Source organism: Glycine soja, chromosome 8 (assembly GCF_004193775.1).
Source record: "Glycine soja cultivar W05 chromosome 8, ASM419377v2, whole genome shotgun sequence".
NCBI lineage: Eukaryota > Viridiplantae > Streptophyta > Magnoliopsida > Fabales > Fabaceae > Glycine > Glycine soja.
Genome location: NC_041009.1, coordinates 6,160,767 through 6,434,187, shown reverse-complemented (window position 1 = coordinate 6,434,187; position 273,421 = coordinate 6,160,767). Strand labels below are relative to the sequence as shown.

At 31.9% G+C, this 273,421-nt stretch overlaps 32 protein-coding genes, 3 long non-coding RNA genes, 1 other non-coding gene and 4 pseudogenes across 70 annotated transcripts; 19 read left to right on the top strand and 21 right to left on the bottom strand.

Moving 5' to 3' along the window:
* Positions 1 to 9,449: 9,449 nt before the first annotated feature.
* On the bottom strand, positions 9,450 to 10,867 carry LOC114421928. The gene is made up of 2 exons (XR_003668590.1): positions 10,627 to 10,867; positions 9,450 to 9,687 (listed from the first exon to the last, which is right to left on the bottom strand). It is a non-coding gene; the product is annotated as an uncharacterized LOC114421928 (long non-coding RNA).
* A 2,543-nt stretch (positions 10,868 to 13,410) lies between these two features.
* Positions 13,411 to 17,289, bottom strand: LOC114421481 (urease accessory protein G). Of its 2 annotated transcripts, none has more exons than XM_028387416.1 (6): positions 16,865 to 17,288; positions 16,707 to 16,767; positions 16,278 to 16,479; positions 15,620 to 15,741; positions 15,403 to 15,507; positions 13,411 to 13,772 (listed from the first exon to the last, which is right to left on the bottom strand). In XM_028387416.1, the coding sequence occupies exons 1-6, from the start codon at positions 17,146 to 17,148 to the stop codon at positions 13,689 to 13,691; spliced, it is 858 nt and encodes a 285-aa protein (XP_028243217.1). In that variant the 5' UTR covers positions 17,149 to 17,288; the 3' UTR covers positions 13,411 to 13,688. The 2 variants fall into 2 exon arrangements, with proteins under 2 accessions (XP_028243217.1, XP_028243219.1); XM_028387418.1 differs by lacking the exon at positions 13,411 to 13,772 and adding an exon at positions 14,215 to 14,379 and having other exon boundaries at positions 16,865 to 17,289.
* A 3,076-nt stretch (positions 17,290 to 20,365) lies between these two features.
* Positions 20,366 to 21,159, top strand: LOC114420993. Its single transcript, XR_003668474.1, has 2 exons — positions 20,366 to 20,710; positions 20,798 to 21,159. It is a non-coding gene; the product is annotated as an uncharacterized LOC114420993 (long non-coding RNA).
* A 2,318-nt stretch (positions 21,160 to 23,477) lies between these two features.
* LOC114421927 (uncharacterized protein At2g34460, chloroplastic-like) lies at positions 23,478 to 25,651 on the bottom strand. The gene is made up of 5 exons (XM_028388070.1): positions 25,516 to 25,651; positions 25,216 to 25,416; positions 24,905 to 25,024; positions 23,903 to 24,175; positions 23,478 to 23,799 (listed from the first exon to the last, which is right to left on the bottom strand). Exons 1-5 carry the CDS (start codon positions 25,627 to 25,629, stop codon positions 23,635 to 23,637), a joined length of 873 nt encoding a protein of 290 aa, XP_028243871.1. The 5' UTR covers positions 25,630 to 25,651; the 3' UTR covers positions 23,478 to 23,634.
* Positions 25,652 to 26,060: 409 nt separating this feature from the next.
* Positions 26,061 to 27,596, top strand: LOC114422955. Its single transcript, XM_028389525.1, has 2 exons — positions 26,061 to 26,502; positions 27,219 to 27,596. The coding sequence occupies exons 1-2, from the start codon at positions 26,250 to 26,252 to the stop codon at positions 27,251 to 27,253; spliced, it is 288 nt and encodes a 95-aa protein (XP_028245326.1). The 5' UTR covers positions 26,061 to 26,249; the 3' UTR covers positions 27,254 to 27,596.
* A 2,243-nt stretch (positions 27,597 to 29,839) lies between these two features.
* LOC114421480 (DNA replication licensing factor MCM3-like) lies at positions 29,840 to 35,717 on the bottom strand. Of its 2 annotated transcripts, none has more exons than XM_028387414.1 (17): positions 35,451 to 35,717; positions 35,249 to 35,358; positions 34,924 to 35,132; positions 34,151 to 34,281; positions 33,834 to 34,072; positions 33,512 to 33,748; positions 33,209 to 33,363; positions 32,901 to 33,109; positions 32,619 to 32,784; positions 32,336 to 32,538; positions 32,045 to 32,104; positions 31,868 to 31,957; positions 31,244 to 31,437; positions 30,916 to 30,990; positions 30,670 to 30,814; positions 30,490 to 30,592; positions 29,840 to 30,203 (listed from the first exon to the last, which is right to left on the bottom strand). In XM_028387414.1, exons 1-16 carry the CDS (start codon positions 35,514 to 35,516, stop codon positions 30,533 to 30,535), a joined length of 2,349 nt encoding a protein of 782 aa, XP_028243215.1. In that variant the 5' UTR covers positions 35,517 to 35,717; the 3' UTR covers positions 29,840 to 30,203; positions 30,490 to 30,532. The 2 variants fall into 2 exon arrangements, with proteins under 2 accessions (XP_028243215.1, XP_028243216.1); XM_028387415.1 differs by having other exon boundaries at positions 30,530 to 30,592.
* A 1,068-nt stretch (positions 35,718 to 36,785) lies between these two features.
* LOC114421479 (3-oxoacyl-[acyl-carrier-protein] synthase I, chloroplastic-like) lies at positions 36,786 to 41,807 on the bottom strand. The gene is made up of 7 exons (XM_028387413.1): positions 41,273 to 41,807; positions 40,590 to 41,021; positions 40,024 to 40,197; positions 38,095 to 38,208; positions 37,871 to 37,972; positions 37,276 to 37,342; positions 36,786 to 37,181 (listed from the first exon to the last, which is right to left on the bottom strand). Exons 1-7 carry the CDS (start codon positions 41,723 to 41,725, stop codon positions 37,114 to 37,116), a joined length of 1,410 nt encoding a protein of 469 aa, XP_028243214.1. The 5' UTR covers positions 41,726 to 41,807; the 3' UTR covers positions 36,786 to 37,113.
* Positions 41,808 to 45,226: 3,419 nt separating this feature from the next.
* Positions 45,227 to 48,351, top strand: LOC114421478 (transcription factor bHLH144-like). 4 transcript variants are annotated; one of them, XM_028387410.1, is made up of 4 exons: positions 45,227 to 45,367; positions 45,896 to 46,040; positions 46,382 to 46,572; positions 47,023 to 48,351. In XM_028387410.1, exon 4 carries the CDS (start codon positions 47,327 to 47,329, stop codon positions 48,044 to 48,046), a length of 720 nt encoding a protein of 239 aa, XP_028243211.1. In that variant the 5' UTR covers positions 45,227 to 45,367; positions 45,896 to 46,040; positions 46,382 to 46,572; positions 47,023 to 47,326; the 3' UTR covers positions 48,047 to 48,351. The 4 variants fall into 4 exon arrangements, with proteins under 4 accessions (XP_028243211.1, XP_028243212.1, XP_028243210.1 ...); XM_028387411.1 differs by having other exon boundaries at positions 45,254 to 45,443; positions 45,901 to 46,040; XM_028387409.1 differs by having other exon boundaries at positions 45,254 to 45,443.
* Positions 48,352 to 49,599: 1,248 nt separating this feature from the next.
* LOC114421477 (tobamovirus multiplication protein 1-like) lies at positions 49,600 to 58,068 on the bottom strand. Of its 5 annotated transcripts, none has more exons than XM_028387406.1 (15): positions 57,928 to 58,068; positions 57,520 to 57,789; positions 56,968 to 57,018; positions 56,280 to 56,313; positions 55,428 to 55,514; positions 55,287 to 55,338; positions 54,620 to 54,794; positions 54,409 to 54,504; positions 53,338 to 53,398; positions 51,367 to 51,431; positions 51,040 to 51,114; positions 50,864 to 50,939; positions 50,540 to 50,706; positions 50,279 to 50,331; positions 49,600 to 49,974 (listed from the first exon to the last, which is right to left on the bottom strand). In XM_028387406.1, exons 2-14 carry the CDS (start codon positions 57,622 to 57,624, stop codon positions 50,320 to 50,322), a joined length of 1,056 nt encoding a protein of 351 aa, XP_028243207.1. In that variant the 5' UTR covers positions 57,625 to 57,789; positions 57,928 to 58,068; the 3' UTR covers positions 49,600 to 49,974; positions 50,279 to 50,319. The 5 variants fall into 5 exon arrangements, 4 of the variants coding, with proteins under 4 accessions (XP_028243207.1, XP_028243205.1, XP_028243206.1 ...); XR_003668546.1 differs by having other exon boundaries at positions 49,957 to 49,974; positions 50,279 to 50,375; XM_028387404.1 differs by lacking the exon at positions 50,279 to 50,331 and having other exon boundaries at positions 57,928 to 58,067.
* A 4,519-nt stretch (positions 58,069 to 62,587) lies between these two features.
* Positions 62,588 to 63,579, bottom strand: LOC114420861 (agamous-like MADS-box protein AGL23). The gene is made up of 2 exons (XM_028386579.1): positions 63,048 to 63,579; positions 62,588 to 62,922 (listed from the first exon to the last, which is right to left on the bottom strand). The coding sequence occupies exons 1-2, from the start codon at positions 63,577 to 63,579 to the stop codon at positions 62,588 to 62,590; spliced, it is 867 nt and encodes a 288-aa protein (XP_028242380.1).
* An 8,632-nt stretch (positions 63,580 to 72,211) lies between these two features.
* On the top strand, positions 72,212 to 76,207 carry LOC114421472 (uncharacterized protein ycf23-like). The gene is made up of 9 exons (XM_028387399.1): positions 72,212 to 72,516; positions 72,904 to 72,969; positions 73,312 to 73,386; positions 73,955 to 74,017; positions 74,125 to 74,184; positions 74,891 to 74,980; positions 75,076 to 75,183; positions 75,537 to 75,659; positions 75,789 to 76,207. The coding sequence occupies exons 1-9, from the start codon at positions 72,304 to 72,306 to the stop codon at positions 75,918 to 75,920; spliced, it is 930 nt and encodes a 309-aa protein (XP_028243200.1). The 5' UTR covers positions 72,212 to 72,303; the 3' UTR covers positions 75,921 to 76,207.
* A 202-nt stretch (positions 76,208 to 76,409) lies between these two features.
* Positions 76,410 to 79,792, bottom strand: LOC114421474 (high mobility group B protein 14-like). The gene is made up of 6 exons (XM_028387402.1): positions 79,705 to 79,792; positions 78,875 to 79,030; positions 78,055 to 78,112; positions 77,719 to 77,763; positions 76,818 to 76,898; positions 76,410 to 76,729 (listed from the first exon to the last, which is right to left on the bottom strand). The coding sequence occupies exons 1-6, from the start codon at positions 79,758 to 79,760 to the stop codon at positions 76,679 to 76,681; spliced, it is 447 nt and encodes a 148-aa protein (XP_028243203.1). The 5' UTR covers positions 79,761 to 79,792; the 3' UTR covers positions 76,410 to 76,678.
* A 1,210-nt stretch (positions 79,793 to 81,002) lies between these two features.
* On the bottom strand, positions 81,003 to 94,729 carry LOC114421473 (high mobility group B protein 4-like). 11 transcript variants are annotated; one of them, XR_003668537.1, is made up of 13 exons: positions 93,746 to 94,729; positions 93,346 to 93,621; positions 92,567 to 92,771; positions 92,211 to 92,317; positions 89,677 to 89,811; positions 88,882 to 88,969; positions 88,546 to 88,590; positions 84,836 to 84,926; positions 84,630 to 84,693; positions 82,911 to 82,954; positions 81,966 to 82,046; positions 81,852 to 81,877; positions 81,003 to 81,403 (listed from the first exon to the last, which is right to left on the bottom strand). XR_003668537.1 is itself a non-coding variant. In XM_028387400.1 (10 exons), the coding sequence occupies exons 2-9, from the start codon at positions 92,633 to 92,635 to the stop codon at positions 82,915 to 82,917; spliced, it is 639 nt and encodes a 212-aa protein (XP_028243201.1). In that variant the 5' UTR covers positions 92,636 to 92,771; positions 93,346 to 94,729; the 3' UTR covers positions 81,003 to 81,403; positions 82,911 to 82,914. The 11 variants fall into 11 exon arrangements, 1 of the variants encoding a protein (XP_028243201.1); XR_003668536.1 differs by having other exon boundaries at positions 93,346 to 93,963; positions 94,331 to 94,662; XR_003668540.1 differs by having other exon boundaries at positions 84,630 to 84,742; positions 93,346 to 94,729.
* LOC114421475 lies at positions 87,581 to 88,184 on the top strand (annotated as a pseudogene).
* A 2,285-nt stretch (positions 94,730 to 97,014) lies between the features above and the next one.
* Positions 97,015 to 101,820, top strand: LOC114421470 (LRR receptor-like serine/threonine-protein kinase FLS2). Its single transcript, XM_028387398.1, has 2 exons — positions 97,015 to 100,484; positions 101,242 to 101,820. The coding sequence occupies exons 1-2, from the start codon at positions 97,334 to 97,336 to the stop codon at positions 101,586 to 101,588; spliced, it is 3,498 nt and encodes a 1,165-aa protein (XP_028243199.1). The 5' UTR covers positions 97,015 to 97,333; the 3' UTR covers positions 101,589 to 101,820.
* Positions 101,814 to 102,831, bottom strand: LOC114421471. Its single transcript, XR_003668535.1, has 2 exons — positions 102,667 to 102,831; positions 101,814 to 102,583 (listed from the first exon to the last, which is right to left on the bottom strand). It is a non-coding gene; the product is annotated as an uncharacterized LOC114421471 (long non-coding RNA).
* Positions 102,832 to 107,432: 4,601 nt separating this feature from the next.
* On the top strand, positions 107,433 to 110,229 carry LOC114421469 (LRR receptor-like serine/threonine-protein kinase FLS2). Its single transcript, XM_028387396.1, has 2 exons — positions 107,433 to 109,325; positions 109,692 to 110,229. Exons 1-2 carry the CDS (start codon positions 108,659 to 108,661, stop codon positions 109,790 to 109,792), a joined length of 768 nt encoding a protein of 255 aa, XP_028243197.1. The 5' UTR covers positions 107,433 to 108,658; the 3' UTR covers positions 109,793 to 110,229.
* Positions 110,230 to 111,325: 1,096 nt separating this feature from the next.
* Positions 111,326 to 112,341, bottom strand: LOC114421468 (chlorophyll a-b binding protein 3, chloroplastic). The gene has a single exon (XM_028387395.1). It carries the CDS (start codon positions 112,259 to 112,261, stop codon positions 111,470 to 111,472), a length of 792 nt encoding a protein of 263 aa, XP_028243196.1. The 5' UTR covers positions 112,262 to 112,341; the 3' UTR covers positions 111,326 to 111,469.
* An 8,328-nt stretch (positions 112,342 to 120,669) lies between these two features.
* On the top strand, positions 120,670 to 122,643 carry LOC114421467 (sm-like protein LSM5). Of its 2 annotated transcripts, none has more exons than XM_028387394.1 (5): positions 120,670 to 120,820; positions 120,919 to 120,981; positions 121,094 to 121,217; positions 122,140 to 122,212; positions 122,376 to 122,643. In XM_028387394.1, the coding sequence occupies exons 2-5, from the start codon at positions 120,948 to 120,950 to the stop codon at positions 122,406 to 122,408; spliced, it is 264 nt and encodes an 87-aa protein (XP_028243195.1). In that variant the 5' UTR covers positions 120,670 to 120,820; positions 120,919 to 120,947; the 3' UTR covers positions 122,409 to 122,643. The 2 variants fall into 2 exon arrangements, with proteins under 2 accessions (XP_028243195.1, XP_028243194.1); XM_028387393.1 differs by having other exon boundaries at positions 120,680 to 120,822; positions 120,920 to 120,981; positions 122,324 to 122,643.
* A 670-nt stretch (positions 122,644 to 123,313) lies between these two features.
* On the bottom strand, positions 123,314 to 132,385 carry LOC114421465 (probable starch synthase 4, chloroplastic/amyloplastic). Of its 2 annotated transcripts, XM_028387391.1 has the most exons (16): positions 131,953 to 132,381; positions 131,718 to 131,859; positions 130,825 to 130,915; positions 129,624 to 130,716; positions 129,497 to 129,548; positions 128,721 to 128,843; positions 128,556 to 128,631; positions 128,299 to 128,483; positions 128,021 to 128,218; positions 127,870 to 127,941; positions 126,843 to 127,052; positions 126,201 to 126,326; positions 124,479 to 124,628; positions 124,306 to 124,367; positions 124,144 to 124,219; positions 123,314 to 123,927 (listed from the first exon to the last, which is right to left on the bottom strand). In XM_028387391.1, exons 1-16 carry the CDS (start codon positions 132,090 to 132,092, stop codon positions 123,751 to 123,753), a joined length of 2,973 nt encoding a protein of 990 aa, XP_028243192.1. In that variant the 5' UTR covers positions 132,093 to 132,381; the 3' UTR covers positions 123,314 to 123,750. The 2 variants fall into 2 exon arrangements, with proteins under 2 accessions (XP_028243192.1, XP_028243193.1); XM_028387392.1 differs by lacking the exon at positions 127,870 to 127,941 and having other exon boundaries at positions 131,953 to 132,385.
* A 2,746-nt stretch (positions 132,386 to 135,131) lies between these two features.
* TRNAK-UUU lies at positions 135,132 to 135,203 on the top strand. The gene has a single exon. It is a non-coding gene; the product is annotated as a tRNA-Lys (tRNA).
* Positions 135,204 to 136,724: 1,521 nt separating this feature from the next.
* LOC114421463 (protein REDUCED WALL ACETYLATION 3-like) lies at positions 136,725 to 144,100 on the bottom strand. The gene is made up of 17 exons (XM_028387389.1): positions 143,769 to 144,100; positions 143,624 to 143,681; positions 142,906 to 142,997; positions 141,978 to 142,115; positions 141,831 to 141,887; positions 141,677 to 141,749; positions 140,757 to 140,915; positions 140,032 to 140,181; positions 139,661 to 139,916; positions 138,906 to 139,021; positions 138,723 to 138,809; positions 138,492 to 138,580; positions 138,268 to 138,330; positions 138,093 to 138,149; positions 137,682 to 137,778; positions 137,399 to 137,557; positions 136,725 to 137,297 (listed from the first exon to the last, which is right to left on the bottom strand). The coding sequence occupies exons 2-17, from the start codon at positions 143,654 to 143,656 to the stop codon at positions 137,292 to 137,294; spliced, it is 1,632 nt and encodes a 543-aa protein (XP_028243190.1). The 5' UTR covers positions 143,657 to 143,681; positions 143,769 to 144,100; the 3' UTR covers positions 136,725 to 137,291.
* A 13,261-nt stretch (positions 144,101 to 157,361) lies between these two features.
* Positions 157,362 to 159,938, bottom strand: LOC114422823 (WRKY transcription factor 71-like). Of its 2 annotated transcripts, XM_028389361.1 has the most exons (4): positions 159,762 to 159,938; positions 159,054 to 159,523; positions 158,784 to 158,927; positions 157,362 to 158,339 (listed from the first exon to the last, which is right to left on the bottom strand). In XM_028389361.1, the coding sequence occupies exons 2-4, from the start codon at positions 159,437 to 159,439 to the stop codon at positions 157,853 to 157,855; spliced, it is 1,017 nt and encodes a 338-aa protein (XP_028245162.1). In that variant the 5' UTR covers positions 159,440 to 159,523; positions 159,762 to 159,938; the 3' UTR covers positions 157,362 to 157,852. The 2 variants fall into 2 exon arrangements, with proteins under 2 accessions (XP_028245162.1, XP_028245161.1); XM_028389360.1 differs by lacking the exon at positions 159,762 to 159,938 and having other exon boundaries at positions 159,054 to 159,754.
* An 18,315-nt stretch (positions 159,939 to 178,253) lies between these two features.
* On the bottom strand, positions 178,254 to 186,279 carry LOC114421462 (two-pore potassium channel 3-like). Of its 3 annotated transcripts, XM_028387387.1 has the most exons (3): positions 184,798 to 186,278; positions 182,386 to 182,430; positions 178,772 to 178,906 (listed from the first exon to the last, which is right to left on the bottom strand). In XM_028387387.1, exons 1-2 carry the CDS (start codon positions 185,940 to 185,942, stop codon positions 182,400 to 182,402), a joined length of 1,176 nt encoding a protein of 391 aa, XP_028243188.1. In that variant the 5' UTR covers positions 185,943 to 186,278; the 3' UTR covers positions 178,772 to 178,906; positions 182,386 to 182,399. The 3 variants fall into 3 exon arrangements, with proteins under 3 accessions (XP_028243187.1, XP_028243188.1, XP_028243189.1); XM_028387386.1 differs by lacking the exon at positions 182,386 to 182,430 and having other exon boundaries at positions 178,254 to 178,906; positions 184,798 to 186,274; XM_028387388.1 differs by lacking the exons at positions 178,772 to 178,906; positions 182,386 to 182,430 and adding an exon at positions 182,452 to 183,714 and having other exon boundaries at positions 184,798 to 186,279.
* A 3,521-nt stretch (positions 186,280 to 189,800) lies between these two features.
* On the bottom strand, positions 189,801 to 192,996 carry LOC114422472 (DNA-binding protein DDB_G0278111). Its single transcript, XM_028388846.1, has 7 exons — positions 192,836 to 192,996; positions 192,607 to 192,675; positions 192,447 to 192,496; positions 192,236 to 192,300; positions 191,041 to 191,132; positions 190,201 to 190,272; positions 189,801 to 190,111 (listed from the first exon to the last, which is right to left on the bottom strand). Exons 1-7 carry the CDS (start codon positions 192,836 to 192,838, stop codon positions 190,073 to 190,075), a joined length of 390 nt encoding a protein of 129 aa, XP_028244647.1. The 5' UTR covers positions 192,839 to 192,996; the 3' UTR covers positions 189,801 to 190,072.
* A 3,124-nt stretch (positions 192,997 to 196,120) lies between these two features.
* LOC114421461 (26S proteasome non-ATPase regulatory subunit 8 homolog A-like) lies at positions 196,121 to 200,421 on the top strand. The gene is made up of 6 exons (XM_028387385.1): positions 196,121 to 196,347; positions 197,371 to 197,449; positions 198,058 to 198,160; positions 198,395 to 198,658; positions 199,020 to 199,131; positions 199,972 to 200,421. The coding sequence occupies exons 1-6, from the start codon at positions 196,243 to 196,245 to the stop codon at positions 200,110 to 200,112; spliced, it is 804 nt and encodes a 267-aa protein (XP_028243186.1). The 5' UTR covers positions 196,121 to 196,242; the 3' UTR covers positions 200,113 to 200,421.
* Positions 200,422 to 202,934: 2,513 nt separating this feature from the next.
* On the top strand, positions 202,935 to 206,949 carry LOC114421460. Its single transcript, XM_028387383.1, has 2 exons — positions 202,935 to 204,370; positions 206,621 to 206,949. Exon 1 carries the CDS (start codon positions 203,220 to 203,222, stop codon positions 204,348 to 204,350), a length of 1,131 nt encoding a protein of 376 aa, XP_028243184.1. The 5' UTR covers positions 202,935 to 203,219; the 3' UTR covers positions 204,351 to 204,370; positions 206,621 to 206,949.
* Positions 206,950 to 208,346: 1,397 nt separating this feature from the next.
* LOC114420860 lies at positions 208,347 to 210,434 on the top strand (annotated as a pseudogene).
* A 1,604-nt stretch (positions 210,435 to 212,038) lies between these two features.
* Positions 212,039 to 214,678, top strand: LOC114421459. Of its 3 annotated transcripts, none has more exons than XM_028387381.1 (4): positions 212,039 to 212,166; positions 212,525 to 213,373; positions 213,487 to 213,645; positions 214,045 to 214,678. In XM_028387381.1, exons 2-4 carry the CDS (start codon positions 212,531 to 212,533, stop codon positions 214,330 to 214,332), a joined length of 1,290 nt encoding a protein of 429 aa, XP_028243182.1. In that variant the 5' UTR covers positions 212,039 to 212,166; positions 212,525 to 212,530; the 3' UTR covers positions 214,333 to 214,678. The 3 variants fall into 3 exon arrangements, with proteins under 3 accessions (XP_028243182.1, XP_028243181.1, XP_028243183.1); XM_028387380.1 differs by having other exon boundaries at positions 212,075 to 212,166; positions 212,512 to 213,373; XM_028387382.1 differs by having other exon boundaries at positions 212,130 to 212,166; positions 212,506 to 213,373.
* Positions 214,679 to 216,468: 1,790 nt separating this feature from the next.
* LOC114420859 lies at positions 216,469 to 217,253 on the top strand (annotated as a pseudogene).
* Positions 217,254 to 217,274: 21 nt separating this feature from the next.
* On the bottom strand, positions 217,275 to 218,074 carry LOC114422999 (annotated as a pseudogene).
* A 3,830-nt stretch (positions 218,075 to 221,904) lies between these two features.
* LOC114421457 (small RNA 2'-O-methyltransferase-like) lies at positions 221,905 to 230,339 on the top strand. Its single transcript, XM_028387378.1, has 10 exons — positions 221,905 to 222,158; positions 223,118 to 223,411; positions 224,229 to 224,318; positions 224,752 to 225,206; positions 225,289 to 225,534; positions 226,652 to 227,589; positions 227,681 to 227,832; positions 227,898 to 228,014; positions 228,703 to 228,840; positions 229,614 to 230,339. Exons 2-10 carry the CDS (start codon positions 223,145 to 223,147, stop codon positions 230,046 to 230,048), a joined length of 2,838 nt encoding a protein of 945 aa, XP_028243179.1. The 5' UTR covers positions 221,905 to 222,158; positions 223,118 to 223,144; the 3' UTR covers positions 230,049 to 230,339.
* A 710-nt stretch (positions 230,340 to 231,049) lies between these two features.
* LOC114421454 (histidinol dehydrogenase, chloroplastic-like) lies at positions 231,050 to 239,719 on the top strand. 4 transcript variants are annotated; one of them, XM_028387372.1, is made up of 13 exons: positions 231,050 to 231,272; positions 231,358 to 231,430; positions 231,526 to 231,627; positions 233,138 to 233,239; positions 233,361 to 233,432; positions 233,503 to 233,565; positions 233,704 to 233,745; positions 233,996 to 234,055; positions 234,162 to 234,272; positions 234,549 to 234,719; positions 235,145 to 235,235; positions 235,554 to 235,845; positions 239,419 to 239,719. In XM_028387372.1, exons 1-12 carry the CDS (start codon positions 231,127 to 231,129, stop codon positions 235,829 to 235,831), a joined length of 1,311 nt encoding a protein of 436 aa, XP_028243173.1. In that variant the 5' UTR covers positions 231,050 to 231,126; the 3' UTR covers positions 235,832 to 235,845; positions 239,419 to 239,719. The 4 variants fall into 4 exon arrangements, with proteins under 4 accessions (XP_028243173.1, XP_028243172.1, XP_028243171.1 ...); XM_028387371.1 differs by having other exon boundaries at positions 239,414 to 239,719; XM_028387370.1 differs by lacking the exon at positions 239,419 to 239,719 and adding an exon at positions 235,979 to 236,309 and having other exon boundaries at positions 231,051 to 231,272.
* LOC114421456 (probable protein phosphatase 2C 39) lies at positions 237,270 to 241,799 on the bottom strand. 4 transcript variants are annotated; one of them, XM_028387373.1, is made up of 8 exons: positions 241,681 to 241,799; positions 240,810 to 240,875; positions 240,300 to 240,353; positions 239,626 to 239,796; positions 238,894 to 239,142; positions 238,536 to 238,809; positions 238,298 to 238,452; positions 237,270 to 237,572 (listed from the first exon to the last, which is right to left on the bottom strand). In XM_028387373.1, exons 1-8 carry the CDS (start codon positions 241,777 to 241,779, stop codon positions 237,438 to 237,440), a joined length of 1,203 nt encoding a protein of 400 aa, XP_028243174.1. In that variant the 5' UTR covers positions 241,780 to 241,799; the 3' UTR covers positions 237,270 to 237,437. The 4 variants fall into 4 exon arrangements, with proteins under 4 accessions (XP_028243174.1, XP_028243176.1, XP_028243175.1 ...); XM_028387375.1 differs by having other exon boundaries at positions 239,626 to 239,793; XM_028387374.1 differs by having other exon boundaries at positions 240,300 to 240,350.
* Positions 241,800 to 243,339: 1,540 nt separating this feature from the next.
* On the top strand, positions 243,340 to 247,847 carry LOC114421453 (N-acetylglucosaminyl-phosphatidylinositol de-N-acetylase-like). 3 transcript variants are annotated; one of them, XM_028387367.1, is made up of 10 exons: positions 243,340 to 243,580; positions 243,643 to 243,703; positions 243,848 to 243,918; positions 244,900 to 244,964; positions 245,327 to 245,371; positions 245,472 to 245,552; positions 245,650 to 245,717; positions 246,746 to 246,794; positions 246,992 to 247,059; positions 247,320 to 247,847. In XM_028387367.1, the coding sequence occupies exons 1-10, from the start codon at positions 243,466 to 243,468 to the stop codon at positions 247,384 to 247,386; spliced, it is 690 nt and encodes a 229-aa protein (XP_028243168.1). In that variant the 5' UTR covers positions 243,340 to 243,465; the 3' UTR covers positions 247,387 to 247,847. The 3 variants fall into 3 exon arrangements, with proteins under 3 accessions (XP_028243168.1, XP_028243169.1, XP_028243167.1); XM_028387366.1 differs by having other exon boundaries at positions 243,343 to 243,580; positions 246,899 to 247,059; XM_028387368.1 differs by lacking the exons at positions 243,643 to 243,703; positions 243,848 to 243,918 and having other exon boundaries at positions 243,341 to 243,580; positions 246,899 to 247,059.
* Positions 247,848 to 249,680: 1,833 nt separating this feature from the next.
* On the bottom strand, positions 249,681 to 250,602 carry LOC114420858 (putative germin-like protein 2-1). Its single transcript, XM_028386578.1, has 2 exons — positions 250,491 to 250,602; positions 249,681 to 250,216 (listed from the first exon to the last, which is right to left on the bottom strand). Exons 1-2 carry the CDS (start codon positions 250,600 to 250,602, stop codon positions 249,681 to 249,683), a joined length of 648 nt encoding a protein of 215 aa, XP_028242379.1.
* A 1,255-nt stretch (positions 250,603 to 251,857) lies between these two features.
* LOC114421451 (tubulin beta chain-like) lies at positions 251,858 to 254,742 on the top strand. The gene is made up of 3 exons (XM_028387364.1): positions 251,858 to 252,487; positions 252,670 to 252,939; positions 253,759 to 254,742. Exons 1-3 carry the CDS (start codon positions 252,094 to 252,096, stop codon positions 254,424 to 254,426), a joined length of 1,332 nt encoding a protein of 443 aa, XP_028243165.1. The 5' UTR covers positions 251,858 to 252,093; the 3' UTR covers positions 254,427 to 254,742.
* Positions 254,743 to 256,171: 1,429 nt separating this feature from the next.
* Positions 256,172 to 259,516, top strand: LOC114421452 (dihydroceramide fatty acyl 2-hydroxylase FAH2-like). Its single transcript, XM_028387365.1, has 7 exons — positions 256,172 to 256,393; positions 256,480 to 256,537; positions 256,709 to 256,801; positions 256,941 to 257,137; positions 257,273 to 257,378; positions 258,414 to 258,560; positions 259,058 to 259,516. The coding sequence occupies exons 2-7, from the start codon at positions 256,487 to 256,489 to the stop codon at positions 259,181 to 259,183; spliced, it is 720 nt and encodes a 239-aa protein (XP_028243166.1). The 5' UTR covers positions 256,172 to 256,393; positions 256,480 to 256,486; the 3' UTR covers positions 259,184 to 259,516.
* A 3,891-nt stretch (positions 259,517 to 263,407) lies between these two features.
* Positions 263,408 to 265,379, bottom strand: LOC114422457 (berberine bridge enzyme-like 13). The gene has a single exon (XM_028388820.1). It carries the CDS (start codon positions 265,296 to 265,298, stop codon positions 263,697 to 263,699), a length of 1,602 nt encoding a protein of 533 aa, XP_028244621.1. The 5' UTR covers positions 265,299 to 265,379; the 3' UTR covers positions 263,408 to 263,696.
* Positions 265,380 to 271,253: 5,874 nt separating this feature from the next.
* Positions 271,254 to 273,202, bottom strand: LOC114421450 (berberine bridge enzyme-like 13). The gene has a single exon (XM_028387363.1). It carries the CDS (start codon positions 273,173 to 273,175, stop codon positions 271,604 to 271,606), a length of 1,572 nt encoding a protein of 523 aa, XP_028243164.1. The 5' UTR covers positions 273,176 to 273,202; the 3' UTR covers positions 271,254 to 271,603.
* Between the last annotated feature and the right edge of the window lie 219 nt (positions 273,203 to 273,421).

The window sequence follows — 273,421 nt, the reverse complement described above, 5'->3', positions numbered from 1 at the left end:
ATCATATAATTCACTTTTTCTTTTCCGGATTATGCCATGAGTAATTAGACTTCAATAAGGATCAACTCACACAACATAAATATTATTTAAAAATATGCTGTTTTTATCTTATTATTATATAATTTGGATTATTTTATTTTTGTTTTTTCACAATCCATTTATCATGTACTTTTTTTTGTCTCAAATTACTCCCCTTTTAAAGCAATAAATATATTTTAAGAAAATTATGAATTACATTGATTGTCATGATAAAATATATTTCAAGAATGACAGGTGTGTCTAAAGTAATTATATTTAAGTCAAATATAATTATCATGTTCAATAAAAATTTTATTTTAAATATTTAATATAGTTATATATCTAAATTCAAATTTAATATCATTAATTAAACTGAAATAATCTCATTTCATAATGATTAAATTGATTAAGCTGCATACATAAGTACAACTGTAATACACCTAAATACAAGATAATTCACTTAAACAAAGGAAAATATAACCTAAGTAAACTAAAAGCATCCTATCTTAAAATAAACAAGCTTTGTTTTATGTAAGCTTTGTGTCCTGTGCCAAAGTAGTTTAGTCCATCTCAAACATTGTAAGTATAATCAACATTACAGTATCAGCTATGCATCTATCATTTATCATTTATCATTGTCAAAATTGTTAATCACATGAGCGTTGAAATGCTTTTACATGTATTCAACTCATCTTCACGATAACTTAGCCACATCGAAGAAAAGGCCACAACCTATACAACTCAAACTTCAATCAAAGTCAAACTCAGAGTTAATCTTAGACATCTCAAACATAACATGTTTATTTATTTGGTTTATTTTTTAAAAAATCAACAGAAAAACATTTTAGCCAAACGAAGGTCTAATGCAAAATTATAAAAGCAAATATATAATTAAGCAAAGCATATGATAATTTGCTCCTTTTAACTTACTTTTACACACACGGAGAGATGGAGATTAATTCCTTCACCTTTCAATATGAAATTTTGAAAAACTAAGTCTTATGAAATAATTCAAACTCGCTTTTTATTTTATGAGAAATATATATGATTTATTTAATAATAAAACATGTAAAAATATATATTATAAAGGTTTCTTTCAAAATGTCATACCTTGGTATCGTCATGACGGAGTAGAATAACAAGACACCAACATCCACTTAACAAAGTCTAATGATTATTGAACATGGCTAAATTTCACCAGAAAAACGCCCATGACCAATAAAAGTAATGATGGAACCATCTTTTGCAAAATAATATAAACCTCTCTTTTATAGGTTGGCTTTTGCAATGTTCATTTTTTTTTCCTTAAGAAGAAGAAGAAAAAAAGAATTAGGCCGAGACCAATATTTAAAAGTAATATTTTTTAAAAGTTAGCACTTAATTCCCTTAAATTAAAGTTGACACTTACAAGATATAGCGCCAGAGACATTCTGTTTCACTTTTGACCAAAACAACAAACAGACAATGTGTTTCTCCTCAGTACATTGATCTGTATTAAGGTCGTTATTCGGTCCACATGAGATTATCGAAATAAATTTTTTTACAGCAATAAACTAATTTATCGAAATAAATTTTTTTACAGCAATAAAGACATTATATTTGGCAGGAACATACTGACTGTGCTATGCGTATGTATATATAAACATAAACTTATTCGAAGGTACTTCTCTAGAAAAACAAAAAGAAAAAAAATAAATAAGTTCTTTTCATAACCTAAAATTAATTAATGCATAAACTAATTTATAAAAAAATTTAAAATATTTTTTTAAAAGATCATTTTTAACTTATACATAAATTAGTTTTAACTTATAAAGAAATTTTTTCTTCTTATTATTTTATTTTCTTATAAGTGTTTCTAAAAAACCTTATTCATACCATTATTTTTCAAGCAAAATAGTTCATTTCACATTTTTTGCGATACTTTAATAATTTAAACAAAATTTTGCACTGTTTCTTCTTTAGTTTGTGCTAACCTCACATATAGTGTTGCTTAGATCAGTGATGTCTTGGTTAAAAGTTTGACTCAATGCATCCAAATTAATTCCAATGGGCAAATGCTTCGAGTGCCCAGGTTGTACCCGAAAACTTTTATTTCTGGCTTCTAGGGGTATATAAAACAGGGATTATATAACACTTAAAAGGAATAATACTCTGCATTTAAACTCTTTGTAAGTGGTAAGTTGTTAATCTTTGACTTTTAAAAAATGGATGAGAAGAAAAAAGTCATGTATTATAAAATAAAATAATTTTATACCGTTATCTAATAGTAAAATATAATATATAATAAGATTATAATTTTTGCAAAATCATTTTAACGATAATACTTGAATAAAAATATAAAACTATTTTACATAATTTGTGATAAGAGTAAGATACTATTAGGAAAAATCGCACTTAAAATAAAAAAGAAAAAAAAATATTTGTTTCTGTAATTTAGTTCTTAAAAATGGGATAATTTCATATTTTTAAAAACTAAATTATACAAAAATATATGCTCACGTACTAAAGATAAGCAACTTGTAACTTTTATAAACTAAATATTGGGGGTAAACTCAATTAAATTAAAATATATTTATTTGAGAATAAATTATTCTCTTAATTAGACGACACATCACACAAGTAACAAAACAAGATCCTCCATTCTCCCCCGGCTGTGACCCCACCTTGCTGAATTACCACCTATCTCTTTGAGTCTTTGGGCATGAAAAATGAGTACTCAACCCTACCTACATCATGGATCAAACGTAAGGTTGTGTAAGGCCTTAGCAATTGAGACAAATATAGCCTATGACATCCACACACCTAAGGTCCCGAAATACATTTTATAGCTTTTAATAAATCTTACATATATTACTTATGGGTTAAATAATACAATTAATTTTTTTTAAATAATTTTTTGTTGAGTAATTTTTTTAACTTTAAAATAATTGATTATCAATTTTTAATTTTATATCTAAGATATTACTATAATATTCTAATAACTACATTAATTACTTTTTTATGACTACTATATCAAAGCGTTCTTCTTCTTTTTTTCCTGAAAGCTTTCTTAAGTATCCAATATTTTAATTTGTCTCTTTCTATTTGCATACTAAATCAAACCAACTAATCCCCTAAACTAGTGGTTGGAGGGTTGGGCTAGATGCACAAGGAATTAGGTTGAATCTTCATTGTCGCCGTTGTATTAAAAAAGAAAATTAAAAATGTGTTTTTTTGTTAAAATTGAGGTGAAACAAGGATTTTTTTTAACTGAAACAAGATGATTTTTTTCATCATGTTTATTCTTGTTGTCCTATATATATTAAGAGAGTAAATACTATATGCACCAATAATTATTAATTTATTACAATCATCATGTATGTTAAATTTATTAATTTTGACAATAATTACCACAAAAATCAGTCTAAAATTCATTTTTAATTAATTGATATAATATAAATTTTACACAGAGAATATATACCTATTAAACTCTTATTAAAAAATACACATGTCATTCCTTTTGTTTAAAAAAATAGTGAGTAATTTTTATAATTTAATTACGTATATATTTTAATTTGAAATTTTTATTTTAAATATATATTTTAAAAACTATACATAAATTAATTATTATTTTTAATAATTGAATATATTTTAAAAATATCCAATTACTATAAGCTTACTATACGTGAATAACGTTGGTCTATTCTTAGAACCAAGTCGTTGTTGTGGCAGACCATTGAACATCTATTATCAATCAATAATTCTAACGAGTCGGACAAAGTTGGAATAATAATGGTAATCATTACAGTGGCATTATTTTCAAAGATTTGGCATACATTCTTTTTTCTCTCCATATAATAACTTATAAGGTCGCCTAAAAAAACGTATAAGGTGTGTAAGATTGGAACTTTTAAAAGCAGAAACAATGCCATATATACACGGCATTAAATTTTCTGAATAGTTATTTTGATACAAGTTAAAGAAAAATAAAAAATCCTTGCGCAACATTTTTGTTTTTAATTTTTGAGGAGGGTTTATTTAATTAGAATTTGAAAATATTTTTTTAAAAAATTGAGGCATTCAAACAAGGTTTTCAAATAATAGAAATAAATCTTAAGATATTCAATCAAGATTATTATATTTTTTTAAGAAAATCAATAAAATTTGTTGGTATTCAATTAAAAAATTTTACAACTTAAAAAAGTTTTTTGATATTCAAAAGTATATAAATTTTGATGAATTCTTTCCTTGGATGAATTTCATGAGTCTGTTGAGTAAAAAATACAATTAAACAATCTAACTCAAATCGTTGAGATTTCATGACATTTTTTTTTCTTTTCATGCAAATTGTCATGTTTTTCTTTTCTCATCGCACATAACCTCTTATCTTTTTGTTGACAATAGACTTTTATAAAAAAAAATTACTTTTTCAACCAATGGACAACATATTCTAGACTGTATAAAATAAGAGATTTTTTAAATTCTTTAAATTTGGAGCATCTTAATTATGTAAATATATATAAACACGAGAAATATATAATTTTAATGAACGTAAGAAATTGACTAGTCATGTATAAGTGGATAAATATAAATGAGGTTTGAAATAATTGTTAAACATGTATTTTTGTTTGGTGGGATTGTTACTATGGGAATGACTACAAATATTCATACTAATGACAAACATGATATATGATTTTTATACAATTAACACGATTTATGATTGAAGAAAAATTAGTCTATTATACTTGTAAATATATGAGGAAAAATTGATTTGTTATGTAACAAGTTTGAGATTTCTTGTATAAGATAATTTGATATATAAAATCTTAAAAATTTATAATGTCTTTTTAAATTTTATAAATTCATTAAAATCTGAAGTAGAAAATCTTAATTATAATTTTAAAAAAATCATAAAAATCATTACTTTCTTACGGATCTTTTAAAATCCTTTTTTTTCCTTTCAAAATAGTCATTACATTCTCCCTGAATATACTTGGGAAAGGGGTTCTCTTGTTATGATACACTGCCGATTTGATACCAAAATCAGTTAATTTTTTACATTAAATCTGAAGTAGAATAAAGGCACCAGCAGTGATCGAAAAAGAGAAGAAAAAAAATTGAGCTTCAGTCATCATTGAGCAAGAGAGAATGAAATTTACTACAACTAAATATCTAAACTGTATAGTTTATGTTGGAAGTGATACAATTATACAAATAGGTGATAATTTACTGTTTACCATTTCTAAGAGCTTTATTTTCTTTTAGATAATAAGTTAACATATGCTAATTAACTAATAACTATTTTACTGACTTATTCTTTTATACTCTCGACAAACTCATGTGACAGTATACATGACAATGGGGTAGAGACTGATATTGCTTCCACAGTTCTCGATCCCGACTTCCCGACATATACATATATCCGTATGCATCTCCGATACTCGACGGGTTAAAGTTTGTTACTTCATCCTCGTACCTGTCAGGTATCAGATATCCCCTATCCCCTACCCCGTCCCCGATTCACATTTGTAAAAAAAATTGTAAAAAAAATTATATTGAAAATCTTATTTTAAAAAATGATTTTTACACACTTATTTTTAACTGCTTGTATTTGTAGCGTATTTGTCTACAAAAATTATCAAGAAAAGAATATTAAATTATGTAAAAATTATAAAAAAAAATTAACAAGTAATTAATAAAATTTTAATAATTTCATCATCGGGACGGGTAGTGACATCCCCATCCCCGATCCTTACCCCGATTAAAAAAGTCAGATAATCTTCATACACAATCAATTCGAATATTCCTCATCAAAATCGAGACAAATTTAGACGGATACTCAAAGGAATGAGATTTCATTATCATGCCTACGCGAGAGCATTTCATTATCATGACAATTAATGCCGAGAGAGAGACCAATGTTGTGTAAACCTAGGATAGGATAGTTGATAAATAGCGTCTTATCTCTTAAATATGTGATTAAATAAACCTTTGTGTATGGAATAAATTATTTATTTAAAGATATTAGTTTTTTTAAATGGATTTTAATATTTTGAAATATTAACTTTTAACTTGGATTTTTAAAAAAATACATAATAACCTTGGTCTATATACATGAACAATTTGCTCTGATAACAGGTTCGGCGCGTACCATCAGTCAGGCAGGGATCGATTCTTCAACATTTGGAACAGCATGTTCTGATAACAGGTTCGGGGAAAGCAAACAGAAAGTGGAGAGTTTTATGGTGTGCAATTACATGGGTTACTTGGAATTGGAGGAATAATGTTGTTTCAGAGGTTCTGTTTTTGACTTGGAAAAAATGTGGCATGATGTTCTCTTTCATTGTTGGTCATGGCTGAAAACCTTTGACGTAAACTTTAATTATTCATTTTCACAATGGGAGGCAAACAAGGGTCTCTGTATCTATCATTAGGGGAATTGATACCAAGCTGGAGGAATTTATTGTTACTGGAGTCATGTGGGATGGATGGGTAGTTGTGCAGCATTGTCACGAAAACCATAGTGCAAGTTTACTTTTGTTTGAAACGGATATAATAGAGGGAGACCATGAGGACAAGGAGGAATAAGCCAGAAGGAAGCTGATTGGTCATATGAAAGTGCAGGGTAGATGCTTCATCTTTAGTATCTTATTTTATACTTATCAAGGCACAGAGTATGGGTCTAGAGAGTAAGCAGTTGAAATTTCTTCTGCTGTTGTATTAAGTTTGAAGGGTTTGTAAGGTTAATATGTTCACAGTGGAAGATTTAAGTCATTGTGAACATAACATTTATATTTAGGCACTGCTTGTGCTATTATTCAATAGGAGTATATTATAATTTGCTTATTAAAAAAAACAATTTTCTCATGAAAATATTTATTAATTGTATTAATAATAGTAAATACATAGCAAAATTAATTATACATGGGTGAGAGTTTTTTGTTCAGTATCCATAACGAAAAGCTTAAAAATACAGGCAAAACTTGTATTAATTAAAGATAATTGTTTTTTTTTAACACCTTATACATTACATTTTTAGTTCTAATAAAAGGGTTTAAATCATCATCATAAATTAATATCTTTAGTCTATTTTGAGATTTGACTTTAGAAACTGCAGTGTATAAGATTGTAACATATACAACAAAAACTTATTTTAAATGTGTTACAGGGATGTCTAACATGCAGGTTATTTTTGTCAAAAAATGACTTCTCAAAAGGTAGGGGTCTAAATAGTCAATTGAGGGGCGCCAATAGTAATCCTTGGATGAAATCAGTCCGCACACCTATAGTTGTTGTGGACTAATTTGAGGCCATGTAAAGACATTTATTTTGGTAATCTCACTATTACATTTTGCATCTCTTATTGCATTTGCATTCTGGACATTTCGAAATTTAAATTGAATTTTTCAGACTGCAATATGAGGTGCAGATACAATAGTGAACGTGTAGAATACAATAGCCACATCTAAGTTGTAGAAACTCACATTGTTTACTTTTTCAACCCAACTTTTCTTGGACCAAAAAACAAACCCAAATTTCTAAAGAAAAAATTGAGTGGTTATTGAAAGAATTCAAATTGGGATGTTACTTTATGTATTTTCACTATTGTTTTCTACTTCCTTCTATTGCATTTTGAGTTTAGGGTTTATGGTTTGCACCACATGAACCAACTTTTTTAAAGGAACTCCCTTTCTACTCTATCATAATGAGTTTTATGGATTTATTTTGTTTTTCCAAAAAATTAATTCTATTTTATTATACTTTACTTTATTTATGACTCTTTATGAATGGATATAATATGGATTATTGTAATGGGAAATGTTAGTGACACTCTCTCTCACACTCTTTTTAAGATTCTTTTTATGATTGGTTAGAATTTATTGGAAAATACCATTTTTGTAGGTTTTGCTTGTCGTTTAATAATTTTCTTTCATGATTTATATTAAATGAGAAGCAAAACATACCAAAATTGATTATTTACAATAAATTATAATCAATCATACGGAAAGTCTTTGAGAGGGAGTGTCATTAATATTCCTTGCAACAAGATATGCTAACGACACTCTTGCTGACACTTTTAACTTATCTTGAAAAGTAAGTTCAACATCTTCCCTTTTTCTATAAATATTTTTTCTTAAAATTCACAATTGTCACTTTTAAATAATTAATTAATTCCCATTAACTCTTAGAGCAAAAACAATTTATTATCTATTTTTTAAAGAATCAAACTAAGGCTATGTTTGGCAAGCCATTTTAGTTAACTTTTTACTAGTTGAAAAATTTGTTTGATTATTCGGCAAACAAGTTTATTTTTTAAAATATTAACTTCTAACTTTTTATACTTTATTTATCTTTTATTCTTAAAATATTTATTCAGCTTTTTTGTTATCATTTTTAAATATGTCCTTTTACATTTTTTTAGTTATTTTAATAATTAATTTTATCAAACACTTATAATTTAATAAGTTAACTTAAAAGCTCTTGACTAACATGTAGTTTTATAGTTAGTTTGCCAAACATAGTCAAAGTGAATATGAATGTCTTTTGAGAAACACATTTTTCTTTCCTTTGACTTTAGTTATTGACATAATTAGGGATGTTTATGGGCTGGGTCAACCTGCGACCAAATCTGACCCAAAATTATATTGGGTTAGATTTTTTAGATGTTCGAGTTAAATCAAGCCAATCAAATTAAAACTTGATCATATAATTAAATTTGTTATTACATATAAATTAATTGTTAAATACAAAATATATTAATTTATAGTTCACATAGATTATTAAATCATTAAATTAAATTAATCATACTTTTTTCTCTTTTTTTAAGTTATTATTTTTATCATTGTCTTTATTTTGTTTATGTTTTCTCGTGCTAATATAATATTTTATTTTTACCTAAAATAAAAGTATCATCTTAGCATTAAAATCATTAATTATATCAATCAAATATTATAACAATTTTTTTTTATTTAATCATTATATGCTTACAAATTTTAGGTATGGATAAATTATTGTTCTAAAATTTTTATTGAATATTCAGATCCAATTAATCCAACTTGAACCAATCCATTTACATCAAATTGAATCAGGTATAAAAAAAATTACACAACCCTAATCCATAAAAAGTTGATTAGATTTAATAACAAATTAGTTCAACCCAACTCATGAACATCTCAAGTCCTCAACACACCGATGGAGGTTATAGCTATTCAATAGTATGTTTTTTTTGTTGCTAATTTTAGTGTATAGATTAGGTTGCTGAATTTTTTTCATTTGGACGGGTTATTTTCCTATAACAAATGAACTTTTAAACCTTTATTTGTACAGACTCGTTAAATTATTTTTCAAGACTTTGAAAATTTTCTAACTAAAAGCAGCAACTTTATTTGAATTATGATTTGTTTTTAAAATCTCTGATCCCTTTCATTGAAATTCCAATTATGAAACAAAAATAAATAAATAAAAACACCAATTTATTATTAATAAACCTTCATATCGTACAAGGTATTTGCAATAAAACAAATTTATAACCAATTCAATTCAGTAACAACTCATGACCTCTTAAGTTGTAAATCTAGACCACTTACTAAACGAACATTTCAAGAAATAAAAGAGTAATCTTTAACCAACATTAGTCTATGCTGCTGCTAATGTTCTTCGTGCATCAATCCCAATTCCAAATTAATGAACCTGCAAAAAAATAGAAAACATGAAAGGATTTAAAAGAAATTAAAACAAAAGATGAACAACGGTACGTAGTAATAAAGAAATTAAAACTAAATGTATTAATAAACAAAAGATCAACAACGGTACATCCATTTGGTAAAAAATAAAAACAACAACGGTACATCTATTAAATACAAAAATATCAATTTGGGTCCAAAAAGAGAACTGAGATTAATTTAATCCCCCAATCATAGATATTGACATTGAAAATATTTTTCGTGTATGTATCATGAAAACACCTAAAATAGAATTTTTAATTGAAGGGTTAAATCAATAATATTTTCTTTAACTGAGAAACTAAATTGATGTTAGGCTTAAAAAAAACAATTGAGGGATTCAAATGTGTGCTCACTATTACGAACATCATGATTTCTAGATAAACATAACAAATAGAAGACAAAAATATTAAACATATAAAAACCTTGACGATTTTTTTTGGTAGAAAAAAATTCAGTTAAGAAATTAACTGGCATTTAATTTGTATTTAAGTTTAAAATTGACTCGTCATTTACTTGCTTAATTCTATTTTTTTGAAAACATATTTCTCAAATTCCTAATTTGAATTTGGTAGGAATTTGAATTTGAGTAACCAAGTGATTGAATGTTAATATGTTGAAGTTAAGGTTGAATTGCTTAAGTATTATTTGAGTTTGATACTTGACGAAAATAATTTTTGATTAACTTTTATTCACCTCTTGACCAAACTTTGAATCAATCTTTTTTTTGTGATGAATGGAGGCTTAAAATAAAAATTCATGACTACTTTAACCTGACTTATTTATTTTATGCAAGTTATTTTTTAATATTTAATTCCATCCTTTTAGAAAACTTAACATAATTTGAAATCTCATTCAAAAGTCTATTTTGTAATAATAAAAAGAAGAAGAGTTATTCTATGTATACCTCGATTGTTTGGAGATTAATTAGGAGAAAGACCACCTTGAACACTCTTCTTCTTTCCACCTTGCTTTTCACCCTTCTTTTTGTCATCCTTCTCATCCTTCTTTTTATCCGAAGGTGATTGCTTGTATCCTATACCGTTGGATGTGTTTCTAGGATCAGAATTATTCATGATGAAAGAGATCAATACAAATTTTGGTAACGATAGACTAACAAAATAATATTGTTGATGTATCTTCTTCTTGGAGGGTCATATTGAACTTTATCTTTATTTATAATTACTTCATTGTGTCTCCTAATTCATGGTAAATTAGGTTACATGAAACTCTTTAGTAATTTAAGTTACAAAATCATAGTTATCTTAAGGAAATTAAGATTAAGTTTGTTGGCAAAAAAATAATAATAAAAGGGAATTCATATTAAGGCCACAAGAAACTACATGTAAAAAGTGATAAGAGAAATTGTTCCATGCAAGATCACATTATTCAATTGAAGAGCGTTTCACTTTGACTTGATAACTAATTAATAGTAAACAATATTTTAAATTTGTACCGAATAAGACTACTTTCAACATGATATTTTAGTTAGTTTTTAATTTTTTTACTGGATAAAAAATTTATTTAAATATTTGGTAAATAATTTTTTTAATAACTTCTTAATAGTGTTTCTTGAAATGTTATTTTTTAAACTACTAGTTTTTAACTTCTAATTTTTAATATTTTTTTCACTTTTATCTTTAATATATTTATTTAATTTTTTTGTTACTTTTTTAAAATAAATCATGATTTTATTATTTTTCTATCATTTTATACTCTTCAGTTATTTCAACAACTAATTTTAACTTTTATCGAACGCTTATAATTTAATAAACTAATTTTTTAATTTATAACTACCAACTTTCAGCTCACTTTCCTGCTTCCAACTAATTTTAAAAATAACTTAAATTATTTTTTTATGCATGCATTTAATTATGGTTATACTTTATGAATTGAAAAAAAAAAAAGTTGAGGTGGAGGTTTGAATTTTAGGACTTAGGGATTAATCTCAAGCCTCAATTGTGGGTTAGAATGCGTGTTAAATTGAAATTCTTGGTAAAGTTCAACGGCATATACTACCTCTTGGTAAATTACACGTATATGCGTCGGAATTTATTTATTATTTTCCTAAACTTTTCATCACCAATTATTTCTTTTATTTCGAAATTAAACTAAATTGAGGTGAATGTTATTTATTGGGGGGGGGGGGGGGTAAAATCTTGTTCTTCTGAGTTGTTAAAAATATTTTGAAGGAAAACAAAAAGTATGGATATTGTTTGAAGATCTAATTAAGAATACTATCACAAATCTTAATGCTCAAGTAATTGTTCAATGGGACTGATGTTTCCATGAACTGTGCTACAGGTTTCGATGACATTACACTGAAAGATAGGGTCGTCAAGGTATGAACTACGAAACAGGTGGTCAATCACTCAATCATGACTAAGATCAATACTTCCATAAAATAAGAATTCCCTTGTTTTTCTCACAAAAATATCACGTATCGTGTTTTGTAATTAATGTAATATTGTTTATTGTTTTCTAATAATATACAGAAAAAAGTTAGTGTAATTTTCACAATAATTTCAATGTAATGCATTCTTAATTTCTGTGTTTGAACACGTAAACTCAAACTTGCTTTTTACTTACATTGCATTGCCCATGAGGATTAAACTTATTAATTTTCAAAAAATGATTATAAAAATTATAATCAGGAGCATTTTTGTAATTTTATATTTTATCATAAATTTTGCATGACAAAACGAAAAGTGATGTCTATTTTTTTTTTTATAAAAAGTTTAATACTTTTTGTATTTTTATTAAAGTTTACCAACGAATAGACCTCACTTGGCTGTTGGCATTTAACATTAGACCTTCAATAATTAATACTGCTACCCAATATATTTCGCCCCCATTTTATTAAGTCTAAAGAATCTCCCTCTAAATAAGTAAATATATTGTTTGGTCTTTTTTCCCATCAATGAATTTATTGATACAGCAACAAAAAAATCAAATTAATATTTTATTTTCATAGTTCTAAATCCTGGTGTATTTGGTAAATGGCTTCAAATTTGAGCAAGTTGCTAGTACTGTAGGAGGAAGGACAAAAGAGGATAATAGAGTGAACAAAAAATGTCCCAAAAAGAGCTTTGGTGCTTAGTGAATGACTTTAATGCAGTGCAGAATGGGAGAGAAAGAAAAGGGGTGGCATCACAAGAGGAGGAGGATGAGACACGGTTGGATTCCAACAACATCTGTCAGAAGATTTGGAGCTCACAAAAGTACCCGATTTCAAGAGGATCACACTTGAATACTTGATACGAGGTTGATGACTCATCAACAATCAAACCAGATAGATTTCTATTATTAAAAGTTGATTCTGAATAGAAAAACTCATCTTAGTATTGAATAGAGACATATCAAATCATTGCCCAATCAATAATCATACTCAAAACTCCTAACAACATTAAGCTCCAAATCCATTTTGATTCAACAAGTGTTGGCTACCTGGATGTTATCACAAAATGCTGCAAGAGTAGTGGCTACACACGAACATAGAAGGATGGAAGGCATACATGTGTTAAAAGAAAAGATATAAATACTAAAATTCTAACTCTAAAGCTAGAAAAAGAAGTTTTTGAAAATCTAGATGCCATTTTCAACTCACTTGATTGGTCAATTTCTGAGTTAATTAATTATAAATAAATTACAGTCTGCTTTCAACTGTGTCACCATTTTATTGAACTAACTCTTAGCAAGCATGGAATAAGTTTCATTTTCATAGTACATTTTTTCCTTTCTAAACAAGTGCACCATCAGGGAGTTTAACAAAAAAACAGAGAAAAAGATGAGTCGCACATACAGATTAGGTCCAAGTAGTAACATGTTTATGAACTTGATACTGTAACATGCAGGAACAGACACAACATAAGAACTCGAATCCACGTCGTGAACATCATGTTTCTGGAGTTATTACTAAACATGCTAAGAAAATATACAACACAAAGGAAACCGTTTTTCAAAGAAATGTTAATGACGCTTATTCCCTGTGGCTGCTTCCCATGCCTGCAAGACAAGATTCCCAATTTCTTCTACTCCAATCTTATGCTTCACCTGCACATACATATGCAAATAAAGTTAAGAGAGAAAGAGTAAAAAATTTAAAAGATTACGGCTACAGACCATAAAAAAGATATATGGATTGGATGCTCAAAAAACAATTTGGTTAGGATACTAAAAATTGGAAAGCTGAAAGAAGATTCTAACGCTATAAGGAGAATGGTGGATTGAATAAGGCATAACTCACAACAAGCTATTATTATGTTAAAAGGAAGTGAACCACACAATCTTCAGCGTGTGCACACACTACAAACACATATAAGGAACATATTAAGTAAAAAAGTGAGAAGCGGGAATTACAATCTTGATCAATGTCCTCTATATCAGGTGAGAGGGTAAACAAATCTACCATTTAATAATAGTCAATACCAGATATCAATTTTACTTATAATAATAAATAGTCACTTGCCTGCTTATAAACAAATGTAAGACTCACAACACAAAACATCACTCCATCAATTTTCTCAGAATTTATCCGATGAAAGCTCTTATTATGGGTCAATATCATTGGTGTTCACTCCATCAATTTTCTCAGAATTTATCTGATGAAAGCTCCTATTATGGGTTGATATCTTTGGTATGTGAACAAGACAGTGCCCATCTGTTTTAAAATATGATAGAATCAATATAGATAGAACTAATTTTAAACTGTTGAATGTAATTGAGATTTGTACCGAAATTAATCGCAACCACAGATTTTACATTAGGATATGTGCATGATGAGGAGAACAAATTCCTGGTGTAAACAAACAGGCACTCAGTTTGTTTAAACAAGGGAAAAATGCAATCCAAAAACAAAGTCACAAAGGCAGAGTACATCCTTGGTTTTATGCCTACACATGACTTCAAGGTTTGGCCATTTATTTTGCATTAATGGTTTGTTATTTAATTCATTCTAATTACAGACAAAAGCAGAGTACTTCTGTTCTCTTTGTTTTATTTTTGTTTAACAAAAAAACCATTTGCTTTAAGTGTGATAAAAATTCAGACATTACAAGCAAGCATAGTTACTTAAAAAATAACAGAGAAAAGAAGGCATTCATTTTCTTGGGAAGATGACATCACGCTTCTCTTTCACATTGATAAGTTGTACCAATTCTTTTTATCCAGTATAATATAGAGCAAAACAATAAAATTGACTCGGAGACAAAGCTACTGCAACCCAACATATACAAATCCAATTAAATCCAACATGATAGTGATTGATGAACAATATGCTAGGGTGAAAAGTAAAGGAGCCTCTCTTTTTTTTCAGTTTTTGCTAGACTATTAAAGATGAATATATGAGCTATTTGTATGTACTTTTGCCGGTGGACTCTCAAACAGCCCCTTTCACGTAATGTACTTTCTGAATCGGCATATTCCTGGTGATCATCAGCTAGCAAAGAAGTTACTACATTGTGGTTGAGGGTTAAAGTTAAGAGGACCAGACAATATTGTTAAGAGAAAGTTAACTGCTGGGTATGTTAGTGCCACAAAGGGTGCAAGCACAGAAAAATTGAACACAGCAAACCTAAGAGAAAAGCTGAAACTTGGATATACCAATGGGCATGGCATTAAGAGAATTAGGCAGCAATTTAAAATTTAAAAACTACTAAGCCGACAAATAATGTACTTAACTAACCTGTGCAAAGACAAATGGCCCTCCATCTCTCATCCGCAGAGCATCCCGCTGCATGACTGCCAAATCAGCCCCAATTGCAGGAGCAAGGTCAGTCTTGTTTATCACCTGGAATGAAGTCCAATCATTTCCATAATCATATTCAAAAATCATGCAACAAGGATTGTATTAATGAGTCCATGAAAACCACAGTGCAAAGAGCTATGCAAGTGGCACTTACAAGGAGATCAGCTTGCGTGATTCCAGGACCACCTTTCCGAGGAATTTTATCACCGCCAGACACGTCTATTATGTAAATAATATAGTCAGCCAATTCCCTGCTGAAATTGGCAGCCAGGTTATCTGCAGAAGAAAGAAACTCAAGTGAATATCCAAAGCTTTTGGGATCTAACTTAATTTAAAAAACAATGACATATGTAAGTGCAATAAGATTGATATCATATTTAACTTGATTTTAAGCATGGTAAGCGGTAACTATGAGTTTCATTTTCATGCACTATTAGTATAAAGATTTTCACACTATCAACTAATCAAAATTCATCTCATATATAACTTTTAAAATAATTATTATAAAAATTAACAAACTTATCATGCATGACTATTCATGCATTCTAATTAATTCTAGTACACACCTTTTACATTGAGGACTGAACATCTTAAAATTTACAAGTAGTCTGATAATGACCTGATAATTCCAACAACAGTAACCAGACTCTGATATTATCTTAAAATTTAGGTTTAAGCTTAATTCAGCTCCAAAAATTAGCTCAAGATGCGAGGGTTGTCTCTCGTTTATATATACTATTTTGATTATATCACTAGTCGAAGTGGAATCTACAATAATCAGCAACTAATTAGATAAAAAAAAAAAAAAATACCTCCCCCAGATTCACAAAGAAGTATATCTGCTTTGAAGAGGTTAGAAAGCTCCTCCAGCGGTCCAAGATTAATACTGATGTCCTCCCGAATAGCAGCATGTGGGCAACCCCCAGTTTCTACAGCGCGTATCCTTTCCTCAGGAAGTGCTTTGTGCTTCACCAAGAACTCACCATCCTCTTTAGTGAATATATCATTTGTCACCTAAAACAAGCACATTTAGTCAATTTAGAATTTTTTTTATCGGCAAAATGTTAATGGTTAGTTTTCGTTAGTAGGAGTATCGATTCCGCGACCTTTCCTTTCTTTTTTGGCCATCCAACCAACCATGCATTTCCTTAGTCGATTTAGAATATTAATTGGAATAGAAGGAAATAATGGTAAAAAAGTATAAACGATGTGAATTGAACATTGGAAGAAAAAGAACTCACAGCTGCGAGACTGTAGTTTTCGCGCAAGAGTTCACAAAGGGCCAACATGAGAGCTGTTTTGCTGCATTGCGATGAAAATGAAAAAAAAAAAAAAGAAGAGGGTTAGTTTAGTTTCATGGAGAGGAGAAGGGAGAAGAGAAGAGGGGTGTGGGACCCACCCAGTACCGACGGGTCCACCGATTCCGACGGTGAAGGCTCTTTCGTTGAAGTTTCTGTTGAGAAGCGGTGGAGCTCTTCTGGTGAAGTAGCCGGGGGAGTAAATGGGTTCGTGAGAATGCGGCGCCAGACCATCGTGGCTATGGTACACCTTCCCATCCTTACCTACCCATGACTTGGTCTCTCCCTCTCCATCGTGATGATGATGGTGATCATGATCATGATGATGATGATCGTGATCTTGATGGTGGTGGTGGTGGTGGTGATGGTCGCCTTCAGAAGCCATTCAGTGTGAGTGAGTGTGAAGAGTGAGTCTGGTGATTCAGATCTGACAATTGGAAGGAACAAAACAAACAACCAGCAAAAGATCAACCACATATACGACGTACTTGCTACTACTTCCACTCCACTCAAATAAATTAGCTCTAGTCAACATTTATAGATTTTTTTTTCAGTTCAAAAGGATTCTCATTTTACTAATTTAGATAATTAGTTCAAATTTATTTTAATTAATTAAATAAAATAGGAGGAAATTAAATAAAGATATTTTAGTCTACTAGTAATTAGATTTCACGCCATTTCATTATTTCTTATCTACCTGTATCAACCTTAAAAATAATATCATTGAAACCGAATAAATCTATCTATAATAATATTTAATTTACTAATCCAATAACAGATTTAAATTCCGCTTGACAGGTTCAAATCAAATATGATTATAATGACAGAAAAATCTCTATCTAACTATTTAATATAATTGTATACTCATTTCTTAAATTCAAAATCACTTGTTAAAGTTGCGTGTTTTAACGTTTTAATTGATTTTTTTAGTTCGTCCATGAGCCCACAACCGTGATATGGATTTGGATGCTCTGTTCTTCTATGTTCAAAGTTCTAGGGTGAAACGTGAACATCCAATGGCTTGTACCAAGAAGACAAATTTATACTCTGCTGCATTTCTTTGCTTGTTTAATTGAGACTAACATGCCTAGAGCCACGTTATCAGTAATTCAACAAAATTATGACCACATCGTTTGTTACAAAACCTGTCAGGCTGTCGTATTCATTGTTTTGTTCGGGTTTGAGATGATGTACTTCCACCAAACATTTATCATAACAATCATCTCTGATGTATTTTTATTTAATAAAAAATATTATAATTTACAGAATATTTCGTTGATAGAAACTTTTACTTCTAAGGTAATACCTAACAAAGTTATTATTACTTTTAACATTTTTTTACCAAATAACTTTTAACATCTATTGGTTGAATCATCCGTCAAGAATTTATACACGTAAAATGGTGAACAACTAATGTGAGTTAACTAACTCAAACTGTTGTAAGAATAACCAGTAATAGATTTACGAGAATAAGGACAAGTGACTCAATCTAAATCACTAAAACATTTCTGTTGCATATTATAAAAAAAGTATATAAATATAAAAAAAAAACATGAGGAATAATATTTGTGTATGACCCTAAACGTTAAACTATGTTATCTTTTTGAACCATCAAGTCGCACTCATGGATTCCAAAAATATATATTATCTCTTCCATTTTTTTGCAAAATGTTAAACTTGAGTTTGGCGCCTTAGAGCATTTCCAACACTGATTCTTGAAAGAAGATCTTAGCTTTAAGATCTGATTTTCCTAAGATTTATTATTGGAGTTGACAATGATCTATATGTTCTTGATAAGAACAAAGAAAATGGTTGCGAAGGAAAAGGAGGAAAGTGTGGGGAGTCGTGCAAGAGGGAGGAGAACGTGAGGGTTTGTCGTGTGACGGAGAGTGGGGGTGGGGTTCGCAAGGAGTAGATGGTGGTGGTGGGATTTGCAAAGGGGAGGGTGGGGGTGTTAGAGATCAAACCCAAAATCTTTGGTTCCGTAGACCAACGCCTTATTCATTGGGCCACAAAATCTTTATTGTTAGATTCCTGATATACTAATTAGGTTTAAGTATACTTTTGGTTCCTGATAAATATATGTTTTTTTTTTTTTGCGTTTGATCTCTAATAAATTTTTCTTTCAGATTGAGTTTCTAATATTTCAAAATTTTTATCTTAAGTCCTTGTCGTTAGCTCGTAACCATTAATTGTCTATGTGACCGTTAAGCAGTCATGTAGGCATGCCACGTGTGGTGTCACCTGCGATTTTTTTCTAATTGGGATTACACATGAAAAAAAGGTTTTTTTTTTAAGTATAAAACGACATAGTTTTGCATGTTTAAAAAAAATCTTTTTTCTTTTTTTCTTTCTTTTCCCAAATAATTTCTTTTCCTCATGAACCTTTGTTAACTCATTGATAAATGTATCAAATTGTCACAAGTAATAAAGTATTCACAAGTCCAATTATCGAATCTACAGGGACTTTGTTTTTACTTAGATTGATGCAAACTCAATTTTCAAGCAAAGATAAGGATTTTAAAATAGAAGATAAAAGGGGGTAAAAAATTAAGATAAAAATTTAAAGTAAAAGATGATAAAGATAGAAGATAAAGATGATGATATTGCGTTTGAATACTTAAATATAACTACCCTTGATGTAAAATTAATGTGTTTATCTATTTAATGTTATTCCAATTTTCACCCACATTTACTAAGATACTCAACCATGATCCTTGACAACGAAGAACCTAATTTATCTATTCTCTCTCAAATCCCTTTGTAGAGATAAAACAGTACATTACATGAAGTTTAGTGATGTATGCATATACAAAACAAGATCACTTTATTCCTAATAATGAGTTGTTTAGATGTCATTTTAGGTATTACCATTTTTCAATGTATAATCCTTAAAATAAATGCATGGATGATCAGACCATACAATAAAATGAATAGTGGAAAAAAGATAATAAAAAAGAAATTGCATTTAATAGATAGTAAAAGAAGTTACATTACAAGGGTGTTGACTACTAGGCTCCCCCAACAGAAGAGTTTTAGCCTCTCATTATCATGAAAAATTTTACACTTTAGAGGCTGATGTGAATAGAAGAAGAAGAGGGATGGATAGAGGAAGAGAAGAGAATAATGGACATAAAAAGAAAATTTCACCTATTAGAGATATTCAGACTTCATTAGAGAGCTCTGAGTCTCTGTGTGTATTTCTCCTTTACTTCCTACTCTTTTATACGACTAAGGTAACTTAATTTTCATGCGACCTCGCGCTTAACACGATTTTCGCGCTAAGGACGCCATTTGAGTTTTTTTTTTGGGTCTTTTGCGCTAAGCGTGAGCTAACTATTAAGAAAAGAGATAAGGTTGTCTTGTGTGCTAAACTAGCTGTCCTAATCTTCAACTTTTTTTCAACTTTTTTTCTTTGATTTTTTGTATCAAATTTTCTCTAAAACACTTAAAATCTTCTGTTTTTAACTTATACTAATTAAAAATTATAAATATATTAATTTATTAAAAACAACATTAAAAAAAAATTATAATCATTCTTAACAAAAATTAACTATTAAATTAACTCAAACTTTATAGTTATCAATCCTAGAGAGGGGTTTTGCCATGAGTGCTGACCTTCCCTTATAAACTTCGACCTTCGCACCGCTTCCATTCTTTCTCCCTCCCAATTTCACTTGCAGGTCAAACGCAGCGTTTTGGAAGAATGATACGCAGCGCCTTCTCGTTTGCAGCGGCTCCACCGTGCATGTCCATCTTCAGCACCACCACCGGCTCCCTCGTTTCCTCGCTAGAAGGCCACACCGTCGCCGTCACTGCCGTCGTGGTGGTCCCCTCCTCCACTGGCCTAAGCTACCGCTTTCGTGGATGAAACCATCCGCCACTGGGACTTCTCCGTTCCCGAATGCGTTAAGATTATCGACCTTTGCTTACCCATCTTCTCTATGGTAACACACTCAATACCGATATTGTCCTAAGCTAAGCATTTGTTAAATTGTTATTCGCTTCAAAACTTTTTATATCTTTATTTTTAGGTGGTGCCTTCGATATTGTCTCCGCGGGAAGAAAACGAGAAGAAGACGATGAATGTTATTCCTTACGTGTCTGTTCAAGATATAAACGCACTGGACAATCGCCCAAAGCCTTTTTATGGACAGATCAGAAAGTGTAATTTTTTCTTTCTTTTGGCACAGTGATGCCATTTGAGGAAGATGAAGGGTGATGGAGATAGAAAGAAAAAAGGGAACAATACAAAGTCTTTTTTACTTTTTTTTTTTTTTTTTTTTTTTAACTTTTTCTCACGTGTAATTACAAATGTTATACGTGGTATTACACGTGAGTGACATGAATGCTGTGTGACCAGTTAACGGGTGGCTAATTAATAATTACAGACTAATCACAAGAACTTACACTAAATTTTTTTAAATATTAAAAATCCAATTTAAAAGAAAATTTTATCATAAATCAAATAAAAAAACGTGTATTTATCATAAATGAAAAATATATTAAACCCTACTAATTATAATATAATTTATGTTCCTTATATTTTAAATGATACAAAAATATTATGATAATCCGTCTTAACTCTTAACTGACATCCGTAAACGACTATGAAATTTATTTTCAATAATTTTCAAATATAATACCCATCCCCCAATAGGATGTATAAATTACTTTAATATCTAATTTTACCCATTTTAAAATGAATTTACTAGGCATTGTTTGTATAAAGTTTTTATAATGTAAATCAATCTGAATTTTTTTTCTTATATTTTGAAATACTTATTATAAAAGTAAATGCATTAATTATATATGAATTTTTTTATTAAATAATAATGTAAAAAAATCTTTATATCAAGAGTGAATATATAATATATTGTTTCCATATTAGTATTTTAATTTAATTTCTTTGTACCATAGTGTATTATTTTTTACATGTCAACCAATATTGTAAAAAATAATAAACTTAGCATATAGTATTACTTAGTAATTAGAAATAGTGTACAAATTTTCAAGTTTTCTTAGTTTTTATAGTTTAAACTTTACAGAACTTCTAATTGGATTTTCCATTTTCAATTGGGTTCTGATTTTGAAATTTGACCAACTAGCCAACAATTATTTTTATCGGTTAAAAATTCAATACTCCTATTTTTGGTGAGCAAATTCGATACTCTTATGTCAGCCAAAGTGGCCCTGATAACCGAACGTGGAGTACCACAGCTTATAGCAAACCCCCATTAATAAATTAAAGCATACTAGGAGCTCTATTAAGCTCACACAAATATGGTCACACAAAGCTATGTGTAGATTTGCTTTTAGAGAAATTTACCTACTTTGCTTTGCTATACTTTTTGTCTCTCTTTATCTACAACTTTCTAATTTAATTATAACTCGCATGCTTAATGCTTATGATTCAAAAGCTGATTACACACTTCTAATTTAGCACCGTTATACAGTGCAGAGCCACAAATTGTTCAAGATGAGGGAGACATAACATTATTATTAACCCCAAACACTCTCAAATCATTATGTTTACTGTTTAAGCACATTACAGCTAAAAAATTGCTCACTTTTTCTTAAATCCTCACTATAAAATGAGTTGTAGTGTCCACTATTTTTTGCCATTCACACAACTATTTACAAACACTAACTAATTAGTAGTGTAGTTCTTGATCAAGTGATAGCTGGTAGAAAAATGATGGAGTGCTGCAAGATTGCTATAGTTCTCACCATCTACATTATGGCTATGTTGGTTTTTGCTCACTGTTGTGTGGCTGAGAATGTAGCTGAAGATGTTGCTGCAATTCCACCCACACCAATGGAAAGTGCAGGGGTGCATCTTTGTGCCTCAGCTGTTTTTGTAGTCACTGCTTTTGTGGTTGCTATGTTCACCTAAGCAGGGTAATCTGATGTCCACTTGCTGAGAGACTATACAGTTAATTACATGATTTAATTCTTTATTTTCCGTGGGTTGATGTTTGTGAAAACTGAGTTGGAATCTGGAATTCATCCATGTAATGTGCTTTGATGCAGAAATTAGTGTTTTCACAACATTGTCAACCATCTATGTATGTTTCCTTCACTTGTAATACAGCAAATGGTATAAACATGACACCAGCGTTGAACCTGAGGCAAAGATATAACTATATTGAATTAAGCATTAAGCATATGTTTAGTGTGATTTTCGAAGATATTATAATATAAACAGATGTAGAAACAAAGAACCCCATCTTCTTTTATTATACTAGATCACTCTTTCTATTGCATTTCCTCAATAAAATTCTTTAAATAAAGAAAAGAAAAGTGATTCTGCTGTGTTCATGCAGTAGCCTCTCCCAGGAGGTAGCCCCAAGAGAAGAAAAGCCTCCAGTGCAACTTCTCCATGTCTTTCCAGGTTCAACTTCTTACTGAAGATGATTATCTAACTAACTTCAAGTAAAAGTTTGAAGGGATAATTGGAAGAGCATATTGCAACTTATGTAAGTGACTGATAAGCTTTGTTAAGCTTATTTCAATGAACATCATGAAAAAAAAAAACTTATCAAAATAATCTGTTTTTTAACTTATTTCAATAAGCTTATGAGTAACTCTCATTTGATAAGAGCTTATTTAAGTTGTTTACCCAAACATGTCCTAATTAAATTAGCTAAACAGAAGTAGCTTTATCTTTAGTGCTTAAGGTGAATTATCTACCAACCTTTAATTTGGCGGGGAGGAGAATAAAATAAAAGATATATTGAAATATTTACACATTATTCTAGTGTACCAATTGAATGAAGCATCACACATGGGAACACAGTTGAGATACACATTTGCCACCATAAAGCAAATCAACATTTGCTAATCTGCAATCAAGTCCTAATCTCAGGCATTATTGTTGCCTTATGGATCCAAAAAGGTCATGGTACGGGCGTTTAGGAGCATCAGGGCGAGACACTATTTCCACAACTTTATAAGATGCCTCAGGATAAGCCAATGCCTCCACAGCCACTTCAGCAACTAAAGATCTGGATATGGAACCTTCATAAAGGGTGTCCTGATACACAAAAATGCTAAATCTTTCAACAATTGTTCCACAAAATATATACTTAAGATTCTAGTGTGAAAATTTAATAGCAAGTCAGAAATGTAGGCAATACCTCAGGCTCCATAACTATATTTCCAGTAGGAGGATCGTTTCTCAACCCACCAGGTCTTATTATTGTGTAGTTTATACCGGATTTCCTGATATATTTCTCTGCCTGTAGTTTTGCTACTAAGGTGAGTCCAAAAACATTAAGAAAGATGTAAGCCGGATTGAATAATTGTCCCATAGCAGCTCCATTAACTAAAATGGAACTGATAAGAATGAATCTGTTAACATTACGTTTCCTGCATGCTTCAACGAGGTTTACTGTGCCAAAATTGTCAACCTGCATAATGCGTCCTTTTATTATAAGAAAGCAGTGAATGATACAAAGAGACTGAATAATCCACCCACCCTGCAATGATCTTTTGCTCTATTGGTGTTTTTCTTTGTAATGTAATTGGTCTCATGAACTTATCCTCTAGGACATATGATGTTTCAAATTTGTGATACAGACAGGTTTTACCCCTTCAAAAATCACAAGTGAAAGTCTTGAAAATTCCGCAACTGAAAGCACATGGCAACACAAAAATTTGCAAATCTAAGTAGAAGAAAAGGATTCCAATGGTTTTCCATCATCAATAATGATGTCACTTACTAAACAAGAGATACAACATGAACCAAAGTGCATAATATAGACATGGAAGAAACAAAGATCCTGCCATCCTGGTTGTATTAAGTCTTCCCCAGTTTCATACAAAAATTATCAAGGGGAAAAGGGGAATCAATGTTTAAAGTTTAAACAATGGACGCACACAAGAAAAATATATATAACTTATCCCACTATCAGAAGTGTTCAAATAACTTAACCAATCGTGGATTCTGCATAAGTGAATATGTTGATGAGCACAACAATCAATCTGAATTACCACAACCTATTTTTCTTTTAAACCAAACCGAGAACACTAGTCAATGCCCACTGATATTAAAAGCGAGCCATACTAACATAACAAAAAAAGTTAAACAATTAATCATTACAACTACACTACCAAGACATAACAAAAGTTTGACAAACCTTCCATGGAGCAAGCAAATCCCACCCCGGGCGAAAGCCTGTGGCACACACTACTGCTTCTGAATCATCACCAATGGCCTCAGCTAGCTTATCAGAACCCTCTGTGACATCAGCTTTCACCTGCACAACATACACACCAACTCACTCATCTAAACCAAATTCCACACCAACTCATTCACAAACACACCAAATCATTCACAAACACACCAAATTGCATATCATATCACTCATACATATACACCAAATTTCCAATTTTTTGGCTCAATAATTAAAAAAATCACTTATTGTGCCAAGATAGTGGAAAAGATTACAATTTGAAGAGAAGGGTTGGCAGATGAAAGGGTTGTCTTGGCCTTGTCGACGTCTCTAACCCCAGCCTTAACAGCAAAGCCCTTTGCGAGTAACTGCTCAACGATTCTTTTGCCGGTGCTACCAGTGGCTCCAGCTACAAAAACTTTCTTCTTTGCTCCCAAATCCTCTCCCACTTGCTCACTGATCTCACTTCCTTCCATCTAACATTGAATAAAATAAAAGGGTAAGTGTATGTTTTTGACATGCACATGATGCTGGAAAAACCAAAAGACAAGATTGTGGTGTAATGTGTTGTTAACCTTTGCGAGATTGAGGAGGCGTAAGGAAGAAGAAGGTGCAGTGAAATGTTTTTTGAGATGGCGTTGGTGGAAAGTGGGAATTCTTACAGCAGTGAGAGTCGCAGCCATTGACATGACAGTGACACCGAGGAACCGAGATTTTTCTTGTAATTTCCAGTCTCCCCAAACAAGGCGTTCTAACCGTGCCACGTGTACCAATTACGTCATACGTTAGGATAAATAACCAAATTGGTTAAGAGTATGATGGAGTGATGGGATCATACATCAGATAAAAAAAATATAAATTTAATCTTTTGAATGTGTAAAAGTATCATAAATTAATTTCAATTAAATTTATGAGATTATTTTTTTATTAAATTATAATTTTTAAGGATTAATTTAATAATAAAATATGTTTTTTTTAAATTAATTTAATATTAAATTATAAAATTTTAGAAGTAATTTATTGTTATCGGTAAGACTTAATTATCTCATCTTTTATTCATTTAGAAATTAAATTAATTTTTTTTCACCATTCTTAAAAAAAAAAAACCCGAAACGCGTCGTTTTCTATTTGGGCAAAATTTCACAAAGCACAAGAAAATCCTCACCACTTCAACTGAAAGGAAACCCTCACCGCCGGCGCAACCATCTGAAACCGGCGTTTGCAACTGGAAGCACCGGTGCTGTTAATTTTTAGGTTCAGCTCATCACTAGCATAATTTGTGAATTATAAGGTTTAGAATTGTGGCATCATGGGAAGCGAGGATGCGAAAGATCCGTTCAAAGGGGTGGATTGGAAGGCCGTTGGTGGCGAGATGCAGCAAAATCCGAGTGCTAAACCAGCATTGAAGAAACGATTACCAAAGAAAGTTAGGGAAATTCCTGAATTCTATTTCCTTCCACGATGGCCGCTACCCAAAGCCATTTTATTCTGCAGCGCATGCATTGGTGGTGGTGTAGCTGCTGGAATGCTTTTAGAGACCTGGATTGAAAAGAAAGTTAAAGGTATTTCGTTTTCCTTTGTCATTAAACTCTCAATTTAGGTTTGGACATTTAGATTTTGTTGAAAGTGGTGCACCAAATTGGTACCCGTCAATTTAATTGTTGAAATTACAAAAATTTCATTTCGGTCAGTCTTGTTAGCCCTGATTTTTGTAATTTTAAAATGATGGAAGGCCTTACTTTTTGGAAGCGATTTCTGATTTTCTAATGTTCCTAAAGTACTGCCAAAGTTGAGTGAACAACTACTATCATGGTAGCTAGTTACATCTTCAAATTTTCACCCCAAGCATCAACTTTTTTGTTGAAGAAACAAATTGCCCAACTAAATGGATTTTTCCATTATAGGAGTAGAACATAAAAATGTAAAATGAATTTTATAAAATCAAGTTATGCTTCTCAGTTTTTGGAGAAGTTAGATGAAAGAACTTCTATAAAAGTTAAAGTGCATAAGTTGATTTTAACTTATGGGAGAAGTTCAACTCATTTTACCTTTTTTTTTTAATGAAAAGTTTTCAGTTGCCAAGCTATCAACGTTCAGAATTATGCATTAAGTATTTTGTGTTGTTCAATGCATCTTCAGCTAGCTTGCTTCAAGTTTATGGCTATCTCATATGTTAAATGACAAAGTTTTAGTTGCTTGAAAAATGATTACTTTACTCTTATTTGTTCTAATTTTAAATTAGAGGTTGTTGCCATGGTCTTTTGTTTTGGTATTGCAGAAGATGGAGGGGTTATATGGGAATTTGACAAATAAACTCTTGGTGTTGGAAAACTAATGTCTCATACATTGCTGCCTCTGTCTTTCCCCCTTCCTACAAATTGGTCTCTTGGGCAACCCTCACTTCTCCAGAATTATTAGTTTCAGGGATTAGGGTGATTTATAAGTTTCTTGTTCTTGGTTAGACTCTTGATTGAGTAGTAATCGAGTTGAAAAGGAGATAACTTGTTTAAATTTTGGAAATAATTCTTTTGTACTTGAAACATAAAAAGGTGACTAGAGATGGCCACAGTTTTTCAGTTTATGCTTGTTCACTTATACTATGATCCTAATTCTCTTTTTGGATTATGATAATTAAGAGCAGTACTTCATTTCCACATTTACTTCCTTAATTGGATGTACTTATGTTCCACCTTCGAGAAAAAAAAACAAGATATACTTATCCTCAATGTTCTCAGATAGGAATCATAGGATTGCGGGAGCAACAAAATTGATAGACTTTTCCTCTGTTACCTCCTCATAACCTGCACTCTCTCTCAGGAAGTTAGCTGTTTGTTTAGGTTTTAGGAACAATTATGATTGATAGTAAACCATCTCATGCTGCTAGGGTACAAGGAGTAGTTAGTTAGTTAGAGGGGTATAATATAAATAGGGGAGGTAGGATGCAGGGTTGAGGAGAATGTGTTGTGATTTGTAAATTCAGCATTAGCTCTTAGTGAGAGGGGTAATTTCTAGGAGAGATTTCTCTGCTATTCCTTGTTCATTTCAATTAGGGGTGGAAATGAGCCAAGCCAAGCCAAGCCTGACTAGGTTTGAGCTCGGCCTAAGTTGAATATGTAAGGCTTGAGCTTGACTCATTACCTGTCATAGGCTTTTTTTTAAGGCTCGGCTCGACTTATATAAAAGTTTGGCTTGGCTCACGAGCCTATTTAAAAGCCTGCTTAAAGACGTTTTTGATTAATTAATTATTTTAAAACCTAGTGAAATACTAACTAAAAAAAGAAACTTATAAAATTTCGTATAAGTAATGTACAAATTCAAAAATAATTGATAAACAAAATCATATTGAATTCAAGTCGTTAAAACACAAAGTATATCAAAAAAAATGTATGGATTAGAGATGATTTGCATTTTATTCTACGTGAACAGTGTGCACGAACAGTAATAAAAATTGAAATTTTAAAATCCTAAAATTATTCTCCTCTCCGAAAAAAAACTCACTAAACTAAAAACTTTGGTGCTGTTATATAGGTCCTCAGCCCCAAAGCTTACAAATCTATTTTAAGTCCAAACCCATAAACGAAATAAAATAAAATCTGGACAAGATAAAATAAGATGGGATGAAATAAAATCTGGACGAAATAAAATTTGTATAAAATAAAATCTAGATAGAATAAAATCTGGATAAGATAAGATTTGATAAAATAAAGTTATTATTATTAGTTAAACAAACCGGCTTGTCAAACTTAACAAATTTTTTTTATGGTTTGAGCTTGGCCTTTTTATCTAAATTTTTTTTTTAAAAAGCTTGAGCTTGACCTTTATAGTAAACAAGCCAAGCTGAGCCGAGCCTTACATAGGCCGAGTCGAAGGCTCTTGACAAGCTGCCCGGCTCATTTCTACCCGTAATTTCAACCTCTTCAGTTTTCCATTCTTATTTCTAATTCTTGGTTAATGGTTCCTACTTCCTAGTACATGCTACAGTAAAAGAATATATAAACCATTTCAGATTTTCTTCCTGACGACAATCTAAAGCAAAAAAAAAGTATGGATTGAAATGTGGAATTATTTCATTATATTATTGTCCCTTCCCTTGTTTGTCTCAGGCAATACAGTAACTTCCAGAAAATAACTGGCAGCTAAATTAATTAATGTTTTTAAATATTAGCCTTTTGATGTTTATACGCTACGCACGTGGTCCAGAATGACTCAATCAGTCTATGAAGTACCAGCCCTGACACAATAAAATTATTACAAATGTCGCAATGAATTTGGCATTTTTTAAAAGAAAGGAACAAGGAGCCATGCTAATAATCGTGTAAGGATAATTAACTATAGTGAGATCACTAATTAAGGATATTTTGATAAAAAAAAAAAGAAATAATGATAATGATAATAATTAATACAAGAGACAACTTAAAAAGCCTTATAGAAATGAAGAAGCAAATTTAAAATGTCTACAGACAGAGGTAGATATCGTTTGAAAATCTAATAATTGGTGTGTTTAATTTTATAAACGGCTTAAATAGATAACTTGGTACAATTCCTAGCAGTGCATGTTAGTATTACGTGATTCATTACGAGTTTACGAATTACATTACATGAGTTCATTTGGGCTAATTCTATTGTTAAGCATGCTCTCATATAAAAGTAATATTGTAAATGTACTGAGGCCAATATCCTTTTTTCACTCAGACACTACATTCCAATCAATATCTCAGTTACAGAATAGATCATGTTCTTGGAATAGACACTACCACATCTTAAGGTTTCTTAGAGAATAGAGATATTGGATCTCAATTGTAATCAAGAGGTACACAATTTATTACAATTTTTTAAGGGTGCTCTAAATTCTAGTATAAAAATATGCAGAATGTGATGTGATTAATGTTATCAGGTACGTTAAAATCCAGATACCATTTGCCAAAAGGAAGGCAGGACTTAAAATTATGGAGACCAAAAATAGTCATTTCTAAAGCCTTGTTTACACGCATAGTTGGCAGTTAGGAGCACTGAAATACATAAAAGACAAGGCCAGTATCAAATTATGGACAAAACAAGAAAAACTAAGGGATGATAAAGGTCATTATAAAGAATTCTATGAAGAGTATGCCAATGCAATCACATAGGCTATTTCCTTGTTGAAGTGTTAGCAAAGAACTCCCAGATAGCAAGTAAATAGACAAACTCTGAAAATTGCAAATCCTTCTCAAGTCTCCTTCCTCCGGCGTAAGATGAAGCTACCCTGGCAGGCAAATTCTGCTCCCTGAAATTCATCCGCAGTTTGTCAAAATGCAAATTAAGTTTTACAATATCAAATTTTGTAAACACACATCTAATTAAACTAATGCGCTCATCATTGAGTATAATTTTGTTTTCTGATTTGATGTCCACAAGAATCAATTGTTAAGATATGTAACTTTTTTTTTTTTTTTTTGAAAAGCAAAAGTAATGTTAAGAGATGTAACCGAGTCCTGTTTAAAAGTGAATTATGAAGACAAGCTTCTGAACCATTAATGATAATAAAATAATCCATTTATAAATTTGCATACCAGTCTGAATATTCGTCAAGAGATTGTGCAACAATCTTACATTTTATGATATCATATGCACCACTCCATCAGTTATCATGACTCTATTGTCGTCTTGCAACCTCTGAAATTTCAGAAAATATACTATTAACGTAGTTCATGTTGGGAAGGTGGCACTAGAAATGCATCAGAAGATCATACCTCTAATAGGAGTAGTATATCTGCAGCACTGTAAGGTGGTGGATCTTGCCCTCTGTTGATAACATTCCCTAAGTTTGCAATAGTTATTTGTTCCAGGCGGTTGGCATGCATATGCTGATTAAATAGAGAATTAAATTCTTCAATTCTGCAAGTCAATAAAAAGTTATTTTACGTCAGAAACAGGTAGAGCAGAGACAGGAATATAAGAAAACAAAACTGCAAGAAAGGAATTGGCAATTGACCAACCTTTCAGGGGTGGGTCCGACAGCAGCTTGAGTTGCTGAGTTATCATCTACTTCCATGGCATCCGTTGATGTTGGCCTAGCCAAAAAAAAAAAAAAAGACAAGATGTGTTGATAGTTCATTAATGGCCAAATATGTTTTAAGAAATCTAGACATCAACCCCCTTAATATTTACATGGCAACATAGAAGTCTTGTGTAAGCATGCTAATTTAGTTTCTGGTATAGAATATGGTAATAAATGAAATTTCTTGTAAGCCAATTATGGTAATTAGAACGAAAAGATGCTTGCAATCTATTTAGCTTTTCCAACAAGTATAGATTATTTCTCACCCTCTTTTATCTTTAGGACCTCTTCTATCTTTAGGACCACGATCAGGACCATCATTTTCATCATGATCAGCCTTGCGCTTCCTGTCCAGCTCTCTCTCCCTCTCTTGCTCACGCTCCTCCATTTCTGTCAGTTCTTTGTGATATATTGCAAAATTTAGAACCTTCAAAGCTGCTTCAACATCAGACTTAGAAACCTGACAAGACAAGTACTGGCTCAATTGGAAAGTCTACAGAACACAACAGTGAAAACACACAGGCTGTTGAAGTACCACCAGTAAATACTTATAAGCAGAATAGCAATTGCAGCAAATAAAAAGTGTAGTTAAGAAGAATTTTTTATGTAAAAAAAAAGTTTTATTTTTCAAACGTTTACTTAGTGGAGATACCAACATTATTTTTGGTTAAAAGTAACAGTATGTGCTACTCCTAACATCCACCAGCCAAAATACTAATTTTGAGAACCATGATTTAGCATGGAAAGAGTTATCCAAGAAAAACTAAAAAGAAAGACCAAAAGGTTCATTGACTTTGCCCCTGGACTTGTTATCAACATGGACACGTATCTCACTATATTATAAATAGCAGAGAAGGAGAGCACTATAGAGTAGATGCCAAGTCAAGTACCTCTCTGCTCAACTTCAATTTGGCATGAGCTGTTGAGAGACGTATTATGGTTTCTAAAGTTCTGGCAGTTATGGGAAGTGTTCCTCCAGTCTGCATAAAGCCAGCATGATATCAATATAAGACTACTTTGAACAATGGCTTGAATGTTTAGAGTCAATTTCAATTCCCAATGCTAACCTTTGCATTTGAACTTGAATTTCTGAGATCAGCATAGGCCGTGGCAATGTTCTCAGATGCCTGTGGACATAGTCAATTGATGTTAAATTCAAGTTAGTCACGTGTCTATATAATGGGATTGGACCAGAAGCATAACAACCATTGAAAACAATCAGACTTCAGAAGAAGCACTCAGCTATGGCAATTGTAACATATAGCAGACCAAAATTCCATTAACATGGATAAACTGCAAAAATTCATTATAAATTAAGAAAAATGGAATTGCTAATAGTAACAAAAAAGGCAAATCACCTCATCAGTCAGTTCAGGTTGAATCCTATGCTTAGCATAGTGGATAAATTTTTTAAGAAACTTAATTGTAAGCGTATCACGTTTTTGACCTCTTCCAGTTTTCTTCCCATGTAACATTCTGTTATATTTGACAAAGACAGATGAGTCCATATCAGCTTCATCTTCTCTTCCATATCTTGAGCTCCCATCAAGTGCTGCCTCACCTACATTGTTATAAGTTAATTAGAATAAAAGAATTCTCTAGTATAAGCATGTCTTTAGCATTTGAAAACTTCTTATCTACCTCCATCAACAGCAGAACGAAATCGATGCATACGAAGGACATGCTCTGATATTCGACGATCAATATCAGGATCCATTTGATCCAACACAATAAAAAGTAGATCAAATCGAGAAAGCAAGGAGTCTGGGAGTCCGATATTTTTGGTTGGAGTCAATGAACGATCATACTGTAGAATTGCACAATAAAAGCCACTAGTTAGAAAAATAAATAAAGGTTCAGTACAATATCAGGAACTTTGGTAGTTTAAACTTCACAGCAAATTTCTCTCACAATGCCACTTACAGTTCCATATATGGGATTTGCAGCTGCAACCACACTGCATCGGGCATTCAGTGAAGCATGGATACCAGCTTTGGCAATAGTCACGGTCTGCTGCTCCATAACTTCATGTATAGCAACACGATCTTGATCATTCATCTTGTCAAATTCATCAATGCAGACAACACCTCTGTCAGCAAGCACCATTGCCCCAGCTTCAAGCCTTCTTTCCCCTAGAAGAAAGAGATTACAATTTTTCCTTAGATGACAGATGTAATAATAGAATTATGCATATATATATATATATATATAGCCCATGACGAATGATTTACCTGTTTCTTGATCTGAAGTAACTGCGGCTGTCAAACCAACCCCAGAAGAACCCCGGCCTGTAGTTGATATGGCCAAGGGAGCAATGTTCATAATTGCTCTCAAGAGTTGAGACTTGGCAACAGAGGGATCGCCAACCATCATCATGTTGATGTCACTAAAGAAGCAAGACAGACTAGCATTACAATCTTATATTAAGAGAAAAGGAGCAGACCAACTTGGATTTCAATAATACCAACTTCGACTAACAGAAAAGGAGCTGACAAAAAAAACTAACAGAAAGGAGATCAAGAGAAAACTCTAACCCTCGCAAGTGAGTGCCATTCTTTAAGTTCTTCTCCACCCCACTAAGCATCAACAAAACCACTGCTTTCTTTATCCAAGAATGCCCATATATAGAAGGTGCAAGTGAATTACTTAGCAGATCAAATGCATCATCTCTTGCAGCTATCTCTTTAATGTTTTTGACATCTTCAGCACTGTAGATTGGTGCATTAGCCTCTTTGTTGAGAAGAGAAACATTGTTGGCTATGAGAACAGTCCTACATGAAAATCAGTCAATCAAGTTTCTGTTCAAGAAAGCAAGCAAGTGCAAAGGAGTTATGTCAGTATATTTTCTGGAGCTACCTGAATACTCCATTCACACTGCCTTTGCTTTTCCCTGCAAGAGCCTTATATATCCCCACAATTGCCACTCGATCTCCAGGCTTGCAAGAATCAACAAGATCGTCTTCTGCAATGACATCCACTGTTCTTGGGAGTTGACCAGGAGCAGAATTCTCAGGAACTTCTTGAATGGACAAAGTTTGATGATCTTTGTATTTGCACAATCCAAACTCAGTCACGAGTAAGTTGCCATTTTCATCCTACAACAAAGCTGTAGTCAGTAAATTTCATGGTCGGGTGATTATAATGATATTAGAGATCAAGGGGCTTGAGATTACCCTTGTAGGGTAAACAGATCCTGTGGGCAATCCCAAATTAGATGTAATATCACGATATTCGCGAGAAGTGAAGCTTCCCGTGGTGGGGCAAAAATGAACACTTTTAACAACCTTCGGCCTTACAAGAGAACCTATAAATGAAAATAAAGATAAGATCCCTTAAACCAGAGTATTTGCTCTCAAATATAGAACTGTGATTGTAAATTTATGCCAAATGAAACAGAAAGAAAGGAATCAATGGAGAAAAAGAGCAACCTAAAGATAAAACCAAACTGCTGCTTGTAAAAGAAAGAGATTACATAGTTTAATAAGTAAAAGATCTTCACATTGCCATCATTATCACATAGCATAATGCCCAACATGCTACTCAGGACATACTAAAAGTGACTTAGCATAAACAATATTAACTAATCATCAAAATAAAAGCTTTCTATGCCAAACAAAATTATGAAGTACACTTGTTAACTTAAAGAAACAAATAGAAAGGAAAAAAAATCACAGGTTTTATACTAAACAACGGTGTAATGAAAGGTTAAATCCTTGAACAAAGAAACAAACATTGCCTCAAAATAATAAAAAAATAAAATATAATCTTCAAATTCAAGTTAGACCATGTAAAACCTATCAGGGAGCAATTAAATAATCAATTCAGGGAAGAAAGAAACAAAAGTTTAATTCACAGTCACTTTACCAGAAATTGGGTGCACTCAACCATTTAAACCTTAAACAAGTAAGAAAGGTGCAAAAAAAAGAGGAAGGAATGTTAGTTTTACATTTAGTGACAATGCCCTCAATACAGACCATGGAACCTATGAATTCAGAGAGAAGTTCCCTGGGCGTGACACGGCGAGAAACAAAAGGGCCTTCAAATCCAACAAGCACTTGTTCCCCTTCCTTCAAATACTTGGGATCGATAGCACGAGTAGCCTCCGTGACCGCGTCACAGAACGGCTGCATGTACTCACTTGGACTCCTCAGAATCCTGCATAAGGAATAACACCAATCGCATAAACTAACTTGGCATACAGGATCAAATTCTACAGTAATGACAAAAAACTGAAATTTGAAAGTGTAAAAAAGAAAAGCAAATGTGCTAACCTGTTACCCAAGTCGCGGAAGTTGTGAAGATCGGAGATGTTGACGATGAGGCGGTGACGCTTGTGGTTGATTAGGGTTTTGATTTCGTCCATGTATATGCCCTTTCCAACCTAACGATTTAACACGAACGAAATCGTTGGAAATGAAGAATGAGAAGGTAAAAAAAAAAAGGAGAGGAGAATACAGAATGTTTGGGACATACATCTTGATCTAAGAAATCGGAGAATTCTCGCTTGTGAGCTGCCCTAACTTCCTCGCTCAAATCCATTGTCGTATCGAAGCCTCTGATAACAAATAGAAAGAGAGAGAGAGAGATTTAGAAGAATAGAAGAAAAGGAGGGTGGTGGTTCCTTTTTTTTGCCGCTAACTAGGGCTTTGCATTTGGCGGGAACATGGAGCCTCTTGCTCGCGTTGTGGCGGGAAAATGCTTGGTCACAGTTTTCTTGGGCTTTTTTACTTCGAGGCTCAATCTGTACCTTTTAAAGGCTGTTGCTTCTTGCACTTCTCATTATATCCTTATATTTCAGAATCAACTTTTCAAAATCCAATGAAAAGTATGTGAAGCAATAGGAGTGTAAGACGTTTTTTACCCCCTTTTAAAACTTCATCTTTTTGCACTCTTTTTTATTTATTTCCAATCCTCTATATTTTCTAAATGTTGTTAAAATATAATTTTGTTCTCTTATTTATATTTTATGTTTCCATTTAATCCCTTGAGTTAAAAAGTTTTTACTTTGATCCCCTATAGTGCCTTGGTTAGATCAAATTTGTCATTTCATCAGTTTTTTGCACTCATAATGTTTATCTTTTAATTTGTTGTGTGTTACCAAGTTGATCAAACTAGTGTAAAAAAAATTGACCAAAGAATCAGATTTGGTATAATGGAGAAACTTTAAGGGGCGAAGATGAAACTTTAAAGACATAAGAAATTAAATTAAAACCTAAAATATAAATATGAAACCAAAAATTTATTTTAGCTATAATAATGCTCTAATAGGTGAGTGAGGTTTCATTGTTTCACAATTGGATCCAATCTCAGTGCAAATCTAACGCAAATGACCGGATTCGATCAAGTTTCATGATTGCTTTTTAAACCGAACAAAATATTTTCAAGGCGTGAATATTCACAAGATACTTTTTTTTTTTTACGGAAAAGGTTCAGTATAATAAATCACTGGCTCTTGTTGGCTGTCCGAGAACACCAGTTGATGAAATTTTATTAAAAAATGGCTGTCCAAAATTTCATTAACAAAAAAAGAAGTTATTAAAGCATATTTTGGGTAAGTTGACGGCAGTTCCATGGCGAATTCAATAAGAAAAAAACGACTAATCCAGATGCATTAGAACAAAGATGTGACTTATATAGTAGTATACTATTACTGTTTTTCAATTGGTTGAGCATGATTTACAATTTTGTAAATCAACTGATAACGTATTTAATTCATACGGATAAAAAAAAAATTATTACTGTTTTTCATAAATTACAAATTTATCTTGAAACTCGTGGATCCACTCTGAAATAATACTTACCAGCATGTATTCAAGAAGCCGTGAGACTCAAATAATACTTAACAATAAGGAAGAATGCTTAAGAATATAAGCTCTTTGACATTCTATCCGCTGCTGTATACCTCCAAACTAATAAAATCTTCGAGCTATATTCAAAATGTTCTACTACAAAATAGTCTTATAGCTAATTGTCAAGTCACAATTAGGCACAAAATGAACAACTACATGCCTACAGCTTTTTATATATGATGATGGACTCAGCTAGAGTAAATAACCTCAATGATGTAGAGGGAACAAAATTTCAATTAACTTAAACCCGTGTTCTACATAAAGTGCAGACAAGCTAAGCTGGGCAATCAAGGCTTGAAAGCAGAAAATGCCACCACAGAGTTGTGTCCACCGAATCCAAATGAATTTGAAATGGCTGAAATAAGAAATCATCAATTAGCAGGTCCAAATCATAGCCTGTATCATGTGGGGGAGGAAAACTTTGGTTATTGAATTATTTAGAATCTTACCAACGTTGATTTCATGCTGCTGCTTGACATTTGCCACTGTATCAAAATCAACTGCAGGTTCTGGGTTCTGCATTCCAGACCAAGTACATATTATAACTTCAAAATTAAAAAACATTGCTGCCAGAAAATCAAACTGAATGATTTTGTATGGTTCTCAAAGGCAAAATGGGACAATTGAAGGACATAATATTTTCCTAACTGTTTTTGCGAGCAATCTTTATGATTAAAACCACAACTATTTCTGCCCCCTCCAGTCACCCAGCAACAAAAACAATACTACTTGACTTTTTAATGGTATGGTGACAATTAATACTAACTTGATCTTCACTATGGTCTGGCTCAAACTAACTATCCCTAAATTAAAATTGCAACTCTAACATGTGAAATAATTCTCACATTGTTACAATGAGCTCTCATATACATTGATGACATGCAAATTCCTAGGTACGATCTCCAATAATTTCAAAAATAATTTTGCCATACCAAGCAATTGAGTCCACATGGCTAAAGGTGAAAAACACTGACAATGATAAATAACAAAAGTTCATGCAATCAGTCATAATAATCCTAAACCTAAAATATTAGGTATACGTACAAATTGATTGATTGTTGGATGCAGCCATCCTGTTGTTATGGCTTTCACTGTGGCAATGGCTTCTAAACCCCCAGCTGCACCAAGGCAGTGCCCTATCATAGACTGATACAATGAAGAATAGATACATCAGTTCATGGTCAAGGAGTTAATCAAATATAACGGTTTATAATCTAGAAGAAAACAGAGCTTTCACCAGCATATAAAAGTCAATAGTGGGACAATACCTTGGTGGCATTAATTTTGATGCCAGAAGTGTCCTTGAAAACCTTTTTAATAGCATTAATTTCTGCCAAGTCTCCAGCAAGAGTGGAAGTTGCATGTGCATTTATGTAGTTGACCTGAAAAAAGGCAATTGCTATGCTTTCACTTTGCTAATTTATGGTAAGGATGAATCAGAAGTAAAATATAAATAAAAGAAATTAAGCAATCATTAAGACTAACTTCCAGAACTGACAAAAAAGCATACAGCAATGGCATTACAACTATCCTTTCAGTTCCATTAGTGACTTAAGCCCCTCTCTCTTGGAATGATGAGAGTAACTGGGTATTAAAGCATTATTTGCATAAGTCGCAACAGCCTGAGCCTTACTTTCAAGATAGATATTTTAATTTATGTTCTAATTGTACTGTGTTTCTTACACACTCTGACTTCTTGGCATCACTCTAAGAAACTGAACCAAATCTCAAAAAATAAGTAGTACACAATTACACATGCTGTATGCTGTCAGCTTGCTACTGATATCAGTGTAATTGTGTAATATCAGTATCGCACACTTAATTACTTGAGAAAAAGATGAACAGAAATTTCAAAATGGAAGACAAATATCACAACACAAAACTATCAAAGAGTCCCTGCTCTCTCCATCTGATTTTCTCACTATGCAGTTCATTATTGCCTTTTCTTTTTCCCCTGACAACCTAAAAGTTCCTGCTGCATCTGTGTTCTTGGTGCAAGTATAACGTCAAACAACCAAATAGCGACCTCTGACAACCATGACCAACCACAATCTGCAACAACAGACCTATGACAATTACAATCTGCCAGCAAAGACCTTCCCCCCCCCCCCCCAACAATTTGCAACAATTACCCCTTTGCTCCCTATTGTGCTGCATTGCCCCCTTATTGTAGTTGAAATTAATCTACCATGTTTTGAAATCTTGAAATCAATGTCAAATGGAATTTGTGTTGCTGTGCCTACCCTTCTCCCCTTTTGTGCTGTGTTGTGCCCCCCTCACTAGCTTGGTGAAATTGTGCAAAGTTTGATTGACACTGAACGTTTGATTACCCACTTGATTATCCCCTGTGGTGTATAAGCTAAAATTGTATACAACTGTGTTCTGTCTGAATTCCAAAATTGTTTTTACCTTACAAACTTTTGATTTGGTCATTTATGTATAAGTTTAACTTGTATTACCATAGTTAAGTTAGAATGTTATGAAGTTGGAATGTTGGATGCTTATTATTTTATGGTATACTATTTTGTTTGGATACTATAGTTAAGTTTTTTAATATTACTTTTGTAATTGGTAAATCCTTTGGAGTTTATGAATTGAGTCTACAAGTCAAGTTTATGGAGCCTCCACAAGCTTGTGTAGATAGCTTGACAACCTTGCTCACATGTGTAGGCAGTTATTCCACTCTTGAACTGACTGCTGCTAATTCTCTGCCCTCTTTCCCTTTCTTCCTATGGTAAGCCTGCCTTACAGGCGGTTTCCTAACACACTCTTAACCATGCAGCACCCATTACTGGTTGACAAGGATGATACATATTTAATAAGCATAATGAGCATCCTATCCTATATAATTGGATATTAATAATTACGTAACTTCTCTGCCGTCATTTATCCAAACCTCAATGCTAGAAAATAAAATCTCGGAGACCTACTCAGATTATAATACACAGCAGCAACATTATAAAATATGTTTACCATTTCTATACATGCCATGTCATCCCCTACCATATCACAAAAAAGATATTGATAACACATGGAATATGCAAGTAAGGTACGGTAAGTAGGTAACAGAGAAGTAGAGTCAACTAGAGAGACATCTTGGGAAGAAACACAATAAAACAGAAGAGAAACCAACAATCCTTTTAACAGATAAAATTACCAACAAAAGTAGAAGAGTGGTACAAGGAGTAAAATAGTACCTCCTCTGGTGACACACCGGCATCTTCAAGGCTGCTCTGAATGCATGTAGACACACCAAGTCCATCAGACCTTGGATCAGTCATGTGATAAGCATCACAGTTAACAGCTCCTCCCAAATATTCAGCAATAATAGGTGCGCCTCGCTTCATAGCATGCTCCAAGCTCTCCATTACCTGTCAAGTTATAACACTTTAAGATTTAGAAATTAACTTGCACAGAACAAAAAAACATACAACATAGCAATATCTTCAAACACTCACAGGAAAAGACCAACAGTTTACCAATTACCACTTTAATAAATTCATAAGGATTTTACAATTATGCTGATTGAGGCCATATTTGGATAAATTTTTCTGTATGGTAAAATGAATTGAATTTCTTCTGTAAGTTAAAATCAGTTTATGCACTGCAGCTGTTAAAGTTAGATTGGAGAGCTTCTATAAAAGTTAAATGCATAAATTGATTTGAACTTAGTGTAGAAGCTGGATTCGGTTTATTGTAAGCCCTTACAGACAAGTTTATCCAAACACTGATTATAATGCACACAAGGTGAATGCAGCCTTACCAAAACTCCAGCACCTTCACCCATAACAAAGCCATCACGTTCCTTATCCCATGGCCTGGAAGCGGTTTTAGGGTCGTCGTTCCTCTGAGAAAGCGCTCTGCAAGCAACAAAACCCCCTAACCCAATAGGAATAATGGCAGCCTCAGTCCCACCGGCTATCATCAAATCAGCCTCCCCTCTCCGAATATGGTTCGCCGCAGCATAAAAGCAATAATTGGAAGTAGCACAAGCCGTGGATATAGAGTAGTTGGGACCCATGAATCCAAGGTCTATCCCAAGCAAAGCCGAACCCATGTTAGTAATTGCATAAGGAATGAAAAACGGCGTTATCTTCCTGTGCCCCTTCTCAATCAGAGCCTGAACACCGTCAGAAAACACCGTTAAGCCTCCCATTCCAGAGCCTACAAGAACACCAGCACGCTCCTTATCAATCTGCATAAAATCCCAAATTCAGGTTAAATAGGGTTTTCCATAAGAAAAATAATAAAATGAATAACCAATAGCGAATCAAGGTTCGAATTCCCATTGAAAAAAGTGTCTACATTTAGTGTCCAACTCAATAGAATTATCTCTAAAAGTAAGTGTGTGTGTGTGTGTGTGACAGTGTCTCGAAAAGGATTGTCTCGGAATTGTAAACTATCAAAATAAGAAGGAAATGTAGGAAGGGAGAATAGATCTGAGACCTTGGAGTGGTTGTCGGGGGCAAGGTCGGCGTTTTCGAGGGCCTTTTTGCCGGCGACAATGCAGTAGCGGAGGCAGTCGTCGAGGCGGCGGTCGTTCTTGCCGTCGATGTAGCCCTCGGCAGAGAAGCCGCGGATCTGGCCGCCGAAACGCGTGGGGAACTTGGAGGCGTCGAAGCGGTCGATGGCGGTGATGCCGCTCTCGCCGGCGAGGAGCTTCTCGTAGTAACCCTCCACGTCGTTACCGAACACCGACGCGAGGCCCATTCCGGTGATCACAACGCGCTTCTTGGGGTCCTTCTGTCGCTGCGGGGCGGACACCTTCGGCGCCACCGTGGCGGAGACGAAGAACACGCGCTTGGCGCTGGAGGAGCGGCGGTTGGCGGCGGCATTGTTGGGGCCACGAAGAGGGTCCAAGGGAGAAGCGCGGAGGGTGGGAGAGTGAAGCGCTTGCATGATGATGGCGGAGAATGCAAAGCAGAACAGAACCCTGCGTGCTGCTAGTGTAACCAATCTAACAAGTGGGTCTTATTTATTTTCAGCTAATGTTCATGTTGTGTTGTGTTTAGCCACTAGTACTACTATTTTTTAAGGATTAATTTATTTTTTTTTGTTTTGAAAAATGTTTCGTAGATACCCATTCTATATTTCTATTATGATTCATGAGACACCTGGAAGAAACAGAAAACAGAAAAAAAAGATATGATACAAAAAGAGATAAAAAATGAATAAAAATATTAACAAAATATTTATGTATTATTGTTTTTTTTATCAAATTTAGATCATTATTGTCTTTTTTTCTTTCTAAAATTTAAATTTGTTTTTTAATTTTAAAAAATGTTATTTTTAGTTTTTTTTACTGATTTTTTGCAATTTAGATGAATAATTATAATTTGTAACATTTTTTATCAAAAAGACTAATTTTTTTTTAAAGTTGACGAAAATATATCATTTAAATTTAGAAGAATAAAAAAAATATTGACTTAAATGTGATCAGCTAAGTTTATTTTTTTATCTAGGATTTTATTTTTATCTCGAGACATATTTTATGATTGGTTGAATTTTATTGATAATGAGAAGTCTTAATAAGTTATGTTTTTTTATTTGATGAGTTTTTTTCTTAATTTTATGATTAATTAGTTGATTTTAATCAATAATAATAAAATGTATATTAATTAAAATGTATTACTAATATTCTTTTCTTTTCTTGGGTAATAAAAAAATATTATTCTTCTTTTATTAATAATAATAATGGAATGAGAATTCGTTTCCCCGCATCTCACGTGGCTTACAGCGAAGCAGGCGATAAAAACAATGCCGCTGCCTTCGAAATGCCAGAATAGGAAAATGAAGACATGACAACCTAACCTTGTTATCCCCAAATGTTCATAACTTGGACTTAGTTATTATGAAAAGTTGAGAATTATATTAATACGTTACCTATTTACTTTCAAAAGTAATATATAATTTCGCTGGTTGTAAAATATATATATATATATATATATATATATATACTCGCTAAAAAATAGATTAAATATTATTTTTGGTCTATTATATTTTCATATTTTTTATTTTTTATATTCATTTTTTAAAAAAAATATTTAGATTCTTTATATTTTAAAAAAATAATTTTAATTTTTTCTTTTGTTTACGTTAAATATATTAATTTTTTTGTTAATGTTTTAAATTTTGATTAAGTTTTTCAAAATTAAAAACATTGATAGAATATTAATTTTTTAATGAAAAACAAGGAAATAAATATTAAATGAAACTTTTAATATTAAAAAAATAAATTAATATGAAAATTTGAATTAAAATAAAATATAAAAATATGTTTCACATTATTTTACTCTTCATTTTTTTTTCTCTCCAAACTAACTGACACAAAAGTAACCGAATGCATGAAAGAGAAATAGAACGTGGGAAAGAAAAGAGGAATAGAACGTGGGAAAGAGAAAATAGGTCCTTTATATTTTAAAAGATAAAATAAAGTGAAATTACATAACACCTTCATAATAGGGAGGAGAGAAGGAGGTCCTCAAACTAAGCACAAAAAAGATAAAGATATAAAGAGATGCAACAATGGTAAACAATGAAGATATGATGCAAGGGGAAGAACAAAATACAAACAACCTATTTCGTCTTAATTTCTATAGAGAACAAATGTTAGAGGTGGAGGGAGAGTTTTTGCTGGATGTTGAAGGAGATGGTATAAAAAGAGAGTAATGCTAAAGCCACCAAACCCATTTAAATAGATTGGCAACTGACATGTTTCCTGTGTTGTTTGCCGAAATTATCATTTCTCTATTTTTTTTTTACAACAATGTATAAATATTGCATTATCTTTAATATCAATTAAAATTTAATTAAAAAAATCCTTAAAGAGACTATATAGTTGTCAAAATCCTACTTAACTGATTTATTTGATTGATTGGACCCAAGACCGATTAAGTAATAATTAAGATGACCCTTGAAGCTAATTATAATTTTATAATCAGCCAAATTACCAATCAAATCGAACAAAATAAATTTGAGTTTGCCTTTAAAAAAAGTATTTAAATTTGTGTGTCAAAGTAGAATTTAGTTTTTTCCAACAAAATCTAAGCAATATTTTTCCACCTCTTTAACCCATTAGTTTTGATTATTAGTGACCAAAGATGATTTCATGTGTGTAGTTCATTTGTAGACAAGTAGATATAATTTCACCTGACAAAATCATATCAACTGTTACGCTTAAAGAACTAAAGAAGAGTCAAGAGAGACTTAAGGGCCCGTTTGATTAACTTATCAGTTTTTAATTCTAACACCTGATTTCTGAAACAGTTTTATGCTACTCACTAGTTACTTTCTCATCCAAAATCTCCCCAAGTTTCAAGAATTATTTTCAAAAGCAAAAAACAGAAACTATTGAAAGATGTTTTCCTACTTTCTTTTCTAAATTTTTGTTTGAGGTTAGTATATGACACTGCACTGGCATATGAGTGCATTTCAGAGCTACAAGCCTACAACATTAAGAATCCATATACAGCATATGATGCGAGAGCTAGTATATGTGAAACTCTGAAGGCTTGCAATATTCACAGAACCCAAATGCTGTAACTTGCCAAACATGTTTTTTACCGAATGCTGATATATGTGACTGAGATTACATCGTTGATTTTGTCTAACTTTTTTTAAAAAAAGTTAATTGGTCCAAATCCTTCAAAGTGTTCCACATTTGTCTTTAAATGCCCCAACTTTATCTTTTATAAAGTATTCTTTTCCTCTTTCATAAGTCGTCTTCAGTTTTAGAAGTCATTTCAAAAAAAGGCTTTTGTTTTTCATAAAAAAAAAAAAACAGTATTAGAAACACATTTCGAATTCCTTATTGTGTCTTTTCTTCTTACTTTCACACAGAACTACTTAGATTAAGTACATTAAACTAATAAATTGTTCAACACACTACTATTATTACCAATTAACCATAATATTCAATTAAATAATTAACAACTTGTAAAACTTTTATTAATTCAACAATGCCAAGTAAGTATAAAATGTATAATTAATATTAAAATTTATTCACACAAGTGATTTAATATTTCGACCTTCAATTTAGGATTGAACATCAATTCTCGACTTAAACATACAATCATAATTGAAAATATAATTTTATTCTAAAATGAATCAATGCTATAAAAAATGATGAGATGATGTCAAATAAATATCTGTCAGATACATTGGTTAAACCAAAAAAAATTATAATTAATTAATAATTATAATTAATCCCACATACTCACTCCACATGGAAACTAGTGACTGGGAGTGAGTCCATTATTTATGCATTGTCAAACCTCACGGGCCCCACTTTCTCTTCACTCGCGCTCTGATCCAACGGTCGCAATCACACCCGCAATAAACGGAAGTGCATTAACAAGAACCATGCTCGTCCAATCCAACGGCTCACGTTTCTCTCACTCTTTCTCTCTCCTTCAAATCCTGAAACAAAAGAAAAATTGTTCCCAAAAAAACTAAACGCATTCTGGCTAAAATTCTCTGCATTTTCTTCGTCACAACAACCCTTCTCTGATTCGTCTTCAATTTTTGTTTCCAAAACCTTAGGTCTTGCTCTGTCGCTCACTGTGATCTTTTTCCCCAATTTGTTCCATTTAGCGTTGTTGTCAATTTGCAAAATCAGGTTGTTTTTTGTGCTGATGAGGTTCTAGTTTTAAGATCTATATCTTAAAGTATGTTTCTTTTTTAAAAAAATTAAGAATATATATACATATGCTGAGTTTTGCTTTACTGGTAGCTAGGGTTTTCTTTTTGGAATTGATTTGCTGGTTTGGTGGGGGGTTAAGTTTTGATGCAAAGTTTGGAACTTTACTATTAGCTGCAAAAGCTCATTTAAGTTAATGGTATGAAACTTGAGTGATGGATTCTGTGCCTAAGATTAGATTTAGGATTTTTGTGAGGATAATCTGAATTGTGATAATTAACTTTCCTTTTTTTAAGGAAAAAAAGAACTTATTTTTATTTTAGTATTTTAGAGCTAGATTGGAGTGAGTTATTCTTTGCTCCTCTCGTGTCTCTATTATGAACAGTTGCTTTTTGATTTTCAGCTGAAGCCTTACTTTGACACTTTTTCAGGTCAGATTTCTGTGTTTGTCGTTTCTGATAATCTGGAGTGGAGCTAGGTCAAGATGCCGTGGGTTTCCTTGTTTGTGGATCACAAAAGAAATTGTGTTCGCTTGGTGGTGTTTTTTCGTGTGATTCTGTAATTTAATTAGCTCAGGTGAGGAATTTTGTCCTGTCAATCTGGTTCTATAGTTTGTAGAATTATTCATGTCATATATTTTGGTTTTTAATGAAATCTTTATTAGAATGTGTTTTGTAACTTTATTTTAATGCCTAATCTATTGCTTGCTGTGGAATGAAAAAAATTAAGTCAGTATAAGTGTTTTTGTTCTTAGATAACGTCTTATAGCTCCTATGACTTATAACTTCTGTATATGTGAAAGGTTACATTGAATACAGTTGATGTAGTTTCATGTTTTATGCATATTTTATGGAATCTTGTCTCTCGGTGCTTTCATGTTAACTCTGATGATCTTATATTGTTTCTTGCTGCTGCAGGTGTAGTCCCATTAGGTTGCGAAGCAACTCTTTTCATTAGGTTGTTCTCCTTTTCATTTCCAAAGCTGTTGGGGGGACTGAGGATGTACTTTGCGGTAACAATAAAGAGATACCAAGCTGTGAAGGAAGTTGGACAAATTAAAATGAGTGTTGGAGTTATTGGATACAACCAATTGATGCTTGTTTGCCAGGTAAATTTTTCTTTTTCCCCACTTCTGGGTTGCCATGGAGGAGGATTTGGGTTTTGAACATTAGATGGTATTTTGTATCTTTCCTCTGATGTTAACCGCAAGATATTAAAATTTGTACAATTAGCACATGACATAAGAATATTGTGAAAAAAAGCATGTATATCAGTCTTTAGTTTCTAAAAACATCCAAGGTTTGAGGTCCATTATCTTGTCATGGCTAATAGCTTTACAAAGCAACAGGGGATGAAGGTTAATGATAGTGATAACTTTTTCAAAACATACATACCATTTTGAATGGTGTGAAGTTTTCTCTAATTGTATAAATTGTCTTCTAGATTTGACAGTATTGAACAGGACCAAATTCACTATTTATCACTACAATAGCAAAATCATTTTTGGTTTTTTCCCCTTTCTATTACTACTGCTTTACCACACCATTTTCTTTTGCAGGCCGAGTATTTTCGTCAGTTGCTTAAACCTGTTACGTAGTCTAGCATTGAGGGACACCGGTTTAGGGGGGGGGATTGCCTTATATTGTACTTCATCATTATAAAGTTGCAGAGAGATGAAGTTTTAATTTGGAAAAGTTGCTATTACTTCTTACATGGAAATTGAAATCACCTTAGCACCTGCTGTTTAGTTTTAACATTCCTTTAGGAACTTCCTTCCAGCCTTAGTACAGAATAATTGCCAGTTACATAGGCTAAATCAGCATTGCTTGCTCGAACGTCAGTCAGATTGAACAGATAATATAATGCAAACTCGGGAATATTTTCTCCCAGATAAGATGGGACTTCCTTTGGCTGATGAGACCATTGATCCTCATATGCATGCTCCACTTGCTTCTACCTTTGATGCATATTTACCTCCAGGTGTGAGGCAGATAACACCCATTGAAAGATTTAAATTGCTACCCTCTGAGGCTTGCCCCAAGAACTTTGTCATCTTTGATCAAACAGATCAACAAAGCAGGATCATGTTCCATCCTGCAATGACCTACAAATTTGACAGTCCTAGCTTACATGCTCATGCTACTGGTTCTCAAGATTTTGAGAAGAACAAAGTCAATCAAATGGAAAGAGAATTGTCATCTGCTTTTGAAGAAGATCCTAATGACATTGATGCATTGTTGAGCATAGGAGCGGATGAACTAGAAGACTTTGACGAGGAAGAAGTCAGCACAGCAAGGACTCGTGAAAAATATGAAAGTTTATCCGATACTTGCTCCAGTTATTGCTCAAAATCAAGGAAGAAGAGGTCATCATCATCATCTTCTGTACAGAAGTCTTCTGGGGCTGGGGGTTACTGCCACAATGAAGGGAAGCACCAGGAGATAAAGAGGATGGTGAGGATGTTGAGAAAGATTGTGCCTGATGGAGGTAATCAAATGGATTCTGTTGCTGTTTTAAATGAAGCTGTTAAATACCTCAAGTCTCTCAAAGTTGAGGTTGAACAATTCAGGGTTGAACCATGAAAAATGTAAGTTAGTCATATGCTGCTGCAACAGTTGACTACATCCCCAGCTATGTTTGTTACCTTCTATGAATAGCACCCTTTCTCGCCTTGCTCGCCATCCTAATGAGAAGAGGCCATGCTATCTGAGTAATAAATTACGACTGACATTTTACTTATTCTGGTTATGTAAGAAAATACTGTCATAATTGTACTTTTAGGTTGTGTTTGATTGTGTTTCTATGCTGGCTTATTTCTTATAGCCCCAAAACTCAATTTTTATTATGAATGTTATGTTATGAATGTACTAAAAATTTATATGGCTGATAACTCCGCTATTTTTGAGGAGATATAAGGTGAGTTGGATAGTTAAGGAAAGATAAAAGTCACGGGTTCAATCTCCTATTCTAACAAAACTAACATTTTAATAATTAACATTTGTTGGAAAAAAAAACCTCCACGATTGGATTTTATTTCACAGGGTGCTCAATATGAAGCATGTTTCTCGCAATGGTTGACTTTTCCAAGTGTGTCTAGTGGCCTTATCACGTTTCCAAGCTAAAAGGCTTTTCTAGAAACACCGTTGATTTTTTGTTGATACTTCAAGCAACATGGCTGCTTAAATTTTTGTTGACTTAATTTTTTTCCCTATATTTGTGGTGTTATATATTTCTTATAAAAATGTCAATTTCAAGCGACACAATCATCTTCATGCATGCATTGTTGTGTTTTCGTCCACTTGTCCCCCAATTGGCTTTGCACTTTGCAGTGTTAGTGGCGCACCACTGAAGACGCTTTTTCAGTGGCCTTCCAACTTCTATGTCGTTTTAGGCCCCATGGTGATTCAAAATCCATTTAGTTGTGTAACCGCTGGCGCTCTGAAATTCTGAAGTATATTATATTTCACTTTCCCCAAGTATTGCTCTAAAGATCATTATTAAAGTATTAAGAAATAAAATATTTTATTAGAAATAGCTGAAAATGCATTTTTTTTGTGCAGTATCGTCAAAATGCATTAGTAGCACTAAATCTTATACTTTTATAATTCACTTTTAAAATGTATAGCCGAACTGATGTTTATGATTCTTTCCTTTTTATCTTTTCATATGCATGAAAGCCTAAAGATAAAGATACCAACAGTCAATTTCTATAAAATCGAAATTGAAAAAGTATACACGAAATGATTATGGATCCTGAAACTGTTCCAACCTAATTAGGTTTGATTAATACGAACCATATTGAGTGATTAGAGCATAAGGTTCAAATCACCCGACCATAACGTAAGCTTAATTAGCTTCAGCTGATATACTCAACTGAGACAAGCAGAACGATTGAATTTTGTTTTAAAATTGTAAATATCGTTATAAATATCATGGGTTCAGGAAAGGAATCACATGGCATGTTTGGGCACGTGTTAAAGGTCCTGTTTGTTAACGTGAATTTTCAAAGTCCAGTCTAAAGCTACTAGTTGAAGCTTTCACATCTTAGATTTTGACATGATTTCTTACGTTTTCATTGCATTTCCAAACACACGGGTAGTAATTTTTCAAAAAAATCTTTCTTGAGACAGATTAATTCAGCTTGCAAGCAGGCTAGAAGAACATGCTCACTTGGCAACAGTCATATTCACATCAGAAGGGAATTATTCAAACTCAGAAAAATACTCAACCAGCATTGAAACAGTAGTGTACCAAAATTTGTATGGAAAGAAAAGAATTTTTCATATATCAAATTGCTGCTATATACATTTAGATTTAGATTGTAAATACAGTTGGAAGGGAAACCTCAAGGCCCATAAGCACTTGCATCCATCATCATCATCATTTTCTCCCATCTGCACTCTAGGGTTTAAACATTCTGAGAAAATTTCATTAAGCCGTCCAAACTCCAGCAGAACAAGATATATTTGCAAATGTTAACGCATAATCATATAGGACTCGCTCTTGATGTCTGCAATAATAACAGAGTTTATGTCATTAATTGAAGAAAATAAAAATATGCGTAGAAAAAAGTTTACATATTTAGATTAACTCAATGGGAGCTAGCTTGAAAAGACCAAAAATTTATGTTCATAGAATAAAGAATGACAACAATAAAAACCAGTGAAGTATGACAAAAGCATAACTACTACAAGACTAATACATGAACCATGCTTGCTGGTTCACCAAACAAGGTTATTTTGCTCAATTTTTAAGCATCATAATATTCCACATAGATGTAGTATTATGTTATGCTGGATCATCATTTAGTTCACCTTGTACGATGACACTTGTAGGAACAATATGAATGTGAATCTTAAAGTGCTGCCTGTCAAAGTTAAGCATTCCATGTTCATATTAAAAAATAATTTTCTGCAGATAGGAGGGTAAGAAGAGGAAAAAGAATTCAGAAAATGATGTTAAAGAGTTTGCACAATGTGAAATCAAGCTTTGAAGGCTTTTAACACATGTAATCAGATCAATAGTTGAATACTGCATAGATAATTTAACCAAAGGGAGAAATGTGATATAGGGACCTGATTCTGCATGCTTGTTGCTGTAGTCCAGCGTTGAGGATGATGGATTGCAATTGAACTATCAGCAACAAAAGCTATTGTACTTGATTCTTCAGATATGCTAGCAGCTTCTTCAGGTGGTAATTCTCTCATTACCCACAGTACCAATGCTGAAGGTATTGATGAACCTGTGGAAGAAGTGCCAGATTCAGATTTTAAGGAGATGAAATCACTTCAGAAAGCAATTAACAATTGTATGTTAAGTGTAAAACAATATCAAATACTGTTATGGAATGAATAGAAGATTCCTGCAACTGAACTCAGATGTAACCAAACAGCACATACCCACAAAATAATACAAAATGAGTAAAAGCGAGGAGTAAACATCATTCAGACGCCGCAGATGCCAGTTATACTGCATCTGCAATAATAAATAATAACATCACAAGAAAGTTCAGGAAATCTTAAACCTTTTATCAAGAGAAAAGTAGAATTCTTGCACCCAGTGAACTCATACATACAGGGATATCGGTTAAAAGTTCTACACAGGAACTTGATGTGAAGCATAGTACAGAGACAATAGTTAAACCTGCAACCTGAGAAAACTGAATACTTCAGCAATTTATTTAAATTTAATATACACACAAGCATAACAGCAGAAGCTTGTATATTTACATCTCTATATATGTATATATTTAAAATTAAAATAAGCATATAAATTATGCATCAGATGAAAAGACAGATTAAGTGATGGCAGCCATGGTTGGGCACCCAGTGGCTGGCAGATCACCAGCCCTATTAAAGGATATACATTGTCTAATACTCCAGTGGAAACAGAAACATAGTACCTTCCACATTTCAGATGAAGGTTTCTCGGCTCTCACTCTGCTCATTTTCAAGCATAATAGAATTCCTGTTAAAAAATACTACACGTTATAATAAAAACTTAGTCTACAAAACAGAGAAATATCACAGCTCACAAGCCATCAGCAATTTAACCCTCCCCCCAAAAAATGACTACCACCTTTTCAGATTATAAATCCATCCAAAGCTTGTCTTATAATGATTTTTTTATTTGCAAAAAAGAAGTTTCCTCTCCATGATATTAATATAGGTAGAAAAAGTGGTGAAAACCTTAATTGTTCTTGCATTAATATTCAAGTTGATTCTAGTTTAAGTACAACCATAATTGGGATGAAATGTAACGTCAATATGTTGCTCTACCTGTGCTCTTAGCCTATAATTGGGATCAAAGCATTTGAGACATCATATTCTGACATCAAATAGAAAGCAACTTGGTTGCTGCCTAGCAGGCACCAATGCTTCTCAGAAGGCCACAAGCAGTTAAGGGACCGCTTTTCAAAGCAGTTAGATTCATTCTCAAATCATATCAAATCCTATAGCCATTGCGGTTGCTTCCATGGTTTGTGGAGGGGATCTCCAACGTTGCATGGTTTCTATCATATATTGCCTAGTTCGGGAGGCATCTGTGGAGGATGTTGGACAATCCAACATTGCTTGCCTCAGTTACTGGGATACATTTATATATTGGTTAAGCAACTTCACTTAAAGCCAATTGTTTTGAGAATAAATCTAACATGGTATCAGTATATCAAAGCCTCTATGATCAAGTGGTCTGGAGTTCATCATCCCCATTCTTCGAAACTAAACAAAAGTAAATTTCAGCATAGGGTAGGTGGGCAGGGCAAGAGATTAAATCCATTTGTGTCTTCACCTAATAGCTTAAGTTATTAAGATTGCTGGTTCATGACATAGTGGCATACCAGATGCAATTGACAGTACAGATGTAATACAACTCTAAAATTAATGCTACAGCTAGAGACAATTGTATCTAGCTTATACCTACAAATAGAGAGTAATGCTCCATAAATAACAGCTACTATCAATAATATAACAAAAGTCAAAGCATAATGCTAGGACAGTATGGGAATTGGGAAAGACAGATAGTTAATGTAGGAATGTAGTAATGTACATGCTATGCTTTTATTAACAATTAACTTTCCACAGAAATCTGGCCCATAATGTTTCAAGTTTAGTATCATAATGTTGCTCACCCAGCATTACTAATTTATAAATGGATATTAAAAGAAAACATTTTTTTTATCAAGAACACACTACTAACTTGGTATATGTTACTATAAAAGCACATATGTTGTTGACTATTTATTTGTTATTATTTGTCTATAGTTATATTTGTAAATAGAAAGGTATACTAATCGAATAATAAAAACTTTAGTATTACATAGTTAGGAAGTTCCACATCATCTGCCTCAACTCACGAGGTGCAACTTATATATCAGTTAGGCAACTTCACTTAATACCAATTGGTTTTAAGATGGAATCTAACACATAATGTAATACAGTATAACACAATTAAGAGAAAGCAAGAAGCACATGCATTATCCTGTTTGGGTAAGCTTATGCATAAGCTAATTTGTAGAAGCTCTCTCAATATAACTTCTCTAAAAGATGAGAAAATTTCTACAAATTAATCTATGCATAAGTTAATTTGAGCTTATGGAGAAGCTCATTTCATTTTTTCTTCTTATTTTCTTCTCCTAGAAGTCCATCTACATAAGCTTACCCAAACATACCCTTTCCATTTAGTTGGATACTAAGCATGCCTTCTAGATAGTCAGCTGAATACATACATATGTATCCAGGTTCTAGCATTGCTCGACACTGATGCATTTCCACACACAGACAAACAAAGCAGTACATCCATTTAAGCAAAAGAAATGAAATAAATTCAAATGTACTGAAACTTAGAATGGAAAAATAGAATAGCAGTTGCTCACCATAACATGCTAATGCTCCTCCCAACAAAAGCATTCCAATAGCAGAAAGATATAAATATATCTGCATGATAATTTTGGTTACCAAACTTCAAAATCATTTTCAAAAGACTAAGGAAACAAGCATGATTCATGAACAATCACCTTCATTTAAAAAAAAAAAACAGATTCTCAACATCATAACTAAGGCAGTTCAACTTAACTAGAGTACCCTGTAAGTTAATTTCAATGACAATACTAACAAGAACAAACCATGCTTTGCCATATTAGTATTTACTCCATCTAGTATACAGTATAAACCATATCCAAATATTATAAAATTTCATTTCATCCGAGCAAAATATGCCAAAAGTCTTCCCACAGTTCTTCCTAAAAGAAAATTAGAATAACCTCCCAAGATTTCTGTCAAACTTTGGAAAGAAACAAGAGTAAATTACATGGGGTACACAACCATTTTACAAGGGTTTTTCTTACAGATATGTTGGGAGATTGGGTAGCTTAGCTTCATTAATTCTTGTATCTCTCTTTTCAATTTATTTTTTTACTTTTAAAGGAGGATTTTTTATCCTCCTAACTTTGTAACCATCTTCTATATAAAAAAATATTTACAGAGATATTTGAGCCAACTAAGTCCGTAGAAGAATTTAACTTTGGTTGGCCCTTGGCCATTTTCTTTTACCAAGGAAAAATATATTGAATTAGGTGACAAGGGTTCTTTATATGTTTAGAATTCTATATCAAATCAAAATGAAATAGAAGCTTTTTTATATGATAAGAGTAAGCTTATGTTTTCAAATTAAAAATAATAAATTAACAGTCATTTACTCCTTATATAAAAATAGTGATAATGGTTAAGATAAAAAGAATTTCAACTATTATGCCACCAAGAAAGTCAAAGAGTGGCTCATGGCATCATAGAAACCAAAGCCTTTTCTACTAAATGAGATTGGCTACATGAATCAAATGGTAACATTGTATTTTGCATTAGCTAAATTCTCAGCAAGTCCATCTAAGATCTAAAAGTCTTTTTTAATGGATAGATTATAAACCAAAGCTAAAATTACTGTCCCATACCCGAGCTGCCACTTCAGAATCAATGGGATTCTTTCCTAACCCAATCCAGATTACTACAGCAAAAGCAACCACGATGATGAAAACTAGCAAAGTAACCTGGAAAATCACGAGTCATTATACACAAAAATTATTAGACAACTGACAAAATAACAGTGAAAAATGATACTATAAAAATCAGAACTACACAAGAAACGTTCATTGTTTCCCATACCAAAATCACAATCTTTTGCCGATTTCCAACACGAGCAAACCAAAAAGGAAAACACTTTCTATGGCTATCTATGCTTGCTAAATTTGATTCATTTGAAGTCTTTTCCAGCAAAGGGTTATCACAAAAACTTCCTTCATAGTCATCATCATCATCTGCCTGATGGCAAAGGTCAACCCTGCAAAAGGAAACCCAAGTGCAATAGAGAAACTAGTTCATATTTAGCAGTACAAGGGTCTAAAATTTGATGATATAGACAAACATCTGCAAAGGTACTTTCTTAATACTCATTCAATAAAGCACTGTTTTTTCATGTCAATGTTAGCAGAGACTTGTAGGAATCCCCCTCCCCCAAAGCACACACCTTGAACTTTCACAATGTTCAACTTCTGCAGAAAATTTTCATGTGCTCTTCTCCAATATTTCACTCATTGCAATACCATCCCCATTTTGTTCTTATCTACCATTAAAGTTACTACCTACATAAGCATGGGTCTTTATTCTTATATGTGGGTATTGGAATAGATACTACCTAGATCCTATCCATTTGCATCCCTAATAAAGAGGGTCTGTAAGTACTAAGTACCTGCTATGAGTAAATTTTTTCTATCAAACATTGCGGGTTCACAAAACAAATTTAAATATCATAACAATAAGCAAGAATACATACCAGAAGGATAAAAGAAGAAGAAATGCTGCAAAAAAAAGTACTTTGGGGAAAGCTGCAAAACAATTTTCAACAGTTCAAACATTTTAATCAAGGATAAAAATATATCACAGGTGTCTAGTCAGTAAATAAATGGAGGCTTACCCATAAATACAAAACCACAAGAATGCGACCAACAGGTCCATCCCTTGCAGGCAGCAACAAGTGTCAATGCCAAATAAATGACGTAACCTGAAATTTTAAATCAAGTAGTTCAGATGGAATAAAAAGAAAACACAGGGAGGGTATGAATTATCGACAAGTCACATTTTATTCATCAATGCTTTATATATATATATATATTCAAATTCTCATTATATATAGCATTGCTGATAGCCTGACATTTCAGAACTGGAAACTGTTACATGGATGTAGTTATTTATTTCCTGTTTCAGTTGAATAATACTTCAGGGCTTTTGGTGACACATCTAAAGGTGTAAAGGAAAACCAAAGTCAAGTATCAAGCATATCTGTTATCACCCCTAAAAATTTATGCAAGTGGGATAAGATATGATAAAATGATGGATGTGTGGCAGAGTAACCCAGCAAATATAACCATCTCAGACAAGGTATTAATCCAAAACAAAACACAATAGAATAAAGAGACAAAAAATTAGGAAGCTAAATAGGAAAAGCAGGTCAAACTGCCAAAGTATAAAGCTACTCTCAGGTAAAACAAACTTAAAAATTGGCGGTACTGATTAATGTGAAGACAATTAAAAAGTTATAAATTTTCAGATGAAATGGTGCAGTCGTGAACCAAATCTATCTAATAAGCCTAATCATTTATAAATTATAGGAAGTAATAGATATAGTATCAGAATGGGCTCATATATTGTATCAAACTATGAAATGCTAAAAGGGTTAAATTAACCATAAAAAAAAAAGAGAGGAAGCGATGACAAATAAGTAGCACAAAAGAATATAGTTGAACATCAAAAGTAAAATGCAACTAACCCAAATTAGAAGAGCCAATCAATACATGGAACACCTGCAACCCATCATATTTACATTTCATTAGAAGATAATTAATATAAACAGATGGCTGGAGTAATAGCATGTAAAAAGCCGGAGCTGAGTGGCATGAAAACTAAAAACCCAAAAACAACTATATACTTGTAAAAATTCAAAGATAGAAGTAGTATATTCCTATGTGCAATGTTATACAAATGCCTAACTGCATTGCAATATCCCTCTCCATGCCTATCCTTCCTTACTATAAAAGGATAGCACTAACATGAACTATTTCATAGACACATGGACATTACATTGGGATGAGAATTTGTTGCATATATTCACCCTTTAAGATTCTTAAATACATAAAGTAACTAAAAGACAGTTACCTTAAGTAGTTACAAAAGCATATACTTGTCGCCTTCACTAGACAGTATGCACACATTGGACCAATTACTCATATCCTAATACTCTAACCAATGTTGCATTGGAAACCCTACCAAGTCTTGATAATGAGTAAAGTAAGTACATAATTCCAGCAGCATTGTTATTCACAGTGAGGCTACAGTACTATCCATTAAGTAGTGACCTTTCGCTTATTAGATTTACAACATAAACAGGTTCATCCATTCATAAAATATCTAGCTATAGTAGCAAGTTCAGACAAGTAGCTTGGAAAAGATGCACTTACTTTTTGACGAGTCCAACCAAGCTGCGCATTCCTCATGTGAATTCTCAGCAACTGGAGCACCCAAATAAAAAACAAAAAACTGACAATAAGTAAAACGCAAATAACTTCAGACTTCAGCACTTCCCAATTTATTTAGCACAAAGAGCTTAATATCTCAAATCAATTTAATAAAATATCGAAATCCCAAGCTCTTTAAACTAAACACTGCCGAAGCGCAACCACAAATAGTCAACTTCAAGAGTAACTAACTAAAATTAAGTCAATTAACCACACAAGCATACTCCTGAAACTGCCAATTGAACATTAAATACAACAATTTCAACAAAAAAAAAACAGCGGAAATTTAAAACGACTCATAACATCAAGTAAATTAAATAAATTCAAAAAACCGTTACCGCAAGTAAAATTTTTCAAAATGCACGTTTGTATTTCCCCCAAATTCCACACATTATCTCCGTTCCGCGCGTTCCTTATCCAAATTAAAAGACAAAACCTAAATTGCGCAAAGCGAAATGCGAAATGCAGGAAGCAGCGGAAGAGAGAAAACAGAACCTGAAAGAACGCGAGGAACGCAACGACAACGTGGAGAAGAGCGAGGGCGAGATTCACAGCGAGGATTGGACGCGGAAAACAGCGAGCGTCTCTGAATCCCGACATGGCCTCGTTCTTCTTCTTCTTCTTCTGTCTGTTCTTTCTACTTTCTTTATCAGATCTACGCGTATATACGCATAATATGCATGTGGCGATGATGATGATGTGTGTGCGTATCGTATCGCAGATTCATTCACAGCAACAGCATCAACAAAACGTGACACACTTTCGCTGATTTAGTGGAAGGGCATCGACACAAAATAAAATAAAAATAAATATATTAATATGTTTATTATTATTAATACTAATATATAATATATGCTGAACCTGCGATAGAAAATTATGGTCGTGGTGGAGAAAAAAAGACACCTTTCCTTTCTTCTCTTGAATCTCTTCCTTTCCTCCTTTCTGTCACATAAACATTGTCCTTTTTAGGTCTTCTTTTTTGTTTTTTTTAAATAAAACTCGCTCCTTCCGTTGACTTCCTGCTTTGACTCTCCTATCATAATCTCATGTGTATTTTGGCTTTTAAATCATCTGATTTTGTTCATTGGTTACTGTTTATTTGCTTGACTATTTCACTAATTGTGTATTCATTTGCTTGATTAATTACACCACACTAGCCATTGGGCCTACAAATTGGTGGGCTAATTGGCTCTTGCTCAATCGTGAGTGCTGACTCGCCCCCTGTTTTCTGAGACATTTAAAATCTAAAATTAAAGCAATTTTGTTGTATATAAGAAAATATTGAAAGCATACTTATTGGGTTTTGTCTTACCTCTTCCTGCTTGTAAATAATTTAATATAAATTTATATATATATTTTATAAAAATAGTCCATTTTTTCATAAATTTAAAGACGTGCTTGAGATCAGTGATTAAAGTTATGGTATGTCTATAAAAGAAAATTTTATTTAATATGAATAAAGGTATAGTCTTGAGTTAAATGAAATAATATTTGTTTGTTTCTGGTGTACTACTAAAATTTTCTATTTTACATTTTTTAAGGGATTTATTAACGAGTTATATTTGAGTGTATTTTATAATTTGTTAACATACTCCTAAAAATAAATAAGTATACATTAACAAATTCTATATTTGTTAATATATTATATATAACAACTTGCTTGTTTTTTAGAAGGATTAGGTTAGCAAATTATATCCTGGTTTATTTTAAATTTAATTGTAGCTATAATTTGTAACAACTTGCTTGTTAACAAACCATTTTTTAATTCAGTTATTGCAGTAAGAAAAATCGTTTACTAGCTAGAATTTTCAAACAAATAACTAGATTAGTGAACACAATTTTCGTAAGAAAATTATTAAATGGAGTAAATTTGACATAATGTGTGTTGAATTAGCCATATAATGAGAAATAATTAATTAATTGAATCTTTACATGGTTTGCGTGTTAGTTTAGAGCATAGGGTTTCAATTTCGGAACAATTCCTTGATATGTGTGAGGGAATGGGTTTGATTTGCTTGTGTGTGACATATTGGAACATGGGTTGTATGCTTTCGTTGTTTTGTTTCTAACTTCTGTAGGACACTTCTTGTCCTTCAAGCAGTAAAAGCTTATTAATATTGTTTTTGGATAATATTTGTAATCATAATTCTGTTATATATTATCCAAGACTGGGTTCTAATTTATTGTTTTCTTTAGAGACTTGGTTTGCATGTAATGTTTTATAATTGATCTTAGGGATAAGGTGATAAGTTGTAAAATTGATAATTTTTATTTCCAAAGAATTGGGAATAAGAAGTTGTACCTCTATAACTATGAATTCTGATTTTGGGATAAAATTAATCATTTGAAAACATGATACTAACCTTTGAGTAACTAAGGATTTTTTATATTTTTTAAATAATTTTTCAAAACTACCTTTGCATGTTAAGTTTTAATCAAAACCTACAAATTTCTCTTTTAAAATTTTTATTTATTTTAATAGTCATATATCAAAATTTTGTCTTCCAAAGCATTGAAACCAAATTTTGATAATTTAAATAGTGCAAAAGTTAAAATTACTAGACATTGAAGCAAATCTATGTGGGAAAGATACTTGTGTGATGTGCTACTATGGGAATGATTCTTCTTTTTCACGAAGCAAGTTTCTTTCTTATCTTTTTCTTCCATGGAAAATAGTGGTTTTTTGTTCTTGGAATAACTTGTAAATCAACACTTTTCAACCCTCCTCAACATTTCACAAATTAAGAGTATCAAATATTATAATTAACTAAATTCACAATATGTTTTAGCCATTGACATCTATGCTAAATCACACATTTGACTCTGTGTGGAACCTAGCTTTTAAACACCAAATGAACATTAAAAATTTTAAACATTAACTTTACTACTCATGCATTCATGATTGATGCATCCTTGATAATTAGGGTTATCATTTCCATGTTGCAAACTAGATATACTTCAACATTTTACCAAATCATTCTATATATTGTAAAAAGAATTCATGTGCTTCATTCACCGATTGGTTAGAACCTTGATGAATAAAAGAGATGGTGATACAGGATCTCTATTTAAATCATCTTCCAACATTGAATTTGACTTTCATTTATAAGAATAAATATCTACGTTGAATTAAGACAATTTTTAGTCCATTTTTGTTATTGCAGATTGAATAACATTTCTCCATTACATGGTACAATAAATTTTAATTACTAAATTATATAGCTTCTTAAAATCTGCTTTAAACAATGTAGTATTTTTCCTTTTTCTTAACCTCATAAACTATCTCATTTGCAATAATGTTACACCTAGAATTTGTCTATCTATAACATATGTTAACCAAAGTCTCAAAAACAATAAAGTTCATTAATTTACTTTGTTTATTTGTCAATAATTCAACCAATAACTTACACATGCAACTTATGAGAAAAAGTAAGTTTACTTAGATTATTTGCCAGAAAAATAATCTAATCTTTTGTGAATTCTTTCTTTATAATCAAAGCAACAAAATACTCACCAAAAAAAGCAACCAAATAATTGAATTATTTAAACCATATAAAATATTGAATCCCTACTCTTTTTTTTTCAAATGTATTCAAGAAATGACAGATAACATTATAGTTTATTGATTTCAACTAACTTAAAATCAATGTTGGAAAGTAAATTGGACTAAGACAAGAGTATTATAATGGCATTCATTTTCTTGTTCTTTTTCTATGAATTTAGTATCTTGAAAAAATGTTAAATGCTTATTAATTACTACACTACTTACCTTTAAACATTTATAGCGAGAAGTACTATTTTAAAAAGGTTTAACGATTCATAAGAGTTACTAGTAGTTTTGCAACACTCTCACACGCATTACAATACTTACATCCATGTAGTGCAAAATTAAAATTAAAACATTAATATAAAATAAATAAAACGTAACATATAAATCTCGAGCAATCAAGATACTTTACAAATTCTAAAAAGAATATAAGTTTTTTTGGGAGTTTTCTTAATTTTCTCACAAAAACTAAATGTGTCAACCATATTAAAGCTATAATCATAAAACATATGTTTCATATCTTCTTGTTTTATGTCCTACTTAATTTGGAAACATTTTTTTATTTTAGAATAAACTAGTGAGACAATTGCCTTAGTAAATGCCCTAGGGACACAACATAGCATACATCTTATATATAATATTTATAAGCATAGCATACTCAATGTCTCATCACATATAAATCGTGGCATCAAAACACGTAACACTCTCAAAGTCATTGAACATTTATTACTCTATCTTCCTTTAACTTTCTTTTTCTTACTATTAACAAATTTCAAGTCATAATCCCAAGGAATACACCCATATGCCTTTTTTCACACAATTTTTGGACTCTTTGACAATCGAAGGATGATATCACCCATTAAGGATAAAAGGGGACAAAGACCCTTCCCTTGTTAAAAAGCAACTTCGGATTCATGTGTTGTGAACCTTGATAGACTCCATATCTCAACCTTTTGATCTCAAACATGCTATCAATGACTTCCCAAATGCCGAAATCACAAGATTGAGTGCATGTAACAATTTATTACATATACCTCATTCAAACATATATATATATATATATATATATATATATATATATATATATATCAATCCCGCAATTACACAATGTCATATAATTAACAATTAAACCACTATTGAACCCTAATTATTGTATATTCATTCAAATCTCATAGGAATCATATCAAGAATCACTAAGAAAAAGGAAACATGTTTGGGAAGCATATAATAGCAATTCACACAATTTAGGTGAAGGGGAAACATACAAGGGGCTACCTTCACATGGAAATGCTTGATAATCTACTAAGGGATTCCTAGGTTTTTCCCTCATTTCCTTGCCTTTACCCTTTTCATTTCCACTTCTCCTCTTTTATCTTCTCATTTATGTTAGCATGTGAATGTGTGTATGTGTTTAGGATTTGTAAACTTTAATCCTCTTATTGGGCCTTGTTGGTTCCTTTCTTTTAGAATTTCACTTCTCTAAACTAAACATATTTATTAAAATATTAACTAAACCATCTATAGTTATCAAACACCCTTTAATTAACATCACTTATTAAATCTAATTTAGAGATTTGTTACAAGTATCATATTCAAATAAGGGTACAATGAAAAAAAAGTGAGTCCATTAAAAAGTCACACACATATATATTAGTGGATTTATCTTATGATGTTTAAATAACAATACCATGATCGAGCATAAAAAGAGATGTCTCAATAATTCAAAACTTAAATATGATTGTAATGTTGTTAACAACAACTTTTAGAAATAACCCTCAACATAAGTTCATTAAACAGAGAAAGAAAAATCACCATTCTGCTAACTTTGAATGTATATAAACGAATTAGCCTTCGGGTGTTGATTTAAAAGGGAGGCAAAAAAGAGAACCATTGCCATTTTCACCAGTATTCTCAATTTCTCATTACCTGCGTCACACAAAAACGAGTCATTATCTCAATATTTATTCGAATGAGAATAGGTAGAATCATAACTACCTTTTTTTTCCAACAATCTCATTATATTGCATTAGGTAGATGTGGAATATTTTCTTGAGAATTTTTTGAAGATGAGGCGACATGAGTATGGTTGCTACTTGCATTTGCATCATTAACAAACAAATTGTGTCCACGAGCTTGATTTGTGGGAGGATAAACAATATCAAATAGATCTTCCCTACGTTCACCATATGGATAAAATGTGAAAACACCCCCTTCATTTATAGGACTAAAGGAAATATCTGGAAAAATACTTTCACTTGTACTAATTCCACGAGCATCGTTGTTGGCACCAAAAACAACTTCAGAAAGGTTACTCCCTTTTGTGTGAGTAGGACATAAATTGACTTCATCCACTTTATTTGGGGGAGATAAAACCAAAAAAAATTATCATTTCACTTAAAATTAAATTGAAAATCATGAAATGAAAATATTAATCAAAGCCAAGGCAACAAATAATAATAATAATAAGAGCCCTTACCATGAGATGATTTTCCATTGTCTCCTTGCTTGACTGAAAGCTCATTTTCCAATTTCTTTTTGAGTTCCACAAAAGATGCCTCCAATTCCTTAGCTTGTTCACAATTAAGATCTTGAATTTTGGCCTCCCACCAACCATGTGTATTTCTTGTCTTCATAATTTCAACAAGTTTATTCTCTCGTTCTTCCTCATAGTGCAATTGATGTATAAGTGCCTTATTTTTTTCACAGAGTTCATCAATCTTTGATTTGGCGTGATCCTCCACAGGCTCATTAATATCATCTTTTGTAGGGTCATTTTCTTCATCGCTAGACCTGATATTTGCCTGGTGAGAAGGTTCCCCATAACTCAACCATTTTCCAGATGAAGTAAACATAAGCATATCAACTTTTGCCCCACAGATAGTTGTTAACTCACTAGCTTTCTTGTAAATGCCACATTTTCTCTTTGCTAGAGTTTTTTGAAGATCTTTTTTATCCTCAATTTTCTTGATCTCTCGCTTTTGTTTTCTCTTGGTGTTTCCCCCTTCCATTCTAACTAAAAGATGAGAGTAAGAAAGCTACAAAATGGTGCACTTCTTGTTCTTTGGTTTGTAACTGAGACGTTAATATAGAGATAAAAAAGAAGGAAATTCAATGCAATAATACATGAAACAATTAAATTATTGTATTTATTACATTTGATTTGTTTTGGTATATTTGTATAGTTTTCCTAAAATAGATATTCATAATTTAATTTTATTCATGTGTATATAGAGTTGGTGCAACGGCGTAATATCTTGTTGTGTTCACATGAGTGAGAATGATCTATTTAGTGGGATAACACATGTTCGATACTGACTGCGTGCAAAATTTTCTTAGGATCAACGACAATCACACATCGCAAGTGGAATTAGTCTTTGACCTAGTGGATTGAGAGACATATATGGTCTCTGACCTAGAACAAAAAAAATTGAGTTATAAGGTTGATTTGATGCTTGAAGGGAAAAACAAGGAGGGAGAGACTATGCGTTTGAATCTCCCTCATTAATAAAAATTAACAAATTAACAATTAACATTGATGGATAAAAAATAAATAAATATATTCTTGTGTATAAATTGTCAAGTTAATAAAAGAGTTTAACCCCTTAGAGCATTCATAGTCAGAGTTGCTTATTAAAAATATATTATTTTGGTGTGTCATAAAATTTGTGAGTTACTTACATGAGTAATTTATTGCTCATGAGTTACTTAATTTGGTATTAAATATATGAGAGGGAAAGAAAATATTTATGAATTAATTGTAACATATTAATACAAACTTTTATTAAAGGAAAAATTAATGGTCTGATTAGCCAATAATTAATAGTAATACAAAAGTATATTTGCTATAGATAATTAAGATAAGGTAATATATAATATGAACTATAAATATGTTAAGGATACAAGTTTAATTATATTATACTGTATAAACAAATAAATGCATTAATCTATTAACTTAAGTGTTTGGATTTGTTTATTTAAAAAATATCTTTTTTCATTTTGCTCCTTTTGGTAAAATATATTATTACAAACAATTAGGGTGTGTTTGATTTAGAGAATAAAAAAATATAAAAATAAAAAAATAAGTATTTAATTAAAGTAAAGTATAGAAGGTGTGAAATTTACATGAAATTCACACAATTTCTTCTTTATTTCTTTTATCTTTCTCAATTAAACACGCCCTTAAGCTAAGACAATACTACATACTATAAGTACTTCAAAGACGTAAATTAGATGAATCCCATAAATGAAGAAAAGAAAATGCATTAATTTGTTAGGATTTAACGCTTTGTTTTTTTATAATTTTCTTTTTTGTTTTTGTTTTGCTCTATTTATTAAATACACATCCTCTTTAATTTTTTACTAAACAAAATTTCTATATGAATAGTTTTATTTTTACGAAAATATTACTATAATTAATATATAAATTTTATTTAGTAAAAAATCAAGAGGATATGTATTTACTAAAATAGAGTAAAACATAAAAGGAAATTTAAAAAAAGAAAATAAAGTATGAAATCCAAACAAATTAATGTATTCCTCTATTCGATTCATATTATTGATTTTATATCCTTATAATACTTATACTATATTAGTCCATTGACAAATGTGCCAAATTGTCATAAGTAGTAAAGTAAAATGAAAGTCTGAGTGTCGAGTCCACATGAACTTTATTTGTACTTAGTTTGGTATAAACCTAATTTTAGAGATAAAGAATTATAAGTGAAAAATTAAAGGAAAAAGTAAAAGGCAAAAAATAAGAAAAATAAATAATAATTTGAATGCAATAGATGACTTCAGGATGCAAATATGTTGGGGTCTAGTATGCTAAAACTACTTGTGATGCAATGTTAATAATTTTTCTCTATCTAATGTTATCCTATTTTTTTACTCGCATCTACTATGTTACTCTATCTTTGGTTCCCGTATGAAGAACTTAATTTATCTATTTTTTCTCATAAATTTCTTTGCAAAGATAAAATAATAAATTACATTACGACTAAAAATGCATAAAATAGACTAAACAAACATCACTCCATTCCTAGCAATGATTTCATTTAGATGTTCTTTCCTAGTTCTTTACAAAATAACCATTTCCAATTCATTACTTCCTAAACAATACATGCATATGAGTGATCAAATCTCAATCAACAACAATAAAAGAGAAAAGAACAATAAAAACTGAAATTGCATTAAATAGATAATAAAAAATAAGACCAATATATAGCGGGGTGTTTTTGTGAGATGGGAAGGAAAAGATATTTTCATCGAGGTTTTGTGAATCCACAGTTACTTCATTCGTTTTCCCTTTATTTTCATGTTGGATTCGAAGGGCAAACATATTTGAAAGCGTGAAAAGAGAATAATGTACAATTTGGAGATTATGAGATCTATGAATCCAAGTGAGGAATTTTCAGAGTGGAATTGCCAGAAAACTTATCGTTGGGAAGTGCGTGTGTGTGTTTTTTTTCCTTCTAATTAAGGAGTTGCATATGGAAACAAGGAGATGAGGGGAGTGTGTTTACTAGGTATATGGTGAGAAAAGATGAGGGGGGAGTGTGATTACTAGGGTAATTTAGGAAAACATATTTAAAAATAGAAAAAAAGGGAGTGTACAAGTAATTAAGGAGAGTGAAAATGGTAACTATTAAATCTAATTGGATTGGATCACTTGAATGAGATTTGCTTACATCCTTACTTAATATATCAAAGACTCAGTAGATTTCTTCTTTTAGTTTGTATACCCTTTTATATATTAGTAGCTATACAGTAAGTTCACAACAATGTCTATTTCTACTTTCTACTGAAGTTTGAAAAAAAAAACAATTTTTTTTAAGATTTATCAAATAATTAAAATTATTTTTGAAAAATAAGTTAATCTAAATTTGATTTTCTTTTTTGAGAAACTATAATATTTGTGTTATTACAAACAAACGGTTGGTTATTGTTTTTATTCTTTTATTCTTTGATACTAAAGTTAGTTTTCAGTTGTAATATAAATTTTAGCGTCTAATTAATTTAAAATTTGCATTGTACTAAGGAACCTACAAAGGAAACTACTTTTAAAAAAAAATCCAAAGGAAACTACGAGTGTTGTTCTCTTACATCTTTGTGTTGACCTTTTTGGCACAGCAAAGAAATTGCTCAAGTATCTCTGCCGCTTTGATTTTTCAAATGCTTAAAATGATTTTTTAAAGTTATTATTTTCCGTTGATCGGCGTTTACCTTTAACCATTTTTCCTTGCTACCTTCCTAATGTTATTAATTAACTTCACCATTGAATTGAATCAACAAGTATAAAATTGATAAGTAGATCGATTTCTGTTTTTCTAATGTGTTTTTTAAAGTTTAAACTGTTTTTCTTTAAAATAATTTTTTTCAAGAAGTAAATTTTATTTGTTTCTTAAAAAGTAAGTTAATTTTTTTAAGTTTAAATATATTCATCCGTTTTAATACGCATTTCTAGTAAAAAAAAAAAAAGAAAAGAAGCATTTCTATATGCTGAGTATTGACGCGCAGTGGTTGGCGTGGACTCTCGTGATAAGGTGGCATGACATTAGAAGAATCTTCTCAACTGAAGCTCCTTATTTTTGAAGTCTTTTTTTTTTCATTGATTCAGTCTTTGAATCTCATATGACAGTTAACATCGACACAGACGCTAATATCGATGAAAAACTTAGAAGATTATTCATAATTCGTACGTGTAGACAATTTACTTTGTCTTAAATAAAGACTAAAGTTACAGACTATTTTTTTTCCTATTAGGTATGACATTCTTTTTTTTTTTACTGGTTTCCTCGTGTTTCTTTTCCTTCCTTTTATTTTTCTTTTAGTTTTAGAACTTGTTTGAAATGTTTCTCACTTTTATTTTCAAAACTTGTTTTTCAGACAAAAAATTAAGCAAAGTTAGTTTCTTAAAAAATTATACACGAAACATGAATATCTGTCAATTACATGTTATATGATGAAAATAAATCACAATTTATTATGAGAATATCACCAGACAAAAAAAAAGTACGAAAGCAGATCTAAATTATTTTTGTTTTCTTATTTCGAAAACTTTAATTTTGAAAATAATTTTCAAACAATTACTCTAACATATATTCTTATTCTTTTCCTTCAAGATGTGAAAATAATTTTTAAAAACTAGAATGAAGTCTTATTACCTAATTTCGTTATTAGCTCAATGCGTACTAATGATTGTATTACTTACGTTAGTCTCTAATATTACAAGTTTTTCAAGAAAACAATGTCAATGAACAATAATTAAGTATGGAATATTAATCAGAAAACCATATTGTATACGCTTCAGCTTTCGGTAGATTCCAAACTATGAAATGCTAGCTGCCTAATAAAATGAATTCATGTATTCCACAAACTGAAATCTTATACTATTAAGCATACTTATAGTCTTTACAGAGTACAGATGAGTTAAATATTGTACTAATTAATTTAGCTCCATTCACTTAATTTCACAATATTCTCCACCCTTTGTTTGGTTGGCATGCATCTTTTTGCTTTCTAATCTTCGAATTACAATGCGTTATTGGTCTAAGGACTAACCAGTTGTCTAGAAGGTATTGATTCTGCAAGCCTTTCTTAACTTTATTGTTGCGATTTATGATGATTCCTGTGAAAAACCATTTCTTAAAGCGCCTCCGGTTATTGCCATTCTCGTGCGGACGCAGCTAGAATCAAATACACGTTTAAAGTTATTTACTTTAACCTAACTTATTAAAATGAATTGATTGATTTCTAACTATCAAACTAGTTATCGTATTAATTACACTGCATCTATTACAAGTTTCTCAAGAAAACAATGTCAATGAACAATAACTTGCTACTTATATGGAAGATAAGTAACCCAAAACCTTGCAACTGATATAGTACTAGTCTATGTCATTAAATTAATATATTAACTTTTATATATGGTTAAGTTTTTTTTTTTCACATAAATTTTAAATATACTTTTTTATATTAAAAAACCATCAATCATATGTTCATTTTCTTAAATATATTTTAATTCCCTTTTGTATAATTTTGATGTAGGAAAAAAAGTTATCAAAAGATAATCATCCTATTGCATCAATTAATATATAGTTTGATCTCAAGTAATTTCTAGCCAACTAAAAGGGAAAGTGGACAGAAAAATTCCACGTAGTAGTAGAAAACGAAAGCCACATATATAAGAAATTAACTTCCACTTTGAGTAGACTTCAAACTCTGCTCCATCCAAATTATATATTCTTTTCAAGCTGTAAGTAAAGCAACTTTTACCAATAATTTTTTTTCTTACCAAGAAAGTAAAGCAACGTCAAACCAAAATTGAAATTCTATCATCAGATTCGTTTTAATTTTTTTAACAAAATATAAACATTAAAACAAAATTTAATATGTACAATGTATGATATGTACATTATATACTGTCTTCATTGTTGATTTTTTTAGTGCACTATCTAATTATTTCAGTAAATTAAAATTGTTATATTTTTTTCATAATCGCTCATAAGTTTTTAAAGTACTGTATTAATACTTTTTATTTCTCTTTAAATTTTTTTATCATATTATATTATTTATTATATTTATATATATTTTTATCTTTCTCATTCAGTGTTGAATAATATTTAAGATGTTTAAAAATATTAGTACGTAGTACATAATTAGAGGAGGATGGAAGGATCATTTAACTTTTATTTAGTGTCTTTTGAACGAAAAATAAAAAATAATAATAAGAAAATATAAGACTCACATCCTATGCTATCTTTTATTTTAAAATTTTCATCTTATCTTTTTTTTTTCACTACCAAACATCCCTTAAAATATAAAGATACACACAGTCCCCAGTTGGCACTATTAGGTTTCATTTGACACCCAAGGCCAGCAGAACCCACGTTGGACTCGACGTGGGCCCCACCATGATGTACGTGAGACGTGACCCAATCCAAACAGTTCTTAATTCTGATTCCGCTCTTCCCAAATAAAATTCAAACCACCAAACACGACCTAGCCATGGCCTCATTCACTTAACAATCTCGTATCTCGTAATATATAAATACGCATTCCTTCCACTCCTTCTTCTCACCATTAAAAAAACCCTGTGCACCAAGAAAGGTAACTTGAAACCCCAGCCCTAGAACCTTCCTCTGGAATCCTCCCCAATGTTATAACCCCTACCCATTTCTCTTCTCATCGCTCCAAGAAAAACCCAGAAAGCAAAATCGCAACTTGATCATTAATTAATCAGGGACATGGTTGAAAAGAAGAGATCATGGCTCTCTAAGAGGCTCAAGAGAGAGTCACTGAGGTGGAAGTACCTGGGTGCTGCATTCAAGTGGAAGAGGCTTTCCTCTTTGCCAGTTTCCTTCTTCAACAACGTCGCTTTCAAGATTCTCTCTCTCTTTGAAGCCATTTTCCTCGTTCTCACTGCCTGCTTTTTCTACCTCATGTGTGGATGCCGCTTTTGAATCGCTTCTGATCTTTCGTCGTGTAATTTTACTCTCTTGCTTTCACTTTTGTATTCAGCTCTCTAGCTTGTGTATGTTTAATGTCTATAACGGATGCTTCAACAACAACAAATAAAGATTGTGTAAAGATCCTTAAGAAACACGCACTCTTCTCAAATTTTAAGATTTTAATTTGGTGCTCCTTAAAATTGTTTTTTCTTAAATTTAATTTAATGTGCGTAGGCCTAATTTTTTTTTTAATTACTGAAATTAATTCAAACTAGCTTTAATTTGCTTGGATATGGAACAGAAATGTGAGGTGTAATATGTAAGAAAAGATGTCGCTCTTGGTGGGTTAGTGTGGATTCGGAGAGAGTAATCATTCCAGTGCTTTCTATATTCCAAACTTAAGAGACAAGTAATTCTTCTTTTACAGTTTACACTGCTTCGAAGATATAATGTGGGTTTACTTTATACGCTTCTAATATAATTTTATTATAATTAAATGTTTGAGTTGGAATATATATATTGGTTCTGTGTAAATTTTACGTTGTTAAGTTTTTTCAACGCCTAGTTTCTTGTGTTAGAGTGCAATTGTGATGAGTTAAACGTCTCCTTGGCGGGTTCAGGTATTACCTTCCCTTCCTGTGGCTACAGTACTTGCTTGTTTGACAGGTGGTGTTAATTTAATTTGAAGGAAAAAATTAACTACACGTCTACTTCTTCATTGTTGTTTTTAATTTTAACCACAATATGGACATAATTGACGTGTAAGTTACAAAAGGCTGGTCATTTGTATTTCTATTTTCCTCAGTCAAACATGGCTATACCAATATTGAGATTCATGATTTTGCATTGATATCTCTCGTACTCGTAGGGTTAACTAAGATCTCAGGCTTGCGATCTGGGCAAAATTTGAAAATTTGTACTGATCATATATAAGAAAATAATCGGTTAATATTACATGATGAGTAGAACTGGAAACTGACTAATCCTGATTTTAATAAAATCTATCATATCTGAATATTCTCGTAACGATTAAAATGCAATATTAATTTTTAAAATAAATTCCTCGCTTTGAAGTACTAAAATCTATATAATGACGAATGGCAAAAAAATGATGCACTATAACACGATCGATCCGGAAAAACCTTCCCCACAAAAGTCAAAAGCAGAGTCGTGTCGTTGGCCGATTCAACCCAAAAAGGATTTTGTTGTCAGTGACACCATCCTGGAAACATCATTTATGAGTGATATTATTTGGATGAAAAAAAGAAAATGTGAGATCAGCTTCTGTTTCAGTATTTTTCAAATTTCCAATGTGAAAACACTTTTTTACGATCAGGACCTAAAGTTAAATTTATTTATGTTGCAGGAATTAATTTATCAATGTTTCAAACTTTAACAAACAAATTTGATTATTTATCTTATAACAATTAAGACTTAAATAATTTTAGTACTTATAATTTTATAATTATAATTTTGGTTCGTCATAAAATTTTATTGTATATTTAATTCATGTATTTTTAAAATTTAACAATTTCGTCTATATACCATTAGTTTGTGATAACTTTTTTTGATAAAAATTATTAATGTGACACTTACGGACTAACATACCAATTGATATATATCAATGTTACATTGGTTATGTGTTGATATGATAGTAAAAAATAAAATTTGCATGCTTAATGTTATGTTAACATATATATATATATATATATATATATATATATATATATATATATATATTAAACGGTAATGTTTTTCACCTTGTTACATTATTATTTAAATGTCACATCATTAAATTGTATTATGTTTGACTAATAATAAAATAAAATTATTAAACTTTATCATCTTTATTTTTAAATATAAGATTCTTTTTTTCAAATATAGTAATTTTTTAAAATTGTCTTTTATATTAGTTTTTTTTACCAAAGTATTTTTAATTATTTTATAATAAATACTATACATTAATAAGATAAATACATTCCTTTTCTTGTAAAGATTGAAGATGGTAACTAACACATGTACACAATAATTAGGCAAAAAGTAATTAAAATTTGATGTTTTTAAATACAGTTAAAAGTAAAAATTTTGTAACTAGAGGGACTCATAAGGAATTAAATCTAAAAAAAATAGGAATATGAAATTATGAATACCAATAGACCAAATACCTGACGAACATGACAGTTTAAATAAAGCTACAAGAGCAGCAATCTTATCTGTTGTGTTCTGCTCTTCACTACAACCTTGCTTCCCATAGATAACATCTGCATCAGACAATAGACAAACATGTATTCCTTAACATGCACACCACTTTCTTCTTCTTCTTATTCTCATCACACCACTCTAAAGCCAAACCTCAACCCTCTTCTGGGTGCAGATGCAACTTCTAGGCCATGTTCTCTACCCTTGAAAAGAAGAACATGCTTTACTACCAAAGCCATTCTCTCATCCACCAGAGAAGATGTCTTGAAGCATTTCAACGAACGACGAGCTCTCAAGGTAATAAATGTAACTAAAGCAAAAATCCATTTACAACTTTCTCTTCTATCTTGTCGTTTTGTTGGTTTGGTTTTCTTCACCTAAATGTAGTTTTTTTTTTCCTTTCCATGTGTATAGTGTCTTTGGCTGGTTTGTTTGATGTTCATTGTGCTCAGCAATTCAGCATGCATGTATGATGGTGAAAAAATTTTCAAGGATCAGCTGAAAATTTAGATTTTTGAGAAAAAAAAGAGATTAGCTTTAATCAAGGAGTTGCATTGAAATATATACAATTTATTGCAAGGGAGTTTGGTCAAATATGGGGTTGAATTCGTTCATTAAAATCTTGTGCGTGTAAGCTTTCAGTATGTTTTATGCATGCTAACAAACATTTGGCTTCTTTTGAAGATTATCTCAGGCTTGCAGAATTTCAATAAAGACAATGTTGCCTCGGTTGTCACTGCTGCAGACAAGGTTTTTTTACTTCTCTCTTGTTATTTTTTCTCTGTTTCTTTAGTTTTGTAGGTTATACACGATTCATCCAAGGAAAAATAAGATCTAGAACCCATGCATTGGTTTTGTATCTGATAGCTAACGTATGGATAGGATAACCCAATGCATATGAATTATTCTCCTCGGTGCTGACTCTTGAATTTTAGAATTTGGAGTTAGGACAACTGCCTCTGCATAAATTTTTAATAAGAAATCAGTTGTAGATAGTAACTTCTTGATTTCCTCTGTAAAATATTTCACATTTCAATATAAACTAACATACTAATGTCAATGAGTATGTTTTCTAATCCTTTGGGCTAACAGGGTGGAGCAACTCTCGTGGATATAGCATGTGACCCTGAGTTGGTAAAGCTGGCCATTGACTTAACTTCTTGTCCGGTAAATTCATACCTTCTTATAGACGTCTTAGCCACTTTGATTATATGGTTGTGGACATGACTGAGCAAAGGGTATTTGGAAATTACCTTGGCATAAAGTTTATTATAATCATTGGATGTCTTAATCATTTACTAAGTTGCTTTTGAACATGTATATTACTATACTTGTATGTATCTTTAATTGCTGAAGAATCAATGTTAGCTAGACTTTATCAAAGTAATTGAAGCAAGTAACGAAGATCCAAAGTCTAGCTTGATCCCTATACATATAGTACATTCTTAATTTGATCCTTTTACATATAGTACATTCTTAATTTAGTTCCTATCTATTTAGCGTATTGGTCCCTATAGGTGTAATGCTTTCTTAATTTGGTCCCTATAACAATTAAGAATGTGCTACATGCATAGGGACCAAATTAAGAATATGCTAAAGTACCCACATTATTTGATGGAACAATGCATTTTAACTCCTTTTTGACAGATGCAAGTATAGTCAGGAGATTAATTTGATGCTTTGAATCTTTTGATCCTTTCCTCCTTCAACCATTTAGGATTGATCCTTCTTTCAGGTTTGTGTTTCTTCTGTAGATCCTGCAACATTTCCAGCTGCAGTTGAAGCAGGAGCACTAATGGTTTGACCCTCTTGCCTATTCTCATACTCCAAAACGAAAGTTAGATATTTAGATATTAAAATGGACCTTGTGAGATTTTTTCTTGACATGATTAATGGCATCGACAGGTTGAGATTGGAAACTATGATTCATTCTACGAGAAGGGAATAATTTTCACTCCAGAGAAGGTAAAGAGTGCATTTCATTATTAATCTCGAATTTGTGATGTTTGTCAACCCCACACATATTTGACCGAAAGTTGGATTTGAACTCTCCAACTAGACAAAAAGTAAAAAAAAATTCACCCAGAGCACAAATTTCTTGTTTGATTGCTTCATAATAAACAAAGTGATTATGATAGCCACTAAAACTTAAGGAACAAGAATATATATAATTTATATATGTATGTGCATGTCGGTGTATTAGTGTCAGTGCAGCAGGGAAAAGGTAGAGAAGCGAGGAAGGGGTTGTGAGGGTCAGATGCTAATACATATCACAATATATATATTTTAAAAATATTTGGTTATCTATATAATATAGATATACTATTATATTTGTTGAACGGTAAAGAATAGAGATATAAAGTATTTGGAGATAATTAGCAGACAGCAGTTAGAGAGAGTAGAGCAAGGCATTTATAAAGTATTTACATCTAGTCAACTTATTCTTTCTTTTTCATTTTTGTATACAAGTTAATAAAATATTTTGTATGTAGTAGTCACAATGTTTGGCCTTTTTCTGGTTTCTCTGTCTCCCTCTCAGAAATAGTTCCATCTGAATTTCTCTTGCTAACTCTTAAGTAGTGTCAATTCCCATTTTATAACTAAATTTAATGTCAGACATAAATAGATGCTTGCACTTGATTTTTTTTTAATGATTTATCCTTCTTTGCAGATTCTAGGTCTAACAAAGGAGACAAGGAGGATACTTCCATCTGTAGTCTTGTCTGTTACTGTTCCTCACACACTAAGCCTCCCTGATCAGGTTACAAGCAGCATTTTGATTATTTCAGAGTGCACGATTATGTCAATACTATCAATATTTACTTGGGCATATAAATAAATCTACATACTTAACAGGTCAAGCTTGCAGAGTCATTGGAACAAGAAGGTGTAGATATCATTCAAACTGAGGGAGGAAAATGTTCTAATCCCACACAATCTGGTGTTATGGGTTTGATTGAGAAGGTAACCAGAAAAATATGTTTGATTCACTTATGAATGTCTTTTTCCTATTACCTACATAATATGATTGAGTGCCTCAATGACATTACACAACATAAATCAACATATTAGAGTCTTAAAAATTATTTAATGTTCTGCATTCGCTCTTGTATGTGTCAGAACTCCAAAACTTGATAAGCTATTGGCCCTTTCTCTTTCCCCCACAAACTTCATACTGAAGCTACATTTTCAGCCCTTAAAGCAATTAAAAATTAATGTTTCTTTACATTCATACGGATTGTTGCATTGGTAAATGATAGTTGATTATGACAAATCCTTTGTTAAACTATCAAATTTCTAATCACTGGTCATTGCAGGCAACGCCAACTTTAGCAGCAGCGTATTCTATATCACGCGCTGTTAAGATCCCTGTCATGTGCTCTTCGGGGTTAAGCACTGTCACAGTACCGATGGCTATAACAGCTGGAGCTGCTGGTGTGGTATGGATTTTTGTTGAATTTCTTACCAATCTAATTTTATAGCAATCATAAACTGATAAACCTTACCATAGCTATGTAATATTCTACCAATCTGGTGGCAAGTTATTGATCATTGTTTCCAAATCACAGGGTGTAGGCTCTGCAGTTAATAGACTTAATGATGTGGTTGCTATGATTGCTGAGGTCAGAAGCATTGCTAATTCATTGCAGACACCATTTCAGATATCCACTGCACATGAAGTGGAAACTCAAAGACAGTAGGTTATGTTGCAAGAAACAGATGAAGGAGGTGTAGGTAGTGAATTAAACATGCAAAGAATATTAAGAACTGATCCAAATATTTGTGTTCCTGTGTGGATGTTAAATTAAAAGAAATAGTGACCTATTTGGAATTTTGCTTCGTTAATGGGTGGAGTTGATCAGTTTAGTGAAGCTATGTATTGTTCGTTGTTCTTTCGCCAAATTCGTGATGCCCTTGTTTTATTTTTGCAGTCAGTACCATTTAGAAAGGTCAATAAATACATACCAATGCTTTTGTCACGTGCAAATTCATCATCTCTACTAGGTTTTGTTTTCTCTCACAAACGAAGCGTTAGGCCAATAAAGTTATATTTTATGGATTTGAGTTTAAGAGATTATATTTGATGTATTTCAAGAACAAGTTTAAATTATACTCCAACATTACCGCAGAGAGCTATTGCATAATAAAAACAAAAATATAATATTTTGGAGGTATCTCTAAGTACGAGGTTGACACAAGGAAATTTTGTTACATATAGATGAATCAATGAAGTGCAAGAGTTATGCTTTCTTTCTACTTAGCGTTTAACTAAGGATTCAATATCTCAACATATATGCCCAGATTGCCATTTTAACCATCTTAATACAACTAATATACTTTACAAATGACACACAGAAATGATAATTATCAACAAGGACAGAAAGGAGCTGACAAGAACTGAATGTACAACTAGTTTCAACTAATACAGATCCAACCTAGCAAGAAAAATAAGGGGGCTTTACTCATCAAACTCTGATTCATCATCAGTTTCGTCAAACTCGCCATTTTCCTGCCAAGCAGCAGAAAATAAATTGTATATTCCATAACTGAGCAAATAAGAGTCAGCTCACTAAACAGGAAAATGACAGATTGATTACCATTTTCTTATTAAATTCAGCCATTGCGTTATCAAATTCTTCACGTTTTTTTGTTGCTATATCATAGTATTGAACCTTCTCCTGTCAGATACAAGTGTTGTTAATATAGAACTCCGCCAAAATGATTTTTTCTTTTTGCTCAGACATAAACGAATACAATATATGCAAACTTGATACTCCATTTTGCCAAGTAATCAAACAGGAAACAAACTTCAAAGACTAGTTCTATTGTTGAAAATCAACGCAGAATCACATATTCTGTTTGTACAACTCATTAGGATTTTATGTACATAATTATTAGCTGTCATTTATGTCTTTACCATATTTAGAATTTGCATTTATAGGGAGATCAATTCCCCTGATTTCCCTATATTCACAAATTCAAGGGAAAATAAAACCTATTTCCGCATCTATATTGATTTGGAATGAAGATCAACAAATGTAGTTGTAGTAGGTGTTGTAGTCGGGGAACCTAAGGCTCTATAAAACCCCATGCTATCTCATCCTTCCAACAACAAAGCTTTGTCCCACTAGATGAGGTCAACTACATGGATTACATGATGTTATTCAGATCAATTAAAGACCAAAGTTTAATCGATGTCATCTACCATAAAATCAGCTGCGCCATTCTGCCATGGCACCGCCATTTAACAATGCAAGAAGCTAAAGATGATTTCATGTTTTTTTTTTTTGGTGATCAATTCTGAATACCATTTTTTCTAAAACTGAAGAACAGAGCTAAATTTCATGTACCCAATAATATAATTGAATATTATAGTCTGTACCATACTATCTTAATCTAATTCTGCATTAAAGCTGAGTTCACCCCAGAATTCTAATCAGAGGACGCAGTTCTGCTACTTCTGCATTACAAAAGGAGAGGCTGCAAAAGAAAACTAACCTCATAAGTCATTGTTTTCCACTTCTCTCCACATGCCTTGCCAATCTGAATGAGCAAAGGGTTGAATAAAACAAAAAAGAATTATGTTAATTTTATTAATTTCCAAATGATAATGATAGAGCTGCTAGTTTAAAAAAAAAAGAGAATTATAAAAACTTCTCGCTAACTCTTAAAACAGGCAAAATTTGAAAATTGATGTGTAACTTTTATGTTATTGGCTTTTAAGAAATTTAAAATTTGTAAATGATCAGTTGTGCAACAATCTTGAAATTCTTAAGCAATTAAAAATATTAAATAAATTAGAAGAAATACTAATAGAATGGATTCTACACATACATCACGCATTGACTTTACATCTGGATTCTGCTCTTGAAATTCTTTACGAAAATCCTCCCTTAAGAAAGAAAAAGAACTTCTAGTAAACATAATAATTTTGAAGATAAGACTTTCCATATAAGAAAGAAGCAGTTGGTTGTTAAATATGGCTACTATGCAAGGTTCAGTGGCAGTGCTACATATAAACTATAAAGTAAATAGCAGTATATTGAAGTTGATCATAGAACAATAAAACAAGCTAGAAGCAAGGAAAGGAAACTATCACAAGAAAATCATGTTTAGATGAATGGTCTTTTTTTCTCTCTTGAACATGATGTGGTGATTCATTCAAAATTGACTTGTATATATGCTACCATCAAATAATCACCTCCTCAACATTATTCCTCTAAAGCTAAATATATTCTACTATCAAATCCTGCATACCTTGAAAAGTAAAAATGCACTAAATAGAATGAATCCCATCTGCTTTTGAGATGACATTACCTTCAAAGGTAAATTATTACAAGGATCAGCCAGATGGCAAAAGAAAGTAAGCATATAACATCAGTCACAGTTTGTTCATTCTAATAATGAACCACTAATATTTTGCTACCTTTCAAGAGAGATTAATATCTCAGAAACTCAGAATATACAAAGCTAGCAATGGATATGACAGATATCTAGAAATCACATACATGAAACTAGCTAAATTGTGATAAAATTAACATTTTCCACAAATTTTCCTAAAACATGAGAAACACAAAGAATAGCTAACACCTCATAAAAGATTACATGTAACCAGAATAAATAAAGAAAAAAGGGGGAACAGAAGTAGCTGTACAAGAAGTAGAAGAAAGCTGTCGGAGGTTTCTTGGGTTTCATAGCATCAAACATTTGTTTGTTCTTCTTTTGCTTTGCTTTGGGTTTCTTTCTTGAATTAGTCTGCCGCACTGATCTCTTGATTCCCTCGTTTGATTTAATCCTCAGCACTAGTTTGCTGAAACATCCATTGTAACATAGCAATTAATTATGTAAACTGTTTCAGAATAACATATTTATCTGTAACTATCAATCCGACACCACCTCCTTCCCAAAAAAACAACACCTAAGGCCAGAGTAAACCTATAGACCCATTAGAACTTCGAAATGCCATCACTGTACTCAGTTTCTGTTCTAAAGTCTGAAGCCGTAACATCAATATAAAAAACAGAATGCCACTCAACTTTTGAACAATTAAATGTTGAATTCCAGTGTCTCAAGGGAAAAACTCCATCAAAAGAAATAAAAGTATTCTCAAACGACCACCTTCAGTTTCCGAGCATTTGAAAAAGACAAACACTTCCAAAATGCAACACATAAAAAATGAAGACAGAATCACAATTGTCTCTTTTTTCACAGAAACTTCCCCCCTTAGCAACTACACGCTGAATAGCAAAGGGAGCAAAACTTATCCAAAGTATAGTGACAATAAAACTTCAAGTAACTAAAACACAAATGAGAGAAATCACACGGACATAGAATTTTTAGAAAAATATACAAAAAATCAAAACTTTATTCTGTTATTTGACAATTCCTTTTCTGGGTTCCATAGGGGAGCACAGAGAAAGTGAAACAGAAAAGAGTAAGGAACGGAGATTGAGAAAGAAAGGGGAAGTGAAGAGAAATGGGTACCGGGAAGATGCAGAGGCAGAAGAAGCAGAGTGAGACCCTTTTGCCTTTTTCGCCATGTTTGTCTGGAGACTACACACTACACAGGGTCCTGCAATTTCACCCAAACTAAAATACTAAAACTAAAATCAAAGTAAGTTACCCTAAATTCATATATTTTAAAGTTTGTAATTAAGTCCTTTTAACTTATATATATATTTTTAATTAGGTTCTACCATATTTTTATCAGGGTTTCGTAAAATAATTAATTAATTTTCAATAGTTAAACTTGAGTACTGAGTAGTGACCTAGTGACCTGGTTTATAAATTATTATTTATAAATTTTCCATAAATGTATTCAAGAATTCAATTAAAAAGATTTAAAAGTTTGGGATCTAATTAAAAACTTAATAAATACAAGAACTTAATTAAAATTCTCTAATATTGTTTTTTTTTACATAAGTACATTTTTAGTGTTTGTAGAGACAAGTAGACTTTCATGATTATAGAGATTACTGTAATAGTTAAAAAAAATATTTGTATAATTTTATGAAACTTTTTGAAAGAAACTTTTTTATTGACCTAGTAAAAACTAAGTTTGACAAATTAAGCTCAACTATTTTAAATGAGTTTTAAGTTATATTTCAACAATGTTTTAAACAAAAGTTATATTCGAATAATCACACCCCATCAAATATTGCATATTTTTATGCATTAATTAATTATAATTTTTTTAAACTTTTTTGTTTGTATAATATGAAATTATACTTATATTGATAGATTTTTTTTTCAAAAATATAAGTTTAATTATATTTTTTATCCCTATTTGTTTAATTTTTGACAAATTTTATCTAGACTTTTTAATTTAACGTATTTTACCCTCAACTTTTAAAAAAATTGTAAATTTTATCCTTGATATTTTACTATTAATATAACTTCAAATATGAAAAATATAATTAAACTTAAAGTCTATGAAAAATATGCTTGCTATCAACATCATGTGATATAACAATGATATGTGTCTCAGTTTCTATAGAATAATTTAAATTAATATACGTGTGATATAGTAAAAATGGATTCTACAAATACATCACCCATTGACTTTACATCAAGATTCTATTCTTGAAATTCTTTACGAAAATCCTCCCTTAAGAAGGAGAAAGAACTTCCTGTAATAATAAATTTGAAGATAAGATTTTTCATATAAGAAAGAATCAGTTGGTTGTTAAATATAGCCACTATCTATGCAAGGTGTGGCAGTACTACATATAAAGTAAATAGGCAGTATATTGAAGTTGAACATAGAACAATAAAACAAGCTATAAGCAAGGAAAGGAAACTATCTCAAGAAAATCATGTTTAAATGTCACAATATTCATCCTGTTTAAAAATGAATGGTCTTTTTTAGTCTTGAACATGATGCGGCAATGCATTCAAAATTGACTTCTATATATGCTAACCTCAAATAATGACCTCCTTAACATTATTGCTCTAAAGCTAACACCTCATAAAAGATCACACACCTCATAAAAGATCACATGTAACCAGAATAAATAAAGAAAAAGGGGGAACAAGAAGAAGGCCGCAAGAGATTTCTTTGGTTTCATAGCATCAACAAACTTTTGCTGGTTCTTCTTTGATTTGCTTTGAGTTTCTTTCTCGAATTAGTCTGCCGCACTGATCTCTTGATTCCTCATTTGATTTAATCCACAACACTAGTTTGCTGAAAAATCCATTGTAACATAGCAATTAGTTATGTAAACTATTTCAGAATAACATTTATCTGTAACTATCAATCCGATACCACCCCCCCCCCCCCCCCCTCCCCAAAGAAAAACAGCACCTGAAGCCTGGGGAATAAACCTATAGACCCATTATTCAGTTCCTAGTCTATAGTCTAAAGCCATCACATAAATATCAAGAACAGAATCCCACCCAACTTTTATCATCTATTTACCCTTTTTCCCTCCACTTTTGAACAATTAAATGTTAAATTCCAATTTCTCAATGGATGCAAAACTCCATCAAAAGAAATAGAGTATTCTCAAAGAACCACCCTAAGCTTCCCAGCATTTGAAACAATACAAACACTTGCAATATGCAACCCAGAGAAAATGACGGCAGAATCATAAGAAAAAATGAATACAGAAAAATAAGGAGGCTTTACCCACCAATTTCGTCAAACTCCCTCACTTTCCTGCCAAGCAGCAGAAAATAAATTGAATATTCCATAACCGGGCAAATAAGAGACAACTCAATAGCAAGGAAAATGAGTGATTGCTTACCATTTTATTGTTAAATTTTGCCATTGCTCTATCAAATTCTATACGTTTTTCTGAGGCTATATCATAGTATTTAACCTTCTCCTGTCAGATACAAGTGCTGTTAACTTAGAACTCGGCCAAAATATTTTTTCTATTTGCTAAGACCTAAACGAATAAACTATATGCAAACTTCATGCTCCATTTTGCCAAGTAATCAAACAGGAAACAAACTTCAAAAACTAGTTCTATATTGATTTTGAATGAACATCAGCAAATGAGCATGGCCGCTAATAAAAACTTTAGGAGAAACACACCACAAAAGGTAGTTTTTGTAGTTGAGGGAGTCCAAGGCTCTATAAAACCCCACACTATCTTGTCCTTCCAACAAGAACAACAAAACTTTATCCCACTAGATGAGGTCAGCTACATGGATGTCATCCAGATTGTTTAAAGACCAAAGTTTCATCGATGTTATCTACCATAAAATCCGCCGTGATTTAACAATGCAAGAAACTGAAGATAATTACATATATATCTTTTTTGGTGATCAATTCTGAGTATACCATTTTTCTAAAACAGAAGAACAAAGCTAAATTTCATGTACCCAATAAGATAATTTAATACTATAGTCTGAACCATAGTATCTTAATCTAATTCTGCATTAAATCTCAGTTCACCCCAGAATTCTAATCAGAGGACACAGTTCTGCTACTTCGGTATTACATCTATATGCTAAAAGGAAGAAAATGAGAAATAAAGGGATGAGTACCTGTATATCAGTAAATATATCAGTTACCATTATTAGTATCTCAGCTTAGAAATGAAAAAGTAGTTACAATTAATTCCAACTGCTTCAAATATGACAAAAATGTTCTTCCTCACATGCTTAATTTACTCAGTTTTCAGCCATCAGACATCACAATCATAATAATAATAAAAAAGGAAAGGCTACAAAAGAAAACTAACCTCATTAGTCATTGATATCCACTTCTTTCCAGATGCTTGCCAATCTGAATGAACAAAGGGCGGAATAAAACAAAAAAATAAATAAATTATATTAATTTGCAAATGATAATAATAGAGCTGATAGTTTCACAAAAGAAGAGAGGTATAAAAACTTCTCACTAACTCTTAAAACAACAGGCAAATTTAAAAAATTGATGCTTAAGTTTGTATTGGCTTTTAAGAAATTTATAATTTGTAAATGATTAGTTGTGCAACAATCCTTCTTCTTGAGCAATTAAAAGTATAAAATAAATTAGAAGAAATTATAATAAAATGGATTCTACACAAACATCACACCTTGACTTTACACCTAAATTCTGCTCTTGAAATTCTTTATCAAAATTCTCCCTTAAGAATGAAAAAGAACTTACAGTAAACATAATAAATTTGAAGATAAGACTTTCCATATAAGAAAGATGCAGTTGGCTTTTAAATATAGCCACAATGAAAGATTCATTGGCAGTGCTACATGTAAAGTAAATAGCAGTATATTGAAGTTGAACATGGAACAATAAATCAAGCCAGAAGCAAGGAAAGGAAACTATCACAAGAAAATCATGTTTAAATGTCACAACAATTAAAGATGAATGGCCTTTTTTAGTGTTCAACATGATTCGGTGAATGTCAATGCTGTTAAATACCGGCCAAGGCAGCGCCATGGCAGAATGGCGGGACGGACTTTTTGCCAACCGCCTCAGGAAATTTATGAAGGAAAGCCCGCCATGGCGGCACAATGGCGTGTTTATATGGCGGAATTTTGACCTTCCACAGTGTTTTGCCATTCGCCATTAATCACTAAATTATATATTTTTATAAATGACATAAAAACTAAGTCAGTATTGAATTTTCCGATGATGAATATGTAATTCAGACAAACTAAGGGACTTAAGCATACCATTTATTTTGGGCCATTAAGCCTCAAAATAGCATTTTTTTTCCGATGATGAATATGTAATTCAGACAAACTAATGAATATAAAATTTATCTTGCACCCACATTAAGTAACAACTCAAGCATATAATGTGAATAAGGGTCATTAAGCTTAAATAAGTATCATGTATTTTCCCAATATTGAATACAAAAGAAAGTCATCTTTCAGTCACATTAAGGTTAAACTAAAAAACACCATTCAATTTAGGATCTTTTAGTCACATTAAAGTTAAACTCAAAAAGATCATTCAATTTAGGATCGATGAGCATAAAAAAAACACCATCTTTTTTTTCTGATGTTGAAAAATAAATTCAACTTGCAACTGGATTAAGTGACAACTCAAATAGTTTGTTTTATGATAATTAAGAATTCATCTCATCGTAGCATCAGTGTTTTTATGTTTTCATGGTCAGGGTCAACCTTTTAGGGTTTATATATACCCTAATACCTATTCTTGCACAAGATCGTGCGTTCTTGAATAAAGAAGAACCAAACAATGTAGCCAAAAGGCAAACAATTTAAAACGAAATTTCCAAAACTATGGTTTAAAGAAACCCCCATTGATGTAAACAAAGAAATTGCCTCAAAACATTAAAAACAATTTTGGGACAAAGGGCGTTTGCTTGAGGAAACACACCAGTTAAGTTAAGTCAAATCAACTCTGAAAAAAAATTCGCAAAAGAAAAAATACACACTTAACAAAATAAGATCAAGAAAGAAAGAAAGAGATGTGGCAGTGATAATTTTACCTTGAGACCTCTAAGTCATCCTCAATTTTCTTGTGTAATTGTTCCATTTGTGCTTGATCGATTTCTTGCATTGCCGGAAACAAAATCAAAAGATATACTATCTGTTTTTAACCCTAGCAAGAATACCAGATTAGGAAAAAGATATACTATCCGTTTTTAACTGAAGCAAGACTTGCTAAGTGAGTTTTCCAGGTCCTAGGGATTACCCTTCAGAACATATCTGGTTGCGGAAAGTAGACAATTCCTCCTGTTGCTCTCGCTCTGAGTTCGTGCAAATCTTGTACAAGATGATGCGTTCTTGAATAAAGAAGAACCAGACAATGTAAAACCAAACAATGTAGCCAATAGGCAAACAATTTAAAACGAAAATTCCAAAACTATTGTTTAAAGAAACCCCATTGATGTAGCAAACAAAGAAATTGCCTCAAAACATTAAACACGATTTTGGGACAAAGGGCGTTTGCTTGAGGAAACACACCAGTTACGTCAAATCAACTCTGAAAAAAAATTCGCAAAAGAAAGAATACACACTTAATTTCAGGTGAGTGACATTGCTAAATTTAGGTGTGGCATTGATAAAGGCCCCAAAGATCACAAAATAAGATCAAGAGAGAAAGAAAGAGATGTGGCATTGATAAAGGCCCCAAAGATCACAAAAAAGAGAAATTCAGGTGAGTGACACTGCTAAATTTAGCATCGCAGAGTTTAAAAAGAAATTGACTAGACTCACCTTTATCGTAGTCCAGTCAAGAGTTTAAAAAGACGGTGTGTTATAAAGGCTGTCGCTAACGTTAAGCGGCTATTTAAGTGAATTCCATTTAAAATTACTTATTTTAATCAAATTAGTAATTCAGTTATATTTGATAAATTTTAATTGAAGAAAGAGATTTATAGTAGTAATAAGCACTTTTTTATTATTTACTATTTAAAATGTTTGTTATATAGATAAAAATAAAGTAAAATAAAAAAATATAATATTTATTGTAATGTTTATAGTAATAAAAAGTAGATGGAAATTTTAAGTATTTAATTGTATTAAGACACGATGATGAATCATATTTTTTCACAATATACATCTAGGAAAAAATTCTCTCAAATGATTTTAGCACTTAATAAGATCCTAACTCCATTAAATTTTATTCATTTTATTAGTAAGTTTTTATTGTAAAGTTAAGGTTTAAATCAAGTAATCAAGACATGTTCAATTCCCTAGGATCAGCCTAGGATTGAGCTAAATATCTTTTTATTTTTATTTTTAAAATATTTTTTAATATGCCCACACTGGTTTGTACTAGATTTGGGGATTTTTTGACTGATTCTCAACAACAAGTTTTATTGAGTAAACAAACTAGAAATCAAACTGATTTCCAATCAAATCGATCAGTTTTATTTAATTTTAAAATAATTATAATTCAAACAACTTTAGGTTTGTCAATAAAAAAGTTACTATTAATTTTTATTAATTAAGCCAAAAAAACTAAATGTATGGACAAAAAAATCTTATATTTCTACAAAAAGTCTAACAATATAACTTATTTTAAATAAAATAAAAAAGCTTGAGTGATCTTTGGTTCAAGATTTTCTTCTTCTAGTCTGTCACACCTAACATGTTGTGCTCTATTATTAGTACGAAGTGTGACAGTTGAGATAAAAAAAAAAAAAAAGTAGTTTAAAAGTGATCAGATACAATAGAATGCGATTTCCAATAATTTAAAAGAAATTGGTGACTCGTCTTTTTGTTATTGTGCTATTATGACTTGATTTAAATCGACACAATTGAGTCAATAAGTGTTCAAGTGCCAACGAGAAGTCAAGTTATTTGTGCAACATATGTACTCATATGTTGATTCTTGACAATAACTGTTTATTGTTTCATGCTTATGTCAGTTTTGTGACTCAATCCACTAACAAGGAATAACCTTTAATTCCTCTCACATTCTCCCGTTCTGTCCTAGACAGTAGACATCATTGTTTTTCTCCACTATGATTTATTTATATATCATTACATAAGTAGTTTCCATCTTTTTAAATAAATTCTCGTATTTGAGTACTGTAAATGGAAAAAGTGTGTTTCAGTTGTGTTGTGATCAAGTTCTAGTTGAGTTGAGGTTGAGTTTTGACTAAGTTTTGGTTGAGTTTCGATTGATTTGTGATTGAGTTTCGGTTAAGTTCCAACTGAGTTGTGGCCGAACGAAATCTCTGATCATCGTGCATGATCATGGGGATCTTATGTACCATCATATCTTTAAATATTCAACGACTTTCAAGTTATGGGTAGAGGTATGTCCATGATGCCATCAACAAACGGGTACAAGTGAATGACATCATTGTGGATATTGAGGGACTTAAGTCTGGAGTGGATTGAGGTTTCCTCCTGATTACCGTAGGAGGACAACTAAGTATGATTTTTTTGGTTCCTGGTTTCCGCATGTGTAGGTGCTTGAAAGGATGGATAGTGTGGTGGGGTTGGTGGTGGTGGAGGTGGATGATGGATAACAAAGCCTTGCTTTGAGGTTCACATTCTCCTCCCTTAACCATCGCATGTCCGCTTCGTGCTTTTACCTCGAGACCTTTAAATAAACCTTAATTTTCTTGCGTAATTGTTTCATCTGTCCTCTTATTTCCTGCATTGCTAATGTCTACCCGGGTGGAGCGTGTAGACAACATGGAATCGCATCTCCTTGTTGTTACCATCTTATGGTCGAAGGAAAAAATTTCTCTCTCCCATGGTGGGCGCCAAATATTCTAACTGAGTTGTGATCGAGTTAAAATTACTATGACCAAGCGAAATCTCTTATCTACTAACTGGGTGATGAGAAAAATACTTGTAAAAAAGACTTTAACAATCAAGTCAATTGGATATGAGAAAACATAACTTATTCTGTTTTGTTTGGAGTTGTATATACATTAAGAGAAAAATCAGTCACTTTGTAGTTGCTTTCCTGGTAGTCTCGTATTTCGAGCTAAAACTCACATTCACTCATACATAGTCTGGTTTCTCTTGGATCCATAACAAGAAAGGAAAAATCAAAAAGCCAAATCCCTACAAGTTGAATATGAACCAAGAAATTAATTAAGCAACATGGAAAATGGAAGCAATGACAAGCGTACGAAGCAGCACAACCAACAACTCTGATATTATTCCCAACCCTTCTTCTTCGCAACAACATTCTTCTGTAACGAGCAGCACCAATTCGGTCCCCAATAATCCCCACCGCACCGCAAATCCCGTTGTCCAGTTCTCTGGAACTGTAGAGTCCTTTAACAACTACGAATTCCTTCAACAACCTCGGATCGGGCTTGCAAACTTTCAAGGGCGCCAAACAGATTGTGTTTAGCTTTCCTTGCTGGAAACCAGACCGTGCCATGGTCCACTCTGGAAAACTTAACTCCTTCAACAACAACGGATACCCAAGGCTCTATAAAACAAACTTCAAAGACTAGTTCTATATTGATTTGGATGAAGATAAGCAAATGTAGGTGTTGTAGTTGGGGAACCCAAGGCTCTATAAAACCCCACACAATCTCATCCTTGCAACAACAGCAACAAAGCCTTGTCCTGTTGTCCTAATAGATGAGGTCAGCTACATGGATTACATGATGCCATTCAGATCGATTAAAGACCAAAGTTTCATCGATGTTATCTACCATAAAATCTGCTGTGCCATTTTGCCATGGCACCGCCATTTAACAATGCAAGAAGCTAAAGGTGATTTCGTGTTTTTTTTTTTGTGATCAATTCTGAATACCATTTTTCTAAAACTGAAGAACAGAGCTAAATTTCATGTACCCAATTGAAGATATATAGTCTGTACCATAGTATCTTAATCTAATTAATCTAATTATGCATTAAAGCTGAGTTCACCCCAAAATTCTAATTAGAGGACGCAAGGAGAGGCTGCAAAAGAAAACTAACCTCAAAGGTCATTGTTTTCCACTTCTCTCCACACGCCTTGCCAATCTGAATGAACAAAGGGAAGAATAAAACAAAAAAGAATTATATTAATTTTCAAATGATAATGATAGAGCTGCTAGTTTCCCAAAAAAAAAAAAAAGAGAAGTATAAAAACTTCTCACTAACTCTTAAAACAGGCAAAATTTAAAAATTGATGAGTAACTTTTATGTTGCATTGGCTTTTAAGAAATTTAAAATTTGTAAATGATCAATTATGGAACAATCTTGAAATTCTTGAGCAATTAAAAATATAAAATAAATTAGAAGAAATACTAATAGAATAGATTCTACACATACATCATACATTGACTTTATATCTGGATTCTGCTCTTGAAATTCTTTATGAAGATCCTTCCTTAAGAAAGAAAAAGAACTTCCAGTAAACCTAATAATTTTGAAGATAAGACTTTCCATATAAGAAAGAAGCAGTTGGTTGTTAAATTATGGCCACTATGCAAGGTTCAGTGGCAGTGCTACATATAAACTATAAAGTAAATAGCAGTATATTGAAGTTGATCATAGAACAATAAAAAAAGCTAGAAGCATTGAAAGGAAATTATCACAAGAAAATCATGTTTAGATGAGTGGTTTTTTTTTTTTTTTTTCTCTTGAACATGATGTGGTGATTCATTCAAAATTGACTTGTATATATGCTAACATCAAATAATCACCTCCTCAACATTATGCCTCTAAAGCTAAATATATTCTACTATCAAATCCTGCATATATTGAAAAGTAAAATTGCATTAAATAGAATGAAATGAATCTCATCTGCTTTTGAGATGACATTACCTCCAAAGGCAAATTATTACAAGGATCAGTCAGATGGCTAAAGAAAGTAAGCATATAACATCAGTCACAGTTTGTTCATTCTAATAAAGAACCGCTAATATTTTGCTACCTTCCAAGAGAGCTTAATATCTCAGAAACTCAGAATATACAAAGCTAGAGATGGATATGGCAGATATCTAGAAACACAAACAATTTTCCACAAACAATTCTAACACATGAGAAACACAAAGATTAGCTAACACCTCATAAAAGATTACATGTAACCAGCATAAATAAAGAAAAAAGGGGAAGAAAGCTGACGGAGATTTCTTGGGTTTCATAGCATCAAACATTTGTTTGTTCTTCTTTTGCTTTGCTTTGGGTTTCTTTCTTGAATTAGTCTGCCGCTCTGATCTCTTGATTCCCTCGTTTGATTCAATCCTCAGCACTAGTTTGCTGAAAAATCCATTGTAACATAGTAATTAATTATGTAAACTGTTTTAGAATAACATATTCATTTGTAACTATCAATCCGACACCACCTCCTTCCCAAAAAAACAACACCTGAAGCCAGAGTAAACGACCCATTGTAATTAAGTCCTTTAACTTACATTTTTTTTTAATTAGGTTCTACCATATTTTTATTAGGGTTTTGTAAAAGAATTAATTTTTAATAGTTAAACTTGAGTATTGAGTAGTCACCTGTATTATAAATTAGTATTTGTAAATTTTCAATAAGATCAAGGAGGCTCTAACAAAATGTATTCGCGGACTCGATTAAAAAGATTTAAAAATGTGTTTGTTCAAGAACTCAATTAAAAAAAATTAAAAGTTTAGGGATTTAATTAAAAACTTAATAAATACAAGGACTTAATTAAAATTCTCCAATAATTTTTTTGTGCATAAGTATATTTTTAGTGTTTATAGAGACAAGTAGATACTTTCATGACAATAGAGATCATTGTAATAGTTAAAAAAAAAATTATTTGTATAATATTATGAAACTTTTTTGAAATAAACTGTTTTATTGACAAGGTAAAAACTAAGTTTTAAAATTAAACTCAACTATTTTAAATGAGTTTTAAGTTATATTTCCATAATCACACCCCATCAAATATTGTATATTTTTATGCATTAATTAATGAATTTTTTAAAACTTATTTTTTTGTATAATATGAAATTATAATTGATAGATATTTTTTCGTTAAAAAATATAGGTTTAATTACACCTTTTAAATCTAACTTTTTAATTTTGGGTGAATTTCATCCTAATTTTTTAATTTGATGTATTTTACCCTCAACTTTTAAGAATCTTGTAAATTTTATCCTATGATATTTTACTACTAACATAATTAAACTTTTTACCGATAACTCATTATTTTTGACAAATTTTATCCCAATATTTTAATTTTTAGTGAATTTTATCCCTAATCTTTTAGACAAGTTTTACACTCAACTTTTGTGTTTATTAATGAATAGATGACAGAATAAAATTCACAAAATTCTAAAAAGTTAGGTAAAACATGTTAAATTAAAAAATTATGAATAAAATTTCGTCAAAAATTAAAAAATTGATGGTAAAAAAATACAATTAAACTAAAAATATATGAAAACTATGTGTGCTACCAACATCATGATATAATAAGGATATGTGTGTCAGTTTTTATAAAATAGTTTAAATTAGGATGAAATTCTACAAATACATCACCCATTGACTTTACATCAGAATTCTACTCTTGAAATTCTTTACGAAAATCTTCACTTCAGAACGAAAAAGAACTTCCTGTAAATAATAAATTTGAGGATAGGACTTTTCATACAAGAAAGAAGCCGTTGGTAGTTAAATATAGCCACTATATAAAGTAAATAGGCAATATATTGAAGTTGAACATAGAACAATAAAACAAGCTATAAGCAAGGAAAGGAAACTATCACAAGAAAATCATGTATAAATGTCACGATAATCATCCTGTTTAATAATGAATGGTCTTTTTTAGTCTTGAACATGATGCGGCAATGCATTTAAAATTGACTTGTATATATATGCTAACATCAAATAATGACCTCCTCAAAATTATTGCACTGAAGCTAACAATATTCTACTATAGAATCCTGCATACATTGAAAAGTATAAAAATGCATGAAATAGAATGTATGCCATCTACTTTAGAGATGACATTACTTCCAAGGGTAAATTATTACAAAAAATCATGTCTTGTGTTTTGCTACCTTTCAAGTTAGAAACTCAAAATATACAAAGCTAGCTATGGATATGGCAGATATCTAGAAAACGGATACATGAAACTAGCTAAATTCTGATAAAATTAACATTTTCCCCAAACAATTCTAACACAAAGAATAACTAAACCTCATAAAAGATCACATGTAACCAGAATAAATAAAGAAAAAGGGGGAACAAATGTAGCTGCTGTACAAGAGCAAGAAAAAGGGTTTCATAGCATCAAACTTTTGCTTTGCTTTGAATTTCTTTCTCGAATTAGTCTGCCACACTGATCTCTTGATTCCTCGTCTGATTTAATCCACAGCACTACTTTGCTGAAAAATCCATTGTAACATAGCAATTAGTTATGTAAACTATTTCAGAATAACATTTATCTGTAACTATCAATCCGACACCCCCTCCTTCCCAAATAAACAGCACCTGAAACCTGAGGAATAAACCTATAGACCCATTAGAACTTCGAAATTCCATCATTGTATTCAGTTCCTGGTCTAAAGTCTGAAGCCATGACATAAATATCAAGAACAGAATCCCACCCAACTTTTATCATCTATTTATGCTTTTTTTCCTCCACTTTTAAACAATTAAATGTTAAATTCCAATCTCTACTCACAATACAGTCTTGAGACAGTTATCACAGGGGCTAGATCCATACTTGCAGTCTCTTCTATCAAAAGATTCTCCAAAATGTTTGAGTAAAGTTTGTCTCCGGCATTCAGCCTACCCATACAAACAAGGATAAAATATAAAAAGTCTTGGGGATTAACACTTTTCTGCACTAGTCGCCAGTTTGTTACACCGTTAAAAACACGGGTGAACAATTTATGGATGATTTTTATATGAAAACTTATATCGAGAACTCATACATTATTCTTTTTAACTCCATTTTCAAAGGTATTAAACTGACCATAGATGTGAGAGAAAAAAGTAAAAAACAAATAGATGTTGAAATGTAAGGAGCTTGATTACCTTAATTTCACAGTACATAGATGTGAGCCATTGCTGTCTTAAAACTTTCCTTTTTATATCCTTGGCCATTTCTTATCACTCTACTAAAATCTTTCTTCTGGTGTAGAGCAATGCAAACTGAAGAAAAATTATCTCTTCCAGCCCTTCCAGATTCTTGATAATAGCTTTCGATTGATTTTGACATTGTATTGTGGATGACAAAGCGCTGAAAACATGACAATAAAAAGGAAAATTTGAGTAACAAAATCTATAAATTTAGGATACCAATAAGAACTTCTTGCTGTTAGAACTGATCCCTATATTTGAAAGTGTCTACATTTTCCCTAGCCAAGCAAGTTCTGCACTAACGTATACATATTACATTTAAGTTTACAAGGCAGTAGGTTTATACTTCCAACTTATGCACTTGGGAAGGATGGATAAGAATAAGATTATAAGATGATCACTAGGAATTTGAATAATTGTAGGAATTATCATTTTTATTTGAAATTTAGTTAACCCAATCAAGAAAAAATGGCTTGGAAAAGAACTTCCTGTGTAAAGTTCAGAGAGGTTGAGATGAAGGTTTTTGGTAATGATGTGGCTTTACAAAAAGGTTGTCCCAGGCATTTCTTAGTCAGCAGACTGGTGATCAATAAGTATCAACTATCAAGTCATGGAATTATCTACAGAGAAGGATGAAATTTCTTTCTTGAAGTGTAAAATTCCTAAACAAAGTTGATCATGAAATTGTGAATGATAACAGCATTATTATAATTTTAAGATGTAGCACAACTTACAACATCAGGTTTGTCTATCCACATTCCAAAAGCAATAGTTGCACATACAATATGGACCTCTCCATCATTACCATTTTTTTTTAACGGCTACTCTCTGGTGGGCAGACAAGCCAGAATGATAATACACTGTTTTGATCTTGCATTTCTCATTCAATAATTTGGAGAGCTCAACACATTCACTTTTTGAAAGGCAGTAAACAATTCCACATTGATTCCTGAAGCGATCAATTAGTAACTGTCCAAGCTGCTTTATTGGCTCCTTTGTCTTAGCAATCACTTCATATTTCAAATTTGGTCGGTCAAAGCTTCTTTCAAGAACAAGTGCATGGGGAATTCTTAAAGCCTTCAAGATGACCTAAAAAATAAAAACCATCTAAAGGTGATTTGATATTCTGATTACCTCACGAACTGCATGCGTTGCAGTGGCAGTCAATGCCATGACAGGTACATCTGGAAAGTGTAGCTTAAGAGATCCCAATCCCTGTATCTGCCATATTTTTATGACGGATTTTTGACTTTCCGCTATGAATCGCCATCAACCATTAACAACATTGAAAGATAGCATCCTTCTTCAAGCGATGAATAAAGAATTCATCTCATCGTAGCATCAGTGTTTTTCTGTTTTCATGGTCAGGGTCAACCTTTTAGGGTTTATATATACCCTAATACCTATTCTTGCACAAGATCGTGCGTTCTTGAATAAAGAAGAACCAGACAATGCAAAACCAAACAATGTAGCCAAAAGGCAAACAATTTAAAACGAAAATTCCAAAACTATGGTTTAAAGAAACCCCCATTGATGTAAACAAAGAAATTGCCTCAAAACATTAAAAACAATTTTGGGACAAAGGGCGTTTGCTTGAGGAAACACACCAGTTAAGTTAAGTCAAATCAACTCTGAAAAAAAATTCGCAAAAGAAAGAATACACACTTAATAAAATAAGATCAAGAAAGAAAGAAAGAGATGTGGCAGTGATAATTTTACCTTGAGACCTCTAAGTCATCCTCAATTTTCTTGTGTAATTGTTCCATTTGTGCTTGATGGATTTCTTGCATTGCCAATGTCTCCACACCGTGTGGAGCGTTTAGACGACTTGGGATCGCATCTCCTTGTTGCTACCATCTTATGGCTAAAGAAAAATCGTGCTGATTCTGATTTGGCAAGCTGTGCCATTCAGTCTCTTTGGGCTCTAATGAAGAAAATATATAGTTTTTTGGGCTCTTATGTGTGAAATGAACCTTGCGATTTTATTATAGTGTCAGGTCCTAAAAGTGGCGTGTTTCTAAATCTCTGAAAAGAAAGGCTCTATTTTATTTTGGTAGCTGTAGATATCCCCTGGCCTATATAGATTAATCTTGGTGGTGTGTACACTTGTCCTGTGAATTGGTAACTCTACATGGGTTTCAGGGTTTGCTTGCATCCTTTGTAATACAATTTGGATATAAAAAATAAATTGCTACTAGCTCATTATTTAATATTTATGGGAAAAAAGTTGTTAATTAATTAATTAAATAATCATATATATTTATAAATTTTAAGTTAAACAACCCTATTCAGTGAAATTGATACGCAAGTGAGTACAAAAAATGGAAATACATTGTTTTTATAGAAAAAAAAATGGAAATACATAACATAGCCATATTTGGTGGGATTCATTTAAAAGTTGTTTACAAAGGAAACTGCGTATTATCCCACTTTTATTCTTTCAAATAATCATATTTTTGCAACTTGTCGAACAAACTCTTTTTAGTAAAGAGTTTTGTCTTATCATTAAAATTACAGAAACCATGATTTTCCTTTATCTACAGTTCATTTTTATATGATCATGCGCATAAAAAATTGACAGAATAAATTGTTATCTGGGATGGATAATGATTTTTTTGTTATTTCGTAAAATTATGCTCCATGTACCATCTACCTTCTTTTACTTCAACACTAAATATAATAAAACATATCAATTTTCTTTTTCTCTATATTATAAGCTGTTAAATTTTACTCAATTGAAATTAATTAATTAATTCAAAATAAATATTATGAATTAAGAAAAAAAGAGTAAAGACAATTTTTCTTTTCTATTTAAGTTCACGCACTTGATTTAATTTTAATTAGTAATGGACTAATGGTTAAAATCATAGATGGCGATTCTCTGCATTTTTTGAACTGCAAAAGATATCTGGCCTTTATTAAAATAAGTTGTTTTTTAAATCAAAATTAAACAGGAAATGAAAAGGTGCATCGTGACTAGTTGTTTGTGAGTTTGAGAGTTAAGGTTTGTAATATTAATTTTGAATGAGATTAATTTTTAAATGATGAGATTTATGTATTAATTTTTTATATTAAAAAAGCAAGTTTATAGTAAAATTTGTGGGGGATTGGTTAAAGAAAATTACCGGGGAAATGAAAACATGCATATCATCATTATCATGACAATTTTTGTGAGTTTGAGCGAATGTTTTTGAAAATGAATTTTGAATTAAATTGATTAACAGTAAAACTTGATATAGAAATTTCAATTTAACGTAAAAATTACCTAAAGCTGTATCAACTAAATTTCTCAAAGTAAAATCAAATTAAATTTGTAAACATTAACCCTCTTTTTTTTAAATGCAAGGTAAACATTTTACCTAAAATCAAATTAAGAATTAGTATTTTAATGTGGGTCTGGATGTAAACTCAAACACACACTCGCAAGTCACAACTCTAGATTCTAGAGGATCCTCATCCAACCTAAAAGCATTATATATATATATATATATATATATAAAGGTATTACATGATATATAAAATTTGCCACTTGAGAGATTAATTTGCTGGATCGTGATAGGTTCAACCCAGTCCACACGTCTGAATTCAATATCACGACTTCACATTTAAAATATTTGCCATTATCTATTAGCAACTTGCTTTGTTTGGCTTCATCACACAACTTGTTGCAAACCGCGTTTACCGATATGCATTCTCACTTTTTGCTTCTCATGGCCGACTCTGCTAGCAGCTTTTGTAATACACATCATTTGCTCTACTAGTCACGCTCAACTCCTTAATATATTAATACATTAAAGATGTTCACACTGAAGTAATTAAAAACCATTTTAAATATAAGTTTTTAAAGTAATTATTGCAAAAATCTAACAATTTGAGAATCTATGATTAGGTGATAATGTAATGAATTTTAATTGAAGTCTTATTTTTTTTTTAATTGTTGCATTTTATTAAACCAGTTTTTCCTAATATTAGGTATTAAAAAAATATGTTTACTTTTGTTTAGATTACAAGTATTTTTTTACCAGAAATAATTTTATTCATATAAAATAAAATCACTGTGAGCGATAAAATTTTCAATTTAAATATTTAACGCAATTATATATTTAAGATTAGAATAAGACCCTACTTTAAGCTGGAATAATCTAAGTGATTGTTTGGTTACGATTATCCAATTCGTGTATACATTCTCTTTCCATGTTCTGCAGAATCTATAAATCCTAACTTTCACGTAAATGAGTCAATTTGACGTGATTTTAGGGGAAGACGTGCGTAACAGACGCATATCCAAACACATACTAACTCTATTTATTTCTAGTTTTGGAACTCTATGGATAGCCTATTATATATATATATACCTCGTGTACTCTTTCTCTCTCTTAAACCTTTGCCGATACGTATGTATTTATGTTTGACATGGCTGTTCTATGCAGTGTCTCAATCAGTAGAAGATGCAACCTGTTTCGTTATACCGGGATGACCTCCTAGTCAAATTTAAGATATTAAGTCATTGTCCAAACAATCACGGTTTTTGTTCTAAGTAACATTAATCCCTGCTAATGTTTGACTTGCCTACATGTCATTGAACTCACTCTGTCACAAATGGGGGGCCATGCCTTATGAAATTATTGGTGTATGAATGAACATTAACTGCCTATAAAGACTCCACTCCATTTTTTTTGTATCAGGAAACTGCCATTGAATATTCTACCATATTCCACATTGATGTTGTCCCTAAAGATTAGTTTGACTATAGGCATAGTCCTTTCCATTGTATCCATAGTTTCCCATGCTGAAACAAGCTTGGATGTTGAAATTCAAGCATTGAAAGCTTTCAAGAACTCCATCACTGGTGACCCAAGTGGGGCTCTTGCAGATTGGGTTGACAGTCACCACCACTGCAACTGGTCTGGCATTGCATGTGATCCATCTTCAAGTCATGTCATTTCAATTTCCCTGGTTAGTCTTCAGCTCCAAGGGGAGATTTCACCTTTCCTTGGAAACATTTCAGGCCTTCAGGTTCTTGATTTAACTTCAAACTCATTCACTGGCTACATTCCTGCTCAGCTCAGTTTTTGCACTCATCTTTCTACACTATCTCTTTTTGAAAATTCTCTCTCAGGTCCTATTCCTCCTGAATTAGGAAATCTTAAAAGCCTGCAGTATTTGGATTTAGGTAACAATTTCTTGAATGGAAGCCTCCCTGACAGCATATTCAACTGCACTTCTTTGTTGGGAATTGCTTTTACTTTCAACAACCTTACTGGCAGAATCCCATCAAACATTGGGAATCTAGTTAATGCTACACAGATTTTAGGTTATGGAAATAACTTGGTAGGGTCTATACCTCTTTCCATAGGTCAGTTAGGAGCTTTGCGAGCTCTTGATTTTAGCCAGAACAAGTTATCAGGTGTAATACCTCGAGAGATTGGAAATCTGACAAATTTAGAATACCTTCTATTGTTCCAAAATTCCTTGAGTGGGAAAATCCCTTCCGAGATTGCTAAGTGTAGCAAGCTTTTAAACCTTGAGTTTTATGAAAATCAGTTTATTGGAAGTATTCCTCCTGAGCTAGGAAATTTAGTTCGGTTGGAGACTCTGAGGTTATATCACAATAATTTGAATTCCACCATTCCATCTTCCATTTTCCAGTTGAAATCGTTAACACATTTAGGACTCTCAGAGAATATATTGGAGGGAACAATATCTTCTGAGATTGGATCTCTGAGTTCCTTACAGGTTCTAACCCTGCATTCAAATGCTTTTACTGGGAAGATCCCTTCATCAATAACAAACTTGACAAACTTGACATATCTGTCAATGAGCCAGAATCTCCTTTCAGGTGAACTTCCTCCAAACTTGGGTGTGCTTCATAATTTGAAGTTTCTTGTTTTGAACTCCAACAACTTTCATGGATCCATTCCCTCTAGCATTACCAATATTACTAGTCTTGTAAATGTAAGTTTGTCTTTTAATGCTTTAACTGGGAAAATTCCTGAGGGTTTTTCAAGGTCGCCTAATCTTACTTTCCTGTCTCTTACATCCAACAAAATGACTGGGGAAATCCCAGATGACCTCTATAACTGCTCAAATCTTAGCACTCTAAGTTTGGCAATGAACAACTTCAGTGGATTGATAAAATCAGGTATCCAGAACCTGTCTAAACTCATACGCCTGCAGCTGAATGCAAATTCTTTCATAGGACCAATTCCACCAGAGATTGGAAACTTGAATCAACTCGTCACTTTATCCCTTTCAGAAAATAGGTTTTCAGGTCAAATTCCTCCAGAACTGTCCAAACTTTCTCACCTTCAGGGGCTCTCTCTATATGCAAATGTATTAGAAGGTCCAATACCTGATAAGCTCTCTGAATTAAAAGAACTAACTGAACTTATGCTGCATCAAAACAAGTTGGTTGGTCAAATACCTGATTCTCTCTCAAAGCTTGAGATGCTTTCATTCTTAGACCTTCACGGCAACAAACTTGATGGGTCCATTCCAAGAAGCATGGGGAAGCTTAATCAGCTTTTATCATTGGATCTCTCTCACAACCAGCTCACAGGATCAATTCCCAGAGATGTCATTGCACACTTCAAAGACATGCAGATGTATCTTAACCTTTCTTACAACCACTTGGTTGGAAGTGTTCCAACTGAGTTGGGCATGTTGGGAATGATACAAGCTATTGATATTTCAAACAATAATCTTTCAGGTTTCATTCCCAAAACACTTGCTGGATGCAGAAATCTGTTCAATCTTGATTTTTCAGGAAACAATATTTCAGGTCCTATTCCTGCAGAAGCTTTTAGTCACATGGACTTGCTTGAAAACTTAAACCTCTCAAGTAATCATCTAGAAGGTGAAATCCCTGAAATATTAGCAGAACTTGATCATCTTAGTTCCCTAGATCTTTCTCAGAATGACTTGAAGGGAACTATTCCTGAGCGCTTTTCCAACCTTTCCAACTTGGTGCATCTCAACCTTTCCTTCAATCAACTTGAAGGTCCTGTACCCAATTCCGGAATTTTTGCACACATCAATGCATCTAGTATGGTAGGAAACCAGGATCTTTGTGGAGCTAAGTTCCTATCACAATGCAGAGAAACAAAACATTCACTATCCAAGAAGAGCATATCTATTATTGCTTCACTTGGATCACTTGCTATACTGCTATTACTAGTGTTGGTGATTCTAATTCTCAATAGAGGTATCAAACTCTGCAATTCTAAAGAAAGGGATATTAGTGCGAATCATGGACCAGAATACAGTTCAGCATTGCCACTTAAAAGGTTCAATCCAAAGGAGTTGGAGATTGCCACTGGTTTTTTCAGTGCAGACAGCATCATTGGTTCTAGCAGTTTGAGCACAGTTTACAAAGGTCAAATGGAAGATGGCCAGGTTGTAGCCATAAAAAGATTGAATCTGCAACAATTCTCTGCAAATACTGACAAGATCTTCAAGAGAGAAGCCAACACCTTGAGCCAGATGAGACATAGGAATTTGGTCAAGGTACTTGGATATGCCTGGGAGAGTGGGAAAATGAAGGCTTTGGTTCTAGAGTACATGGAGAATGGGAATTTGGATAGCATCATACACGGCAAAGGGGTAGATCAGTCTGTGACCTCTAGGTGGACATTATCTGAAAGAGTCCGAGTTTTCATTTCTATTGCTAGTGCATTGGATTATTTGCACTCTGGTTATGATTTTCCCATTGTGCACTGTGATTTAAAGCCTTCTAACATTCTTTTAGACAGAGAGTGGGAAGCTCATGTCAGTGACTTTGGGACAGCACGAATACTTGGTCTTCATGAGCAGGCTGGTAGTACCCTTTCCTCATCAGCAGCTTTGCAAGGCACAGTTGGCTATATGGCACCAGGTATAACCCTTTCCTATTTTGCTAATCTCTCATCTTTAATGTATAATATATTTTCATCTCAGTTATGTTCATGACAGACTTACAATTCAAATGAACATTTTAGTTCTTGTTGGATTTGTATGGTGGGTAAATCCCACACCTTAAATGGTTCTAATAAGCTAAACTAACATAAAGAAGAGCTCAAGTCTTCAACGTGTGTTAGTGTCTATTTTCTGTTTTTATTCAATGCATACGAACCCAAATTTGATTGTTCTTTTCAAAGAAGGTAGCATCACCAAGACTTGCATAATTTGTTGCATGAAAACATTGACTTATAAATAGTCCATGTTACAACTATCCCCCCTCCTCTCAGATGCTATATTAGTTAAAGCAGTGATTACAATTCACAGTGGATCAGTATTAATTGATTGTAGCAAAAAAATGAAGTAGAACTATTGTGACTGCATTACCATAATCAGCATATCAAATATACTGACTATCATTTCAACATGAGATTAGCGTGCAGAGCTTCCATCAGTTTTTGCTACTGGTGACTTTAGCTAATTGATTTGTGAGTAATGATAGGCAGAAACATTTGCTATTAGATTTACAGTAGCATGGAGAACACTACCCCTTTACATACCCATGGTTTTTTTAAAGAAAATAATATTAAATATAACTTTGTTTCCAATCCTCTTAGCTTATTAACTTTGTACACCCAAAGTCTTTTTATAAATTTCACGCTCTAAACAAGGTATTTCTGCTGTGTAATTCTCAGAATTTGCCTACATGAGGAAAGTAACAACTGAAGCGGATGTGTTCAGCTTTGGTATCATAGTAATGGAGTTTCTAACAAAAAGAAGGCCGACAGGACTCTCAGAAGAGGATGGTTTGCCAATCACTTTGCATGAAGTGGTGACAAAAGCCCTTGCAAATGGAATAGAACAACTTGTTGATATCGTGGACCCTTTGTTGACCTGGAATGTTACAAAAAATCATGATGAAGTGTTGGCAGAGCTCTTTAAGCTATCCCTGTGCTGCACCCTCCCTGATCCTGAACATCGACCCAATACAAATGAGGTGTTATCTGCCCTTGTGAAGCTTCAAACAACACTGTCTTGTTAAATGATAAACACCACCAATCAATCCTTGGAGCTGCTCTTTGTTAAGAAGAAAAATCAAAATGATTCCCAATTGCCACATTATTGTTGCCTTTAACAACAACAAAGTCTTATCGTGTCCATGTTAGTTTTCCAATTATGATGAAATGCACACAATCTTTTAGTAATAGATAACAAATTAGCAGGGGACTTGAATTTTTAATAAATGTATGGAAATTATCAGCCTTCCTTCACAACAATGCAATGTAACATTAATTGCTCAAGATTCCTAGGGCAATGATGAAAGAATCTCCCAACTTTTCTATAAGTCATAAAGGCTCTAAAGTTTCTATATAGTTGCATTTGGATATAACATTTAGAAAGAAGAATGTAATAAAATAAAACAACAAAGCTAAAACAGTAATAATAAGAAAGTGGGGGGTTGCCTTAATTACAGGGAGGATCAGTATGAAGAAATTCTTGAATGCCTGAAGGGAAGTCCAATTCTCCAAAAGCACCATCAGAATTAAAAGCAGCTTTCCCTAAAAGCAGGTGTGCCAATCTCAAGGGTTCTTGCTTCTCCTCCCCACCACCACCATTCATAAAGTGGTTGATCCACCCATCTAACCTCAGCACCTCCTTCCTACACTTTGGCCCTTACAAACCAACAATTTTTACATAAAACCCATCTTCACAGTGGCATGAATCACCATCATCCCTTGGTTCTTGTACCTCTTATAATCCCATGAGCTGCATTAACTGTTCAATGTCATCATCATTATCTTCAGCTTCATTGGCTGGAGTGACATGATCTGTTTAAAAATGAGAAGGGTCTTGATGGATTGTTGGAAATTCTTAGGAAACTGAGAGGAATGCTTGAGGAGGTTCACTGCTATCTTGTGAGGGACAATTCTGGCTACCACTAGATTGAAGGAAGATGGGAGAACCCAAAATGCTTTCATGTATCTGAGATTCTATTGCTGGTTGTAAAGTTTGGTCTAATTTTAACCTCTTTTCAACCTGAACGAGCATCAAACCTCAGAATTCAGAATCCATTAAGAGCATTTTACGATGCTGAAATTAAAATTACAACATACACGTACCTGTTTTAGTGAGGAGAAGAAATTGGAATGCAATGACACTGATAAAGGTCGAATTTTGTTGTCCATTTGTTTCTTTCCTTTTTATTTTGTCAACGACGAAACAGTGCGGTGCAGTATAGTACTAGATACTAGATGGGACTTGGCAGTATTTGTCGGAAAATAAACGACAAACAAGAAAAATTAGAGACAAAAATTATTTGACGGAAAATTAACAGAAAACTAATAATTATAAAAAAAAGATTGAGAGACTACAAATGAAAATTTAATAAAGTTGGGGAATAAATACCTAATTAACCCTTATATTATTAATTATGGTATATTAATCACCCTATATATATGTACTTTCATATATGTTTATTGGATCAAAACTCAATTTATAAGTGTGCTTGATGGTGATGAAAGGTAAAAGTAATCTATGACTTATGATGGAAAGAAATAAGAACTATTATTATACTAGAATAAAAGTAGCTCATCCTCTTTTCTTCTTTTTTTTTTAAAAAAAAAAACTCATCCTCACTTGTAAAGTTATATTATTTCTGATCTTATAGAATTATATATGTGTGTGATTGACTATAAATTAATATTTTGATTTTTTAATCCTTGAGACAGTGGACTAATTGCCTAGATTTAATGATGTTTCATCGATATATATATATATATGATGTGTGTGAGACTATAAAGAGACAACAATATAACCATTAAAGTAATCTGGTAATGAAATAACAAAGTACTAATCTTCATGAAATATAAAAAAGATCATAATAGCGAATAATAAACTTCTTATTCCTTACATCACCTAATAAAGAATTAACTTTGGAAATCAAACATACCTATAGAGTTAACTAGTAAATATATCTCTAAATAATACATCTTTTTCCGGTTTATCCCCGCTAAACATAGCTGCAGTTATCTTAACCTGCAAATAAAAGAAAAAGAAAAAAAAACTAGCTCAGAATCCCAAAAAAACTAAAATAAAAACTTTTTTAATAATCTCTGAAAATAAATCACATGTTATATTTCTACCAATTTTATTAACGAAAAATAATTATAATATAATAATATAACATAATCGGCTAGCTTACTTGGATTGGTGACAACAATGAGACCATAACCAGAGAAGTAACAGTTTCAAATGTTGCTGCCATTAGTTGCATAGTATTGATTCATGACAACAGAGGCAAAGTTGATCAGAGTGTTAGGGTTGAAGCAGGATCCACCTTGTTGGATCATTTTGCAATCACCCAAGGAACTGCAACTATATTCAATGATTTCATTGAGTACAACATCACTTGTTGAAGGTTTTGCTACGTTCCAAATTTGTTGGCCTACCTATATTCCATCACCAAATTAAAAAAAAAAAAAAAAAACAAAACTATGAGCTTTCATGAATTTTTATACATGAAAATTAAGATACGTAATTAAGGTGATAAATTTTAGCCATTCCATTAGCAAACTTCAAATGTCCTCCTAAACAATTCAACCAAATAATAATAACACATTAGAAAGGGTCAAAAAATAAATTAAAGTTTATGCAATTCTATACATTGTGGGTATTAGAATTTAGTTCAAAAGAAATATAAAAAAAAAGTCATGTTAACATACATATTATAAAGATAAATTCTATGAAAATTATGGACATTATAAAAAAGATAATTCACATGGAAGAGAACATTAAAAGTGCAACCCAAAAATAAATTACCCAAGTTGCAAAAGAGGAGCAAAATGAAAATAGAGAGAAAGACAACAAGTGACCCAGCTGATTTGGCCATTGCTTGAAATTTTGTAAAATGTTAAATGGTGCTTCCCTTTGAGAAAAATATAGGTGCTGTAATATGGAGTGAATGGGCAGGGTATATATAGAGGTCTACATAGTTTCAAATATGTCTCATATTTATATATTTATTTAGTTTAGAAAGAAATAATTTATTTATCTTTTAAAATTTTGTTATTTGTTTCAAATATTTAGGATATTATTTTAGATGTCAAACATTATAAATTTGTTTATGTTATTTTAGGATGTATTTCCTGTTTTAAAGATAGGATTTTATCCATATTTAAATTTTGTGTTACACTTTCTATACCATGAATAAAATTTCCTATTTTAAGGATAACATTTTATCAATATTTAAATTTTGTGTTACACTTCTTTTTTACTATATATTTCACGGATAAAATATCTCAGAACCTCTTATACGCATATAAATCATATCCTTTAAAAAGAAAAATATCTCTAAAGCTCTTCTACACTTTTTACTCTGGTAATAAAATAAAATTTTATGTTATACTTCCTTTTTTTTACAAATATATCTAAAAAACAAAAAAAAAAGATATTATCAGAGAATAATTGTCACCTATCAGTTTTAAAACAATTATTGACACATCAATTAGAAAACTCAGCGTTAACAGTTGAAATGTAACAAGAGAGTAGTATATGCAAATAGCTAGCATAAAAATAAAAAAATAAGTAAACCTATAAAAAAAAATACATTTTTAAGAGAAATGTTAAGGACACATCCTCTAATACACTCAGTCAAACACTCTCTAATTGATTAAATTTATTGATTTTTTAGACAAAATACAAATTTGATTGGGAAGATAGTGTTATTCAATTTTGTCTCTCTTTTTGTTTTCTTTATATATATATATATATAACACTTATGTTTTTATCTCCTTTGCAATCGTGAACTATTTTCTTGAGCTTGTTGAGTGGTAAACAATTTTGTACCAGCATAACATGCAAATTCTGATTTTTATTTCAAATCAAGTAATTTTTAATCCAAATCATTTGGCGTACGATAGGAACATATGAATGCATGTTTTTTTCTGCCTATATACTTGGAAGAGAAAATATTACAGCTAAATACAATTTCTATAAAAAAAATTTAGATTAATTATTCATGATTTTGCTTACTATCAAATTGTTGTCCGCGATCAACCACCAAGCGAAATTATTTTGATTTTCACTATCTTCATATTTTTTTCTTTTTTTCTTTCTGATAAATAAAAATATTCTCCATTAAAAAAATATCCTAATACGTACTCAGAAGAAGGAAAATCATACAATCGTGAAGAGTTGAGTTTACGTCTAATTAACCAACCGTGCAAAGATATATGAAGAGGTTTTTTTTACCTAAGCAAATACCACTAGTTAACATCACATTCAATTTTTTTGCCGTAATGCAACACAATTTTTTATTTATAAATACATAATTATATTAATTAAATTAATTATCACTAATGTATATTTTAATTTGAATTAGTTATATAATTAGGATTAGTATATAATGTAATTAAAATTATTTTAAATTAAGTTAATTAGATTATTTTAGAGACATAATTAAAGTAATTATTATAATTATCATTAAATATAATTAAGGTAACATTTATCTTTAGTTTTATATATAATTACTTTAAATATTCAAGACCAAACAATTGATTAGGAACCCTAATTTTAATTAAGTCAAATAGTGATTGCATATTAATATTTCACCCACTTCAAGTGGTTTAAAGTTTGTTTCATGATTTTTTTTCCTTCTATTATTATTTTCCAACCTATTAGTTGGAAGATTAATCTTAATCTCACTCATAGTATTATGAATGTCTAACTGTCATTGACTCAAAAAAATTTTTACACACGACACACATCAAACACGAGATTTTACGCTAAATAAATTATTGTGCAAGGACAGTGGTTTAAAGTTTGTTCCTCTAAAAATTGATAATAATAAGAATATATATATTTTATCTTTTATAAATATTAAATAATAAATACTTTCTAAAAAAATTAAATGATATCTAAAATTTTGAATAATTTATTTAGAAAAAAAATAAATTAAAAATTAATAAATATGTATAAAATATCAAAATAAATATTATTTTTTATATAAAAAACTTAGTCAACGAGTTAGTCCATCATATTTTTCCTTCAATCCATTTTTTGGTGGGTCAAAACAAGACATATTGTAGCATGTTGAAGGGTTGAAAATCTCAATCCATCCTACCAAAAAAAAGAGGCAAAACATAGGTTGATCCGAAGGGTTCAACCCGATTTGTCACCCCTATAATCCTATGTGATTGTTTGATTGACTATAAATTTTATACATTTTCCTAGAGCAAGCAATCATGTTCAGAACAGCAGCAATATATGTTGAGTCTTAGAACAAGCTTCAATCCAACTAACTACTAACGTATCCCACAAGGAATTATTTTCGCCTCTATCACTGTTAAGATATTGCTATGAATATTAATTGTGAACTCAGTCTGGCTACTTAAGAATATGTTCAGCTTCGTCTTTATGCTGAAGTAAAGAATATATAGACTAACCAGGCTTGAGCGATGTCAAGAACAGAATACAAAGTAGGATTATAATTATTGATTAACAGCCTAGAATTTAATTGGAGTAGATGTGAAGGCTTTTCCCAAGCACGTATAACTGTACTTAACAGTTTAAGTATATGAATATCCCCTGAATCATATATATATAGTAAGGCAAATCCGCACTTGAAATCTTTTTGGCCGTTATTTTGCGCTACTTGCATTGCATTGCATGGCATTAATTATATATGCCGCATTATCTATCTATAACAAACTTGTTTCTTGTCTTCATCACACAACTTGCAGCAAACCGCGTTTGCGGATATTCATGCATGCTCACTTTTGTTTCTTATGACCGACTCCTTCAGTGCTTCTATATTTTCAAATTCTTAGTTGCCAATGCTAAACTGCTGTCTGCTAGGCACTATAAAAAGACAAAACTCGACGTCCAGTACTGGTAGCTACAACAATTCAACCAAAGTCTAGTAAAATCAACGAATTGATCCAAATGCAAGTTGCAATGTGTGAAAAGCATGTACGTGATTATATTTTATTTGAGTTTAATTTTGATATGTAAAGATCTTTGCACTTCTAATAAATTTAAAGTCACTTTTGTTTGTCTTCAAGCAAACAATACCTCCAATGCATGCATTAATTTTAATAATGCAATGGACTTTGAAGTTATTGCAATCCCACACCAGATGATCCAGACCCTCTCGTTGATACCATGCATGACAATCTATGATTAGATGAAAATATAAACAATTTTAATTAAATTCTTTTATGACAATATAAACTGGTATCTCCGAGTGCTAGGTTTTAAAAACAACTTATTTATTTGTTCGTTTCTAGCTTTTGAGCTATGGATGGCCATATTATATCTACCATGTGTTCTCTCTCTCTCCTCAACCTTTGCCTTAGTGGATAGTATTCAAATTTGGCGTGCCGTGTTATAGTCTAAATCAGAAGAAGATACAAACAGTTTCGTTATACTGGGATGACCTCACAAGTCAAATTTAAGACATTCAGTCCTTGTCCAAACAATCACGGTTTTCTTCCTAAGTAACATTAATCACTGCTAATGATTTGACTTGCCTGCAAGTCATTCAATGCACTTTGTCACAAATAGAGGGGCCAGGCCTTTGAAATTATTAGTGGATGAATGAACATTAGTTCTATAAGAAAGGCTTCACTCACACCAGATTTTGTATCAGCAAACTGCAATTGAATATTCTACCAAATTCCAAAAGTGATGTTGTCCCTAAAGATTAATTTGACTATAGTAATAGTCCTTTCCATTGTATCCATAGTTCCCATGCTGAAACAAGCTTGGATGTTGAAATTCAAGCATTGAAAGCTTTCAAGAACTCCATTACTGCTGACCCAAATGGGGCTCTTGCAGATTGGCTTGACACTCACCACCACTGCAACTGGTCTGGCATTGCATGTGATCCATCTTCAAATCATGTCATTTCAATTTCCTTTGTTAGTCTTCAGCTCCAAGGGGAGATTTCACCTTTCCTTGGAAACATTCCTGGCCTTCAGGTTCTTGATTTAACTTCAAGAAGAGCATGTCTATTATTGCTTCACTTAGAAGAGCATATCTATTATTGCTTCACTTGGATCACTTGCTATACTACTATTATTAGTCTTGGTGATTCTAATTCTCAATAGAGGTATGAAACTCTGCAATTCTAAAGAAAGGGATATTAGTGCGAATCATGGACCAGAATACAGTTCAGCATTGCCACTTAAAAGGTTCAATCCAAAGGACTTGGAAAATGCAACTGGTTTTTTCAGCTATGACAGCATCATTGGTGCTAGTAGTTTGAGCACAGTTTACAAGGGTCAAATGGAAGATGACCAGTTTGTTGCCATAAAAAGATTGAATTTGCAACAGTTCTCTGTAAATACTGACAAGATCTTCAAGAGGGAAGCCAAAATCTTGTGCCAGATGAGACATAGGAATTTGGTTAAGGTACTTGGATATGCCTGGGAGAGTGGGAAAATGAAGGCTTTGGTTCTAGAGTACATGGAGAATGGGAATTTGGATGGCATAATACATGACAAAGGGAAAGATGAGTCTGTGATCTCTAGGTGGACATTATCTGAAAGAGTCCGAGTTTTCATTTCTATTGCTAGTGCATTGGATTATCTGCACTCTGGTTATGATTTTCCCATTGTACACTGTGAGTTAAAGCCTTCTAACATCCTTCTAGATAGAGATTGGGAAGCTCATGTCAGTGACTTTGGGACAGCTCGAATACTTGGCCTTCATCTGCAGGATGGTAGTACCCTTTCCTCATCTGCAGCTTTGCAAGGCACATTGGGCTATATGGCACCAGGTACAAGCCTTTTCTACTTTGCTAATCTCTTATCTTCAATGTATAATATATTTTCACCAGAATTATGTTCTTGGCGAACTTACAAACTATATGAATACTTTAGTTCTTGTTACCTTAATCTGACAAAGTACCATTTTAAGAGTAACATGTTTTTGTGACTATTTGCTGCTTTTGTTCAATGCATATGATGATCCCATATTTTATCGTTCTATTCAGAGAAGGTAGCATGACCAAGACTGGCACAATTACACAACTTCTTATTTTGTCACTTTGTTTCGAATCCTCTTATCTTATTAACATTGTATACCCGAAAGTTTTTATAAGTTTCACTCTCTAAACAAGATATTTATGCTGTGTAATTTTCAGAATTTGCCTACATGAGGAAAGTAACCACTAAAGCAGATGTGTTCAGCTTCGGTGTCATAGTAATGGAGTTTCTAACAAAAAGAAGGCCGACAGGACTCTAAAAAGAGGATGGTTTGCCAATCACTTTGCGTGAAGTAGTGACAAAAGCCCTTAAAAATGGAATAAAACAACTTGCCAATATTGTAGACCCTTTGTTTACCTGGGATGTTGACCATGACGAAGTGTTGCCAGAGCTCATTAAGTTATCATTGTGCTGCACCCTCCCAGATCCTGAACATCGACCAAATATGAATGAGGTGTTATCTTCCCTTGTGAAGCTTCAAACAACACTGTCTTGATAATTGGTAAACACAACCGATCACTCCTTGGAGCTGCTTTTTCTAAAGAAGAAATATCAAATGCTTCCCAATTGCCTCATTACTATTGTCTTTAACAACAGCAAAGCCTTATTGTATCCAATATCCATGCTAGTTTTCCAATAAATGTACGGAATTATCAGCTTTCCTTCACAGCCATTTAATATAAAATTGATTGTCCATTGTTGCATTTTTTCTTTCTTCTTTTTCACTCCCCCTCCCCACTCTTGGATTAATAAAAACTGTTTGTAAAAACTGCACGGTGGAAACCAGGGAAATTACAAAGTACAGCACTATGCAATCATCATCTTATAAGAAATAAGGCAAAATAACAAAACTATAAGCAAAGAGTTACACTATCCATAATCCACTGATGCCATCCTCCCTCAACCTAAAGTAGGCATTTAAGTGTTTTACTCATCTAACCCTTGTTCTATCTCCTACTCTTTTCTCATTTTCAGTAATCAATGGAATTTGCTCTCTCCCAGGAGTATTAAAGAAACTTCCAAGTTTTCCGTCAGTCGTAAAGGCTCTAAAGTTTCATGCTCAATAATAAATTCCAATTAAATATAATCTGAAACTTAAAATAAAAAATTTAAATACTTTTCTAAACAAGTTCTACTTTCAGATTAAGATTCACTAATAGAACTTGTCATTGTTCGGCTATTTGTAGACCACATTATGCAATTTCAACAAACTGATTGCATTTGCATATAACAATTAGAAAGATGAATATCATAAAATAAAACAACAAAGCTAAAGAGTAATAAGAAAATGGGGTGTTGCCTCAGTTACATGTAGTGATGTGATCTGTTTGAGAAGGGTCGTGATGGTTTGGAAATTCTTGGGAAATATTGAGATGGTTCACTGCTATCCTGGGAGGGACAATTCTGGCTACCACTGGAGTGAAGGAAGATGGGAGAACCCAAAGTACTTTCTCGTATATGAGATTCTATTGCTGGTAATAAAGTTTGGTCTAATTTTAACATCCTTTTAACAGGAGCAAGCATCAAACTTCAAAATTCAGACTCCATTAAGAACATGTGACGATGTTGAAATTACAATTACATATACATACCTGTTTTAGTGAGGAGAAGAAATTGGAATTCGATGACAGTGATAATAATGGTCGAATTTTGTTGTCATATTGTTTCTTTCCTTTTGTGTGATTATTAGTGGCCCTGCTTAGTATTAGTATTAGTATGAGAGAAGGGAAACATTTTTTAGTTCAATTAGAGTTCAAATTCAATGTGGCGTCAAAAGCTTAGAAGTATAAAATGAGAGAACAAATTGACACTTGAGTTTTGTAAAAAGCAAGTAACATTAAGTTGGATTCGGATACACAAGATAATTCACATTATCTGAAGTACTTCACCAAACACAAATCTAAAAACTCTCAAAAGTCATTTCGTTCTTTGACGCTCACTTTCCGGGGACGAAGTTGGTGGCATAGGCCCAGGCGTTGTTGTTGACAGGGTCAGCAAGGTGATCGGCGAGGTTCTCCAATGGACCCTTTCCGGTGACAATGGCCTGAACAAAGAAGCCAAACATAGAGAACATGGCCAATCGTCCGTTCTTGAGTTCCTTCACCTTAAGCTCAGCAAAAGCCTCTGGGTCATCAGCAAGGCCCAATGGGTCGAAGCTGCCACCTGGGTAGATTGGGTCAGTGACCTCACCGAGGGGGCCACCAGCAATACGGTAACCTTCAACGGCACCCATTAGGATAACTTGTGTGGCCCAGATGGCGAGGATGCTCTGGGCGTGGATCAGGCTTGGGTTGCCCAAGTAGTCGAGCCCACCCTCGCTGAAGATCTGGGACCCGGCCTTGAACCACACGGCTTCTCCGAACTTCACCCCGTTGCGGGACAGCAACTCCGGGAAGACGCAGCCCAAGGCTCCGAGCATGGCCCACCTGGAGTGGATCACTTCGAGTTCACGGTTCTTGGCGAAGGTTTCTGGGTCTGCGGAAAGCCCAGCAGTGTCCCAGCCGTAGTCGCCTGGGAACTCACCGGTTAGGTAGGACGGGGGCTCGCCAGAGAATGGGCCCAAGTACTTGACTCGGTCTGGGCCGTACCATGGGCTTCCTGAGGAGACCTGCTTGGTGACGGTCTTCCTCATGCTCACCCTTCCCACTTCTGGGGCTGATGGGCCCAGCTTCACGGCCTTGCCAGCCAAGGATGGGGATGAGAGAGCCATGGAAGAAGCTGCTGCCATTTTTTAACTCAAGGATGAGCTTTGCTTTGTGCTTTGTGTTATGAGTGTTTTGAAGTGGTGAGTGACTTGGTGAAGTTGTGTCCGGGTTTATTTATATGGGGTTGAAGTGGTTGGGTTCTTATCTTGGGCTATCTATTGCTACAATCTCATTGGGGGTTTGAGATTTTGTTTGGTACACTTGGCACCCCCATAATCCACTAAATGGGTTAGATTCTTCGTATGGTTTTGTGGCCAATGTGGGTCTTCCACGTAGGACTATGGGATTCCAGTAGATATGTATGTGCACTTAGCTATTTTTTTCTCATGTTATTCAATTTAGGAGGTGATGTGGAAAAAATTGATTGAATTGTGTGACTGATATGCTTTCAATGTGAGATATTTTTGGGTCCACATCTAATGTTGTACTAGGGCAAATGAGAACCACAAAATTTGAAATGAGTGATTGCAACGGAGAGATGTTGTATTGCAACAAATATTGGCAATGGGGGAGGGAAGATAAAGACAGAGAGACAAATGGTGAAAAGAGCGAACTAGAGGTTGATGGTTACACAGGTCGATTTTAATGAGGGGGCACACTTACATGAAATTGAAATATAGTTAGTTGTAATAAACTAATGCATGGCTCTTTTCTTCTGGACCAGGAAAAACTAATACATAACTTGGGTAGGTTGGAGTCTCACGTAACCTGAAGGTTTTTGTTTGGTCTTGTTTTAATGTCAAAAATTAAAGATTCAAAGTAATCACAATCACACCCTCACGATTTATTAAGTTAGACATGGACAGGTTCTAGGAGTCGGTTATTGATTTCGAAAACTGCAGAGGATTATAGGAGATTTTCGTGAGCGACTAGGAAAAAAGGAAAGAAGAGGAGAAAGCAGATAATATAGGAGCATTTAGAATGCACCTATATAGTTAATTATTAATTAGAAAAGGACCCATATATGAAGGTCAAATAATTTTTTAAGAATTTTTCATCTGTAATAGCTTTAGTTTATTCTAGAAGAAATACTTTTGAAATACATTTATATGAAGAAATGAAATTAAGAGAATTATATATTATATTAATTATTTGATTTGATATACCTATATAAAAGGCTTTTACTAATAATATAGTAAAGTACACAGAAATGAACATGTATAGCCAAAAGGAGGAAGAAATGAAAGTTTACAAAGAACATAAATTAAGAATCATTAAGTAATGTGACTTAGATAGATAGTGTTTAGGGTTTAGGTAGTGTTTGTTTTCATTTTTTTAATTTAAAAGTTATTTTTAAGTTAAAAATAATGAAGTTTAAATTTAAAGTAGAAGTTATTTGATAAATATGATTTTTTTAAAATTTAGTAAGCACTTTTAAATTAAAAATATTTAAATGATGTATTATTAGAATTTGAAACATAGAATAAAGATAAAAAAGAGAAAAAGAAGACATAAACTGGTAAAACTAATTATTTTGAAGTACATTTTTCTCAAATTACCTGTTAAAAACATTTAATTTCTAGATTTTGTTTGATCTAGTTTTTCTTTTTTAAGAGAAGATAAATCTAAAACAACATGATGAAATACCAAGTTTATGTTCCTGTAATGTTAAGTAAGTTTGTTACACTTTACGGTTGTTTACTTGGAAAGTTTGATTCTAGGGCCACGCCACTTTGGTACAACTGCACAAGCATTCTCATCCACACGTATAGCTAGCTTGTGCATGTTAGCAATGGAGTAACTGTGCATTGGTCCCTACCTTGCAGTACTTAGTATATTTACCGTGTTCCATTTTATAGTTCATTTCGCTGATATAGCTTATCCAAAATCTTAAATGGCAACTTCTTATTGGAAACAAGAGGCATTTGTGATATTTCTTTAGATATATAATCTCTTTGGGATAAAAGAATCCAAAAAGGTAAGTGATACGAGATCAAGCCTTTCAAAAGTTTCTAACCAATAGAAATTTAGATAGATATCTCTCAGAGTCACACTTGGACAAATGGGAAGGTTTTTCTTCCCTATTAACGGATATGTGCATTGTGACGTGAATTTGTACCAAATGGATGGAGAATGAAGAGCGTAGTTTGAATTTTGTGTACTGTTTAGTCTGTTACATATAGTTATGACCACATGCATTCATGAACAATTATCTGGTCTTAGTTCCAAGCTTTATTTGCTGGTTCGTTTATAGCTTGTAAGCTAGCTTTCCAATAAACACAAGAATTATATTATCAAAAGTAAAATAAAGGTTGCACATATATATAAATAGAAACTATAGCCTGCCATATTCTACATTTATATTTATATACTAATATTTGAGGAAAAAAATTCAAATGTTTCCCATCCCTTTTTTAAACATTTTTTAAAATAAATTAGTGACGTTAGCTATGATAAAAGGTTGTGTTTGAAAGAGTTTTCTCCTATTATTCTTTACTGTCACTGTGTGTATACGTAGGATAGGCGACAAATATATGTAAGTTTCTTCTTTTTACTGTTCTTCGTTAGTCTATTTTTTCTGGCTAATTTTTTTTCAAGATCAGGTTAAGTGTTTAAATAATTCTAGTCTGGGTTTAGTTCCACCATTGACAGCCCATTTATTTAAAAAAAATAAAAAAATAATATATATATATATATATATATATAGAGAGAGAGAGAGAGAGGGAGGGGGGGGATTAGTCGCTTTAATGAGTTTTTTTACAAATTAAGCTGAAAATGATAAAAATAAATAGTTTTAATTTAGAGTGTTGAATAAATATTATAAAACTAAAAAATAGCTTATTTTCTAATTTTCTTAGTAAAAGTTTTAGAAAAATAGAAATTTTGAAGAAAATATATCATTTTTTAACTCATTTAATAAAAAATAAAAAAAGTCGTCATGAGTGATATATAATATTCCTTATGATTGATGTATGATTTATAACATACTTATATGCGTGTCAAGTGAGTTTTGTTTGTATGTGATCTAATCAAATTACCAGAACACTTGGGAATACCAAATGCATGCATGACTATGAGGGTATAATGTAATCGGTAGATCACTGACACACATTAAGTGTTTGAGTTCAATAGCTTATTATACCAATTAATATTATGATGTGATATGTTTTATCCGTCTAGGTTTGATTCAATCAGGGACGGAGGCATGTCTTAGTCCCCTGACTCTTTTCTTTCTGTAAAATTGCTTTGCTAAATTTATATATATTCTAATCTGGTAATATTAATTGGAGATTCAATTTTTTTCTAATTTACTAAACTGTAAACACTGGGTTTGGGCTTGTCACTTGTGGCCCTTTGTTTTGTCGTTTTATTTATCTGCACTCACTGTCATATCGTAAATGAAATGTAACCAATTGAATCAAAATGCATTTTTCTTAATATTTTTAAGGAGTGCATGTGTGCATGAATCATGAACTTATTAATTAAAATTTGTTCATTACAGCCCACTGTAATCCAAAACGTGAGTGGGCCATCCTATGAATTTAAAATGTCTTAAAATAAAAATAAATTAATTAACAAATAAATTTATAAAGGGCATATTATAATATATATTAACTTTTTCCAAGTTTGTTTGATCATCCAAAAGCTAAACGACGTTATTTATGTCTTATTTCTATTAAAGAATCTTAATATTTAGGTGAAGATATTTCAGCAGCCATCATCACCACCACCCTTCATATATACTTGACATCTACACCTGTTTCGGAACAATTTGTGACTCAGATTCTTGAGAAATGTAGAGATCTAGCTCTACTCACTAACGCCAAGGGAGAAACACCCCTTCACATCGCTGCAGTATGGACACTCCAATATCACAAACTTATTGGTTGAAAATGTCAAAGCTTTTCCAGCAGCAAACAAGTTTATGAGGGCTAGAAATGATGAGAAGGACACTGCATTACATGAGGCTGTGCGCAATCATCACATTGAAGTAGTGAAGACCTTGTTAGAAATGGATCCTGATTACTCCTATGAGACTCCACTTTATCTGCCTTCAGAAAGACAATATCAGCAAGTGGTGGCTCAGATATCAAACAAAGTGAAAGCACCGGCATATGTTGGCCCCAATAATCAGTAGCATTCATGGTATCAAACACTATAGCAATGTTTCTGGCAGCTTCTATACATATTTTCTCGCCATTGAATAAAGCCAAATCTCTCTGAAATAGCCTTCTCATTCACTTTGATCGCACTAGCAACAATGATTGTCGCATTCGCTACAGCCACGTATGCCGTATTGGGATCTTCCTCAGTTGGTATTGCAGTTATCAGTACTATTGGATTGTCCTTCTTCCTTCTCTTGTTATTTTCATGATAAATCTGCTGAATGTAATAATATTTTCATTCTTAAGATTCACCGCGAGACTGCTTGGTTGCTTCTTCCACCTATTCCATACAGATCATCATGTTTAGCCAATGATCCTCTAGTACTTTTCACAACAGTATTATTGCAACTTCAGAGCTAGTAATAATAAGTATTCCTATCCATGATCCATGCAGTTGCATGAGTTGCGATATATATATATGAAATAAAATATTCTTATTTAATTTTTTTATCTTTGATATTTATATGACTGGCATTACTGGGTATTTTTTTTAGAAGAACTGGTGGGAATCAATTAAGGATATATTTGAGAGAAAAAATATTAATAGGATTTTGAAATTTTAAAACATCAATTGTTTTGAAAAAAAAAATACTTCATTCTAAAATAAGTGTTGTATTTTAAAATAAAATAGTCTTTATTAGTGTTGTATTTTACTGTAACATTATTTTTTCTCACTAATACTTCAAAATAAGTGACACTTTAGTTTTTTAATATAATATTAATATTAAGGTTAGTTTTATAAAATTATTATTCACTTTCATTTATTTATCAATTTTTCTTTATATATATAAACAACTTTCAACAACATTTATTTTAAAACCGCGAAAGTAGTAAGCTAAAACATCAAAAGATATACAGATATAAAAAGGTAATAACTCATAAAGAAATCACTTGCTCCAAAAATAAAAATAAACATTACCTTATTTGTTGCTTTGAAATGTTTTCATCGAAAAAATCAACAATAATATAATACTATTGGAATTCAACAATATATATATATATATATATATATATATATATATATATATATATATATATATATATATATATATATATATATATTACTCTTGGGTGCATGAATTAAATGCTCTCTTTTTCTGCGTAATCAAGACCCAACTTTAAAATTATTGATTAAACTAAAATATTTAAGAAGGTAAGTAGTGGGCTTTGGTTAAGCTTGTTAAAATAGGGTTATTCAAGACCCAACCTTTAAGTAGTAATGAAAATTCCAACCTGACCCGACTTATCAACAGTTGCTAGGTTGGCTTATCAAGTTAATAAAAATACAAAATAAAAATATTTTTTGTCTTTAAAAAAAAATAAGTGACATTTTTTCTATAAAAAATATTCAAATGATTAAAATACAAATACAACTAATAAACGTCTCAAATAACCGTTCAAGCATCTAATATTATCATTAAAGTAATCATTTAAATGTCTCAAATACATAAATATCATTTAAATTAAAAGTCTTAACAAACCTTAGTCTTAAAATAAAATCAATCATCCAAACATTAGTCATAGCTTAATAACATTAAAGTCTTAAAATTAAAATTAACAAATTGTGAAACCAACATACATAATTGAAATTACAAATTACTACTTTCGTTCTTTTTTATTTGTTGTTTAGAGATGTTTTTAGAAACTAAGAAATATAATAATTTTATTATTATTCTATTAAAATAGTTATGTGATTTCTTTTTTTAGTCCATTTTTTCTCACTCCACAATAAATGCATGTATAAATTAATCAAATATTAAAATACAAAATAAGGATATAATTGATAAAATAGTAATTAATGTGATCTTGAACTTTTCAAATCACAAAATAAATAGAAATATTTTTTTTCAAAATCCAACAATTATAAATGAACAAAGGGAGTACTAAACAACTAGAACATTAATTTAATTCTAAATTCCTTCATCCAAATTCGAAAATGCCAATATGAAATTGTAGTTATCCATGAACAACTTTAAATCCATATGAGCTCTCAAATCTAAAACAAGTTCCTCTTTCTTGCGGTGGTGGTTGGCACTAGTGCTGCTATGTATTGTGTGTGCTAGGGTTCAGTGTGTGTGTTGTATTCTTGAGAGAGAGATTCAACTTTATGAATATTTAGGGGTAATTTTTTAAAATTTATCAAATGGGGATAGTTTTTTTAATTAATTCTGGTTTAGGAACAAGTCATAAAAGTATCTACGACTTCATAACTAGAAGTTGCAAATATTTATCCGACTTCTAAATTTTTATTTTATCTTTTTATAATTATCATGAATTTTGGTTGAAGTCGTGAACATTGTTTCATTTTGTTGTTCGATTTGTCATAAATTTCTTCAAAGTAATAGGTTGCTTGATGATTATATTGATTTTTTTATTGTTCTAACACAAAAATCATAAAACATATTATGACTTCTTTATTTTTGGAGGCAACACGACTCATATTTTGCCTAAAGTCATATGAGATTTCACAATTTCTAAGTTGTGTGGAATGTCATGATTTTGAAGTCATACCATCTCTTACAACTTCAATGAGAATATATAAATCAAAAAAAAAAAAAACACAAGTTAGATAAAGTTTTACAACTTTTGCTTACGGAGTCATGGACATTATGACTTACCCTTAAATGATAATTAATTGAAAAAGTATTCCCATTTGGTAAATTTTTAAAATATTACCCCCTTTTGGTCAAAAGGCCAAGAGATCGAGAGAGGGAAAGACCAATGAGATAGGGCGGACCAATGTTATTTTCACTACTATTACTCTACTATATTTTAGTAAATAATATTATTATATTTTTAAGTTGGTCAACATAGCTCAAAATCGTGTGATTCCCAAGCTAAGTGAGTCGAGTTAAGTTTCTGCAAGTGTTATGAAATTTTGGATTTTTTGAGCTTGACCAAACCTAAACTCGTAGTGAACTAGGTTGACTCACCATGTTCGAACTTCCTTTAATACCCATAGGTTTGACCTTCCTTCCTTGAGACCCTTTTATGTGTATATGAAAGAAAAATAAAAAAATACTAATAAAATGAATAAGGAAAATAGGTTTTTGAATTAATTTTTTCTAGTAATGGGTCTTATCTCTAGTTTTACACATAAAATTAGTAAAAAAATATTTTTATCCAACCTATTATTTATTAGAAGTTAGATATTTTAATAATTATGTAAAAAATGGTCTCCTCTTTTATTACACTATTGTATTAATCACTAACATCAATTTATCAACAAGCTTATTAGTTCTAGTGAAACTGAACTTAGTCTCTTTAATTAAAATTGTGAGATAATTGTGAGTTCTAAATCTTATTAATAAAAAAAAAGTAATTGAAAGAGAAAATTTTATTAAAAATGATTAAATAAATTATTCGACAAATATTAGTTACTGTACAAATTGATAATACTTTGTGCTAGTGACATCATTAAAAAAAACCTTTTCTATTTTTTTAAGTAATACAAGTAACTTGTAAACGCCTTTTATTTATCTAAATTTCATAATTAAAGAACATGTTAATTTGGTTTTTATATTTTCTTAATGATCTTTATTTTGCTATACTATATTTTGTTTTATTTTATTACTAAGGTCATATTCAGTAATTTCTAACTAATTTTGTTTTCTTAACTTTTATTTTTGCAATAGATTTATCAAGTAAATATTTATTTATTGGACATACTATTGAATATATTTTTTCAATCAAATTATGTTAATTTAATTTTTAATATTTTTTAGTGTAAATAAAAACTAAGTATTTTATTTTATTATCATTTTGCAGTTTTTTTAAATGATGCATATAATATATAAAAAATAATTAAAAATATTATGCCCTTTTTAAAAAAACATTTAGTAATGGTAAAATTAGAAATTTTAAGAAAAAAATAAAAGAAGAAGAATACAAATAGAATATTAAAATTGTAACATTTCCGTCCTTTAATATAATTGTAATTAGAGCGTTCATAAAAGTTATTTTAATTAAAATATTTTAAATCGTGAGAATACACATTAATAATAAACACTCATATTTCAAATATTTATTATTTTAATAATATATTTTTATCCACTCCTCTATTATAAATTTAAATATATAAATTTTATCTCTTAATTAGTCATCCTTGATACTTTTTAAATGTACATTTTATACAGTACCCTTTCAACCATAATTTTTTTTACTCAACCATCTCAAACTATTATTTTATATTTATTTGTATTTTTATTTTGTTAACTAACTATACCTTTAATCTATCTTATTTTGTTTCTATTTCTAAATTTAAATTTAATATTTTAAAAAGATTGTTAATGATTAAAATTTATTTTTAAAAGTGAATGATCTTTTATTGGCAAATTTTAAAATGAAAATTGTGGGGGACTCAAATTGATTGAAATCAAACCTCACCACCGCTGCTAGGTCAAGCTTCTCTCTCGGTCATTGCATCTCCAATCTCTCAGATTCAGATACCAATTCGGTTTCTTCCGAACCAAACTTGTAAGTTCTGATAAAAAAAATTTCTTGTTTGCAACATTTACGTGGGATAAATAAAAACCCCTAACTCCTTATTATTTGATTTTGTGTATCCTCCTCAGGTTTTGAGAAATTCGGCAATTGATTTTCCATGGCCAACAATCCGTCACAGCTTCTCCCATCAGGTTTCTGATTTCATTATTATTGTTTGTTTTATTTTTGTTGGTAATGAGTGAATTCAATGTAGCATTGAAGTGTGTTGAAGAGAATATGTGATTTTGTGGTGGAAAATTGCAGAGTTGATTGACCGGTGTATAGGTTCGAAAATTTGGGTGATAATGAAGGGTGACAAGGAGCTTGTTGGTACTCTTAGAGGCTTTGATGTTTATGTCAACATGGTCCTTGAAGATGTTACTGAATAGTAAGTTATACTACCTGCACTGCCACTTGTTACTCTTCTTCTTGTTCTGTTATTGGATTTTTTGTACATCTGCCTGTTTCTCTGTAATTCTGTAAATGATGTGTCTATTGGGTAAAAGGACAATTATAAAATGGAACAGAATAGGGCCAGTCAGTTGCAAGATTTACAATCATGTATTAGGGTTTTACTCAAGAGGAAACTCCTTTAGATTGCTGTTTGGTTTTGCTTGTTAAACTTTCTGGGATGGAATTGTTTTATGAATGAATATGGTTCTCCCTGCTTTTTAAAATATCCTTCTAACTGGAGTTTTTATATTGTCATATTTCGATAGTTTATGGTTCTGTTTTATTTTTTCCCTCAACTATTTTGAAGAAAGTGTTTATATCTCTAATCTCTACTTTAAATTGGTGTTGTGTAGGAGCAATTACTGGTTCAAAGATTGTTGTATCTTCATTTTCCATTTGTGTTTTCGGAATTCCATTTAAAAAAAAAAATAGTTTTAGCAGTTTTGTCATTATGAAGTTACTGAGAAATATAAAGGCTGCAAATATAATGGTTTAACCTAGACTATGATTGAGCTGCTTTTCTTTAACAATTTCTTATATTATATTTCTGCTCTTGTGGAGCATACATAAACCTTATTTAGCTGTCCCACTGAGCTCTTTCTTCTTGGTTTAAGAAGCCTGAAATATCTGGTGTAAATTTGTTGGAGGAACTTTGCAGCCTTTCTGATTATCAACTTAATTATTTGAAGTTGTACTTTCGGAGGACATTTTATAGTTGCCATAGCTTTTGTGTCTGGCTCTGCATGATTTGTGTTAGCCTTTTTGATTGTCTGATTTGTATATTTTTGTATGCACATACATGCGGATGCGTTGGGCATGTAATAAATTGATTTTTGTTTGCTATATTCATACAACAGTGAGATCACTGCTGAAGGGAGACGGATAACCAAGCTTGATCAGATTTTACTCAATGGAAACAACATTGCCATTGTAAGTCAATATTCAATTATTTTCTGTTTATTTGAAATCATTGGATTATTAATAAATCATTTGATTTGGCAACTTTAGAAAGAGTTGACAATAATCTAACATGAATTTCAGTTGTTCCTCGCAAGTGTTATACTGATACTAGCAATTATCTGGCTTCATGCAGTTGGTCCCTGGTGGTTCTCCTGAGTCAGAATGAACAGTGCTACTTGGTTACCAATATTAACTCACCAATGTTGCTCTAGGCACGTAATTCCTATATTTTAACGAGGATTCTGAGACCACTAGGTTTTTACTTTCTTATGTTTGTTTTTATGATATGGTTGTAGTGTAATGCTTATTCAACTTTTACCATCATGTTGAACTGTGGATTGTCCAGTGTAACAAGTAATGCTACTAATTATGGCAATTAATTTTGTGCGCCTTTATATACTTGTTCTTACCTCCGTTTCTATCAGCTTTCACTCTGTATGAACTGATTGAGTCAATTATACACAGCCAGCTATCTTTTTCGTGCTGTAAACAGGTTGTTTAATATATACACACACTAAATAGTGTTATTTTATATAAAATTAGGATGTACATATTTCTTAATTCATTATCTATTTATAGCTGCATTTTATTATTTTCCAATCAATTTTGGCTAACTTTTGAATTAAAAATCGTTATATTTTTGTGTAACTTCTTTGAATTCTTCATTTCTTCAATAGTAAAAAATAACTGACCAAAAAAAAAAAAGATTACTGGTGTTTTCATTGAGACGAAAAAAAAGACCAATAGGCTAAAAGTATAATGTACTGAATTAGTGAAACCGTTAATGTAAGAAAAGAAAATTATCATTAGGTCAGTGTTGATAAAGTGAAGCCAATGAGAATGTTGACTTTTAAAGGGATTGACAATATTGTGAATCGTATGTTGAGTAGAATAAGTAATTTAATATAGTACTTAATCCATGAGACTAATCTTTTGGATTGACGTTTCCTCTTTTGAAAGTCGTAACAAATGTGAGCGTTGGTCGGCAAGATAACAAGCTTTCACGCACTTCTCCAAACCACAGAAAAAGAACCAAGAGATATAATAATATCCTGCGGGAAGGAAAAATGCTAAAAGTAGTGAACAATTTTTTCTTTAATATTTGATTTGATTAAAATGTAACATTTTTTTTGTAGGGAACTAAGCTGTAACGATTTACATGTATGACCTACCTTTGTATACTGTTGAAATATTAAAAGAATAAGAAACGAGGGTAAAATAATAGAAAAAAAGAACTACACAATGTTGCAAGGCATAGTAAAGTTGAAATATCACCTAGAATTCATCAAAGTATAAGGAAAGACTGCTTCCATGATCAAACCCCCGTTCAAATGGAAAAAAGGAGTAACTGGGTGATGAGGCATGGAACTTGCAGCATACTTTCAGCAGCCATGTCGCATTTAATATTTGTTTTTATTAAATTTATTCCCAATCTGAGATGTTCTTGAATGGCTGGTATGCTCAGTTAAAAATTGAACAATTGCACAGGGAAGGCCTTCTTTGCTCAATTAAGCACCTTTTGCTGCCTTTGCTCTAGCCACAGACTTTAGGTAGAGCTCCTCATATTGTGCTGATGATGTTTCCCAGCTGAAATCTATGTTCATGTCCTTCTGAACAAGTTGCTTCCAACCCTCAGGATTGTTGTTGAAGAGATTAAATGCCCGTACCAGAGCACCGTTTAATCCCTGTCAAAATTGTATCATTAGAGTTGACCAGAACAATGAACAGCATAAAATAATGTTTCTCTAGTAAATGAGAATGCTGAAAGTTAGGGTTAGAGTTAAAACAGGTGAAGTGAAATCAATGGTGACATGATTTGTATAATCGACTATATTCTAAATAACATGCCAGCATCTGTGATGTAGGACTGTAATAACATGTGATATTTAACTGTTTGATACCTGTTCATCGGCATTCACGAATGTAAATCCATTTCGAAACTGAGAAGGTATTGTATCATCATCAACATCAAAAACACTACAAAATGAGACATAACTTAGTTATTCTTTGGAAAATAAGAATTATGCTTGCTTTCATGCCAATATCATGCATGCTATGTTAACCTGTCATTTAGGCCACCAGTTTTTCTGACAATAGGTATGGCGCCATATCTCATTGATATCATCTGCAGGGAAAGAATCGAGCATATATTTGCTTTAATCATAGTATTCTATAAAGTCAATTTCTGCAGATTTCTCAATATTTGAAATGCATGAACATCCATTTTGACCATTACCTGTGTTAGGCCACAAGGTTCAAAGATTGATGGAATGATGAACATGTCGGACGCCGCATAAATGGCATGGGAGAGAGATTCATCATACTTCAATATCAACCTTATGTGATCATGATTCTGAAAGTGGTTGGCAATTCCCTCAAATTCTTTCTAGAGAAGAGAAAAGTGGCAATCAGTTGACAAAAAATAGGGGAATGAATTAGCATGTCAAAGAAAAATTAAATTTCAACCTTAACAGCCTATATCTAAAACTTATTTTCTTAAAAAAAGAATTCAATAATCTTCCTTTTCAAATAATTTGGCTTTCTCTCACCCACATTAATCAATAACAACATATATGAGTGTTATAAGTAAGTTCTCTCTAAAACCATTCAAGCCTAAGTTATGTATGTTTATGATCCAAGTATGCTACGACTTAGATCACAGTACAGGTCAATGTATGCCAAATTCGAAACTGTAGGAATGGGTTGCAACATGATGATTTCCAACTTCACATTTAATTATATTCTGTCATATATAATCCTATCCCATGATTTGATATTAGATATAGTTACAGAGTTATTCCAGAAGAAATGGCAATCCCAATGACATCTGATGCAAAAAATTCATAAAAATTGGTATATGCGACATTGGCATTAGCTTGATGACATGGTCAATTTAATTAAGCATTCAGTGTATGAATTGTACCGTATCAATATTATAAATATTAGAGGATGAAAAGCAAATAGATCATTTTATCTGCTGTATGTCATGAATTAAACCGTGGTCAAGGCACTAGCTCAAGGTTTCAATCATAGTCTAATCGGTATTAATAAAGTAATAATAATTAAATAATCCATAAATTAATATTAAAGAAACATAATATCATAACTTTATAACACTTACGTTTAAAAATAAAACACTATTTTATAGGTTGTTAACATTCACAGTACTGACAAAAGTCTAAGTCAAATATATCATAATACTTAGGTCTAAGTTTCAATAATACACAATAATGTCCATTAACAATAAAAAATTTACATCTAGAAAAATAAATGACAAATACTTAAAATTTATCTTTCATTTTTTAAGAAAAAAATCAAAACAATCTCATATTAACCATTTTTCATTGGCCCACTGTGAACAATTTTTTTGCTGGTTTTCCAGTCCTTTGACCAATTTTTCTCAAGTTCGGAATTGTAGTTTATTTGGACCAAACTAAACTGGTTCATTGGTTATCCGGTCGGACTAGCAAGTCTAATCTTCAGAACACAGAGTAATACAAATTAATCTGCAATTATAAAATATCTTTTAGGTACATCCATTGGAATAATAAATAGTAATGCATTTCATGGAGATTTTACATTACCTAGAGTTATAACCAATGTAGTCTTTATAAAACTTAGGCAGTCCTCGCCTTACAAACCAATTTTGTGAGGTTGAGTTAGGCTTTAATTCCAAATTCTAAGATAGTATTAGGACTTATCTAAGATATAAGCCAAACAATAAAAATATGAATAACATTGCTACCTGTCTCTCCTTTTTGTTTTGTTTCCCCAACACTGGGTCAACTGAGATTATTTCATTTCACTGAAACATATGCCTATTGTAAAATCTATTTTCTTTTTTTGTTGAGAATAAATTCCACCTATATTGCATGTGAGTTGGCATTGTTTGATCTGTCTCCTTTCTTAAAACAATATAATACCTATAAATTTCAGCCACAAGGAAAGAAAATACGACCTGAATGTGTGGCACGGGACTGGAACCCAGTAGAACAAATTGTCCTCCCAATTCCAATGTTAGGTATATTGCATGTCTAATAAGATGAACACCTTTTTGTGGAACCAATCTTGTTATACAGCCAACCTATCAAAGAAGAGAATAGAAAAATTGAATCAATAAAGCATCTTCAATTCTAAGAATAAGTCATAAATTATAATAATTAAATGAGTAATAGATAATTTGAAATTTCAATATAAAGAGCATTCATTCTCCATATGCTGAAAGATACCGACAAAGCAAGCATAAAATGACACCATAAAGAATAAAGGCAGGTACAGAAACCGTATTTCTACTGAAGATAAATTAACCATTCCTCTCAACTGTAAATCACTGAATAATTTTTATAGATAGATTTCACAAGATAAAGCTATTTGAAAGAGTCTTGGTATATTCATCTCAAATGTTACATAAAGCACACAAGTGCAGTTAGCCTTAGACTTATCATTCTGGAAAATAAGGAAAATTAAAAGATGAACTAATGAAGTAGGAATCTTTAAGACTAGTGACTGATAGAAAATGTTTTCAATTTCAAGAGAGAGAGAGAGGAGAAGAGCTAGGTTCTATAAATAAATTCTTTAAATTTAGCATATATATATTTACCAAAGGTCTCCTAACATCTGTAGATGAAAGACCTAGGTTCCTTCCCAAGGCTTGCTTATTCTCTGCTTTTCCTTGAAGATCGGTTGCATTGTACTGGACTGGAAGAAATGCATCGGTGGCAGGATTCCATGCATCAGTATCAATACCATTAATAATACCAATTAACTTTTTGGAGTGGACAGAGAGTGTTGAATGGAGACCACGTCCTCCCTGCATTTTGTACAATAATATCATTCATTGGAACAACTTTTTAAGATTGAAAAGTTAGGAAGAGTGCTTGAGCAATAGTTTAAAGTTTAAGAACATTGAGAATGAATTGTATGTGTCTCCATTATTTTTTAGTATGTAGATAACCAGCCAAATCAAAAAATCAACTGCAAATAATTTCTAAGCAATGCCAATTTGCAAATCAAATAAGATATCTTCTTTCTTTCATATACATGTGATAATATCAAATTCCAAATAATGACACAAAGACATAGGCAAGAATCCTTTATTATTATTAGAAGCAGAGCCCTTTATATTCTTGTCAAGAACCAAATCTTTGGAAAGCTTACGTTGTTAGGTGGAGCATGCGAATGGTTTTAAATATAAACTCTCATTTGAAAGCCATTTGGGCTTGAAACATGAACAAAGCACAAGCCCCCTCAACCCTGTACAGTTTTTTTTTTATTAAAAGAAAAAATAAGAAAAAGTACTGAACTATTGTTTGATTGGAAAGATAGAAGCAGCAAAAATCAAATTCTTAACCACTTGCTCATAAAGACACAAATACCATGTCAAGGACCAACTCTCCTAAAAACCTTTACATGGAGGCATCTGAATGGTTTATATCTCTAACAATCCAACTCAGTTCTACGTAGAAAGGAGAATAAAATAGACAGTTATAAATGTTATTCCTATTTGGTCTAATGCTTCTGCCAATATGTGTTATTGCCTTATAATCCATATTAATTAATTAAAGAAAAGGATACTTTGATAAACCAGAAAATACATAATATGCACAAGAACAAGAAATAAACCATACCTCTTCAGTTCTCACTTCTTGGGCGTAAGTAGGTGAAACTGTTGTCACAATGTTTGAGAAAACAATTCCACCCTGACCATTGGAAGGAAAAACTATTGCTTATATTTGCTGATGATATATAATATGATAGATAATAACTTTATTACCATACCTTGACAGAATTAACTCTATCATGTGATGAGTTGTCCTGCATTCTATCTTTTCTGTTTAGACGGTGGCTTTCAAGACCACATGATTCTAACTCTGAAGCTGCTGCAGTTCCTTGATACTCAAAGTTGTGGCATGTAAAGCATATCCTAGCTGAATTTAATCCTTTTTTTGGGGCAAATATTTCCCAGTACAGAGGAGCCTAGCAAAGAAACACAAAATGCAATTTTATAAGTTACTCAGAGAGCAAAAATTTGCTAGAAAGAATTAGATAGCTCATACAATGAATGCTGTCTGCCAATCATGGCAATGAATGATATCTGGCTTCTTGCCAGCTCGAAGAAGAAACTCAAGAGCTGCACGGCTAAAAAATGAAAATCGTCTGAAATCATCACGCTCGCCATAAAATTCTCCTCTCCAGAAGAACTTATCAGGATGATGGGGCTCAATGAAATAAACAGGAAGGCCTGCATAGTCAATGCGAAGTTACTAAACCATATAAAGACACTCAACTAAAATGGAAATATTTAATTGTTGACCTTCAACAGTGCCAACCCAGATTTTATTTTTGTATAATTGACGATCAAAGTATGAATCTATCAGCACATCCAAAGCCTGAAAGAATAATCCAACTATTATGGTAGTGCAAGATACCAAGTACCATGACTGGATCCACATGTTTGATTCTTAGTAAAATAGCATACCCGTAAGTCACAGACACGGTCATATTGCATACAATCATATTTGGGAAGCACAATTTCAACAAGGTGTCCTTTCTTTTGCAGTGCTTTACCTAGACCACTGACAACATCCCCCAAACCACCAACCTGTCACAGAATCAACTTAAATGTTAGTATGTAATGCAAAAAACAGATTAGCTGAAACCAGAAGATCTGGCATCATCCTAGGAGAAACAAAATGGAAAGGTATAAAATGAAATAATCAAACAGAGAGCTTCTTAATCATGCTAAATTTGAGTTAGAGGGAATACTATTACAGATTCCATCAGGACAAAAACTCTACTGCTGCCAAAACAACTAGCCCATCTGAGAATAAATGCAGCAATAGAACTAATATCTTGGACTGACAGGATAATCAGGATGTTATGACATGATATTATGACATTTAGGAATCAATAATTCAGGAACTAATATCTTGGGCTGACAGGATAGTCAAAGATGCTTCATGCACTGAAAATATAGCACCACTTCTACAGATACAAATCAAGTATCTACAAGGAAAACTCTGCATACTAACAAGGAAATACAAATGTCAGATAATCACATACGGCTACCTATGCACTCAAAGCAGCATACATATTTCAAATAGATCAAGATACTTAAATGTTAAGAGCTTAAACATCCATGGAGCAAAAAATAAAAAGGTACAGGTTAAGATAGAATGAGTTCACAAGAATAAAACATAGGGATAAGATGAAATGAGTTAACAAGAATAAAGCATAGGGATACAATGAGTGCACCTTAGCTACTGGTGCCATCTCTGCTGCAATATGAATCACATGTAATCCAGGACTAAAGATAAAAAATAAAGGATACATAAGACAGTGAAAGATATACAAATTGCAATTTAGCATTAAAAATTAATACCTTGTTGCAGATGATAAAAGCCCAAGAAACGCAGAAATAGCCTCCTGTTCACTCTGTTTTTTGCAAGCTATATATGTATCAATAATACGCCTGTCTCTCTTCCACACCTTTTCCCGCAAAAGACTTGCATCATCTACTGATATTTTCTTTTCTAGTTTCCAACCATCAATTAGAAGTAACAGTTGACTCCAAAATTCCCATGGCATATCTTCCACCGGTTCTTCTAAATTCCCTTTCTTGCTTTCTTCTTTCAGAGTATCAAGTGTATCTTGAAATTCCTTCACTGACTGCTGATATAGCTGAACATAAGAATTTATCTCTTCATCTGTTTTTTGAAGACGGTCCTCCAATAGTTTTAACTTTTGTTGCATTAGTTCACTATATTTTTGCAGTTTATCAGATGATAGCTTATAGATATTAGCTTCTTCAAGAGATTCTTCCAATTTATCAACCTTCCTTCGAAGATCCTGGTTTTGTTGCAGCACAATAACAGCTTGATCAGCTTGTTTGGTTGCTTTATCTAGCAATGATTGCAAATTTTCAACCTTATCCCACAAATCCTTGTATTCAACTGTAAGAGTAGAAATTTTTGATACATCATCCTGAGAGATTGATAGTTTCGATTCCAAGTCTTTTAGGGCTGATTCCAAAGAGGACCGTTCCTTTTCCAATGCCACCAAACGTTCATCATTATTCTTGGTATCACTAAGCTGTGTTTTAAATGATTCTATAGTATTCTTCAAAGAGGCATTTTCTGCTCTTAATGAATTAAGCTCCTCAGTTAGGGAATGAATGCTATCATTATGACTTAGAGGGTTTGCATCACTCAAACCTCCATTTTGAAGGTCATGCAATTCAGAATATTTTCCTTCAGTACTTTCCTTTTGGGCCAACTCATTACGCAGTTTCTCTAACTGCCCCTCCAAGAGCTCCACATGTATCTTTTCCTGGTTGGCAACTTTAATCTGTGCATCAGTCTCAGCCAACCTCGTCTCTAAGACATTAATTTCTCCTTGCAATGCTTCCTTTTCTGCAAGAATCTTTTCAAGATCTTCAAGTGAACGAACTCTAGCCTCGTTTAAAAGAAGAATGTCTGCATGAAGAATATAAAATTCTTAATAATAATAGGTAACACAATATTGAACAAAAAATACGGATATTTGAAAAAGAAATTGGTTAGTATTCCAGAAAGATATCTTACTTTTCTCTGCATTTTTTATCATTCCCAGCAAATCCTCAAGTTGCCTACCAGATAACTGTTCAGCCTGCTCTGCTCCATTTATGTTTATGGCCTATTTCATAATTAAATGATTAGTTGTGACTTGTAATAAAAAAAGTAGTTTTAACCTCTCCAATTTTCCTTGCTAAGTATGTCCATGTAACAAAATGACTGGTCTATCCAGCCTATTATACTGAGAAGACCATGCAACAAAATTTGCAGTGAGTAATGTGTGTTACTAAAGGACTCATGTTTGACATTTTGCACATCATATTGTAATATTAAGATAGAAAAGAAATACATAGGTCCACGCCTAACAAGGAAAAAATGGTTGAGATTCATGATATGGGTACCCTATAGTGATGATTTGTGTACAAGACTACATTTATCAATTCTTTATTCTTTTTCCTAATCATTCAAGTAGCAAAATTTGGAGTTTGGATTCTTCAGGCAAGCTTTCTTGTAAGTCCTTTTTTTCAGTTTCAAATGTCATCCCTCAATCATCAATGTTCCCTTCTTGAGAAACCTATATGGACTAAAACTTCCTCCAACCAAACATCTAGTCTTCCATTTTGTTAATTTATCATCGCTGTTTCTTAGGTATATCACTCTGCTCTCTTCCCTGATATTTATTTTCTATGCATGCATTGTAAAAATTCAGATACTAACCTTTCCTTTAGAAAGTGGAACAATCTAGTTGAAGAAGTTCAAAGAAAACATTCAAGGAGGCTAAATTTCTGTACCACTGTTAATAACTTCAGAACATTTGATTAGAGAGAAATTCTATCATATCATCGATTAACACATCTCTGATTCTCCTTCCTAATGTATTTTCTTTTTCTTTAGAAAAATCATGCATAGAAAGGAGAAGATACCAAAGGCGCGGTTGCGTCATTCAAATTCTCCACAGAATCATCGTTGTTCAACGAAACCTCGGCAGCATCGTCTTCTTCATCTTGATTCTGACGGAGACCTCCCTCTGCGGAAGGCTTGATCTGTTGTCTCTTATGCTGTGAACTGCCACATACAATAATGCAACTACGCATTGAATTTCAAACCTTCAATTCCAACAAAGCGTGGAGTAAGATTAAGAGAGAACGATTATCAAACCTGAAGGTGGCGCGGTGTCGCATTTCGCAAGAAGCTGGAAACGAAACTCGCACTACCCTATTTCTGCCGTTGTGGTGATTAACGCAGTTGAAACCGCTCAGGTTCCAGCACATGAAGCACGTTCTCAGCTTCGACGCCATTTCTCATTCAAATCAAATTAATCAACCAAACACTGCGTTAGCGCAAATAGAAGAAAAAGAAGAAGAAAGAAGAACAAGAAAGAGGAGTAACGGTTTCTTGTTCGAGTTTTTCAGTTCAGTTGTTTTGGTTTGGCCTTAGCGCAAATAAAAGGAAGGCAATGCCTCCTGAGACCTGGATTCTCTGCTTTTCAGGCGTTCACAGTCAGAAAATAAGAACCGTTGGATTAAATCTAACGGATGAGATCTCGAATTCGTGCTTGTCGGGTCTTTATGAACGGTCTTGATTGATTGAGTGCGTGAATACATGGAATTGCGAAGTGCAGGGAATCTTGGTTATCCGAAGGGAAAGGTGCTGATGCCTGATAGTGTAGGGTAGTTGTTTGCCACGTCATTTGAGTCAACCCCAGTTATGAAGCAATGTTTGAATTTGAAGCAACTCAGACCTAAATTAAATAATTAATTAGTTAATTAGTTTTATTACATTACTCTCCTTTGCTTTTTCCACGGATAAAGATCATTCAGATAAGTAATTATTCCATTGATTAAACTAGTATCATATATCATGCGTTATTAATTTGCGGCCAAGAAATGTTCTAGAACTTATTGTAGCATGACTCTTCATTATTAACCGTAAACGTCAAATCTATTTTCAAAGTTTGACATGATGATAAAGATTAAGGAACTTTTCTTTTTCTTTTTCTTAATGTAGTACGATAAAAGGAAGTTGATTTGAAAACCAAGCAACTCATTTTTTATTTTATTTTATGATGACTTGTAATTTATTTATATATTTATAAAATTTGTTCAGCATTTTATCATGTGTTGGCTGTTGTATGCTGGACAATAAAAAGAAATCATTTTTGTTTGTTTCTTTTTTATAAATTCTTTGATTATATTTTTTTAAATCCGTGCTCGGTGTCAGACCTAGTATTCGAAAAAAAAAAGTAAAACTTTGAATTTTAGGGCGAGTGAATAAAAAAACTATATTATAATTTAACTTAACTTTTTACCCCTATTACTACTACATTGTTTGGTGGATAACATTTTTTTTTAAAAAAAGTTTCACATTTCTTTTGTTTACTTTTCAATTAAAAGAGGTTAGTATATATATGTAAGAAGAATACATAAGACCTAATATTTATATACTTTAATGAGAGGAGAATATCACAATATTTTATTTTCTCTCCTGTTAAGTTAATCATCTTTTTTATTTTATTTTTATTTTAACTCTTCCGTTTAATAGGAAAAAGATATTTTAATTAATCTGAATTTTGATCAATAATTATTTTCGTCAAAAATTAAACTTGAATAATATAAAAAAATTCAATCTTAATTCACCAAACTAATCTTTTGAGTTTATTTACTTAATTAAGTTAGTCATATATTTATCATGTATAATTTTTCATATAATAAAACAAATTTATATAAAAGATATATTTTTGAATGAGCCTTGAGGTTGGTTGACTCGGGCATAACTACTTTCTTAGGCAATCTAAAAAATGCAACTTAATGGGTTTAAGAAATTTAACTCTTTAATTACATGCGTGAATTATCCTAATAACAATTTGTTTCAAGTACATAGAGTCGAAGAGATAAGTTGTGTGTGATATTGATGTTTCTTTTTCTTGTTTTAGGATGGTGAGATATTGATGTTGGCTAAGATATTAACTTGTAAGAAAAACACATAATTAAAAAATATCTATATATGGTGGAGTCCAGATTCAGTCTTGTATCGTATGGTAGTGATTAAAGAAAGTATTTTATCGAATGGTAGCCTATTCATTATTATAGGTCAAATATATAGCTTCTTATTTATTTATTATCATTAATTATTAATATATACCAATTAACTTATTGCCGTTAAAAAAACATCAATTAACTTATTTATTTCATTTCAATTTTAAATTTAAATGAAAATTTTAAATATATTCTAAAACTAATTAAAATTATTTGTATGTACAAATATTACTTTAGATAAAAGAAAAAATACATTATAAAAAGTATTTATAAGGAACTGGAAAAATTAAAACTACAAATTTTAAAGATGAAAAACTATATACCATTCTTTAAGAAAGTATAGTTTAAAATATTAAATCGGTCTCAAGATATACCCATGTACCATTTCAAAAAATGCCATAAATTTAGTAAAACAACTACCTTTATTAACAGTTTTTTTTTTTTTTGTTAAGATCATCGATCATGTTGGTTGCTTAATTAGTTGTTTATTTTTAGATGATATTGTTTAACTTTTTATTATTAGAAGTGATCTACATATCATATTAAATTACTTATGAGTAAAAACATATTTTTTTATCATTTAAAGAGAATAATTCAAAAGTTACTTAAAAGTATACTATTGGAATAAAATATATATGAATTATTTAACTATGATATAATATTATAAGGATTAATTAGCATAAGATAAATAATTTAAAATGAGTTGCTTAAATTGAAGATGTTCTAAATAACATTTTAAGTTAGTTAAATAAGTTATAAGTTAGCTTATTGGTCTTGCTATCTACACTCTATTTTCCTACTTTGTAGTGTTTTCTAAAACTTTGCTTTATCTACTTTACAAATTCTTCATATCTTTTCAATTTTTTCCTCATTATTTTATTAGAATTTTTCCTTTCCCATTTTTTTATGTTCAATAATCCTAAAGATTTTCTCTAGCTTTCACTTTCACTCCCATCAGATATTTTTTTTTATAAATATAAAAATATAAAAACTACAATATAAGTCAATTGAAATGATCTCATTCCTTTTAATAAAAATATTCTTAAAAATTAAAAAATATATTTATTAACATGATAAATTATTTAAAATAAACCAAAATAAAAATTATTATTTAACTATATATATATATATATATATATATATATATATCAGATTCTAAATTATACTCAAGTAATTAAAAGTATCCTTTTATTTCATTTTAATGGGTGCTGGAATAGTATAATTTAATTATAGGCATTTGTGACAAAGTGTAACACATAAAACAAGAACAAATTATTTCATACAATAAGTAATAACAACTAGGCCGTCTTAGCTCAGTGGTAGAGCGCGTGGCTTTTAACCACGTGGTCGTGGGTTCGATCCCCACAGACGGCGAAAGTAATTTTTTTCAATATTACTACCAAAATTTGAAACGTTATGTATTTTTCATATCCACAAGCATTTTGAAAGCCTTCGCTAATGCAAGCTATGTAAGGGAAACCAATAGCCAATAATCCACACACATTTAATGCAACAACCAAGCATTTGAATCTGATCACACGGCTTTGGTTATGAGTTTTCAGTAGAATGTGCAGTTTCAGTTTGAAAAAATTACGTGAGGATGAAATTGAAGAGATACTTGAGAGTTTTTTGTGTAAGGTATTAATGAGTGAAGTAGAAACAGTATGGTACCATAGCCCCAGTGAATACACATCAGTGAAATAACAATCTAGTGCCTCAAATAGGCTAAAGAAAACAAAGATAAATGTTATTTTGGGTTTTGAGGTGCAATAATTTAGTTTTTTGAACTTTGTTCAAAGGAAATGTTTAGATGACACCTTGTTTTGGCTACAATCAAGAACCTGAATTCTGATAAAAGCATGCCGCTACCCTTCTCTCGAGACTCTGATGGCATCCAATGATAACCAGATTTCTTCCTGTTTATACATGCAAAAGCTCTTAGTGTGCATATATTTTGCATACAATATACAAAGAAGAATGTTTTAGCCTATAATCATAGCTAAAACATAAATAGTCTAGGTGAATATAAGAACTAAAGAATGAGATCATGATTGTGGGAAACGCACTTCGTGGTTTCTACTTTCTATTTAAATGTTGTATCTTTTAGTTAGTATTGTAGCTGAATATTAAACATACCCATCAGGCAAAAGGCAAAGTTGCGCTTCTTGAAACTCATGACCCTTGTCAAAAGTGAACAAATTTCAGAGGAAGGGAAAGAAAAGAAGATTGAGTGTGAGGGAGAGCTTGTGCAAAACACAATTGGGTGATTACATATATTTATGTGTGTAAATGTAAAATTGTGCTGCTAACCTGCTTTGTTGTGTAAGGCTACAACTTGTAGCAGGAAGAACATGAACAATAAGGCATTTCACTAATTTTTGTATTTTAAATGTTTAAAAAGTTTTGTTTTTTTTATTCTTTCAAATAAATGGAAGGCCACTACCCTGAAGATCGTATTGTTAGCAATGAGAGAAGTGTAGAATTGTGATTAAGCATTTGCTTTATTTATTAAAAAAATATTACATTATATGTTATTTATGTAAGGTTAAAAATCTCTATTTAAATATTTTTATTTTCAACTCAATAAAATATACAAAGAAAAATTTATTTTATTTCTTATTTTTTCTCAATTCAAACAAAGAAAAAGGTTGAACCCTTTAATTGGGTCCTTAAAGTTTATATATATAATCCTCCAAATATTAGAAACCATGCTAAGTAATCCCTTAAATATTGAAAACCGGTTAATTCAGTTCCTGAACATTAATAAAATAAACCAACTTAGAAACTAAACTAATGAATTCAATACTTTGGAAATTACTGAAATAAGTGAAATTACTTACATAGTATTAACAATATTGCATTAAAGCTATTTAGAAGAGAAAGTAATACTTGGAGTTAGAGGACTAAATTGGTGATTTATTCAACCCCTCCCAAAAAAACAGAAGAAAAAAGTAACACTACTTGCACTTATAGCCATTAAACAAAACTATTGTTACAAGGGTATGACAGGTTTCTGGTAAAAGATTGTATAAATGAATATACATATATTTCCTTATCCTTCACAGACGAAAAAGTCAAAAAATGACAATGAAAATTGAACAGGAACGGGTAATGAAATGAATCTTGGATTTCTTCGAAGCCAAGACGACGGATTTGTATGACGATCCTACCTTTTTCTCGTTTTATGTGTGAGAGCACAAATGAATTTATAGAAAATTGGTTCAAAATCCTTCGGGGTTAATCCCCCTTTTCATCTGCCAACCTCCAATGCAAACCAACACTCAACGTTTATATTTGATGCCGTCATTGAGGATACTACTTCCCACAACTATAGAAACACTGCTCCAAAAGAGATCCCACATTTCCATGTACCCTTATTTTAATCCGCATTTCCTAGTTTCCTTTTAGCACAGCCAATTCAAAGGGTATTGTCTATGTAATCTCTCTTTGGTGGCTTGAATTTTAAACCTATCATTATCAAAGATATTTCCGATTATTATAAAATTTAAGAAAATGAGAAGGCATCTTTGACCAAAAGGTCAAACCCTCCACATAGTAAATAGACTTACCGTTGAATGAGGAATCAGAAGAAGAATAAGTGCAATGCAATACAGAGAAAGGCAAAGTACAACCCCAGTAATAAAATTATGCAGCAGCCTTCGATTGTCTTTCGTAGGTATGAACACTGTCTTAAGTGTATTTGTTAATTCAAAAAGTCGATGAGATACCTGCAAACCATGTCAAGATAGCAGTGCATGTAAAAAGTGCAACTTAGTATGATGCCTTTCATAAGACTTGAATATTAATTAATAAGAAAAATAAACAAATGAAAGAAGGAAAGAAGATCCTTACAAAGACGTATATAGCAGTTGTTAGCATGAAGTTGAGCATAGGATACTCCGGGATAAGAGAAAGAAGCCACTTGGGCTGTCCGTTTGGCATGTTAGACCTGTATGCAAAGAGGAAATTATCAAGTACACTCTTACTTAGTCGAAGTTCGTTCGCATGTTTCGTTTCATTATAATCTTTTCCTATCTTTGTTCTTGATCCAATATACTAAGATTTAAAGAAAGAACAAAGGCACAAAACAAGTCAGCAATCAAAAGGAACAATATCCATACTGAAAAGTTCATCTATACATGCCAATTCCAGTCTCTCAAACAATAACTGACAACAGCCACTACTGTATAAATGCATCATGAAGTCATCTTAATGTATTTCAGACGTATAACATGGGGAGAAGGGCTCAGTATGCATACACACCTTAACCAAATATGAAACTGGGAAATGTATGTCTCCAAAGTAATCTTGCCAAGCCACCTGATACAAAAGTGGGGGAAATTCAGAAAAAAAAAAAGATACTTATCACCAAATAAAAACAAAATGATCCAAAACCAATTAACATGGAATTTCAATAATTAAGGTAAAGAACACGTACGCAAAGAGGGTTAAAGAGAAATTCCGAAGCCGCTGACTGAAATTCCTCAAGCAAATGTATACACTGAAAAATAATAGGTAAAAGAATCAATAGAAGGAGCTGAACAGAAAAATATAAATGCATTCCATGTATTAGTCTAGGATTGCTATCTTTCAAGCTTAAAGGAAGGAAACAAAGAAAAATAAAGAACAGCAAAAGGAATAAAATAAATAGTTAACACTCACGTAATTGGAATCCATGAGGTGTAGGGGTGGAGCTTGTTGTATGAGACCTTATCCAGCTTGTATATGTATTCATACCACAAGTACCCAACCTAGAAAAGAAAGATGAAAAGAGATGTTCTTGTTTACCCATTTTGGTCTACATCAAAGAATATTGAAGTAATAACATAAAAGGAGAATAGAAAACCATGAATAATCTTAGCAAATAATCTTATTGTAAGACATGTAACTCACAAATAATGCAACAGAAACAATGCTGGTTTTGATGGTAGCTCTCCTCTTGATCTCACTCTCTTCCAATTTTTCCATCCATTTCTCAACCTGAGATGGTGAAATATTTCAAATTTAAAATAGCTGGACTAAATATTATAAAAAAAATACCCAATGACCACCACACAAGCTAGTATTGGAGATTACATTTGGATGAAAGTAGGCATAAATCATTCCAATTATCCAGATGTAGCGATCAAGCCCAGATCTGAAATGCCACTCATGCATTCGAGGGAGATCAGGCTTTGCAGGATCAGTATAACCTGCCACATAAAAATTACAATTATGCATTTGCAGTAAACAGCATGTAAGCTTATATTAGCAAATCAACTAGAAAATTGCAAACAGACAACATACAAAAGCATCCACTTAGAGGGGGAAGAGAGAGAGAGAGAGAGCATGTCTATATATTCTTTTGATAAAATAGAGTATCTACAGCAGAAATATATATATATATATATATATATATATATATATATATATATATATATATATATATATATTACTGCCATTTTGAAAATATTATTATTGGGAAAAAAAGTCCCACATTGGCTACAAATACTGCCTAATTTATAAAGCTTAGGCAGCCTTCACCGTACAAGCTGGTTTTGTATGAAGGGATGAGCTTTAAGAATTATATTGTCATGCTGGCTGTTATTACTGTTTAATAAGAGGAGGAGGGCTTCCACCATTTTAAGGACAATAAAACCATTCAATTCAAAGCCCACAACTTTGGGTGGCCAGGGATGAAAAAAACTGGTTCAAGGCTGTGAGTTGGTAGAGTGAAACCAGATGGCAAGCTCAGTTATGTGAGTACTTTGGTAAGAAGAGTCACAGCAAAATGAACATAAACTAAAAATTAAACTAATAACAGAGAAGTACAGGTTAAATATATCACTCACCCAAAAATAAAGCAAATGGGCTCCAAAATATGTCAAAGAATCCAGGGATTTCCCAAACCAAGATCACCACAAGAAAGCATGCCAAAATCTTTGCAGCCATCACAGAGGGAACTTCATTATACTTGTTATATATACCCAATGCTCCATACACCATCAAAGTGAAAAGCGTGTGCATTGGGCATATATAGTAGAGCATATAGTCATTGTTAAGCACAATACAACAGAAGGCCACAAAAAAATTAAGCCGCCACATCATCTGCAAGGAATTTTAACGAGTTAGGTATATTGTTTATGCAAAAAGAGTAATAGGAAAAGGATAGACAATGGATACCAAGTAAAGCAAAATGGTATTTAAGGTCAATGACTCTTACCTGAGCAAAACGTGGAAGGCTAAAATCTTTTCTGATATAATAATAGGAGAAGTTTCCAAATCCAGTCATCCAAACATATGCAGCAATGAAAACACGTATTGCATTGTATATCTCCGTTGCAGCAAAATAATGATACATTAAAAAGAGGACCTGAACAGATGGAACAAAAGCTTGAACAGATGAACCATTACTTAGAAATAACAGACAAAATTAAAACTGAAAGAATGTAGTTTCTAAGTTTCTAATGAATTATGGCCTCTTGAAAGCAATATACAAGAATACTACTATATAGAGATACATCGACTTAAATTTCATTTCAATAACTACAAGCCTTAATTTCCATCACAATCACACAACATCAAATAGCTTCAATTTCCATATTGCTTTGAAAGTCACACTATGAAATTATGTGAAAAGATAATCAAGCATAGATTAATAGAAGATAGTAGGATTGTGGAAAGTCAATTGGTTTTATGCCAAAAAGATCTTCAAATTCATGTAGTCAATCTTACCAAGTGAGATAAGACTTTTTTTTGTTCTTACAATTTTTCAAAAAAAGTAGGCAAGTTGCAGCAGGAATAACAATATGTATTCCAAAATAAAATATCAACAAAAAGAAAGGGTCAAGTAAATACTTTGAAACAATATTTTTTTTTTAGAGGCAAGAAGAAAATATATTATCTTCGTTTACAAGTTATTTACATCAGCCAGAAAGGAGAGCTCACCTGCATCCATCCTTTCCACTCCTCTGTTTGATGTCGGTTAAGGTAAAGTATATTTTTTCCAGAAAATGTTGATGAGTCATTATGTTTCTTCAAAGAACTCAAAGCTGAAACTATAATCAGAAGAAGGTAGAGGAAGATGAAAAGATCCCGACTATAACTCTGTAAAAAAAAATGGTCAAGCAAGTACAAACAATTATTACAAATGGCAATAGTTTGAAATCATATAACTATAATGATTTAAATATATAGAACACTACTTCAGAGTGAAACACATATCTTTAGATAAAGTAGAAACAAGTATTCACAAATAAAGCCTGTGTCATAGTACATGTCTAACCAAAGCAGATAGCATTGATTGAACAAAAATTTGTTTCATAAAAGTGCATTGGGCTATGAAGTTATGAATTGTAAATTAAGCTAAGTGTAAAACACTACAAGTAACACATGTTACAAGATATGTCTTCCCAAGTCAAGCCTCTATCACAGAATAAATCTCACCAAACAATGTGAAAAGCAATGATAGGCCAAACAAATTGCCACAGAAAAGTGTATTGAGATAAGAAATCATACATTGTGAAACATGATAAGTGTAAAAACAACCAAATTGAAAATTATACTGAAGGTGAAACATTTTGCAAGATAGCATGCTTTTTAATTACTTGTATAGTTAGTTTGAAGGCATTCCTAGTCACATCTCAAAAAGGATATGATTTACATATAACATATTAAAAAGAAAAATAGAAACATTAATAACAATAAAATGAGTGAAAACTAAAAAAGCAAATAATTATAAAGAAGCATAGAAAAACTGAGGATGCCTTAGAAAAAAATGTTCCTTTATGCAGTTCACTTCAAAATAATATTTCAAGTTGTAGCTCAAACAAAAACAAGTGGAGACATGATAAGTGGTATATAAGTACCTTGGTGGAATCTCCAAGTATGTTGGTTCGATCACATATGTAGAAATAAAACAGAATCAGCCCAAATTCAGCCCTGAAAAAAATTGTAAATACATCTTCAGAATTCAGAGAGTGGAACAGATTATATTTGGTCATTCACAAAATGATGACATACATTGCCCTCAAAGTTGCTCGATTTTCTAACAAGAAAGAATCATCCATGGTCAAAAACCTACAAATGGAAAGTAAAAAGGTAAGGATCTTTAAAGATAAAGCTAGAAAACAGAAAGAACCCCATGAAAAATTTATTGTAGAAAATGACCGAATCAAATTCAATTTGACAGATGATGGATGGAATTTTGCTGATGCTGATCTTGTAAGCCCTGATTCCAGCAAAATGGCCCGATCATCTTCCTTAATTGCATCCTTCCCCAACTCTTCAAGACAAACATCTGAATGACTGTAGTCAACAAAGAAAATTTATAAAGTGTCTGAAAACATTTGCAGATAAATAAATTTATGCTTTCCATATGTTAAAAAAAAAAAAAAAACTAAACTTTGGAGTAGGAAATTCAAGATGGAAAGATACCATCCATATTAGTAGGTGTTTATGTTCAAAATGCAATTTTCCAGTACCAAATTCTCAATAGTAGTTTTTTTTGCCCGACACAAGTAGTTGAATCAAATCCACATGAGACATTAAGTGTTCATGCATGTACCACAAACACTGGGGGATCCAAAGTCCAAACAGTTCAAAGCTTTAGAGTTTAGAGGCAGCATCTAATTATTTTATTAAATATATAAATATGAAGTATCCATTCACTGATTTATGTACTGTCAAATGTTCACAATAAAGGTCCCGGTGTAGTTTCAGATCTGCAAGTAAAGTGGGGTGTTGTTTGATGATTTAATGCTGCTACTTGATTTCTGAAGCACTATTGATCCCCAAATACCATACATAATACTTATTTTAAAGATTTTCCCTTTACCAATGAAGATTACATCATTATTATAATATCATCAAGTGTCGTCACAAGATTTCTATAATGTCATAGTTATCTACTTACCTTCTCCATCACTATCACCCTCCTTAACTACGTCTAAACAATTACAGGAAGAAATGGTCAAATAGAAGAGAGGAAACTAATTCTAGATATACATATTCCACCAATAAACTTTAACACTTGATAAAAACCCAAGCAGTTGAAGTCAATATAATTTGCTTTATAGTGACAATGAAAGACACTTACACTTTGGGAGGAGATGAGGGTTTCTTGTACTCCAAGTACTCTGAATATATCCATGAAACAAAAACTGGAATAACCCCCAGCAAGAAAGACACCTGGAGACATAAAGCAAAGCTCCATCAGAAAACTGACCTCTCAAAAAATAGCATAAATATTTTAATTCACAACAATAATCAAAAGCAGAAAAAAGAAGCCCATCCCAGTATAATGTAACAAAATTGAGTCATTAATAACAAAACCATTCTTCAACAAACAACATTGAAACAAACGGAAACTATATAGTACTATTTATTTTCTTACTCCCCACGTCAACATGCTAAAATTTGAGTGACAGCATAGCAGTTTCCTTGCACGTAACATTCACAAATCTTACTGTCATTCAAGTTAAACTGAAAGACGGTTTTCTCCCAAACATATAAACTGCTTCAGATCACAAAAACAACAGATTCAGCAACTCAACTCACACAATTGCTCATATTCCAACTCAAAAAACGAATTCCCTTTACTTTCACACACCATCCACATCCAGATTGAACAATCTCACTACTTGCAAAGAATCAGATGCAAATTGCAAACAACACCACAACATGCAAGCAGATCACGAAAATCAACACTCAGAACTACCACACACGAACTGAAACCAATTCCATTCACTAAAACACGCATTTTCGAATTTTCGCCACCGAATCGAAGAATCACAACAGTGGCGATAATGACGAACCTGCCCCGGCGTGATCGGCCCCGAAACCACCATCTCCAGCCACACAAATCCTTCAAATCTGCAAAAAAAAAAAAAAAGCGATCTGAAATCAGCGAAGAGCGACGCGCATTGGAATCGAAGATTCGGAATCGCGGAAGAAGCGTACCAGAGAAGAAGGAGAAGAGACGGAAGCACTTGATTTGGTAGGAGAAGCGCGTCAGAGAGTGATCATAAATAGCAGAAGAGAAACGGAAACCCTAGAGAGAGAGAGAGAGATCTGAGACGAAGGAAGAGTTTGCTTGAAGAATAGAGAAAATGTCGGAGGGGATGTCTCTCTCTCAGTGGTTGAAGATTTGGAACTTAACAAGTTACAAGTTAGAAGAACCAAAGCCTATGTTTTTTTATTTCTTTTTTCTTATAATTTTTCCCTTTGAAACAAGACAGATGAAGAAGAAATTAGAGTGAATGAATATGGTCTAAGGTCTTGTGCGTGTGTGTGTCTTACATTAATGTTGGTTGCCACTTGCTTTTCTTCCTCTTGCTTCAAATAAAATGCAAACTTAACCAACACATTACTGCAAATATTATTTCCCAATCCAACTACTAATGTTTTATTACCTTCTCATTACTCATTACTAGTGTTTAATTAGTTTCAGCCATAATTGGATTGGAGTACTATGTCTTTATCGTAAAATACACTGAATTAGAATTACATTAAAATAACAATTATTACCAAATACACTACTATACTACTACTAGTAATTAACAAAAAACAGAGCGGGGGGAATGTTATCTGTGTATAAAAAAAATATTAAAAATATAATTTTATTTAATTATATATAATTGAATAATGTGCTAATAGCATTAGAAATAGGAAACAAGTTTATAACCTAATATTTAGGTAAGTCTTTTTAAGCTTTCCAAAAATACTATACCAAAAATAATATAATACACCAAAAAATGCTTTGGTATATCATTAATGGTTCCCTTGTTTGTGTATTGGCTTTTCCCAACCGCAAAAGTGTTTCGAGAAGTTACACTGTTTGTCTTTTTTTTTAATTTTTGGTATTATTACACTCTTTGTTTTGCATTCAATCAAAGCTTATCCAAACAAGTAATAAGAAAAGAAATATTATGAATATATATGTTTTAGTAGTATACTCTTATTAATACACTTTATTATCACGTAAATTTTCTTGGATACATAAGTCGTACGACTTATTTCATACGTTTCATATATTATTTAATAATTTTACATAATTTTTAATAGTAAGGGAATTTAATTATAATATATTGATAGTATAAATATTTGTTATGCTATCATTCAATAAAAAAATGATTTATTTTAAGAAAATATATTTAAAATATTTTTTAATTAATTATCAATGTAAAAATAATGAATACCAAAATGCATTAAAATTAAAGTCATAATATAAATGAGATGTTTGGCAGTCACGGTTGTCGTGTAATTTTATTTTTTTTGCTTGGTAGCAAACACATTTACGAAAGAAAATAAAGAATTTAATTCAGGGTTTTATTTCGTGTAATTTTATTTTAAGTTAACTCACTATTTTCTTATCCTCTCATCTTCGAAAAAGAAATAAAGTAATTTTATGAGTTTCGCCATTTTCATATAATGTGATTTGGCCAAATGATGATTTGCAAATAGGTAGGTATGAGTTGTCATCGTCGTTTTGTGTGGTGGCGGAAGGGATAATAGAATCAGACAAGAGGAATTATTTAACAAAATAAAAGTACTTTTCAAGGATTATATAATAAAAAGTAAATAAAAAATTCGGTTCAAATATTCTTGGATCATCTATCCAGGTGAGTTTAATATTTATGTATTATCAATAAAAATATTATATCATTAATTATAAATTATAATAAATGTGACTTTAAAGATGATTTTATAAAAATTAACAAAAGAAAAAAATAATTATATATAAACAATAGATTTTTATACAGTTATCTAATTATAATTTATCAGAATAAATTTATTAATTTTTAAAATAATTATTTTAAAATAATTTAAACGATAATTTATTATTAAATAATTATCATGCATAAACATTAATCTCATTAACATTTTTTTTTGTAAGATTTTCCCAATAAAAACAGATGTTACATATAAGTATTGTTTATTTTCTAACATTCTTAATTAAAATATGAATTGTCCTTGTTCAAACACTACTTTTTTTAAAAGAATTTTCAAACACTATTTATGCAATTAAGAAAAGAGGAGAAATTAAAACGTAAATGTTTGTCATGAATCACTACTCACAAGCAGTCAGTGCACCAATAATGAGTGGTTTGTTTATTTATTTTTCTTTTGGGACTTCCATTAATGCTGGCTACCTAGTGTTTCTGTACGAAATTGTAGATATAGCCAAAATTCTCTCAGATAATATTGATTTTTTTTATGCTATCTCAGATAATTAATGATTCGAGATTCGACCATTTGTGACAAATTAATGCTATTGGCCCTATTTTAACCGGTCCTTTTTTTCCATTTTTGTTTTAATTTAATCCTCTTTTTTTTTTTTTACTTATCGTGTACTATTTCTATACTAGACCTTAATTTTCATTCTCTAACACACCATTGGTTCAACACATCGAATAGGATGCTTTTACTGCGTTCTAATTCTATCCAGCAAGTCAACAAGACAATTGAATTCCTTCTAGTCAAGCGATTTGTACTTTCCGTCCTTCCCAACAAAATGTACAAATCAAGTGATTTGAATTTGTGTATGGAAAAAAGACAATAAAAGTTACATTTTATTTTTATATATTTTTTAAATATGTGTGTGTGAAAAATAAATAAGACAATAAAAGTTATATATATATGTATTATCCCAAATGTTATATTCAAATAATAATAGATTGGATCAAAATTACAAGTCATATAGAATCAAACCTCACTTTCGTCACTATAAACCAAAAAGTGGTCCGTTAATGGAGTGCGGGTAGGTAGCTACGAGTTTTTATAAAACGCGTGGCGTAAATGTATAAGCATTTTAAATCTGAATACTCTGTCTAGATAAAAGGTGAGATTTTAGAAAGACAGGAGAAATAGAAAAGAAAAAAATCAGTCTATTTGAAAGACTTGAAAGATATTTAAATTTATGCTAACCTTACTATTGTTATTGTAAAAAAAAAAATCAAATGTTTTTGTAAAATGAAATACAAATAATATACTTTTTGTGTGGGCATAAAAGGGTGTATTTAAGTCTAATTCTAACAAAAAGACTAGTTTCTTTGATAATGATCGCAGTTCTTATTTTATTTGAACACTAAAAGATGTATTGCAAATTAATGGTGATTGTGACAAGGATTTGTAGAGCATTAGGCACAGACTTGAAGTTTTAGCATAGTTAGCAACTTGATGTACAGTATGGTAATGACCAATTAAATAGCCGACAACTACTACTAGTATTAGTGCATTACAGCACACAGTTCTGGCAGTAACTTTGAACACTTTTAACAGTGTAACTAATTCAATTACATAGTTTTAATATTTTATATAATTTTATTTTTTATCCATAAAAAATAAATATGATATATTTACAATATTCATGCGATTATATTTAAAAAAATTAGACTAGGAAGACGTAATCTATTTTTCTGTATTTTTTTTATAATATCATTTTATTATTATGTTAATAATTTATTTTTATATTTTTTTCTATTATTTTATATTTTAGTTTCTTATATTATCATATAGTAGTAATTTTTTCTTAAATCTATATTAGTTTACTATTATTTTTTATTTTTATACTTTAGAGAGTAAAGTAAGTTTATCATTAATTATTTGACGACTAATATGATCATTTGAGTTTTTTTTATAAAAAAAATTAACACTATATATATTGCATTTTAATTTAAATGAAGTTATTATCATAATTTTTCTTTAATTTGTAATTGTCAAGTCTTTTTAGTTTTTAAATCTAAAATACACATGCTATACAAAAAAAAACTTAATTAGTACTCATTCTTTTGTTTTCGTTTTGCTACGAAATAGTAAACATCTTATTTTATCTCTTTTACACATTTTTATTTTCTAATTAAAAGGGTTTATATATTTCATTAATCTGAGTATGAAAGGTTGCGATGTGATTGGCGTGAAAATAAACAAAGCATGTAGACAGAGAGTGATGTACCACCTGAACTTTTGCTGTGTTATATTCAATACGATTCATACACGTTACCAAGACTAGGATAGTGCATACATGATAAACCATCCTTAATTAGTTAATTCTATTTCTCTCACCCTTTTGTCTCTGAGCCTGAAATGCTTATTTGGTCAGCTAATTATTGAGAAGGATTTGGACCATCTAACTACTACAGAGCAAATAGCAATAACTTCAGCAACTAATTAATCACCTCTTCTTAGGACGCATACTAATTCACTCCCAAGAAAGGGTTTAGCGTGATTTAGTGGGAAAAAAAATACATGCATAGTTAATGAAAAATATCAAATTGAAACATAATAGAGTCAAATTATTAAGGAATCTAATTTAATTGATTAAGTTATGTGAGTTGTTGCAAACTATTTAATACATGTATTTGATTCCTAGAATAAAAAATATAAACTTGTAATATAGTTTAATCTCTTTATTTTTCAAATTGTAAAAAAAATGTAAAATGTTAGAATTATAAAACAAAAATTAAGTGAGATTATTTGTTTGAAGTGTTTTAAATACAATTCAAACACTCTTAATGGTAGATAAAAAAAAGTCATTGAATTTTATTATAAGAAAAATAAATAATAAATTTAACATGTGAAAAAAAAAACAAAGCAATTATGCGCATAACCAATTACACGCTTATAAAATATAAATGTTATTAGAGAAAATTAGCACAAGCAATGGTGTGTGAAATTATGGAGAGTGAGAAAAGGGAAAAGAAGAGAAATTTGTCGAATGGAAATGGAAGAAAAGAGAAAAGAACTAGATGACCAAGTTGTCTGAAAATGTAATAGAAGAAAAGAGAACAGGCTTCAAAGATTCGAAGCTTATCTTCTTCAGCAAGCAACTGTGGTTTCATTATTTCAACCTTTGTTGGTGTCGGTCGTCCTTTGTTTTGTAGCGAAAATCAAAATGTATTCCAAAATTTTGTTTTCATAAAAGGGATAATTTTAGGGAGAAAAAATTGCTAAAAGAGGTACACTTAGTAACGCAAGAATATATAATTAACAATTGCCCAAAAAATGATAAAGAGCCGATTAATTAAAGACAACAAAGTCAATGGACAAAAATTAATTGGGCCGAGCCCCCCACATCAAACACTTGAACACAGAATTCAGATCTACTGCTGCCATTTTTTTGGGGGAGGATGTAAATCTTTTAAGAATCAAATTGATATCAAGTGAATTTTCATGATACAAAACAAGTAGTTTAGTGTTTTTATAAATAAACATAATACATTGTTTATTGAAATATATACTGATGTAAAATAGTCTATTTAATATAAGTATAAATGATTATAAAATTAAAATATTAAATATATGTTGTAAACTCGTATGCAAAGCAACTAATTTTCGTATTATATATATGACATTTGCAATATCATCTCGTGTTAAATATTATGCAAAAAAGTCCTAGTATTAACAGAGACATTGCACGTGAAGCATGTCCTTTTGAGCATGAACTACTGAAGAAGGGCAAGCAAAAGAGGATGAAGGTTGAGAGGATAATAACCATATTGAGAGAAAAAAAGAAGAAGAAAAGGACATGAAACGACTTAGAAAGTTTGTGCTGGAGCGTTAAAAGAAGGTCCATTCATTGCATTTTGCATGCTAAAAGAAGTTCCATTCATGGAGACTCTGGGTTTGATTTAATTAAAAAGCCTGTGCTAGTTTGCCAATGGAGTTTGGTATGGTTGTAGAGAGGGAGGATTGTAGCAATTTATGGGAACAACATATACAATTTCAAACTTTTAAATAACTGCCTCCTAAGATTTAATAACTATCCAAACAATATTACGGTAAATATATTACACATTGCATCAAGTTGTAAGGTATAGACCACCTATATATGGTCTAAAACTTAATTGGACCACCCCATATCAATTTGATTTTCACGTGAGTTTCTTTTCTTTCTTTTGTTTACTAACATGTCACGTATAAGGTGGTCCAGTTGAGATTTGTATCTCGGATGGTCAAGTTTTTATTATATTAACATTCGCATGAAAACATAAAAAAAATACATTTGCATGAAAGTTTACAATTTTCCCCCTATAACCTATATAATAGGTGAAATAATATTATATGAAAATTGCGATATTATCCCATGCCATTTGGGATAACTTAGCTGATGGGCAAAAATTTTAATATAATTCATATTTACCATGGATTTTCGTGTTTTTCGACGAATTTTAATAGTAAGTAATTATCCTTTTTTTTATGGCATATAAATTCTTTTTAAGAAATTTATCCAAATTAATCTTGTTTCCTTGTGAAAGCAGCTCCACGTCATCGACTTCTCAATACCGCTTATGCTGTTCACGGACTTGACTTTACTGCTGTCCCTTCAAAATGACGTAATTTTAATTTAAAACGACGTCGTTTTGAAAACACAACTTTCAAAACAACGTCGTTTTGGAGGGACAACACAAAAAAGGACAGCAAAGAAGTCAATTTCGCTGTTGATAGATATGCCCCCCTTGAGTGACACTTTGGGTGTGAGCAATGCCATCGCCACAAAAATAATAAATCAAAAACTTCAATGCAATTTTAAAAAGAATAAATGACATATGTGTTTATGGGATAAAGATATTTTTTGCATTAAAGCTAGGGCCTCTTTCAGGTTCTTCTATGGCATTTGGTGCAACATGTTTATGGGATAAAGATTTAAGACTTCAGTTTCTTTTCTTTCTTGTTTTGGCTTTTTATCTCCATGTACAGAAAAATAAATACCGACCATATATACCTATTAAATAATTTCAAAAAATAAAATATATAATTTATTTTTAAATTTTCATATTATTTAAAAAATATCATATCATCACACATACATAAATTAGAATATAGAATTTTGAGTATAACTCTCACTTTGTCTCCTTCTCAAGTCTCAATGGAGGGAAATGTCTGCTTATAACACCGAGAGTAGAAAAGTTTGCCCTCACTATTCATATCTCCGCATGATTTATTTTATTTTAAAATTATTATTTATTAATTCATAAATTTAAATTAATTTATGCTTATCTAATGTTATTCATGTTATTTTTTATTTATTTTTAAAATAAATTAATGTAATGAAAAAAATTCTTAATAATACAAGAGTTTTAATTTTTTCTTATTTAATACTATTCACATGACTTTTTTTTATTTAAAATAAACTAAACACATAATTAGTAAATTAAAAAAAACTTCTGATCATTTACATAAGTTTACTTAAATTTTTAAAATACAAAATATTTCGTGAAAATATTAATAAAATATAAAAATTCCCCTACTATATGTGGATTAAAATGCTAATTAAAATAAATGTTAACCGGTGACAAATAACATTTGGGAGCTTGCACTGTCCAAAACTTAATCTCACGATCCAACTTCTCTAGGACCAGCACTGAGCAACCCAATTAAAACATAAGTTCGTAGAGCAGGCCTACCTTACGTACCTTCAATATTGTGTCTTACATCGAAGTAAATAACGAGGTGCGTTAAGTAATTACCCCATATGCATCAGTTGTAAGGTTCGTATGGGTTGAAATAGGCTTATAGGCTATCACATTTGGAATGATCGAGTGCATCAAATTCCTAGAAATCAACCTTGAAGGCTTCAAAATTAAAAAAAAAAAACTATTTTTTTTTAAATTGAAATTAATACTGACAATTTTAGAATTGTCACATATTGCCCAGATTAGACTTGTAAGGCCGTCCTTGTGCAGAAACCCAACTTTGGAGTTGCTTTCTTTAAAGAGACAAACTAATTTTGTTACTCATCTTCTTACAAGGAGGACAATAGATTATGCTAGACTCAAACTTTTCCATTATATTTTTTCATTTATCTATCACTCTATTATAAATGAAATGCCTTAAGTTTGCTTCTATATATAATTTTTTTTTAACAACAACATCATCAGTTAATTAAATCTTAATGATAGAACCAAAAACAAAACTTTTGTTTTATGAGGGACCTACAATTTTTTATTTGTTAGAAATCGAAAATAAAATTTATTAATTTATCATTGACCTAAAACATATTTTAACTATAAGTTATTAGTTACCATAAATAAAAAGTTTTTTCTCATTCCAAATGTAAATATGAAATGTATGTCTCTCTTGTGCACAAACCCTTCATACATGTTGCATGTTTTTTCCAATGAGCTGATGAAGTTAGGAAATAGGAAGAGGAAATAGGGAAAGAGGAAGAGGAAGAGGAAGCTGAACATGTGACACACCAAATGATAGACGAATTACTAAGGAAAAAGGTTAAGTTAAATTAATTGAAAAGGAAGCTTGGGGTAGAGAAGATTTCGAGAAAATGGAATATGTGTTTTGTTATTGTGTGTGGGGCTCTAACACAAGTAATTTATTTCATCTTTGGTATGAAATGCCATTGTAATGTTTAGTATGTTAAATGTTACTCACTTTTACTAGGTTTGTCAATCTAGTGTTTAGGGGAGTGCGTACAATAGTTTGTGATAATGAGATTTAGTCAGTATAAATGCAAAGAGACTCACAGCATAAATGAGATTTGTTAATATCTTTAATACACCTACTTTTTTTCTAATTATCTTCAACTATATATAATAATTCTGATAATTCTGGACATCATTATATTATCCGCAAGTTATGTGATGTTGGTCAGAGCGAGGGACATACCAAATATCACTTCTATACAATCCTATATAGTCCATTTGAGTTTGCCAGACAGATATAGTTGATCTGTATACTAGCTGGAAGTCAAAACTACTTGCAGTAAGCAAATAATTTTAGATTAAAAGAAAACGGCAAGTAAATTATCAATCACATGATGCATGGATATTATTATTTCAATGTGTACTCATGCATATATATATAATATTTAATTCTTTTGTTAATTAGATTAAATAAAATTGATATAAAAGACAAACTACTTTAAATTGTTCTTGTAGACGTTGGCTAGCTACGATCCTCGCCATCACAACCTTGTTAAAGGAAAGGATTCCCTATTATAATCTAAATGTTATTTATACCTATGAGCTAGATAGGGATGGAGAGGAAGAATGAGAAGAAAAAGATTGCGTGTGTGAAATTATGTGGAGTAGTTGATACTTCAATATCTATAATAATTGGAAGTATAGACTTGAAAAAGATAAGAAAAATGTTCACCACGTACTGTATGCTACTTTTTTGCACAAGAAATTGTCTGGAGAAAAAGAAAAAGAAATATAGTTATTAAAAGATATGTCTATTATATTGATTACCAAAGAGATAATATGAAAATAATGTATGGATTAAATCTGCAAATAATATATACGTTGAAGAGCTATTTGCTTCTGATTTGAAGTGACCCGTGTGGTCCTAACTCACTATCATTTGAATAATTAAGTTGGAAATTTATTTTGAGTAATATTGCAAGGCCGATCCCACATTTCTCAACGAATAATTTAACTGCAGTAGAATCTACATAACGTTTGCACGCAGGGACTGATCTACATTAGTCTTCATGGGGCAATTACCCCACTAAATATTTTTTTTGCTTATGTATTAAATAATTAGTATTTTTGTTCCGAAAGTGTTGCTCCAGAAAATAACTTTAAAAAGAATATAAAAACTTATAAAACTCATAAAAGAAAAAATAAATTAATACTAATTTTATTCACTTTATACTTTTAAATTTGTACAAATTTAAATATTTTAAATTTTTTATCATGAAATTGTGTATTTTATAAAAAATAATAATAATTTTCGTCTGTAAACTATTTTTTTACTCCCACTAAAAAGATCTTCTAGATCCATCACTGCATGCGCTTAGGGTACGGGAGAGCCTTATATATATATATATGGAGAAAGTAGTAATTAATTGAGAAAGACCTTAAATTTTGGGTTTTCTTTCCTTTCTAAAATACATGTATTTAGGTAATTATGTTTAAGTTTGATAAAATTATTATGAATGATAAAATTTTTTTTGAAACATAATTATATATTTAATACTTAAACTCAAAATTTCTAATTAAGTTAGAACAACCATAAATTAGTTGATTCATGTGTTTGATGGTGTTTTTTGGGATTTATCGTGAATAAAAGAGGGAGATCTTTTAAAAGGAAAATCAAAATTATATATATCCATATGTTCAGTTAAGATTTTAATAAACAAATGCAGATAGTTGTCGACCTTTAATCTGCAGACTGCAGTTCTATACTCGTGTTAATATAAAATCTATACAACAATAAGGTAATAATCTAACGATAGATTACGTATTTTACAGTGAGAAAAAAGAATGTATGTATATGTACATCATTATTACACTAATGAAAGCCACAATATAAATAATACAGTGTTATATACTAAGGACGAAATAAAAAAAATAATACAGTGTTATATATTAAGGAAGAAATAAATAAAATAATGCAGTGTTGATAGATGATATATAAGCCCTTTGAAAAATAAGAAATTAACCGAAAAAAAGGGTTGTGAGTTTGTGACAGTAGCGTTATGTCACAAAAATGGGATTAGTATAAAATGGAGCTTAAAGTGTTTAAAAGTTGGCCCTATGCATATGCAAACACTACTAGAATAAAATTCATTGTACGAACTATCATTCTTTTTAACATCATACTCCATTCACCACTACACGAATATATGCTCACTACCTCATTATATTTTTGCTTCCTCACTTTTTTTTCTTGTATTATTAATTTATCTTTTTCGCTGGGTGTAATCAATACGGTGTCGTTTCTGAAAAGACAAGAAAAAAAGGAAAAAGGAGTTTTTTTTTTGTCAAAAATAAAAAAAAAATTGTTTAGCTGAAAGAGCCAAAAGATGATCGACTACATGTACGCCCCTCTTAAGAGACCAAACATGCATGTGAAAAGGGATTCGGAGATTGGCGACGTGGAGCATGCTCTATAAAGGGGTCAATATTTAAAAAGGGGGTCAATATATATTTAATAATTCATAATCTTTTAAATTTGCAACCACATTTTTTTTATAGAATCATGACTATTTAACACAGAAGGATAACATTTGACATTTGAGCAAGGCTGGAACTAACTAATCCTAAAAAAGAAATACGCTAGCTAGAGCTGACACATGAGATAATCAAAGTATAAGATTAACAAAAAAAATAAAATAAATAATAATAGTAAAAGTTTTGAGATAACTAATATTTATCTTAGCTACTCCAAAGGTTTAAAAATATTTAGGTACTATCATAGCTATCTCTATGACTAGCCCTAATTATAATGTGACTCTGACCCTACTCTCGAGTCATTCTCCCAAATTATACTGTCATAAAACCAATAATATAAAATGTTTAAGGCTTGTATATATGTAAGTACATGGATTATTCTATATTTCATATTTGACACCCACCCTCATGAACAAGCTAAGGTTGGCCTCTAGAATACTAGGCTATACAGAGATTCCAATATCGTGCCATGACCATTATAAAAGTTTAAATTTAAGTAAAATTATATAAATAATTTTAAATCACATCTCTATCAAAGACAATCACACATATAGCTTCAATTTAAACAATGCTCGGCATATTTGCCCTACAATTGTAGTATGGATTGTGGTTTAATTCTTGTATAATTAGTATAAACCCTCCCTCACATTAGCTTTTGATATTTAAAGCTTTGAACACTTTAATCTTTAGCCTTACAAAATAATTATTTTAATACCTAAATTTACAAATTATCATTTACTCTTAATAGTAAACAATGTGGTTGAAAAAAAATAAAAGGAATAACAATTTGTAAAATTAGATGCTAAACAATAATTTTTATAAAGTCAAGAATAGAAATGAACAGTTTTTACCAATTTCAGGAATTAATGTGAGAGTTATTTAAGGTTACCAATAGGTTCGTTCTGCTTACAATCTTAAGAATTAATATCGTCATTTATTATAATATTGTCTGAGCTTGACTTATATATATATATATATATATATACACACATACTTATTTTTGAAGTAGCAACCTAATTTTTGTTTCTTAATGAAAATATGAAAGCCTAGTCTAATTTGTATGCCTACTTCGGTTCTTAAATTGGATTAAGGCCTTTAAATTAAAAAATAATAGTATATAAATTAATGTAACTTTTAGTAAATTAATTATATTATGTATAAAACTGTTATGTTATATTAATTTATAATTATTTAAGTTATATAAATATCATAAATTTTAGTTATATAACAAACAAATAAATAAGCTAATAGAGGCTGAATAAATCTAGTTGGTACTTCGTTAAACAACCATTTCTAAAAACTAAAGCCTTACTTATTTGTTACTTAGGTTAGGCCATGGATCTTTTAATGAATCATCTAACTTAATTTCGTCCTTACATATGGCTTAGCTCACACTTTCTTGGCACTTTGTCAACCACAAAATTTTCTCTGGTCACACCTAAATTCATTTTATGTTCGTTTTAGATGCATGACCAAATAATTAATTATCAGCAGGCACTACCCAAAATGGATCATTTTCCAAAATCCTTAATTTTTTTAGAGGAAAATCCTTGAGTTGTTCATTATAAAATAATATTCCGAATAATTAAATAAGTTTTTAAATAGGTCCATTAGTTAGGGAATACAATTCTATTTACGTGAAGGTTTCTAAGGCATGATTCTGATCAATTTAGACAAATTCTATTATCTCTATTAAGTTTCCAGGTAATAATATATATATCGAGTATCAAGCATACATTAATCGATCATGCTCTATATATATTGACCCCCGAAAAAGAAAAAGACAACGAAGAAAATTTCCATTTCACAAAACTAAGCAGCTTTGTTTTACTTTGACAATTAAATATATAGCTAGTTAGGCAAGCATAAAAATCATTTCAAGGCCTATAGTTTCTTTTTCTTTTTTTAATTAGGGGTAGCAAGGCCAATAGTTTTCATTATTCAGGAAAGCCAATATATTTTTTTGGTTTTGCTGGTATTCCTCAAAGCTTCGAGCCTGCGGGCTGATGATATTACATATCCTTTGGTCAAATTTGTTAAAAATGTAACAAAAATCTATTTATGTAATTAATTTACTGTCCTCGAGCATAATTTGGGTTCCTCATTTTTTATTAAGAAAAATATTCCAGCATAAATAAATAGGTGACTTTTTTTTTATTAATGTTTTAGGTGCACATTATAAGGGTTTGAGGGTTATTTTTAGAGATATATTATAAAACTATTCACATATCTTCATCTAACAGGTTAAACTTTCGAATTGTTGATACACATTAACACATTCCTTCTAATGCCCAATTTATTATTAGTTAAATGAATCAAAAAGTATAAAATTAAAAAACAGAACCATTAAATATGAAATAACATCCATAAAAATTTGTAATCCTAGAGAGTGTGTTAAAAATAATATGTTGGGAGTATTTTCATTTCTCAATATATAGTGGAATACCTTTCTTTTTCTTTTTTCTGTATTTACACCTGGTGTCTCAAGAATGCTTATGATCAAATGCTCTACACATAGTATGGTCAAATCATATAAGTATGGTTGATCAAATACAGCAACTTAATAGTTCAACATATGTATCTACAAGTTCAAAAATATCCCCAGAACTAATAACGTTCAAGAGGAAAACAAAATGGAGAGTAACAAATTAAGTCCTCCAACTCATCAAGTAATATTAATTTCAATCAGATCAATAACGTTACACTAGCCATTGGATGCGAAAATCCCAAATGGGCTGCATGCATACACATGACTAATATACATGAAAAAAGATCTTGTTTCTAACAAGTAATTATAATAATAATGCCCCTCTAAACACGTACCCGATGATTTAATGTTCCTTTAAACCAGAGTCTCCACCCACTATATGTAGCAGATCATGATGTCAAGCTAACTATTCCACTTCGAAACAAAGCAGGCTAGACTGTGAGATGAGTCAGAATCACATAACTAAACAAAAGAACTATCTCTTCATCAAATTAACTATATATACAAAGTGGCCCATAAACAAGGCAAAAAACCGATATATTGAGAGATAGATAGATATAAATAAAATATGATAATATATAAATATGTATATAGCAAGAAAAAGAGAGTGAGTACATTATGCAATATGCATGGATGGATCTCAATTAATTCTGGTTATGATGGGACTTGTTGTGTAACATGGAAGGGACTATGTCTTGAAGGAGGCCGTATTCTGGAGGAAGAAACTGGTTGTTAAGAAGAGAGTTGTTAATGTTGTTATAGGAAGAGTAAAACGAGGACGGAGCGATGGTAGCAGTGGTGGTTGTAGTAGTAGCAGTAGTAGCATTTGTCATGGATTGTGTGGCGAAGAGGTTGTTGTGAATGTGATGATATTGGTGGTGGTGACGAGGGTAATGCATGTGAAGGAAGAGATCTTGCGGGAAGTTTGACCCGGCTGCGAGTGGATGAGTTGGTGTGGCTAGCAAAGAAGAGGGTGTGAACATTCCTGCGGCCGCATTCCCTCTGAGAGAAGTGGGGACCGGATGGTTGTGTTGACCTTCATACGTTGTTATCACAGTGGTTGGGTCCTGAAATGACCTCTCCACGCGTTTCTTCACTGTGCACTTCTGTGTAGTGCACCTGTAGTAGCTCCTGCAATTATCATCATATTCATCATCTATTAAACTTCATTTTTCACTTTGGCCATTACTACTACAATATTGGTAATTAAATTAAACAAATCGAAACCATTGTGTGTGTGAAGAAAATAATAATGGGGTCTAGCTTGATTTTTACTTTTAATTTTTTGATTTTCTCTAAAGGATTTAATCAGGTGGAGTAATGTCTCTTTTTGGCACTTGGTTTTATAATCATAATAACTAGTAAGTCATATTAGAAATAGAATATTCATTTGAAATGTAAAGATCTATGAGTTTTTTATTTTATTTTATGGAACTGACATCTTTCCTTCTTGTGGAAAGTGTGGCAAAGGGAATTTGTGTGAGAAGTAATTTTATGTGAAAATTTTAGCTAGGCTTGATTTTTGTTTTGATCTTAATTTGGGTGCAAAGAAACGAGAAAAAACGCGTTTTGTACCTTGGGTAAGGGCTATTCTTGACAGCTTTTTGTCCATATTTTCTCCATCTGTATCCATCTTCAAGGTGATCAACCTCACTCTTGGTCATGAAGGCAAACCTTGGCTCCTTTTGCTTCTTCTCTCCTTTCTTCTTCTCCTTGTTCCTGTTAATTTACCCGAAACAAAATTCTAAGCTGCACCATAGCACAATCTAAGCCTATCTAAGAAGAGGAAAAAAAAGGGTTTGAGCTTATCTTAAGAAAATGAGGAAGAAAAAAAAAATTACTTACCCTTTCTTAGAGTTTTCTCCTCCTTCTTCAGTTTTCACTTGCCTTTCTTTTTTGCTCTTTCCTGAATCTTCCTCAGCCCCGGCTTCAGAAGATGAAGAAGAGATAGAAGAGTTAAGGGTCGCAAGGGTTTCACTGCCACCACTACCACCACCACCACCACCACCACCATCTCCTCCTCCTTCTGCTGGCTTTTGGTTCCCTTCAACAGAAGAAAAAACCTCAGATGAGGAAGGAGAAAGGCCAAAAGAAGTTGCAAGTGAGTTGTAGTCCATGCTTCCTTGCAAACAGTCAGTGAAACTCATGTAAGAGGGATCAAAGGCTTGTGATGAATCATATGCTGCTGAAACTGAAGGAATTAAGGTAGAGGAAAAGTGCTTTTCGTACATAGTAGTATTAGATCCTGCTTCTGTGCCCTGATGCTGATTATTAATGATATTGTGGTCTAGGACAAGGTCCTGGTAGTAAAGTTCCTTAGGTTCAACAGACATGAAGAAGAAAGAGAGAATAAGGAGAGAAGCACCACAACAAGAAAAGAGTGTGTGTGTGTTTGTTGTATATGCTTGGTGGGGACTTTGTAGTTTGTAGCTTATCTCTTGAAGTTATTAATGTGTGTATATATAAGGTTTTTTAAAAAAAGAAAATAAAAAAGTCTTTGGGTTTGAATGGAGAACTGCTATGGTCACTTTTAAAAGGAGGTTGACAAAATACCTTCCAATCAGAAGACCAGAAAGTGCTTTCTCATATGGAAACATTTTTCAGTCCATGTTACTTCCATTAAGGAAACTGATCATCGATACTTATGGAGACAAGGATGATTGTCACTGGAGCCTCCCCTATAAATAAAATCAAATGTCTATTGTTATAAATCTAGAATTATATATACAAGATAAGTTAATGAACAAAAAAAATGAAACACTGCCTAGTTATATATTAACCTTATAATTAACCTTATGACCAATTCGTTAAATCAGTGTCAGCTTTGTATTAAAATATATTATAAGAATTCTTTGATCAAGACAAAATATATTATTTGCTATATACTTTGAGTGTGTACATAGGTATTATATAAAATTTAATCTTATGTACTCAATCAATATTTGGCAGAACAGAATCTTTAGCCTTTTGAAGCTCAAAGAGCTGGCAATAAAAATGTGATTCATTTTTTAAAAAAATTTGATTGACTATTCAGTCCAATTGGGAGTCTTCTACAAAATAATAGCTTTTCTTTTCGACCCAAATTATATTAAATAATAAAAAAAAGAGTTTCTCTATTTTCTCTCCTTCTTGTTTGCCGAAATCCTTGAAAGTGATGAAACCACTAATTGTATATATGTAAAAAAAAAACAAAAAACACAAGAATCCAAGTTGCCCTCACCCAGTTAAAATCTTTAGCCGCTGTCTGTGTTTCCATTCTTTGGGTTGATTAGGAAAAGAATAGTCAAACAAAGCATGGTTGACTGTGGTATTGTTTTTACGTGATTCATATCTCTTCTTTTCTAGACATATGCAAGTGGATGTTGTAACCACTTTTCAATCCTGTAAAATTTATGCAGTGTTGACAAGGAACATATATAACTGGTGATGCCATTTTAACAATTTAAGTTATTTTACAAACTTAATTTTAAACATTTTACTTTGATCATTTACTATATCCCTTCATGTAAATTTTTTCTCATTAAATTTTGTGTTAAATTCTCACATTAAACTCTTATATTAAGAACGTGTAAAAAGTTAAACATAAATTAGGTTTGATTAGGCTACAATATTCACATACCACAATTTATATATATCACGTGTAAAAAGGGAGGAAAAGAGGGTTCCGTTTTAATTGCGCGCGTGCGTCACACGTGGTAGAAGAGCGCGTAGAGTGACGATGATTAGTGACTGTGGAAGTCAATGATTCAAACTTTTCGACTTATAAATTAGGGAAAATACAAATTTTTGGTTTGGGGATAATAGAAAGGTCACACGTGTCTGTGACTGGCACCGGCATTTGACCGTAGCCGACACAGTGCTAGGTACGTGGCGAAGACGGTGTGTGTGGCTTTGTTCTGCTGACGAGGTGCATACGTCAGCACCTAAAAATTTATGGCATTGCTACTATTGAGGTTTGGCATTGAACATTATTGCATGGCCATGCCATGGCGTGTCTCATAATACCTTAATTTGGATTTGATCATCTTCCTTTTTAGTCCTTTCCCTTTCACTCTCTTTGTTTTTCTTTTTCTGGCTAGTACAACAAATGCTTTACGTAAAGGCAATCTAACACTATATGCTTGGTTGGTCCAATAATAATAATGAAAACTTTTGGCCTTTGCTAACAAGGGTAGTAGTACCTTTTGTTTATTTATTTTTCTATTAAAATTCAAAATTGAAACCATTTCTGTTGATCTACACTTGTAGTGACTATTATCGTATGTTGCCATAGATGCCGGAGAAGATAGATAGAAGGTGATAGTGTAGTTTGAAAAGTTGGCACAGTCCAATAATGACCCTTTAACGGAGAAAGTCTTATAAGGTCATAATCCAAGAATATCGTTTATGTTGATCACTGACTTAAAGCTTGTAACTAATACCAACCCTGTTTTAATCTTATGTTTTCTCCTTTGTCCTTCCCATTAATTAAACATTAAGTTAATTTAATTGGACAGCTCATTTGTGTTCATGCACCTAATTTACCATTAATAACGATATTAACCTTAACGTGAATATTGTTACACCTTCATTAATTGTTTTTCTTGTTGCCGCATTATCCTTCGTGTGATTTGTAGTTACTTGAGCTTACCTATTCATCCTCACTGAATCATAGAGTAAGAAAATTTAAAAGTCCACTGCAAGCAAGTGTTTGTGTTGACCCAATAAAATAAAATAAAATAAAAGCTAGTGCTTGTAAAATATAAATAGTAAGGGAAAATCTTCAACGACATATGAAGATCCCAAACAAATTAAAATCACAAAATTAAATTAAACATAAATACGTCCTCTTATCCTATAAGTCCAACATTCCTTAAACGTAAACAAAATTCCTAGGATTTTACCATCATGCTTTACTGAATATTCTACCATCTCTTTAAGTTTAAATAAAAATATGAAAGAGATTTTCTGCTCCTAATGATAATAATAATAATTACCTTTAATAATAAATGTCCTTATTAATTTTAAGAAAAAAAAATTAACAATAAAAGTCTTTATTTTTTAAAAAAACAAAAGTCTTTATTGTTAAAGTGAATGTTCTACTTCATTAAATATAAATTAATTAAAGAGATAACACTTTTGAAATGGAGGAAGAAATTATTATGGTTATGTTTATTAATTTAATATGGTGTGTCAAGATTTAAATAAATTTTGATTAAATTTATGTAGCACATACTTTTTGGTATAGTAAACAATAATAAGTTGGAGAAATAAATAAATATATGTAAAAAAAAGGGAAATACTTAATGTAAGAAAAGACAAGTAGTTTATTGAAAAACAAAAGAGTAAATTTAAAAGTCTTATTATTATATTTTTTTTTATAAAGTATCTATCAGTTTTGTTGAAATTTTGTTAATTATTGATTTTCACTAAAAAAATCCAATTAATCACTTTTAATAAAATATTTTATTTTAATTATTTTTTTATCCATAAGAAATGAACTCAATCTTTTTTAAAATAGCTGATCCAATAGTACTCAAACTAATGACTTTGAGTAAAAGCTTAGATGAATAGGCTTTCAAATTTAATGTGTATATATATATATATATATATATATATATATATATATATATATATATATATATATATATATATTCTCCCTCTCTATTTTTATTTCTAGCATCAAAAGTGCATGCAACTCAATTTTTAAATATTTTTTCATGTGATCTTTATAATTAAATCAAGACAAATTTTAACTAGTGTAATTAGGGGATTAGTTAAAGAAATAAAATGAAAAAAAATATTTTATTGAAAAGCATAAAATTCACTTTCCTATAATTTTAAAATATACTCTCATATGATTTAATTTCCAATAAAAACTCGTGTTTCAAACGAATTTTTATCTCTTTCTTTTAAAGCTCAAGAGAAAGGTGTTAAAACATTCTCGCTCATATTCAGTGACGATTTTTTTTACGCAAAAATGAGAAAATAAAGAAAATTTGTTGAGTAAGGAGGGAAAGAGTTATGCAGACCTAAGAAAGAGAGGGCTTGGCATTATATAAAATTTTGAACTATTTTATAATATTAAATAGTTTTCTGGGAAAATGAAAATGAATTAATGGTGACGCTTGAATTGGAGAACACGACTTGAAATTCTTTCTTTGAGACAAGGGGAAAATATTTTTATTTTGGCTTAAAACCATTCATGCTTCTGATTCCCATTGGTGGAAAGACATTTGCAAGCTTGAAAATTGTTCAAGCCTGCTTTTGGGCTAGCTAGTTCTTTTGCAATGACAAAGCAGATTGAAGACAATTGTAATACTTGTTTTTGGCTTGACACCTGAGTGGGTCATGATAAATTAAAATTATTTTAGCACTCTACCAAAAATTTTAATGCAAGAATGAAAAGGTAAGAGGAATGGCTGTGGTCAACAACAACTACGTATCATTTATTCCAAAATAAATAGTAAAAGAAATGCCTTGCCTCTAAATTTCAGTACCTGAATAAAGCATTAAGCTAAGAAAATTTATTGTTGTGCTAACTCATGAAGATATTGGACTATTGGTATTCTCTTTGGCAATCACTACTTTTTGAACAGATTGCCAGCTAAAAATGAATCTTGCTTGGAGGAATATGATTTGGGACCATCACTACTTTTTGAACTGTGCTATGGCAACTCTTGTAAAGAACCAGCCTCGTGTTGGTACTCTTCTTTGACTTGGCCCTATTGCTATGCTGGATGGGGCATGATGTTCTTGAAAATTGCAATCATCACTTCATTCAGCTCCACGGACTCAAAGTAAACAAGTTAAAATTATTTGGATGGTAGTTTGGTTCCTTTGGACCCACGTACAGGATGACATTATTTTCAAGGAAATTAAAGAAACATTCACATCCCTTGTATATGCCAGACATTAAATTTTGCTCATGGTCTTGGATCATCTTTTAAATTGGAAGTCCTTGGTTCTTAGTTAGATTGGCAAATGAATCCGTTACAGTGTATGGGACAATATTTATGCCTCAAAAAAGTTATTTATGTGAAGGTACCCTTGATCTTTTGGTAGATAATTATACATAAATGGAGATTTTCGCAGGTTTCTTGTATCTGTTTTTGCATTTGGTACCTACCATTTTTTTAATTTGATAGTCTTAATTAGTAGCTGTGTCGTATAGGAAAAGGGTGAATTATTTGAAATCATTATGCTCTGTGCATTTTGGGGGAAAGTTGTATTGTATGAATTATGGCTAGGAACCTTTGCTATACCTAAGGGTAGTGTGGATCCGTATCCTCAATTTTAAAAACGTCTTGAACCTCTCACTTGACTTTTAGAAGAAATATTATTTTAGTAAGCTAAAAGTTTGATTTTTTTAAAAAATGCATTTAAGATGTTGTTTGGTAAAATATATTTTTTAAAATAAATTTATTAATGTGTTTCTATTTATTTTTATGGAAAATATTGAATAACTTATAATTTTTATTTTTTAAAAAAACCTGTATAAAAATGTAACTTACTAAAATGCTTATATAGAAATATTACCCAATCCCTTAAAGAAACAATTACTCTTTATAATTAGTCTTTTCCCAAACACCTGCTAAGAGGATCCCTGCCTAATTATAATTATATTTGGTGAGAGTTTTTATCTCGTTCCTATGCGATGAACTTGATCTTCACAAACTTTCCAACAAGTTAGGCTTCATATACGAATTAATTAGATAATTACAAGCCATACATCTTGAACTTGTTAGTCAATAAGTGGGAATGATGATGGTAAGATGACTTCCGTATGCACCTCAACTATGTCGATCCCACCAATATTTTTACTTTTTTTTTTCAAATGTTTTTCCTGATTCCAATCACGCGGCACATATGACTTTGAAGTTCTGAAGAGATTTTACATATTTTATCTAGAGTTATAAAAATAATTTTATCGTAAAGTTTATAATAATCACTCATGCAATAACAGCTTAATTAAACTATTCGGTTAAAAACTATATTCTTGGAAATGCATTTTGCATCAAATATTCAACGCGGGAGAAGTGAACTCTTAATTAAGATCATCTAAGAAAGTATTTAACTACGTTTAAGATAAAAAAAAAGGGTACAAATTTAAACATACTTATGATGTTTCGTATATTACTTAAATTCGTCCTTACACCTAACCCAATTACAATAGCTAACTTCTTTTGTAAATGTGTCCATAGAACAAACGAATGAAGATGGAGGAATATATATGGTAGATGACTATATATAAGTTGGTGGAAAGACCATTGTTTGGTGAAGTATGTATGACTATGCCTTTTTTTGGTTGATGCACATTCCCCTTCCCCGTTCAATCTCCATTCGAAATTTATATTCACCAAAAATAAAAATAAAAAATGGACAATATTGAAATAGATACAAACATATGCAATGAATAAGCAGCAGCACTATGAATGCATTGCAATCCTAGAACAACATCCCCTATCAATTCATGCTTGAAAACTTTCTGGTTCTATGGACTCATTTGAATTCGTTTATATACAAGCCTTATGTGGCTGCCTAAAAGCTTTAAACTAGCTTTACTCATCTATCATAGAGTCTATTTTTTGTTTAGCTATCTCATTCATGCTTTCACTTTCTTATGTGGTGTTTCATATCTGTGAAGAGTAAAGACTGCACAACCACCTATTGATTTTCAGTGTTGTATATTATTCGCTTTAAGAGAGCTGGATATTTTATACAAAATGTGATAGATATGCAAAGAAGATATGGCCATCTAACGCTTTTGCAATAAATAAAGGACTACCCAAAAAAAAAATGTATTGTGCATGGTTGTTCTTGTTTTGATAGCCATTACTTCATTTTTTTTTCTTTACTACTATCCATATTGTTACAATTATATTGCAATTCTTTAATCAACACAAAAAAAATGTAGCAATACTACAACTTTAAAATGTTTTTTATGACCACTTTTTAATATATATATATATATATATATATATATATATATATATATATATATTATTAAAACTTTAATGAATTAAAAAATCATTATATTGAATTCTACATCTTGAGAGATTAATTTTAGAATAACAATAGTGGGTACAAAAATAAATAGTATTTATATCATATTTATGAAATTCGGTCCAGTAACTATTGATTTGATCCAATTTGACCTAATATATATTAAAAAATTTAAAATTATATATATTGAATGAGAAACCTAGAAATTAAATACAATTTTCATGAAACCCAGAAAATAATAAATAAAAAACAAGTTACACACAAAAGTGCATTTTTTTTTTTGTAAAAAAAAAGGTGCAGATCTGCACTAAAAACCCAAACACACACACCATAAACATTACAAACCAACATATCTGCATAAAAAATCCAGAAACACACATCATAAACATTAAAAAAAAAAACAGATCTGCAATCTTCCTTGATTAATTAGAGATCCTTATCTACTTGATTAGGGTTTAATTTTTTTGGTTGATATTTAGACAAATTAATTATCGTTAATGTACATTGCTATAGTATTTTTTTTTAATTAACACAAATGTGAAATAGACCAAAAAGAAAGGCCTGGTGATTACGAACTGTAATTTCTGAAGTAATATAATAAATTTTATATAAAAAAATACAAATATGTATGGGAGGTTTTGAAAGTTTTCGAGGTCATTTAATCTAGGAAAGTCTAATGATATATTCAATGTTCACTATTAAAGTTCTAAGCTATTACATATATAAAAGCTTATCATCTTAATATATATATATATATATATATACCATACAATCATATATAATGCTTAAATTAAATTATAAATTATATCTAATTTTCTTTTAATGATAATTTAAATATCTATATCTATAATTATTATTTGTCATAATAATAAAATTTCTCATTTAAAATTTTATATGTAACATTATGACTATCTACGTAATCTACACAGTATAATGGTGAATAAAATAGTAAATACAGTAAAATATTAATTCGTCAAATTTACAATAATGCATTTAGCCATGTCATGATAAAATATTTTTTGATAAAAAAATACGATGTTTTTAACCTTGTACAGGTTAAATTTCGTTAACTATCTACTTACAGTTAATTTTGATTAACTCATTAATTATTATTCTCAGAAAGATGCAAAATCTCTCTCTCCTATTTATTTTATGCAAGATTTTTAAAAAAGTAGTTTGAATATATAATTCCAATGTAAAAATAATTTTAGATGAAAAAATAAATTTAATGACTTCATAAGATAAATAGGAGAGCGATTTTGCATCTTTATCAGAATTATAATTTATGACTTAACCAAAGTTAGTTATTAGTAGATAATTAATGAATCTTCACCTGTACATAATTAGAAAGTCCTAAAAAATGATAATACATTTTGCCTCGTCATGGTACATCAAATTAATCACTGTTATCAATTTTGTCACACACGTATGCCTTGGTTGACTAGTCCAAATGTCCAATAGTTCTGGTTGTCATAACTCAAGTTTTTTACATTGGCATTTGCTTTTGGGGAGTTTTCTATCTTTGATTGGTTTGTCATAACTCAAACTTTTGGGGAGTAATATTTAATTACATTAATTATACTAATTTGACTGTTTAAAATAAGAAAGTAAAAATGCATTTATAATTGATTTAAAGTAGTTAAGTTAAATTTATGAAATATTTTAATTCAAGTTAAGAGTTAATATAATTTATTTATATATTTTTTCGTCTTAAAATAGTTACATACTACTCCTTTTAAAGTAGTACACACTTTACATACTATTTTTTATCACCTGAACTTTAAGTAAAAGTTTATAATTAAAGATCTTGCTAGATTTATTTCACAATTATTTATACTACACAATCAATATCATAGCCAGCAAAACCTTGAAAAGAGTCAACTTGACATTTCAAAACAATTTATAAAGTCAACCTGTGAAATGGATTTTTTGACCTTGGGATATACATAGAGATAGAAAAGATAAAAGGGAGTTTCGATCTTGATGTCCTTACCAGCACAATAGAGGATCTTCAAGATCTTGAATAATTCATTGGCATATATGTACGGGACTATGGATTCAACTCTAATTATTTATGGTTCTTTAAAAATTGATGCTTAAATTAACTATTTTTATTAAAATTTCACAGCAATATCTCCTTGGTGCAGTGAAAGTTCTACCATATATGAGTGGTTAACTATTTTTTTTGGTTTTGATGAGATTGGGTGAAAATACTCTAGATGCAGAAAATTCAAAAGGCAAACAGTTCCTTTTACATTAAGACTGACTTTAGTTGAAGTCTCTTTATGTTGTTCTCTTTTTGTTAAAGGATAAAATTTAGATGTAATTCGTTGAATATTTTTATTACTATTTTTAATTAAAATTGAAATTTAATTTTAATAAATAACTCTAACTTTAATATCAAATCTTTATATACGAATTATTAGATAAAATTTTAATTAAAAATAGAATTAAAAGTATTTATAATTTTTCATTTAAATTATATTCTTTGATCAAATTATGCTTCTATATGTCAGGGAAATTTTTTTATTATTCATAGTCATCTTATCTGATTTAAATAATAATTTTTTTTTATATAAAAGTCCCCATATATGCGTAACCTTTTTATATGTGACTTAAATATGTGATATATAGCTACCTCTTCTAAAGGTTAGTTGTTGAGTAACAACAATAGGCACATCAAGAAATAAGTCTTGCCAAATTACTTCCAGGAAGAAAGCTAAGAGAAACTAGCTAACATCACTCAATGACGAGACATCAACCAAATTTTGGTCTACAATATATATAAAAAAATCAAGCAAAAGTATTATTATTATTATTTAATAATATCACAAATTTAAGGATTAATTATGTTTTTTTGTCTTTCAACTTTTTATAAGTTTAAAATTTTTTTATCGGTAAAGATTAATTTCACTTGCAATTCCTAAATAATGTTTTTGGCAATTTTGGTTCATATTTTTTTTTCTATTAATCGTTTTAATTTCTATGGTCATGTAATAATGATAATATTAACTTATGAGATAACAATTGACAATTCATTGACAGGTCATAAAAAAAATTTAACACAAACAATCATATATAATATTTTTTATAAAATATATTTTTAATTTCTCATATGTTCAGACCAATTGATAACATAAAATTAATTTATGAGTGATTAAAAAATATAATTTTAAAAAAATTACATATGATTATCCCATTAAATTTTTTAATAACATAAAAGTCACTAGATTGTCAATGTGACTTTCATATCATCATGTATGATTTGTTTATTTTTGTGAACAAAAATAATTCGGGGAGATAAAATTGAGGGAGGCTAGTTTGGTTAAGTTGATGAAGTTGAGAAACAATTTTTAAAATGGATGGAACTCACGGTACTATTTCTTATTTATTTTTACTCTTTTCTCAATCTATTATTTCATCTTTTTTTTATTTCTCATCAACCAAACAAATTTACTTTTAACTTTATTTATCAGTTTCCACTCTTTCTTCTTAGTTTTATTTCCTCTATCAAACACTTCACTAATGCTAAAAATTTATTTATGAACTAAAAAGTAAAATTCCTAAAATGTTTAGGGACTTAAAACATAATAAACCTAAATTTAAATTTTATTTCATAAATATCAATAAAATTAAATGGTTTAAGGGGTTATTATATTTAATAAAACTACTCACGATTCAAGAAATTATTTTCTTTTTAACTTTCACACTACTCTGATTCAAATAACCAAATAAAAAGTTACAGCGTTTAAGTCATAAGCAATAAGATTTGCTTTCCATTTTGCAAACACCCAAAAAAGGGAAAAATTAAAATTCAAACATTTTGTTCCCCGTTGAAACCCATATACACAAGTATAGCGTCATCAACATAAACTATTATACATAAAGTCAATATCAAAACAGTACACAAAACAAGTAATTAAATGAGTGACGCGAAAAAGAATGACCGATGCGTCATGTGTATATCATACATCAAGTATGATTAACTGGAATTAAAATAATTCATAAGGCTAAGACCCTAAATATCTAGAAGGTTAATTTAGCAATATGATTGGTAATTTGAAAAACTATGAGCATAAATACGTCAATTATGGGAAGCTTATGTGTATCTCGGAAGACTACTCGAAGAGAGTTGGGCATGTCATTTGAGTTAATTGGATGGGAGAGATTGCTTATAAGGGACAACTTATGTTCCTTTTCTCCTATTTTTCAAAAATTTCAGTGGAAGAACTTAACATTATTTATGAATCAAACGAATAAAAAAATAATGAAAAAGCATGAGATTGTTGACCAAAACTGGTTTTTAATCTATTGTAAGTGGCACGTATTTGGTGTTGATGATGGAAGTCATTATCAAAATTGAAGAGAGCAGGTTATTTGTTAGGTGTATTGAGCACTCATAGAGATAAAGAATCTTTATGGATGCCTCCAACCCCCCAAATTAAGGGATAAAGAAGTCACTTTCATGGTCCACACATTCTGCCATAGATTGCTTTGCCTCATATTATATTTACATTCTTAAAATTGATTTCGTATGTGGCTAGGCTTCCATTTTAAAGCAAAAATAAGATATATCAAGCTCACTCGGTTAAACATGCATTTATGTATCGAAGGAGTTATAAGATTCTCATGGTAACTATAGAGACAAAAAAGCCGGAAACAAACATAGTAGAATTCAATTTCTCTCACTAATAAACAAACAACTAGTATTGGCCAATAAAAAAAGACATGTACATTTATTTAACCAAAACATTATTTTCTATCTTCAATTGAATTTGGTATCTATGTCTCAAATTCATTCTGCTTCCCCTATTTATATAGGTTAAATTAGTTTTTTTTTTAATTTATTATTTAAGTTTAATTTGATTCTTTAATTTTTTTTATTTAATTTAATCATCTAATTTTTAAAATTAATTTAATTTTTGTTCAATTTAGTCTTCTAATTTTTTAAATAATTCATTTTTTTTTAAATGTGAATTTTATGATGGTTTAAATCTATGTAGTAATGATTTTGAACTGAAAGATCAACTTAAATTAATTTGAAATATTAAAGAATCAAATTAAACCTAAAAGAATAAAAATACCATATTGAATCTAAAAGAAATGAAAAGATTGGTAAACTAATTTAATCATTTACTCAAAAATTTGAATTTGACTGAAAACCCTCAAATTAAAGTTTTACTGACAAGGTCACAACGAGGTGGGACAAATATCCATGGATGAGTATTTTTGCTGTGTCTAATAGAATATATTCATAGTGTAATCTAATGCTGCAACAAAATATGCGAAGAATGAATGGAATGTTGGTATAAGAATCTATATTAATAGAAGAATAATATGGTAAAGATTCAAGAAATGGAATTGGACAAATGACGTGCCTCAAAGTCAAGACGGTCCAAATTAATGGAATCAAGGGGGGAAAAAGATAGGTCACATGTTCAGGATATGTGTGCTCAAATTTAGGGAATGTTACCTATTACTTAAGGGTTCTTATTTCCTCAGGTTCCTAATGAACCTGCCCATTTTTTGGCACATGCTGGTGGAAAAGTTCATTCGTGAGGAGATGGTCTGAAGATACCTATAGTGTTTAGTTGTTAGCGGATTCAGCTTCTTGTATTCCAACCAGAAAAAGAAAAAAAAATAGTAAATAGTAAAAAGCTCAATATCCACAGGGAAAGTGAAAAGGTTTTTCTTTTTAATTTCTTTGTTTACTCTTTAGGGAAAAAGTACTGTCTATAAATTTTTTAAGTTAATTAAATTATTAAAAGTCATCAAAGAACATCTTTAATGAGATTTTAAAACTTTTTTGAACATAAGAATTCCTCTTCATCATATTTACTATTATACAAGCCTTTGAAATCTTATGTGGAGGTTGAATTTTAGGAAAAAATTTCAAGAACTATTTTTTTTAAATAAAATTATTTTTCAATGTTTTTCTCTCTAACTAATTCATAAAATATATTAAACTGAAATTTATTGTGGAATTTAAAGTAAAATCTACCACTAAAACAGAGAATGAAAAAAATCTTAATTACATTCTATGTAACACCATAAAATCCATAAAAAATGGTTTAAAAATCCAAAATAGTTCTTCTATTTAAGATGCTATAAATAAATTAGTCTCAGCTCATCAACTTCGTTTTCTACTCTGAAATAGTTGAGTGTAAAGTAACCCACAAAAGACAGTAATATAAAATTAGATTGTAACTCATATATGAAACAAATTTTACCTAGGAGAGACGTGACAATTTAATTAATCTAAAAAAGATCCTCAATATAAAGAGAATAACACTCTCAAAGCGTGACGCAAACCTATATAACATATCGCCATATATGTGCAATGTGTTTTTTTTATACCAGTACAATGTGTTTAAAATCTATGTACATGTATTTCCCTTCATACATTAAAAAAATATTTATGAATATGTAAAAGAAGTTGCATAATCAATTAAAAATTAGAGTTGATATAAATTTTAATAAAATTATAATAAAAAATAATAAATTTATTATACTTAATTATTTATGATTAAATACTAGTGTAAATTTTTTTTATGATTTAGAACTATATATAGAATTCTATTTTATGGGGTGAGGTCATTTTTTTCCAACTTAGGAAAGTGAGTTCGGGTTTAGGGTCCAGTATGAAACTATTCGCCTTGTCCATGCTCCTCTAACCCTTCCGATATAAATATTTATAATTATTAATTATATGATTATACACTATATATATAATATATAATTCTATATAAATTCAAACCCACCCCTCTTTGATAGGGACGAGTGTGGAAGAGCTAAACTCGCTTCTGATCGCCCTCATTGTTATGACTATGACACAACTGGAATTAATTTACAATTTCTAAAAGCTATAACATTGTATAGTAATAAATAAATAAAAGGTAGCCATAACAACTACCACATTCAGTAAAAAAAAAAAAAAAAAACTACCACATTTACCTGAAATATATTTCAAGATTTTTTTCCCGCTGATAATTAATCATCTAAAGTTTCTTTCTTTTTTTTTTTTTGCTGCAAATCATCTAAAGCTAGGTCATTGAACCAACTACAACTATAATTAATTTGCATTTATAACGGTTACTTGAACAAGTGGGAATAAGTGATTGTCGCCTAAAATACCTTGCTGATCACATTAACTGAAAACAATTTGAAAAGGCTATCTTAACACCTTTTTGGTGGAAAGTAAAATCAATCATTAATCATAGAAATGGCTACTTTAGTCCAATCAAATGTGTATAATGTGGTATATGAGTAGATTGATGTTGAAGAGTGAAAAAATACAGTGAGAATAATGTGTTTTTTTACACCAAGGATAATGTGTTTGAAGCAATAGAATTGGCTTTAACATTTCCTTTTGGGATAATAGAGACAATTAACTTCTAGTTGCCGTTGAAACTTGAAGGGTATTTATTGATTTGAATCACCCGTTAAACTCACAAATTCAAATCACATTAATTATGGGTTTAAGGCTCTGTTAGGACTCGTAGTGAGTTTTTAGTTCTTTATTTTTAAATAGAATTTTTTTAAACAAAACGTATTCTATTTTCGTCTGATTTTAGTTTACAAGGTTACTAATTCAATCTTTATAAAATTGTAAATTTTTTCATATAGATTCATCTTATATTGGAGAATTTTCATTTCAGTCACTTTTAAATTGGAAAATTTTAATTTGTCTGTATTATTTAAGAAATATCAAACTTAGTTTCTAATTTTTGTTAGTAATGTTATCACTTAAGAGGAATCCTGACACCAAGTGGAAAAAAAAAATGAAAACCAAAAAAAGAAGAAGAAGGATGACTACAGAAGCAACCCTACAGTATAGGGAGTAAATTAAGTTATTTAAACCAAATCTTTATTATTTATGTTGGTAAGTTTTCTTTTCTAAAAAAATTGGTAGGACGATTTTTTTTATCTATTCAAAAGCTGGGACAAATGCCAATTTTAATGAAAATCTCAGATTATATTTTTAATTCATAGATTCCTTAGAAACAATATATATATATATATATATATATATATATATATATATATAATGATTCGAATTAAGAACTTCCTAAGTAAATAACGTGACAACATCATATTATAAGAGAAAAAAAATACAAAATAATAGTAGGATTCTTTACTATTTCTGTATAGTTTTATTAATTTCTTTTATGTCTTTCTTTTTTCTAACATAACATTGTAATATTAAGGACTAACATGAATTGATGAAAAGTCTGTAAGAGGAAAGCCTCTCCTCCTAGTTCATTCATAATGCACTAAATCTAACTTGCATAACAAGTTTTGTTTATTAATTCCACTTCCACCAATTCCTTGACAAACACAAGTAGTCTAATTAGTATTGCCTTGTCTTGCAGCATAAGTTTAACGTGAGCTAGCAAATCAATCTACATCACTAAACACTTTTCGGCCTTGAACCCAATTTATATTTCCTTAATGAATTATTTATTTCTATTGACTTGAAAACAAAAGTCAGCATTTCACCAATCATCTCGCCACATGGAATGTTCCAACTTGGTCTAAATTTTCAATATCTCTTTTAATTTTTATCTATAATCGTATGTCACACACAATATATAATTTAATTTAGGGTTGTAATATTTATGTATGGTAGCACGACTTCCCAATGCCCCGTCTCCACACCACAGTTGAGTTTTGAAGGTAAGTTGAGTCCTTTTAATGTGAAAGGTTCCCATCTTTTATTTGATTCTTTCAGAAATCAAGGATTAATTTGACTGTTCTAACTACTAACACTTTCCTCCTTTCCACTTTATATGAATAATTTAAAAACTTGAATTGATGCTACCGTGACCCACCAACTTGCTTACTAGTAAACATAAAGGTACGGAAGAAAAATAGTCTTCTTCACTAAATTAATACTTCTCTCTTTGGTTGTCAAAAATACAATAATTAAGGGTAATTTGACGTGGTCATGGCCTTTCAATAATGTTTCTGCCCCGAATGTTTACCTTGTCTTTCTCACTTCACTTGAAAATAATTGCTAACTTTTGATTTGTTTTCTGTCTGAGTAAATGTTCTGCTCACACTCACTCTATTGACAGATTCTTTCATTCACATAATCATGTTTAGCACAGTTTGCTTCAGTAGATTATGGAAGCATTAGATCATTCCATTGAAGAGAGACTAAGAAATTAACCACAATACACTTTCGGTGTTCTCTTTTTATGTTGTTAGTAAGTAGTATCAATTTTTATTTGTCATTAATGAGAGTAAGAAAAGGCTTTGGATTCTATACTTTTTAGTCGTTAATAAGCATGCACACTAATTATGAATTTATGATATACCCACCTTAGATGTAATTTTATTTTTCTTCTTTCCACCAAAAGAACCTATTGGTTTTCACCTTAAGCAGAATTAGCTTGAATTGAACAGATTTCAAACTTGAAGTAGCAAACTTTGAGTGCACAGTGACAAAGCATGATTATGGCAATTGAAATTGGTTTGATTCCTTCCAAAACCCAAAAGAAGCTTTGGAATTTGCAATCTTTTACCAAGTCAGAGATATCTAACATATCATAATTATATAAACTTTACATTCAACAATGAAAATTGTTGAATATTCCTCATCTAGACAAAAAAAGGGTAGCCTCCACATATATGATTAACAGAAGGAAAGCATACACTAAGAGACCGGACTCTGAACTAGATTACTTCTAGAAAATGTGTTTGACTGATTCTCACTCCATTACACGCTATCATTAGTCTTTTGTTTGTTATGGGATAAAGACATAAATAATAATGGTCATGCCTTAATAGTAAAAAAATGTGATAAACAAAAGAAACACAAAAGGGTAAAAGAAAACATAATGGAAGCAGCCTTTTAAGAACAAAATATCAATCCCCACACATACCTAATTCTTTCTTTTTTATCAGTTATATAGTACTGAATGAATCCCTTTTCATATTATGAAAAAAAAAAAAAAAAATCATAGTCTATCACCTATATGATATTCCAAAATCCAAATGATTCGTGACTATGCTCACCTAATTCCAACTGGCCATGCTTTTGATGCAAACAAACAGTTACATTCACATGCAGTTTACATATCAGTTTAATTAAGAATATATAATCTCTGACTTCTCTACTTAATCTCACTCAACCCTCTTCCAAAATTGCGAAAGAGAACTTTAATTTGTCAAACATTTTACATGGAGAGTTCGGCTATCAAGAATGCCACAACTACAAGGGTGAGTTTACTTTGTGTAAACGCTCTTAATTTCTAAGTGGTCAAAGAACTGCACGAGCCTCAAATAAAAAGGTTATCTCTGACAGACACTATTTGTTTGTAGTCATTTTTTCCTTTTTGTTTGGTGGCTTACTTCTTCCATCAAACACACCACCACAAATGCATTCAGAACTTAATAAGATATAACTACTTGTGGAAGGACAATCATGTTGCTCAAAAGAAAAGGGTTGGACAAAGTCAAAAAGTTTGAAATTAATTAGGAAACTATAAATCTTTGTCAAAGATGTCAGGCTTTTCAGGGCATTCTTGGAGCCTCGCTACAAATGAATATTATTATTAGAGGAGCACCTAATTCCCATAGAGGCTCAGTGTCAGGGATAATAGAAAATGAGTCTATAAGTTTTTGTTGTGGTTTATATGCTTATAAATATAACTGTCCTTGTCAGCTCAATAATGCATGTTGCAGCGTGTAAACATAGGTCAATGGTAATAAAGAAGAGGACATGCGATTAGTTAGTTCATGAACATTTTAACAGTTTCGACAAATAATATCACTTCCCTATGGAGATTTCAAGACCAATTTTCTATAGGATAAGGCAAAATCTAGGCACATTTTTGCAGGTTTTACACTGTGTTGTGGTTTGTGTCTTTTACAACAGTTTGAACTCTGATGCCAAATCGCAATAGCAGTGGACGTGTAATTGAGTTGCATTAATATTTTTTTTATCTGTATAAATCAATCACAGATATCAAGAGGTTTAGGTTTACAATAATTCACCAAACACTGTTTAATCAATTGAGTTACATCAATATGGTTATTACCCTAGCATGAGATTGCAGAATTTTTCATTTTTAAAGATATTGAATTTTGAAATCAGGCTTTTTTTAGTCAAGTTCTTGAATGAAGAGGAGTAATCAATGTACTTTTCAACATATTATCTAGTGTTATACCCAAAAAAAAAAAAATCTCTAGTATCGCTTAAAACTAGTTAAAAACAACAAAACTATGAATGAAAATAAATATAATATGAGATTCTTTAGAAGATGTTAAAAAATATGGTGTTAATTATCACTTCTCTTAATTCATTTGAAGCTTCAGATTTTTTTAATATTATTACATATTTATAATGAACATTCAATAATAATAATAATATATTATTCTCACCGATCTATTGCCACTATTTCACAACCATTAGGATGAACTTGCAGTTTGCCAGAATAGTAAAAACGCAATAATAAATAATACTCCCCCCCCCCCCCCCCCAAGAAAAAAAAAAAAAAAGAGAAGGAAAAACTGTTAAAGCTAATAAAAAGGAAACACGTGCGCTATGATTTTATTTAATTAATTTTCTTTTGAGAAATTATATTGAAATTGAAAAGCTTATCCGAAAATTCTTATTTTAAGATGACATATTTTGATATAATTATATAATTGAAAGCTATCAAGTGACACTCTCGCTCATTCTCGAATTAGAATTAAACACATGTTATGTTATGGAACTAAAAAATGTTTTTTAGAAGAGTGATTTTTTAAAGAAACAGATATTGCTTTTTTTTAGGGGTAGATATTGCATCTTAAAAAAATAGAAAACTGAATTTAAAAAAACAATTTAAATAAATACATAAAAAAAACTAAAAACTGCCTAATTCATTTTTTTTTTAAAAAAAATATTTTCTCTAAATAAACTTAAACAAACGGGTCTGTATCAAGCCACAAACCAAAATGAAAATCAATGTTGGACGTAATAATTTAAGCATGTGCAGTTCACAATTCACACTGCACAATCTGAAACATCTTAGAAACAAGTCTACAACTGGAGAGTATTGTCCAATGCCATACGTGAATATAAGCATGTGCTATATCTTTACTCAACCAAGAATTGAATTGTGAAAGAACTTAAATAAGAAACATTTTATTACGCCTGAGCTAACCCAGAGAAGCTCACTAGAAATAATATGCTAAAGAATCAATGCAATTCATTTTCAAAAAAAAAAAATATGTACAAATTAATTATTTAACCAATCAAAATTATCCCCTCCATTATCACAAGCCATCTCATCAATCTGACAATTTGTGATTTGGTTGGTTATACCCGAATTTCAGCAAGGTGCCTTGCATTCTTAGCATCCTCCAAATAATTTGTGAAATTCAGGAAAAAGAACCAGAAATTCACCAGCATCCACTTTATGTCATGAGTTAATGATCATGACAAGAGGGTAAGGGGAAAATTACCAGCTTGCCATTTTGACAATCTGATATCCCTACCAATCCCCAAAAGAAGAAAGTTCCCATCAACTTGAGAATCTGACACTCTCTTCTCTAATTGGAAACACTGAGCTCATCAATTATGATTCTCCATAAGATCAGCAAGCGTTATTTTTCCGCAGTTGCCAGCATCTAGTCTATCAAACTTCTCACTAACCTGCATGATGTCCTTCTCAGATACTTTTCCCATCTCCTTGAGCTTGTATATAACATATTCTGATTTACTGCATGTCCAAAACTCGGTATATTCAGCAAAAGCTTATCAAAATAAATTAGCACAGTTTTCTAGCTAGGATAAAAAAACAAAGAACATAATTCAAACCACTAAAGAGAAAAGAATGTCGGGACCTGAAGAAAAGGGAAAAAAATGAATTTGACATTTGGAGATTTAAAACAAATGAGACCCAACTACTATTAGGACATTACAGTAAGTGCATGTTTGTCAACAATCCACAATAAGAAAGAAGATATGGTCATAATAACTACGAGAAACAATGGAAATAATCTGCAAGCAGACATTTCAAAATTATATGTTTATCTCAACCAACCATTATGGGAAACAAAAAAAAAAACCAGAAGAAAATCCATAGGTGATCAGCAGTCAAGAAAAGCAAAGCACAACATCAGGTTTTCCATTGTAAAAAGAAATTAATTAATAAAAAATGCATTATCTTGTGAAGCCTGGATAGAAGGGTGTAGGAAAGAAAGGCATTAGTTGGCTCACAGTTTTTTGACAAGACTATGACGTCTAATAAAATGCTAGATGCGTGATGAAACACTTTAATACCTATATATAAGAACAAAGGAGATAAATTAAAGGGGGAATTACAATCATGAACTATCATAATACGAAGTTATGGAAGAGGGTAATTGTGCAAATATTAATACAAAAGACTCACATTATTGAAAATCTTGAGGAGGTCATCCATGGAAGCAATATACTTAGTACAACAATTGATGAAGTGATGTCTAAGGAATCAAAAAACATATATATATGATTTTCATTTATTTGGAAAAAGGCATATATAGGGTTCTAAGAGAGGTTGCGTGGAATGCCCTAAAGAAAAAAGGAGTACATAATGCCTATCATGACAAGTGTGAGAATATAAGGTGAGTTCATAACAAATTTTCCTTCAAGCTAGCATCAAAGGTCAACTTTAAGCCCCAAATTTTCCTTCAAGTTAGCATCAAAGGTCAACTTTAAGCCCCTATCTTTTCACCTTGGATTTAGATGTTCTTACTAAGCATCATATCCAAGAGTTGGTGCCACGATACATGTTTTGTTCAGATGGTATAGTCATGGTTGAAGAGTCAAGAGAGGAAGTAAAAGGGAAGTTGGAGATGAAGACTGCAAAGACAAGTAATGGAAACACATGGAATGTAAGTTAAACAGGAGTCACATCAATCCTAACTTAAAGCTGAAAATCGGAAACCATAGCCTACCACAAGTCAGTCGCATGGCTTAAGTATCTTGGCTCCATCATACAAAATGATGGATAAATGGAGGGTGATGTATACTAGACATGACAAGATTAGAAATGAATGCACTATCCCTAGAGAAGATTTACAAAAGCCCCAATGAGGAGGTAGATTAGATGCAGAGTAGATCTATCATTACAGATAGAGGGAGGTTGAGAAAAACTATAGCAAAACCATTAGAATTTAGAAAGGATTTAGAGCTTGGTGGTTTGTATAAAGACATAATTCATCAAATAAACACTATGACATTGTTTTATCCATGTATCCAACTCCTCCTAGTAGAAAAAAATAAAAACACTTTGTTGATGTTGTTATGAAGGCTAGATACTCCAAAAATGGCAAAGTATCGATGTTGTATATGGCATTTGACATCAGTACACACAAAACACTAATGCAAATCTAGGGAATATCATTTTTTTGTCATTTAATTGCTATGTTTGGAATATGGTGCTTATGTGATTTACTTCGCTAGATACAAGTGCTATGTATAAAGTTTATTTAAATGGCATAGTCTATGAGTAGGAATGTAGGCGACATGCACACCTGGGGAAAATTGCTTCCTCCAGGTTGGAAATTCGCATAGTCTAATAGGTGCCAGTGATTAAGCAAGTGCATTTTAAGATGAAGCAGTTGGGCCTTAGCTGGATGGGCCCATTTAGGGGTAGTTTTTCTGTTATGATCTGTAAACCATTTACTAACTAGTTACTATAAAAGGTGAATGATGGAATACTATTAGAGAACTTCTTCAGAATTAGAAAGTTGTGAGGAGTGGTCCAATCCTCTCAAAATATCTGGAGTGTGAAACATTCTCATAGGGAGATCTTGGGAATTGTTCAAACAGATGGGCACAAAAACTCAAGTACACACTGCATACCACCCTCAAACGGCCAAATAGAAGTGGTCAATAGGTGCTTTGATATTTATGTTGTTTTTCAGGGGAGAATCCAAAACAACGGCCTAACTGGCTATCCTGGGCAGGCTATTGGTTTAATACCACATACCCTAGTCCAAGCCCTCCAGGAGATACTTTTCCCTTGAAGGTAGAAGACGTTATTCGACTTCAAATGGAAGGAGAATTATAATTCAGTGTGGGTGACTGGGTATATCTTAAGGTTCAACCTTACCGATTGAAACCTTTAGCAAGGTAGAGGAATGAGAAGTTATCACTGCATTACTATGGTCCCTGCAAAATCCTCCAGAGAATTGGTTCAGTTGCATACAAGTTAGAATTACCAGAGCATGCTCGCATCCATCCTGTTTTCCAAGTATGCCTACTAAAGAAGGCACTGGCAGCATTATCAGTGGAACAACCTCTACCACTAGTTCTAACCGAGGAATGGGAATTACAACCCCAACCAGAAGGTGCTAGCTGTTAGATATGGGGATCAGTGTGCAGACTCATCGGTGGGAGCATCTGTCTCCTTGTGAGCATTCGTGGGAACAATTTGCAGCCATTTAGAACAGTTTCCCTTCATTTCCCCTTGAGAACAAGGTGAAAGCTTTGGGGAGAGTATTGATAACAGGCCCATGATTAAGCAAGTGTAACTTTAGAGTAAGTAGTTGGTCCTCTGATGGATGCACACATTTAGGGGTAATTTTCTGTTATAAATTGTAAACGATTTACTTCATATAAAGGGGGAATAATGGGATACTGCTAGGGAACTTTTTCAAAAGTTGTGAGGAGTAGTCCAGACCTTTCTTGCTATTTCTGTCACAAGTTCTATCGTAGTCATTCAATACTACTTTAACAGACAACAAGAAGGTGGATCAGCACATGTTTCTGCCCATATTTTTATGTTGTCATTATCTCTTGTCCTGTAACTAACATCAGTTAATTCCTGATTATTAACATGAAATATTTCAGGTCTTGATACGTAACATGCAGGTATCAATGATGGAGACAGGTGAATAGAATGGATGTGTTCCAAATATCGTAAACCACAAGGGCCGTTTGGTTTGAGAAAACACATTTTGTTTTCACCTTTAATTACATAATTGTCACCTAGTTTTAATTTTGTTTTCTATTTTCAAAAGTTTATATAGGAAATAGTAAAAAAAAAATTATTGTTTTTTGTTTTAACTGTTTCTATACAAGCTTTTCAAACAAGAAATATTGTGAAAATAGAAAACGAAAACAAAATGTGTTTTCTCAAACCAATGGTCCCTTAACTCCATGTGGGTGGACATTACTGCAGAGCAGGGGTTCAAAACCCTCTAGAAGCACCTTATGGTCAGATCCTAGCCGCCAATACCCAAGTGGAGACTACTCCTGCACCACACCCGAAGAAAGTTTAAAATACAGTAGAATTCTTGGGAATTTGCCTCCAAAGGAGTCCTCATTCACTCATTGTCTTCTACAACTAAATATATAATTTTTCTTTGGATTAGTCGGATCAAGATGTAGCTGGAGTCAGAATGATGCAGTACCAATATTATGAGATAAGATAATAGAACACAAGATAATGCTCTAATTCATTTCTGAAGTAATACAGGAACCTGCAGTGTATAATGTATAGCTATCTGGCTCTAAGCTTAAACTCACGACATCCAACCTAACGAGGAAAGTTTCACATAGAAACAAACAGTAACACTAATGTGGATAACCATGTTGAGCAAGTAAAGCATGAAAACTACTGTAATAGCCCAACCACAAATACACTTCTTGGTTAATAACTGTATCATCTAGTTTTCTGATTTTATATCTACAACAAGAAGAGGCCTAAGAAGTAAAACCATATACCAAGCAATCACACTAACACTAAATAATATAAAAAAAAATTAAAATGCATACTCTATACATTAAATGATGATTGACTACAAGTTGGTGAATAAAATGGTAAAAACTACTTCAGATAACTAGGCAATTGCCTCCATAAATGGATACCTCAAAGGATAAGATTGGACAGGTAAATATGATCAGAACAATCAACATCCATACATGTGATTTTTCAAAGTCTTGCTGGTAAACAAAATAAAAGGAAATCAAAGAACTCCAAAAAATTACAAAATGTTTGACAAACAAAGTTCTTAATTTTTTCAATAGATGCCTAAATTTCCATCATGACATGCCTTGCTCTAAAAACACTAAATTTCCTTGTCAACATCATGCAGCAATTCTGTTATACTCCATGGTTACAATATGTCTTACACAAAAAATTGACATTCAACTACAAATATTTGTCCTTAATTGAATAACAAAAGTTTAAGATATTATCAAATCTGTAAAAGAAGGAATTTAATCTTTTGTTTAAGTTAAACTTTTTTTGTTCTGTTTTTACTTCTTACATCATATTTTATATTACTGAAGAAAATGCCAAAAGTATAGTTGATATCTCTAGGCATTTAAAATTTCATACTTCAAGAGATGGTCCATGATGCATTTAATAAGTCATGATTTGAACCAAACAATGGCAAAAAATGCTGGAAAAGTCACAAATGGAAAACTAGAGATCTGAACTTGTTGGAATGATGACATGACATTGGAGGACCGGTAACAATGACCAGAAATTATTTGAAACACATCGGAAAAATTCACGTCAGAGGAGACAAGAACCTGAAGAGAAACAGAGATGGCATGCCATATATAACACATCAGTAGAAGAAACCAATGAAAGAGATGACCAGAATCAAGAATACAACCAATGACAAAAAAAGAACATGTAGTTGAGGAGATAAAAGACCCGAGATGTCATGGCAATGGAAGAAACCAATGAAAGAGATCAGCAGAATAAAGAATACAACCAAGTACTACCAGAAGGAGGACACGGTAGGCAGAAAATTTTCTGAAACACCGATAAAATGCATGTCGAAGCAGTGGCGGATCTACATGGAGAGTAATGGGAGCAATTGCCCCCCACAAAGTAAATTCTTTTACAATGAATATTTTTTTTGTCCCCATAATAGATCTTGCCCCCATAAGATAATTTTTTTTGATAAAATGAATGTAAATAGTTGTAAAAGATAAAAGAGAGTAAATTGATACTAATTTTATCCACTTTATCCTTTTAAATTTTACTGTTTTTAATTTATTATTATCATTTTTAATAAAGCTTATATAATTTTTTGTTTCAGAAAATATTAGACTATTTTTTGCCCCCAGTTAACAAAAATTCTGGATCCGCCACTGTGTCTAAGGCTAAGATGGAGATGGAGACAATCAGAATGAAACACAATCGGAAGAAGCCTGGACTTGTAGGAAGGAATAACATAGTGCAAGGGAGTTAAAACATTGAAAGATGTCAAAGGGTTTAACATGACATAAATGCCTACCTAGTAATGATTAATTGGTTCTTTTTTATTTCCTTTTATTGATAACACAGTACAAGGGAGTTAAAACGTTGAAAGCTCAATTCTACAATCAATGTAACAAAGCAGTGAGAAAAAGAGGAACAGAGTGAGTCCAAGAATTTAAAATTTAGTCGGGGTAAATTTTAGTTAATATCTCTAGGCATTTAAACGGATGCTAAATTCATACTTCAAAAAGCGGTCCATGATGCATGGGGGTGGGGGTGAGGTCTTGTGAATCTAAGTAACTAAGTAGTAAATACATTTCAGTGCACTAGTTTGATGAACAAAAATATCAATTGATGCCAAAAATCACTAAATTTCTATGCAATTGAAATGAATGAGTCAGTACCTCACAAAGCCATTATTGTCAATGTCTGCTGCTAGAAACTCAGAAACAGTCATATCCTGACCAAGAATCCACTTTGCCATCCTCCTATGACGCTTATCCACTCTGGCCTCAGCCAGATAGAGAAACGCCCGGGCCACAGCAAGCGTCGACACAAGCAACCAAATCGCAGCAAAGATCCGACCGTGCATGGTCTTGAACGCGTGGTCTCCATACCCAACCGTGGTAACCGACATAACCGAAAGATAAAACGAATCCAACCATCCAAGCTTCTCCACAAAATGCATAACCCCCACACCTACCCCAGTACAAATCACCACAACCCCCAAAGCCAGCGCCACCTTCAACCGAATCCTCATCCTCCCTTTCTTCACATCAATTATATAAGACTTTCCATCCTTCTCACCCCTCCTCCCCTTCACCGCCGTCAACATATGATTCTCCTGCAAATCAAGCACATAGCTAACCATCCCACTCAACAATATGTCTATAAATCCAAACCCCACCAACACAAACAATATAGAGAAAAGCTTAGTGGCTGTACTATTGGGAGTGATGTCACCATACCCTATTGTGCACATTGTCACTATACAAAAATACAATGCATCAACTACAGGATGAGTCTCGGTGGCTGTAAAATTATGACGATTGAACCAATAAATGACAACCCCTAATGCCAAATAAAGAGCAAGAAGAATAACACCCTGGCGGACAATACTCTGGCTGGCAAACTGGGGTCTTTGCACGGCGGTGTGGGGGTTGAAATCGCTGATCACGGCCATGGCCGGCGCGGTTTTCGATCGGTGAAGGTTCGTTTTCCGCCATGACTCGTAACTGGGGTCAAGGAGCCAAGAGTTGAGCGGTTGCTGTTGTTGGGAATCAAATAGTGGCGGTGATGCATAGTCCTGTGAGTTTGAAGAGGAGGGGCATTTTGGGGAATTGTAAGAGAGTGTTAAGGCATCAGCCAGAGGTGAAGGGTCTCTTGGGGAAGCAGAGGAAGGAGAAGGACCAAAGATGAGACGGTCCTTGAATTCCGAAGGGGTCATAGGAAGAACGATTTCGTCGTGTTCTGGTAAGGGGCATAGTGGTGGAAATGGTTGAGGCTTCTTTCTGGGGCTGAAATATGGGAGCAGAGGCTCCTTTTCCATAAGGGTACCCGAGTTTGGGGATTCAGAGAAAGAAAAATGGTTCCACGGAGGCAAAGGCGATGGCTTTGGAAGATGGAACAGTTTTGAGGAGATGGGTCGGTTTCGGAATGGAGGGAAATTGGTTGTGGAAATGCAGAGAGAGTGATTTGTGTTAAGAGAGCAAAGTGAGGGTGGAAGTTATAACAGATAGAGAAAAGAGAGAGAGACACAGAGATTACATGACAATGGGTTCGGGAATGAGGACACGCGCTTCTTCGAGGCAAGTGCCCCAACTTTTTTTTCTTTTAAGTTTTCATGTGTGTCTTCTTTTACAATCAATCGGACATGATTGAAGTAATTATGATTCACAAAAAAAATGATAGCCAAGTGTTTTATTATTCATAGTGATTGAAGAGAGGTATTGGAATTTACAACAATCAACTTATATATTAAATTTAGGCTGAATTATATAATCAATTTATACAACAATCCACTTACGCATTCTTATCTATCAACTCAATTCTGCAAAAAAATTATGTTAGATTAGGTTTTTTTTAAAACAGAGCATACCTAAGTTTATTTGACTAAAAAGTTAATTAGGCCCAACAGACGATTTATTTAATTTATAATATTTTTTTAATATTATTATATTAAAATTGTTATAATGTCTCAAAAAGCATTTTTTTATAGCTTATACTCAACCTTCATTTGTCAAAATTAAAGGAATAAAGTCTAGTGAAAAGAGTCCTTAAAAAAATGTAATGAAAAAAGAGTTAGCATTCCATAATTTAGTAAATCAAGACTTGAATCTCCAACTGGAAACCATTGGAGAGATGTCCAGATGTCAACTGGTCCTCAAATAAGACTCTCTCTAAATCAGAATATAATGTAAAAAAAAAAGTAAAAAGAAACTATTATTTGTGTGGTGGTCCAAAACGATAAAAATGGTGATATATTGGGATAAGGCAGCTTTAAAAGTAATGCTAGTATGGTAGCTTGAGTCATGGTCATGTGAATGCGAAACGGAAGGGGCAGAAAAGGTCGCAAACTTTGTGATCTGATTGCAACATAGGAAGATAATTTATCTATTATTTGTTGGTTAGGTCATTGGCGAGAGAAGAAGGGCACCGTCGTTACGTTGCATTAGTGGCCATCCCTGTCTGCATGATTTACGAGACAAAAATGAAGGAATATATTGTGACACCGTCAACTTATTTAACGCGGCTTTACATTAGTTTGTGTTTAAAATAATCATTTTTCTATGTCTGTTTATACGCATAAAAATTGCAGCTGATTTCGGAGGGATATATATGCGACATTTGGTTAAGCATGTGATTATATTTTGAACTATAGTTTATGTCTTTTTTTTTAAAGCAACTATAATTTATGTCAATTACGTAAAAGACGTATAATTTTCACTTAATTCCAAATTAAGAAACTTTCCTTAAATATACACTATGTATATCATGATTATAGCACAGGAAAATGCATAAAATATATTCATCGCATTCTAGATTTATGAATTATGTAATGAAACTTTTAATTTTACCTTATTATAATGTTTAAGAATAGTGTCGTTTGGGAATACCTTACTTCTTAATTAGCGGGCTGGTTGGATGCAATGCAAAGAGATATTAGTTAGACCCACAAATCTAGATATTGACATTTTGTGATACCAAAAAAGTATGTACAACTCAATCCAGGTAGATCAAGTGATAAACTTTTCGTGGTATTTTATTATCAGACTAAACTATTTTGCAAAACCATACAAAATAAGATTTTTTAAATTACTCTTGGTCGTATTTTATAAACTCTCGGTGACTCTGTGTATTCTATTCCTCTTAATTATAACCATAAGTCGCGTGATTTGCCTTTCTTGACTGGAAAAGAACCTCTCATTAGATTTCTTCTTTTACGGAAATCCACAAAACTTGTCAAACGATAAAATAAACCGAAAACATATACATTATTGAATGGTGCAGATACAGTTGTCTGTTAGCGTTATATAGATAGGATGCTAATTGTTGTTATACGTATACATCTGACTTGAATATTTATTTATTTGAGTATGAATAAGTCTGCCGAGAGCAGAACCTCACAAGTCACAAAAAGATAAAAATCTCTCACAGCATATACAGTAAACGTCCATTTAGGTCAAAGATAGAGCCAAAATTCGTTTGGTCCAAAAATGAATTGTGTAATTACTAGAGTGTGTTTGGTTTTATAGCGAGGATAATGAGAATTGATTTTGACTGTAGTCAAATATGATTTCATTTAAATTAGATTTTTAGTTATTGATTTAGCCTCAAACTTTGATTTGATTAATGTTGTGTTTGGTTTAAGGATGTAAATATAAGATAATTTTTTAAATTAAAGAGTAAAATATGTGGATCCCAAATGAGACATTGAGATCCACCAAATTTCTCTCATGTTTTTCTTCTTTATCCCTAAACCAACTCAAATGATATCAAATTCCTATAACTAAAAAAAACTTGTAGTTTATTTTTCAAAATCCAAATCAATGTTAACCTGATATTTCAATAATCAAAATTACAATTTGCCCTTATTCGTGACAAAAACCAATAATTTAATTCTAATTGATTATGACAGCACTCGAGAGGCGATGACCAAAGTACTAGGGCTGGAAGGGACTTAAAGGTTAAAAAGAAAAAACCAAAAGTCCATAATAACCTCCTTTTTTCATATTATTTAATGTTTTAAAATGTCAAAATAATCTAATCCAACTTAACTAGTCCAACTAAACAAGCCGAAAAACAAGTTGGATTAAATTGGGGTTCTTTCTTCCTGCACCCCATATAACTCGTTCTATTCCTCCTTTTTGTTTTTATTATTTTCAAAAAAATAATACCCTTCTTTTATTTTATTTTTTTCGATATACTAATGTTTACGGATTAACAAATATAAATTTTATCAAAGGGAGTGATTACAGATGACTTAGTTCAAAACCAAAATGTCATTAATCCAGATATCTTTTTCTAGAATAAAATTATTGTAGTATGGAAAAAATAATCCAGAGTAATGACATCTTTGTTTCATACTAAGTCATCCGTAATCATATTCATACCCCCTTGTTTGATAAATTTTGGATTAGAAATTTTGAAGTGTTATAATCCGTAATACTCAATCCAGAATTACTTTTTGTTATGGAATATCCTTTCTAACAAATTTTGTTACGGAAAACCTTTTCCAGAAATTATAATTGTGTTCCGGATTATGTGTTTTGGAACACATGGGAAAAAAATCATATTCCAAAATTATCATTCTGAAAGTTAGGGAGACAGGCTAAAATGATTGCAAAATGCTGTAACTAAAAAAAGTCTTTCAGAATTGTTATTCCAGAAATTTTTATTTACGAAACACGAGCATATGCTAAAATGATTCCACAAATAAACTCAATTTCTGCTCACCCTTTCGGTACATAAACTCTCAGATTTGGATCTTCTAAAGTGTGATAGATTCCCTTTAAAGAATAAATATTTACAACAATTATTTTCTTTACTGAATATTTACAAATTACAACAATTAATTAAAAAATCAATAATGGAAAATCATTATAAAATCAAATACATATATAATAAAATATAAATTTAATTACAATCTTAACGACTTTTTTTTTTTATCAATGATTATTTTGCTTTATTCTCTAAAAATGCATTCCCTCACTTCATAAAAGTCAAATCCCTAAAAATCTCTACACTAGCTATATCATAATTGCCCATCACCAAAGCTGGAATAAAAAAGATCAATTCATGAATATAAAAAAATCAATTCAAACCAACTTGAGCCTTAAAACAATCACAAGGATCTTCCACCATGTCTCGTTGAATGCAGCACTAAGGGTGTCTTGTGAAAGGAAAATAAAACCAAAAAAAAAATAAATTATTTCGTGGAACATAACAACATGCAATCTGTGAGATGCCATCCACATGCTAGAAATTGTTTTGCAAATGAATGTGTCAAAATGATAATAAAAAGCTTTCAAGTATTTTAATTAGGAGGCCTGGCAAGGCAACCAAAATTTCAATCTGAAACAGATATATTTCTCAATCCACTTATACAATACTTAGTAAAATATATAATAAAGCATGAAATCAATACTCAAGGCACACCGTTTAAAGAGACAGTGAAAGTTAATCATCATCCTCAAGAACACTTCGACGCCTCTGTATCTGAAATGAAAAAAGAGAATGGCATAGTAAATAAATACAATACTTCAGAAAATGAGAATAGAAAATGAAACAAATTTTCTACAACTTACTGTAACTTTTGTCTGCCTTGTTGTTTGGTTGTTTATCTGCTCCAACAGTGATATGAGTCTTTCCTCAGAAACCTAAATATGTCATTATTAGATTGGAGGCATGGTAGATGAATTGATATTTGATACAATAATGCTTCATATGGAAAAATTACTTTAATTTTTCAATGGGACTCGCCACATATAAGCAAATTTTCACCTGGTATTTCTCACTCCCACTTTTTTAAAAGGGATTTATAAGCAAAAACACGTTAAGCAAAATATAGCATTACTAGCCGAAACTACCAAAGGCAAAACCATCATCCAACAGATAATGCACAGAACACCATTAGAACTGTCAAATAGATTCTAACTTCTAGCCGGGTAAGCCTTGGAAACAGGGTTCAAATCTCAGAAACAGCCTCTCCATTTGCAGGGGCAAGCATCTACCCTCACCAAACCCCACCAGGTGGGATCCTCTTGTATTGGCCATCCTTTGATACACTTATACCTAGCAAAGTGACTATTACAAGATGCAACACTGATATTCCATGCAAGTTACACGTGAAGATGAGAACACTAAACCTCTAATATTGAAAAACTATATTAGACTATCTGAGGAAATGTCACCAACTTTTTTATAAATCCTATTTAAAAACTGCCACATGAATGCATAGCATGCAATATAAAGATCGAGGACCTTTTATCGATTGTTCAAACAAATAAATGGTACAACTAGAACTTCACCAATTCAATTAAAATATATCACACAATAAAGTTCATTAAGTTTATATTAAGAATATTACTAACAATTGATGACAAGAATAAGAAAGCTTCAGCAGAAAACAAGATCCAATATTATACCTTTTCAGTTATCTGACCCATCTGAGCAGCTCTCAATATAAAATCTTCAACGCCCCTTGCTTTCTCAGGTTTCACCAAAGCAATTCGAGCAACTGCATATAATGATAGAAGAAATTTGAAATAATGAAAGAAAGCTAATAATGTGTAGCCAATTGATTTACTAAAAACACCTTAATAATATCCAGATGACCAAGGAGGTCCCAAAAAACAATCAAAGCCAATTATCACAAATAAATCTTATTATTTATACCTAATGCATACCACACAATTGTTTCAATTCCACACTCCATATTATTCCTTATTATTTGTTTCACAAAGCAAGACTAAATATTCAGCTACAATATGCAAAAAAAATGAAACAGCACAGTCGAAAATGCAGTGTTGAAATCTTAAATGGACAGAGTGAAAAAATAAACTACAACTGAAGCAACTCCTATCAACCTATGGCATATTCAGAGGATACTTACCAAGTACACAGACTGGGCACATATGGGCAAAATAAGAACTGAAAGCAAAGGGATAGAGAAAATGCAAGAAATTTCTACTTAAACATGCTACCAGTACCAGAGCAGTCAATACTTTTTTTCTTTTTGGGTGAGGGGTGTCAAAATCCGTCAGTGAGTCTGAAACTCCTTTTAAGTTTTCCAACACCTCATATATATTGGATGGAAATTTATTTAGGCACAATATCTACATAGTAATACCCACGTGTATATCTTCTTCAATAATGTGCATTTTGGTATAAATTATGGAGGAAGACTTTAGTCACAACAAGATTATGCAGAATGAAATGGAAATATAACATCTAGTAATGATATCTTATATATCCTTATGTTTTAATGCATGTTTTATGATTGTGCATCTACTATATATAGTTTGCATTTTGTCAAAATACCTCCCCATACCAGATATGGTACAAATACAAAACACAAAAAAGTTTAAGAAAACTATACGCCCATAATAATATATAGCATTAACAATAAGAACTATGTCCCCGATATGTATCACTACATTCATTGTTGCCAACATAACTAAAAGAAGAATTGAAATTTTAACTTATGCTATCATAAACCATAAAAGATTCACTTTTATCTTCTACAAGCAGTATAGCACAATACTTTTAAGACAAACATAACCAGACCAAGTTTTAAAGGAAACAAGAGAGTCATTCAGCAAAATAGCTCCATAAACTTACGCCTTTCTCGCGCTTCAGCAGACAATATCTGACTAAGCATCATCTGTCTCCGTTCCTCAGCCTCCCTAAATTAATTGTTTTTCCATTCATATCAATAATTGGTTTTACTCTCCAAGGGCAAGGAAAATAAATAATATGAAAAATAAACAAGTTTCCGAGGTAAAATAATTAGCTTAATAGAACAAGAAATCTATAGCATAAACTAACTGACCTCTTTGCATCATCCTGAGCTTTCTCCTGTTCAGGGTTCTGTTGATTTCCCTGTAAATTAGCAAATACAAGCATAATTACAAGCGAATTATCACTTTCTAGGGTGAAAAAAAAAACAAAAATTAAAGAAAAGTAAAACGAAAGATCTCTGATTCTCTAACCACGCCACCATGGCTAGCCATAAGCTCCTGCAGCCTTCTCTGTCTGATTGCTTCCAACTCAGGATCAGCCTGAACCAGAAAAAAAAATAATTAATTAAGAATTATGAAAATTTGAAGAACCCAAAAGAGTTGCAAAAAGCTAGTTCTATGAGAGAGATTCCATTGAGTGCGCAAAGCCAGAAGAGACTAATTACTCGAAAATTTCGTTGATTGGTTGACGAGAACGTACCATTTGGTTGGGTGTGCAGAAGAAACCCTAGCGGGTGCTCTGAGGCTGATGCAGCGGGAACAGGAAGAGGTCGCGTTAGCAATAAGCGGTTGTTTGGGGATGTTGGTTCTATTATTTCCACCAACACTCCACGGTATTAACCCAATACTAGCTAGGCACTTCATGGCCTTTTTTTTTCTTCGTTAGAATTAATATGAATTTTGGTTCACTATATTCTGCAATGATTTGGGATATTAAGTTTTATTTTAATTTTTTATATTTTTTAAATGCATTATTTTAGTTCTTTTTAATTTTTCTTTAAAAATATTAATGTTTTTTTGTTAACTTTAAAATTTTAAAATAATTTAATGTTACTTTTGATTTGTTATGTTTGACAATAATTTTACTTTAGTATATTATATTTTACAAATTTTATTTTGGTTCTTTATGTTTTTTTAAATATATCATTTTGATCATTTTTTTTTAATTTTTCACTAGAAACATTAGTCTCTGTCAGTGTTTTTAATTTTAAAATAATTAAGTTAGCATAATAACGACTAAAAGTTACCACTATTTTTTGTTTAAAAATTAAAAATCACTAAGTAATGAATAAATGATAGATTTGAAACCATGAAAAACAAATCATCATCATTATATTGTTATACCTTCTCATTGTTACCGCCAACAAAAGCACATTGATGAAGGTAAAGAAAAAGAGTGACAGTGCTTGGTTGTGGATGAGATGTAACCGGCAAGGTCAGTCAAAATCATCTTCCAAATGAAATATATTGTCTGGTCTCTATTTGTATTGCTTGTTTTTTGGTGAGGAGTATAAGAATTTTCAGTGGTTCCAAGATATTATGTGTTGATGTCATTCAATTTGTGTGGTGCCGTATTTTTATCTTTCTAAATCTCTAAGAGGATGGAGGAGATTATCATTTTTAAAAAAATATAAAATAAATATAGTGATGGTTTTTAGCCACTATTATGTAAAGTTAATTATTTTAAAAGATTTAATGTTATTTTTAGTCCATTATATTTCACAATTATTTCATTTTGGTACGTTAAGTTTTAAAAGTTTTATTTTGATCATTTATGTTTTTGAAATATATCATTCTACTTCTTTTTAAAATTTAAAAGTTAATAAAACACTAATGTTTTTAACAAAAAATTGAAGAAAAAAAACAAAATAATATATTTAGAAAACATAAAGGATCAAAATTAAATTTTTAAAATTTAATGTACCAAAACAAAATAACTACGGAACATAATAGACTAAAAGTAACATTAAACATTTATTTTATTAGAAGTATTGTCCGGTTCAATTGATAGAGAATAAACTCATATAATATATTTTATTTTATTGATACAGTTGGTAAAGAATAGACTCTATCATATAAGAACTTGTCATTATTGGTGGATGATTAGTAAACATTTTTTGAGTCTTAAAGTCTGTGTTAACCCAATAAATTCCGAAACTCATTTCACCTAAATTTCCCCATATATATAAAGTATTCTATTTACCAATCCGGAGTAGTGTTTTATTTTTATTTTGAAAAATACTGAAATGGGTACATTTTAAAAATATTATATGGTATAAATAAGTTATGTTTTAAAACATGAGTTTAGTTTTTATTTTTTCTTTTAACAAAAAGTATTATGTTTTAATTTTATGAGAATGAAAAAACACTCAAAAATTTATAATAATGAACTAAACATTTTTTTTTATATTTATGAGGATGAGAAATATATTTTAATTTTTTTTTAATTAAAAAGTGAAGTGGTGCTTGCAAAGAAAAATTCTATGTTGTTTTACTTTTTGTCATTTTTCTTAGACTTTGTTAGTTTTAGAAATTCTTAAATTTATTTTCATTGCTTACATATTTGACAATCTAAAACAATGATTCGCAATAAAAAAAAAAATAGGGTTTATTAACATCAATTTTTCTCCCTTGGAAATTTTGCAAAGAAAAAAAGAAAAACTCCCTAGAAAATGAACACTATTGATCTCAATATAGAAATTCAAATTTTATTCTCGATTTTGTCATACATGCGATTAGAAAAATCAAGAAGATCAAGTACTAATTATAAACTCAATTAGATGGGTGAACCAATTTCATTTGAGTTTTAAAAAATACTTATTGTGTCAAACTAATAACATCAACTACGCTTTCTGAAAAACAAAGTTTTGGAAATTTATAAAATAACAAAATCAATAAAATAACAAAATCTATAAAACAAAAAGTTGACAAAAAGTAAAACAACATATAAGTTGTCACTTTTAAATTGAAAAAAATAAAGTCAATATAAAGTTAGATACATAGTTCTTCAATTTCAGTACTTGCAATCATATTATTTTCTTGTGACATTTGCTATGACCCCCTTTAATCTATTTAGGAAAACCAAAATAAATTATCTTTAATTACAAATAATTATTCCACTTGGTTACAAACAATCAGAAGCTACCACCTAAAATCACCAATCCTCTCATGGATTGATGCATACAACAATGCGTTAAAAGGTGCATCGCAGAGAGATTAAATGATTCAAAAATGAGAAATCATAAAAAAAAAACATGTAGAGATAAAAATGTAGAATCTAATTAACTAAGTAACAATAGAATTGGTTGATTCATAATTCTTAAGAAATTGGGAGCAACAAAAATAACACTAGAGTTTTAATGGGATGTAACAAGCTTTACGGTCAAATGATCATGAATAAGAGGAGATGACTATTGCAAGGAGGAATCCGATTAGAGGAACAAGAGAAAAATGTTCAATGTGTACTGATTGCTCATGACAAGGTTGTGTTGGTGAATGAACATAAACACATGAAAAGGGACCATATTTGTTTCCTTTTTAATCAAATTTAATATTTTTATTTGTTGGATTTGTCTTATTTTTTTCATTAAAATTTGATTTTTAATCGACTTGCATGGAGGGATTGCAGAGGAGTTGTTATACCGAGTTATACAAAATTTAACATTATAATTAGATGGTCATATATCCTTTTATTTTATTTTGTTTTATTCCCTTCTCAATTTTTTTTTTTTTATATTTTTTGACCGAACAAAGTGAATGATATTTTTTTAAGTACCCATAATATTAATATTAGAATGAAATATCCATCAAACTCTCTAGAATTTGTTTAAGGAACCAAATACAATAAAAGTTGTTGACAAAAGGAAAAGATATAAGAAAAGGGAGTCTAATTCTAGTTAAAAAAAATATAATATAAAGTATGGGCTGGGCCGATATAGTTGATATAAGCCCAAGCCCGAGCATAAAATTGTTTAGGAACGTGAAAGGCATAGCAGCGTTGATTTCACCATCGCTGTGGTTTTCTTTTTCTCTATTGAGGTTGTCATTGGGAGCACTCAACCTAACCATTCAAGTTGTGAAACCACATCGCAAGAAAATTCACAAGCGATGGATCCGAAGCTGAAAGAGGTTTCTCAGCTCTTCGATCGCTTCAAGGCTTCGTTTCTCCGGAACGACTTCGATAACTGTTCCAATCTCCTTTCTCAGCTAAAGGTATTTCCCACCCCCACCGCACCTAACCCTAGTTTACTTATTTCACTAATTTCCAAAATTCGCCCACCATTTTCTCTGTTTCTGCTATTTGAAGATCGATTCTGTTGCTTTATTTAGTTTTGTTTTTGAAAATTTGAATTTGGCTTGTGAGGAGTAAGAAAAGTGTGGGTTGGAGTAGGTTGCTTCAGTTTGAGATCATTATTACGGTAGGGCGTTCTGAATGTTATTTTAGATTTAAGCAGTTTACCTAGTAATTCTATGGATGCTGGGTAGTGAGAAACTGGGTTTTTTTTACTTTTTACCGTTGGATTTGACTCTCTAAAGTGAATGGAGCGTACTTTATACTAATAATCGCAGTGGTTGAGATTATAACTAACTAACTAACTTCAGAGTTCGTTATGGATGCGCCTGATGCTATTACAATTCTTAATGGGTTTTTTTAATCAATGGTTGGAAGTGCAATTTATCATCTAATTAAGTATACTTGCTCACTTTAAAGGAGTGAAATCCTTACCTTTGATTGTTGCTCGATTAATTTCATTTCTGCAGTGTAGCGATCAAGCCCCTGTTTGGTCTAGCATTAGTCAAGAATGGATTCACATCAACCTCCAAGCAATCTGTTATAGATTATAAAACTTAGAATTAGACGTGAAAGGATGAAGAAACACACATAATAAATGTGCAAGCAAACACGCTATAAGTCAAGTGTGGTTTGCTGGATACTTTTATTGTATACAAAGTACAAACTATAATGGAACATATTACAGCTGGAAGTTGGATGATTGATTTACTAGTTCACCACCCAAGCTCAATGATAGAACAGATGGTTTTACTTGGAGAATATGATGTCTTAGTATTTATAGGACTTATATGATTACTGCAACAAACAGCTTGAAATCTAGCTCTGTTCTATATAGTTTGTATAAGATGAAAGATCGCAAGGTCTTAGCTTCCTTCTTTTTGGGTACATATAATGCAGCTGTTGTTATTTTGTTTAGTTATAATGTTTCTGTTTACTTGCAGGTGTTACTTACAGGTTTCAGAAGCCTGCCACCGTTGTTTGCAGATACACCTAATGCAGTTCATGAATTAACAATAGCAAGTAACATTCTTCCCTCCAATCAGTTACACTGCCCCCCCCCCCCCAAAAAAAAAACTTTTACGCATTTATATTCCTACAGGCATTTTATTTTAATAATAGAAGCAGTTTCTGTTAGTAAATCTTAAATTTGCTTGATTTCATTAAGGAATTTTTTATGCATTGGTTTATCTATGAGCTCTCTGTGATTGAAAATGGATTTTTTGCTTCTATACCTGCTATCATTGTAGGCAGTATAAAATACAGCCAAAACTAACACAATCCTGTTGTGTATGTTACTAAGAGAATTTTGGTATCTGGTTGTGCAGAAAAGTTGGTCTTTGTTTTACTAAATGACACGTCTAATATAGTAATATGGTTTACCCTATATTAGAAGCAAAAGACAAGAGTGTAATAATTTTTTCTTCATTTTAATTTAGATAGTGTTAGCTGCTTGAAGGCAATGGAAAGATGAGCTGTATTAATTAAATCATACAAGTTACTAAAACATTTTTGCATGAATGAGTCATATTAGCATCAATGAGATAATATCTACTTATTAAATGAAAAGGTAAAAAATGTTAGAAGTTTTATGTCTAAGTTTTTTTTCCTGTTGGTTTTTAAACTTCCAGGGGATATATATGAGCATGCTGTTGTCCTTAGTGTGAAAATTGAGGATCAAGATGCTTTCGAAAGGGATTTCTTCCAGTTGAAGCCTTATTATACAGATGCCTGGTAACTTATTCTTGTCCCTTTTTTTTCACATATAAATATATATTTTTACTCTGAAGAAAGCTGAATCTTCAACCAAAGCAAACAGTGGACATCTCCTGATTGTTCACTTAACATAAACCTGTATAGTGTATGCCAAGACACTTTATCAATATTGAAGTATGATGTTATGTGCAATTTTTTTTTTCCATCCTTGTTGGGTTTTTGAATTTTATGGGGACTTTTCCTTTGTTGCAGCAATCGTCTTCCACCATCTCCTCAGGAGTACCCTATACTGGGTCTCAACCTGTTGAGACTACTTGTGCAGAATAGGATTGCTGAGTTCCATACTGAGTTGGAATTGCTTTCATCTGCTGCTCTTGAGAATCCTTGCATTAAGCATGCCGTGGAGTTAGAACAATCTTTTATGGAAGGGGCTTACAATCGTGTCTTGAGTGCACGGCAGACAGTGCCACATGATACATACGTTTATTTCATGGATCTTTTGGCAAAGACTGTCAGGTAATAATTGTATTGTTGTTTTATTTAATTGCCTAGTGGATGGTTGAACTCTTACTCTAGTGATAAACTAGTGAAAACTGGAACTACTGCTTGATTTCTTCGGAAGTTGGGCTTATAGTTTAGACTTTTGGATTTTTCTCCTGCAAACTGGTTTCTATAAATTTATTATTAAATTCTGTGAGTTATTTATATTCTTGTAATTCTATTCTCTCTGTTATCTGCAATGGCAATTGGGTGGAAGCACAAACTTTATTATGATGTTAAAGTTCAAATACCTACCTCTCTAGTGGTTCCATTATTTTATCATTTGTGCATCTATGTTCATTTTCTAATTAGTTTATATCTATCTTCAAACATTCAGAGATGAAATAGCAGGTTGCAGTGAGAAGGCCTATGACTATCTTTCAATTAAGGATGCCAAGCAAATGTTGCTGTTCTCCTCAGACCAGGAACTCCTGGAATATATTAAAGAGGTGAGCATTGTTATGACACCTTAATATTTGCATGTTAGAGGGTTGTTGGTAAAAAGTAAAAACACTATGCGATTGTTTAGTGCATGAAAATGGACATGAAATTGAGACTTGCTGTTGAACCTTAGAGATTTGTAATAATGATGCTTGGAAGTCCTTTTAGAATTGGAATCATAATTCCAAAGGCATAATAATTTCATGGTAATATAACTAAAACTAACCTTTAACAACTCCTAACCTCTACCTTTAAATCACAATTTCCAATCCCCACTCCACCCTGTGCAACTTCCCTCCTTGCTGCCATCATCGCTACCTCCACTACCACCTCCCTTATCTCCATTGTAAGGGCTACCATTGCCACCACCAATCACTTCCACCATCACTATTGCCACAGTTGCTTCCACCTGCTTGCCCCATCTCCCAAACCACTGCCAATGGTTATTGTCTTTACAACCACTGCCACCACCTACTCCCCCATGCCCCACTGTTGGCACCTGTGGCACTGCCATCGCCAACCCTGTTGTGACCATTTTGACCACTGCCCCTTGCAAATCAATTTTTTTATTCAAACCCAATGTAACTGAACCCATGACAACTAAATTAGAGGTGTCAAAATGAAATTGAAATTGAAGTTCAACTTGGAATGATAATTCTATGCTGTAATTATTTGTACAACCCAAATATATATATGATGAGGCCAATCCAATTCTGACAGAATTAGAATCTGAAATTATTACAATTTTAAGCTATAATTCTGTTTACAACATGGAAAATCATTCATCTCTCCTTGCACAATTTCATTTGTTTCCATGTTATTAAGTTATTATCTTTTTTTTTTTGCAGGAGCATCCTGAGTGGGAGATTAAGAATGATAGTGTCTTTTTCCAAAAGGCAAAAGAATCTGCACCTTGCAAAGAAATACCCTCTCTGCAGCTCATCAACCAGACACTTAGTTATGCTAGGGAGTTGGAGAGGATTGTCTGAGTCGAAATGCAATGGCGGCTTTTGTGTTTCCAAAATTTTTAGGTGTCTGGATAATAGTTACTAATATTTTGAAATTGTTCATTTCTGATTCAATATGGAACTATAAAATTGTTCACCTCTGTATTTTGATCATTTAGGTGGCAGTATGGTTGCTTATATTTTATTTTTCTTGACTTGTGCTCTGGAAAAAGAAAAACTCTTCCGTACTTATCCACCTTTTTATGTTGAGGATTATATGATTCATGAAGCTGTAGTCTAAATTTCAAACCCATAGAAAGGTTCATATCAAATTATGGGGATATAATTTCTGGAATCTTGCATTTCTTTGATCGCACATTTTTTTTTGTTAACGATCACCTTTGAAAATTTAGAATGGTGGTTTGCTCGGCTGGCGCCTATTGTTTTTCTAAAAGTTAAGCCAATCTTTTAATGTAGTAACTAAATATTAGGAAAACTGGGAAAGTTTGAGATCTGCTTAGAATTTTTTTATGTTGTGACCCCTTGAGGCTTTTGTTTGGGTACTATGACGACGTTAAAATATTTGGTCTTGGTATAAGAGCGTTAGGCTTTTCTTGTGCTTAGAGCATAGGGGAGGTGCAAAAGAGTGGTTAAAAATATTTATTTGTTGCTCTGGTTCACTCCTGAACAGACTTCATTGAAGTGTCTATTGTGGATTTTTGGTTTCTTGCTATTCTCGTGATACATTTTCGCAATACATTATTCAAGTTTAATTCGTAGTTGATGTAGTTTATTCATCTATAATTATATAATTTCAGTTCATTATAGATTAAGGTGCTCCTTGATTGTGGAACTTGAATGGAATAGTTATTATGAATGAGTTGGTTTGGCCAAACAAGAAGTGCACTATTTCGTCTTAAATGATAGATTTAAGTGTAATAAGTTATGCACTTTAGGTTTTATTTTTTTCAATTAATATAAAATATTGTTCTCAATAGTTGGTGCTGACTTTTAATTAAATTTGATTGAAAAATAATAGCATTGCAAACACTTAATAGCACTACATTCAAATTAAACTTAAGAGCATTTTAATGCATAATTGATTAGATGAGTTGTTTAACTTAATTTAGTGGATCTTTCAATTTCATGTAGTTTTAAACACTATAAAAAAATTATTCTAATGTTAGGATTGTTAAAATGAGTACTTAATTTTATGAATCTTATAAAATTTGAAAAATATATTATTTATAGTATAAATTTATTATATAGGTAACAATGCTTATATTAATAACGCCATGTCATATACTAAAAAAATAAATAAACAACATTATTTAAAATTAAACAAGTCATATAAACATTCAAATTAGAGATGATGGTTTCTTGACATAGCGGTCACTATTTACCCGTGACATAAGAGAAATATTCACTTTCACTCTCGTTACCATGAACCCTCTTTTACGTCAAAAGTTACCCTTATAAAAATGGATCTGGAGAGTGGATAAAAGATTTATTGAAAGTTGATAATACTGACGTAACTAGAGTGCGTTAGACTCCATTTCTGAACTCTCTCCAAGGAGCCAAAACGTGCCAAGTAAGGCAACAAATGTCTCTCTGATATGTTTATCCGTATGCCATTGACACTTCCCTATTAGAACAAAGAACAAAATGATAAAGAATGGAAAGTGATAATTATGGCCATATTTACTTCTGCGAGAAACGTGGCACGTTATACCAAGATCAATGCTCTCACTACTTGTGAGGCTCGTCCTTATTCGCCAACAACTATGTGACCCCAATCCCCTTCCCAAGGCGTTAATGCTCCTAATTGAAATTAATACTATTTTTTTTGTATTAAACAAAACTAATACCAACTTTTATTTGATAGTTACTTACAACTCACCCTTCAATTCGGGTAACACTTTACTTTATCTCCAAATTTCCCAATCAGTCCAAAATTTCAAATAGTGTTACGTTTAATAAGTGTATATCATTAGTGTTTTGATTTCTATATTATCAAGTGACTAGAGATAACTTTTTATAATTTTTAAGATAATTATAATATCTGGAAAAAAGACAATTAGTATAAAAAATAATAAATTTGACATGCATAACAATTATAATTGGATGTCAGTTTAAAAAGATTCTTACAATAACAAGAAATTATATTTCATATGACTTTTAACTGATAGTAATATATTAATCATAAAGCTTGTTGGCAGGCAGTTCTTGAAAAATAACAGCATACATGAAACTGAAGTTCTTCTATATTTAAGCCATTGGACATGAATTACCAAATTGAACTCGCCTCATACACTCAAAATATATCCTTGCAATCCTTTGGACATATCACATAAATAACATTAATAAAATAAATGAGATGAAAAAAAAAACAAAAAATTAAAATAATACTATTAGTACCTGTTTGTATTCACGTTCTATTCAAAATAAGTCCCCCGTTGTTTCTCCATTTTTACATGAAAAAACGGAAAACTTCCGTTCAACATAATTGGAACGATTTTTCAAACACACCGTTACTTGTCAATAAAAAAAGAAACTCCAAAGCCTTAAACTATTACACATTTTGTTTTACCAACACAATGTGACACTCAATATTTTTGAATTTTATTTACTGATAGAATGTCACACTCAATGAAACTATAACCAGTCTAAAAACAATCCCAATCTAATCCAGAAGTTTATTTTGCACTAACATTTTCCCTGTAAATTACTACTATTTTCACTTAAAAAAAAAAAACCACTTACCTTACCTTACCTACAACCTAAACAAAAATTTGTCTTCATTTTGCATAGCAGAGGCACAGATATAGATTCTAGATTTACATAAACACAGTAAATCTAGGCTCCCTGGTCCCACATACTACAGATCCCAATCCTCCATAGTCCACACTACACTACATACACTATGTTAGTCTACTTACTTCACTGACTCCCAGGAAAACAAAAGTCCAAATAGTCAACACCCCAAACCCTACTTGTGAGAATCTTAAAAACAGAAATTCAATTCTAGCTCCTCATTTCCAAATTGTCCAAACCAAAACAAAAAAGGCAAAGCCATACATAAACACACACAAACATAGTGAGAGTGAGTGAGTGAGTGTAGTGTAGTATTGTTTTGTAGCTAAGCAAAAATGAGTTTCACCTTCACCACCATGACCTTGAACTTGGTCCTCTTAATGGCCATGGTGGCCACCAACATCCTCTCCCTCTACCACCTCTCCTCCACCCTCCAATCCCCCAAATCCCCCAAACCACCCCCACCTGTCCCCGACCAACTCCTCCACCAGCTCCACACTATACGCGCCACCATCAACCACCTCACGCGCCTCCAGAACATTAACAACCCAACTAAAAAATCCACCATCCCCTCAGATCTACTCTTATACTCCCACCTCTCCCCAATAGCCTCCTCCTGCCACAACCACCCCGAACTCCTCCACAAGTACATGACTTACACACCTTTCTCTCTCTGCCCCTCCGATTCCGACCTCGCCGAATCCCTAATCCTCCGCGGCTGCCACCCCCTCCCCCGCCGCCGCTGCTTCTCCAAAACACCACAGAAACAAATTCCCCCAAATTCCCTCCCTAAAAACCCCTTCCCTTCCTCCCTCCCTAACAACGCTGTAATTTGGGATCATTACCAATGCAAATCGTTCGATTGCTTGAATAAACAAAACCCTAACCTCGGCTTCCAACCTTCTCGTGATATTTCGAGGTTCAATTCGTATAAGACTGATTTGGATCTCCCGATCCAGCAGCTGTTTCAGATCGCGGCGGCCGCGAAGTCGGTGCTGCGCCTCGGCCTCGACGTCGGCGGCGGCACCGGCTCCTTCGCCGCAGCGATGAGGCTCCGCAACGTGACCGTGGTAACCACGACCATGAACGTGGCGGCGCCGAACAGCGAGGCCGTCGCGCTGCGGGGGCTCGTGCCGCTGCACATGCCACTGCAGCAGCGGCTTCCGCTGTTCGACGGCGTCCTGGATCTAGTGCGGTGCGGGCGCGCCGTGAACCGGTGGATTCCGTTGACGGTGATGGAGTTTCTGCTGCTGGATGTTGATAGGGTGCTGAGGGGAGGAGGGTACCTTTGGGTGGATCATTTTTTCAGCAAAGGGGTGGACCTTGAGAAGGTGTATGCGCCTTTGATCGGGAAATTGGGGTACAAGAAGGTGAAGTGGGCGACGGGGAATAAGACCGATGCCGGTGGGGTAAAAAATGGGGAAGTTTACTTGACTGCGTTGCTGCAGAAGCCTGTGTCCAGATGAGGGTGGTTTCACGCAAAAAAGGTAGAGAATTTGCAACTTAACTCTTTAACTTTGTTCTAATTAGGAAGTTAATTAGAATCATGTAATCATAAATAAATTACCATATATGTGAAATTGTTGATTTTCATAATAATTACTTATGTATTGGATGGTTATTAGTTGGTTGATAATGTAATTTTTTTTTTTTTTTACATTGGCAATGTATGAAAATTGAGGAAATAGATTAATGAATAAAATAATGGTGATTTTTTGGTGTTATATCTTAAAATTAAAAAAGTTTTGATCTTTCACTTCATGCTTAGATGAATGTTTGTGATTGGATAAGTCTCCGTCTAAATAAGGTTGGTGTGAATTTTTTTTCTCCTAATTTTTTAATCTTAAAATTCATTGTTTGATTATTAGTTTAGTTGAATTTAATTTGAGGTTATTAATATGATGTACTGTTTGTGGAAAGGGGATTTTGGGATGCCACCTATTATTAATGTGTACAATGTATCAAACTTGTATCTTATTAGAAATGGACTATAGAATTAGCTCCACCTCAAAGCTTGCTCTAATAGGAGAGGATTGTCCAAGTTTAGAAGGAGTACTTTGGCTATATTTCTAGTTTAATGTTGGACATCTCAACAAATCCTGATAATATTTGTGACCGTCTTACTTAAATACAAGTATTGTGCCTTTAATAATGTTTAAGGCTGGTCCTGGTTGGTGGAGGCGCCAAAAGATCTTCTCTTCTATTGTGTTTGGTGGGTCATTCTACCATACGCATGGAATAGTACTGAGAGTCTGTCTTGTTTTCTCTAATGTGCTTGCTGGCTTCATTGAAGCCATGTCACAGATTGCATTGCATTCGAGAAGCATTGGATTTTTCTTGGAAAACAAATGTCTTATTTGAACTAAAGTCCACCAGTTGAACATAATTTTGGAGCACTAGTTGCATTATCAACGTATTATTAGAGAGAGAAAGGGGGGGGGGGGGGTACTTCCAATATGATAGGGCTTCATACTTATGAGAGGTAGCTGTCTAATAAGGTTGATGAGCATGAGCAATTAGGCCAGACTGGCCAGTCTCAAACAAAGAGTTGGCTTATGAACAAAAACAACTTTCAGGTTCTGTCTCTTTAGATGAAGAGATTTTGTTAAGTAGTTGCTTTTCTATGAACTTGCTCTTGCCTTTATGCTAGCATCAGAAGAGTTGAAACAATGGTTCTTTCTGAATTTCAGGTGTCTTGAATAACCAATTTTTTACACTTATAGTTTAAGCTTACTATTGCAGAAGATTTAAGCTCTGATTAATACAAAAACAGATCCTTTTAGAAAATAGTGAGACTTTTAGAGAGAATATATTTTACTAATAATTTAGGTCATATAGTTTTTTGGTCCTAGGTCAGAGACCACGGGTGTCCCCCAATTCATTGGGTCTGAGACTGATCTCGCTTGTGGTGCGTGACTGCCGTTGGCCCAAAGAAATTTTACTCACGGTGGGAATTGAACATGGGTTCTCCCGCTAAATGTTTCCACTCATGTGAACACAACGGGACCTTACATCACTGTCCTTTGGGTTATTTAGATCATATATAAGTGCAGGACAAGGCCAACTAAAAAAACACTTGGAATATAATGGATGAAAGTCCAACACAAAATCTTAGTATTATATACATGAGGAGAAACTAGATCTCTCCAAGTTTATCTTCTTAGTAGGGAATCCTATTGCAAAGATGAAACTATTCTGCAATCTGCATAGAGTGGTAGATGGCTTAAACTTAAAGAATGAGATTGGTGAATTATCCTCATGTCTGTCCTCTGCTAGTTGCCGTAGAAATCTTTCTTTGTTACCTGTGAGGTTGTGTCCCTGAGTGGGAAGCTGCTAACACTTGAAATATCATGAAAAGCTAAACTTGGATGAAATGACCGAGTTACAATAGGATGTCTACAACCATGTGTGGGGGGCAGGATAGTAAGGATCTGTAAATGACTGCGAGGGCGAAATATATTGATCACTGATTCTACTTCTACAGGTGGCATCAAAACAATTGTTTAAAGGGGTTTAAATGTTAGTAAGTAGAGTGTGGTATGGCTTGATTTAAATGAAACTAGTAAATTCAGGTGATCATTCCTCTCTTTTAAATGTGTTAAAATTTTGTCAGTTCTTTTGGTTAGTAAATAGTAGTATTATGTTATATTCAAGTTACATAGTTGTATTACTCTGCATTCTGCAACCCCCCTTTCTGTCTCTGATCTAATTTTTTCCACCCTATTTTGCACATTGCAGTTTGATATATGCTATAAGAACGATAAGCAGGTCGGTTTATCCTGATTTCCTTGCTCAAAAAGGTGTTTATGGGGCGCGTAATGAAGCAATTTTCATGCCCACTTTGATGGATCATAGAATCAATTCGTTGAAACAAAGATAGAAGAAGGAAGCCAATGACAGGTGTATATCCATGGGGAAACTGGTCGAGGAAAATAGTTTTTGGTGATCGTTTTTTGTTAATCCTATTTGATCAAATTATGTTATTCCAATTAATTGTTTTGAAATAAATTTAAGAAACGCCATTGCCTGGTTGGCTTTCATATAGTTCTTACAGCGCTTGCCATTTATTATGATGATGAATGGTCCTGTTTCATTTGATAATTCGTGATAATTCGTTTAGGCTAAATTGTAATTGAAAAATTAAAAATATCTTAATAAGAATTGAATTCATGATTTTTTATTTATAAATAAGATAATAGATTATTAATACATTTGGTTTGTTTAATTAATTACATTAATATTATTTTTTATGTATCATTAATAAAAAATTATTAATTTATTTTTCGAATTATCAAACTTATAAATTAAAAAAATATTTAATATATAAATCTTTTTAATTTTATTTTATATGTTTTTATTTTGAATAATTTACATATTTTTATTTTTATTTTTATTTAATATATAAATTTTGAATAATTTATTCTCGTTATTTTCGTAAAATGAAAATATTTATATATTAAATATTTTTTAATTTATAAATTTTGATAATTTAAAAAAATTAATAATTTTTTTATTGATGATACAGAAAATAATATTAATATAGTTAATTAAATAAAATAAGCGAGTTAACGATTTATTATTTATTATATGAATTAAGAATCATGAGTTTAATTTGTATTAAAATATTTTTATTTTTCAACCGCTAACTCCGTCTTTGCATGAATATATGAATTCAACCAGAAAACAAATAAATACGATCCAAGTTATTTCCACTTCGTAACTTATTAACAAGCCGCTGGAGTGGACTGCATAGAAGAACCAAGAGGTTGGAAAATTATCATATGGTGATTAAATAATTAAATAACACAAAAAAATTAATACACTAAATAATAGAAAAAAATAAGATAATTATAATCAACAATTGATAAATAAATATAAATAATAAATTAACCACAATGAATAATAAATAAAAAATAAAAAAATATTATCATAAATAAATAACATCAGTAAATTAGGTTGAAGTTCTTGTTAAATATTTGGAATAAGAGTTTTATCAGTCATCATATAAAAAATCAAAATTTTTTAGTACTTCCACCTGTCATGCAATCAATAAGAACAAGGCACGCTGGTTGATTTTTTTTTTTTTCTTTCTTTGTAAACTCGTCACTGGAATTGGCTTCTCTGTGACTCTGAGGTTCTTCGTATCACGCATTTCGTTTACTATCCCATGTCTGTAGCAACACTGTGTAACGCATTCCGACAACCCAAAAACACTAACAGCATGCTTGATTGTGCCTTTGGGTTTTGGAGTTGGCAAAAATCACATAAAATACGTGAAACAAACCGAAAGTACGTACGTGATAAAGAATTGCTTCATTATGAACACGAAAACGTATTTGATTTGTGAACACCACACGCAAAACTCCAAACACACACCAAGTATATGTATTGAAAGCTAAAAAAACAAACTTGAAATATTGTTATCTTTTGAGAAGGTGTTTACTGTTTAGTGTTTTGTTTGTCTTTAAATAAATCTACTTTTATCAGTTTATGCAGTCTCTTATCAAACATAGCTAGGAACTATCGTGTCTTTTCTTGCTCTTTGTTTTTAGGTGGTACACAATTCCATTTTCTATCTCAGATTCTTGCACATATATACTAACTGTTCATCAATTTTTTCCTCTTGTCACAGTTGTCTGTATGATGTACTTGCATGCCCTTTTCTATTGTTTACATGCTGAATTGCACATATATACTAGCCTTTTCTTTTTCTTAAATTGTTTTTGTTTGGTCTTAAGTTTATATCATAATTGTGTTCGTACTTTGACTTTTTATACCACCGACACCGTGTAATGTTTGCTCTAGCCTTTTTTTTTTTTGTGCAAAATCATGTAATGTAAGGCTTAATTATAGTGGCTGAGTTGTTAAATTCTAACAGGGCTGCATGCACATGTCTGTCTACACCTAGATTTCCCTTTTAGATTTTTTCTGATTGCATAATTCCCTTGCCCTGTCTTGTATGTGAATTTCCTTTACAATATGCATTTGCTTAGTAGTATATTTTTTAATCAATGGCTAGTTAGATACTAGTAAAGATTTTGTTGACAGATCGACATGGATTTGTTTTTTCCGTTGGCGATACTTGTGCTGATATTAGGCTCACCATACTCTGGTGTCTTTGGGAAGATTGAAAAGTAATGTGAAATCAGCTGTTTTTCTGTCTCCCAAGATTGAACTTGGACCGGGATCTGTTTCCAATAAAATTTATTATGGTGTTGATTTTCCAAGAGGTCATATTGCAGTGAAGAGTTTTAATGCAGAAGTAGTTGATGAAGCAGGGAACCCTGTGCCTCTCCATGAAACTTATACCACTGGGTTATTGGACGATACTACCTATTTAAAGATGTGAAACACACAAGGACACTTAACCACTCTGATATTATTTTGGTGAGGAACAGTGGTACATGCCAGAGAGATATTCTTGCACAATACTACGGCCTTGGATCCGAAACACGGCGAACAGCTACGGATATTCCAGACCCTTTTGAAATAATTGTTGGTAATCCTGCAAAAATTCCAGAGGGGTACGAGGAGAAATGGTTGGTCAATATCCATGCCATTGATACACGCGGTGTAGTGGATAAAATGGGGTGCACTGAGTGTAAGTGTGAGCTTTATAATGTTACAAATGATGAATATGGAGAGCTTCTTCTAAGGCCAGACTATAAAGGAGGTTTGCTATGTTGCTATGATCAAACCCAGTGCAGGTTGAGGGAAGGCTTTGTGGGCCAAAAGAGGAACCTCTACCTTAGATGCACAGTAAAGTGGGTTAATTGGGACAAGTTCATTGTGCCTGTTAAGATTTATATACTTGATGTCACTGATACTTCAAAAATATCACATGATTCTAAAGGAATGATCGCTGAGCATGATTGCCAGGTAAGTGAATTCATCAAGAAACATGCAGGCTGTCTCAATTTCAATTTAATTCCAAAACATAATACCAGTCCATTACTTTGTTGGGTATAAGTGACCAACTGAGACTTCTTTGTTACAGATTGAATATGAGGTTGAATCTTGCAGCACCGGCAATGAGGATGGTAATGACTGTCTCCATGTGAAGAGGACAAACCTCTCAATGAAAAATGGTGGTTATGTCATATATGGTGTTGCTCATCAGCATTCAGGTGGGACTGGATCAATGCTATATGGACAGCTGATGTTCAATGTTACAGTCATTCTTAAATATTTGGAATTTGGTATAACATTTTCAGTGTTTTGTGGCATGACTTTGAATAAAAAAAAATATTCATGCATGAGATGAGGGTAACCATTAATCAATAATGACCCTGCCCCTTAAATTAAAAGGGATCACAAGTTCACACACCTCTTTTTTCTCTAGTCTTTCCATGTAATATTTGTCAATTGAGGATCACGAGTTTAATTTACAAGAATATGTTGATCTGTGAGATCTTAACTGGCAATAAAAAGATGCAAATTTGAAATAGTGAAACTTGTTTTCTGAATTGTTTTGCATGACATTTTCAGGATCGAAGGGTTATATGTTCTTCAATACCAAGTTATGGAGAGGGAAAGGAAGCAGGAAATGAGACAAACTACATTATAGGAATGTCCACATGTTATCCTCGACCAGGTTCTGTAAAGATCATTGATGGTGAAACTTTAACTCTAGAATCTAATTAACTACGGTAGCAGCCGTGAGCACAACTTCCACACCAACAACACTTCACAACTTCCTCTCATTCCTAATTCTTTATGAATATAAATAGTATATCTCATTGATATGTAACCAATGACATGCTAATATAAGTGTAATATCATTAATCTATGTATTATGGTGTCAAAAGAAACAAGATCAGAATTCGGAAGCTGTTAGTGACTCGACTTGAGCCCAATCCTTGTAACATAACGAAAGCTTTTCCTCTTTAAACTCCCTTTTCCCTTTTTATTTATTTAAATTTTCCTAAACAACCTTCTATTTTTTTCCCCTTCTAAAAAGAAGGTAACCTTTGGACGGTTCATAATTGTTGTTCTTTCTTATATAATAACCTTTTGATTTAATCTTAATTATATATTGATAATTCTTTTTAAAAAGTTTTAGAATTTTTTCAATAAAAATATACTTTCATTCTCTTTATTTTCCTTTGTCTTGGAGCTCATATCTTTAATTGAGTTTTGTTATAAAATGTTTAGATATTTAAATAATATATTTCTATTTTAAATTAGAATAAATAAGATAATAAGTATGCTGTGTCAATCTGATTTTTTTATATTATTAATTAATAAGAAATTATTCTTACTTATGACTTATAAAATAATTATTATAAAATTAATAAATTTATCATATATAATAATTTATAACATTTTTTATTGACATATAACAATTTATAATTAGATACCTATTTTTTTTAATACATTCGTGCATTCAAAGTTTCTTTAACTTTTAAAATAATTATTAGTTAATAATGTAAAAACTTTTATAAACTAAACAACAAAATTCGTTTCTCAATGGCTTGGAAAGAAAGAAAGAAACCATCGATCATCATCTTTTTGTGGGTAGTATTTTGCTGGATTGTGATTCATTATTACAAGGTCATAGCAAGCCTTTGCATGCACATGCTACACGTTCTTGCAATAGAGTAGCTGATAAACTTGCCGAGTAAGCTTTTATTTATGAAGATAGGTACTAGATATATGGAAGATTTTGGTTGTTTGATGATCAATCTCTCATAAGTGGTGATGTACAAACATTATTTCTGCATTCTGAATGTTTGGTACCCTCCTTCACAAAATTATAATGTGCATTTATTTGAGGAAAACGTTTACTGAAGCTTTAAATTGTTTATTATTTTAGAGACATTAATTTATCTCAACATATCTATGATTTCTAAATTAAAAATGATATATATTTTTTAAAATGGACTGAAAATGCTATTTTAACGTATAGGTACAGCACATCATAATTATCAAGTGTGTGGATTAATTAATGTAAAATTTTTTTCAACTTAATTATTATTTACAGCCGAAAGAAGAATTTTATTATTTATAACAATCCTAATATGCTTTGAATTAACCTTTCATAAAAGACATAGATGAAAGTGACAGCGTAGGATTTGGTTTTGAGCAATGAGCATGCAGTCTCCATTCGCTGTTTACATCATATTACACGTGTCTCAATCCCAACACATTCAGTGACCGACCAAATCCTCTATTGTGAAGTGAAGGTGCTTTGTCTATAAATGAATCCATTTGCACGTATCTCGTCAAACGAAGCCTTGAACTTGAACTATCGGGTCTTCTTCTTGGCTCTCTCTGTTTAGGGTACGCAACCTCTGTCTCCTTTTCCTCCATACTCTCTTTTTCTTTCAACTTCATATCATAATTGTGTTCATATGCTAACTTTTCATACTTTTTCGTCACTTTTCTATAGTTTATTTGGTCAAATTAATGGGAATATCCTTATATGCTCTTGTTTTGAATTTTGTTGTGCAAACTGTGTCTGAGTTTTTTATTTCTTGGAGGACTAGGAGCACTTGTTCGTCTACACTCTACATCTAAATTTCTCTTTTCATTATTTCTGATTGCATAATTATACTGTCTTGTATGTGAATTTTCTTTACAATCTGCATCTGCTTAATATATTTTTTAATCAATGGCTAGTTAAAGATTTTGTTGACAGATCGATATGGATTTGTATTTTCCTTTGGCAATACTTGTGCTGATATTAGGCACACCATACTCTAGTGCTTTTGGGAAGAGTGAAAGTAATGTGAAAACAGCTGTTTTTCTGTCTCCCAAGTTTGAACTTGGACCGGGTTCGGTAGCCAATAAATTTGATTATGATATTGATTTTCCAAGAGGTCATATTGCCCTCAAGAGTTTCAATGCTGAAGTAGTTGATGAAGCAGGGAACTCTGTGGCTCTCCATGAAACTTATCTCCATCACTGGGTTGTTGCAAGATACTATCAACCTAAATATGTTAAGACACACACAAGCTATGATGGTCATAGGATACTTCATAACTCTGATTACGTATTTGTGAGGAACAGTGGCTTATGCCAGAGAAATACTCTTGGACAGTACTTTGGCCTTGGATCAGAGACACGAGGCACAGCTACGGATGTTCCAGATCCTTTTGGGATAGCTGTAGGGGATCCTGCAGAAATTCCTGAAGGGTATGAGGAGAAGTGGATGTTCAATATCCATGCCATTGATACACGCGGTGTAGTGGATAAGAGGGGGTGCACTGAGTGTAAGTGTGAGCTTTACAATGTTACAAAGGATGCATATGGCAAGCCTCTAATGCCAGACTACAAAGGAGGTTTGAAATGTTGCTATGATCAAACACAGTGCAGGTTGAGGGAAGGCTTTGAGGGCCCAAAGAGGAGCCTCTACCTAAGATACACAGTAAAGTGGGTTGACTGGGACAAGTTTCTTGTGCCTGTTAAGATTTATATATTTGATGTCACTGATACTATAAAAATATCAGATGATTCTGGAGGAATGATCCCTGAGCATGATTGCCAGGTAAGTGAATTCATAAAGAAATATGTAGATTGTCTCAAATTCAATTTAATTGCAATACATAATACTAGTCCATTACTTTGTTGAGGTAATTAACAGATATTTCTTTGTTGTAGATTGAGTATGACGTTGAATCTTGCAGCACTGACCAAAAGGATGGTAATGGCTGCCTTCATGTGCAGAAGACAAGCCTTCCACTGCAAAAGGGTGGTTATGTCATCTATGGTGTTGCTCATCAACATTCAGGTGGAACTGGATCAACTCTATATGGACAGGTGATGTTCAATTTTACAGCCATTCTTAAATATTTTGGTATAAGTATAACGTTTCAGTCTTTTTGTGTTATGTTTATAAAAAAGACAATTCATGGAAGAGGGTAATGAATAATAACCCTGTCCCTTAAATTAAAAGGGATTACAAGTTCGCACCTTTTTTTTATCTTTAGTCTTTCCATGTAATAGTTTTCAATTTAGGATCACTAGTTTATTATACAAGAATATGCTGAACATTGGCAATTTATTAGTAGTCGCATGATCGTGTTTGCATCTTTTTGTTTTCATTGTTATATAATGAAAGGAAAAGATGCTAATTTGCAACTACTCATAAATATTGATTCTGAATTTAAATATTATAGTGTAACTTGTTTTCTGAAACTTTTTGCATTACGTTTTCAGGATGGAAGAGTTATATGTTCTTCGATACCAAGTTATGGAAAGGGAAAAGAAGCAGGAAATGAAGCAGACTACATTGTAGGAATGAGCACATGTTATCCTCGACCTGGTTCTGTAAATATAATTGATGGTGAAACTTTAACTCTAGAGTCTAATTACAGCAGCAGCCGTGAGCACACGGGAGTAATGGGGCTTTTCTATTTATTGGTGGCAGAACAACTTCCACACCAACACTTGAAACATACCTCTCGGTCTTCATTCTTTATAGATATTAATAGTATAGTTCATTGATTGATAAGTAGAGAAATGCTGCTATAAATGGAGAGTCACATTGATGGTATCTTGAGGGTTAAAAGAAATACAGGCAGAATTTGGAAGTGTAATTGGAAAATATACTTTTCATTGGCGGCAGAAATAGAACAACACAGGCAAGTACCAGCGAAGTTTCAAGATTGAGGAATGTAGTATAATGGAGTCATTTATGTTGCTGATAGTTTGTTATTGTTTGCCTTAAACCAGTCTTATAATATGGATATGTGATATGTAATATGATTGTTGTACATTACATAAAATAGTCTTTGCCTTGGAGACTGTTTGGCAATGAATATTACTGAAATAAATTAAGAGTTTATTTCCATAAGACTGTCAATAAAATTTAGTGAAATGAATTAGAAAAATCTTATAAGATTATAAGCTACTTACTTTAACGAGTGTGTCACGGTAAGACTCTTTTGGAAGTATTGAATGTTTTTGTCGGTTGATTATATATCACGTCAAATTAAAGGCTGAGAAATGTTGGTATAAAAAATAAAGGATTATCTATGCTTTTAATCGTTGAACTTTTTCAGATTTTTATTTTTATGGTTGGTTTGGTAGGGGAAAAAGTGGGAAGAAAGAAAATAGAAAAAAAGAAAAAGAAAAAGAAAAGAAAACACGACTACTTTGGTTATACGTTGTTTTGCTTGCTTTTCTTGTCATGATCTGTTAGATTCGTGTGGTAATATGTTAGGGTTCCACACATTTGAGATCCAATTCTGGCCGTTAATAGCCACCAGAAAGATACACTTTAGCCAACCATTTTCTGGCCGTCAAAAACTCCTAGAAATAAATAATTAAAAATGAATCATCATCATATCTCAACACATAACGGACATGAAAAACATTGACAGACATAAACATTATAGACTAAAATCAGTCAATTTTTTTTCCACTCACGCATGCTAGAAGGCATCTTGTTTTCTCCATGCACGTTCTTCCTAGCTAGCAATCTTATTTCTAAGTCAACACTTACTTCCCTATCCTCTGCCTCTTTCTTCCTTTCCTTCTCGTAGCGTAAATATCTTTTCCTCTTTCTTTTCTACGTGCTTGCTTGTTAATCATTGTCGCCTCTCGTAAGGATTCCTATTTTCCACATTGATCGTTGCCTCGCCCAAGTTGAAATTAGATTCACTTAATTGCAAATTTTATCATCAAATTTTTGTTTTCATGAATTTTTCCATGGTTGTATTTAATTGTCTAAAATTTTACTACTTTATTAAGTTTATGTGAGACAAAGTAGATGTGTCATGTTGGAATTTATAATATAATTATATAAATAGACATATATATGTTGACATATAATATAATTATCCTTTTGTTTGAGATTTCACAAAAATTTAATGAAATGGTAAAATTTGAGATAATTAAATATTATAATGGTAAAATTTACAAAAATGAAAATTTGATGAGAAGATCTTCACAATTATAAAAGTACAATAGTAAAATCTGCCATTAAGTTAATTAGATTTTGTTTTGTGTGAGCAAATTGTATGCTCTATGGTAGATAAGCAAATGCAATAACCCTTGACTTCATGGCTGTTGTGTTACGTTTGTTTAATAACTTAGTATTCCAAAATATCATTAACGAGTCAAGCTATTCGTAAATTATTTGATCGTTAAACTCAAGTTTGAGATTAAGCTTAATTATTTATTTAAATGAGTCAAGTCTAATATTTACAAGTTAGATACTAATAGCTAGTGAATAATTTGTTTGTATATTAATTTGGAAGAAATAATTTTTTATCAGACTTTTCATAATTCAATACTTCAATAATTTTGTTTGCTCATAAGTTTATATCAATAATTCAATACGTTGACTTTTCATAATTTTACATGACGTTGATATAGATTATTACTGTATATGCTCTTGTTTTGAATTTTGTTGTGCAAACTGTGTTTGGTTCAATTATAGTGTCTCAGTTTTTGTTGAATTCTTAGAGGACTACCACTACTTGTATGTCTACATCTAAATTTCTCTTTAGATGTTTTTCTGATAGCATAATTGTACTGTCTTGTATGTAATTTTTCTTTACAATTTGCATCTGTTTGATATGTTTTTTAATCAATGGCTAGTTAAGTACTGATAAAATATTTTGTTGACAGATCGACATGGATTTGTATTTTCCGTGTGCAATACTTGTGATTATAGGCACACCATACTCTAGTGCTTTTGGGAAGAGTGAATGTAATAATGTGAAAACGGCTGTTTTTCTGTCTCCTAAGTTTGAACTTGGACCGGGATCGGTTGCAAATAAATATGATTATGATATTGATTTTCCAAGAGGTCATATTGCACTTAACAGTTTGAATGCCGAAGTAGTTGATGGAACAGGGAACCCTGTGCCTCTCCATGAAACTTATCTCCACCACTGGGTTATTGGAAGATACTATCAACCTAAATATGTGACGACACAACCACACACAAGCTGTGATGGCCATAGGATACTTCACAACTCTGACCATATATTTGTGAGGAACAGTGGCATATGCCAGAGAGACACTCTTGGACAATACTATTGCCTTGGATCTGAAACACGAGGAACAACTACGGATGTTCCTGATCCTTTTGGAATTTGTAGGTGATCCTGCAGAAATTCCAGAGGGATATGAGGAGAAGTGGATGGTTAATATCCATGCCATTGATACACGTGGTGTAGTGGATAAAATGGGATTCACTGAGTGTAGGTGAGACCTTTATAATGTTACAAAGGATGAATATGGGGAGCCTCTAAGACCAAACCTATGAAGGAGGTTTGTTATGTTGCTATGATCAAACTCAGTGCAAGTTGAGGGAAGGCTTTGAGGGCCCAAAGAGGAGCCTCTACCTAAGATACACAGTGAAGTGGGTTGATTGGGACGAGTTCATTGTGTCTGTTAAGATTTATATACTTGGAAAAAGGTGCCAACTTGTAAATTTAAGTATCAGTGACATCAAGTATATAAATCTTAACAGGCACTATAAACGTGTCCCAGTCAACCCACTTTACTGTGTATCTTAGGTAGAGGCTCATCTTTGGACCCTCAAAGCCTTCCCTCAACCTACACTGTGTTTGATCATAACAACAATGAAAACCTCCTTTATAGTCTGAACTTAGAGGTTCCCCATATTCATTCTTTGTAACTTTGTACAGGTCACACCTACACTCAGTGCACCCCATCTTATCCACTACACCGCGTGCATCAATGGCGTGGATATTAACCATCCACTTTCCTATACCCTTCAGGAATTTCTGCAGGATCACCTACAACTATCCCAAATGGATCAAGAACATGTGTAGCTGTTCCTCATGTTTCAGATCCAAGGCCAAAGTATTGTCCTAGAGTATGCATATGCCACTGTTCCTCACAACTATATGGTCAGAGTTGTGAAGTATCCTATGGCCATCATAGCTTGTGTGTGCCTTCACATATTTAGGTTGATAGTATCTTCCAACAACCCAATGGTGGAGAAAGTTTCATGCAGAGTCAAAGGATTCCCTGCTTCATCAACTACTTCGGCATTGAAACTCTTAACTGCAATATTACCTCTTGGAAAATCAATATCATAATCATATTTATTGTTAACCGATCCTGGTCCAAGTTCAAACTTGGGGGACAGAAAAATAGCTGTTTTCACATTAGTTCCACTCTTCCCAAAAGCACCTGAGCAAGGTGTGCTTAATATCAGCACAAGTATTGCCGAAGTAAAAAGCCAAGCTCGTGATACAAAATCCATGTTGATCTGTCAACAAAATCTTTATCAGTATCTAACTAGTTATTGATTTTAAAAGATATTTCACAGACAAGACAGTACAAGGGAATTATGCAATCATAAGGGAAATCTAGGTGTACACAAACATGTGGTAAAATAACCACTACTAGAAAAATGTCTATTACATGGGGATTTTCATGTGGATTTTGCAAAAAATCCGCAGGAAATACGAATTCGCAGATAAAACCTTCATGTATAATGAGTTTTTCTTAATTTTGTAAGGGGTGAATCCACTCGTAACTGCGTTGCTCTCTCTTCTTATAGGTTATCTTGATTATATTGGGTATTGGCCTAGTCTCCCGTATGTTTTTTGTCATCCCTTTCTGATTAATGTTATTTGGTGTGACTTTGGTTAGCTAGCATGAGTGTGCCAAAATAATTGGAATGTTCTTGCTATCCAGCTGATCCACAATAATTTATTAAAAAAAAAGAATTTATGCCAATTTTATGCTTCTAATTTAATTTTCGGAAGCTTTTTTTTTTTATCAGCAAAACGATAATGAAAAGTCAAATTATGATATTAAGTACTCCATAGACTTAAGACCAAACAAAAACAATTAAGAAAAAGAAAAAAGATTGTCTTACTGGCATTCTTCTTGGAGATAAAGTCAAAATTTGGTTTGAGCAATAAGTATGTACTCTGCATTTGTTGTCCCATCATATTACAGGTGTCTCAAATCCCAATAAATATAAGTAAAATAGCCACGTTGCACTTTCCGAAGTGTGAGAGGCCTGAGCCTGAACTATTCTCTCTTGTGAGGGTGTTTTGGCTATAAATATATCCACTTTGGAGTGTTTAAAATAAAAGTTGTCTATAAAAAAAATTTCTGCTTCCTAAATGTCAGTAACATATCATTGAAAATCATAAATTTACGTCGACTTCACTTTATATAATGTTAATTTAATTCTATAGTTTTTGATAAATTTTAATCAAAATATGTATTAGAAAAAATGTGTTGGTCATTAAATAAAGGATGAGAAATGATGTTTTTAGTTTTTAACAATTTTTTTTTAAAATTAGGGTATTTGATTTCTCGATGGAATATCAAAGTCTTTATAAACTTGTCGTCGTTAGATTAATTATGAGACTGCGATCCATGTTTAAGTTATATTTAAAACTCTTCGTCTTTTTCCGATGATGAGTTATGCATGATTAGACTTAAATTTTTACTTACAAACTTAACCTATATTATAAATTAAACTACACTTTTAATTTTCAACTAATTAAAAATAAAAATGGTGAGTAGCAAACGTTTGTATATGTCTAAAATTGCTTTCAAACATCTTATCTCCCTCAACCAAACTGTTGGGTATATATGTTAATGTTTTTTTCTTTTTCTGATCGGCCAGTATATGTTAATGTAAGACACATATCTAAATTTTGTGATCTTTTTGTGGCTGTGCAGTGGCAGGGGCAGAGGGGTTTAAATGTCATTAGATTTCAGTGTTTTTTCTCTTTTGTGAAGCTTTCTGCAGTCAAATTATAATAATGTAACTAAGGGTGTATTTTGATTTTTGGTAAGAGCGTTTCAAAAATATGTCTGAATATAAAATTAATTTAAGGTCATTTTCGTTACTTGTAAAAATATGTTTGAGAGTGAAATTTTACTTAAAAATTCAGTTTTAGAAAAATAAGATTTAATAACCTCAGTTTCTAAATTGAAGTTTAATTCAAACTTAAGCTGCTTGCAAATTTCAATCCAAAGATGCACTAATTTTTTTGACAGAAAAAAAAGTTCCAATAAATTGAGATGTAGCACTACCTTAGACAATTTGGCTATAATTATATATTTATGATATTTAATTAATTTACACCAAATATCAAAGCTTTGAAAGGAATGATATATGTAAGTGTATATGTAAATACTTGGTCAGTTTATTTAAATTTATTTTTTGAAATAAGTTTTTATTTTAATAAAATAAATAACTTTCTATTTTTCAATGTATTTTTTTAAACTGCTTCTATCTAAAAAAATAATTTTTTTACTTATTTCAAGAAATAAATCTTATTTTCTTCTTAAAAAATAACACCTATATATTTAACACTTATTTTAAAGTTTTTTTTAAGTATAAATAAACCGACCCATTATGAAATAACCTAAATAATTGACACGTGAAAAAAATATAAAATTATCTTAGATTAACCATAGTCGCATAGGGTAAATAAAAGGGGGAACAAGATATGATGGAGAAGAAAAAAGAAAGAAAGAAAAAAGCATTATTAAGAATTGTAATTTTTTTATTTGTTAAAAATATTACAATTTATTTATTTTTGTATATTGTGAGTTTTCCTCTTTTTTTCCCTCACTCATTAGGCTAGATTTTTAACTGTATTAGTGTTGGTAGGGTAAAGTAATACTTTTTTTTTTAATTACAATTGATTGTCAGCTTTTCCTTTGAATGAGAGAAATTGTTTTTCCTTATAAACAATAAATTGTTTTGGAAAAAATGTTTTTCATTATTAATAGTTTTTCTCTTTCCTATTTTTCTCAATCAACACCCTAAAATTTACATTCTCACTTATCTTTCTCTTCCTTATTTTCACCCATCTATCGTATTTTTTTTTCCTTTGTGCCAAATAGAGCATTCATAAAATACTGTGTCAGATAAATTTTAATATTACAATCAGTGCATTCCGAGATAAAAAAAAAGACATTTAAAATAGTTTAATAAATCTATTTTGTAAATATTTTAAGCGGAGACAGCAATTTAAAATTTCAAGTTAACAATCATTAATAAAAAAAATCAATTAAAATAAACTCAAATAAGGTGTTATGAAAAGAGCAAAGTAAAAAAATTAAAAAGAGAAACAAAATTATCTGAAAATTAAAAAATTATCTTATTAAATCGTAAATATTTAACAGAATTATACTGTAAAATATAAAATTATATAAATAGGTATATTTGTGTAATGCTTTTATTCAAATTTTAATTTGATTTTCTTGATAAAAATATATTTTATAGTTTTATAATGTTAATATTAAATTGATTTTAAACACTCGTAATATTAAAGTAATTTGATTCTCATTGTTAGGTGAGATTTTTTTTAACTTGTCCACCTTTTTCCTTCTTTTATTTTGATCCAAATAGTAATTATTATTTTTCTTTGTTTTTTCTTTTTGAAGCATTCACCTTTTTTTCTTTTTTATTTTAAATGTCATATTAATTAGGGAGGAGATCCACTGATGGTGTAAAATTATTTTTTACTTTATTAAAATTGCCGTTAAACTCAATTAAAAGTAATGAATTAATCTAATAAAAATATTACATCTAAGAGTAACCAAGAAATTCCATTTAGACATGGCAAAAAAAACATACTCGTGATCTTGACTTTGATGGATAATACTCGAGTTGATCAAGTATGGGTTCAGGTTCGGTTTTTTTTTTTCCGATAATCAAAAATCGGATACGGATATGGGATTCCCGACCTTGAACCTGGACCCACGTCTGCCAATTAAAATTTGTAGAATTTTTCCATAATTTAATTAAAAGGCCTAAAAATTTTATTACTAGTTAATTTTATTTTAAATTTTTTACATAATTTAATATATTTTTTTTAACGATTTTTTTAGACACATACATTATAATAAATTATTAATATATAAGTAGTTAAAAATAAATATTTAAGAATCAATTTATTTTTTTAAAATCAAATTTTTAATATTTTTTTTAAAAAAATATTTTTCTAATTTAAATTGAATATAAGATTAAATAGGTAAGAGAATGAGAATTGGGGAGACAATAAGCACCCGCACTGTGCCATTTCTAATTCCATTTGGTAAACCATCTTAAATAACTGAGTTTGAAAAAGGAGGTGTCGTGCTTGAAAGAAGAAAAAAAAGAACTTAACAAGCAAGTTAGCACGCGACCACGCGTAGACGCATGATTCCGCACCAGGCATGGCAGAATGAATCCAAAACCAAAAACACTTGAAATGAAATGAAAAGAAAAGCTTTCCCTCACACTCACACTTTACTTCACTCTTAGTATATAACAACACCTTCTCATTCCAAAACCCATTGCTCCTCGCACACTCTACTCAACCAAGGTTCTATTCTCATCACTGCGTTTATTCTCTCTCCCTCTTTTTTTCCAATGTTAAAACGTACTTAATTCCTTTGATGCGCTTTTCTATCCTCAACTTGCTTCTGATTCTCCCCCCGCATTCACTTCCATATTCCGCGTTTAATTCCATTCCTGTCGTTTGTTTTACCACGATCATTGTGAATGAGAACTTGCTTGGGGTTTCTCTTCGCCGTTTTAACTACGCCGTTTCAATAGTATGGGAGCAAAACTGTTTTTTTTTTTATAAAATATTTGGTTTCAGTTTTGACGCTAGTACACGCATTGTTCCCTATGCTGGTAATCGGCTACGAAATGGAATTCATCAATTTTTATTTTTTATTTTTCTAGTTATTATCCGAAAATATGAGGGTGATATAGTTCTTTATGCATTAGGCAACTGCAACTGCAACTGACTTGCTTTTTGTTTATATATTATATTCTCTCTCTGTGCGTGTTGGTCAAAATATATTTAGGAAATTTCTGGGATGATGATTAGATGGATTAACAAATGTTACCGAGGTTATACTTTTGCAAATACTTATGATTGAGGGTTTGATTTTGTTTTTCCCTTCCAAATACTGATTGAAGAATAAATTAGGTTTGGTGAAAATGTATTTAGGAAATTTCTGGAATGTTTAACTTGGATTAACAAATATTACCGAGGTTATAACTTTTTGAAATTTATGATTGAGGTTTCAGGGTTTGAATTTTTTTTCCTTACAAATACCGGTTGATGAATAAATTAGGTTTTAATCTTATGCATTTCACCAATCTTTCTAGAAAAACTGAATGCTACTGTATGTGTTATATATTTATTCTGTACAATCTAGATTTTATGCTAGTTGCCACTTAAAAAGTATTTTATTGTTGATAAGATGATATTCAAGTATGTAGGAGATTGACAAGTTCTTGTTTACCCCCTTTTTTTTTTTGGTTTTCTAGGATAGTGGATGGTCTGAGCTTTTTGCCATGGAAGCAAGAGAACATGTTGCACCAAAAAAACCAATCCTTACACCTAAAGCTATAATACACCAAAATTTTGGCAGTAGGGCTTGCTATGTGGTAGAGGAAGTGAAGGAGGCTCCTCAAACTGAATGTCCAGGATTGAATATTCCACAAATGGGTCCCTGCCTTTACCGTTGCACATTGCAGCTTCCAGAACTTTCTGTTATTTCAGGAACCTTTAGGAAAAAGAAGGATGCAGAGCAATCTGCAGCAGAGATTGCTATAGACAAGGTATGACTTAGTTCCGATCAGTATGCAAATTATTAATTCTTATTATGTCATCATGCTTCATACTTGATTCCCCTTTCAATTAGATCTGTCTATGGTTGTTGTGAACTTGTAATATGAACGACATTTACTTTTCTTCAGTCACAATTATGTTGAATCTAGCTACAGCCTTATCTCACGTGCCTTTTGAATTTTTGTTATCTATTTATTCAAACAAGTGTTATTAATTCTGTTACATTCAGCTATTAATGATTATATTTAGTTTTAGTCCTACTTTGGAGATGATCATGGTCAAGTGCTTGTTTTCTTGCATTTGAGAATGTCAATGTCAGAAACTCTGATATTGCCACATGTGAATCTTACTCTTTTGTGTCTTCTAGTATAGTTAAGGGAGTATTTTCAATAATAATCATGCTTGTGTAATGTGTCATTCCTTTAACTGGAACTTCAATTGCTGGAATTTTCTATGGATGTTGTTTTTTTGGCCAATATGTATTGGAGGGCATTTTTTATGTGGGCTTGATTGTATTTATCCTGCCTGACTCATTGTCTCATTGTTTCAAACACTCACACACATAATTTCTAAATAATGTTATGAATAGGCATATAATTTTTTTTTCTGATATCGATTCTACTGCTACAGTTTGTTTTATATGTATGCGTCCTATTTCAATAGTAATGTGATGTTTTCTTATAAAAATTTAATGCTGCACAGGAACTGGCTTTATATTGTTATATCTTTTATTCAAGTGTTTATTGTCTTAAGGATTATGACATCTTAACTTTCATAATGCTACACCTATTAATTACTCTCCTTCAGCTTGGCATTTGTACAGAGACCATTGATCCCACTCCACAAGAAGCACAAGAAAGTTTAGTATCTCGAATCACCTACATATTTTCTGAAAAGGTAGGTAATTTATATTAACCTTGTATATTAGGCCATGAAGCTAGGACACATCCTATATAAATTTTAAAATTTTAAAGATAAAATGATGGAGGATTGGATAAAAGATTCTTTTGATTCTTTACCAAATTGTTTAGTGGCAAGTAAATAATTTTTTTAGCATTGGTCTGATCCCTAAAATCTGCCGGACATTTCTAGTTGGGAGACATTAAATTCTATGAATTCTTTATATCTACTTCATTTGTGGTTTTTGTCTCTTCCTTCTATAATTTAATTTTAGTAAATAATTTTCAATTATCTTGGCTAGCTATATCACGGTGACAAATTAGTCGAAAGGAAATTTAACTTTAGATGCCATGTTGTTCCAGTTTTGTCTGTTAGTGAATTTTAAATCAGTCTGATATCCATTTTTCTTTGCCATTTGATACTTCTACAGTTTGTTGTATGTGATCATCCACTCAGTGGTCACATTCGAGCAACTTTGTGGAGGAAAGGTGATCTTTGTGGTTCCATTCCTCTTTCTGTCATTGCTTTCTATGATGCAAAGCTTTTCAACTTGTGCAAATGTATTAATCCTGAGGTGGAGTCAAACCCATTTTTAGTTATTTCATACATAATGAGGGCCACTGCAAACTTACACCAGTTTCTTGCTACTTCTGAACGGCATCTCTGGATTAGAAGGCTGAGTCCATATCCCCAAGATATTATAGAGTCATTGATGAAAGAACATGGTTCACAAAAATGCATACAGGTTACTGCTGTACACATTCCTAGTTCAGTTGAACAATCGATTGAAGCAGTGACTCTTCATATTTCTTCAAGAGAATACTACCTTGATATCATTGCAAATGAACTTGGTTTTGAAGATGCTGCCAATGTTCTGATTTCAAGGTATGATGACTGATGACATTACAGAAAAGTTTCCTAGTTTTGATTGCTTTCTAACTTATTCTTGGCTTCTGGGGATCTACAGGAATTTGGGTAAAGCTTCTTCTGAGACAAGACTGTTCTTTACTGCTCCAAAATCATATCTACCGGATCTATCTTCTAAATTTCCAAATGGAAAAGAAACTCTTTATTTAAAGGGATCTCTGAATGTAAGGGCAAGTTACTTTGCCGGGCAAGATATAACCGGTGATGCAATATTAGCATCCATTGGATATACACGGAAATCTAGAGATCTTTTCTATGAGGATGTAACGATTCGGTTATATTACAGGTCTCTTTAAAGTCAAATGATTCATTGAATTGTTTATTGCATAATTGTCTACCTTATATTGCCTTCTAGGCTAAACTTCCAAGTAATACTTGATAAAAAGAGAGGTGTTATGGTTATCATGTCATGCACTTTTGCTGTATCATAGTGGCCAACCAAAGTATTTTATTTTATTTTTTTGCTTTTGCAGAACAACTTCTATAAATTTTTGTTGGTGCTTTGATTGTAGAAAACTTCATCTTTACTCCTTTATCATATGCTTGAACTTAGAAATGGACCTTACCAGGCATTTGTTGTCTAAACTAACATAATACTAATTACTTTATCTGCTTCATTCTGCTCTTTCTTTTCTGACAAACTTACCATCAATAATTAATCTATCTAAATAATAATTTGTCTAGGTGTTTGTTTGGCATCTCCATGATTACTGAAGTTTACAAAGATAAAAGAACCGATAGTAGGGGAAGAGAAACAAGGAACAGAAGAAGTAATGAGGCTGTAACCAGTGGTGTATCCAGAAATATTCCTTAGTAGGGGCAAAAAATAATTTATAATATGTTTGTGGAAGAAAAATATCACAAGCTTTTAAAAAATACATAATGTCTTGACAAAAAAAAATTCCTGATGTCTCTGCGAACTGAATGTTTACAATAGGTAAGAGCCTTTTATTCTTAAACAAAGAAGTTTACCTGCTCTTATGATAGAAACTGGTCAGGAACTAGAAAATAAATGAATTTTATTGAATATTCAGGATATTTGATAGACCTATTTTCTCCTCACTCTCTAACAGTACAATTCTTTCTCAAATGATAGATATTTCTCTCAAGCTCCTCTTGTTTATAGGCAACATGCCTTAGTTTAATTATTCCAGCCTACTAACTAACTAACTAATGGCTATGGGTACCCAACATCTTCAGACTTTGGTTTCTCAAATGCCTTACCCTTTTTGAGTCTGACAGTCAAATTTTGTCCCTTGAATTGTACATTTGCCAAACATTTTCTTTGGTGAACATCAACATTTGTATTTTATCTTTTTTGGGCAATAAAAATTTGTCAATATCTATTTCTGCAACATTGTGCAAGTTTGCATCATTTAATGACTATTAGATTGCCAATACAGGATGCTTCTAGGGAAGACCCCAGGCGGGATTTATAAATTGTCCAGAGAGGCAATGCTTGCATCCGAGTTGCCATCAAGATTCACCTCAAGACCAAACTGGAGAGGTTCTCTTCCCAGGGATATACTTTGTATGTTTTGCCGCCAGCACCGTCTGTCTGAACCTCTCTTTTCATTTCATCCTATGAAAACAACATCTGGATTATCAGGATCATGTTTGAAGGTTGCAGAATCTGGTGAGAATGTGATTGAGTGTGTCAATGGGTTCTCTGTAACAAGTCCAAAGCATTCAGATTCTGAGTTGTTTAAATGTGAAATAAAATTACTTTCTAGGTGTGGAGATTTGATACTTTTGTGTTCCCCAAAAGATTGTTATAAGAAGCAGAATGATGCTATTCAGAATGCTTCATTGAAAGTTCTATCATGGCTGAACATGTGTTTTAAGAGTATGATTCTCCCTTTTGAGCAGCTTTATGAGACTGTAGACAACTTTAATATTCAGATCTATTCCAAAAACATTATCAGAGATCTTTTAGCAGGCCAATCAACTCACAATGGTCAGCTTAATGGAATTCATTGCAATAAGTTTGTTGAATCAATCTATATGAATTCATCATATGACATGCTGGGAAATATAGTGGACTCATTAAAGATTGAAGGTCCATATTCTGGGGTGTGTCCATCCAGTGGATCTTTACCTTGTATAAGGTATTCAGTTTCTTTGGCTGTAGAGGGTGAGAATCTGAAAGAAGTTATTGAAGTTTGTGATGAGTTTGAGTTTGAAGTGGGAGTTGGTGCTGTGGTTTCCTATGTTGAGGAGGTTGTGATGCAGATGTCTGTTGGTCAGTACGCTTATTTCTCTACAAACTTACTTTCTACTGAGTTGATTTTTGCTGCTTCAGCTGGTGATTCGGTCAAAATGCTGTCCTCGTTGATATCTAGTGAGTTACTTCTCTCAACTCCCCCCCCCCCCCCCTTCAGTGTGGGTTAAATTGCTGACTGTGTCAATGCCTTTATATTTTTATTTTTCAGAAAAATGTTGTATGGAATATGAAATAAGTTTGATCAGAGTTGCAGAACCTCCTGAGGAAAGAATGGAGCAGGCTCTTTTCAGCCCTCCACTTTCAAAGCAACGAGTGGAATTTGCAGTGCAACAAATTCTAGAATCCCATGCTTCTACTTTGGTATACAAAATATTTTCATCTTTGGTTAATCTGAATTGTAAATTTGATGTTCTCTTTCATCCCAGATTGATTTTGGATGTGGTTCTGGAAGCCTTTTGGAAGCATTGTTAAATTATCCAACATCTTTAAAGAAAATGGCTGGTGTAGATATTTCACAGAAGGGTCTTAGCCGTGCTGCAAAGGTCGCATCTTACATTCACTTTCATATGACAAAGTTTTCATTTTTGTTCTTTTTAGAGTATTTAGGGTGTATGCTTAGTTGTACAATAAAGAGCTTGATTCAGTTTTTCAAAACATATAATGTTGGGGGAGTCTTGTCAGAACAAGATAGATCTTAAAAATATGCCAAAGTGATGAATGTTATAGACTTAGTTATGTGTCCCAACTTTCTTTCTTAATTTGAGAAGGCTGTTATTTTGTCCATTATTTATGTGAGTCTTGTTTGTTCATCACTTGAAATTAGCAAATTGTTGCTTTGTGCATAATAGTGTCCGTAACTTTTGAAAATATCAAAGTAATTGGTCATGCTATTTTATTATTTTTTGATTAATAACATGGATGTGTTCTTTTTAGTTGAGGGAATTATTTTAATATTTGAGGATGATATCTTTGATTAAAGTAGCATCTGACTCATCTTCCCATTTAATAAGTATGCACATTTGATTTTGGAGATCATGGTCTTGGAGGACCTAGTTATGTGAGTGGGAAACTCACACCATAATTTTATTCTTGGGTATAAATGTGAAATTTCAACATGAAATTGTTTGATCCATGTGACAAGCTCACTTAGTGGAAAAATCCTTGGTTTTTGTTGTATATATATTTCTTTGTTAGTAAAACTGCTTGGTTTTGTGTGGACGAATTCTACAGGTTCTTAACTCAAAATTAGTCACAAATTCAGATGCTGGTGGGCACTTGACAAGCATCAAATCAGTAATTCTTTATGAAGGTTCCATTACAAATTTTGGCTCTCAGTTGCATGGATTTGATATCGGTACTTGTTTAGAGGTAAATTTCATAATCCATTATATATTCTTCCATTGTTGACTTTATTTTGATATGGCTGTCCTAATGTAAGACTTATTTCATATCTATTCTTTCTACAAGTAAATCATATATATGATACATGATTTGATTATTGTTGAGTTTAGAATATGTTTACCATCTAACAAAAAGTTTGCCATCAATAACTTGGGTTTAATATATTAAATTGCATTGTGTCATATGATTTCTGTATGACCAGGCAATGCTTTTATACCAATCTAATATAAACTGGAATTAAATTATCTTCATGTGAAATTGAAAGTGAAAAAAGAGTTAGACTGTGAACAATGGAAATTTGCAATCATGGAAATAGCTACATGGGATGAAATTAGTTGGTAGAGCAGGCAAGGAAGATGAACATTTATGATGATTTCGAATTTTCTTATTTCTCCGCAGTGACTGCAGTCACTGGTTTCATGGTCGTATGCACATGTTTGCAAGCATTCATTCATCTACACATTCTACTGCAAGCACCTCAGTCTTATTAACTGTGTAATGCTGTTTAGTGTGGCCTTTATCATCATTCTTTAGCCAATGCATGAACGAGTGGTTAAACACTTCTGCATTGTTATAACTAGGAATTGTATATGTATACCTCGTTACTTTCTGCACCAATTCACTGGAAATATACTTCAGAGTTTGTTTTAAATATTTGAATTGTTCTTGTATTATGCTATCACTGTCGTGTTCCTGTGCCCCGGGATAACATAATTTTTTCCTTGTGCTACACTATTTAGGTGATTGAACATATGGATGAAGATCAAGCTTGTCTATTTGGGGATGTGGCATTAAGTTTTTTTCGTCCAAGGATTCTCATTGTTTCAACGCCAAATTTTGAATACAATGTAGTACTCCAGAAGTCGAGTCCTCCAACCCAAGAACAAGAGGAATCAGACGAGAAAACCCTCTTACAATCATGTAAATTTCGTAATCATGATCACAAATTTGAGTGGACCAGAGAGCAGTTCACACAATGGGCATCTGACTTAGCTGCTCGGCACAATTACAATGTGGAGTTTGGTGGGGTCGGTGGTTCTGCTGATGTTGAACCCGGCTATGCTTCACAGATTGCTGTGTTTAAAAGGGATTGGAAACTTGAAGATGATGTACTAAAGCATGCTGATGAACACCATTATAGTATAATATGGGAATGGAATAGTAAAAAAGAATAAATTCTTTGAAACTATTCAGTGAGACTCGTAGAGTTCTTTTAGGTAATCGGATTGCTGGTGCTTTTGAAATCAGACAAGCAAAGATAGATAGGATGCTAGGAGAAAAGAGCTAGAGAATTGAGAGGCTTAGGCAGGGCACTGATTAGAGAAAAAGGAAATAGTTTTTTTTTTGGTCAGCCAGAAAAGGAAATAGTTGATAATAGTATTTTGTCATTCGTTGCATTTCTCAATATTATTAGCATATTGCATCTACATTATAGGTTCAATAAAGAATATATGATTTAAAATTAACTTTGAAAGAGTATATTATGTTAAGCAAATGGTAGGTTCGCATTTTTTGACTGAATAGGTACGCATTTTATGTAGCTATTATTATGAATAATTTAATATTTATTACTAGTCACACTTCCTTTAATCATTCATTTTTTTAAAAAATATCAATAATATTTTTACTATTATTTTGATTCTTTAATTTCGAGGAAAATGTATAATTTAAATTTTGATGGTGTAATATGACAATGAGAATAATAAGGTGTATTCGATTTAGGTTTTAAAATGATTGTAAAAAAAATTATCATAAAAATTTATAGTATTTAATTAAGATTTTTAAATAATATAAATATATTGTGTATTATTTAATCAATATTATTAAGATTTTAATGAGGATAATAAAATTTTATGATATTTAATTAAGATTCTTTTATAATTTAGGATAAATTTTCTAAATTAGTCCATGTGTTGATGATTCATTAAATTACTAACTTTGGAAAAATAAAACTATTTATTTTGAATTTAGAGGAAAGATAGAATAGGCTTAAAATTTAGGTGCAGTTTACTTTCACGATATGTTTGAACGAAGCGATAAAAGTAAAGAAAAAAATATGAATAAGAATGTAATTTTTTATTTCAGTAAATAAAAAATAGAAAGAGAGAGAAAAAGTAATTTTCTTAATTTTGTTTTCATTTTTTTTTTTTACCTCATTTCACATCTCCAAACATTTTCAACCCCAAAGCGCACAAGAGGAGAATAAGAGTTTGCGTTGTGATTGATTGATCATTGTTCATTGATTGGGTTATTATGAAGTCATACAAATTGTCAGAGCTGAGTGATGCTGAGCTTCGCAGCCTCATCGCTCGCCCTCGCATTGATTTCTCTTCGGTTTTCGCTCTGGTCAACCCTATCGTTGACCACGTTCGCGAAAGAGGCGATGCTGCTGTCAAAGAGTGAGTTCGTGCTTCTTTATTCTCTACTTTCTTCATCGTTACTATACTCATTATTATCCTCTTGATTCTTTATGTACTTTTGTAGATACACATTGAGATTCGACAAAGCTGAATTGGATAACATCGTTGAACTTGTCTCCGACCTTCCTGATCCACAAGTGAGTTTCTTTATTATTTGTGCACATCATTAATCATTGTACTGTTATTTGTTGAAATTATTTATGTTAGTTAATTTTGGCTCTATCCATTGCAGCTCGATGCGCATGTTAAGGAAGCTTTTGATGTCGCCTACAACAATATATATGCCTTTCATGCTGCTCAGAAGACACCCGAGAGAAATGTTGAGAATATGAAAGTATGATAAGATCTTATTTTTAACGAATTTGTGTTTCATTCGGTAGAAAATTGAAAGATACAGTACCAATATATTATATGTGGATCAGTGATCATTGATGTGCTTTTGTGAAACATCTTGTTAAGTAGGTTCCTGCAGGAGTATCTAGGAAGTAGTGTCCTGTTTGGATAAACTTCTCCATAAGTATTTATATATATTACTTCGTACCCCATTGCCCAGAGGCTCTTCGCTATGCGAAGGTATGGGGGAGGGATGTTGTACGCAGCCTTACCCTTGCATATGCAAAGAGGCTGTTTCCGGATTCGAACCCATGACCAACAAGTCACCAAGGCGCAACTTTACCGCTGCACCAGGGCTCGCCCTCTCCATAAGTATTTATAAGAAAAGAAAATAAGAAGGAAAAATGAAATAAGTTTCTTCCATAAGCTAAAATAAATTTATGCACAAGTTCAAAAATCCTTTTTTAGAGAAACTAGTCAACCTACCAATTAGCTTATGCATAAGTTAATTTTAGCTTATGTGCTTATAGAGAAGTTTATCCAAACAGGACCAGGAATACATTGTAGAATTTGTTTATTGTTTATTTTTTCTCTAGTGCTTGTGGTTGTATTTGCTTCCCTGTTCTTGATTAGTTTTTTTTTTATCAGCGAAAACATATATGTATATTAATCTGAGTACCAGAGGTACAAATGTTACAAATTAAGACATCAAACATATGGTTCCAGTATCAGACTTGATGTAGTCTTGATAGGAACCAATGTCTGGATACATAAATGAAACTGTTTTCTACTGCTGATCTACTGTGCTATCCTCAACTAATAAAGAAACCCTGATCTAAGATTACTCGACCAGTGATTATAGCTTGTGTCAAAATCCTTCTCAAAACTTCTAAGCCATGTCCAGAGTAAGAAAGATGCATCATCCATGACTTTGTTGCCGTTGAATGCTTCATTGGAGAATATTATTTTGTTCCTATGGTGCCATATGGACCATGTCAAAGCTAGCCACCAGCACCTCCATCTCTTGACCCTTATTCCATCAACCATTCCATTTATATGTTGTAGAAAATGCTGTTTTGGGTTTTGCGGAAGAGCACCCACAAGTTTCACCCAAGACATACATTCCCACCACATGGGAATGATTTTTCTGCAATGGAAAAATAAATGACCTGCGTCTTCCTCCGCGATGTTGCAGAAAGGGCATCGCCCATCAATTATCTCAACTTGGCATGTTTGCAGGTTTCTTTTTGTTGGTAGTCTATCTCTGAGTAATCTCCATGTAAAAGCTGTAATTTTACTTGGTACCTTTAATTTCCACAGTTCAACATAAGCTGCATCCATTGTCCCCTCTGATGTATTCCCCCTCATCATATGATATGCACTTTTGACCGAGTATTGGCCCCTCTTGATTAGTTTTGTCTATCTTTTCTATGTTAATATTTCATAAGTTATTTCATTTCTGCCTTCATGTTTGTGTTATGTGATTCTTTTGAGTTTTCCGAAAATGTCAGGGAGTCCAATGCAAGCGAGTTGCAAGAAGTATTAATTCTGTTGGTCTTTATGTTCCAGGGGGAACTGCTGTATTACCCTCAACAGCTCTGATGCTTTCAGTTGTAAGTTGAATTGATGTCTAACTAGTTTGTAGTATTGTTCTCCATCCTATAGTTGCATTGTGATTGTTGATAATCATCATCTTTTTGGATTTTGTTGATCTTTGATTGTTTTATATGCCAGCCTGCACAGATTGCTGGATGTAAAACTATTGTCCTTGCAACTCCTCCAGCTCAGGATGGTACTATATGCAAGGTACTCATCTATATTGTATGAAAATATTTGAGACCATAGCATCTTTTCTGACCAACGTTTTTTGCTGCAGGAGGTAGTGTATTGTGCAAAGAAGGGTGGGGTGACTCACATCCTTAGAGCTGGAGGAGCTCAGGTCTGAAGCATGATATTTTACCCTTGTTTTAACTGTTTATATAGTATGATATTAATATCCTTATGTTTAATTTAAATCTATGTTTGTGTATTTGTATTATTATGGTTATGATTAATATGACATTCTTTGATATTGTAGGCCATATCTGCCATGGCTTGGGGAACAGAAACTTGTCCCAAGGTGAATAGTTTTATTGGAATTTCTATTCAAATTATTGTTTGTAGCTATTAGATTGAGCTTTATTCCTGTAATTGGAATTTGTGACATTATGTCAAAATTTGCTGAAATTGAAGATTTAAAGGAGATATTAAATTTAGTATGTAATATACAACATAGTGACATAACATTATTTGAAATTTAGGTTAACATAAAATTTAAATACTTCATAGTTCTTAAATTTTTTGCATAATTTCTTGTAATACTTTTGTAGGTTGAGAAAATTTTTGGCCCAGGAAACCAATATGTCACAGCTGCAAAAATGATACTACAAGTGAGCTTTGAATCTCTCTCTATCTATTTTATACATTGTGTTTCACTCTTCAGATCTTATATTATAGTTTATCCCGCTTTACATTATTGTTGAAAATATTCTGCAGAACAGTGAAGCCATGGTTTCAATTGACATGCCAGCTGGTCCATCTGAAGTTTTAGTCATTGCCGACAAGCATGCGATTCCTCGTCATGTAGCTGCTGATTTGCTTTCCCAGGTTTACTAAGTTCTAAAGTTCTTCTATTTAGTATATGAATGAATACATTCATAGTGAGAATTGATAATCTTTCCTTTTCACTCTCTTAGAAAGGTATCTCATGCTCTATTATAGAAAGACAAACATATTATATATTGAATCAATATTATTGATTATAAATAGCAGCATGAATTTACTCTCAAACAAGATATATTTCACTATCTTTCCACCAACCTAAGAACTTTTTGGCCTTTTTATACCATGCTGATGCATCTGCAACTAATTTACGATTTTCAGGCTGAGCATGGTCCTGATAGTCAGGTTGTGCTTGTGATTTCTGGTGAAGGTGTGGATCTGAATGTTATAGAAGAGGAACTCAACAAGCAGTGCCAGAGTCTCCCAAGAGGAGAGTTTGCTGCTAAGGCCCTAAGCCACAGTTTTATTGTTTATGCACATGATATGCTTGAGGTCAGTACTGTTGTCCAAGTACATCTATGTATTTTGGGTCCCACTAAAAGCAGAGTGAAGAGCAAAGAGGAAAAGAAAACAATTTGTTCAGAAGCACTAACAGACTGTTAGGCCTCACTATGCCTGTATTTATACATGTGCAGCAGTAGTTGGTATACAATACAACCATATATGCTTAGTCCTGTTTCTTAACTGATGTACAACATTGCTATATGCATGTTGTTTTAAATGTCATCATCTCTTGATATGTCATAATTCATAATTTCATTTTCTTTGAATTTACAATTTTCACTTAAATCCTAATTTCTCTAGCTAGTCAGGTTTCAATTTGTCAACATCTTTTTTTTTATTATTATAATTGTCTAACATCTTTATTATGTCTTTGTTGGTGTTTTAGAACTATAATTTTTTTTTTCATGTTGCAGTCAATCAAGTTCTCAAACTTATATGCACCCGAACATCTAATTGTCAACACGAATGATGCAGAGAAGTGGGAGGGTTTTATTGAGAATGCAGGTATGGCTTTGTCATATCGTTAGTTGCTCTCTTTCTTATGATGAAGAGGGGGTTTGGAGATGCACCTTTGTTGCTAGTCATATGTATTATAACTGCAATCTCTTATATTGCTCAAAATTGAACTGGATGTAAAAAGTCAAAACTCCTTTCTTTTAAAAAAAAAATACTGTCGAGAACCAATTTAGATGTACTCGAAACACGGTATTAGGCACTTTTCTGCTTTCTCCTTGACCTTTACTTTCATTTGATAACCGCATTCTGTCACCACAGCCATAATTTCAGATGGTAGATTTACATGACCGTTTATTGCCTCTGCAGGTTCTGTATTTTTAGGGCCGTGGACACCAGAGAGCGTTGGTGATTATGCAAGTGGGACAAATCATGTTCTTCCCACTTATGGTTATGCAAGGATGTATGGTGGTGTTTCATTGGATTCTTTCTTGAAGTTCATAACTGTGCAATCTCTCACAGAAGAAGGCCTAAGAAAACTCGGGCCATATGTCGTTACCATGGCAGAAGTTGAAGGTCTTGATGCCCACAAGCTAGCAGTTACCCTAAGGCTTGAGGACATAGAAGTCAGGCAGGTATCAACATGACATGATAATCTACGGTAAGCTTACTATCATTTGATCGATTACTTGACTTATGTAAAATTAGCACCTAAGCAACTGCTATTTTTAAGTCATGTAACTATAAAGGGTATTGAAATTTTAAATTTTGATGAAAATTTGGTTTTTTTATAGAGTCAACGTTAATCATTGTTGAGTTTTTCGAAGATCGTAAGGGAGAAAGTGGTCAGTGCAAAGCAAAGAGCTTTGATACCATATTTGAGATCTAGAGTTCAGAGAAACTAGAAAGAAAGTGAGATAAAATTGAGAAAAATGTATTTCTATATTGAATCAGTTACAATTGTTGAGTTACTCATATTTACTGTTGAGCTCGACTCATAAGTACAGTTATAACTGAATTAGAGAGACCAACAGTCACTGTAGCTCAACTGTCGATAACTACTACTAAATAATAGAAATGGTCCCCGAGTAAATTACTATTCTCATGTTACATAATTGGGTAAAATTTTGGTGTTGTAAGATATTGAATTTTACTATTAGCTAGGGGCTTAAGCTATAAAGTAATGATTTTATGATAACCGTTTTCGAGATTGTGATTTTGAAAAAGAAGCTAAAACAGTTACTTCTTTTGAAGATCCATGTGTGTGTGTTTTATTATTATTTTTTTAAAACTTCATTTTTTATAAAATACGTTTTTAATTAAAAAAGTTTTTCTTCAGGTCATCTTCAATCTAATGTGCGCGTTTTATGAGACCCCTTTTTTTTTTAAAAGAATACTAGTTGAAATTCTCCAAGAAAAAATATTTTAGATGGTAGAGTTCTTCCAAGTATTTTAGATGACTACCTGAAGAACTTCGATGCTCAATGTAAGAACCATTTTTTCTTTTAAAGTGAAATAAAGAGTGTCATGTGCTATTAGATGTCCTTTAATTAATAAATATATTATAAATTCTTTAAAAATTTAAAAAATAGTATTAAATAATTGCTTAGCGTAAAATTTGGAGGCATTGCCTCAAGCTGCATTGCATGTGTCTACTTCAAGAGTGCTTACGACTAAAATATCAAATAACGGCTTAAGTTTTGTTAGTTGATCCTTTACACAACTTGAAACTTGTGGCTGCACATGAAATCATTGTAGCATGGTTTTTTTGTGAGGGGTGAATGGGCTATGGTTGAAGAAAATTTGGCAAGTGTAAGTAGGTGTTTAGATCCGTGTCGTGGAAATGTGAAGCAACTTTTTCATGCTTCTGCCTATGTCCCATACTAGACGTGGAGAGAGAAGATCTTGATCCACGTTTCTCAATTTTTTTGAAAACACGGCTTGGATCCACGTTCAAGCAACAAAATTACGTCAAAATGGTAAAATGACACAAAAGCTACATTTACTTGCTTCTATATGGACATCATGTGAATCTCATTCAAACGCGCACTAAGTTGTAGCAGATTACTTAACATTATGTAAAGATTGACTAAATAAAGAAACATATAACAGTAGCTAGTTAAACTGCCGTACATGACTCTCAGGAGACTTTAAAGAGACATTTCCTCGAGTTAAAGGAATTTAAAATATTTTACAGCAGAGCAGACAAAGGAAACTATGTATAACATGCAGGAGCATTGTGGAGGACTTAAGCTAGAATATAATAACTATGCATGAAATATCATCATAGCTTCCCTGAGATTTAGCTTCTTTGACTAACTTCTTGGATGCTTTTTGCGCATCATCCTCATCCCTGATACAGTCACAAGCCTCCTGATTTGTCATCACCTGTGATGGAGGAGTCAATACAATAACAATACTGTTTCTTAAAATCTAGGTTCTTACATTTGCCATTATTGCATACCAAGTGCTTAATTACATGAGTTAATATATTGGTATGTTATTACATGAGTTAATATATTGGTATGTCATTTTGTTCTAGATTGAAAGAAAATAAAACTCACGTATAAAAAAAGAAAATAACCTTCTCCACGTAAAAGAAAGTCTAAAAAATAAAGACGAAATTAAGAATTTATTATCTAATCATTTATGAAATGATTTTAGTCACTTATTTCTCGTGTGTGATTCAAGGGTAAAGCCAGAACAAAGGGTAATTTCCTATTTTCTTTTTAGACAATGTTTCTATAGTTAACAAGAAAATGCAAATTCTAGAGTTTGTTTTGGTATATTGAGCACATATGCGTATTGTATATTTTAGTATAATTAAAATATAGATCAAGTTTATACTTTCAATATAATTAACATATAGTTGCTTAGTAAATATCACTCAAAACTGTTCCAAGTCATTCTGCAATAGGTTAGCAATTGATTACAAAATTGAAATTATTCCTCTTCCTTTCAAAATTTCTTACCATTTACATTTATGGCTTTGCATTGCATCTCCTGTATCTTTCTTTAAAATTTAAAATTCGTGGAACCTAGATTTGTTCATGCTCTACTTCAGCCAAATTGTCCTCATCATCAATTATAAGATACATTCAATATCCTCGTACCTTCCATAGGCCATCACTTGCCAAAATGATGAATTCAGTGTCTTCATCAATCTTCCGAATCGTCACATCTGGTTCTGCCGTAATGTGCTCCTTCAGTTTTCCATCTCCAAATGCTCGTGTCATTTCTAATTGGCCATCCACTCTGGGAACATTCCCTAATTAAATCATATATTTTTGGCAATTCAGTACTTAAGCCTCATTAATGACCCACTTTCAACCAATTTTAGTTACTCATTACCTGGCTTCTTAGACACAAAACCTCCTCTACTCTCAATAAGATCTTTTTCCTTCTCTGGTTCATGATCCACAGTAAGTGGTTTTGCTCGACCATTTTTGCACGATATTGCTCGAGAATCACCAATGTTGGCTACCAGTAGCTTTACTCCATTAATTAGTATTGCTGCAACAGCTGTTGATCCTCCACGTGAATCAGCTATGTTTTCTAAAATCTCATCATCCGTGGCTTTACATGCTTTCTTAACAGCATGCACTGGATTTTCCCAGAATTCAGGCTATCCATGCATGATTAAGATATCAAATATTAGTGAGAATAATAATAGTGTAGACTGAAATAAAACAGTCACTAAAGGATATACCTCACTCAGTATATTTTCGAACAGATGACTTTGCAAGTATTTTGCAACTTCATGACCGGAGTGACCATCAAATATTGCATACAACCCTAAGTCATAACCGTCGAGATTCCTGTGTTGAGCAAAAATATGGTCTTCCATTCCATGATTCATCTGTCCTTGGATCAAGTGATATCCATGGATGAAATGTCGTGTAGAAGGCTTATTCTTTTCATTTGCATCTTTTGTGACCAAACCTTTGTGGTGTTGCTCCTGTGTTTAGCAAAAGTTACCTTGTGAGCTTTCCTTTGTTAGATGATCATTTGATTTTGGTTAGGACATGCATGGAAATGAAGTTCTGTAGAGAATGAAAAGCTAAAATGTTTAATCAAGAAAGAAGTGTCAAGCTGTAAAGCTATTTCTCATAATCGTAGACTAAGAATCATGTGGATAATCTATTTTAACTTATTGCACTTAAAGGCAATGCTAAAATCTATATTTGATTGTATAAGGGCAAGAGGCAAATAGCTTGTTTATGTAACAGAACAGCAGCTGGAAGGAATGATAGACTAAGAATCACGGTAGAAATCCGGTGTGATACAAACTTCTGGACATATGATTACTGAACAATTGAAAGATACACTGGTAAGATTACATTGATGTTCTTTAGAAACATTGACAGATGAGAAAATGTACATGAATGAATTAGTAAGAATGCATATCATGACAAGATTTCCTTAGAGAAAGATAGTATACCTCTGTAGCAGTTGGACCATCACCCTCTGGTAAGTACTCTGCTTCCTCTTGATGGTCATCCACTACATCATCATCATCTCTTGCTTTTTCTGCATCCGTGTTGTCACCAACATCATTCTTATCCTCATTCTCATTATAATTGTCTTCTGTAGTAAAATTATCCTCTAGCTGCTGTTAAATGCAAAGTAAAATTTTGCTGGCTATGATAACGAGGAAGGTACACTACCAAGGAAATTAATCAATCTCATTACTACGGTTATTAGGATACTCCAAATAATTTTAGCTCAAAGAGAAACTTAATTGAAATCAACTAAATGAGTAATGGACAGGTAGGAGATAAATACAAGTGACAAAATATGGGATAATTTCTGAAAATGTAGTAGAAGCTTTTGAAAGAATGTCTGATGATGGGAGAAGACATAAAATGCTTTATTTCTTTGACTCTAACTTGAACAATTTCTGTAAGTAACTTTAATGAACATGTCGCATATTCTGATTCAGATTTCATGATGAAGGGAAGAACTCTTGCGACTCCATTGTTGTAGTTACGTACCTTGTAACATCAGCACTATCTTCCACTGTATATGCACACACATAACTTCCCCAGCATAGTACTTCTATTATATTGCAAATTTGCAATGATAATGCATAGAACAAGAATGAAAGAGAATAACCTTTCTTTCAACTTCAAGAGAATCCTCATAGCTTCCCCTTCTTGATATCCTCTTCTAATATAAAGGGAAGTATATTAGAACATCATTCCATATAAGCTCATCATATTTATCTCAGTAGAGAGAGGATAGAAAACCACAACCACTGTCACGTGTTAATTTACTGCTCGATCATACTAATTTTTAGAATGTCTTATCTATTTATTCATGTTCTTTCACGATTCTGATAAAAGCAGAAGTATAGTAAAAGCAATGTTGCTAAATGAAAATGAACTTAAATACAATCCGGTTCTTAGACGTGACAGTTTTCTTCAGCCAGTAAAATAAATTCAAGTAGATGAATTCAATTGCCATGGTTCCTTTTGTGAGCAAGCCTATGGCTATGTTTGGATGGAAGAGTTTGGAAAGCAATGTATGGAGGAGCAATTTTCCGTTTTGAGGACATATTATTCTGCTTGAAGCTCATCTATCCAATCAAACCGTATAGGACACATAAAAGTTGCATGCATATACCTTGAATGCAGAAGGATGTCCACCACTAATCAAGCTAGACTTTCTTTTATGCAAGTTAGAATTGGCCTGCTCAGGAGAAAACAAAATTACATATCAAGCGCGAAATACTTATAGAATGAAAGACAAGATGTAAACATCATATTCAATTATGATTCTGTACAAAGTCATTACTTGAATTTCTTTACATAATTTTTTGGTTGGAAACAGATGGAAGAGAGGAAAGACGACATTCTTGTTGAAAAATAACTTTTCAAATATTTTGAATGGATAAAACTAAAATCCCTTCCTTCTCTTCCATTTTTTGTAGTAAATTATCCTTAATTAACAAATAATTAAATTTAATAGTTTAATAATTATTTATAGATTATACTCTTTCAAGTTAATGGAAGTGTTTCTTCTCTTCTTTCTTTCCTTCCATTAAAATCTGTTCCCTTCTTCGTTCCCCCTTCGTTGCATCTAATAGCGAGTTTAGTTTTGCTTTCAAGCAACATTAGATGTGGTTTCTCAAGTCAACACAGAGGCTACAACTTGTTTTGGACAATTATGATGTGGTTTCCTGGCTTATGAACATGTTTCCAAACACACATGGAGCACTTTCCTGTCTTATAAACGTGTTTCCAAACTAACGTTGATATAAAAAAAAAAAAAAAAACACAATAAAGTGTTGTACGTTGCTTGGAAATCTCCAAATTTTCACTTTCATGTAATCTTCTAGTTTTTAGACAGCATATAATGTGCAGTTCACTTAATACATAAGATAAGCAACCATGTAGGCATATACACATGCATACGTTCTACTTTTCCAATAAAATGATAACAAACATTGATGGGGTGTGTCACACTTCTTCTTGCATGAAAGCAGCGTACGTACCTTCATCATATTTGTTTCATGCATGGCTTTGTCTTGGTTGAGTTCAGAAGCTGAGGACAAACAAAGAGTGTTGAAACTTTGAGAAAGAAATGGAAGCATGGTGAACTATAAAACGTAGATGATACTGGTATTTGTTTAGTATGCACCATGTGCTAGTGTCGGGTATCGAAGGAATTAGAAATCCTTGCTGGAAAGGGAATGGCACGTGGTTAAAGAATGCATGGGTCAGTGTCCTTCACCGCTTGTGTTTGATTAATCACAGCAATGCATTTCATTGTGAGCTACTACTTCTCGAGAAGGAACCAGATTACAATACTCTATGGCCAATAATTTTTTCTGAAAAATAATACGTGACCAAAAGAAGAATAAGCTTATTTTATCATTCAAATGATAGTAAAATTTTATAATATTTATATTTTCGGATGTGGGAGGACATACAAATTAATTATAAGTTGTAAAGTTTTATATTCTTGATTTTTTTTCACCAAAAAATGAGAAGATTTAGGCTCGGTGTCTCAAGGGATTTGTCTCATAATTATTTCCGAATGACCAATTCATAATGTTGAAATGTATTTCTTTTTCTTATTTTCGGAATGATGAATTCAAAAAATAAAATAATATTACAAAAAGGATGGAGGAAATAACTTGGAAGTGCGGGATTTTCTTCCTGCAACTCCGCAAATCTCATATACATTATTCAATTTTTCTTTAATTTCAACATTGTTCTTACGAATAGTTTATAAATCTCAATCCGTATAGACCTTAAATAAAAATCATAGATTTAATATAAATTTATATATGTAAAAAAATACATTATTAGATCAAAACTAATAGTTACAAAATTTATTATGTAAACTTATATGTGTATTAAATATATATTAAAAATTCTAGTATTATATATAACGACGTGAATTATTTTTTAACATAGTTAATCTATTAGCTCAATTAATTAAAGTGTTGGGTTAATAACGCAAAAATCACATGTCTGAGTCCTCGTATGGATCATACGGATTAACAATCCATATGGGCATTACAGATTGACAATCTGTATAGGCTATGCCTAAAGGTATTTTTGGTTTTCTTCTCTCACTGCTGGGTGTATAAAGAAATTTTCTGGGTGCGGAAAGAAAAATTCCCATAATTATGGACCGATTATTGCAGGTCCATAACGCAACACTTATTGCATCCAAGTGTCGTCTTCATGATTCATTGTATTTTTTTTTTCCAAGTGTTGTTTGAAATAGTGCTATGTTTTTTTTTTTTTTAAAAAAAGAAGCTATAATTGTTGTTTAAGTTTCTTTCGGACTTCCATATGTTTTGCAAGTATTTTAAAATGGTTTTTTACTTAGTGAAAAGTTTGTTCGGTTACATTAGTAATTAGTAATATTTGATAAATAAAATGTTTTATGAAATACTATTTCAACTAGTGTTTTAGTCTAATAACAATGTTCATGAGCATATACATAAGACTTTATTAAAAGAGATAAAACTCAATTTGGTGATTTTTATGTTTAAAAAGTTAGTCTGATGACTTCTAATAATAGACATGTGAATCTATAATGCAACACTTACTCATTTAGAAAAAAAAATAACTTCTATTTTTAAAAAAATTATTGAATTTACCTTTCATCCCTTTTCTTACACAACTAGGTTTTATGATTCATTTGTTGGTACCATTATTTATATTATTTTAATAAATTTGAGCGAAGAGAATGCGTTGATGATACGATAGCTTTTGTCTGCATTCTGGATTCTGAGGGCTGAGGGCTTGAATCTTGTTGATCGATGGCCTTCATTCTCATAATTGCTTCTCTTGTTCTATTTCTGTGGATCGTTTCTCTTTGCAAAGTTCTCCTTCTCCCCCGCATCCCTTTCGCCAAACATTTTACGAATAACAATGGTAATGCCTCCTCTTTCTTCCTTTCGCTCCAATTTTTCTTCTTATTTCCCTCGTTTTTTCAGGCAGAGCATTTCGGAAGAGAAATGTCTTGTTGGTTATTGCTCATCCCGATGACGAATCCATGTAATTTCCCAACCACAATTTTCTTATTTCCAATGTTAATTCCTTCGATTTGGATCCTTCTCCAAAAACGCTGCGTTTCGTCAAATTTCATATTTCCCGCATTATGATTTCACACCATCTTCAAGTTTTGTTTCATTTCTGCAGGTTCTTTACTCCAACTATAAATTTTCTGACTTCAAAGGGGCATAATGTTCAAATACTTTGCTTATCTATAGGTGAATAACTTTGCACAATCTGTTTTTGTCTTGTAAATTATACAAGTTTTGGTGTATATATGTTTATGTTGATCTTTTCAGCTTTTTGTATGTTAGTTTAGTCTCGTTTTTTTTTTATTAATTTTAATTGTAGTTTTCTTTATTCCCATTCTGTAGTTGAATTTTCTTTAAGTTGACATCTTTCTAAATTAACCAAGTTCAGTTACTGTCTTGATTTTTTTTTTTTTTAATTTTGAGCTATTTTTAATAATGGTAATGTCGCCACTTCATATATATTCACACATTGGCAATGTTATTTAGTTAAAATAGATAATATGTAAAAAAAGTTCGATATTATTGCTCAGATGATAGTAGACTTAATGTTATAATCAAACTATTAGCTTGAGCTACACAACTCAGGTTATTTCTTGCTATCAGCTTTCACAGTTTACATTTAATAGAAATTTTCTTTTTCTTTTCTATAATTCTAGCAGAGTAGAGGGATCACTTTGGGGAATGGGTGAGAAGGAGACTAAGGAAGATTCTGTGAATGAACGGGAGAATAAAACAGAATGACTGAGAATTAGTAAGGAGGGGGGGGGGGATCGAAAAGATTGTGAAGAGTCTGTAATGGGGAGGCTGGTATTGAGAATTGAGAGAAAATTACGAGGGTTGGATGGGGGGAGTTTCCTGGTGTCTGGGACCCCATTGTCATTCTGTTTCTATTTTCTTTTCCATCTCTGTATTCCTTGTTTCTCATAAATTCAGAGGATTACCTTTCAATTCCTTATGAGCAATTCTCCATTTTGCATTATTATTATATACATATTACAGTCCTTAATGATCTTTCATTGGAAGATTTATTTTTAATTTTACAGATTTAGGGCAAGAAATTCTATCTTAGAATGTTAGCTATGAAATTTTCAATGTCACAAAACCAAAGCTTCGAAGTTTATGTTTCAGTCCTTTGGATAATTTTTAATTTTTATTATTTTTCTGTAGGTGATGCAGATGGCAAAGGAAATATCAGAAAACAAGAGCTTTTTCAGGCTTGTGTAGCCCTCAAGGTGATTTACAAAATGGCATAAAATAGTTGTGGTTTCAAACATAATAGCAGAGCTTCTCTATACATATTAAACATTGCTCCTGTCAGGGAACTGTTTTATTTTTTATTTTTCCTTGGATCACTTAGTGGTCATAGCTTTCCAATCTTAGAACATAAGTTTCTAGGGAAATCTAGGTAGACTTTCCTTGATAGTGTTCTAAACATAAGTTAAAAATGACAGTATCTGGCTAAAATTTAATAGGGGTATTGTGTTTTTTTATTTTTTTATTTTTAACCTATCCCTCCCTCCTTTCACCCTTTACCACCAAGCCAAACTTATATTTCTGGGTATTGCTTGTTTGACATTGAAAATTGTGTACGCAGGTTCCGATGCAACAAGTGAAGATTGTCAACCATCCTGATCTGCAGGTTTTGATCCAATAGGTCTCTGGAAGTTATAATATTTACTATTCTGAATCTTACTGTTAGTTCCTTATATTGCGGTTGTTTAACTTTTTATCATACCTAGGATGGTTTTGGTAAAGTTTGGAACCATAGCTTATTGGCAAAGATTATTGAGGAAGAAATAACCAGTCGTTGCATTGATATGGTAAGACTGTGCTGCCTTAGGCATGTTTCGGCAGACCAGTACTTCCTGTGTAAATTATCTCTCTTGATGCTCCTTTTTCTTATCCCTTTTTCCCCAGATTATTACCTTTGACAGCTATGGTGTCTCAGGTCATTGTAATCATCGTGATGTGCATTATGGAGTATGGTAAGTTGAACATTAGTATTGATCAATATCAAAGAACTATAGCGGAAAAATCTGGGGATATAGTAGCATGATTGGATGGACTTAGTTCAAGGAAGAAAATTGTTTGTTTTCTAAATGCTCTCAAAAAGCTAACAAAAACAAGTGTTATTTATTCAAAATAAGTTGTACAAAAATTGCACTAACATTTGCACTTTTTGAGAATTATTTCAGACAATATAATTTTAAAATTGAAATAACAATAAATGAGTCATATCGGCACACATTGTATACTCTAAGCTCATTGTCCCCCACCCTTACTATGCTATAACAAATAACAATTGCAATTTTCAGCTGTGGTGCTATTTTGTTCTTGTTACTGTTAGGAGCAGCTTAGTTTGTTTGCTTAAAAACACTTCAATACTCAAATAACCTTGAACAAATTTTCTAATACATGTCAATATCCTTTTTTAAATACTGAAATTGTTTTAAAAGCTCCTGCAAGCTACTGTGCAGTGGTGTTTAGATTATTAAACTCGTTAAAATTGATATTGATATTTGATCATGCATGCTTCTTATAGAAATTGTTTAAATTCCATGAGTAATTTCTTTGTTTATTGTGTCTATTGTCTCATAATTGGTCCCAAGTCTAGATAAAGGAGAGGGGTTGTGTTAGGCTGTTGACAATCCATGCAAAACTTGCCAATATCTCAAACATGGATCACTTACAACAGATTGTGTCCCTGAGAATGATTTTTAACTGTGCCCAATGGCATCATCGATCCATATAGTCAACCTCACCAAGTGGAATAAGACTTTTGTTGTAGTATTTTGCTTTGCTGATTGTTAGAATTTTCCTTGTGGATTCTTTAACAGCTCTCTTTGTCCTCATATATGTGATCTCTAGTACAGTATCCAAGAAAACCAAAGATTATGGGACTTAAGTGCATGAGGATATAGGACATTATCCATGATTTGTTAGAACTGCATTATTTTCTCTCATTCTTATGCTACTGTCTCTTACATTGAAATTTTTTCCATGTTGTAAACAGCAAGCTACTGCATGATATTTTACAAAGGGATATTGAAGTTTGGGAGCTTGTATGTATTTTCTTTGTTTTATTTTCTCATCTTATTTGACCAATTATTTTATTATAACTCATCCCAATTGCCTTATTCTCCTGGGATATCTTCATTATTCTTAGGTTAGCACCAATATTTTGCGCAAATATAGTGGTCCTGTTGATATCTGGTTGTCCATATTTTTGACCATGCTGCACACAAATGGAACAATGCAGTGCTTGGTAAATGAACATTCCCGTAGGAGCGGTATTGCAATGGCCCAACATTCAAGCCAGTGGGTGTGGTACGCATGCTTTACCTTACTTTTATTATAAAAACTATAGACTAAATGTCTTTCCTTGAAATTTTGCAAATGTTTAGTTTGGATTCTATTTCTTTTAATGTTTTTCCTTCCTTTAATCTTTGCCCTCCTTGTGTCAATATTGCAATCTATCACACATGACATCTATGTTATATATATTTAGAAACTTCGACTGAAATTATCTCAAAGAAGCATTGCACAACAGCACATCTTTTTATCTCCATCTAAATTCTTTTTTGCAGGTTCCGCAAGCTTTTTGTAACCTTGTCCAGTTATACCTATATGAACACTCTTAGAAAGGTAAAGTAAAGATGCAATGCTGAAGGAGTTGTGTTGCTTGTGAGATCAGCTTTCATTTTTTTGCAAACCTGCTCCTGCTCTGTATCTATAATCTTTCTTCCGGGTTCAAGCTAAATACATTATGTGGATTGTACTCTGCGGCTCAAGCAGCCTTTCACTTTCTCATGACATGATTGAACGGAATCACTGCTAATTTTCTTCCAAATATCCTAGGTGCATATCAGTGGTCTGGTCTAAGTTTATCAGATTTTGTTTACTGAGTTTTCAATTTATTGTATTGATAAAGTAGCACAATAATATTCTTTACTACCGATGTATTAGCAAATAGCCATGAATCCTTCGTGACTTTTTCGATCAATCTTGAATCACCCACGGGCTAAAACTTGTAATTAATTGTCCTGTAATTATATTATATTTGGCCAACTTATTTTTTTTATCGGTAGGAATCAAACTCAGATAATTTGGATTTACACTCAATTGTCAAATACTTGTATGTGTCTTGGTTAAGTAAATTCAAATTAAGTAAGCTATAAAGCATGATGATTTTACTTGAAGTAACATTTGATCTTATAGTTTATAACTTGTTATTTTTTTTTCATTAATATTAATATTTTAATAAATTCTTTATTTATTTCTTCTTTTAATATTACATTATCTTTTTAATGTAAATATTTTTTAACAGAAATTATAAGAGTTCAAAAATACTAAAAAAAACTTAAAAAATACACTGTCTACATCAATAGAAAACGGAGATTAACAATAAAAATTAGTCACTTAAATATATCTCAGTATTTATAAGGATTAATCTTTAGCTTTGGTACGAGAAATGCCACAGGTTCACAAAAAAGGGATCCAAACAGCTTTTTGTTTGTTATATAAATTAAAGTTTGAAATTTACATCTCTTTCACACCCAAGAGTGTTCTAAACAGAATTTGTTCAACAGCAGTAAAGAACTAAATAATCTTCAATAAAAAATAATTGGAGTATGCTAATTTAATCAAAGAGTTTGAGTATTCTAATGTTTTATAAAAAAAAAATAATTTGACATCACTGCACCAGAAGGTAGACAACTTGGTTTAGAACAGTCAATGACCCAAAAAAAAAAGGACTCAAAAAGTGACCCATCTATCTTTTCCGCTTCCTTTGCCTCAAATCAGGAAATTTAAGGACAGGAAGTGTGACACACCAATTGTATTTCTGGTGTGGGAAATTTTGTGAGCAAGATACTCCTAGACTTCTCTTACAAATATAAGTAGTTAATTTGTTAACGTTAAAATTAAATTATTTGAATATTATTTGAATTTGATTTTTGGTGGAAATAATTTTTTGTAATGTTTTATTTATTTTTTGATCGAATTCTAAATTAACCAAAGCCTCGTTTTAGGATGAAACGGAGGATTAAGATAAAAAATACTTATGCTTACATTTGTTATATCTATGTTGTAAGTTTGGAACTCAGAGAAAAGCATAAGCACCAAGACGACAAATGAGAAGACTAAGCTTTTCAGGGGGCATCCTTTATTCCTTTAGACTTTTTTTATTCAGAAACAGCAAACATGTTGAAAATTTATGTCACAGAATCTCGGAGATTTTGTGGACCTTAGCCGAGAAAACATCAAAGGAATGCTGATCTTTGGACTTTATAAGATGATTGATGTATGAGAATATGCAGGAAAGCTTCCTCTTTTCTGACTCATCCTGTAAACATAAACAATAGATCATGGATATAATATTTTAATTGGAAAAACAAAAATCAGAACTTGCAGAGTATTTGACAAATAAAGGATTTAGTACTGAAATAATCAACTTCTCAACAAACACATATAGAAAAAAAAATAAAGAAATAGAATGAATCAAACTTCTTTTATAAGTTAAAAATCAACTTGTTCACTTTAATTTATTTTTTTAAAAAAAAACTCTCATTTTCTCTTTTGAAGTAGATACTTGATTTTACTTTATGGAAGAAATTAGTTTCATTTTTGCCTTCTTATTTTATCTGAGAAATCTGTGTAATTTTTTAATTGACGTGACAAGTTATACTTAGTAGGACAAGAATTGAGACAAATAAATGCGACGGTGATTTCAGTCCAAAAAAAAACCTTAAAACAAGTTAATTCAAGCAGACACCACTTAATTTAGTCACACAGAATAAATCAAAAGAAATGTAAAAATGAAATAAAAGTTGATTGTAGAACATAATAATACATCAGGGAAATAATACAAACCACAACAACTATAGATCAAATGCAGCAATTCAAAGAAAGAATTAAACAAACAAACTCAACATGTTCTATATAACATCCTAGAACTTGGACTTTAAATCAGCAACAACATCTTTGTCCACTTGAAAAGCCTTGGCAAGAACATCACTAGCAATGTCTGGCGTGGCCCCGAACACAGCATTAGCAATAGTGATAACCCCCGGGTTTTGGCTGCTGAGAGCTGCAATGGCAACAGCATTGCCATAACCCACATTTCTCTGGTAGTGCACAAGTCCCACAGGGAAGACAAACACATCACCCTTTTGCAGCACTTTGGTGACATGGCGGTTTCCGGGGTTTGATGTCACGAAACCAACTTCAAGAGTGCCTTCGATCACGGTGAGGATTTCGGTGGCACGAGGGTGAGTGTGAGGAGGGTTTGTGCCCCACGGTGCAAAGTCAATGCGGGCAAGTGAAATTCCTAAAGTGTTTAGTCCTGGTAGCTGTGAAACTGTAACTGGAGCCACCTTGGATCCTACTGGGTTTGATGTGTTTCCTTCTAGGTGAAGTCCTCTGAAGAAGAAGTCATTGGCCTTTACTAGTGTAGGGTCCTTGCAAGCCAATCCATTTACTAGCACTGTTAAAGTTGAATATGACACAAACAAATTGTACAAGTTAGAATTACAAACTTGATTAATACTTATGATTTCTGCAGCAATATATTTCTTAAAACATATACCCTTTATTAAATATATGGAATAATTCATGTGAAATTCACTGATCATAACTAGCTTGGTCCATTTATTATTCAGTAAATTTTATAAAAAAAAAAAAGGTGTGTTAAGTTAATAATGTATTACGAACTTTGAAATCTAATACGAAAGTGTTTGATGCATATCACGTACACTTACCTTGACTTTTGGGGTCTGCCACACAGAAATCCTGAAGTGGACTGTGATCAGCTGCCAAGGCTAGAGTGAAGGTGAGAGCCATGAGGCAAAAGAAGTGTGCACGAGTGACCATATTAATGATTTTAGGGGTGTTGTCTAATAGACTACCGTTGATGTTTTGTTTCTGAATTCTGATGCTGCTGTTCAAGAATGGGGATTGTTTGCCACCTTTATATATAGGGGGAACATCCATAATTAAGTGGAAGAAAATCATTTTTGCCGCTGAAAAGAGGCTTGAAATAGTCATTTTGATGGTTTTCATTTTTATTATTTTTTGTTGATGCAAATACTGCAGCTTATAAATGTATGTACCTGGCGGCTGCCTATGGTCCTGATATTTTATACACTTGCATGTATCGATCAATATATATTACTAGCATCAACTGGAACCTGACATATGGAATTCATCCTAGCTAGCTATATATTATCAATCCTAGGAGTATGCACACTTTTAATTTATGTAGAGGGCCGGGTTTCATTTTAATATATGATAATCAAAATCAATTAATCATAAGGTAATAATGAATGGCATTATGGCAGTGCTCCCGTATACCAAAATACTTTAACATCTATTAGGAATTCAGGATTTAGATCAATGTCAAATCAGACTATATATCATATAGATAATTTATAAACATTATAATCTCTTAATCCAACAAAGCATCTTTTAAGTATATTACTTACAAATCATGACTAAAAATAATTTATAATCATTCTTTCCTTAACCCACTTAAAGAATTCAAATTCAGAAAAATAATCTCACATCAATTAATTCACATGTTTAATAATAAACTTAAACTATGTATAACTTAATATATATATATATATATATATATATATATATATAAAGAATATATTTTATATTCTTAAATTAATATAAATATATTTTATATTAATTTCAAGTACTTTTTATTTTTATTTAAAATAAAAAATATATATAAAATAATTATATTTTAAATTAAATCTAACCAATTAACTTGCTAGTTTAAATTTATTCAAATCAAACTTTAAATTGAATCAATTCTTATTGAGTGGAGTTGAGATTGATTTAAATCAATTCAACTCTCCTCATTTATATTCCTAAGTCTAATTATTTGCTTAGCAAACTACCATAAATTAGGAACTAAAATTTTGGGAGAGAAAAAAAAATAGTTTTACATTTTACAATATTTGTTTTTCTGTGGCAGATAACAAAAAAATGAGATAAAAAAAAAGGTTTTAGAATTTGCAAGGCTTGACCACCAAAACCACCTCTAAGTACAGCCAGCTATATAGGCTGGTATCAAAAGTGTCTAACTCCCTATGAATGTAGCTGGACTAGTTATGTGTTAAACAATAATGTATCAAATTTCATTTGAGCCCAAAACTGAATTTGATATTTTTAGAAGAACGGCAAGAAAATGCAAATATTGGAGGAGATTAGGTGGTTTTAGACACTCCCAAATTACACGCACAACCACACCTTTTAATTCTCCGCACCAATCTTTTAGAAGATAAAAAGCGAAAAGAGGTTCGTTCCATTTCCCGCTTCTTCTTTTTTCCCTCACTTTTCCCCGGCGAGAAAATGAGAGAAATCCTCCACATTCAGGGCGGCCAGTGCGGCAACCAGATCGGAGCCAAGTTCTGGGAAGTGATCTGCGATGAGCACGGCATCGACCACACCGGAAAGTACAGCGGCGACTCCGAACTCCAATTGGAACGCATCAATGTCTACTACAACGAGGCCAGCGGTGGAAGGTACGTTCCACGCGCCGTCCTCATGGATCTGGAGCCCGGCACGATGGACTCGGTCAGATCCGGGCCGTTCGGGCAGATTTTCCGCCCCGATAACTTCGTCTTCGGGCAGTCCGGCGCCGGCAACAACTGGGCCAAGGGTCACTACACGGAGGGCGCCGAGCTCATCGACTCCGTCTTGGATGTTGTGAGGAAGGAGGCCGAGAATTGCGATTGCATGCAAGGTCTCCTCAATTCCATTCATTTCATTTCATTTTTCTTACAATTTCACTTTATATAGACATCGTTTTTTTAAATTGCGGTTGCGGTGAGCCAGAAAACCTTTACAATGCGTCGATGTGGGGTCTTCAACAATTTATTGTTTGCAATTGTAATCGTTTGAATTTCATTGTGTTGGTTTTGACAGGGTTTCAGGTGTGCCACTCTTTGGGGGGTGGAACTGGCTCGGGCATGGGAACACTTCTCATCTCGAAGATAAGGGAAGAGTACCCTGATCGTATGATGTTGACTTTTTCCGTTTTTCCTTCCCCTAAGGTGTCGGACACAGTTGTGGAGCCGTACAATGCCACCCTTTCTGTGCACCAGCTCGTTGAAAATGCCGATGAATGCATGGTCTTGGACAATGAGGCTCTCTATGATATCTGTTTTCGTACCTTGAAGCTCGCTACACCAACTTGTAAGTTTCGGATTTCTTTGTTTGAATTTTTGTAAAACTTATGGTGTCATTGTAGCGGTTATTGTTGTTGTTCTGCTACTCTAGGTGGTCATGCTAGTGTACTTCATTTTTCTGTAGATTAACTGTTAAGTAATGATTGGTACAGTGATGTCGTTGACATTTCAATTTGCCATTTAAGTTAGTAATTTACGAAAACATATCATTAGGCCTAACCTATATATGTTTTGGGTCCCTACGTATGCTTGGCATTTCTTTTGTTTCTGATTCCTGCAATCTTCTTCATCACCTGTTTTGGTCCTTGCCTTAAACTTAACAGTTAACTACATTTTTTACAAATATAGGATTTTTGTTTCTGATTCCTGCAATGTTCTTCATCCCTCTTAAAAAAAACACTCTTTTGTTATTGGTATTTTATGTCCCTTGAAAAATATCGGAATTTTATTTGTAGATTCTACTGTTATTTTCTTTTAAACATGGCTATTTTTGGTTTTAGTTCCTACTGTAACCAAAACAATTGACGGCAAATATTGGAGGGATAAAAAGTGAGAAAAATGCTACAAGGATTAAAAACCAAAAATACTGCAATATTTGCAAGGGCATAATTTAAACCGGTATCCTTATATTTGTAGGATTTTAGTGGGTTTAGGCCTTATGTTTCAGTCATAGCTGGTGGTTATGGTTGTTGAATACTTGAATTTATTTTATTCAGTCATTTTGGCCTTTAGTCCCCTTTTCTAAATGGAATATAAATTGTATTATATTTGATTCTCATTTAGTTGTGAGTTCAATTTTTCATTTGTTTTTTCTTGTTTGTTGCAGTTGGGGACCTTAACCACCTCATTTCTGCTACCATGAGCGGAGTTACTTGTTGTCTACGTTTCCCTGGGCAGCTGAACTCTGATCTTAGGAAGCTTGCCGTGAATCTGATCCCATTCCCTCGTCTCCATTTCTTCATGGTTGGATTTGCACCCTTGACATCAAGAGGATCCCAGCAGTACCGCAACTTGACTGTGCCAGAACTGACTCAGCAGATGTGGGATTCTAAGAACATGATGTGTGCTGCAGATCCACGCCACGGTCGTTATTTGACCGCATCCGCAATGTTCCGTGGTAAGATGAGCACCAAGGAGGTGGATGAGCAGATGATCAATGTACAGAACAAGAACTCTTCCTACTTTGTCGAGTGGATTCCCAACAATGTCAAGTCTAGCGTGTGTGATATCCCACCAAAGGGCCTTAAGATGTCATCCACTTTCATTGGGAATTCAACATCAATCCAGGAGATGTTCCGGAGAGTTAGCGAGCAGTTCACGGCGATGTTCAGGCGCAAGGCTTTCTTGCATTGGTACACCGGTGAGGGAATGGACGAAATGGAGTTCACCGAGGCCGAGAGTAACATGAATGATCTGGTGGCAGAGTACCAGCAATACCAGGATGCTACTGTTGACGAGGAAGAGTATGAGGATGAAGAGGAGGAGGAGGCTTAAGGCGTCTGAGTTGTCAAGGTGGTATCAAATTGCAATGTGGATGAATGGCTTTCAACAAGTTTAAAATGTGGAGCAGTCAAAAAACATTGACTTGTTCTTGGGATTGTTGTATGAATTGATGAGGATCGTTGTTTAACCTGGGTTTTGTTGATAAAGCGTATTATTAAGTCATCGAATGTTTTAGTAGGTAGATGATTATATACATCGACGACCGCAGTTCTCGTATTTATATTCCATTTACCCTTTTTCTGTCGATATGTTGATTATGTTTGGTCGGCATTGAATTAAACAAGAATTCATCCGTTTGCCATTATCATTTAAATTCTAATTTAGCATATCGCTCGGAGCAAAGAAAAATAGAGTGGGAGGTGTCAGTTGTGATTGCCATTGATTAATACTATATTTAACCAATAACAATAATCCATGATACTAATGATTAGTTTGTCAAATGGATTCATCATTGTAGCTAGTATTTTGGTTTTCTGTCAATAAAATCCGTTCCATTGATTTATACTAGTTTACAAATTGTTAAAAAAAAATCATTGTAGCTAATATTGTGGGCATACTCTGAGCACTAGTGAGTCTAAGTAAAACCTTCTCCCCTCTACAACTTCTTGTTCCATTGATTTTTACTAGTTTACAAAATGACTTCTGTTTTAAAACTAGTGTCACGTTCGATTCATAGAGTGGGAACACTCATACATGGTGGTAACTCAAGCACACATATCTGTGAATTGAATACATGTAAGTTTTGTCTCAGTGAAGAAGTGGTCAGCTCATGCACCAAGATTAAAAAGACGAATATTATTTTATTTTGATGTAACCTCCAGTTATGATGTTACGCCAAGGCAAAGATCAAATATCAAACTTTGATTAAAGAATCTATGTACCAAATAACTTTTGTCAATAATTTTTGGTTTACACTCATTCCTGAATACATTTGTATCTGAAAAAAAGAGTGTAAAACTATGACAGTTGTTAATAGTACATAAACCATTTGCTGATAGAAATCAAAACAAATGCTGTAATGCCGTTCGCATGTGCTGCTGTCAAGCTCAAGCAAAGCAACAAAGACTTTTGGAAATAAGAAAATAACTTGGATATACTGTTAATTTTTGGATTATTTTAATAGGCATATATTTTTAATGTAAAACTTTACACGATCAATTAATTAAAAGTTTTTTAATATGATTTTTATAATAATTATTTTGAAAATCAATAAATCTATTATATTAAAAAAATTCATATTCTTAGTGGATTCATTATTTATTTATTTTAGAAGAATAACAATAAATCACGACTAAATAACTGTTAAGATTATACCAAAATAATCATGATGTGATGTAATTAATAGATAAACTTGACCCTTAAGTCTATGATTAAGAATTTGATCATATGACCATAATAATAATTCATGAGTAAATAAGTGTTAGATTATATAAAAAAAAATATATTGTGACATGATTAATAAATAATCTTATCTTTTAAATATGTGTTCGTGAATTTGATCTTTAATTTATGTACACGTATATTTGTTGAGAGACGACAATTATTAAAAAAAATTATGCACAAAGAAATGTTAAGATCAAGAGTTTTATAATAATAAATTGTGATGGAATAATTGGGTAAATTTTTTTCCAATGATAATCTATGATAATTTCTTTATGAGATAAAATGGGTTTAAGAAATAAACATGAAAAGAAAGGAGGGAAGAGAAAGTGGGGTAATAAAAGAAGCAAGGATCCATAATGATGATGATGATGCGTTGGCAGTGGTGGAAACCAAAGACGGGAAATCGGTAACGTTTTCTATAATGAGACAGGGTGTTAACGGCTAGAAACGAAGGAAGGAGTAACATAAAATGGAGGTTCAATTTGCCCTCCCATTCCACTAACACACATCACATCTCCCTCTCGCACGCGACGAGGGAGCTCCGCTTCGGAATCTCACTCCCTCTTTCTGCTAATGTTCGTTTTCGTGCCCCCTCTTTCCATTTTCCAGATCTGCCTGCTTTTTCTACATTTCTTGATCCAATTGTTTTTTAATCTTTCAGTGACAAGATGGTTGCTCAGAAATTCGTTGTTGATTTGAACAAGCCCCTTGTGTTCCAGGTAAAACTCCCAAGCCCAATAATAACTTCTTGTTTCAATTTCAACCAAGCTCGCACCACATACATTACTTGAAGGAGTTATAAGGTTGATTGAACAATTAACATTTGCCTATTAAAAAAAATACATCACTTTAATTGTTGTTTATTTGTTGTCTGGATTGCATCGTCGCAGGTTGGGCATCTTGGGGAAGCCTATGATGAGTGGGTTCACGATCCTATCGTAAGCAAGGAAGGCCCTCGGTTTTTCCAAAATGGTTTTCTCGAGGTAAATACATACATACATACATACATTCTTATTTGTTAACAATTGTAAATCAATCAAAGCAATTTCATTGTTTATGAGATCACATTGATTTGAATCATTAAGTTAACTAACATTGTGGAGGTTGGATTGGGACAAACAGTTGTTCACGCGCACCGCGTGGTGGGTGATTCCAACCGTTTGGGTGCCGGTTGCAAGTTGGTTCATTTCCAACTCCGTAAAATCAGGCCTCCCTTCTCTTGATGTAGCTCTGCTCGTCTTTCTTGGCATCTTCGTTTGGACTTTGGCCGAATACACATTGCACCGTTTCCTCTTCCATGTCAAAACCAAGAGCTACTGGTAAATTGAACAACTTGAATACATGTCATGTAGAGATTAGTTGGAACCATGGGCATGTTTTGTGTATGTACTTGTTGTGATGAATCAAATTTACATGCATGATATTGACTACTTGTCTTTTAAATTTTGCATCAGGGGAAATACCTTGCATTATCTTCTCCATGGCTGCCACCACAAGCACCCCATGGATAGCTATAGACTTGTTTTCCCCCCTGTAGCTGCAGCTATATTAGCCCTCCCGGTATTTCTCTTCTTACCTTTATATACCAAATATAATGCATTTCCATACCTTTATTAGCTTTTATGTTTCCTCATGAGAATTGAATCGTAGCCCCTACCCCTCATATAATTTCAGACATTAATGAGAAGATTAATGGGTGATATTATATGCACATGCATAACAAATTGTAAATGCATTGAAATAGCCTCCGTTAATTTTCTCATTAACAACTAAGATTACTCACTTTACCTTTGCTCACTAACTTTAGAATAGTTAAATCCTGTTATCTAGATAAAAAATTTGTTAATGAGTAACTCTGTTTTGCACTTTTGGTTCATATAAAATGTTGTCAATTTAGTTCGTCAAGCTCCGTTGTCATTATTATGGTTTCAAAAACCTTGATTTAGTTCGTATGAATTTGTTATAGATGCAATGCAATTCAATTCATTAATGCTGAATTGCTGATATTGAAGTATTCAGTTAATACTGTAAAATATTTTAGTTGTTTACATATTATGAAAATCTTCCTTGTGTATAGTTTATAATTGAAGTCTTCTAATGTACAGTTTATATCCACAAAAGGAAATGTTATTAGAGAAGAAAAATGAATGTCAGGATTAAATTTTATATCTTGAGAACATAAAAGGCATTCAATACTTTTGTCATTGAAAAAAATAAGAGAATTGGCCGGAGGATTTTGTAGAAGGATATAGAATTATTCTTCTCATGGAAGGAAACCAAAAACTCATAAGCCTTATCAAGCAAATAGTTTATAGCTCCCAAAAGGACATTTTTGTACCCGTAATCATCCTGTGGTTGGAGCTTCCAAAAAATGGTTGCTTCTGGAATGTCCCAAGAGAACCTAAGGACACCATATGTATAACAGTTTGCAGATTTCCTCTGAAAACGGCCAGAAAACATTTTATAAAATGATTGATTAGTATGAAGATGTTGGTGAAGTTCAGAAACACCTCTATTCTATGCCCATACTTTTCTAGTTTAACTTGATAAGAGGTTCCATGAATTGATGTTGGTGTTTTTCTCTTCCGTTTTCAGATCTGGAACTTGGTGAAGCTTATATGCACCCCTTCGGTTGCTCCTGCCGTGTTTGGAGGTATTTTGTTGGGCTATGTGATGTATGATTGCACCCATTACTACTTACACCATGGTCAACCAAAGTCTGATGTGCCCAAAAGTCTTAAGGTAAAAGTGTTTCCCCTCCTTTAGCTGGATGATAATTAAATTACAGTTCCTCACTCCAATGGGTTACTAAGCAGAATCATCTTGTCAATTAATGTTAGGTACAAAAAAAAAATGGTCTTTTAGCATTTGTGAATATTGAATTTGATTAGATGTTGAAGGACATTAAATTCGTACACAGTGAATGTGCTTTCCTTATCATTTTTTGTTATACTCATGAGTCTCTTATACTGGCCATAAAACATGGTAGTATTCTCCTCTTCACTCTTCTAGAGATTTGGATTGTCTCATTTTCTTTTGGAACAAGAGTGTCTTTCTCAGAGAGAGAGAGAGAGAGAGAGAAACAACTCTTGTTCCAAACACGAATACACGGTGCTGCTTGCCTCATTTATTTTTTGATCATGGCATTGAGATATATTCTTGTTGTGTTGGTCCTTTCTGTATGATGTAAATTTTTAAGCCAGGAAAAGACAAATAATAATTTCTTTGTTATTTTGCAGAAATATCACTTAAATCATCATTATCGGCTCCAGAACTATGGCTTTGGGATCACTTCACCCCTGTGGGATAAAGTTTTTGGAACGGTTCCTCCTCCTCAATCAAAGGGGGATGCCAAACGTAGATAAGTTACTGTCAAGGTTGCATTTGTTCATTGGTTAAGAATAGTTCATTCAGGAGCTTCACACGAGATGTGTTGATAATTTCATTATTCATGTCTTGTTTGTCTAATTATTTTGCTCCTCAATTGATGTTTCTGAGGGTTAACGTGCCACCATCTTGTGTCAAAACATCCTGCAAAATTTGATAATTATCAAATTTATTTATTGTATAAAACTCGCCTCCTTCTACACAGTTCTTTTATTTATGTTGTAACTTTGCTTTCCGCATGAATCCTTGTAGTGTGGGATGCCTTTGTGTGGGTTAACTTCTATTTTCAAAGAAATCAAGATATTCAATTACCTTGGGCCCCATTCTCGATGGTTTCCCATTTTCAGTTTCGGAATGATTAAAAACTGAACCAGTTTTTGAGTGTTTGAGTTTTAGTTTTGAAATTTTAGAAGCTATTGTAAGTCGAAGATAGTTAAAATAAATACGTTGTTCTATTTTATTGTGTTTCATTATGAAAATTCAAGTAATAAGATAAGACATTCTTTGTTAATTTCTTCACCAAAAATTTTAATCAACAACACAAATTCATAAGCAACTCAACCAGAAGATAATAAATTTTCCAAACTGCATTTTTTTTAAGAAAAATAACTTTTCCATTTGAATCTTAAAAGAACAGAAAAGATCTTAACAAAACAGATCAAGATCAAGGGACATTTTCAGTTTCAAGATCTTAACAGATGTCTAACAAATTATAAAAAAAATAATCTCAAACAAGATCTTAATAGAACGGATCAAGGCACATACAAACAGTGAGAGAAAGAGACAATGCGACAAAGAAAATGTACTCACTGAAGTTTTGGAAATTATTGTATCAGAAGATAACTGCAAACTATAACGAAATTCATTGCACATTAATATCTTTCTATAACGAAATGGAGTTGCTTTCAAGTTCGGTAAAAACGTGAAGCCAGTGGTGGTTGTAGATTAGTTATGGGTATTTACTGAAAGGTAAGACATTATTATTTATTATTTATAACTGAAAAGTAAGATGCCACGCCTAAAAAAAAAGTAAGATGCGACGCAGGAAAAGGAGGATTGGGGGCGCGAGCAGCTACGGTGAGCGGCAACCGACACGAAGCAATGGAGGAGACAATGGCGCGTGAACGGAGGAGAGAGAGAGAGAGAGCACTGACATGAACGGAAGAGAGACAAACCAGAATAGCGCGCGAGAGCAGCAACAATATCAGAAGGGTAAAACTAACCCCAAAATTCTAAAACCTATTTTTTGTTTTTGTGTTTATGGTAAAAACAAAATTAGAATCTAATAAAAATCAAAACCCACAATAAATTATGTCGAACACAATTTGATTTTAAAATAGCACTTCAAAATCACAAGTTTACAATCAGCCGAATGAACTTTAATTATTTATACTTTCAAATTATCTTTTATCGAAAATTATTCTTTTTTAAAATACGAATTATTTATATTTTTATTGATTAAATATATTTATTTTTTTTACTGTTATAATATTAAATAATTGTCTCTTATAGTTCGTTTTCATAACATCATCAGCGTGCTTTCAAACTTGAGAAAATTGTAAATTTCATCCCTTATTTATTTAAGAATTATAAATTTGATCTTTTTTATAATTTAATTTATGAATTTAGTGATCCAATTTTTTTAATCTTATTATTTTAATTTTTATTCACGAAATTTGACTTGAATATGACGATCAACATCCAATAAAAATGAATTAAATTAACATTTAATTTTGGGATTGAAAATTAAAATAACGGGATTGCAAAAAATTAAGGAACTAAAATTAAATTTTAAAACAAATAATAAAACTAAATTTACAATTTTACCATCAAACAAAAATGTCTAAGTAATAATATTTATAGAAAGATGAAGGAATAATTGGGAGTTTAAAAATTTGTCTATTTGTACTTAAGTAAGATATTCATTTTCTTTTACAATGAAGTAATCTATTCATTAAGAGTGAAATGATTGAAATTGTTCTTAACTTATTAAGTCAAAGGCTAATTTTATTCACTTTGTGTGATTATTGTTAATTTAAGAAAATTTTGTATATAATAAAAATTAAATATAGATTTTTTGTTTCACTAATGTAAATACAAAATCTTATATCACTTTATCAATAATTAATGATTCAATGATTTTATATTGATTATAGTCAAATAAGAATATTTTAGTAGTAAAACTACTATCAATTCAAAGTTAGAGTCTTTCCATCTTTTAAATTACATTTCTACATTTAAGATGGATCGCACTACTAATATTATGAAAATTAAAAAAATATTTTTTAACTAAAAAAATTTAGTTGAAAGTTTTAAATTAATTTATTGAATTATAAGTATTTAGTCAAATAAATTGTTAAACTAGTTAATGATATTTTTACTTAAAATGACAGTAAACTCTTGTTTTGTAGAGAAATATATATATATATATATATATATATATATATATATATATATATATATATTCAAGTAGTTATAATTTTGTGTTTTTAGAGAATTTTAAACTCTTATTATTTTTTATTCAAAGATGAAACGATTATTAAAATGTTAAAAACCAGATAGAGTTTTTTTTTTTTGCATTTACAGCAAAAAAATTTAAAAATGTAAATAAATAGCTTTATGTGAAAGAAAAAATTATTAAAACAAATAGTATAATATTAAATGAGCTAGAAATTAATAAAAATTAATTAAATATCGTGGATAACAATGCAAAAAAATAATGATTATAACGTTGTAAATTAAAAATTTAAATGTCAAGTTAAAAAATACAACTCCAATAAGTTAGTAAATTAATTTTTATATTAAATAATTTTATTTAAACTAAATAAAATTACAATCTAATTAAATAAATTTTAAAATAATTGAAATAATTTGTCAAATGTATGATTTCCCTAAAGTAGAATTAAGAATTGGGAGAAAAAATGGGAATGCAGCATTTAATATTGTAATGTTATTTTTTGTAACTATTTTTTATTTGGTATTTTTCTTATTTTAATAAAAAAAAATAGGAAAAAGAAATATATGTGTAAAGGTGGGATTATTACTTTAAACAAAAGAATATGTATTACATGAGAACTCAAAATACCGAAGTTTGGTTCTGAAAATAAGTTCATTTTTTATATTTTATATTATACGTCCCTTTAAGTATTTGTTTATTTTAAAATATTTATTTTTAAAAAATTGTAAAAATATTTATTACCTTTTTAAAATATTCACATTTATAATGATGTCATTTTCACAACTATATTCTAAGTACTTGCTTTTGCTAACGTTGGAACCTTCTCAAACCATGTTGCATTACATAGAGAAAGACTTACTTCAAACTTAAAGTACATGAGAAATCATGAACTTTCCCGTTTTAGGTTACAACCTATTAAATGAGAAAACAAACACGTTTTCACTTTTTTAACAAAAGGGTAAAAATACACTTTATTATTATATTTGTATGATTAATATTTTTTCAAAAAAGTATAAGTTATTATTTCAAAAGAAATAACATGAAAGAATATAATATTTCTTATACATATATTTGCTTATATATACAAACACCACTTATCCTAGACTATTTTACATTGGATGACGAAAATTTTGTATTTAGAATAATGATACAGTACTTCACCATCTCAAAAGATATTCTATTAATATCTTTTTTATGTTTATTTTTCTTTTCTTATCACATCAAATACTTATTATATTTATTATTTTTTATTATTATTTTTTTCTTTCCTGATATATATATATATATATATATATATATATATATATATATATATATATATATATATATATATATATAAATATATAAGATGTCCAAGAAACATTTTCTTGATATTCAATAAAGTGTATTTGTCTAGTAAACGTGTTAATAACTAGTTATTAATCTTTTAATTACAAACTTTTATATCATTTATCCATGTGAAAATAATGTATGAAAAGTTGTGTTTATTCTTGTTGAATAGGTTCCTTTATATGCTCAAAGACTATTTTGAGATCACCCTTTGTGGCATGAGTGATGCTATAGTAGTTCAGAGTGCCTAACAGTTTGTCCCTTAATTCCAAAGTCAAACAAGTGTTTGTTCAAGACTCATTAGCTAGCCATTTATGCTGACATTTATTTGGAATGACTCTAGAAAAGTCTTAAATGCTCTAATCTGCACAGTATATTTTTGAGAAGTAACATGATATATCATATCAGAAGTCAATTCAATACCAAACTCAAGAATTTCCCATGCTATATTCCCAGCTTAGTGCCACGAGTACACACCCATGAAAAGAAACTAATGGCAAATGGACTAAATTGTGAATACTTCACATTATCAATAGAAGTAGAAAATAAAGAACACAAATATATGTAAGAGAATCTTTATTCTTCAGCTAATAATCAAACTTGTAAACCGATTTAACCATAGTGTTGTCATATTGATCTAGCATTCTAGCCATAATACAATGCTGCATGTAACCCTTTGACCTAGCTTCTTCTCTTCTTGCCTTCTACTCTTTCTTACCAGTTGGCAATAGAGGGATACTCTGCTCATGCCTAAAGAAATTAGATGGATCAACTTTAGTTTTCACCTTCACTAACCTATTGAAGTTACCCTTGAAATACCTATAGCCCCATGGCGAAGCCTTCAATAAACTTGTGTTATTCTTCTGGTTCATCCCTATATCCAAGTCTCTATAATTCACATAAGTTTCCCTTGGATACTTAGAAACATAGGGAGCCATGTAGAAATAAAATTTCCTCATCCAGTTCATGTGCTTTGCCATACTCTTCTCTCCATCAAGCCATCCAGTCACATGCTGAATCTTGTAGAGAACTCCCTTTCTGTGAGGGAAAGGGGTGGCAGATTCTGCAATCCTACTCATTTTTCCACCATAGGGATTCCAAATCATTAGAGGGCCATCATCCTGCAGAAAAATTTTCCATAGTGCATTGAGGGACTTTTCTGTAATTACTTCCCTCACAAAATCTGATTTGGCTTTGAAATAAGCCTTTGTTGTGGACTTCCCTTGGAGCAAAACTTCTGGGGCTGTTCCATCAGGGTAGCCAGCAATATAAAGCACAGATTTGATCCAACTAGTCTCCACACAATCCTTTCTTGTCAAACCTAACTCAGGAAAACCATGCTTCATCACTTGGAGAAGCCTATTAGCACCACCAAGAAAGAGAGCATTGTAAGAAGTTGTTACTGTTCTCTTACCAGGAACAGTGCCATTCCCTGGTTGAATGATAACTCTAATGAAGAGATTCTCATCAATATGTGGAGCCACTTGCTGCCATCTATGAAGAAGCTTGCTCCCTCCTTGTTCTAAGGTCTTGGTCACTGTGAAAACAGTCACGGTTTGTGGCACAGGAACTAGCTTGATCTTCCACCAAAGAATAACGCCAAAGCTTCCACCTCCACCTCCTCTTATAGCCCAAAATAGATCCTCCCCCATGGCTTTTCTATCAAGAACCTTCCCATTAGCATCAACAATTCTAGCATCTAGAACATTGTCAGCACCAAGACCATACTTTCTCATCATGGAACCATATGCACCTCCTGTGATGTGCCCTCCAATCCCCAAGGTTGTGCAAAGGCCTGCAGGGAAGCCATGAACTGCACTCTTCTCTGAAATTCTGTAGTAAACTTCACCAATAGTAGCACCGGCTTGGATCCAAGCCGTGTTTCGCGCAATATCAACATTCACTGCACGAAGTTTGGCCAAGTCTAGGATCATGAAAGGCTTCTCAATGAGGGAAACATAAGAGAGCCCTTCATAGTCATGCCCTCCACTTCGCACTCTCATGTGAATACCAAGCTTTTTTGCACAAACCACTGCTGCTTGGACTTGAGAGTCATCCAGTGGGGTGAATATGAAATCTGGTTTTGGCACTGAGGGCAACAAGTACCTTAGATTTTGAGCTGTGGACTCAAGGATTGAAGTGAAGGAACCATTGGTGTAAGTGTAGATTGATGAGGGAAATTGGTTTGGAGTCTGAGAGTGTTGTGTTAGACAATGGTTGAAAGCTTCTTCAATTGGAAGTGAGATAGTGAGTGAAATTGATAATAGAACCACAAAAGTTGCTAAGATGGACCTCAGAGACTTCATGGTTCTTTGGTTTCTGCTTTCTCTTGTGTTCAAATAAATGGTTTGTTTTGCTTGTATATATATACACTGGTTGCTACTTGGTAATGCTAGTTTCATTAGTGTGGCAATTATACGTGTACTTGATTTAAGACAAACGTCATGTGAAATTGTGAATGGGTATTTCATTTTTATTTGGTTCATTGACAGTGGTGTAATGGAAAACCGTGCCAATTAATATTCAGTGTTGAACTCAATACATTTCACATCTGAGATTACTATGTGAAATAATCTCTCTCTCTCTCTCTCTTTTTATTATCTATGTGCACATTTTTTTCTTCCCACTACCATGCGTACCGCAATCGTATGACACAATATAGCCCTTGGGGTATGATTGGATTGACTAAAGGAGATGAAATGATGTAGAACGAATTAAAATAAAATTGAATGAAGTGGGAATGTAATGAAATAAAACATTCATTTTTTTTTAATCTGACCACTGGTATCATCCAATCTAATTTATTGAAGTATTATTGATTTAAGAAAATTTTATTTACAAAAAAAATTAAATATGATTTTTTTGTTAAATAGATAATTTTTTTATATCTAAATGCACTGAAATCTTACATTATTACACCAATTTTATGAAGTAGAAGAAATTTTTCATTTGATTGTTACTCACACACGAGAGAGAAAAAATGAAGAAAAATATGAAAATAAGATAAAATTAGTTTTACAATTTTCTATTATATTGTTTTTTATTTTACCAATTTAAGTAATAGAATATAAAATATTTTCCTTTATTATATCTACGGATGAAAACAAGTCAGATCAAATTAAGCTTTAACGGATCTAAGCCTGATCTACATCATAATCACTAAGTTTGAGTTTGACCTATTTATCTATTAAAGACCTTCTTTTTAAGTCTTAGTGTGATCTGATATGAAAGCCTATTTATAGACATATTTTATATAAGAGTTTATAAACAATCTCTTCTCTTTCTATATATAATATTATTGATTTATTATACAAATAATAAATTTTTTTAAAACCTAAAGTCTAACATTTTTAGTTAATTTTTTTTAAAAAAAAAAAAACTAAGCGTAAGCCCAAACCAGGCCTTTTGCGGACGATCTCTTAGCCCAAAACTTTTTAAAATCCCTGATTACATCCTTTAATGATTCAAACATAACCTTGAATGAGTTTTCATGAACTAGCTTGACACGAAAGTAAAAAAATGCTCTTTACTTCATCAATCCATCCAACCATTACCTTGAAAGATGGTTTTTTTTTTTTTAATGCCACTTTTGAGATCGTGTAACATATACAAATATTATAATAAATTTATTTAAATCGACAATTAAAAAAAATTACAGGCGAAAAGCAGAAAAGATGCCCTCTAACAACCAAACAATTTTCCAAGCATGCCTTCAAATCTATCGTATCTTGTCATAACGTTGTTTTTCCGTCAAAAGTATTTCTTTTTATATATTTGTTAAATGTAAATTCCGACTCATTTTCACGTAAATTTCTTATTCAATTTTTTCAAACGTAAAATTAATCCATGCATATTAATTTATTTACTATAAAATTCCATGTTTAATCATCAAATGGTATGACTTCAAGTCTTCAACAATGTGTAATTTCAAACCTAAAATTAATCCATATTAAATTATTTACCATAAAGTTCCATATTTAATCATCAAATGATATATATGACTTCAATAATGTGTAACAAGTAAGATTTAAGAGTTTTTGTATATCTTCCAACAGCTTTTTGGTAGAAGTGAGGATAAAAAGCAGCAGAGGGATATGCTAGCCGATAATGTTTGACAGAAAGCTTGGGGTTCATCTACTCTTTTTAATATTTAATCAATCAACATGTTAGATGTTACAAATCACGAGCTTATTTCGATAACGTTTTTTAAAATAATTTTTTAATATTAAATGAGAATAAGTATATTTAATGTATTAAAAATATAATAATTTTATTTATTTAATTCTTTTAAAATATTTAAATAAAAAATAAAATTATTCATGATTTTTCAGTCCTCGCAAATAAAAATCATTTATCCGGAAAGTTCTAAAATAATGAATGAGTCATGAGTGAATAAGTGACACCACATTCTCATGGTGCCGTCAAGGCGTCAACGCGCTAGACAGCATGTTCGGTAGAGTTAATAATTGATGAACAACAAATGACCACCACTAGTTTAAAATAAAAATCTACCTACTTTATAAAAGTATTTCAGAATGATGGACTCCAAAGTTATATTGAAGTAAGAGAATATATTATTTTATTGGCCACTATTAATTTTGTAATAAAGTTAGTAAAACATTTGTGTTTATTTTTCATAAATATTAAGAAATTTTAATATTTTCCTATTTAATACTTGATAGGTTAACAACACTTTCTATAACATATGTTTTCTTATATATTTTTATTATTGACTAAATATTGTTGAAATTATAAAATTATGTTAGTTTGACTTTTTTTTTACAAGATGTTAGTTTCACTTGTTTAATACTAAATCTCATTCATGATTTTATAGGTTTAAATAAATTTTAATTAATAATAAATTTTTTTGAAATGAATATATTAAAAATTACATTTGCTAGTACTTCTTTGATATATATTTAATAACATAAAAATTATACATAATCCTATTACGTAAAAATTCTTATTGGTTGAAATGAATCAAGTTCTATCGGAATTTTTCTCTCTTCATTCATTGCTCTATGCTTATTGTGATAGTTTTGAACAATTTGCTCACTTTTGAAGAACATTTATTATTTTATTAGTTATTATTGTTCTTATGTGTAAATTTTTCAAATAGTATTAAAAGTTCAACTTCTTTGTATCTTAAACGCTGTTAGTTTTATGTAAAAAAAAAAAACACTTAGTTTAATTAGATATCGAAAAGACTTGTGAGAAATACTTGGGGAATGGAGTAAGAAGAGTATTGTGTAAAGAATACTTGTATACTTGTTGCATTTTACAACTGATTATAGGGCGAAGATTTTTATTTTTATGTCAGATACTAGATGTAGATCTCAATGGTTTGAGAGTGAATAAGGAGAAATCTTTTGTGCTCTATTTTACTCCTTGTGCTCACATTTTTCTTTATCTAACAAGTGGAGTGGTTTTAGTGGTTTTGTGAACAAGTTTTGTAACTGCTTTCAAGCACCATTTTATCGAACCCATATTCAAGATTGGGATGACCCAGGATTTAGCAAAGTTTTTTCTATCGCATATATTCATTTGTACAATACAACCATGGATTTAGCTGGAGACTCATTGCAAAAGGCTAACATTTTTTTCCTTTAGATAAAAATTAATTGTCATAAAATTTATCATGTAAATTTATATGTGCATTAGTGTTATATATAACAACATTAATTATTTTATAATATAATTTGTCTATTAGCTAAGTTGATTAAAGCGTCATGCTAATCACGCGAAAGTCATTAATTTTTTCTTGGGCCTTTAATTTTAAATTAATTCTTAAAATATATATTTGAAAAAAAAATTAAAAAAAATCCTATGGACCACTTACGAATTGTTAATCTGTATCAGTTTTATGAAAGGACAAAACTGGAATTTCACATGTTATGCTGGGTATACCAGTAATTTGCATGGTGTCCAAAGAAAAACCCCAGTACATGTGAAAGGCCACCTGCATACTGGTAACCAGACCCAACCAAGTTCGAATAAGGCCCAACCATTACTCCAACAGAACATTTGCAAGTTAAAACACAGAATGTGATGCTTTTTAAAAAACATCCCTTATGTTGAACGGAACATTTTTCCGAACACGCCCTAAATCAAGTTTACAACAACTTATATATAATGGTCAAAGTAACCATTTGACAAATTTATGGATACCAGTCATACCACAGTCTAACGGTTGTAGCAGCAAAGTAACTTATTTTCCATTTCTTGCCTTTTTTGTTCACACTGGAAGTGGTGGGATACTCTGATCATGCCTGAAGACAATTTTGAGGATCCACTTTGGTCTTAATCTTAACCAACCTATCAAAATTGTTCTTGAAATACCTATAGCTCCAAGCACTTGCCTGAATGTAGCTTGTGCTGTTTTGGGTGTTTATTCCCAAGTCAAGATCCCGGTAATTCACATATTGTCCTCTTGGGAAACTAGGCACCTAAGCCCCCATGTAGTTGTGAAGGTTCCTAATCCAATCTATGTGCTTTGCAACATTTTTCTCTCCCTCTTGCCAAAGAGGGAGAATACATCGATCATTTTTTAATACAACATAATCTGACAATGATGACTTCTTTGCTTCATCCTGATAAAAGTGTGGTATTACCCTTTAATGATGTACAAGGCAATTAGGCAAAGCATTAGTGTAGAATGGCCCCACGGGTTTCTTAATGTTTTTGTGAAGAATAAGAGATAAACGTGTATTCATGTTTGCAGCATTATGCAATCATGCACCAAATAAAGACAATTATGTAGAATTATATATTTATCTGTAATCCTAATCGAATTCATTCCGTGGCCTTCTGCTGATGATTATAATTGTAGGAAAGCAGAAGAATAAAACAAAATAGTAGATAGCACTTATAGTAATGATTAATGAAGTCAGAAACAATACAACTTAAAATAATCTAGAGAAATCTGGGTAGAAACATGTCATGAGCGTGTTGATGTTGATGGAGAAAATTAAATATGGACCCACGCACTGCGCGTGCAAAAAAAAAAAAAAAAACATATACGGTGTGTTTTAAAGAGATTAGATTTATGTTAAAAAAATATTATGTTGAATTATTACATTTTAAAATTGAGAAATATTTGGTGAAATAGAAAATGTGTAAGGATTATGTAGAATACATATATCTATTATAATATATATTTAATATGTAAATTCTGAAAATGTGACATTGCAGGCCATTTCAGATTTTTGAGAAAGCAAAAATATTCATTAGTGATATTTCATGCATTACACAATTCTATAGTTCAATGAAACACCATTTCTCATCTAGCAATAACAGTCTCAAACCCCATGAAATTAAAATTAGAGATAGAGAGAAGATTCAATTTCAATGCTTCAGTTAAGTCAAAATATTAAAAAAAAATTATTAAATAAATAATAATTTATACATAATTAAATAAAATACAAATTGGAGGAGGGTCGATGGAAACCTTTGAAGATGTTTTCCCGTCATTGCTATTCCACTGGTGGAAACCTCCTCCACAGGATCAAACTTTATGGAACTTCTTAGCAATAGCTTGTTGGAACTCTGAAGTGTCTTAGTATCAGAGAGGAGAATCTACAGTACTTTACCTGTTACAATTTTAAACTTGAACTTACATGAAAGATAACAAAAAATGAACTAATCCACACTGATCCTTGAGGATTTGGGCAAGATTGTAAGTCATTCCATCCTAAACACAGTAATAATCATTTTTTATTTATACCGAATAAATCAATTAGAGTTTTTTCAATACTGAATAAATGTGTCATAAGTGCAGTCTAAAAGAAATTGAATATCATTTTGATTTATACACAGTCAAGTGCAGATGAGTAAGTGTTTAAAATTTTGATATTTCATTAAGATTTTGAAAATATAGGTACTTGAAGCTCAGCCACACCACTATTTTTCTTATTTGTATTCTAATCCACTCTAAGTGTGCATGAAAGTAATAATCTAATCTTGTAGTATTTTAATCTGCTAAAAGTGTACCAGACAGTAACAATCAGTGTATGTAACTAATCTGCTAGCACTCAGTCTATTAGGGCTAAATGGAAATATAACAATATAGACATAAACCATAGCTATGCTATTAACAGTGTGAAATTAAAGAGGCACCAATCGACAGGGGAAAAGAGAGTGAAAGAGAAAACTGACTTGGGTCAGAATTGAAGAAGACCAAACGGATTTAGACAATGAAAATTGTGAAAAACACAGAAAGAGAAAGAAAGGGCGTTGAAGAAGGCAAAGGAAAATGAAAGACATAAAGAAAAGGAAATTCTATAAACTTAAGAAAGAACTAGTATTGGAGGATAGCGAGAAATAAACATAGTTGCAAACATGGTTACAACATCAAATCGATAAAAAAACAACAACAACAAAGCAACAGATCTAATTGTATCCTTATTGCTTCTTTTTTATTATTATTATTCATAGGAAAGAGTCAAACTTTAGAGCCAAAGAAACTTGAGTTAGACTTCCCCTTTGCGTTTCCTTATTGCTCTAAACTAGCAAATCAACCTTTTTTCACAAATTTATGGATACCACAGTGGCACAGTCTAATGATTGTAGCAGCACAGCCAGTGCTTTATTTCAGATTTCTTGCCTGTTGTGTTTACTTTGGAAGTGGTGGGATACTCTGCTCATGCCTGAAGACGTTCTGAGGATCCACTTTGGTCTTAATCTTTACCAACCTGTCGAAGTTGTTCTTGAAATACCTATAGCCCCAGGCACTTTCCTGAATGTTGCCTGTGTTGTTCTTGGTGTTTATTCCCAAATCAAGATCCCGGTAATTCACATATTGTCCTCTTGGGAAACTAGGCACATAAGCCCCCATGTAGTTGTGAAGGTTTCCAATCCAATCTATGTGCTTTGCAACATTCTTCTCTCCCTCTTGCCAAAGAGAGATGTACAGACTTATGAACAGAGTTCCATTTCTGTAAGGAAATGGGGTGTCAGATTCTGAAAATTGGTTCATCCTTCCACCATAAGGGCTCCATAAAATCAAGGGGCTGTCTTCTACCAGCAGCCTTTGCCGCAACCCCTCTAGCCCGGTTTCCGGTATCGGTTTTCTTACAAAATCTGACTTGCCCTTGAAGAAGAACTTAGCTATTGGCTTTCCTTTAAGCAGAACTTCAGGAGGGGTGCCACTTGGAAAGCCTGCAATATAGAGCACTGATTTGATCCAGCTAGTTTCCATGCAATCCTTTCTTGTCACACCCAACTCAGGAAAGCTTGTTTTCATGATTTTAAGGAGTTTTCTTGCCCCACCTAGGAAGAGACCTTCGTAAGAAGTTGTCACAGTACTCTGTGCTCTTTGAATGCGGACTCTGATAAAGAGGTTTTCATCGAGAAAGGGTGCCACTTCTTGCCATCTATGAAGAAGCTTGGTTGCACCTTGCTCAAGGGTCTTTTTAACTGTAAAAACTATCACAGTTGGTGGAACAGGAACAAGCTTAACTTTCCACCAAAGAAGGATACCAAAACTTCCACCTCCACCTCCTCTTATTGCCCAAAATAAGTCTTCCCCCATGGCTTTCCTATCAAGAATTCTTCCATTGGCATCAACAATTTTAGCATCTAAGACATTGTCAGCACCAAGTCCATATTTTCTTACCATGCTTCCGTATGCTCCTCCTGTGATGTGTCCTCCAATTCCTAAGCTTGTGCAAGTCCCTGCAGGAAAACCATGAAGTGAACTCTTCTCATATATTCTGTAATACAATTCACCATTTGTGGCACCAGCTTGAACCCAAGCAGTGTTGCTTTTGATATCAACGTTGATGTCACGGAGCTTGATCAAATCAACAACTATGAAGGGGCTTTCAATTTCTGAAACGTACGAGACTCCTTCAAAGTCATGGCCACCACTTAACACTCTAAGATGAATGCCAAGTTTCTTGGAGCAGATTACCGCTGCTTGCACATGGGAATCACGGGTTGGTGTGAATATGAACTTTGGTTTTGGTGTTGAAGGCACCAAAAGCCTTTGATTCTTGCCGGAGGAGTCAAGGACACTGGTGAATGAAGGACTTTTTGGTGTGTAAATTAGTGGGTTAAATGGGAATGTTCTGTCCGAATTCAAGTTGAGACATTGGACAAAATTTTCTTGGAGTGAAGCTGAATTTCCCAATGAAACTGATAATAGGAGTACTAAAAGTCGCAAGTGTGAAACCAGTGATGCCATGGTTTTGTTGCAAAAGTGGGTGTCACCAATGTTCTATATATATTTGAGCTATTGTTCCATAATGCTACAGAGATGCTTGAGCTAAGACATACGTCATAATGGCGAAATTTTTTGGCATTCATTTAGTATGAATGTTATAATTTTAATTAATGCTAGAATCTGAGATTTTTCCTTTGTTTTTAATATTAATATATTTGCTTTTTGGGTTGCTTGTAAAGTTGGTTTAAAGGTTGTTTGTAGACAAGC

Bases quoted from the DNA above. Each gene is read 5' to 3' on its own strand.
- LOC114421481 (XM_028387416.1), bottom strand. From the start codon at position 17,148: ATGGCTTCTGAAGGCGACCATCACCACCACCACCACCACCATCAAGAT. The intron at 16,480-16,706 runs GTGAGTTCTTTT...TGCTTGTTTTAG, and splicing joins AAAACTACAGTCTCGCAGCT to GTGACAAATGATATATTCAC. The intron at 13,773-15,402 runs GTTAGTTAAGTA...ATGTATGTGCAG, and splicing joins GGCCATTTGTCTTTGCACAG to GTGAAGCATAAGATTGGAGT.
- LOC114421927 (XM_028388070.1), bottom strand. From the start codon at position 25,629: ATGTCAATGGCTGCGACTCTCACTGCTGTAAGAATTCCCACTTTCCAC. The intron at 25,025-25,215 runs GTAATCTTTTCC...TATGTTGTGCAG, and splicing joins CCAACCCTTCTCTTCAAATT to GTGAAAGCTGATGTCACAGA. The intron at 23,800-23,902 runs GTATTGCCTACA...TTTGTGTATCAG, and splicing joins ATATAGTTATGGAGCCTGAG to GACACCCTTTATGAAGGTTC.
- LOC114422955 (XM_028389525.1), top strand. From the start codon at position 26,250: ATGGGAAGCGAGGATGCGAAAGATCCGTTCAAAGGGGTGGATTGGAAG. The intron at 26,503-27,218 runs GTATTTCGTTTT...TTGGTATTGCAG, and splicing joins GATTGAAAAGAAAGTTAAAG to AAGATGGAGGGGTTATATGG.
- LOC114421480 (XM_028387414.1), bottom strand. From the start codon at position 35,516: ATGGATTTGAGCGAGGAAGTTAGGGCAGCTCACAAGCGAGAATTCTCC. The intron at 34,282-34,923 runs GTAAAACTAACA...TTTCATTTATAG, and splicing joins TGAGGGCATTGTCACTAAAT to GTTCTCTTGTAAGGCCGAAG. The intron at 32,539-32,618 runs GTAGATAAGAAG...ATAACAATGTAG, and splicing joins TCGTTCTGCTGTTGATGGAG to GTGAGGCAGCACTTGATGGG.
- LOC114421479 (XM_028387413.1), bottom strand. From the start codon at position 41,725: ATGCAAGCGCTTCACTCTCCCACCCTCCGCGCTTCTCCCTTGGACCCT. The intron at 41,022-41,272 runs GTCTCAGATCTA...GATTTTATGCAG, and splicing joins CCCCCGACAACCACTCCAAG to ATTGATAAGGAGCGTGCTGG. The intron at 37,973-38,094 runs GTATTGTCCCAC...TCATTGTATCAG, and splicing joins TCAAAATTAATGCCACCAAG to TCTATGATAGGGCACTGCCT.
- LOC114421478 (XM_028387410.1), top strand. From the start codon at position 47,327: ATGCAAACTCGGGAATATTTTCTCCCAGATAAGATGGGACTTCCTTTG.
- LOC114421477 (XM_028387404.1), bottom strand. From the start codon at position 57,624: ATGTCGGGATTCAGAGACGCTCGCTGTTTTCCGCGTCCAATCCTCGCT. The intron at 54,795-55,286 runs GTATGTATTCTT...TTCCTTTTGCAG, and splicing joins CTTCTTCTTTTATCCTTCTG to GGTTGACCTTTGCCATCAGG. The intron at 50,707-50,863 runs GTATGTGCTGTT...CTTCTTCCACAG, and splicing joins CATTTTGTATTATTTTGTGG to GTTCATCAATACCTTCAGCA.
- LOC114420861 (XM_028386579.1), bottom strand. From the start codon at position 63,579: ATGGAAGGGGGAAACACCAAGAGAAAACAAAAGCGAGAGATCAAGAAA. The intron at 62,923-63,047 runs GTAAGGGCTCTT...CCCCAAATAAAG, and splicing joins CAATGGAAAATCATCTCATG to TGGATGAAGTCAATTTATGT.
- LOC114421472 (XM_028387399.1), top strand. From the start codon at position 72,304: ATGTATTCCTTAACATGCACACCACTTTCTTCTTCTTCTTATTCTCAT. The intron at 72,970-73,311 runs GTTTTTTTACTT...TTGGGCTAACAG, and splicing joins TTGTCACTGCTGCAGACAAG to GGTGGAGCAACTCTCGTGGA. The intron at 74,185-74,890 runs GTAAAGAGTGCA...CCTTCTTTGCAG, and splicing joins TAATTTTCACTCCAGAGAAG to ATTCTAGGTCTAACAAAGGA.
- LOC114421474 (XM_028387402.1), bottom strand. From the start codon at position 79,760: ATGGCGAAAAAGGCAAAAGGGTCTCACTCTGCTTCTTCTGCCTCTGCA. The intron at 79,031-79,704 runs GTACCCATTTCT...TGGATGTTTCAG, and splicing joins TCTGCCTCTGCATCTTCCCG to CAAACTAGTGCTGAGGATTA. The intron at 76,730-76,817 runs GTAATCAATCTG...GCTGCTTGGCAG, and splicing joins CTGAATTTAATAAGAAAATG to GAAAATGGCGAGTTTGACGA.
- LOC114421473 (XM_028387400.1), bottom strand. From the start codon at position 92,635: ATGGCCAAGGATATAAAAAGGAAAGTTTTAAGACAGCAATGGCTCACA. The intron at 89,812-92,210 runs GTGAGTAGAGAT...TGGATTTTTCAG, and splicing joins AACTGTCTCAAGACTGTATT to CAAACTAGTGCTGAGGATTG. The intron at 88,970-89,676 runs GTCAGCTTTCTT...CAAAATTATTAG, and splicing joins ATGAAACCCAAGAAATCTCC to GTTTACTGGAAGTTCTTTTT.
- LOC114421470 (XM_028387398.1), top strand. From the start codon at position 97,334: ATGTTGTCCCTAAAGATTAGTTTGACTATAGGCATAGTCCTTTCCATT. The intron at 100,485-101,241 runs GTATAACCCTTT...TGTAATTCTCAG, and splicing joins AGTTGGCTATATGGCACCAG to AATTTGCCTACATGAGGAAA.
- LOC114421469 (XM_028387396.1), top strand. From the start codon at position 108,659: ATGAAACTCTGCAATTCTAAAGAAAGGGATATTAGTGCGAATCATGGA. The intron at 109,326-109,691 runs GTACAAGCCTTT...TGTAATTTTCAG, and splicing joins ATTGGGCTATATGGCACCAG to AATTTGCCTACATGAGGAAA.
- LOC114421468 (XM_028387395.1), bottom strand. From the start codon at position 112,261: ATGGCAGCAGCTTCTTCCATGGCTCTCTCATCCCCATCCTTGGCTGGC.
- LOC114421467 (XM_028387393.1), top strand. From the start codon at position 120,948: ATGGCCAACAATCCGTCACAGCTTCTCCCATCAG. The intron at 121,218-122,139 runs GTAAGTTATACT...TTCATACAACAG, and splicing joins CTTGAAGATGTTACTGAATA to TGAGATCACTGCTGAAGGGA. The intron at 122,213-122,323 runs GTAAGTCAATAT...CATGAATTTCAG, and splicing joins ATGGAAACAACATTGCCATT to TTGTTCCTCGCAAGTGTTAT.
- LOC114421465 (XM_028387391.1), bottom strand. From the start codon at position 132,092: ATGGCGTCGAAGCTGAGAACGTGCTTCATGTGCTGGAACCTGAGCGGT. The intron at 130,916-131,717 runs GTATCTTCTCCT...ATTATGAAATAG, and splicing joins ATGACGCAACCGCGCCTTTG to GCCATAAACATAAATGGAGC. The intron at 128,219-128,298 runs GTATGAGCTATC...TTTCTTTGCTAG, and splicing joins ATTGGCAGACAGCATTCATT to GCTCCTCTGTACTGGGAAAT.
- LOC114421463 (XM_028387389.1), bottom strand. From the start codon at position 143,656: ATGGTGGTTTCGGGGCCGATCACGCCGGGGCAG. The intron at 139,917-140,031 runs GTAAGAGTCATT...AATTCCTTGCAG, and splicing joins GCCTTCCACGTTTTGCTCAG to ATGATGTGGCGGCTTAATTT. The intron at 137,558-137,681 runs GTAAGGATCTTC...CATGGTTTGCAG, and splicing joins CAACTGCTATATACGTCTTT to GTATCTCATCGACTTTTTGA.
- LOC114422823 (XM_028389360.1), bottom strand. From the start codon at position 159,541: ATGTCTGTTGAACCTAAGGAACTTTACTACCAGGACCTTGTCCTAGAC. The intron at 158,928-159,053 runs GTAAGTAATTTT...GTAAATTAACAG, and splicing joins GGAGAAAACTCTAAGAAAGG to GAACAAGGAGAAGAAGAAAG. The intron at 158,340-158,783 runs GTACAAAACGCG...TGATAATTGCAG, and splicing joins AAGAATAGCCCTTACCCAAG to GAGCTACTACAGGTGCACTA.
- LOC114421462 (XM_028387386.1), bottom strand. From the start codon at position 185,942: ATGGAAAAGGAGCCTCTGCTCCCATATTTCAGCCCCAGAAAGAAGCCT. The intron at 178,907-184,797 runs GTACTGACTCAT...TTGGACATGCAG, and splicing joins GACAATAATGGCTTTGTGAG to TAAATCAGAATATGTTATAT.
- LOC114422472 (XM_028388846.1), bottom strand. The intron at 190,273-191,040 runs GTATAATATTGG...TGACATATTTAG, and splicing joins TGGGTCAGATAACTGAAAAG to GTTTCTGAGGAAAGACTCAT. The intron at 190,112-190,200 runs GTAAGTTGTAGA...TTTTCATTTCAG, and splicing joins CAAGGCAGACAAAAGTTACA to ATACAGAGGCGTCGAAGTGT.
- LOC114421461 (XM_028387385.1), top strand. From the start codon at position 196,243: ATGGATCCGAAGCTGAAAGAGGTTTCTCAGCTCTTCGATCGCTTCAAG. The intron at 196,348-197,370 runs GTATTTCCCACC...GTTTACTTGCAG, and splicing joins ATCTCCTTTCTCAGCTAAAG to GTGTTACTTACAGGTTTCAG. The intron at 197,450-198,057 runs GTAACATTCTTC...TTAAACTTCCAG, and splicing joins TCATGAATTAACAATAGCAA to GGGATATATATGAGCATGCT.
- LOC114421460 (XM_028387383.1), top strand. From the start codon at position 203,220: ATGAGTTTCACCTTCACCACCATGACCTTGAACTTGGTCCTCTTAATG.
- LOC114421459 (XM_028387381.1), top strand. From the start codon at position 212,531: ATGGATTTGTATTTTCCTTTGGCAATACTTGTGCTGATATTAGGCACA. The intron at 213,374-213,486 runs GTAAGTGAATTC...TCTTTGTTGTAG, and splicing joins TCCCTGAGCATGATTGCCAG to ATTGAGTATGACGTTGAATC. The intron at 213,646-214,044 runs GTGATGTTCAAT...TTACGTTTTCAG, and splicing joins GATCAACTCTATATGGACAG to GATGGAAGAGTTATATGTTC.
- LOC114421457 (XM_028387378.1), top strand. From the start codon at position 223,145: ATGGAAGCAAGAGAACATGTTGCACCAAAAAAACCAATCCTTACACCT. The intron at 224,319-224,751 runs GTAGGTAATTTA...ATACTTCTACAG, and splicing joins CCTACATATTTTCTGAAAAG to TTTGTTGTATGTGATCATCC. The intron at 225,535-226,651 runs GTCTCTTTAAAG...TTGCCAATACAG, and splicing joins ACGATTCGGTTATATTACAG to GATGCTTCTAGGGAAGACCC.
- LOC114421454 (XM_028387372.1), top strand. From the start codon at position 231,127: ATGAAGTCATACAAATTGTCAGAGCTGAGTGATGCTGAGCTTCGCAGC. The intron at 231,431-231,525 runs GTGAGTTTCTTT...TATCCATTGCAG, and splicing joins CCGACCTTCCTGATCCACAA to CTCGATGCGCATGTTAAGGA. The intron at 231,628-233,137 runs GTATGATAAGAT...CGAAAATGTCAG, and splicing joins GAAATGTTGAGAATATGAAA to GGAGTCCAATGCAAGCGAGT.
- LOC114421456 (XM_028387373.1), bottom strand. From the start codon at position 241,779: ATGCTTCCATTTCTTTCTCAAAGTTTCAACACTCTTTGTTTGTCCTCA. The intron at 240,876-241,680 runs GTACGTACGCTG...TCTCCTGAGCAG, and splicing joins ATGAAACAAATATGATGAAG to GCCAATTCTAACTTGCATAA. The intron at 240,354-240,809 runs GTATATGCATGC...CCTTTATATTAG, and splicing joins GACATCCTTCTGCATTCAAG to AAGAGGATATCAAGAAGGGG.
- LOC114421453 (XM_028387366.1), top strand. From the start codon at position 243,466: ATGGCCTTCATTCTCATAATTGCTTCTCTTGTTCTATTTCTGTGGATC. The intron at 244,965-245,326 runs GTGATTTACAAA...TTGTGTACGCAG, and splicing joins AGGCTTGTGTAGCCCTCAAG to GTTCCGATGCAACAAGTGAA. The intron at 245,372-245,471 runs GTTTTGATCCAA...TATCATACCTAG, and splicing joins TCAACCATCCTGATCTGCAG to GATGGTTTTGGTAAAGTTTG.
- LOC114420858 (XM_028386578.1), bottom strand. From the start codon at position 250,602: ATGGTCACTCGTGCACACTTCTTTTGCCTCATGGCTCTCACCTTCACT. The intron at 250,217-250,490 runs GTAAGTGTACGT...CAACTTTAACAG, and splicing joins GGCAGACCCCAAAAGTCAAG to TGCTAGTAAATGGATTGGCT.
- LOC114421451 (XM_028387364.1), top strand. From the start codon at position 252,094: ATGAGAGAAATCCTCCACATTCAGGGCGGCCAGTGCGGCAACCAGATC. The intron at 252,488-252,669 runs GTCTCCTCAATT...TGGTTTTGACAG, and splicing joins GAATTGCGATTGCATGCAAG to GGTTTCAGGTGTGCCACTCT. The intron at 252,940-253,758 runs GTAAGTTTCGGA...TGTTTGTTGCAG, and splicing joins GAAGCTCGCTACACCAACTT to TTGGGGACCTTAACCACCTC.
- LOC114421452 (XM_028387365.1), top strand. From the start codon at position 256,487: ATGGTTGCTCAGAAATTCGTTGTTGATTTGAACAAGCCCCTTGTGTTC. The intron at 256,538-256,708 runs GTAAAACTCCCA...GCATCGTCGCAG, and splicing joins ACAAGCCCCTTGTGTTCCAG to GTTGGGCATCTTGGGGAAGC. The intron at 257,379-258,413 runs GTATTTCTCTTC...TTCCGTTTTCAG, and splicing joins CAGCTATATTAGCCCTCCCG to ATCTGGAACTTGGTGAAGCT.
- LOC114422457 (XM_028388820.1), bottom strand. From the start codon at position 265,298: ATGAAGTCTCTGAGGTCCATCTTAGCAACTTTTGTGGTTCTATTATCA.
- LOC114421450 (XM_028387363.1), bottom strand. From the start codon at position 273,175: ATGGCATCACTGGTTTCACACTTGCGACTTTTAGTACTCCTATTATCA.